At 41.9% G+C, this 279,191-nt stretch overlaps 5 protein-coding genes, 2 long non-coding RNA genes and 1 other non-coding gene across 24 annotated transcripts in view; 5 read left to right on the plus strand and 3 right to left on the minus strand.

The window, feature by feature from the left end:
- Positions 1–5,197, minus strand: part of LOC101793524 (NELL2-interacting cell ontogeny regulator 1) — a 12,365-nt gene extending 7,168 nt beyond the window's left edge. The window contains exons 1-2 of one of the 2 annotated variants that reach the window (XM_038178671.2): positions 5,174–5,197; positions 23–167 (exon numbers count right to left, since the gene is read on the minus strand). In XM_038178671.2, coding sequence (XP_038034599.1) covers positions 23–167; positions 5,174–5,182 — 154 coding nt within the window. In that variant the 5' untranslated portion in view covers positions 5,183–5,197. Of the gene's footprint in view, positions 1–22; positions 168–2,390; positions 2,551–5,173 lie in introns of those variants that run through there. The other variant, XM_072037836.1, reaches the window with a different exon arrangement.
- Positions 5,198–27,417: 22,220 nt separating this feature from the next.
- On the plus strand, positions 27,418–53,289 carry NELFA (negative elongation factor complex member A). Of its 2 annotated transcripts, none has more exons than XM_027455670.3 (12): positions 27,418–27,572; positions 28,210–28,474; positions 35,443–35,614; positions 36,738–36,899; positions 37,830–37,919; positions 41,457–41,587; positions 41,764–41,833; positions 42,619–42,707; positions 43,769–43,880; positions 46,159–46,415; positions 47,429–47,528; positions 49,036–53,289. In XM_027455670.3, exons 2-12 carry the CDS (start codon positions 28,223–28,225, stop codon positions 49,218–49,220), a joined length of 1,620 nt encoding a protein of 539 aa, XP_027311471.1. In that variant the 5' UTR covers positions 27,418–27,572; positions 28,210–28,222; the 3' UTR covers positions 49,221–53,289. The 2 variants fall into 2 exon arrangements, with proteins under 2 accessions (XP_027311471.1, XP_027311472.1); XM_027455671.3 differs by lacking the exon at positions 27,418–27,572 and adding an exon at positions 27,792–28,086.
- A 4,449-nt stretch (positions 53,290–57,738) lies between these two features.
- LOC101793086 (uncharacterized) lies at positions 57,739–74,384 on the plus strand. 3 transcript variants are annotated; one of them, XM_072037842.1, is made up of 10 exons: positions 57,739–58,099; positions 61,222–61,310; positions 61,952–62,362; positions 63,620–63,755; positions 65,178–65,266; positions 66,571–66,634; positions 67,340–67,428; positions 68,285–68,397; positions 69,256–69,412; positions 71,836–74,384. In XM_072037842.1, exons 2-10 carry the CDS (start codon positions 61,226–61,228, stop codon positions 71,985–71,987), a joined length of 1,296 nt encoding a protein of 431 aa, XP_071893943.1. In that variant the 5' UTR covers positions 57,739–58,099; positions 61,222–61,225; the 3' UTR covers positions 71,988–74,384. The 3 variants fall into 3 exon arrangements, with proteins under 3 accessions (XP_071893943.1, XP_038034678.1, XP_071893942.1); XM_072037841.1 differs by lacking the exon at positions 57,739–58,099 and adding an exon at positions 60,973–61,119; XM_038178750.2 differs by lacking the exon at positions 61,222–61,310 and having other exon boundaries at positions 57,745–58,099.
- Positions 74,290–180,783, minus strand: NSD2 (nuclear receptor binding SET domain protein 2). Of its 10 annotated transcripts, none has more exons than XM_072037838.1 (25): positions 155,337–155,517; positions 149,723–149,810; positions 147,453–147,602; positions 140,279–140,903; positions 122,017–122,182; positions 114,397–114,563; positions 113,505–113,996; positions 108,730–108,874; positions 107,616–107,693; positions 106,042–106,160; positions 102,922–103,003; positions 101,791–101,915; positions 89,566–89,697; positions 88,377–88,500; positions 87,150–87,350; positions 86,318–86,497; positions 85,114–85,270; positions 84,086–84,291; positions 83,556–83,659; positions 83,041–83,310; positions 82,829–82,945; positions 81,122–81,263; positions 80,272–80,378; positions 79,005–79,209; positions 74,290–78,121 (listed from the first exon to the last, which is right to left on the minus strand). In XM_072037838.1, the coding sequence occupies exons 4-25, from the start codon at positions 140,873–140,875 to the stop codon at positions 77,853–77,855; spliced, it is 4,185 nt and encodes a 1,394-aa protein (XP_071893939.1). In that variant the 5' UTR covers positions 140,876–140,903; positions 147,453–147,602; positions 149,723–149,810; positions 155,337–155,517; the 3' UTR covers positions 74,290–77,852. The 10 variants fall into 10 exon arrangements, with proteins under 10 accessions (XP_071893939.1, XP_027311474.3, XP_027311478.3 ...); XM_027455673.3 differs by having other exon boundaries at positions 147,340–147,602; XM_027455677.3 differs by lacking the exons at positions 147,453–147,602; positions 149,723–149,810; positions 155,337–155,517 and adding exons at positions 173,006–173,117; positions 180,647–180,782.
- LOC113843671 (small Cajal body-specific RNA 23) lies at positions 81,407–81,537 on the minus strand. Its single transcript, XR_003497340.1, has one exon. It is a non-coding gene; the product is annotated as a small Cajal body-specific RNA 23 (non-coding RNA).
- Positions 155,576–178,673, plus strand: LOC106015927 (uncharacterized). Of its 3 annotated transcripts, XR_011809271.1 has the most exons (6): positions 155,576–157,195; positions 158,811–158,965; positions 159,130–159,252; positions 164,536–164,674; positions 171,590–171,751; positions 176,464–178,671. It is a non-coding gene; the product is annotated as an uncharacterized lncRNA (long non-coding RNA). The 3 variants fall into 3 exon arrangements; XR_011809273.1 differs by lacking the exon at positions 164,536–164,674 and having other exon boundaries at positions 176,464–178,673; XR_011809272.1 differs by lacking the exons at positions 171,590–171,751; positions 176,464–178,671 and adding an exon at positions 166,809–167,856.
- Positions 180,698–210,740, plus strand: LETM1 (leucine zipper and EF-hand containing transmembrane protein 1). Its single transcript, XM_027455686.3, has 14 exons — positions 180,698–180,836; positions 183,935–183,992; positions 185,360–185,816; positions 189,596–189,739; positions 191,489–191,626; positions 194,655–194,858; positions 195,353–195,472; positions 196,076–196,207; positions 198,131–198,301; positions 198,944–199,084; positions 201,979–202,113; positions 202,701–202,891; positions 205,190–205,328; positions 206,824–210,740. The coding sequence occupies exons 1-14, from the start codon at positions 180,767–180,769 to the stop codon at positions 206,971–206,973; spliced, it is 2,250 nt and encodes a 749-aa protein (XP_027311487.1). The 5' UTR covers positions 180,698–180,766; the 3' UTR covers positions 206,974–210,740.
- Positions 210,741–219,979: 9,239 nt separating this feature from the next.
- Positions 219,980–222,910, plus strand: LOC106015906 (uncharacterized). Of its 2 annotated transcripts, XR_002400462.3 has the most exons (3): positions 220,040–220,197; positions 220,302–220,883; positions 221,956–222,910. It is a non-coding gene; the product is annotated as an uncharacterized lncRNA (long non-coding RNA). The 2 variants fall into 2 exon arrangements; XR_002400461.4 differs by lacking the exon at positions 221,956–222,910 and having other exon boundaries at positions 219,980–220,197; positions 220,302–221,015.
- Positions 222,911–279,191: the final 56,281 nt, after the last annotated feature.

Below are 279,191 nucleotides of genomic sequence, written 5' to 3' on the forward strand. Positions count from 1 at the left end.
AGGACTGTAGGGTGGTACATACTTTCAGCTGGTATGGCTGTTCCTGCTTCTTGATCAGATCTAACAGGCTCCATGAGGAGTAGTGCAGCCACAAGAACGAAAGGAACTGTAAGGACCACTCTTCTCAGAAGGCAGGGTGCCAGCATCTTGGGAACGGGTGCTTCTCTCTTTATCAAGAGACACAAACAAGTCAGGGAGGAACATTATAGATACCAGGGTTTTGTTACAAAGAACTTTATGTTCCTGATAGCTAAAGCATTGTCAGACTTCCTTTAAAAGAAAAAATAATAATTAAAAAAGTAATAATAATCTAAAAAAAAAAAAAAAAAAGGCAATCAGAAGATCTATAGCACAGTCAGACATTCTCTGTACTTTTCCAATACTGCACGTAACACACAGCTGGGAGAGAATGTCCCTAGACATGGAGGAGAAAATGAGAAGTCCCTAGACAGCTTTTATTTTTGTGAGAAAGCCAGGATGCCAGAAACTTTACCCACTCTGTGACTCCAGTCTTTTTTTCTAACTGTATGAACACAGACCAGCACATGAGTTTGGGCAGCTGGTCCACTGTTAGACCTTGAGATCAAGCCTCTAAGGATTATAGAGCTACCTGAAATGGATCTGTCCCTCAAAATGAGTTTTTTACCCACTGGCTTGCTTTATTGGTGTCTCATCTATTCACTAGAATAATAACTAAAGCTAACCACTATCATTAACTACACACAACACTGATCGTAAAAACTTACTCCATTATGAAAATAGCTGAAAGAAAAGACTTTTGTTAAACTTCTACAAATTCATAGGCGGAGTGGTAAATAATCAAAAAAGTTTCCCTTCCTGATCTGAGTTTCAGATTTGTTGCAGCCATCCATTTGTTCCTGAATATCACAGCCAGCCCACACCATGTCCGGACAACAGGTACAATCTGGTCCCACAACACCCACCCTTTCTCACAGAGGTAATGTGTTTGATAAGTACACAGGCTTCAAATGAAGTGTTTTCTTGATCCAACAAGTAAACTGTTCAGATCAAGAGGAAACACAGAAAACTTGGATTGGTTTAACCCGCAAACGCCTATTTGAGATTTCAATCACAAGCCTCAAGCATCCTGGCGAACTACTAGGGTGGTCCTTAGTTCAGCCAAGTTTACCTTCCGGTCCTGTTTGTTCAAAGGAAAGAAGAAAAAAAAATCAAATAGGGTTGTAAAAACACAATAAAATCCACATGAAGATTTTCTTTAGCTGAGTCCAGGAAAGCAGTACAACAGGCTGTTTCTTCCTGTTTTTGAAGTACATATTAATTGAAAGATGTTGCACAAGAATGTCAAACCCACATGTGCTGAATGCAGGAGTACAGCCTTCTCCAGAACAGCCTGTATTTCACATTTGGAGGTGTAACAGAGGGAGGCAGGAAGGGAAAGGTTTTTCCTTATCTTGCCACAAACAGAATGAAACGAGTCTGCTCTTCAATATGTGCAAAGCCACTGTTTCAGACACAGCTAATTTTGCACAAACACTTGCAGCATGTGCAAACCAGCAATTTATCCAGGAAAGGTGAGCATTACACATCTCCTTTCTGTGCACTTCAATCTACATGTAAGGACAGGGATGTTTCAGAAGCAAGAAATACACATGCACAGAGTCACAAACACATTTGGGCCCATAGCAAGTAACACATCTGGTAATGTAATTCCTGGAACACCAGAACTGGGTTTCCTATTCCTCCCACTATTTAGAAGTGATCTGATGTGATGTTTTTTCTTATTCCTTCAATCCTTAGGATAAAGTAATTTAAATCATAACAAGTGGCTTGGGTTTTTGGTTTTTTTTTTTTTTTTTTTTTTTTTTTGGTTTTTGTTTTTGTTTTTGTTTTTTTTTCTGTTTTAGCTAATGGTGACCTGTGATCAAAGCAAGTACAATCAAAGGCATGAGGCTTTGCAACAGGATGCAGCAGAGTGTTTCTGAGTAACAGCACGTCAGGATAACACCAGCCTCCTTTGAAAGTACCTAATGCAGAAGCCTGCTGGTCAGTAGGACGGGAGGCTGTTCTCATTGTGGACTACCAGTGCTATAGAGGTTCAGAAAACAAGGCGGATACTGTTAAACTTTTTCAAGGTACCTTACACGTTGCCCACCCCAGCCTCAGCTCAGCTTCACACGTGAGCCCTGCTGCAAAATAATTGCTCCCTGAGTGCAGCCATCACCTCAGGCCACATCTAAGTCCTGCCTCCTAGGAATATTGTGGGAATTTGCTATCTGCAAGGAACAATCACGACAGGCTTCCAGGGTGGTCTCTCGCAGCAATGCATCTGGGAACGGAGACAGATGTGTGCGAGGTCTTCTGTGAAAGAGAAAAGTCACCCCCTCCAACAAAGGAAAAAAAATCAGTACCTGATCTCTCTCTCGCCTTTGTGATGCTCTCTTTGAAATGGCCGCTGCAAACTGCTAACAGAACAAGTGCAGCTTTTCTGAGCATGTGCACTGTCTCTTTTTAACCTTCCCTGAAAGAGGTTATTACTATGGGGAGATTTCTGCCATGGCAACAATGCAGAGCACTGCAGCACACAGCACAGATTTAAAGAGGAACAGGCTGTGTCTCCTATGGCTGGGGAAGGAGGTTTCTGCTTTGACACAGGAGTCTCAGCACTGACTGACCTGCTGTGGGTACGTTTTTTTAAGCTGGACCATTTGATTCACCTTTCTTCATGTCCACAGAGTGGTTTTCCCCCGGTCTGCTCAGCTGGATGTGGTGCCTGATTCGAGCAACTTGCTCTCTCGTGCCTGAAAATAACCATGACGAATGACACCTGCGTTATGGGAAGCAAGGGAAAGCTATAGGATTGCACTCGGGAACTGCAGGGCATGTCACAGCTGAGGTTTTGGTGAAGGCCAGGAATTGTTCAGCCCGTCTGCCATGGGAGTGGTTCTGGGTTACAGGGGTTGTACCACTTGTGCCTGGATGTTTCCACGATCCCAGGCTCAGAGCTGTCAGAAACAGCTGCAAGTGTGCAGGCGCTTAAACTCCGAGGGGGGCCCTGAGTCTGAATTCAGAGCACACCTTACCCCCATTTTCCAGCCTGTTCCCTTTTCAAGCCCCACCAGCTCCATCCTAAAACACACTGATGGCATTCCTGCTGAATGCATACAGGAGCGGAGCACAGATCACAGAGTGCTTCTGTCAAAGCAAAGCTGACTTCAGGGGTCTCATCTCCTCCCCAAAACACACTTCCCACCACAAATGAGGCACTACCAGTTGGTGTTGAAGAGAGAATGAGTGCAGCTGAGGGCAGGCGCAGTGCTGGGAAGCATGAACAGCCCTTCAAAGGGGCTGTGCCCTCTGTTTGCTTTTAGCCAGTTCAATAGGGACTCGGTCTTAAATGCTCTCAGGGCAAAAGCTGGGGGCACTCAGCCTCGGGAAGGTCAGGCACACAGTCTTTGCCATCAGCAGAATTATGACTAAATTGCTGGCTAACATTTTTTTCTTTTCCATGTGCTCTAAATCCCATCTCTCCTGTACAGCCCTAGGGGAAAGTTTTGTTCCCATTAATTCAACTTTTGAAGTCAGATGCTCAGATTTCCGATTTCTCAGTGTGTAACTCTGGTGTGATGCAAAGTTACTGCATCTGTGAGCAGTGTCAAGGGAGGATTAATGATAGTGCTTCCTTTCTTATACATCACAAAAACAGAAGGAAGGGGAAAATATTTTTTTAGAGGCTGTTCTTTTGGGCAAACAAGATCTAGCATTGGTCTTGCAGAGATAACCATATAGGATTTGGTCTGATTAAGTATCTGCCTATACACAAATTACAAATGCAAAACTTTATTCATGATCACTGGCAGCCATCTAATCTCACTTCTTGGCCTGTCTTCCTGATAAATAGCATACATACACACATATATACATACATACGTGCCTTTTCTTAACCTGTGCTCTTGATCATTCCCAGCAAATCTTATTCTCCCAAGTCCCATCCTTTTTCTGTCACAACAGGAACATCTAGCAGCGAGCCACTAGTAGCTTGGTTGTTATCCCTGATTTATTTTTCCAGAGCTTCCGACTACTTACTAAATTTTAAAAAAAGATAAATCTGCTTTTGTCATTCCTAGCTGTCTGGTCCAAAATCTTCTTGTCTTGCTTCCTTTTTGGTGCTTTCACCACATTTGCTCTTTATTCACCTTTCCCCATTCTGTACCAGGTTGAGCATTGGCTTCCCTCTTCGCAGAAGCTCATATTTTCTCAAATGAAAAAATATCATTTTACTGAAGTGGAAGCTTTCCACAGAGGAGGAAGACACCCCACTTAAGGATATTTTCACTTGAAAAAAAGTTTTAAAAAAAAATCATTTGACATTTCAAATTGATCATTTCTGGCTTTCTGCTTCAAAATTATTTCCTTCTTAAACCTACGCTAAACAGAGTAAAAATACATTTCATGCTTGGTTAATGAAACTGAAGAGTGGGAGCAGCTCTTACCTTAAGGGTATTGGAGCCCATCCCCACCAGGACGGTACAACCACGATAAAACCTTTCCTAGTTTTACTTCCCTCTCGCAGGAGGCGTGGGTGGTGCAGATGCAAGCCCTAGGGTACCCAAAACTGCAAGCACACACCAGGACTGGGGTGGCACAGCAGTGCTCAGTGGGGATTTTGCTGGCTGTGCCCGAAGCTGCAGTGATGGTCACGTAGCAGCTCGGGCTGAGTGTGAAAAGTGACATTTGGGTGGAAGCTGGAAGGTCCCAGCTCCCCTGCTGCCCTGCGGGGATCATTCATGAGGTGAGCAGTGAGATTTTATAGTTTCTTTTTATGATGAAGTCGAACGTAATGGATTTCTGTTCGAGATCCCCAGCAGCTAGAAAACATCAAAGCAGTGCTTCTGAGATTTCAATTTTTCATCTTGATAGCACATGTTTTGATACTATAAATATTTCTGTGGGATTGGGAGGAAAGCTTGAGCCTTTTCGTCTAAGCCTCTTCACTGCTTGGTCTCTCCTTGGCTCTTAAATCTAATACTCTGTCATGGCAGAAAACTTTCTTCCCTCACTAAAGATAACAGATTCTGTCACTTCTCCTGCAGACACTTCCATGCTTTCTCACAGCCTGCCCTCTCAATCACGGCAAAAATCTCCCCACGAAGGTACCATCTTGTCCTCCATCAGCCCCCCTTCTCAGCTTTACCTCTGCCATGAATCCTGCGGAGCGCGGCCACCTGGCAGAGCCTGGGGAAAAAGCTGGCTGCGACTGCTGACGGCATGCAAATGTGCTCGTTATACCAATATCACACTGTCTCACACCTCTCCCCGGCTCCCCCCTCGTCGTCCCACCTCAACGCCGGCCTGCGAACGCTGCAGGGCAGGCGCCGTGTTTGCACTTGTTGGCACAGCACCGCGCGGCTGGAGTGTTGATTGAGGCTCTCGGGCAGATGCGAGGGATAACGATGCCAAACTCCCTCGTGCTGATCGCTCTGTCCCACTCTGATATCCGAGCTATTTGCAGAGCAAGCCTCTTACTCTCCTTCCAATTTAAAGCTCCTGGGAAGTGTCAGAGTGGCCAGAATGAGAAACAAAGCCTTCCTTTGTTCCCTGAACAGGTCTTGCATGTGTTGGTAGCAGCAAATAATTGAAATGGTCCTTCCTTCCACTTTCCCCACCAGTAATTTTAGGAATGATCTCCTTGTCAGTGACTGTGATTCCTGCAGTCCCTATCTGTCCAATTATGGCTCATCTGAAATCCCCAAAAGTCTTGAGTCTCAGCGCAGCCCAAGTCTGGGCTCATGTCCAGTTCTGACTTTTCCATACAGCTCTCGGGGAGTCCTGCCCTGTCAGAACTGCTTACTGCTTTTTGGATGAGATGCTACACTGAGGTCAAATCTTTCAGCTTCTCTCTGGGAGTTGGGAACCATTTAAAGATCTCAAGGTAATTTTCAAGAAGGGTTAGCGTTTAGCTGAGCTATCCTTGCCTTGCACCGTCCCTATCCACTCATCTTTGGGGAAATAAACTGTGTTCCAAGCTGTACTTGAGCTGTTTGTAGGTACATAATAACTGCAACTTTAAGTAGTTTGCTAAGTCCACAGAGATGTCTCAAGTACTTTGCAGCAACTGTACAAATACCGATGCATGTGAATGGGCTATGCGTTGAACTGGAGGGGAATAAACCGCTATTTTTCCAAGATTCCCATTCTAGAACCAGACTTCACAGTCCAGAGGCCTTTTCTAACACAGGTTACACAGCCTTCTCTTAGCTGAGAAGCAGTGCAGCATTAGCCAGTTTCCTTGAAGTGGCTGCTTTGAAAAATAGCAACTGAGGAAACTACAGGAAATGAGATTGGTGAAACTGGAAGGATAAAATGACCCTTTCTGCCCCCAAAATTATTTGTTATTCAAAGTTATCCAAGGATGCTCAAGCTTCAGAATCCAGAAGACCCATAGTTGGGGGCTCCAAATTCATTCCCTGCTCTAGAAACCAACTCATTTGCAGCCAGTCACCTGAGACTGATCCAGGGTGACTTGTGACAGCAATACCTGGATCTCATTAATGGTTGATTATTTTGACATTAAGATCTCTGTGACTCAATGGCTTAAAGACGGATGCATATTTACATTTGAAAACAGCACAGAATCATAGAATCATAGAATGGATTGGGTTGGAAGGGACATTAAAGATCACCTAATTCCAGCCCCCTGCCATGGGCAGGGACACCTCCCAACAAACCAGGCTGCCCAAAGCCCCATCCAGCCTGGCATTGAACACCTCCAGGGATGGGGCAGCATCTTTAACTTGTGTCATTTTTACAAGATATTGTAAGCTGACATGTGGCTTCTCCTTTCTACAAAATTCTCCTATTTTCTACAATTACAACGCTACAAATTGCAAGCTGGTTAGTAGAGTATTATCCCGATGTTGCACTAACCAGGGCTGCAGTTACCAGCTGAAGGTTTACCCATGTATTCAAAATGTCCTGTGGATGAATTCCTTATTTGTGGATGAGGGATGTTTTTAGACACTGACCAATAACAAAAGAGCAATTAATATTCCTTAAGTGTCATTATAATGGTCACCATCTTGGCTGAGATGCTGGACAATAGCCAGAACCACCACTGTTCATTCACTGTCCACTCCCAACGCCAGTTAGAATACAGTGGTAGCTCATGTCCCAGCAATATCAAACTCATCTTAAGAAACACCATGGCAGTCCTGCATCTCTGAGACTATGCAGAGTACATTCTAAGAGAGCTCAGAACAAATCAATCTTGTCGAAGGCAGCTACAGAAGAAATATGTTGAATCCAAAGTTGGATCAGAATTAGGAAATGCTGCAACAGTTTCCTCTTCATAAATTCAGCAACCTCCTGGGAGGCTGAAATGCTGAAATGCTCCACTAGAATGCTCCCTTTTCTCCTGAACTCTTTCTAATCTTCACATCTACCCACTTTAAAAGCAACAAAAATCCCTGCCACAGGCGAAAACATGTATTGTAAGGGGATGAGGATGTTGCAGGGAAACAAAGATGCCACAATGACAGGGGCATTAGAAAAAAAAACTCTAAACCAGATGGATATATTAATAGATAGCAGAAAATCTTAGAAAACTGACAAGCCAGGAAAAGTGTGAACAAAAAATTATAAGCTGCCCATCCATACAAAGAAAAGGCTTCTTGTACTTCCAACTTTCCCTACAGAAGGACAGAGATCCATCTATAACTCAGCCACCAACACAAGAAAAGATAATGGTAAATTGAATCTTGCCAAGTAGTTTGAAGGACATGTGGGGAGCAGACATACAGGTCAGACTGGAGGTAGATCTTTTTTTTGTGGAGAAAAGAGCAAGTATGGTCATGGGAGATGCAGACAAAAGTATCCAGGTGAAATTAACATAGCTGCAATGCAACAGTGGCAGAAGATTAGAAAGTGGGTTGGGTAGGGGAGAGACAAAAATGCTATTTTGGCTGGAAGAGTGGAGGAGAGATCCATTTTCATATATGTTCCAAGTCCTCAGACAAGATTGGTATAGTTGTGTTTGACAAGAATGCTTTATATCTGGTGTTGGATAAGAAATATTTTTTTTTCTAGACTTTCTCAAAAATGTCAACAGTGATATACAGCACTCTGAGGAAGAAGCAGATATCCTGACTTCAAAGGTCTAGAACTGATCCATGGATGACAAAATGCTGCTGCTGTGGGTTAACACTGCTATCCAGCTAAGTGCTACACAGACGCTTGATCACTTCTTCATGCCCAGGGGGACAGAGGAAAGGAAGACTAAAAGCAAGAAGAACTTGTGGGTTGAGATTAAAATTACACAATAAGTTAAGAAGAAGTAGAAGAGAGAGAGAAAACAAAGCAAGTGATGCAAAGGTGATTGCTCGCCACCTCCCACAGGCAGACCAATGTTCAGCCACTTCCTGAGCAAAAAGATTGCTAACTCCTAAACCTCACCTCCACCCTCTTAATAGCTGAGCATGATGCCATTTAGCACAGGACATCTCTGGTTTGTTCAGGTGATCTGCCTTGTAGTATCCCCTCCCAACCTCTTGTGCACCCCCCAATCTATTCACTGGGGAAGCAGAGAGAAACAGGCGGCCTCCACGCTGTGCAGACAGTGCTCAGCCACAGCTAAAATATTAGTGTGATACCAGCGCTGGTTTTGGTCACAAATCTACAACACAGCACCACAGGAGCTGCTGTGAAGAAAACTAAATCCAACACAGCCAAACCCAGTACAATTGCTTAAGGGACATTAGGATAACACATCATAAAGAATTGGATGCCATCATATAACTTTGCTGCATGGGGTATTCGGCAGACATGTCCCCTTACTGCGGCTTCTATGGATTACTGTTTTTAGAAACGTAAACCGCAGTGAATCAGGAGAAACAGGATTTTCACTGTTACGCTGGAACCCAGAACTGTCAGAAAGCCTTAAGCATGTCTGTCTGAGAGGCGAATCTGCCTGCCAAAACAGCTGAACGCTCCTTCCAAAACTCAGCACTGACTGAGTGGGAAGAGGGCAGATGCTTATACAATTTTAATAGCTTGAAAGAGTGCTTATGTTTAAAAGTAGGAGCAGGTTATTTACGGTTCTGCCAAATTTTCAAGGTGAGGAGGAAGAGAAATCATTGAATGGGTGCTTAGAGGTGTGCTCAGGACAGCAGAGCAGTTGAGAGAAACGGAAAGCAGTGTTTGTCAGCCAAGCTCTTCCCTTTCTTACTTTGCCCATGCTCCTTTCACCTTTTCCTCATCCCTTACACAGCTTCTGCTGTAATTACTCTTTCTCTTAGCTCTTTGTCCACCGTTAGACACCCTTTGTGTGTCAAGCCCTTGATACTCTCCTGTGAGGCCTAGCTGCAGTGTGCAAACACTGATCCTTGGCTCAGCCCCTTGACCAAGTGCAGTGTTGAGAACCAAAGAAAGAGCTGTTTGTACCCCTCTCCATCACTTTACCCCTCTGCCAAACTGTTATCGCTCTCTAGAAAGATGGGTTGTAGTTGATAGTTTGGCATACTATGCCAGAATGGATTGGAGTGCTTAGTAAAGGCCAACGTGGAGTGTCAGTGAATGACTATGAGCTCATCCCATCTGCCAGAAATAGCATCAGCTCAGCTGGCATTCTGCTCCTAACATGGTTTGCTCCAAGAAGTACAGACCGTAAACAAAAATGTAAATGGATCTAAAAGACAGAGAAAGACTTCTTTAAAGTGTCCTGCAACCACCTTGATAACTTCAAACATGCATGGAAGTCACTTACAACATTGCAGAGACAGCCTGTGGTATGGGTTCCCTCACTGAGATCAGTCAATAAATCAAAATGGGCGCTGGGACTGTGATGAATCAATGTACATTAGATATGTGGGGACAGTAAGACACATACACTTTTCTAAAAAGAAAGGTATAGGCAGTGGAGGGCTGAGAAAAAAACCTGCCCAACTCATCTCCCCCAAAATAACAGCTGGTTCTAAGCCCTAGGAGGCCCTAAATTAGCTGAAAAGGCCTTAATTAGAGGTTCTTCACCTTTTCCACGCTCAGGCCTTTCTAGGATTTCTATCTATTTTTAGGGATATGGGAAAGACAGGGTAATAACCACTTGGTTATCCCTTTTCATTGCTTCTGGATGAGGAGCCTACAAGGAACAGCTTCTTCCTGGGAATGTGGGCACCCCTCAGTACCACCCTGCATTATTTCAAGAGCTGTGTTTGGGTCTGTGATAATGCACAAACTAATGCCCATCTCCCGACCTCAAAACAGGAAATAAAAAAATAAGGCAGAGCTTTCAGTTGCATAAATATTTTTTTCTTGCCAAGAAATCTTCTCTGGGCAGACATCCTGCATTTTTATCCCCAGAGCAGCATTCTCTCCTCAGAAAGCAGGTATCTTAGCTTACTTTCCCACTATGTTCTGGAAATGGCATTAGGAGGGGAAAAATAAAATATGTGAGTGTTTAAAGATCCCATGATTCAAAATGCTTGCAATGTCTATGCTAATGGTGCATTTGTGATATGCTGATTTTGCTAACATGAGTTAAAGTCTAATCTAATACGACCCTGAATCACTGTGGGGCAATGTGCTAAAAGAGCAATGTGGCTGTCATAGGGGGAGATATTTTAATAGGCAACTTGAAGCAAATATTTTTCAAGATTTAAAAAAAAAAAAAAGGAAAAAAAAATATTTTAGTGGATTTATGTCAACTTTACAATACAGTTGAAACAAAAAAGGGTTTTGCAGTAACATTAGATGAATTACCCCTTTAATAAAGAAGTACCAGGGCTCCCCTGCAGTGTTTGAAAAAGCATGCACGATACATGGTAGATAAACATGGCTGGAGCATTCTTGGTTGTTAAAGCTAAATTACAACTTTCACTGTGATCCTCACTTAACCTCCCCCATTGCTAATCTTTTCATACACTGTCCTGGCACAGAAGTAAATTTAGGGAAAGCACTTTAAATGTAACTGATGCACTGATGTGAGAATAAAACAAGCCTACCATTCCTCATTGGTTCCAGTGGGTTTTCTGAGCCTGAAACACTCACACTTGGCTCATCTGTTTTTGTATTTAAACATGAATGATTTTGAGTCAAAAACAAAGAACATCTGTTCAGCAATTTTAAAGCTAGAAGTATTTAACATTTTTCCCTTGATGTGCATGATTTGATTCAGTGCCCTATTGCATTGATGTTACTGGAGGGGCTTCACGCGTGATTTAGAAGGAAGATCAACAATGCAGGACACCCAGGATGGCAAGCAGGCAGACAGCATGCTGTTGGGCTGGTGCAGGGCCAGGAGCCACAGCAGCTTCAGAGAAGGATTTGTGAGAGGCAGTAGCTGTCAGCTCCTGGTTCAAACTGAGTTCTGAGCCCAGCAAAAGGAGCTGCTGCCTCCCAGAAAAGTGAGGAACCTCCCCGTAGCCACCAAGATGTGGAACCTTTTTCCCATGAGATGCAGAATTTCCTGGTTCCAGCCAGGTTTCTGCAGGAATAAACACCTTCTTTCCAAGGAGACAAAAACTGAAGCCGTTAATTTTAGGGCTTCAGACTAGCAGTGTAGCCCTCTTTACCCTGGACCTCAGGAGTGCTTTTCCTCATTATAATCACTTAGACCTGCAGACCTGCTTTTCTGCTGCAGGCTTGCTGAAACAAAGCTAAACTAAACTAAAAAGCATGCACATATTCTGAAATGTAAAAAGACTTAAAGAGAGGAAAAAATGTGCTGATTTACCATCAACTATTTTATATTTTGGATTGTTTTTACTTAGCTATTTACTGGAAAGTGTCAGATATAATCTTTTTTAATTTTTTTAAAGAAAGTCTGTAATTAAACACAGTCAGGAGTCATTAGCTTATTCAAAAAGCCTGCTGTTTCCCACTAACTAATAGCAACTACCAAAACATTTATTATTATTTTTTTTTATTATTTTATTTTTATGGGCTAGGACTAGCTTTAATTGTGAAACTATCTTTGAGGGCAAATGCACACACTATACTTTGAGATCCCATCTTTGTGCTGTAGGATGTTGTATTGGATAATTAGTTTCCTCCAAGCTGGAGCTGAAAATTGCTTCTTTCCAAACACCTAACTTAACAGAGGATTAAACTATCACCTTTTGCATAAAAATGAGCTTTGGATATTGACTGTGTCATGAATCACCTTTTAGCTTGAGATCAGCCATTTAAATTTAGCACAGGTTGCACTTTTTTTGCTATCTAGGTGGAAAAGAGACTGGGTATTGTGGTGTGAGATGTTTCTGAATTACTGAATTCTGGCTTTTCTATCTAACCAGTGTTAAACTGCAAATATCACTGCAGAAAAAGAAGAGGTGAAAATGTAGCAGAAATGGTAACTCTCCAGAATAAAGAAAACACAGTCTTAAGACCCCATCTTCACCTAAGACAGCCAAATGATAAAAAATACGTTTGTTGCACCAGCAAAACCAGCCATAAGAAAATGTTTGGGCACTGTTCATGTCACACCATATTATGTTGGCATTTCTATTTGACACACAGACTTGTCAGTTTTGAGTGTAGCTGTGAACTACAGATGCTTTTAAAATAAGGGATAGAGGAAAATAGATTTCCATTCAAAACAGAACCTGTGTTTAATGTCTATCTCAGGTCTAAAAAGGTCTGGGATTTACCGGTCATACAGACAATTTTCCAGCTGCACTAACGCTGAGAGAGAGAGGAGAACATACTGAAGTATCCTCTGTCCATTATTTTTCAAGCTGGTTTTGGAATCTCTGAACAGAAATATTTCCTCTGTTTCTACAGACCAGCTGTTCAACAAGAGGTGGGAAATACAGGGAGCAACAGGCAAGCAGCTTCGAAATCTGCTCATGTTGGCATGGCAGAATTGTATTAACTCATCCTTTGGTTGACAGCATGTAAGAGACAATTCACAGAGGAATTTCCCACCTGTGCACGTGTGAGTACACAGAAGAAAATTAGTCAGTCTCTTTTTGCCATCTATCCAACGGTCAGCATTTAACAAAGTGTGTCTGGAGAGGGGCACATTTCAGGCTGAGGAACAGACTTGCAGTGGCTGCTGCAAGGTGCATGACCTTTATTTTGGTTATCATCTCCCTTGGGAGCCAATGTTGGCGTTGTGGAAAGGTGGCTGAACCAAGGACAGATCAAACGTAAAGGCAAGCTGCAGGCACTGACATCCCAGCAGCAGCCATGTACACAACAGAGAGCACCAGAGGTTACTGCATAGCAAACCACCCACTGGTGCTGTGCTACCGAGGAGCATCTTGATACAGCCACATGAAAAACCTCCAGCCTCCTTCAGAGGCATCTCTGCTTATGACAAACCCAGGCTGTAGCTTGGAAATCCTTCTCCATATGTGCTTTTACACAGCCTAGTTGCCATGTGTATTTTAGTACTTTGCATTCATGGGCTAACATGAACTATAATTTTCCTATAAGCGTTATTGTTCCTCTACTAGTTTTATGAGGGAGAATGTGATATTTGGAGAGCTTTTTAGCTATGTGCATGCTGCTTCTGTGTGAGCAGGCCAAAACCTCACTTATCTATTTCAAGGGATGAGTAATAAATCAAGATGATCCTTAAAATCTAGAAGATTTTTGTCTTCAGTCTGTGAGCTGCTCCCAAGAAATGCATCTCCATCGGCAGTTATGATTGAGACAAAGGATTGCACATCCTCAGCCACCTCAGTGACCTTCCCTGCATCTGTATCTTGCTTCACAACTCCAGCTTCCACATCTTTCTCCTTAATTCTCCACCCAGCCCTGTCTATGAACTGACTTTCTCCATTAAGTCAAGCCTCTAGTTATGGACAGCAAAGACAGGCTGTACAGTGCCGCATGGGATTGCTGCTCACCACTACCCATACTTGTAGGCTGAAGCAGACAAATGAACTAAGTATATTGTGTAACTTCAGAAAAGGTCCTGGATTCAGACCGTATGGCTGCTGAGGTTTGTACTTTAGAGCATTTCTTTATAGGCATCTGGTGAGCTGGGGGTTGAAAGTGACCCTGAAGTCTGCCATAATGATTAGACATATTCTTAGCTTCCTGTGCATCTGTTCTCCAGCTGACAAATGGGGATAACTGAAGTTCTCACCTCTCTCAAGCACAGATAGGCTTTATTTGCCCTGGTGGTAAAATGCTTCATGGTGCCTCTCAGAGCAGTACTGTTTACTCCAGCCAACAACCCAGAGCAGTGTCTTGTACAGTCCCAAAAGCAGCTGGGAAATCATGACTGAGACCCTGAGTTTGAGTACGGGGAGGCAGCACAGAGAGCAAGAATCAGTCTGAAATGCTTGCAGGTGCCTTAAGATGGTAAGGACACACACTGCAGTGTTCTGTAGCAGTTGTGTTTCCTGAGGACTTGTGGCATCATGCCAAGCGTAGAGTATCCCTGCAGATCTGAGAGCAGGTGATGGTTCAGTCTGCCTTCCTCCTCCTCCACATCTCTGCACCAGCCAAAATGGAAAATGGATGTCTCTGGGTATCTTTCCAGAAGCCTATGCAACTGATGCACTCATGCAGCAAAACTCAGCTGGTACATTCATACCCTTTTCACCTTGATATTCACACTGTAAAAGTATTCACCCTCCCTTTGCTGCTCCTTTGGATGCCCACCAGCACTTTGTTTAGTTAAGAAAAAAGGAAGTCACTAAATAGGAACAGAACTGAGTTGAAGTCTGACAGATCAATAGGATGTCAGATACCATTGGTACAGGTTTCTCAACTACCATTATCATTGATAAAAGCGTTAGGCTCTATTGCTAGGTGTTCTCCTGAAGTTACACCACTGAGATGAAATTTAACCCTTTCTCATAATCCCAAAAGTCAATCAGACCATCATTGAAACAACTGAATAGAAACACCAATCCTTGTTTATTCCTGTGTCTCTTTAAAGGTGATAAACAGATGAATTCACATTAGATGTCATCAGTGTTCCTTAGTCAGCATGATTGTTCTGGACTTCCTGGCATTCCTACAAACTGAGCATGTAAGGTTATTTAGGGGCTTTGAGCTAGGATGGATGGAAAAGGAAAGCAGACAATATGCTGCCACCTTTTGGTTAGAAAAATGAGAACAGGTACTATCTGGAAAGATCTATCTAATAAAAAAATTAAAAATCTGTGCTTGTTTTCTGTAATGAAACAATCTGAAAGTCCGTATAGTGCAAGAAGCACTCCATCATGTTCTGAACTCATGCCAGAAGCTTAGCACATGTATTTCACATTTGTTCAGCCCTGTTTCAGCTAATACTTATCAATAAATAATGAATAATTTATCATTTTAAATATACGGGATTCATTTTTTTCACCTAACAATAATGCTTTGAATCACTAAACTTTTTTTTTTTTATAAACATAGCTACCAAAACAGGAGGTACAAGATCTCAGGAATTCGTAGCTTGCAAAAGTTACTGCATGCCATAACTCCTGTTTGACTACTTATATAGAAATAAGTATTTAAGTTTGCCAGATATTTTCATTATTAAGCTTATTATCAGAGGCTTGCAACTTTTAACCTCAACTGTCTGAGCGAGACTTTCTGTTCTGGCTGACTGCCAAGGACCTGAAATGTATTTTGCTTGCTTGTTTACTAAAATGTGGTCTGACTGTGAGAAGATGGAAGAATGTCCATCTTAATAAAAGAAATGCAAGACTGTTCTGTCAAAAACTTTATGCACCTTTGGCTTTGACGCAGGGCCTTGAAATTTAACAGAAGAGCTATTGATATAAGGGATGCACGGCTCGCTGCTCCTGAGAGTCACTGCACAAATGTGGCCCAAGCAACAAGCCTTTGAAAATCTCAATTCAAATACGTTCTGTAAAGACTTATGGGAACTCAAATCCATGAATGTTCTGTTACTCACAGCTCCTATGCACCAGAGGCTCTTTACATTCACCATGGACACAAACTCACTGCGCGTGCCCCATGGTGGGGCTCAAAAATCCATCAAATGCTCAATCTTCCTTTTTCTCAGTGCTGGCACTGAGTTTTCAATCTCTTCTGCTGTCATGTGGGCAGTGTAAAGGAGGAGGATCATGTCTGCCTGTACTGCAGAAAGGACAGGAGTTCTCCAAGCACCACCAAAGAAATTTTGGCAGGTCTGTATTGTCCTGCATTAGTGGCACATTGGTCCTTGAGCCCTGGAACTCTTTACAGTCTGCAAGATCTGTAGAGCTCAGGGAACACTTGCCAGAGTTCTCTAAGGGCCCCTCAGGTGGAACAGCAGCACAATTGCCCTACGGGTATCTATCTGCCCATGAGATCACCCTACACTGCTCATACAATCTGTGCAGATTGCACTTTGGTGCATCTCCCCCCAGAGCAGAGCCGGTCAATCAACCACATGCAAAGCTGTGCAGTAGACCTGAACGATGCTTACGCTGCATCATGCTGTCATTGTACTTCACACATGGGTGCTTATGCAAAATGTCCCTGTCTCAAGAAAGGTTTGCAGACCTCTGTTACATCAATGGTGCCACACTACAGACTACTGTCTGCTGCGCCACAGTCCAAAATCTGGGAGTTGGAAAGAATCGTAGTGCCTTGAGGAGTTCTGTGCTTTCTTGCCATTTGGAAGAATACCCAGAGAACCACAGACATAAAAAAAAACACTAAGAATTATCTTGTTTATGCATTGATCACTCGATGACAGTTGCAGTAGAGGCATTCACAGCTTCACAGCCATTGTCATATAAAGATCAAAAAGCTGAAAGAGCCGTGTTGGTATTTTTTTTGAGGCAAAAAATTCCTACCAAGGCTGTTGGTAGGAATTTTGAGGCAAAATAGCCCCCACCTACGCTTTATGACTTCTTCAGGGGGTTTAGCTCCATCATCCGTCAGGAAGAGAGGAACTGATTTTATCTTCCTTCTTGAAAGATGAAAGTGGTGCATTGATTTATAGTGCAGTGCCTGGCTCTACCTCTTAGGGTAGAGAGCATCCTGTTATCTTAATTTTTCACAGGCCAAGACCACAACACTAGCTGTCTGAGTCAGTTATGGGAAGTGGCAAGACACATCCTTCTAGGGGTAAATACCAAGGTTCCTTCTCCTACTGGTAAGTTCCCCTAACCCTCTTAGAACCAGAATTCCCCATCTTAGCACACATCTTCCACACACCTTATAAACCTTTTTTTTTTTGTTTTAAACCATATTCCACTGGTAGGCTTTTAAACCATTTTCCAGCCTCGTTCCACATTGCCTCCACAAAGTTCTGGCAGGGCGTGTTCCTGCTGGCCTAGGTAGGCCACCCCATCTTTCTAGTGAGAAAAAATAATAAATTAATGTCTAAAATAGGTACTTATTGCTGCTGAAGACTTCCAGCCATGTTGGGAAATCTCTTTGAAGGAAATATACCTAGGCCAAACACTATACCACAGATCAACACAAACTAAGGGTGGCCTTGTTGGGGCAACTCTGCTGGCCGTGTGAGGAGGTGGAAGACTGGCAACACACAAGTAATGTCACAAATGGTGGAGGGATAAAAATTCACGTTTGGCTGTTAGCTACCCACAACCCCTGTTGACATGGGCACCATGCCATAGCTGAGGTGCTCCTTGCACCGTTCCAAGCCATCCAAAGCAACTTCCCATTTGGCTTCCTGACTCGTCACCTGCAGCTGGGTGATCCAGGAGAAAGCTGTAGGAAACGGAGGCCCTCTGGGAATGTCTTGGGCACTGCACCCTCAGCATTAGCACAGCACCCTGCTAAAAAGACTCACTTTTTGTTTCCCCTTATTTCTGTCTGCAATTTTCCTGTCATTTTTAGGGCAGTATATCTGGTTTGTTGGTATGGAGCTATATATAGCTACAGAGTATGATAACACTCAGTGGAATGGGCTGTGGTATGGAGATGAGTCAGGACTGTGCAATAAATCAGATGTTGTCCAGAGGATCCCAGCTCTTCTGTTGCAGAAAAGTGAAAAATAGAATCGCTGCAGGAAGAAAAAAGAGTGCTTGCTAGCTATGGCATTTGTACGCTGCTTGGAAGGCCTGGATTCTAACACAGACTACTAAATTAGCCACTTAAACAAACATTTTTCTTGGGTGGCCATGAACTGGGTGCTAGGTTTTGCTGGAAGCCTGGATTCTATAACCTTGTGCTTTTATGGCTAAAAATGTAGCTGCAGTGTAATGTAATTAGCTGTAATGCTATCTTCTCCTTATTTTATGAGGGTGTTATAAAAATACATTGAATTATGTTTGTGGAACTCTGCGAAGCTCCGGCACTGCTGTATACCACTGAGAAGTCTGTAACAAAATTAGTAACTCTGTCTTCAGAACTGGGTTTGAATGGTAAGTATTAAGGCATGGAGCCAGTCCCAAATTAAACAACAAAGTGCAAACAAAATATTGAATAGCTGCTGCTCATTAAGCAAGGATCATCGTTTTTGTGCGCTGAATGAATGGGCTCATGTCGTTAATGCCTACCTATTAATCAAACACAAGGGGGGGCAAACCAAAGTTCTGCAAACAACATGGATTCTGGTATTTTCTAACTTCAGAATGCTTGACTTAGCAGCCTTAAAACCTTTAGTATGATTTTCTTTTGTGGGTAATTTAAAGATACATGATGTAGAAAAACATTAAGAAACATAAAAGAAATCCCTGTAAATTAAAAGTGCATTAATTGACATTTCTTTGACACCCAGAAGCATCATCAACATACACAGAGGATGTAGTGGTGTAACAATGTCATCTCTAAATCTGTTACCACACATACTGTTTTAATCCTGAATATTATGGGTTAGTTTATACCTATACATTTATCAAGGCAAGCCTTATCATAATATTAGGATTGTGAAAGGATCTAGTTTAACTTAGCTTCTGCCAAAAGGTAACAACACAGTGCAAATCTATGTGTAAATAGACTTAAAAAAATAACATGAGACATTTAAAGAAATAGAGAAAATGTAAATGAATATAGAGCATTTTGCTATTTAAGCCAATTATGCCCTCTAGAGCATCACACTGATGTAATTATGCCTGTAGCTAAAATATTTGGGTATCTATGACCCATGCTTCAGTACATAAGGTTGACATACTCAGCCCTGGGTCTGTGGCACTGCATTGAGTTGATGTTAACAACTTCTTCTTTGTATTGATCCACAGAGGATATGGATTGTTTGGGCTCTCAGCAACAGATCGTGCCCCTTTAAGTTCAAACTGTAGGAGGTGAAACACAATCCCAATACTTCAGCCAAGAGGATGTGATCACACTTGTAAATCAGCATATTAGAACACCAAGTATTTTCATGTTTATAGATTTACACAGAAGATCTCTCTCTATGCCTACTTTCATCTGTCCTCATGCCTCACAATGCTGCCAGGAATTTATTTTCCAAAGACCTTTAACTGAGTTTACTCAAAGATCTGCATGTGTAACTGAACTGCCCTCCTCCTCTGCCTTCCTTCCTGCATTCCTGCAATCTCTTCTGAAAAGTTGGTTCTGGAAACAATTTTGTAAAGGTTTGTATGTGAAACAGCAGGAACTAGCACATAATCCGTGAACATTTTGACAGTGAAAAAGCAAAAGTGAATGTCAGTAAAACAAAAAATCCCTTACATCCACCATTGTTTTCATGTGTATCACCAACCTGTGCTTGCCTGGGATCAACTTTCTTCTTACTTGCTAATTTCCTGTTCTGCATTTTCCTGCCATATTGTCAAATGTGCAAAGGAATGGTTTATCCCTTCCTCTCCACAATCAGTATTTTAACACCTTATTTCCTCAATTATTGTCGAAAGGTTCTGTGTGGGCTACATGTTGGTACCATGATATTTCTACTTCAATTTCAAGGCTTGCATTTTATGTGTTAGGATAAACAGATATCTTTACAAGGTATCTGGCAGTTTTGCATTTGGCAATTTGCAAAGAAGCTGTTGCCTAGTTCTATGGTAGAGTTATTTTCCTTGTTTTATATCACCTGATATGTAATTAACATCCAATTGCACTACTGGGCTTTCCTCATGTCAGCGCACAAACTATCTATTACATCTAGTCACCGTGTATTACACACTCATAATTACTCACTGAGACAGTGCAGAACCTGAGAGTCAATTATAATTGACGGTCAGATTGCTCTGTGTTTAGAGTCTTCCTGCTATGCTGACTTTCTAGCCATTAAACTCAATGATGGCACCCCACTGATTGAAACAAACAAAAACAAACAAAAAAGCAAACAAACAAACAAAAACAAACAAACAAACAAAACAAACAAACAAACAAAACTAGGATTTTAAGAAATAAGGTGCAAATTGCTATCGTTAACTTTTTGAAAAACATTTACTGAAATCAAAATATTTTGTAATCACCCTTTTTAAATTTTCCTCCTTGTTTTTCTCTTCCATTTTTTGCTCTTCTCCCCTCCTCCATCAGTTTGAAAACCTAAGTCCATAATGGCTCCTTTAACAAAGGCCTTTAGAGCTGTAGATCAAAAACTCTTCTTTGTAAGTGTCAATATAATCCATTTCAAAACATTTTCCTTCAAGCTAATTTATATCACCCGCCAGCAAAAAAGGGATTAACAGATTAAGCGGGATTTAAACATTTCCCTCATTAATGCAATTGCAAATTGGGAAGAGTGCAACATTCTTTTTAACTCCAGCTGTCTCCTCATTGGTTTAGCCCAGTTAAATTTCAGAAGTGGAAAATCATCAATCTGGTGCTGGAAAACTGAGTTAAATCCATTTTAGACTTCCTAAGCTAGACTTCCTACCTAGCCCAAAGCACATCATTTCATTTATCCTACATCTTAGCTCCCACTTTGTTAAACAGGGTAACGTGTACAAATTAATAAAAATAAATTAATTTATTAAGTGAGTTTATTAATTTCTAAATAAATTAATTTATTAAGTGAGAATCTAATTTATCAGGGATTATGAGTAAGTAAAATCCAATCAGAATTAGAACTGTACCTACAGATACAAATAGTGCATGTAAACCTTTTTTTTTTTTTTTTTTTTTACATGAAACACTTCAATATGGTCAATAAATATTAACAAAGAAACAGACATATGAAATGAAATAATAACATATGTTCCTTTGGAACCCTTCCTTCACAAATAAAGCTTAAGATAATTTATAACTGACACAGATTAAAAGATTTATAATCATTTTCACTGCTCTCCACATAGTCGTAAAACTAGCAATTTTTTCCCTGTTTATTTGTTGTTTTTTTTTTTTTCTCATGGAAATGAAAAAAATAAAAATACAAAAACTGAAAAAGTGATTGTAAGAACATATAGATGGGTAAAATAAAATATACTGTCATAAAAAAAGAGCTTGAAAATGTTTTAGTCTATTTTCTCTTTAAGTGCCTACAGTTCAAATTCACAGTACCCCTTAAACTAAGAGAGATGCTTTGATTCCATAAGACTCCTCAGTTATGCACATGCTGTCATGCTTTGTTTTCTACTATAATCTGTTTTTCAAAAAGACTCCAGTCCTCAAAACAGTATCTAAACTGATGCTAGATATCTTCATCACTAATTGAGATTGACTATCTGTTTACTCAGACAAGCAGGAAAGCTTGCATGCACTTGAAATTTATTGTGGGTGAATTTGTATAATTAATGATTCACATCAGTTAATTCCCTTTTTAGTGAATTCTCTGGCTTTGTATGCACTATTATTAGATTTTCTTTGGAAAAAGTATTACTCAAACAGTGCCCATTAATCCAAGCATGTCTTAATGAATCACTATCCTGAAGCTACTTTTTTGCAATTGCTAAGTGATAAAAAAATAATAATAATTAAAAAATATATACTTTTCTGTCTACCTGGAGCATCCTGGGTACCACACTTACTGATTGCTTCTACAGCCCGACCTATTGGTGTTCCAGCTCCCGACATCTTCCCACTGCAGCAGGCCTGTGTTTGTCCAGCCAAGCCTCTAGCGTTGGTGTGGTCAGGTTCTCAGGTCCTGATCTCATTGTCCTCAGAAGAGAAGCACATGCTGTCCCACTGGATTTCTGCCCAACAAGCTGTACAAATACAGAAGCGAGTATCAACAAATGAATTGAACAGCCTGAGCAAAAGCAAATTCAGCAATAAATGATCTCTCTCTTAATTATAAGAGAAAGAAATATACCAAAAGCAAAACTGGCTGGATAACCACACTCAAATGGAAAAGACCAAAGGCTGACTAGCTAGCAAAGAACACAGCGTTCAACATCTTGATCAGGGGCCCAGACCATGACACAGCGTGCACCGAGCGAATTTATTGTCACCAGATTAGGGAGTGGGTGACGTGAGAACTGGCAGAGCTTCATCCAGAGAGATCTCAATAAATCTGAGAATTAGGCAAACAGATACTGCACAAAACTCAACAGAGCAGAACAACCTCAGGCATCCGGACAGGAAGAAGCTGACTGGTGAGCAAAGGACAGGGATCACTGTGAATGTCAGGCTGGGCATGAGCTGATGGTGGCCAACAGCACACTCACTGCAAATCACGTGCACCACTGAGAAACTGGACCCTATTGAGAGAGGTGTGGCAGGGAAGGTATTTTCCCACAGTCATTAAAACAGAAATTAGGAGCAACATTTTTCACAGCAGCTGACAAATTCTACTTTAAATGTTTATCTGGTATGCATAGAAAGAAAAAGAGCATGTTTTCATAGTAATGGGTGTCATCTACTTGGGAAATTAAAAGGTAGAAATCCTTGCCAGAACAGCAAGTTTCTAGAATAGCTTTCTGACTTCAGCGGCAGAGAAAAACAATCAAGCCAGCTGCAAACTGGAGTTGAACAGTTTATAAAAGGACTGGTGCAATAATGTTTCCCGTGACAGCAAGTGGTGATGCAGGTCTCTTCCAGTCCTACATTCCTGATTTTGCTGATGGGTTTTGGCAGACAAAGACCCTGGAGGTAATGAAGAGGGAAGCAATGGCCTGATGCTACCTGCCTTTAATACTCCTCATTTTGGAGCACGATTTAATTCTCACAGCTGGCAAGAAGCATTATTGCTTCTAACAAAACAGCAATATGATATTTTATACAGCATAAGGCATGGGAAATCAAGTAACAGATGACCCTGATTCATTCCTTGAACCCCTTATCTACAAAGCAAGGCCTTTCTACCATTTGGTCTGATCATTGTATGCAGAGATTTTTTGAGGCACCACACATGCACAAGTAAGCAGCTTTGAAAGAACAAGTTTACTGCATGCAGCACTTTGTGTTTTAGGTCCTAGTGGCTTTTAAACCCCCTAACAGTTATTAATTTTGCAAATTGTTATGTTTGATTTATTATATTTGTACTGCTTACTGTGATTGCATTCTTGTTTATTAAAAAGTAATTGAGGATGTAATTGGGCTCTGCATTAGTTTTATATTTTAAATGATTATTTTAATACTTCATTTTGTTACAGAAACACACTAAACTACTTACTAAAATCAAGAGTGAAAGAAAAGCAGTGTAGGAGGTAGCAAAGGCAGATGAGCGACTCTGCTAACACCAGTGGAAGCAGCAGCAGTGGCTAGAGGCAGAGATGTCCCAAAAATCTACAGCAGTAGATTTTTGGGACATCTTTTCAGCCAGACCCACCACTCCAACAATAACCAGCCTTTTGAGGACCTCTGAAGTCAAATGCAGGAAGCAAATAAAAGACTCTGGTGAAATTTGGAAGTGCCACTGATCAGACCCTACCCTCATGACTGATGTGCTAACACCACACTGATCAGCTGCTGATGGGGATAAAGGGAAATGGGGAAGGGGGAAAAGCAGAAAGCAGTTTTGAGAGATGGCTGTATTTCCTCGGGATGGGACCTAGGTATGCAGCTTTGCAGAGACTTCAAGGAAATTGTTTCATCACTGCTGATAACCTTCAATTTTCAGGCCTCACTACCCACAACTAGACAGCAGAGCCCAGGAGTGGCAGCGTATCAAATAAAACTGCCCTAGAACAGGTTATAAAGGAAATGCCTGCTTTGAATTCCACCTTTCACTCTTCATAAGCACTTATTATCTTAGGTTTGAAGCCACTACACCACTTTTAAGTTTATTTGGAAACAAAAGAAAATCGAAAACATGAAGAATTGTGTGACTGAAGTAGTAAGTGAGAGTGTGCAATGACAATTTAAGCATAATCTTAGATACAGATAGCCAGATGGAGCACCTCTGCAATAGTAGCTGCCCAGGGGATATTTCCAGGACACTTTTCAGAACTACAGCAGTACTTTCATCTGTATTTCTACTGGAATAAAGTTATATCTGGTTTAAAAGACTTTGTCTGACAGGGAAGGCAGCTGGCTGTGTCACAGCTGACACAAGAGGTTACCACAAGTACGCTTACCATTTGACTTGAGGAAGTCAGATAATCCTTTTTTTTTTTTTTTTTTGGCTGAATAAACTCTCAGTGTTGACTTTCAGATCTAGAGCAAAGCTTTAAGATGAGTCAAACAAACTGGCCCCCTAAAATGAAACATCTGCACAGACTGAAAATGTATGACCTCATTAATAAGCAGCATTTTATGAAGTGTTGACAGGTATTAAACTGAGAGCAAATTCCATTTTATAAAATCAACTATGTCTTAATGATAATCTAATCGAATATGTAAAGCGGTGAAATGGTATTTCCTTAAAATGATGGGAACCTTAGCCTCACTGGCAGACCTCTGCTGCCAGCTAACATAAGGTCATTTGCCTTTTACTACTATTCACTGCATCAGTGCCTTTGACAGGTTAAACCTCTAAAGGTTTAAAAATTCAAACAAATTGTGTGTCAAATAGATACCACACAATAAAATTTGTCCCTTCATTATGCTTCTAAAACCTGGGAAAATCGCACTTTAAAAACATACTAAAGAATTGAATGAATTAAAAAGTTGCAGTGTTTAGAACTTCAGTTACACACATGGATGTAAAAATAGAACTGCAAATAAACCTAATTTTAGGTTTGAAAAGCTCAGTTATTCAAATGTAATGGAAATGTTTTCATGGGGAAGGGACAGTGGACTATATAGCAGTACACAACTGCTTTGTCTACGCTCTCGGGCTGGCTCCTGCCACCCTGGTGTGAATCACAGTCTGAACCCTTTCTGGCTCTGAAGCTGCCATGCTTGCCATTGCAGGATGGGATGCCAGCGGGAACTTAGTTCTGCTGCTAATGCTCATGTCATGTTTACTGCACATGCCTCAGTGCCTTCTAAAACACAGCAAAAGCAGCTTCCTGTTCACTGAGAGCTCGATGCCAAGCTGAAACCTCTGCCTGCCAGCGCACCACTCTTGGTGCCCAGCTGAGATGTGCTGCTGCTTCCCCCTCCATGAGGAAAACACCAGGCACTATCTCTGTAACTTCTTTCTGAGTATACACAATTACTCTGAATCTGATGGGTAACACAGCACTTTTGTCCTAATCCACCCACTATATATGTTTTTCAACAGCTACCGAGACAAACAGCAGGATGGGAAACTCCTGGAGCACTCATTTTGTTTACTCACCTTTGTCTACATCTGTTTTTATTTGAATATTCTCACAACTGGGAAAGTGAATCTAGTGTGTCTGCCCCCAGTCTCTCCTGCAGCATGCCTCAATTTTTCTCAACAATATGATGTTAAACATCACCAACTTTGAGTACAGGAGTTGCAACTTAGAGGAGAAAACATCTGAAGAAGATTATCTGTGTGATGCAACATCATGTGGGGTGTTAAGGACTTCCAGAGAAATCAACCATATCCTCTCTAGCATCAGGATTCCCTAAGGAATGAGCACTCTCATATTTGCCATACTACTCTGAAAACCACCGTTCACACTAAAAATTTAGATAAAAAAAATATTTAAAGCTTTCTTATATTCAAGCAGAAAGTTGAGGTAGCTAAACAGGATAAAAGTCCGCTCTTAACAGCTAGCTGGCACTTTGTCTTAATCTCCACAGCATCTGTATGCCCATTCAGTTAACAGCTGATAGGGACAAATTTGCAGGTCATAGGACTGCAGCCAAATTGACTATGCAAAACCTCATATTCCAGATGCATCTCACATAACAGGCTCCCTTTTCAAATCACTCTTCAGATAAGAACTTAAAGTGATTACACTAGCTCATAAAAAACAGCCATGCAGCCCAGTGCTTTAAGCCTCAACAGTGGCCAAAAATAGATGCTTCAAGGAAAGCATGGGAACGAAATATGGAATAATAAAGCTTCCACCAGTGTGCAACTTCAGCATTGTTCAATTAAGTTGGTACCTAATCCCCCACAAAATTTACCAGAACAAAATTACCCTTTCAAAAACATTCAGTCCGTGTGAACTGGTAGAGTGATGCTGTACAATTCCACACCGTGCACTACGGAGTTGGATTTGTCAAGGTCCGGAGCTTAAAAAACATTTGTGTTAACTACTGCTTGAAGACAACTGTAAAATGGCTGTACTGTCTCTCACAGATTATACATTTTCAAAAAGCTTTTTTTTTTTTTAAAGGCAGAATTAAGGATGAGCTATTGAAATTATGCCTCACTGGCAGATTTGGGGAATTCCGCCACCATTGTGCCACTTTGCAGTTTTTATTTTCAGAATGCTTTCTCACAGCAGAATGTATAACCTTCAGTATAATCAGACCTGATTCTGTGAGACACTACACACACTATAGGAACACACGCTCACCACCCCAGGTAACCTGCATCCCAAAACTCATTCTGCTGTGCAGCAGTGTCAGTGGACTCAATGGGATTTTGCACTATGGTTAAGCAGATGCATAAATTTTAAGAATATTGGTGTCTCCTCTAAACGACTGGGTGTAATTAATGGATAGTAAAGGTTACTAGTGATGGTTACATGTTATTTATATGTCTAAACTAATACATTAAAGATGTGTTTAAAAAAAAAAAAAAATGAAAAGCATGTTATGTGCACACATTTTCAATGATTGGCCCTGAAAGAAAAAAAAAAAATCTTATTGTACTCATATGTAATTCATTCACATAGCACTTTTTGCTCTAAAACACTTCCACACTGACAAAAATCAGGGTAACATAGACCCTGAGCAGCCAAGACCAAGAGCTGCAATGAGAACAAAGTAACCTATTCTGTAACAGCATTGAGGAAATATAAAAGAGCCCCAGCAACAACTGCTCTGCTTTCCTAGAGAAGTCAGGTTGTAAACAGCCTCCTTTAGAGGAAGAAAGTTGCAAAGAAAACATTTTCATTCACAAGCTTAAAACGGAGAAAAGTGAATTTGCTGTGCACTTCTACAGCTCCTTTGCTTTATCTTCAGCTAGAAAGACACTAAAATGAACCGTTTATGCCACACTCAAATAACTCTTAAGTCTTCTGGGATTTAGGCAATTGATTAATTTTTCATATTTAAATAACAATGAGCTGAACCACAAGGGAATATGAACGTACGCCTAATAACCCCCAATGTGAGTAGCTACCGCTAGTCTATCAGGCGGAGGCAACCTCCTACATCCCAGCACTAAAATCTCCGGGGAAAACGATGAAAAAGGCACTCAGCTCCACTTCTGTCAAATGACAGCCTTACAGGGAAGTTTCATCATCCAGCAACCACACTGGCACGCTGTGCTAGCCGGCTGAGGTAAAAAGAAAGCCAAAGCGGCTGACAGAAGGAGGGGAGCGATGAGGAAGCCAGAAATGAGGGAGGTGGGTGCGCTTTGAGATGTTATTAATCTTTAATTAGACATTAATAGGAGACGCGGGGTGCCGGGTTGGGGACATGGGGTGTGTTTTCAGTAGGGGCAAAGCAGAAGCAGGGCTGATGTAGGCCTTTTGTGAGGCGGGAGGGAGGACATGAGGGAAGGAGACGTGGTGCCACCTCCGCCTCCCCTCGCTGAGCCGGGGGGGCCGGCCCGGCCCAGCCCAGCCCCAGGGAGCGAAGGGCGGGCTCGCAGCGGGGCCCTCAGCCCTTCTCCCTCCGAGAGAAGGACACCGAGCCGCTGAGGGGCCGGCCTCTGCCTCGGAGCGAGCCGCGGGGATCGGGCACCCCGCTCCCGGCTGCCGGAGCCGCTGAGGAAAACCGCGAGGCGCAACCAGCCGGGGCCGCCCGGCGCCATCTTGCATTACGGCAGCCATGCCCGTGGCGGGCGCCATTTTGCACCTGAGAGCGAGCCGCGAGCAGCCGCGCTCCGTTCCCCCGCATTGGGCGCCGCCATTTTAGGTTACGGCAGCCCCTCCGCCTATCCCTAGAGCCCGGCCTCGCAGGGCGCCGCCATTTTGGGTTACGAACGCGGCTGCGACCCGCAGGGGTCCTCACCCCCCTGTTCCCTCCCCCTCCCTTTAGGTGTCCCCGTAAGATGCCGGTGGAGAACCCCCTCTTTTTTCGGCCCGCTCCCAAGATGGCGTCGATGCGGGAGAGCGACACCGGCCTGTGGCTGCACAACAAGCTGGGCTCCACGGACGAGCTGTGGGCGCCGCCGAGCATCGCCTCGCTCCTCACGGCCTCCGTCATCGACAACATCCGCCTCTGCTTCCACGGCCTCTCCTCGGCCGTCAAGCTCAAGCTGCTGCTGGGGATGCTGCACCTGCCCCGCCGGGCGGTGGATGAGGTGAGAGCCCCGGGGGGGGCGTGAGGGGAGATAAAGGGGAGGGGGGGGCGGCTGTGCCTCTACTGCCTCCCCCCTACGCGTCTTTTTCTTCATAAATTTGCGTTAAATGCCTCCTCGAGGGTAGGTGGCTGGGGAGGGGAGCGCGGGGGGCTCTCCCCGATGTCTTTCTGTGGAAAAAAGAGGGGGAAAAGGAGGCCTCAGTGAGGCCTGCAGGGCAGGGGGCTGTGGGGTGAGGAGAAGCGCTCGGGTTTCCCTTGAACAGGGCGAGAGCGCTCCTCAGGCGTCGCTGCCCCCCTGCCCCGCAGCCCTGGGCTCCTGGAAGCGATTTTCTGCCCAAAATCTCTCTCTCACCCCCACACAGGCTGTGTTTTGGGGCAGTTTGTATGCTTCTGGCGCTGCTTTAGAGGAGAGGGCTTTTCTGAGCCCGTTCCAGGATGAGGGGAAGGAGCAGCGGCGTGCGTTAAGCTTCCTGAACGCCTTCCTTAGCGCTGGCAGCTGTGTAGGTGTCCTGAGCTAAACATCTGGGGTTTAGGAAGGACAGCAGCAAGTGCTGAAACTTTGGGGATGGGAGATTTAGGGTCTGTGATGAGCAGTGTTTTTTTCACCACCTTCTTGCACTCACATCATAGTTGAGGGGAGCACTGCCGTTTTTGCTTTTTTACCTTCCTGAGAACAGCTGGTGCTTTTCCTTTGCTCTCCTACCCTGGCTAATAAGCTGGCTGGCTGAAGCCAGAGCTGGCACTGTAGGTCCAGGAGATCTCTTATACGCTTGGCCCTGGACCATACTTCATCTGCACCTGGCTTGTTCCTACCAGCAGGCAGCTGCTGGTGTTTGGGGCAATAGCTGAGGAGCGGCTGAGGAAGCTTAAGGTGAATCAGTCAGGTTTAAGGAATTCCTATCCTACTTGTGCCATCTGTAGTACAGTTTCCCATAACAATTACGGAGACGGTGCACTGTTAATCTGCATCTCAGCTCTGCTTGCACCAGTCTCTTGTGTGGGACACAGCTGCTTAGACTTTACATATATGTGTACTAGACAGGGTGTGGGGAGACTATGTAATTCTGCTTATTGCATTTGGTGTACTTCTAAGCTGCAGATGCACAGACACGAAGTGTAAGCAGTAGTTTGTGGCAAGACAGACCCCTACATGCGCTGTATGTTTGTGTGGATCTTTGTAGTTATGTGTAAATGCTGTCACTAAAAAAAAAAAAAAAAAAAAGAAACACTGAGCAAAAAAGTTGTGTTTTTTTTTTTTTTTTTTTTAATATGATATTTATGCTCAGTGCCTGTCCAGAGCACAAGCTGTTTTACTTGTACGTGACAGATGCAGTGGTGTTTTGGACAAACAAAATAACCCAGGGTAGGAAGAGAGGGATAGGGAACTCCATAGGCTCACATGAACTGTTGGGTGTGCAAGATTCTTATGAAGTAGTGTGAAAATCCAAGGAGCTTGGAAAAAATAGGTATTGCAGTGTGCAGAAAAAAAGCCAACAAATCAGTGGTGGTTTTTAGGCCTAAGAGAAAGGTCCCTATGCTTTGTAAAATTCCTTCATAAATAAGTCAAATGACAGCTCTCTGAGGGAGCAACACTGAAGCAAACTAAAATAATTTCTTGAAGTGCCCTGTGTGTTCACTGGATACATAAAAACTGTCTTTAAATTGATTAAAATTAAGGACCAGGTAGCCAGCAACTGCACTTGATTTGTGCTTTTGTTAACCATGGAGATGAAGTGTATCTAAATAAGAGCAAGTCGGTTGCTGTTCCTTTTTATAGATAATTACAGTGATTAGTTGTGTTCCAAATATAAAGCTCTTGTTACTGCTGAAACAAAAGATGCTGTGAGATTTTCCACTTCTTTGTTTGTGAAGTCAATCATAAATTTAATCTTTTCATGGTAAACAGAGCATGCTTGATCAAGATGTAATCAAGTCAATCAAGGGATTTACTGTATCTTCAGCCCTTTACAAAGTACCTGTAACGTTTTAATTATTTGGAGGGAACGTGATTCTTTACTGAGAGGAAGAGCTTAAAAAGCCCTCTTTTTAAAAATGAAAAACCAAGGAGGCAGAAACATTTAACATGGTTAGTAGCTCTGCTATTATCATTATAGTCTTCCTTCTATAAATGACTTTAAAAAAAAAAATAATAATTGCTGGTGGAGCCAAGCTGCTGACTGAAGGGGATGTCTTATCAGACACCCGTGTGATGAGTTTGATAACGAGTCTTCATAAATAAAACCTATTTATGTAGCTTACTGTCAGTGTTTGGGCTATTTTAGCTGGCATACCTGTAGCTGGCTGTCTGGAAGTGGAATTCTTCATTTGGAAATCATTCCCATATCTGAAAGTGATTTAACTTGACTATGAAGTTATTTTACTAGTCTCTTTGGGAAGTAATGTGCGTGTTTTCCATACCATGTGCCCAGTCTATAGATCGCGTGTGAGGAGCACTGAGCTGGCATTTGGAAACTTAAAATAGTATTAGAAAATGTTACATCAGCTTTGTAAAGCTTTGAGGATCTTGATAGAGGATGCAGGATATACTTCTGGTCATGGTAAATGATACTTCCCTCTCTAGATAACAGATTGAACTTAGTTCTCCTCAAAACCTTTTTTTGTTCTCTTTATAATAGCGTTTTAACTGGCACAGAATAGCATGGAAACCATTTGGAGGCAGACATCTGAGTAAAAATTGATGTGGTAATCAAGAGAAGTGTGGCATTACTTGGTTTAGAAGGGATTTAATTGGCTGCTTGTCCTTTCTAAATCTCTGTGAAGGCTGCAGTCTAGACAAGCAAATCTTCAATGAGCTTTCAGGAGAGCTCAGACCTTTGCTGAAGTGTTATGTTTCTTCTCAAATGCAATACCCTGCAGTTTGGTACTATATGTTTTCATTCCCTGCTCTAAATATTGTGTATATATTAGTGACTTAATCCTTGTAATACTCCTGTGGGATAAGTAATAAACCTAAATTTTTATCATGCTGTGAACCTCATTACAGCTTGTTTGTTCCCGCTGACTAATAAGGATAATTGGCTCCCATTTTCATTTTAATAGTTAAGTGTGTTTTGTAGGCAGCTATCAAAAACATCCTTTCCTGCTGTAATTCTATGGGCAGAGTTTGTGAACTCCCAAATCTCCCTGCCTCCCAGCTTTTTTCTGCTAAACTGTTTCTAGATGATTATGCTTGTCTGAAATAATGCCTAATGCTCAGCGTAGTGGTGACCAGGGTTTCAGTGGTGATGTTGGCAGCCACTTCTGTTTATTTTGCATATTATATTCCTTTTCGCCCAGTTCACATCCATGACAGCAAGGTTTTTTTGTTTTGCGCCAGGGTTTCATTTATTTGTTCAGGGTTAGACTGATGTTCCAGTCAGGTCTGGAATGAGGAGTGGGTGCTTCTGTGCTCTGTGAAAGCAGCTTGAAAGTAAGGTACTGCCTGCCCTTCTGTGACTGGAGCTGTGCAGAAGAGAGCAAAAAATCTGTTTTTTGCTTGCGTATATGAACCAGGAGTCCCCTATCCACGCAAGTGAGAATTGTGGGGCACTAGTGCAAAGGCATAAGCAGGTGCCTGGCACTCACTTTTCCCTGTTCAGAACAGCCAGGCTGCTACGCAGCTTTCTGGCCCACATTTAAGGTCCATTTTCCTGAGCTGCAATATGTGTTTTAATCTAATATTACTCCTGGCCACTATACACTTTGTCGTCATTAAAATAATACATATACAGGAGTGTGATTTGATCCGTCCTAGTTTTGTAGCACATAAATATTAATGCTGTGCTTCCCATCCAATGCTTTTAGCTTAATGAAAATGCTCTGTAATTGCACAGGTACTTATTAAATATGACCTGTGGCCCCTGAAAGATTAGAGCTTGATAGGCTTTGTTAGCCAGCTGTTGGTGCAGTTGTTTAAAGGCATAGTCCCGTGTTAATTTAGGCCTAATAGCAAGCAAATTAGTGGGAATGCTTTGCAAGAAGCCTTGCTGGAGCTGTGACTTGGCGCATTTCTAGTAATGTTTCCTCTCTTCACCCATTCCCACAGTGCTGTTCCTATGCTCTTCCTGCACAGCCGTTATTAATCTCCCTTTGTCTCTGTTCCTGGGCTTTTTGCATCCTGCCTGATCCTTTCTTGGTATGTTTCTCCTCATGTCCTATGCCAGCAGGCTGAGAAAAATACCTAAGATTGTTGAGTTTTAGATGAGAGAAGCGCCAGAGCATGTTGCATCCGATCTTGACATTCATGCCTAACGAGACAGTGGTGGAGCCTATCAGGCTCTTCCTGACCCAGTGTTACAATCTTACTCGATTACAACTTTGGGATTATGGCTGTGCTGAAAAGTAACAGGGGGAAAAAAAAACATACCTAGGATTCTCTATTGCTAAACTGCATTTCATGCATTCTCAGACAACAAAAGGGTTTTTTTTCTGGCTACCAGTTGAACAGCAAATTGGGAATGTGTATTTAAATTGCAGCTTGGAGGCAAACCTGCAGCAAAGCTCAAATCCAGGCTTGTCAAAAGCAAACCTGTGTTGAGGCAAGGTCTCTGGGTCGCTCACAGTGCACGGTGCAGAGTCCTTCGCTTGCCTGTGCGTGGCAGGGGCTGTTCTGTTACCATCTGCTGCAAGGCTATGTGATAATGTCACTTGTCCAGTGCTAGGTGAACAAATTCTTCCTGGGCTCCTTCCCTGAAGAAACCAAAATCATGCCAAGCATCAGGTTGTGGTGCAGTAAGTGGCCTGAGCTTGGGCTGTCCCGAAGGCAGTGTGGATGTAACTTGCCTGGACAGCAGTGCCATAGGAACGTGTGTCATACAGGATGGAGCTCTGAATTTTGGGGGTGAGAGTGAGTTTGGTGGAGCAGATACGAAGGCTAAATTAGGAGGGTACAGGAGACATGTTTCTTCCAACTATTGTCTGAGTTTTTGATGGAAAAAATGCATCCTATGCATTTATCTGCGTATCTGTGGTGCCCAGATAAAAGCTGGTCAGCAAGTTAGAAATTAATCACAGCTTCAGCAGCTGTCCTTGCCTGGTTTGAATTTTCAGGTGTTTTGTGTAAAGCAGCCCTGAATCCCTAGGGGACAGATATGAGAATACAGGACTTGGGATAGTATTCACACCCATGTTCATCTGCTGCAGGAGAAACAACTTGTGACAGGCAGTGTAGGCTTAGAACAGAGACTGACAAATCTGTGCGGAGTTGGGAGGGATTTTTACATTTACTGAGAAAGAAAAGAGCCATGGAGGACACCCAATGCTAGAGCCTTAGAAGTTGATCCTCTCCCTTGGGCAAGCGTTGGCTAAATTTGCCAGCACGCCGACCAGTGTGAGGCCGTGGTTATGCAGTCACTTAAATCCAAAGCAAATCAATTGTGCTGCTGAAAATGGCAAATGACTGTTGTGGTGTCAACTTTCTGCTCTGCTGTTCTCCCGGTTCTAATGTCTGACTAGTGAGCCACGCCGAGGGCTGATCGAGCTGGAAGTTTTCGGGAGCCACTAGGTTTGCAGCTGGACAAACTGATCTGCGTTTTTTGTGTTAAAAAACAAACTGCCCTCTAAAAGCACATTTTTTTTTTTATATACCTGACTAAAGTGAGAGGGCACTAACATTGACATTTCCCAGTTCCCTTCACCCACACAATGTTTGTCTATCTCTGACTGCTGAGGTTTAGGGAGGGGAATGGAGAGCAAAAATTCAGCTTTCATTTCTTAGGGTTACATGAGTACAGTAAACTTATTAGATCTCCTCATAGGAGAGAAGGCCAGCTTGAGATAAGGGGAAATAAATACAGCATTAAGGTGAAGGCAAACCTTTTGCTTGTCTCCCTCTGTTCAGAAACAGGTAGACGTAATGGGCCACAATCAGCTGTGAATAGTCAAAATTCAAGTATTTCTTTATACTTCATCAGTTCTGTAATGCTGATACCATACACATAGTCCATATAAACACTTCCAGTGACTTTATTCTGATGTTTGTGGCTTGATAGGTAATGCACTACATCTCGATCATCTTAGTTCTGTGAAGCCAATACTTTTAATGCTTAGCTCACATGAGCAGTTTTCTGAAGAAAAACAAGTGTTAGGTCTTTATTTCAGAGTTTTAAGCTGAAATTTAATGAATTAAGCAAATTGAATGAATTAAACCAGCTAATTTAAGAAATAGCAATTCACTCTGTAAAATTCCAACCACAATCACTAGATTTTATTTCATAATGCTAGCATACATGTTGATCAGTAATTCAAAAAATTACCATGACTATATATTTCATTAATTTTTACATTTACCCTTTTTCAAGATAGGTGCTTAAAAGGAAAAATTCCTTATAGAAGCTTAGGGTAAATGGAAAATCCAAACTACTCGTGGCATTAGAGGGCTGGGTGTGCTTCTGTAATAGTTTTTTGTCAGGTATTACAAATGTTATTAGCATGAAACAATTTTTGACCCAAGCTTAACTAAAATTTTGAGGACTTGGCTTACATTTGTGTGATGTGGATACAGCCTGTCTGCTATTTTATTCTGTAGCACAAGAGGGGGTTCATCTGAACTTAGACACCTGTCCTTCTTTGTGTTCTAGTTGAATGTTATTACTGGTAGTAATCTGTGGGTACACTGGGTGTGTAAGTGGGCCGTAGAATGTACAGGGACAATGCTGTAAAGATGTGTCCTGTTTCTAGTGAAAATGTTCTGTGCTGAAGGAAGCTTTGAGCTGCTAAAAGCTCAAAGCACACTTGTTAGATTGACCAAATACAGTATTTACTAAGAAAAATCTTGGTTAATTCTTTGCTTCATTCTGTAATTAATGTATAACTGTGTTGAAGCCGTCTCCCTCTTCCCTTCCCCAGTAGTAAAACATTGTGCATGTTTATACTAGTGTCTTTAAATATATATGTATATAAAATTAACCCAATGACAACCTGTTTAGAACTGCTTCCAATTGGCTGATTTTCTTTTTCTTTTTTTGTTAGATGAAAGGGGCACTGACTGAAATTATCCAGCTCGCTACCTTGGATTCAGACCCCTGGGTCTTAATGGTAGCTGATATTTTAAAATCCTTTCCAGATACTGGCTCCCTTAACCTTGATCTTGAAGAACAGAATCCCAATGTTCAAGATATTTTAGGAGAGCTTAGAGAAAAAGGTAAGTGTCTGTTGTAGAAAGCTACAGAAATACGATACCTTTTTTCAGGAGCAGCCTTTCTCTTCACAGGGAGAGAAGCTACCCTACTGTCTTAACAGTGTTGGTATCGGGACAAGCAGTATGTCTTCTCTCATAACTGCCACAGTTCATGACCTGGCATGATACTGGAACTGTGGCATTTGAGGAATGGTAACCTCTTAAATTATCTCTTCACAAATCATCAGAACTTGCACCGGGTCCCTTGGTGTTTGTGAAGGACGACATACAAGTTAATGTTGTTTCACCAGCGCTGTAAACAGCCTGTATGTGCAGCCAGGTAATACTGAGTTACTGAAGCTGCATAAGCTAAGCTGTTAAACACTGTTCTCATGTATTTTGTGCTAAGGCCGACAACAAAAAAGGTTTCTGCAACACCTTTGTGGGGCAGGTGGGGTGTCTCTGCCCCAAGTTTTCATCTAGCCAACAAATGATAGGTGCTGAGGGAAGGACTGGTCAGAAGGAGCATTAACTTGCTGTCTGACTAGCTGTGGATGGTCCAGTAGCTGGTAATACTGGCCCAGGCACTTGCACAGTTTCTGCTTCAAACAATGTTGTAAATGCTGGTACAAAGCCACTCCTACTTCAGTGGGTTTGATTTAGCAAATCGCCCAGAAAAAGCCCTTAGGCATAAATGATCAGAAATGGGATTGGAGTTATTATTGGAATATCACAATACTGGAATGCCTTGGAGGTGGAAGCATCGTTTTTTCCACTATAAACAAATGATCGTTTGTCTGTTCACATTCTTGGTTTTGACTTCTGTTCAGTAGTTTTCAAAAACTACACAGAAACGAAGAATCTGGGAATTTCATCATTATCTTTTTGCTCTAACAATGGTAGCTCATTTACAATTGCTATAATTTGTCTAGGCAATTAACATGAGAGCACTTATGAATGTAATGTTAAAAAAAAAAAAAACACCTTATTAACTGGCTATATACTGTTTTAATTAGAGCTAAATTACTCTTGGTGTTTAATTGAGTAATCTAAAACTTAAAACACCTGTAGAGTCAAGTAGTAGAATGTTTTGTAATTAGCTATCAGATGTTTATACCCATGTGTACTGTGTTAACTCTTTATGCAGTAAGTGAATGTGAAACATCAGCTATGTTACCGTTGGAATGCCAGTACTTAAACAAAAATGCCTTGACAACACTAGCTGGGCCACTTACTCCCCCAGTGAAACACTTCCAGCTGAAAAGGAAACCTAAAAGTGCCACTCTCCGAGCTGAACTCTTGCAGAAGTGTAAGTAGTGTTACAGCTAGTTTATAACACTGAGTAACAAGTTAAATTGTGAAAGGAAAATTCATTGTTAGCTTTATTCTTCTGTAAAGGTTTATATGACAATATTTTCTGTTACAAGAGCTTTTTCCCCCCCATGCACACACCCTTGATAAACAGGCATGTGTGGGGGAGCAGGTGCAAGTCATTCTAGCCATGATTATATTAAAATGTTACTCTTGATTGAAATGCTCTTCAGACTTAAAAGGGATACAAAAAGCTGTATCTTTTTAAAGCACAGATATATTCAATTATGGGTATATTTAAGTCAGTTGTGAAGACTTGTGAGGGATAGCTTTGGTTAAAGCTCCTGAAATGAAACTGGTATGACAGTTTTATTTTGCCATATGTTTCTGCAACAGGGAGCAAGAGCTGCTCTGCTAATTAATGCTTTCTTTTGCTCAGTATGTTTTTATGGAGGGGTGAAAGCCAACAGGGTTTTCACTAACAAAAGACAATGTATGTATGCATGTAGGTAATGGTAGCTGATCTGAGTGATCTTAGTTTATTTCACCTGCTGCTGTATTGCTGCAGTTTGATTCCTGCTTGCTTGTGGCTTGAGTAGTTGTTGTTTTTTAATAAAAAAAAAAAAAAGCTACAAATCTTGTAGAAAATTTCTTACAACATAATTATTTACATCTTTATTGAATTAATTGTATGTTCTCATTTATTTTCAGCTTAGACCATCTTGTCAGTTGTGCAGTCATATTGACTCTGCATTTTGCCAAATACTGTGTAACTTACATAAATGCCCCATTTAGTTAAAACATGTTTCTTCTTGATATTCCCACCCTTTAATATATTAGTTAATATTTTATGAGAAGCCAAGAATTGTATTTGTCCAGCACAGATTTTGTAGTAACTGAAGTTTTGGGTTTTCTTTTCTTTTTGTAGCAACAGAAACTGCACAACAGCTCAAGAAGACTGCAGGAGTGCCTTTTCATGCCAAAGGCAGGGGACTGGTCAAAAAGATTGATACAACAAGTACGGCTCACTTGTGTCACTTCCCTGAAAGAAAATCTGATAAAATAACGTTTGCTGAAGAGTAAAAATACAAAGTCTATTTTCTACAAAAACTTAACTTACAGAGAAGTAAAACACGTATCTCCTTCCTTTCTTTACAGCTGTTTAATTTTTTAACAAGTTTTCTCAAAAAGAACAAGAGTTGCTATCTAAAAAAAACACCAGAATATCTGTCATGCTTATTTAAAACGTGCAGATAGATCATGCTTATAGACTTCAGTAAGAACTTGATTTGCATCATTCCAGGAATAACTCCTGACTAAGCCATGTTCTTCCAAAAGGGAGCAGAGTGAGTGGATCACAGTGATCTGCTGTGGTGTCTGAAATATTGTGAAGTAGATTGAGACTAGCTTGTATTCATACAATCCCACATAGATAAAGGGAGGGGAAAATACTCTTAACTGTAGAGCATGGAATAACTTGTGATTACTCCCAAGGAGGCTAGCTTAAATGTAACAGATAAGAAAACCGCAGGTAAATCTCAGTCAAACAGATCCAAGCAAGGGCAAGGAACATTCAGTTAAGAGCCAACCAATCATTGTGATATTCTTGTTTTCTGAGTGTTAAGTAACACGGTATTTTAGTGGAACACTGCTTACTGCAGCTAAGCACGCACAATGCCTTCTAATTAACATACATGAAAAAGATGTATAATAATCAATACAAAACTGAAAAAAGAGTTTTAACTGTTCACTAAGTTTTAACTGCCCCATTTTTTTCTATAAGTTTGAGAGCAAGAAGAGGGTTTGAAATTAGTAACACTCTAAATCACTGCACAGCTAGATTTTTTTTTTTGTTTCTGGCCACCAGTATGTTGCTGAGGTATAAAACTTGAATAATTTCTCGGTGTGGCATCTAGAAACAACAAGACACCTTCTTGATGCATTTTAATGTATTCAATTTGAGCATCAAAGTGTTTAGCCACGTTTGTACTTCCTACACAAATGCAAGAAGTGCAGTTGAAATTGGACCTAAAAATTGTCCCAGTGTAGAAACTGACCATTAGTTCTATGACACTTTCTATTCTAACTTTTATTTCAGCCATTTAATATTAAAGTGGTCTTTTGGCCTTTAAAGCCAGGTGGTCTCTAGAAAGAGCAGTTATGGGACCAGCTGGGGTTTCCACTGCTGTAACTTGCTCATATAGGTCAGAGTTGTCCTGGGCTGAAAATGTTTTCAGTAAAATATGTAGAGGGATTCAGGGTATACAGCATCAAACTAAAATTCTGTTTGACCTAAAATGTTGACCAAATTGTAGGGTATGAGGAGATTGTCAGATGGGTCAAAGACCTGACAAATATTTATTTGACTAGTGGATTTTTTTTTAGCAGTTGATTAAAGATTGCTGGTTTTAGCACTTATATGAAGTGTGAGATAGAGGGGTAACTGAAGTTGAGGGGGGAACAGCTTCTTAAGTGTAGAAACTTTTTGCTTACTACTGAGGCAGCAATTTTTCTGCTTGTGGTATAGAGCCAAGTTAGATCCTCCTGGTGTAAACAGCAGCACCAGAATTCTAAACCCTTGTGTAAAGCAGTAATTTACACTTCCATTGGGTTACAAAAGCCTTTAGGTCTGCAGAAGCAATCTAACAGCACCAGCCAAATAGCATCTTACTCTGAGGCAGCATCCAATCTTGTGGTACTTTGAAACTATATATTAGCTTCTCTGAAATCTAAGGTGTTAGGGTTTTTTTTTTTTTTCCTTTGTCTTAAAAGGCAGGGATGGTGGAAATTGGGAGTCTTTGAGGTAAAAAAATAAATAAACAGAATCATAGAATATCCTTCTGGGTTCCTTCCAACTCAGAATTGAATGTAGCTCCTGACTCCAACAAGACCACCCAAAAACACAATTATGTTTGAGAGCATTGTCCAAGTGGTTCTGGATCTCCAGCAGGCTTGGTGCTGTGACTGCTTCCTTGAGGAGCCTGTTCCAGTGCTGCATTTATGCATTTATATTCAGAGGTGCAAAGTGGGAGAACCAAGCATTAACATATGAATGGGACTGATGCCACTTCTAATAAGAGTGGTGATTTGGGACACTCTGGAAGAAGCCAGAGTGGTTACCTTGCAGCTTATTTAACTCCCCAGGTGTGGCTCTCATGACTGTGCTGTCTTGCACAGTAACTGTGCAGCGATTGATGGTCAGCCTCTGTGTTCTGCATTGGAGGGGTGGCACCCTTGATGGGGGAGTATTGGTGTCCCCTTCTGCTACAATGTGCTGCTGGAGTTCTCCTGCCTTCTTAGGTGTAAGGGTAGGCGATTAAGTTCTGTGGTTTATAGAGGTAGGAAGGTTGGTCATCCTGCAAAAACTGGCTTAGGACCAAAACAGCCAGTATTCAACCAAGGCATTGTGAATCTTGTTTTTTTCATGATGTCCTGTATATCTTAACATCTAGAAATGGATCTGATTCTCACAGAATCACCTCCAAGATCACCTAGTCCAACCTCTGGCCTAACACTAACAAGTCTTCTGCTAAACCATATCCCTAAGCTCTACACCTAAATGTCTTTAAAAGACCTCCAGGGATGGTGACTCCACCACTTCCCTGGGCAGCCCATTCCAATGCCTAACAACCCTGTCGGTAAAGAATTTTTTCCAGATATCCAACCTAAACCTCCCATGGCGCAACTTTAGCCCATTTCCCCTCATCCTGTCGCCAGGCACGGTGGAGAATAGACCAACCCCCAACTTGCTACAGCCTCCTTTAATGTACTTACAAAGAGTGTTAAGGTTGCCTCTGAGCCTCCTCTTCTACAGGCTGAACGATCCCAGCTCCCTCAGCTGCTCCTCATAGGACTTGTTCTCCAGACCCCTCACCAGCTTTGTTGCCCTTCTCTGGACACACTTGGGACACCTCCATGTCCCATGTTCTGACCCCTTTAGTGCCAATACAGCCTGTGCTATGTTGAGACTGCTTAGTGAATGTAAATGGTAAGCTCAATGGAAAGAGAGAAGCTTGCAGGAGCACTCATTAGTCAGTTACAGGAACGTTAACCACCTCTGGCCAAAATCTTTGATTAGATACAGTCTTACCAAGTAACTATATCTTAATGGTCAAAGACTGACTTTGGCAATAGTCAGACTCAGAACATCGATGCCTAATACTTTTTTTGTGTGTTTGAATTTTGTTCTTTGTAAATAAGGAAAGTATAAATGTATGTTTGGAAAGTGTATTTTGATAGCAGTGAGCCTATTTGATTTACTTCATTTAGAATGTGAAGAAAAACATTCAAGGCATGTAACTGTAATAAAAATTACTTATTAAGCTTTGGGATTGTGAGCATTAGCCTAGGGAGTGACTCTTACTCCTTGTTTGAAGGGTAAAGCCCAATCTGACCTGTGAAAAACATTTAGCAGAGAGTTCCACATTAGCAGCTTTTGAAGTTAAGGGGGTGGAGGGCTATTAAGAAGGGAAAAAAGTTGAAGAACTCTTTATTATTTTCTATGTAACTAATGAAGCAAGTATTTCAATTGTTGCCTTTTTTGATCTTCCTTAAGCACCACTCAAAGGAATACCAAAACAAGCTCCCTTCAGGAGTACTTCAGCACCTAGTGTATTTAGCCCTTCTGGAAACAGGACTCCCATTCCTCCTTCACGAACACCTCTGCGCAAAGAAAGAGGAGTAAAGGTAGGAGAACTCTTCCTCAGTCACTTGCATTCCACTCAGATCTCCTCCCAGTTTGGAAGTGAGTTTGTAATGCTATTTTAAATCAAGTAGCAGTACGCTAAAGAAAAAAATAAGGATAATGTTTAGATACAAATTGACAAAAACTTAATAACTTACTGTTACTCTGCACTTTTCAGCTTTTAGATATCTCTGAGCTAGATATGGTCGGTGCTGGCCGTGAAGCAAAGAGAAGAAGAAAGACATTAGGTTGGTATAGAACACTGCTAATGTACTTAGAAATCAGATCTAGGTTTATAGTGCTATTTTATTCTTGATTTGTTAAAACTCATTTTTAGGTAAGCTTCCAAGAAAAAAGGGCAATAAAGAGCCTGAATGGAGGAATTCCACTTTTTTTCCCCCCCAGTGCCACTAATCATCATGCAATGTGCCTTGTTAAAAACTTGTGCTTTGAACAACAAAGATTGGTGTGAGACTAGCTTCAGGTCTGAAATTGCGCTCAGATTTTGATATATTTATTTCTACTGGTTGCACAGCCATGGAAAGAAATTCAGAGTAATCTTGGAAAAAATATCTATTTCCAAAATTGTGGACAGGATTTTAAGAATTGAATATCTCATATACTACTCTTACTCAAGTGATAGTGCATTAAGTATCAGGAAGATAGGGTAGCCAATTTTCTTCTCCCCAGAACAACCTTGTATTTGTTTCCAGAAACATCTAAAATCTCAGAATAAAATCATAACTGCAATTAAAAAATATATATATAGTTTTTACTATCATAAAATTAGCTAGTTCAGCCAAATTGCTTAGCTACTCTATCTTGATGTGTGTTTACATTATGGTTCTTTCCACTATTGTTTTTTAAATTGTGTATGAAGTTCGTGTTCATTGCTGTAACCTTTCAGCATGTACCTCTTAAGAATGATTTAGCAGAATCTGAAAAAAATTGGTTTTATATTCTTGTTTAAAACTAAATCTAATTCACTATTTAAGAAAACTTCCTTGAACTGACTTCTGTTTCTATGTAATAGATACAGAAGTTGTGGAAAAGCAAGCCAAAGAAGAAACAGTAGTAGAAAATGCTACTCCAGACTATGCTGCTGGCCTTGTGTCTACACAGGTAAAGAAAAAACATCAAAAAAAAATACCCCAAAACCAAGTAGCAGTGTAAAGATGAGGAAACCATGGTGCACGTTATTCTAAAACACTAATGGTATTTTTCTAAGCTGTTGAAGGATACCTCAATATTAAAAACAAAATATTTACATAATTATTTCAAAATTCTACTCCACTGTCTTCAAAAACGATTTAAAGCAGGATCAAGGTGAAGCTTTTGATTTTTCTTGTTGCTTTTTTAAGTTTGTGGTGGAGTATGGCACTTATAGTAACTGAGGATTGTTGCGTCTTGTTAGAGATCCCAGATTCAGGGAACTTTCCAATACCTGGTGAGGTAGAGTCATGTTGGGAGCACCTGCAAGTTTTACTCTGCTTCCTTTGTGACCCCAGTGGAATGGTGTGCACAGACACAGTGAGGAGTACTTGTCATTGGGCCATGCCTAGGAGGGGTAACTGAATATCTATAGCTAAGTAAGAAAGACTGGTGCAGCTTTACTTTTCTTTAATTGTATCTCAGGACATAGCTTTTGCGAGACTGTGAAAGTGTTTAGATAGTATCCATGCAGTTTTTTCAGATACCTGTTCTCCATGTCCATTACTAAGAAACAGGGCAGAGGAACTGAAGGCAGCTGGAGGTCACTCATTGCTGTGCAGCCTGAACTGTGGTGGCTGCAAGCACTCCCTGGTTTGCAAGTGCAGGCTCCATTGACGGCACTGTTTGGGAGCTGCTGTCCGTAGAGAGTAGTGTCAGTCAGTGCTAAATATTGCTAAGAATCATATTCCATCACAATAGTACCTTTTTCTGGCTCAGCTGTGTTTTTGAAAGCAACTTTGATCTGAATTATGAGAAATAAAAGCTGCTTTTCTTCCTCCTAAGGTAATTCTAATGTACAGAGTTCATATAGGGAGTTAGGGCAAGTATGACATTTGAACCTTAAGAGAGGAGTCCATAATTAAGTTCCCATAATGAATATTCTAGCAGTACTAATTCTGAAGCTGTATTTAAAATGGAAAAGCTGCACATAAGTACCTGCATTATGGCCATAACACTTTTCTGTTTTACAGAAACTTGGCTCATTGAACAATGAGCCAGCACTACCTTCTACAAGTTATTTACCTGCTACTCCCAGTGTGGTGCCATCTTCCTCATATATCCCAAGCTCTGAAACACAGCCAGGTAAAAGATACTTTTTTTTTTTTTTTTTTTTTGCTATTGGAACTTAATACTTCTAACTCTATATAGTTTTACTGTCTAACTTTTCACAAACATACTCTCCCTCAACTCTGACCTTCGTAGTCTAAAAATCCACTGCAGGACCCAGCCTTTAGGTTAAATGACAGGTCTGTACTTAACCAAATAGAGAAAATGCTTGTTCTTTTTATGTCTTAAAATGACTGCTTTGCTTGCTTGACTTAATTTACTGGTTATTTTTTCTTTTCCTATAGTGGGAAATATAATTTTTTCTTTCCCAAAGAAATGCCAGTAATGTACACAAAGATAGAGTATATAGTCAATATAGACACAACCATATGCATGCTATTTGCAAGATGGATAGCTGCTTTCAAGAGTTGCGTGTTCCTCGAAGCAGATATACATGTATGTTTGCTTTCACATAGGCTTTTCCTTTATCCTTCTACTTTGTCTGGTAGCTAATACTTGAGCTCCCTCATACTTGGAGAAGGGCTACGTTTCTTTCAATGTTGGAAAACTGTCAGCAGTTTAAAAAAAAAAAAAGCAAAACTCTTCTACAATACTTTATTTCTCCATCTTGTATTTTTACACACTTTCCTTTACTTTTCCTTCCCTGCTGGATGTAAAGCCTTAAAGGAACGTATCAGTTTGCAGTAACAGATATGCATGACTGGGATTCATTACCCGAGTTTGTAGCTACAGAGAATCGATGTTGCAGTCTAATGCACTATTTTAACAAGTGCTTGTTGATATCTGGTGCTGTAACATTTGCCTTTATGTGAGCTGTGGTGTGTTGGTAACAATAGGAAAAAGTCTATGTAAAAACTGATCATTTAGCTTGGCTCTGAAACAGTTGAGAATCTCTCTGAAGGTCCATGCAAATCTCCCTGGCAGAAAATTGGCATCTCTGGAAGGAGCGCAGCCAAAAGCGCATCAGTGTTGTCAGCAGTTAGTATTATTTTCCAGAGCGTTGGCAATGTATTCGACAGCAGAAGAAGCCTAGTTTAAAATTCTTTGTTCCTTGTTGTTTTTTTTTTCTAACTTTTATTTTCTTCTGGAGCGTGGGGTATCTAGCTTTCCATATGGGCATGGAATATGAAACTCTTTTCTTAATGAGATACACAAGATCCTTGGAGTTGGTTTCATGTGATCTGAGGTTGCATAATTGACATATGTTACTTTATGCAAGTCAATTATTGTGACATGAGAGGAAGCCTATAATAAAACTTAAGAGATTAGTACAAAACTAGTAGGCAGCTAATTGTTACAATGTTTGTACAAGTACCCAGTGTCCTGTTCCACTTCTTACTGGGTAAGAGCTATATTTCTAAGACAGATGCTATATCTGTGCCTAGATGAATAAATGGTAGACCCCTCAAAAATATCTAAAATTCGATCTGAGTTATCAGCTGAGCTGTGATCTGTATTTGCATTTTAGTCTGTTGTGAATGTGGTAAAAATTGGTTAGCTTAAACCTCGTGAGAGTCATGGAAAGTACTAAAGTAGCTGTGTCTCTGTCAGAAAGCTGCAAAAAAAAAAAATTGTCCAGAGCATGCGCTGGGTATCAGCTACCTGCTGGACAATGCAGTAACCTGTGAAATCACAGTGACTTGATCGTATAACTTACCTTCAGCTGCAGTCAGGTTTGGAATAGTAACTCCCCTGGATGGTTAAGTACAGGTGAATAAATGAACTTTGAGGAAAAAAATCAGAATTAGGACTCCTCAATATTGAGGGGCTTGGGCCTTCTTAGCAGTTAGTGTTTAAATGAATTATTTTGGAGACTGCATTTAATTCTCTGATCAGTTGAAGTATTTATGTATTTTCAGTATTTGTTACTGGCTGAGACTTAATTACCACTTTCTTTGGAAGCTACATTAGGTTAAAAAAAAATAAATCTGTCTTTGGCTTTTACATAACAGTACAGCAATAATCTTGCTAGTGTCAGCATACAGTTGTTGTAGCAATATAAGTTAAAAGTAGATCAGTTTAATAACTGATATCCATTAAACACAAATGTTGGTACTATAGAGAGTAATTCATATTGGAAAGCTACTCACTGTTGTCTAATTATTGAAGACAAATGAGTGGAGGGAACATCAGCTCTTGAGTTTTTCGGATGGGTATTAGGCAGCATATTGAGTCATGGTGCTAAAATGAAAAAATGGGAATTTTTAGATCTCTTTATAAAGTCCACTGCTGTTGCTGATACCTGTTTGTGGATTATAACTTTTTTTGTTGTTGTCCTGATTGTTCTTCACAGCTGGCTCTGCACGAGAGGCCTTGCAGACTAATAGGCAGACCGAAGAGCCTGCAGCTCCAAATGCTACCACAACTCTTCCTGCGCAATTCAAACAAAGAACACCCATGTACAATAGTAACTCTAATCCTCCTGCAACTACACCTACCTCACCCCTAACACCTACCACACCTCCTGCCATTTCCCCTGCAGCACAAGCACCACAAGTGGCCCCTCAAACTCAGCAACAGCCACCACCGAAAAAAAGCCTCTCTCTTACAGTAAGTAAAAAACAAAAGCCATTCTTAACTGCTGCTTTGGATGTAGATCAGAATATGCAAATTGTTATTGTTGGTCTTACGGGATATGTTGACAATTCATGGCCTTAGGTTCATGAAGTGATTGAAGCTGCTTATCTGCAACCAAAGATAATGAAAATATTTTTGTGGCTTCATTAACATGTTAATCACAGCTTTAGTTGTGCAGCGTCAATGTTACAGATGCCTTTATTTACAGCTGCTTATTATATGACACAATATTTTGTTCCTTTTTACAAAGAATTTTGGGAGAAAGGCATATTTCCAGCAGAGCTGTTGCATGGCCACTAGTATATGTTAAGCTGCTAAAAGGGATCATGTTGCAGTGGTAGGAGAGAAGGTCCCAGCAGAATAAAGGCAAAAGCCTTGATTTATTTTCCCACCCCCCCACTGCACATCTTCTGAAGCCTGAGAGCGAGAAGGAAACTAAACAGCAATTACTTATGTGCTGCAGCTTCTTATTGCTGGTATGTTTGTATATTATGAGTGTGCTTCAAGTTAAGCAGGTAATCAATTTAAGATGCAACTGCTTTGAAGCTTTCACTGAGCGTGCCTTTAAGCCTAGCTTGCAGGACCTGCACTTCAAGAAGCTGCGTGACTTTTTTAAAGTAAAGCAGAGCTACTGAAAAAATTCTTTGAAATTACAGCAAGGCTGTTTGGACTGTAGAAGAAACATTAAAAAAAATAACCTGAGGTCATAATACAGAATGGATAGTGTAAACATCAAGACTCTTAACACTTGTTTCTGTAACTATTTAAAGAATCTTCTTTTCTCAGTTTGTTTCAGAATTCAGTTGCAGCTGCAAGTGCTAGGAGTAAGCATTAAAGAGGGCAAGGTTTGAGGTTAAGGATTTTGTCTATTTTATGCCTACGTACAAATATTTACCTTATTCTTTTTCTTGTCTCTTTGCCAAAAAGGTACTGTATTAATACAGTGTTTTCCCCACTGGAATTCATATTTATTGTATCTGTTACAGAGGGAGCAAATGTATGCTGCACAGGAAATGTTCAAGACTGCAAACAAAGTTACAAGGCCAGAGAAGGCTCTTATACTTGGATTCATGGCAGGATCCAGAGGCATGTATTGAGACTAAATTGCTTTGCTTTTTAATACTCCAATCTGAAATAGAGCGTAGCATTTCTGAATGTACATATGTGAGTGCAAGAGTCTTGCTTTAGCACACTGTGTATGTGCTAGACACTGTTTCACTCTGAACTGTATTTTTAAGTTCTGGCTACCTGGAAACAGGTCTCTGGGCCTTTGGTCCAATAAGAATTGAACTGTCCCAGCAGCCCCTAAACACAGAACATAGAACAGAACACATGCAGTATCAGTGCTCAGGAGTTGAGGAAAAATAAGCCAGCCAGTCAGAACAATGAACAGACTGTGTCCTAGTCTTCTGTCTAGAAGACTGGTGGATGAACCTTCTTTTGTGGCAACTCAAGGTAACAGTTGCCTTGTAAGAACCTCTTCGTGAGCTCCAGAGTGTTAGAAATGTAGCAGCTGTTGTCTCAGGCACTCTGAGTAGCTACAGGTGCTATGAATCGCGGATCAGCTGTCTTGTACTATACTGGCCTTGATACACGAAGGCTGTTTTACCCAGCAGACTACTAACTGTAAGATGAGAACGGGTGTAAGAATCCTTAAGTGAACTCTCATCTGCACTAGCTCTGGTTTCTAATCTGGTATTTGATGCATCTTATCACTAGAGTGCTGGAGCCTAAATGTGGCTTGTGCATTTGGATTAATGTAGTTATTAATGTGTTATTCAAGATGGCCAGGATAGAGTTACTGTGGTAATCACTGGGCTTAAAGAAAGTTTTATATATCCTGCATTCATGAGGGTGCTCTTAGTGCTAGATGCTGCTTCAGAATGCAGTGGCAGGATGTACTTTAATACATGCAGTGATCTTTTTGTAATGCAAGGTAGAATATTACTTTTGAAAGTGTGCACCTGTTACCTGTTTATGTGAAATACGTAAGTATATAATAATATGAGTTCCTACAGTAGTGGTGTCAACACCTTTTGAAATTTGAATAAATATCTGTCAAGTGTGATATTCTTGAGTTCCCGAGTGCCAGTTCCCAATAGCTTGACATTTACCATTCAATACTCGTGCTGAAATGGAAAATCTTATGAGTGAGTGATTTCAGTGAAGTTATTTGGGCCTCCACAACTGCTGAAAACTGATGAGCTTTTTAGCTGTGAAATGTATCCCAAAGAGAACAACTTCGGTAGTTCAGGTTTACCAAATCCTATCTAAACATAAGCTTCCCTTATAGTTCTTAAGGCAGACAGACATGATATTGGCATGCTTCTGACCCCCTTTTGCTGTTTTCTAGTTTGTTCTTCTAGTTACTTTAGCCTTGGTTGTTCATCTTCTGAGGTTTGTTTTTGTTGTACTTAAAATACAGTCTGTGATGTATGCAATGTAAAAAGTCTGTGTGGCTACATACCGTAGTGTCATTACTTGCTATTAGGTTTGGGTTTGGATTTTTCTGGCATGAGACTTTAAATCTCCATCAGGTGCTCTTTTTCATGTTGCTGCAATGTATAACTTGTTTCTATTCTTGTTTTCACAGAGAATCCTTGCCAAGAGCAAGGTGACATCATTCAAATCAAACTCAGTGAGCATACAGAAGATTTACCAAAGGCAGATGGCACTGGCAGCACCACTATGTTGGTTGATACAGTCTTTGAAATGAACTATGCTACTGGTGAATGGACCAGATTCAAGAAGTACAAACCTATAACTAATGTTTCCTAAGAGATGCAGCAGCAGCAGACTGGACCAAATCAAGCTTAGAGTCAACCAGCTCATAAAGTATGTTAACTGTACAAAATGGCATTCATGTGTACATTTCTTATTACCCTCCAGCATAGAAGTTGTGGCTCTTTGACCTAACTGGGCTCAGTGAATGCAGAAGAAGATGATGTCAAACTTTTTTTTTTTTTTTTAATACGGTAAAAGGAAAGGTGATCTTAGGGGGCAAGTGGTTGGTGGCTTTTTGTTTCGTTTTCCTACAGTTTGAGATGCTGGAGGAGGAGATCACAGCTGAAAGATGACAGGTGGGAGCAGTTTACTTCTGAGTACCACAAGAGAAGACTACTGCACAGTCATTCACAGTTTACCATTTAAATGAGGGCACAGATCTTTATTGTGAAAAAGTATTTTCTCTGGCTACGTGGGTTCCATTGTAAGAACGGACGCTTAAAGCACCACAGGTTAATGCTTGGTTGTTTTGTAATTCGGCTGCAGTATAACTAAATATTGCGAATGTCTAGTGGCTGATGGTACCCACTGTCTGTTTAGCCTCTTTATGCTTGGGTCATAGGATGGGATTGAGCAGCTTTAACTTGCTATATTGTCAGTGTCCATGCCCAGCATGATTTAATCTATATTTGGCATTATTTGAGATCCAGAGAAACTGAGTATCACAACTTTTCTGGGGAAAAAAAAATAGCAAAACTAGGCAGAAAAATGAAAAGTAGCCGTGGGTTGTTACTGTGTGGGAGTGATAGCTCTTTGCCATGGAAGTCTGAGGGTAGAAGTTGGTCTGTGGCTCTTGCATGGCAAGCCCTCTGAACAGCCTGGGAGCAAACAAAACTAGTACATCTCAAGACTGATTGCAGCTGCTTTTTTAAATGCCCCTTCAAGTGATTGACATGAATAAGATGGTTAGCAAAACAAAACTTGTCTTGAGGCAGTGTTAATTAATGTATGTTTGTTTGGTTAAGCAGTCATAAGTTGCTTGATTACCAAGCCCTGATCCAAAAAGCTTTGAATGAGTATAGCTGTGGTTCTTACCAGTGCAGTTATCACTATAATCACTAATGTGGCTACAAATATACTGGCGTATAAATGTGCCTTATACTTGTCCCCTCCTAGTAGAAGCACATTTTTATCTTTGACTGTTTTCACACCACTGGTTTAACCTGACTTTGTGTAATTATAGCTTGCATTTATTGAGAGGGTTTGTGTACATAGTTCAAGGTTCATTGTTTGGAGACTTGTTTTCATTCTTTGATGGAGACTTGGATTAAATGCCTCGTTTCTCAGTACTTGTATGTGGAGCTGTGCTTAGTTGGGAATGGTGCTTAGAAGGAAAACATACAACAAGTAGCCTAACGGCTTTCTAATGCTGAGGGGGTACCTTGGGCTGACTTAGAGGTTTCTGTTAAAGTGGAACTCTTAGGACAAAATGAGGCTTTTCTCTTTTCTGAAAAGAAAGCAGACCAAATCCCATAAGTACTTGTATACTAACAAAGATGTTTAGGTGATTGTTTAGAATATTTTATATTGGGGAATTTTTATTGCATTCTTATTTTTAGTTTTTCAACCTGTTATCCAACTGAATGTGGAAAGCATAAGTAACAAGAGAATCTGTATTCTACGGCGTTTTAAGATGTGACCAAAATTATAGATTTCTTAACTATATTTGAGCAAATACACAAAATGTTCTAGCTCCTGTAGTGTGCAAGTTATTTGATGGTACCTGCTACCATTATGGAGTGTTGTGCATGTTTTAGGGTGAAAGTTAGGTTCCACATATAACTGTCACAAGGGGGGCTCTCCACATTATTAGCCCGTTTCAGAAGCAGTGTAGGTTGTGATTCTGATTGTGTTTTTTTCTTTAAGCAGCTAGAAACCAGCCTGACAGGTGCGGATGAGTAGTGGGTTTTAGTTTTTAGGATGAGTTCAGTATAAATGCGTTTTCATGGCTATAACTTATTTCGTTATGTTACACAGTAAGGGCTAAGAATAGAATATAAAAAGATTCATCTTTTAAAAGAAGGTTTCAAGGAAAGTGACATTCCTTTTCTTGTCTGCATTCAGATTTTTAAAGTTTTTTTTGTGATGACCAGTTTTCTGTAAAGTAAATATGTATGATACTTCTGTCTTAACTGTTCCTGCTTGCTAGAGAAGCTGCAAGTACCAAATACAATTTAAAAAAAAAAAAAAAAAGACTTTTAGAAAATTGGCTGGCTTGAGGGGCATGTACTGTTGTTATAAATTGCTGTTTCAAGACTCTTTGCAGTTTGGTAGTGACAAAGTGCTGCTGTGTGATGACTCCTTTGGCTTACTTGAGATTAACGGAGGTACCTCACTAAACTTTCAGTCCGCACAAGTCTGCGTTTCAGACCTGTGGCGTTGGGATGGGGAGAGCTGTCCCTCTCCTCTTCAAGAAGTCCTTCTAGGATGCACTTGAGTCATCCAAGTGCGGTAGTGCGTTGGAAGCCTACCATGCTGCTGCCTAATCTTTGCTGCATAACAAAGTTGGTCTCCAGGCCTGTTTGTTTGAAGTCAGTCACGCAATAAATGGGAATTTTAAGTAGAAACACAGTATTTTTAATTCTGTTAGGTCATTAGGATGAAGATGACACTGCAAAATAACTTATTTTTTAAAGTGACTTTATGACCTTCAACACCATAGCATTATTTCAACTTTGATCTGTGAATCTAGAAAGGTTTTTTTAAATGCATAAAGAAAGGGAAGCTTTTGCAACGTTCTTAAAATGATACGGTAAGAAGTAACTACATGGAGCTCTTCGGTTCAGAGAATGAAATCATTGAACCCGTGGCCTGAAAGTAGCGTGCCAGACAACTCAGAAAGGGCAACATCAACACTTAAATTCCAGTATAATGGAGTTGTTGCATACAAAACAAAATGTGGCCCTGGAACTTGATATTTTTTGTCTTAAATATTCAGTCATTTAATTGTTAGCTGGGTTCTGTACAGCGAAGCTCAATGTGTGCTGCAAGACTAAATAAAAACATCTGTTGCCTCTAGAATGATTTGCTGATGTACCAACGAGTTGGCCAGAGAAGTAGTTCAGAGTCTTCTTAGAGCTGTTTGTGTCCTTTCCCTCATCCCAAGCATGAAGCTTTAGGAAATAGGAAGCCCAACCTTTAAGTGTTGCTGGACCGCAGCAAGGCAGGATGTCTCAGCTTCTCTTGTCCTTGCTTGTAAAGAAGCACCTACCTGTCTGATGTGCAAGTCAGGGCACAATGAGTGGAAATATGGCTTATAGCAATGGAAGTGGCTTGTGTTTATTTCCTGTCCAAATTTTTAGTTCTTAAAGGGGGGTGGGGGGAAAGAACACGTCTGCATACACAGGCTTCTTTAAGAACTTGCCCTACAGCGAAGTCCGGGTTTCTTTAGGCTCCATTTTTCTTTTATGAGTGCCATGAGGACCAGAAAGAGTGAAATTGTTTTAATGAAGGTGAGCCCAAGGAGGATGCTGAGCAAGAGTCCTGATTACAGATTCCTTCTTCCTTCTAGACAGAACACTTTTCCTGCTCTAGTTCTCTGTAGTTATCTCCATACAAAGCTGTCCAGACTTAGTATGGTTAACACTCTAGTGTTGGGCCAGTATTCTGTGGGTTAACTTGTTTCCTCACTGGTAGCTTTGCCACTTAACCTTTCAGTTAAATACCATAGGATACTGGATGCAATGGAGAGGAGCCTCTGGTAGTTGCTTGACACCTTTGTGTGAAATTGTAATTTGACTAAGTCATGTCAAAGTGCAGATTGCTTGTCTAGTTGCAAGGAGTGTGAGACTTTGACATTATACAATTGAAGAGTGAATCATATTTTCATAGTATGATCTGACTGGAAAAAAAAAAAAGACTAAAAAATGTTGAGCCAGAGCCCTCTGGGAATCTGGTGCCTTTAACGAGAAATGTCATTTTGTGAATTGTTACATCTATCGCATAGCCCGTATGTTTTCTATTGTTTTTTTGTACAGTTGTAAATTCAAAATATTCTGTCTTTGGGTACGTATTTTCAGTGTAATACAGTATGTATAATAAAAATTTAGATTTTCTAAGGAAATGGACTGATTACTCTTTTAATTAACTTCTGCTTATTATGCTGACAGTTGAGCTAATGAGTGCCACTAGCCTGAGACCAAATAAATGACATGATGATGATGTGCATCCATTTTAGATTTGTCACATGAAAATGTCAACTTTGAAATGCATCTACAGAGGCAAAGTTGACATCTGCTAGCTTAGCTGGTTGGGATATTTGTGAGTAGGAGGTGTGATCAAAATACCTGCTCTTGCTTTTTGGGTGGATTCAGTGAAAGCTGATTAACCTTGGGCGATGTGCCCCCGCAGTGTGGGTGTGCATCTACTTGAGCACCCAACCACAGCCTAGACTCGGTGGTCCAAGGAAGAAGAAATGCTATGCATGGATGGCCTGCATGGTAAGAAAGCGTGGAATAAACACTATTTGCTGAACGCCTTCTTTGTCTGATTTATGGCAGTGACTGCTTCTCTCAATTTTAGCATGATGTGGAAGATTTTTGTGGGTTTTGTTGCTTTTTCTCCCAGAAACTGTTCTTGCTCACAGATGCCATTTCTGTGGTCTACTTTATTCCGTGATACAGCATGAGGACTTACCTTTCAGTATTGAGTTATAAGGACACGTGTGGCTGGCCTTGTTCCAGCTTTATGAATGGCCTTGTGACATGGCTCCGCTACACTTGCCTGCGCTTGCACAGTGCCAGGCATAGTCTGAGGTTTTTCTCTCCTGTGTCACTCCGACCTTATCGAATAGCTGGGAAGGAAATTCTGTTCCAGGTCAACTGCTCTGTTAAAACTCTTGTGACAAAGCTTTGAGAGTAGGTTGAGGTGCACATTTTGCCTATTTCATAGGGCATTTGCTTTGTGAAGGATTTCTTGGCACCCAGAAGCGTGACTCACTAATCCATTTTGCATGAGTAAAGATGTGCCAGGTTGCCTTGTCTTCCTGAGAATGGCCTATTCAGAATGAGACCCATCTATTTTCAGTCATCTGTGTCACTAGACATTTTGGAAAGCATAGCTGGCTTAGCCAAGTAGTTGGCTTTTTTAAAACGTCTAGGATTCCGTTCTAATACCAAGTCTTGTGGTTTTAAGACCTGGACTAATGACTCAGATACTGTCCTAAAGCTGTCCAGTATTCCTGACAGCTTCTGATTGAGCTCTGACATGGTTTATATTCTCCTCTCACATTTCCATGCACATCTGAGTGCATCTACATGTCCTGAGAGCAGGAAAGGAAAAATAAGACAATAAACAAAACTTGTGATGGTTCCAAAGCAGAAGAGGTAACTGTTTTCAGAACCTGCTGTGTTTCAGGATACCCACATCATACCAGACCTGGGAAGATTCCTCCAACTGCCTTTAAGAGCTTGGTTTCTGAGTAGCATTCGCTATTTGCTTCTTCCTGGTATTTATTTGTGCTGTTTTTCATGGAGGAGACAGGTGATGGACATGCCCTAGGAGTTATTGCAGGAGACATCTGACATCTTCATGTTGAATGTTCAGGGTTTGAATCCCCATGAGACCCACAAAAACGTGGGCAATGTGCCGGAGAGTCTTCAGTTGCTGTTGAGTGATCGATCCTTCGTGACGTGGTAATGCCATTGGTGTCTCAGCTGTATCTGATCCTTGAGAGCTGCTTGGAAATCGCTTCAGATAACTGCACTTTCTCCCTTTTTACTGGGAGACTTCCATTTATTTCATTAAATCATTTTTTTTTCTGTAGATTCTGCTGTAGAGCAGCTGACCAATGTATTTTATTTTATTTTTATTTTTTTTTAACCCAGAGCACTAAGTACATTTAACCTGCATCCTTAACACTGACTGTACAGAGGAGACTGACACTGGTCCATTCTGGAGTCCTACACATCATTTTTGAAGACCCCATTTTTAACTGATGGGAGCTAATTGAAGAAAATATTTAGTGTTTGGGAGCAGTACTGCTGAATTCAGTTTTTGTACTGTCATGCGTTTGCTTGGATAAACTCGGATCTGCTGCTGTAGCATACCTTTCTCCTGGCTATTGTCACTGTTTCTAATTCCCTCTAAATCCAGAAGATAAATATTTTTAAAGGAAGAGTTTTGAGGTATTTGATTGTAATAACCCATTACTTGGATTCCTCCAGCCTCTCTTCTGTGGGTTTTGTTCTTCCATCTGCACAACAGATTATGAAGGTTTCTGCTGGTGCAGCTTAAAAAGATCACGCTGCTGTTTTGTGGTTAGGATGCTTTTAGTCTTGACGGAAACGTGGTGATGTCTTCACTCTTCAAAGCTGTGGTGCCATCATGTGGCCATTCGGTCAGGCACAGGTTTTAATCTGTGTTAGAGCACAAAAAGCACTTGTGTGCGTGCCTTGGGATGTGTTGGTGGTTTTGCCTTGCTTTTCTTTCCTACCAGCATAGAAGTGTCCTGGCCCTCCTCTAGGCACAAGGTAGGTGTTAAGGTCCATGAGCAGCACATGGCAGAACTGCTTCCCTCCCCCTGAACTGAAGGAAATTCCTGGTGGCTGCCTTTCTGCTCGTCAAGGTCACGGTCTGCCTAGAACTGCCGAGGAGTCTGGTCGTGCTCCTTGAGCAAAGGCTGTGCTCCTTGGGAAGCTCATCCACTGCCTATGCTCATAACAATCTTGCAGGTAAGTTACTGGAGAGCTTTCAGAGGATAAATCATATTTATATTGCTGAATCACAGACTTTTGATGGGTCATTGACCTGAAAAGCTCTGAGTTCCTGTGCTGTTGTATGAGAGTTGAATTGTATACCTGGGCCTGGAAGAACCCTGTATCTGAAGGGGGGTTCTGGATTCCCAGTTGCTTCCCAATCCAGCAGACAGGCATAGAGTTCCCTGTGGGTGTCAGGAACTTCCAAGCGCTTTTTCCCCTCTGGAAGAGGAAGCACTGGCCAGAAGGTACCATCTCTGTATGCAGCCACAGTGTAGTATGACTGTAAAATGCCCACAAGGGTGAAGAAAACCAGTTTTCCAAAAAAGCACATATCTGAAGCCAGCTTGCACTTCGTAGCCCCTTATCTGATTATCTTGCTGTTTCCCAGGCAATAGATGTGGCAGGATGTCCCCAAGGTACCCAAGGCTCAGTGACAGGGTGCAAAGCAGGAATGTGTTGCCACACTTCACTGATGTTTGAGAGATGCTCTCCCTGCTCAGGGTTTCTTATTTAATAAACAAGCAGCCTGCAAACAAATAAGTCACTTGGATATCTAACACCAAAGGGATTTGCGGTCATTTGGTGATGGGTGGCAGTGGGTACAAACTGCTGGTGTGTTTGAGCAGCAGGCCCTGCTCCTGGAGGAATGCCACCACTGTGAGGAGCAGGCAAAGCCTTGAAAACCCCAGGGTGAGGGTAGTACCTGGTGCGTTTGGGGACACGAGGTTCACCACCTCTGGAAGAGCAGCTGAACTGATCAGAAGAGGGCCCTGCGCCAGCCTCGGGCCTTGCTTTTGATCAGCCACAGTGCTGTTCTTTATTTATCCCCTGCAAACCAACCAGCAGAGGCATTTTGTCTCAGTTGAGACCAGCCAGGGCAGGCCAGAAGTTTATAAATTTGTACTTCCAACCAATTTGTACTTCCTTGCCCTGAAGTTGCACCAGCCCCTGCCTGAAGAATGTTTTAAACTTGTCTGGTGATTGAAGCAACTGCGGGAAGCGGCCTGCCTCCCCTCCTGCTATGCTCGGGGCTTTGTTGAGGAGCATGGGAAGGGTTTGTGGGTGAGAGCAACCCCTTCCAACGCCTGACTGCTCTTTCTGAGCAGAAATGTCTCCTCATTTCCAACATGAACCTCCACTGACACAACTTGAGGCTGTTCCCTTTGGTCCTATCCCTGGTTACAGACCCTGTCAGGAGCTCTGGGTACCACTGAAGTCCCTCTGTGCAGCGGGACTACACCAACAACAACCACCTCCAACACTTCCCTCTCACAACCTCCCAGCCTGCACAAGGTGGGAGAACACCCAGCACATGCACTGTGGGCTGTGTGTGACAAACCCACCCGGGCCCTGGTGAGGAGTGCTTGGGGTTTGTGTCAGAGCTCACAAAGCTCAGCTTGTGCTTTGCTCTGGGGGGCTGCCACGGCCTAATGGCCCAAATCACGCAGGTTGTGCCTCCTTCAGCCAAGTCTCTGTGGCTGTAAATGAGGCACAAACAGTGAGCAGAATAGCTGCTGGTACACACACAGGAGATGGGATGGGGCCTCACCCCAAACCCATCATCAGGATTGCTGGCTTTGATCCTGACAGCAACAACCTGGCCCGTCACATTGGGGGGCGAGTGCTGAGCTCACCAGGGCAGGGCTTTGGTTGTGGCACAGCTCGTCTCAGTTGAAATGGGAGCTGCTTTGAACTGGGGGGTTCTTCCCAGGCTGATTTTCTTCTTGCAGGAAACCCTAGGTGTCTAAAAATGAAATCATTTCGCTTGAGGGAGATCACGGGGGCCTGGCCAGCCGCCAGGCACAGCTCTGCCTGTTCCTCTTCCCTTAGCCCGCTGAGTTTCTGCACCCCACGAGAAGAGGGGAAGGCCTGCAGCTCTGCTCAACTTTCAGTTTGCATCTCACCTGGAGGAGGCCAGCAGCGCCTCGGCAAGCCCTGCTGCTGCTGTCCCCGAATATTAAACCCCCCCTTTGTTGGGGGGAGGCCGATCTGCCCGAGCCGCATGATCAGCATCAGCTGACGGTGCTGGGCACGGACCCGGGGCGGGATAAGCAGTTAGCTGTGGGAGATAAGCTGCTGGGCCTGCCTCTCGGCCAGCTCCCTCATTCCTCGGGGGAAAAATGGGTGCCTGGCCCTCGCCTCTGCTCTGGAGCTTGGCCACGGCGTGTCTGACAGGTGAGGCCTGCTGGGGCTGGGTGACACACGGTGACACTGTGCCACCGCTGGGCTTTGCCACTGAAGGGTGGGCAGAGGGAGGGAGGTGCTGGAAGCAGTGTTAAAAATGCACAGGGCTGAAAGCATAAATATAAAAATGTGCTTTTTAAAGAAAAAAAAAGGTGGGGGGGGGGGGTCTAGTTGGTCTGCAAATTGAGGACTTGCACAAGTGGCCTTTGCACGGCCTTACCTTAAACCCAGAGGAACAGGATGCCCCGGCATGTTCACTTTCATGAGGTGTTTTTGGCTCCTTAAGAGCCTGAATATTTTTGTAGTTGTGCCTTTGTCAGCCACATTCCTTGCCCTCCTCCTCCTGCACTGCTTTGCTATCAAATAACCGCGTTCTTATAACTGATATTTTGGCAGCGTGGGATCTCCAAAACTTGTTGCGCTTGGGGCTTCAGACCAGGTTTCTTTCAGGGCATGTCTGGCCACGTGAAACTTGGAAACTTCTTAGGGTATGGTGCTGCCCTGCGACCTTCCCCTTCCTGCAGTCCACCAGTGGTCAGGGGCTGGTGGGGGTCCATGGCCACCTGCCTTGTTGGGGCAGGGACCCGCCAGCTCTGCCAGAACGGTTTGTGCTTCACAGAGCTCCTTGGCTCCTTCCCATCTGACCCCCTGGCAGCCCTTCTCTTGAAATTAAATCGGGGAAACTCACCGTTTCAAAAGCCTGTTATTCAACTGTTTAATTCACCAAAGTAGTGTTATAGTCACGTAGATAACCACTGGTGCTTGGTTGCGTGTGGCTTGAAGGACTGGTTCCTCCCAAATAGCAGGCAGTGCTGTTGTGCAAGGCTGGGAAGAAAAACTAAGGGGCCGTCCATCCTATTTCTGCATTTTGTGAGTTCTCAGCCAGTGCCCATGTGCCTGCAGATCAGCGGGGTTGCATGTGCTATAAATCAGGAAGGGTTAGCTCTGCCATCAAGGGTTCAGTAACTTCCCTTCCGTGACATCCTTGAGGTTTTTTTGAATAAAACACCATGCCAAGTTGTCACAAAAAGACATCCCTCACGTGTCTCTGGAGGTACTTTTGTTGATTCAATGTGTTAAAAAAAATTGTCTATAGAAAGCAGAATCCCTGATTCCTGCTGTAAACCTGTGGACACTGTAAGTGTGGAGAGAAAACTGTTTGGAGAGCTGAGCAGGTCAGTTGAGTATTGCTTTTTTCATACCTGTGATGCTGTAATTGGTAAAACCAAACATTTAGCTTTTTTTTTTTTTTTTTGTCTAAATGCTCAAAACTATTTTTTTTTTCCAGCATCACTACTTTTTTTTTTCTTCCAAAAGTTGTTTAAACAGCTTTATGAAGTGCTGGCCACTGATGGCTACTGATGTTTTGGAATGATTATTAATTATTTAATATTATTTAGTGATTATTCTAGTAACACATTATGAAAGGACAACTTTCACTAAAATAATCCATCTTAACAGTGCCACCACTTAACAGCAGAACCAACCAAACAGTGAAAGCTTATGAGAAAGTAATATTCAACTAAAATACCTTGCTTTTAAACAACAAAACCAGACGTGGGTTAGCTGTGTGCAATCCAAAGTACCGAAATCCACTGCAGTCTCTGGCAGATGAACGTTTGGGACAGGTTGCTGTGCAGGAGATCACATCGTGGTCCTTCTGAGAGCTTTTCCTGGGAGGACTTTATGGTGCCCTCAAACTGCTTCTAGTGTTTACTTTGAGATTAGCTTAATGAAGATTTGGGCTCGCTGCCAGGCAGGAGAAAAGAGAAGCAGACTGACTTCAGCCCCTAAGGCAGGGGAGGGGAATCGCCTGTCTCTGGTCAAAGCATGGCCAAGAGCTGCATAGACCAGTGCTGGTGTCTCTTGGATGTTGATCTTGGACAAACAAGTATGAAAAAAAAAAAAAAACACATCACTGTTAAATTCAGTGGTTCTGTTTTGGGAGATAGAGCCAGAAAACGTGGGCAGTGGCCCAGACAGCTGGGTGTTCATCTGCTGCCTTTCTCAGGACTTGTAGAAAGACTGGGTCTTCTGAAACGCTGAGTACAAAGCGGTCAGTATACGCTTAGGAGGGAGCACGTTGAAGAGGTTGTTTCCTTGTGATCACAGCTTCATAAGGACTCTTTTATTCACTGACCTCTTTTTGCCATAGAAACCTAAGTGGTGCAGCTAGCCAGCTTCATCTGCGTGCTGCTTTTTATGCTGGGGCAGCACTAAGCACCAGTACCCGCGGTGCCCAGCATCATGTGGGCAGACATGGCCCAAAGAGTGTGAAATCAAAGGCTTGAGGAAAGCTCAAAGAGCTGGCTTGGGAAGGACCTTGCAGTGACCCGTGTGTCCACAACCACCACATGGTGTGGCTCCAAGCTCTCATCCCTCACCTGTATCTTGCCGTTGGGTGTCAGCTGCATTCTCTAGTCTCCATCACCCTCCTAAAGCAGCTTCTTAAAATAGTCCTTTTGCTTTCCCCTTGGAGGCCACCTGATTTTGGCAGCCCCTCGCCGTGGTGGCTGGAGGAGCCCAAACCTTGTGTGATGGGGAGTGACAGTTCTGGGAACGCGCTGCTGGGCCCTGAGTCACCCGTTTGGTCCTGAAATAAAACCTGACGTAACTTACAGCTCTTAGGTGACGCACTCCAGAAACAGCTTAATTGCCTGCTGAGTTTGATGCCTTCTTATAATCGCTATTCCTGGCAATTTAACAAATCCTTTACTTTCAGAGCTACTTGTTTTTTTCCCAGCTGCCTCCAAGAGAGTAGCTGGGCGTATCTGTGAACCTCTGGCTTCCAGTAACTAACGAGTCTTATTAAAAGAATTGAAGGGGTGTGTGTGCGCCCTTGAACTGCTTATACCACACATTAGCACTTTGCCATAAGAGGGCAGGTGAGAGGAAAAAAAGCAACGGGCAGCCATAGCTGCAGACTGATGCCGTACAAAGCTGCATGTTTTCAGAAGCTGCAGTTATTTGATGGAGGAAATCCCTGCCCTGAATTCCCGACCCAAGCTGATGTGAGTGCTGTGGTGGCATGAATGGGCTGGTTTTGTTTTGCTTTGTTTGCTTAGTACGGCGCTGCTAAATGAAAACCGACCTGCTCCTTCTCTTTTGTTTAGCTCGATGGGCTTTTCCTCCGTTCTGAGACTGGAAAACATCCATCTCCCATGGTCATGTGCTGAGAGATTGCTGTCATCAGCAGATACGAGTTCAGTCTATTATGGATTACAGCAAACAACTTGAACGGCAGTAATACCCCAGTTCTCTGAAGATGATGGCTTTTTGGCTAAGAAGCCACCACTGCTCTTACAGGGGAGGGATTTGGGAATCAAATCAAGTCTCTGCCCACGGGCAGGTTCCCTTTGGGTTGCTGGATGCATCTCCAGAACAGCTTAAAAGAAATCCCAAACCCGTGACTTTTTTTTTTCTTGATCCCTTTAACCAAGATGGGATGAAACAGGCAGCAACTTGACAAGCATCTTAAATCAGATTGCTGTGGGATCTCAGGGTGAGCTGCCTTCAGTGGCTGCCCCTAGCAAAACCAAATGTTTCGGGCAATTCTCACAGCCCCTTATCTAGGAGTGTCAGAGCTCCTCAGCATGGAGCTTGGATGATCTTACGGGTCTTTTCCAGCCTACATGGTTCTAGGACTCTAATGCATGTCCTTGATAAGTCTCTCGTGTGCCAGTGATGTTTCTATATTGCTCTGTAATGGAACATAGAATAAGGCAGTTTCTAGACATCAAACAGGGACCTGTGGGTTAAGCAGTTGTTAAAAACCTAATGGGACGCCTACATTAATTGGAGAGCAGTAATCTGACCAGTAATGATGTTTTTTCCTGTTCTTAGGTATTGCTTTAGGCCAGCTGACCACTACCCCAGCCCCGATTGCATCAACCCCACTGCCTCCCAGTGCCACCACGACCTCTGCCTCCACACCCCCAGCTGCTGGGGGGGTGGCCACCACCGCAGACCTCGGCACGGCCACAGCTGTGCCATCGGCAGACCCCAGCACAAACACATTTGCTCCAGCTCTGCCCACCACCCTGCCGGTGACTGCGACCATCCCTGGGATCACGACCACCTCTCACGCACCCACAGCCGCATCCACCGGTGCCTCGGCCACCCCTCCAGATGTCACCACGTCTCCTGGGGATCCACCAACAGCTCCGTCCCTCACCACCGCTGTGCCCTCCAACTGCAGCAGAGTGAACGTGACAGCGTGTGCCCCTTGCTCCCCAGGGACGTTTCCCAATGATGGTAAGAGTTTGTGCTTGCCCCAGCTCTTCCATGCGAGGTGGGAAAGTTGAGAGGTCGGGGGAGGTGAGAGCAGCACATGGTGTTGGGGGCTTGGATGGGGAGCAGACATGCGAGTGAATTTGTTGCATCCTTCTGAAGTGAAAGGCGTGGACGTGGCTGCCTTGTGCTGTTGGTCTTCCTGAGGTTTCCCCAGCAGGATGGAGAAGTGGTGGGATTGCAACCACGAAGTGTAACACAAGTGCAACCTCATTTACCAGAAGGAGGATGTTTTTTTTTGACATAGAGGGCCAAAGACAGGAAAAGTCTCAAACTTTTCTCAAAGTCTCAAACTCTCTAGTGGTTGAATGGGAATGAATCCCTGCTACAGAACCAGCCTTTTCCCTTGGGCTTGAGAAACCACCCAGGCAACCTCTGTTGCAGTGAAGAGTTTACTTTATTCAGAAGCTCTTTGCATGTTGCAAAGTATTTGTTTTTTCAATGTCCCCACCCAAAAACCAAACCAAAACAAAAAAATAAAATGCAAGCCATGCACTTCCCCTGCTGCTGGGCTCTTTCCAAGAGAGGCATGAGCAGAGCTGATGCTCTAGGGTAAACCTGCAGAGGACAGGAGGCAATTCCCACCACCCTTGTGTGCTGGATGTGTTACTGCAGGACCTTGTCTTGCCCATGCTTTGTCCCTGCAGTGCCAAGGGCTGGTTGCTGCAAGAAGTGGGACGGTGGATCTGATGTGTGCCATTACAGCAAATCCCACGATTGTTCTGCGTAGCTCAGATCTGTTTTGTGGAGCAAAGACTGCTGGAGCTTATGTCTGGTGGGAATACTGCCTTGCCTGTGCTCAAAGAAAAGCTGGTTCTACTTATGGCAGATTCTCTGCTCTTGGGGTTTTCTGCTTCAGTTCTGCTTCCTGCAAATGTAAATTTGCTAAGGAATCAAAAGAAGTGTGTTTTTTTCTTTTTGTGTGGTGGTGGAAAGTAAGGAAAACCCTCTTCTCCCCTCAAACTGAAAGAGGAAAAAGCAGTCTTGGTCTTCTCACCAGAAGTCCATGTTGACAGAATTGAGCCCATTGTCTTATGGCTGTTCTCCCGCTCGCTAATGGAGCACAGCACCATCACTAGCATTAATATCATCATTTTCCACCCCTTAAGATAGTCTTGCTGGAGGACCTGGATCTCCATTCATTGCTGTGCCCCATGCTGACCAGCCCAGGGGCTGAAGTTCAGTCTCACAGCCCTGTTCCCCCATCTCTGTCCCTTTCAGATGCCTGGAGTTGCTCGTGCTGCACAGGAGGCTCGTGCACGGACCCTGGTGCCTGCACTCCCTGCCCAGTGGGGCACTACCAGCCCGCGTGGGGACAGCAGCAGTGCCTGCCGTGTCCGCGGGGACACTACGCCAAGTAGGTGACCCAGGGTGGTGGAGGTGGCTGGTGGCACAGAGCAGGGACCTTCTCCCTCAAAACCCTTCCCAGTCTCACAGAACTCTTCCCATGGGCTATGGGAAAGTGCTCCCAGTTTTTTTTTTTCCCAGGGGACCTGCTCAGTGCTGCTAAATCTTTCTCGCCAGGAGCCTCTGGTGGTGTTGTGCTTGTGCTGAGGGCTTCTCGGTGTCCAGCTCTCTGGTGGCCCCTCATGTTTCAGACGTGTTATAGGGGGAACGGAGATCTGCCATGAATTAGGGACAGCGTTTGGGACTGAGGTGGGGGGATCTTCAGCATGGACGTGGTGCTTTTCTCCTGGGTGCCTCAAGCAAACAGCTTCGTTCCTGCATTTTGCACAACTCCTTCCTCACACTACGTTTCCCTTCCTCCAAGGGATCTCATAACAGGCCTGGTGCCTGGCCCTCTGCTGCGGCCTGGCCTGTGGCCACTTCTAGCCCCTCGGGGCTCCAGGTGGCCTGCAGGGAGCGGTTCTGTCCCAGGCCTTTGGAAAGGAGGAAAAAGGCTGAAAGGAGGGAGCAGGGAGAAAGAGCCATGGCAGCCCCAGTGGCATTGCTTCCAGTTTTTGTGGTACTGGGACTTCTCCCACTGCCCCCGGGCCATGAGCAGCTCCAGCTGATGCAGAGCCCTGTGTTGGCTTGGTTTAAGCCAAGTATTTGCTTTCTTTTTTTCCTCCACAAATCTTGCTCAGCCCTGGGGTTTCCAAAGGGATTAAAGAGCGTGTCCTTGTTTTCCTCCAAATCATCCCTGCATGTGTTAACAAATTCTTAAGCCCACATGCTCATTGTTGGGGATTTGGCTCTGTAATGCATGCACCAGATTTCCTCCTTCTCTGCCTTTCCATTTTCTTTCCCATCCTCCCAGAGGCCTGACGCGTTACATCCCCGTTCCCACAGTCCCTGTTGTTTAAGGTCAGGACTCCCACACACCAGTGCCTGCGGCTGAGCTCCCTTTTCGACTCTGTGACCTCTCAGCAGTGGAGCAGCTCCTCTTAATTCAGACTATGGGAGCTGAACACCATCGAGCACCTTCCCAATGCAGACCAACCTTCCTAGAGTGTGGATGTGAGCCTGACTCTAAACCCTGTTTTATTTTAAACCTGTCTAAAATCTATATTTTAAGGCCCAGAACTCAGAATTGGAACCTTTCCCTATAGCTCGTATGTATTTCCATACAGCTAGTGTTAATAATAGTTATTTTTTATCACTGGCCCCTTACCATTCAGACAATTTCAGGTTGTTATTTTTCTGCCTGAACTCCCTCATTTAAATTTCCCTGCTTTTAGACTTGTTAGTGGAGAAAAAGAGCTATATTCCACTATCTTAAGCATGGAGGACCCCCGATGAGTGAAAATCACCCTAATCTCTGCTCTGTTCCCCCCAGCACCACGAGGAGCACCGCGTGCTCGCCCTGCCCACCCGGCCATTACGCGAACGAGTCCGGGGCCGCAGCCTGCAGAGCGTGCCAGAAAGGTAAAGTTTGGGTTTGGTTCGTATTCAGCCCAGATGAGCTCGCATCAGACTGGGAAAGGCTCTTTTGTGGGGCCAGATGCAATTACCAGGTAACTTAAAAGCACTGGAGAATAAACAGGTTATTTTGTTCAGGCCAAAAATAGAATAGCAGCTCTCCTCTCTTACTGTTATTGATGTTTTATTAAAAAGAAAAAAAAAACAGGTCTCAGACCAAGTCATGTTCCTGTTTGCAACTAGCTAATACTAATACCGCAAGGAAAGCCTATTCCTGAAAGCCAGGAAATAAATTTTATGAAATTTGGTTATAGCATAAAGGGGTGAGGGGGGTCAAGAAAGGAAAGCATTTCTCTTACTTACAACAACAAAAAATAGTCTAAAACATTGTGGTTTTGTTTTTTTGTTGTTGTTTTGTTTTGTTAGGCTGCCTCCTGCAGTCTGAATATTAAGTGTAACACTCCCCTTACCTCCCAGACATCGCGAGCTGGGTTTTCAGCAAGCTTCTTTTTGTACCTGGACGTATGCAACATGAGCCTGGTACAGCGTGTTCGCAGACAGCGTGACAACACGTTCAGAAGGGGCCAGCATTTACTTATGCAAAAGCCTAATTAACACATGCAGCGCAGCAGCTATTCTGTATCCAAATTAAGAGCTCCTTCTACACGCACAAGTGGTCTCTTGAAAAGCCGTGCTCAGAACTTCTCAGCTCACACCTCAATCTTGGCTATCGTTTGGGGAGTTTGGGAGGCAAAAAGCGTTTTAGGCAGCAGTTGGAGACTGTCACTGGTGACAATGGTGCAGCATGTCACTGCCTTCACTTGGCAAATTTGTTCAGCGTGCTAGACCACAGGAGGACTCCAGGAACGTGGCCCCCATGCTATGCAGTTATCGGTTTAAAAAGATGCATTTTCCTTGCAGAGAGTGGAAGGAAGTTTTTCTTTCCTCTTGCTTGTCTGTAGTCCGTGGTACTTCTTTCTATGCCTCCTCTCCTCTTCCCTGCCATGCTGGAGGGAGTCCATTTCATAGAATCACAGAATGGTTTGGGTTGGAAGGGACCTTAAAGATCATCTAATTCTTTCCCCCTGCCACGGTCAGGGACACCTCCCAGCAGCCCAGGCTGCCCAAATCCCATCCAGCCTGGCCTTGAGCACTGCCAGGGATGGGGCATCCACAGCTTCTCTGGGCAGCTTGTGCCAGTGCCTCATTTCTTTGTGTGTAAAATGAAGATGAGCAACTGTCTGACAGTGTGGGGACAGGGATGGTGGAGGAAAGATCCTGACAACTTGCTCCTTTTTTTTCTCTTCCAGGTTATTTTAGCTCCCAGCAAAATGCAGCTGTTTGTCTGCCTTGCCTGCCAGGATCGTTTTGCAAGTAAGAAATCCCTGCGTGACCTTGGGGACAGGATGGGATGGCATATCTGGTAGCAGCCACTGAGCTATGAGAGCCAACATGATGGCCAGAGGGGTGTAACCGTGGCTCCCAGCTGGTGCTGAGCTGTGGTGAGAGAGGGGTTGTGTGATGGGGGGAGCATCCTGACAGCTGGGTAACCCCAGAGTGAAGAAAAAGTGGGCTGTTGGCTTGTGTGTCCTGGGATTAGCTGGCTGCAGGCTTTGTAGCCAAAGCAGATGAGCCTGTGTCACCTCGTGCTCACTTGTCCCATGTGCTGCAGCAGATCTTGGCTGAACTTTGAGTAAATTGCCATAGGAATGGACTCTGGGGCTTATGTGGCTACGTGGTGGGTCTGTTGCTCCTAAATCCCTTCAGCACCCATCGAGCAGCTCCACACGAGTTTGCTAGGGAGCAGCAACAGCTGGGACACTGAGTTCTGACTTGTTTCATGCAAACAAGCAACCAAGGAGAAGCCAGAAATGCCATCATGTGCCTGACCCTTAGACATAGGGGGGAAACCACACGGGGGAGAGACACCACAGCTGCCTACAGGATGGCAAAAGCTGGTAGACAGCGGAGAATTCAGCCCCTGGCTGTGAGCTGATATAAAAGCAGGCGTCAGCGGGTCGGCTCAGTCTCAAAGCGTGCTGGTCATATGGTGTTGTCTTGCTCTGCTCCTCTCCCCAGCACCTCCAGCTGCTCGATGTGTCTGGCCTGTCCCGGTGGGCACGAGGCTCTGCGCGAGGCAGCCGAGGCGTGCGCGCCGTGCCGGGCAGGTGGGTAGCATTGGGGGGCTGCACTCACAGGTCACAACAATTTCAGTGCATTGCACGGCTTTGGGCAGTGCAAGGAAGCAGGGTATGTGTGATTTCAGCAGCAGAAGGGAGGATTTCTTCCCCAAACTTTTGTCTTTTGACCCAAAGGGCATCGCTCCCTGCCATCCTGAGTGCCCCGGCTGATGTCTGTGGAGCAAAATTCTGCTGCTGCACCGATGGAAAGATGCTGGGAGGGTCTCTTTTTGGCCCTTGCTAGTGTGCCAGGATGTGCTGTGCCAGATCTTCCTGCTCCTGTGGTTAATGCTGGGCTGCAGAGCACTGCCACCAGCCTGCACCATGGAGGGAGCACCAGGGATGCTGCAGTCACACACGCTTTAACCATGCAAAGCAGCATTAATCGCTCTGAGACCCGTGACTTTCCTGACCTGTCACTCCCTCAGAGCTTCGGAAACTGAGCTGTGTGTTAAACTTTGCTTGGCAAGTTTTGAGCAGCTGGAAAAGGTGTTTGAATCCCAAATTAGAGGGGATGAAATGCTGCTGACCTCCAGCTCCAACCTTCCCTCTGCTTTAAAGCCGCAGCTCAGCACTGAACCCAGCTCCCACTGTACTCCTCAAACACACTGCTTCCACATCTGAAGCCAGATGTCATTTGGTCCCTTTCCTTGCACTTATTCTCCTTTTCCTGCCCCTTTGCCACCCAGCAAGGACCAAAGTCCAGGCTCAGCTTTTGTCATGCACATCAAGTATTTCGTGCTCTTTCTCCTTGTGGCTTTGAAAGCGAACTCATCCATATGCAATTTGCAAAGGCCCCAGGGTCTAGTCCCAGATCTTAATTTTGTGCTTGTTTGCTACTTAGGTATGTTCAAAGGTCCCGGTGACACCGCGTGCAAGCCCTGCGAGCCAGGAGAATACCAATTGCAGCAGGGCCAGGAGAGCTGTGACCTGTGCCCAGAGAACCACTACTGCCCGGTGAGTCTCCTCGGGCTGCTTTGGCAGCCTGGCTTAACAAATACAAACGTCCCGTGACGAGCTAATGCACTTTTAATTAACGCCATTTTTAGCTGAGCCTATTTCCTTTCCTTAAATACAGACAGAGCCCTGACAGAGGGAGCTGCTTGCAATTATGACACCGGGAGCCTGGCTTTGTGCCACCCTTGGAGCTGCCCGGCCTCGGTGGGCTGTCAGGGGATGGGGTATCCATTAACTGGGCTGTTTGGCCTGTGGACTGGCTGGATAATGACACCTTCTCCCTTCACCCTGCTCTAAGTAACACCACAGGACCTGGCAGGCCGAACTGAATGACAGCAGGTTCATTTTTGGGTTGTTTTCCTCTAGTGCTAACGTGCGCCACCCCTTCACACTCACCTTTAATATGATTTGGGGTGGTGTTGGTGTCTCCCAGCTGTTCGCAGCACTGTCTGTCCCCTAACCCCCTCGGTTTCTGCACAGCCCCCAGCCCACACACACAGAGGGGTGCAGTTACCTGCTGGGCGAGCACACAGGTGGCTCCACCTCGGCTCCTGAGGGTGAGGAAAGGAGAAGCAGCAGCACCACCAGCACCTGATGCTGGCGATGCTGCAGTTTCAGGTGGCTGGCTGCTAGTTCTGCCTCTCTGCCCCAGTTTGTGTCCACCAAGGGCTTCATGTGGGGGCTTGAGTCACTTCTAATCTCTCTCCTGAGCCAGCAAGGCAGTGAGTACCTTATAAAGCAGATTTTCACAGTGTGCCCCAGGCCCAGAAGCTCTCATTATGGAGCAGAGGCGATGCTTACACTGCTGCTGCCTTCCCCGTTGGCTGCTGCTGAGAACTTGCTTTTTCTCTCGATTAGAGCCCGGACGTGAAACCAACCAAGTGCCCCCCTGATGCCTTCTGCCCCGCGGGCAGCACGGAGCCGCAGTACTGCATGGAGGCCTTCCTCTACAAGGTGGGCAGCTCCTGCCAGCTGGCGCCGCTGGCCATCGTCCTTCTGGCCCTTCTCTCAGCAGGTGAGCATCATCTTCTCCAGCCTCGGGTTGTGCCAGCAGTAGGCTCTGGGTGGTGTATGTTACAGTTCCTGAAATCTGGGTTTCTACTAAAGGTCCTTCTGGTTGCTCGCCCCTTTAAAAGGAAGCAGCGACCTGGCGTGCCTTCTGTTGCTATCAAAAGTGGCCGCGGAGCTCAAAGCCATCCCACTGCCCCATATTCCTTAATTTCCCTGTATCTTTACAGCACAGTGACCTATGGTGTCACAAATATGAAGTCTATGCTGGAACCAGACTGCAGTCACATGGTGAACAGGCTGAGTGTGGTTTAAATGCATGAACCACCCTTTAACATGTGCTTCTCACCCCACACAACTTCTCACTTTCAAGTGCTGCTCTCTATGCAAACACGAGTCCTTTCTCCCTTAGTAAGGAGGGGTAGTGCTGAATATTACAGCTCGTGGGATAATGAACGTTTGTTGTCCTTGGGAAGCAGCTCTGTCTGTGTACAGCCTCCAAAACAGGAATATCTTGGCTGCCCAAAGGTAGGAAAACGGGTGATTTCCTCCCATGCATGGGACTTCAGGTTTCCTAAAAGCATCCCCTCTGCCCCAGTGGTATTTTTCCAGTCAAAGACCACCCATTCAGTGCAGTGACTGGGGGAAGCAGGCAGTGGCATGGAAAACAGGCACCTGCTGCACTTAGCTCATTAGAGGGCATCCCACAACCCAATGTGCATCCCACAACGATGAGTAGGCATTTGTAACCTTAGCAAAGGAACAATAAGAGTTGTGTAGTTCTAAATGACTTGTTACCTCTGATTAAACTTTCCCCCAAACTTTATGATGCAAACTGAGCAGCTGTTACTGACTGTGAAAGGATCAGCAGAGCAAGCTGGAAGAGGGGTGTTCAAGCTGAGGCTGATCGGTGTGCAGGGACATGAAAAGAAATCCCATGTTAAATGCCACTTCCTCTACCAGCTTTTTTGCCACAGTGTTTTTATCTCCTCTGGGTAATCTAAGGCATTAAAGCCACCTACCCCTGAGTTTCTGTGCTTGAACCCCACTGTTCCGTGCCTTCTGAACACGCGTCCCCCCGTGTGGCTCACTGCTGTTAAAAGGCAGAGGAGAGATCAAGCAGGTGCATCGCTCCCTGCTAGGAACAAAAGAGAGCAGAGCTTCAACACCAAAGCAGCATTAGCTGCTCCCGTCAAAGTCCTCTCTTGGCAGATGAATATGAGGAGGAGAAAATCACTTTACACTGGGCAGAGGCTGTGGGGGCTCTTTGGGGATCTCCAGGAGCTGCCTGGACATGGGGCTGGGCCCCCTGCTTGGGGTGGCCCTGCTGGGGCAGGGCTCAGAGCAGAAGGCCCCAGAGGTCTTGGCTATCCCGTGAGGCTGTGAAAAGGGCAGCAGAGGCCGGAGGAGCTACAGGGCTCCTCCCCAGGAGGAGTGGACGAGGGTCCCTCTCGGCTGGGACTTGGAGCCACGCGACAGCTCCCGCACCTCGGGAGCCTGGATTCCGCTGTGCCAGGCTACAGTCCAAAAATCTGCCCAGACAGATGCCATCTGAAGCAAGTATTAATTAGAAAAAGTAGATTAAAATGAAGCATATGAAAAGCCTGCCCATGCAGGAACAACGTCCAATTAACCGGCGTTTCTGACAAACGAGGCTGAGGGGGTCACAGAACAACATTCCTTACTCAAGTCCTGCATGGCAAAGTGTTTGCTAAGAAAAGGGGCAAAAGAAAACAGCCCACGCCGGAACCCGCGAGCATTTCACGGCTGGGCTAACAGATCAGTTGTTTGCAGTGAGACTGTCTGCTCACACAACCTAAATTTGGATGTATTTGTCTGGACATATTGCATCACTGCGACAGATTTGTGCTCTGCTGTTAAGATCACTTTTCCTTGATTATGCTTATGCCAGAAACAAACAAAAAAATGTCACAGTACTTGATATTTGCCAATTATTTCCGTGTCTATGCCCAACCTAAAAGTAATTTTTTCTGACAGTCCTGATCTCGGTCTAGACTCAAAGTTAATCTAGGTCAGTTACTTCTTGTGCTTCATTATGAGCACTGCACAGAGCAAATGCATCTCTCAACAAGGTCTTTCAGAGGGGTGGCACAAATGCAACAAGTCTGCATTGATAAGATGCCAGGTGGGTAATGACAGTGCCACAGAGCAGAGAGTAATGAGGAACAGAAAAACAAGTAACAGTGATTTCATTAAAACCCGCTGCCATTTTCTGTGGCTTTCAGGGTAAAGCTGAAACTCCAAAGCTGAGCTGTTACAGCTGGCCAACTCTTTTTTGTGCGCAAGCGTAGGAGGAGAAAAAACTTCATTCCTGTAAGATAATACAGCAGTCAAAAAGCACTAGAACAAACCTCACCTGACACTTCTCCATTCTCATCTGAAAATCAACCATCGTTCCTTATGTTCCAGGTGGAATCTTTACCATTTTTGTGATAATACTGAAAAGAAGGCACGAATCTAGCAAGAACTCATTGAAGTCCCTGCTGCTGCCCAGGAAATCGGAGTGGCACGCAACGTACGGCGTGATGGAGCACACAGAGCCCGTGTATGCTGGCTGGTAGCAGAGGAATTGCTAACGGCAGGCACGTGTCTGCATATGTGAAAATGTTTAACAATCACCAACCCATTTCTACATAACCAAAATAAGTGCAGAAAAATACAATTCAAAACAATTTTCAGCTGTGACTACTTGTGCTAATCAATTCAGCCAAGTGATGTTTGAAAACAGGCTGAACAGCACAAGTCTCCCCCTTTAATTCTGGGCTTCACTTACAGATAAAGTCTCCTTTTCTTTAGAGAGAGAAAAGCCAAACTCCTTCTTTCAGCAGTCAGCTCAACAACTTGGGCAAAGACTTGACTGCTCCAGTTATCAAGGTCTCCACAGCACAAGTGTTTCCACCTAAGCAGGACCTAAGATGAATGTATTCCTTTAAAGAACGTGCACATGTATTTACTTACTTACTATTCTCAATGCTTTACCATTACTTTAAGCAAGGGTAAAATAAGGAAAAGGATCCCAAAGCTTTCCCCTTCCTCTCAGCTGTGGGAAAACACATGCAACTGAGCTAATGGCTGATTCCTAGACAAATACATCCCTTGTGTTTCCTGCTGCAGTCTCTAACACAGTGCCTCATCCTACAGAAGCAAAGACAAACTTTGGGCAAACCTGGCAGGAATTTTCTTTCTTAGCCAAGCCACACAGGTAAGACATGAAACTGCACGAAGTCCTTTGGGGTGCAGCTCCTGACACAAAACCTTCTCCTGTACAGCCAGCTCAGGTGACAATTCCAGCTGGCTACAGAGATGTGATTTATATTTCACAGCAACAATTTAAAACCTTGTCGGTGTCTGTGTGGCTGGCTACCTCTTTTTAAAACTGCTGTATTTTCCCTATTATGTTCTTTCTCATTACGTTTTGCGTTCTGCACCTTGTCCTCGTTGCCGTTTGATCTCAGCAGCCCAGCAGGCAGGCAGGCACGCCCATCAGCTGTAATGGGGTCATCAGTGGGGCCTCTCTTCTTCTAGAGTGAGATTCATTCACGGACCAGGTGCACTGCAAAACCCTGCACGGACCAACCAGCTGTGACACGTGCACAAAGCCGTGCTTCATTAGCTCTGAGAGCCCCCGTGAAAGCAGTACTTACTATTAAAAGAGCTAGGCTTTGAAACGAGTGTGCGTGGAGGTGGCAGCAGGTGTTACTTCTCACTTCAGTCTTTTCCCTGGGCTTAGGCAGCAGCAGTCAGCTGAAGGAACGCAGCTGGCGGGGGGTTAAGTGGCTGCTGCCCTCCCCTACTCATTCTCCTCACCCCAGGGGAGGTTACTGTGCTTTTTAATAAAAAGGAAAAGAAAAAAAAATCACTTCTCTGCTCTCTTTTGGCTATGTCAGATGAGTAAATGAACTGGAAGAGAGGTGTCATTCTTTGTGGGTGGCAGGAATGCAGGCAGTAGCCCCGTCACCTGGATCAGCAGCAGCAGGGACAGTATCTCTAAACCACACACCAAGCTCAATCCTGTCCCACTTCGTTATCCTTCCCCTGAGGATTGCCCCAGCCCCCTTCTGCCCTAGAACCATCCCTCAACCTCGTTTTTTGTCCACCTGCTCCCAAGCCCCATTTCTCACTGAAGAGAGAAATGGTTACTGTTGGTTACCTCCTGTCTTCACTCTTTAGTCCCTTCTCCCCCTCTCCTCCTCACCCCCAGCTACCTGCTTGAAAGCTGCTGTCCCTTAGGGCTTCCCCAGCTCTAAGAAATGCCAGCAGCGGCCCCAGCCCACAGGGGACAGGGTGGGGTCTCCTCCTCATGGCTCACGTGCTGCAGTCCACAGGGGCTGCAGGAATGATGCCTGCAACCCTCTTCTGTCCTCCAGAGAGTAGGGGGATGTCCCTGGAGAGCTCAGGGATGGGGTAAGACCCAAACTAAAATCTGGCTGAAAAGGAAAAACGCGGTTGAATTCAAACCTGGCCCAACAGGAGCAGCAGCAGTGACAGCCAGCTGAGCCCAGCCCTGGTGGGAGTGCCTGACTGCAGCTCGAGATGGTGCAAGTCTGCAAAATTAGAAGCAACAGAAAACAGCACCCTAACAGGAAAAACTGGACTGCAAAAAGTGTCAATATTTATGTGATAAGCAATGCCGTGGAAACAAGTCAAAGCACAATCACCACCAGTTCCACATAAGCTTTAAGTGTTATTTCCAGTGAGTCTCTTAGGAAATCCTGGAGTGCAACTTCTCACTAAGAAAGAACAACATCCAGTTCGCTCACTGCCAAGCCATACCTGCAGATCATGTATTTGATTAAAAAATAATTAACACATTTTTTTTTAAAGCTGCGATTTTTTTTCCCAAGAAAAAGAATTAGCAACCTCTTAAATAACTAGGAATAAATTTTAATATTTAATAAGACACTGAAGTTTCTCAAGCAGTCAGACATGGAATAATGTGACTCAACAATGTGGAAAAATTGCATTAATGTGTCTCTCAAGGTATTCTGCTTCTCAAAGTAATTCAAATAAAAAAGCCCCTAAAAATTGACCATGAACACAAAGCTACAGAACAAAACAGACATTTAATCTGATTATTCTTCCTAGACTGTAAGCAAATTCATCTAACATATTCAAAAGAAAATTGTTTCCATGCTTGCTCACGTGATGAAGGAACAACAAATTTTGAATTTGCCTATTATGTACCAGCTTGGACAAGTCTGCTGGAAAAGGAAAGACATCTTTCTATTTCTATGGGTGAGACACAAATTACATAATTTAATGCCACATAATATGCCATACTTAGACGTTATTTAGATGAATTTATAACAGAAAATCTTTAAGCTGTTGATGCTAAGAAGCATTGAGTTGCATCATGAGAAAGCTCAATTTTTCCAAGATTGTATTTGAACAGTGGGAGAAAGAAAATAGTGAAACAACTTTTCTTTTGCCATCTTTTTAAAACAATACTTCAGTCTCATTTCCCAGTGCTGCAGAGTAAGGTATAGAAGCCTTCATTAAAAAACACCCTTCCTGAATCAGACGCTAAAATTCTCCCAGATCACCTTCTGAGTGACCGAGCTGAGCTCGCAGGGTCAGTACTTATTAAGGAAGAACATGGTCCACGTTTCTGTTAAAGATCAATCTCCAAAGTATGTAATCAGCAGAAGGAACAAAGTCCTAGCAACTCAAAAGCAAACCTCTAGTCTGGAGTCTTTTTGTCTGCGATGCAAGCCTTCATTGGCCCGAGGAGCTCAGTAACAAAGAGTAGAGAAGAGGTAGAAGGAAGCAGAAAGTCAAACAGCCACTCGCTAAGATCTGTTTGTGTAAATTTATCATTACGAAGGAGTGCTGAGAGCGATTGCTTTGAACACTGACGTCTTTATTTACCCACAGACAGATACAAAATGGGTGGCTGTACTGCATCCTGCCGTACTAAATGTGCTTGTGACCCCACCTGCAAGGAAGGCGGGGAGTTGTAGGCTCCGCGACCGATCTGAAAACTGATGGTTTTTCTGCAACAGTGCCAATCAATAACTGATCAATGAAGCTGATGGCTTCTGGAAGTGGGTATCTGCCTATTAGGACTTTGGGCATAACTGTTCCAGGGTGCCAGAGCTGTTATACCTATGTATGAAGAGAAAAAGCAATAAAACGACTAACAATTTAACAAATTATAAAAGCAGTGGAATGTAAAGGTAAGATTTTATAATAACTTATTTAAAGGTATTCTTATAAAGCCTTCCTTACATGGTATAGTATTCAAACAAATAATGGTCCCAATGACATAAAATTCCTTCATTTTGTTTAAAAGTGATGAGGAAAATCTTTCTACTTTACTACCTGATTTCACTTTCCTCCCCTCAAAAAGCAATAGCAATGTACATTACACAATTTTTTTGGTTTTGATTTTAAGCACAGGCCTATGCTTCAGTCTCAGTATTACAAATATCTATAGTAGAGGAAAAGTTTCTCCTCAAACTCAATTAAGAAATCTTCATTTTCTTCCTTGAGTGCAAGGCTTGGTATACCAGTTCTAGAATACAAATATTTAACACTTTCCCCCTACTTCGAACTGTGCTATTTTTTTTCATAATTACTTGGGGAAAATAAAAAACAACATCTTCCAACAGTGTTTATACAATGGATTAAAAGAACAAAGCAGTTGTTTGGTTACAAAATAGAAATTAAAAGAGTTCAGGACAGGGCAAAGCTACATTTAAAACCTGTTTCAGTTAATATCTCCTAATAAAACCAAAGTTTTAAGTGTTGGGAACAAATGGGGATTTCAGTTAATTTCAACTAAATCTGCAGTCAAATCCTGAAAAAATACGTTTGGAAGGAAACATACACTTTTAAGATATAGCAAGGCTTCAATTTCAAAAGGGCTACACAGAGTTTCTGCACTAGTAAAGGCAAACTAAGCTAGAACATACACAAATCCTAAATGGACATGAAGGCGCACATTGTGTTTACATAGGCTAGGTAACAATGGCACAAGTCAAAACTTACTTGTAACGCTGCCTAATCACACACCAATGACATGCACTGGGAAGAAAACAGGTAAAGACATTTTTCTCTACCATTTTTTCCTAGTTCTACCATTATTTCCATTAAAACTAAATCTTGTGTATTCATCTCACCGCACTGTGAGAACCTACTGGGAGCAAAGTGTTCAAAACAGCTTTGCTGATAAAACACAGTGGCGATAAGATAGTCAAGAGCAGAGCTCCTAAAAAAAGGAAGGCATGATTTCAAACAGTCTGCCAAGTCAAGTAGCCAGTTTTACATAAACTGCATAAAAAACGAACAGAATTGGGCTAAATTTCACACCATAATTTTTCCTTACATGGTTCATCAAAAATCTACTTCACTTTTAATTAGTTGTTTTGATAACTTAGTTTTTGGACTTCAGTAGCTAGTCAAGTTGCACCTTCTGTTTCAGGGTTTCATTCATGATTTTCTCTTTTGTTCCTTGTTGGGCATTTTTTTCATTGCACGAAGTTGCAATGCTTAGAGTTCAAGCATTCCAAAGAAATGTTTGCCTCTGCATTTTACTCGACATTAAGGAAAAAACTTTTTTTTCCAGATAATAGGTTTTCTATGATTTGTTTCTATTAAGACACAAAAATCACAGAGTATTGGGCCTAGAATGCAAGACGATATCCCTTTAAATCCAGACTTGTACAGCTCTGCAAGATCAAGTCAAGTTTTGCTGGAATGAAATACAGGAAAAAACAGTATAGAAAAAAATCTCTTACGATGTAAAATTTCCACTCTCTGGTACAGGGTGTACAGGGTGTGCCTTTCCCACCATGCACTATATTTCTTGGTGGAAGGATATTTAAAAAAAAAAGGTTGTTTAGGAATCATTGGAGAGCAGTTTTATAGGAGCACAAACAAATTGTTTTGTGTGTGGTGACAGCGAGATACGCACCTGGATCGTGAATGGCATTCAAGCACTTGCTCTAAAACACACAAGGCAAGCAAATCTCATTGGGACCACGGACCAAGCTATTTCTTACTTAAAAGGACTCAAGCTAATAACTTCTTTCAAGGATATACTATTTTAAACATCTGTTGGTTGACAAATACTATCTTAAAACCTATGTTTACGCCTACCTGGTTTGCTTTTAACCTACCTCCAATCTGAAAGAATATTGGAGGGAACCTTTTACATTCGTAACAATTCAAGTGTAACTGTAATGCTGAGTAATAAGTTTGGTTTGTCCTGAAATTTTCTGAACTATGCAGTTCGTTATCAGTGCAGAAGCAGCAGAAGACTGCTGTGGTTGGCTCAGTGGATTTATAAAAAAAAAAATAAAACAAAACAAAAAAAATCCCCCCCACGTAACCTTTACAGAATATATGTAAAATTGTGTCCTTCCCTGGTCATATTCACAACTTATCTACAAGATAGTGTTGGCAGTAGAAACTGCAGTCCATGACTATTTGCATTCAGCTCTCATCCATCTGTTCCTCTGCTTTCTCTTAGGCTTCAACTTGTTCAGTTTTTTGCGGGGTTTCTCAGTCTTCTGAGTTTCAACAGAATCCACCCCAAGAACATGTTCAGAGCAGCATAACTGTCCATTCAACGTGGAATTTAGTACTGTCCCGTCTTGGTGTTCCTTGCAGAAAGAATTTGGGCAGAAGTGGCAGAAAGAAACAGAAGGTTTGCCACAAACATCACAGTGGTGCCAAGGACACTCCCACTTTCCTGTGACCAAAACCAAAGAACAAATTACTAGGGAGTAAAAAAATGTCATGGTCTTTTATAGAAGTTTTGTGTTTTAGCATCTAAACAATGCACGACTTCTTTCAAAGCTAGATGAGACAGGATTACTGTGGCTAATCTCAAAAATAAAAATGCTAAATCATAATTCCAAAGCTCAACTGACAACAATAAATAATGGACTCGACATCCTTTCATTTAAATGCAGCAGTGAACTCCAGATAGAAGAAATTATTCAGGCTTTATTCCACAGCATTTTACAGAATTTGCAAGCTGGTAGAATACTCAACATCTAGTCATCTGCTGCCTACCATTACAACGCTCGCCTATCTGTTGCAGGTTTTGCTCAGGGTTGGCCAATGTGCTTCATCTACAGAAATTCTTGTCCCAGCACATTTTAGCAGTCATCCTTTTACTTGTTTCTGGGATAACAGGCTTTGCCTGCAGAACCGGGTACCTCCAGTAGTATCTGGAATTGCAACCTGATGTCTACTGCCCTTAAAGTTTTCCTACTCGTTTTATTCCAGATGCTGCTGGTATTCTTCTGGCTTGAACTCAACTGGCTTGATAAGCATTTCTGAGATATAATCAACTTTCCTGTGACAGAGCCACACTGAGTACGTACATCACCCAATAGGCGCAATTGCCTACATTCATAAAACCAAAGGTTGATTTTAACAGGGAAGCAGGAGAAAGGCCATCATCGTGCCTCCACGTTGAGGAAGAGCTCCTACACTACTCATGAGTGAAGTTCCCACCATCCAAAAAGAATGTTTTCAAAAAAGACACTTGTAAGAAGGTTCCTGTGCAATTAACAGGGTACCTGCGAGTTACTTATTCACACAAGCTTAACAGGGAGGTGACTCACCAAAAGGACGTTTCACCAAACCAAGACAGGAGAGATGATAAGCTTTAGTACAAGATTTCCTGTCACACAGCACCAGTTGGCCTCCATCACCACAACGGAAACAATCATCTTCAGATTCCTTCTTCCCTTCATTTTTCGTTCTGCGTCTCCGTGTTCTCTTTTTGGTCTTTTTGCCTTTTTCTTCTGAGGCATTAGTGGAAGAATTCTAAAAGATTAAGTTGCAAATCTGTAAATGCCAGTTTTGCAAAAGACAAGTATTACACAAACAAGCAAAACTGTTGGCATTCCTGGCAGACAGCACACACAGGCAAACGTTTGACTTGGTACAGACCTGTTTAGAGCCTCGTGGTGCCTATCCATGTTAATAAAACCCACTCTAACTCTTATAAAAAGACAAATAGAAACCACCTCTTGTCCCTACAGTTCCTTCCTATTGGTAAGCTCTTCCACTTTCTTATGACTTAAAAAAAAAGTCTTCCAATTTCCAGTCTAATCTACTTATAGCTAATTTGCCTCTATTTTGTAGTTGCGCTGCCAATCACTTCAATATCCTTTTTTTTTTTCTCTTCCAGTTATGAATAAATTACACTGGAATTATTAAAACCAGCATCCAATTCTATTCTTTGAAAAACACACAGCAGTGTTTCAGGAACTGTAACTGTGTACATTACGTGGCGTATTAACTATGTACATGTCCTTCTACTGGAGGACAGGTTTCAAGTTAACCTGACATGAATCATACAGGCCATTTCGCAACAGTTTTACGTCTCCCCTGCTTCCCCACTTCAAAACTCACAATTTTTTATTCTTTAGTTCAACTTGAACTGGAAGAACTTTAATGCCTTTAGTGCACATTTTAAACTGCAAAGTCAGAAAAACCTCACTGGCTATAGTTGAGCTCTGGAGGATAGGGTTTACCCAATAAACACTCAGTTTTGTGCTACCATCTCTCCCTGAATTCACTCTAATGAAGCACTCGAGCACCTGTGGTCAGTTTGTTCTTAGTTCCTAGTTCCTATAACCTTTCCCCTCCTTCATACTTCAGAGGTGACTGGGATTAACCAGAGGTTATTCCCCTCTGCACCCCCTTTTATTGCTTCTGATTCCAAAAGCTAGTGCCAGTAGCTAGCAATGTTTCTTATTCAGGAGCTAAAGTGATTATCCCTTATCATAACATAAAGCTGGTCTACCTAGACATACCCTAAAAGAAAAACCAAGGCTACTAATTTGACAAGACATTGTCAACGTATCTTGATATATTACTTGCCTTTGGTCTGTCCCCAAGAAATCCACTGCAGTTTGGGGCGCCACATTTGCAGACTGTTTTTTCATTGCCCAGACAGTCAAGGTTGTAATTGAAAGTCAGCTCCGTCCCTGAGTGAGATGAGACACACTCTTTTATTATGAAGGACAAGGTAATGAAGCCTATCAAAATTATTACAAACAAATAAAGGTTTTATTATCTGTCTTCTGGTTCTGTACTTGCTTGTCGATTTATTATCGTAAGATATTTTCCCCTTTACTGCTCACAAGCACTGACAATGATTAACTAGGTACCAGTACTGCAGGATGTCTTATGCAGTTACATTTTAAAACAAGCTAGTTTGACTTTACAAAACTGCATGTGCATAGTCTGCACATTATAGATATCCATATATATGTAGCTGTTGATATAGATATAGGTAATATAGCTGTACACAGACGTGTGCATGTATGCATTTCAATATTGTAAAAACAAACCAGAACATACATATTTTCAAACATATTTTAAACACTCACTCTAAGTCTATCTTCAGTTGAAGAAAAGATGCAGAAATACTGTTTGAGATCACTGAAACAAAAACTGCTCTACTCTTTTGACAGACAACACAAAGTGACTGCACAGTTACTAACTAGGGGCTCTTTGGTGTATCATTACAAGTAAGCAATAAAAAACAGACAAAGAATTCACTATTAAGAAACATCACAGTAAAAGGAACACCACAAAATATCTCTTCCATGTTCTATACAAAAATATGTTACTGAATCAGTTAAACCATGACCTCGCACTGATTTAGCATATCCATGTAAATGTTTAGCTTAGTGAATTAAAATAAAACCAACACAAACTGAAATACCTGCGGGAATGTCACACACGGCAAAGAGGCCGACACGAGTGTCTCCATTTACTGTCCATTTTAGAGTTTCACAATTTGGTTGGCAGCTGTGATTCATGAAACGAGAATAGTTTCCTTTGGGGCCAGCATCAATAATACGGTCCTGGAGATCAAACCAGCAACAGAGTGAATGCTTTTCTCCCTCCCATCACAAAAAAAAAGCATTTCCATAAATTATTTCAGTAGTTACATTCAAAACATACATGGTTTTGCTACCCAGAAACTTAAAAGCAAACCAATATTACATGTTGTATTGAAAACTGTAGTGTCCCAGGTGGCCTGGAATGAGACACTCCCAAAGCAATACTCATTATCTAGCTCACCTTGTCCCAGAACCCATCTCAGCCACATGGCAGGATAAGTGTTCTTGTGAGCACTCTGCTGGTCATGTAAAATTCCCCTCACTCCAAAAAGCTTTAAAACTCAAAATCAGTCCATTTACCCTTTACTTTGCATTCAAAAAGCTGTTATGCATTTACAAGTACTGTGCTATATGGTATTTACCAAGTCACTGCATGGCTACTTGCAGACATTACCAGATTTCCACCAGCTTTCTTTCCCCAGATCAGCCTATTTTGAACAAAAACAAGTTCTTGGTAAACTAAAGAAGTCCTATCCCTAGACACAATTGCCTTTTAAGTTCTACCTCCGCCAAACATACCAGACACTAAAAAAATAAAATAAAACCTTGAAATATCCAGAATTTGAAACCATGTTTCATTGCAGAGCTGTTTGAGAGAACTTCGCTTATTTATGAAAAACATTGCACCATTCCATCAGTGAGGCAGAACAACAGTATTTTAGTTATTAAGGTTTGCTTCCAACTCATTTTTACGACACACATGCAGAATTTTCATGACTACGTGCGCATACATTCAGCACCCCTAACTGCATTTATAGGTCAACCTACAAATGGCACGGACATTTGTGAAAGGCAGAACCATGATGGTTATTTACTAACTACAGCAAGAGTCAAATGTACATTCAGTTCAGATATTTAACAAGCTGACATTGTGTGCCAGCTTAGTAGAAGGGTGAGTAACTTAAGTGTTTAGAGAAACATGGTTTCATCCTTCTTAGGCTGTGCAATAACTCCTTGGTTAGAGGGCTAACTAAACCTGTAGCTTTAGAAATATAGAGCAGTACAATCTTGGGCAAAAGAAATGATTAGGACTGCAAAAATATGAAGCCAACTCTTCTTTGCTTGGGGATACTTTCATATATATGGAACAGCCTTAGAACTATATTCCACAGTACTCACAAGTGAGATTTCTTTTTTAGTTGAAGTTTTGGAAAACGTATTGCTAATTAAGTCTTTCAGATACAGCATTATTTCCCCAAACTTCACACTTTCTCCTAAAACTAGGCAGATAAATACTTTTGCTATACTTTATTTCAAGCAGCAAAGCACAAAAGGTACAGACCTTAACATATACTTTATTACGTTACCTACTTAGAACCAATGAGATACATTATACATATATATAGAGAGAAAAAGGAGCAAGCAGGCACAGAGATACAACATTGTAAATACATGAAACAGTGGAACATCACAGGTGTGTGTTCAAACACACAGGAACATCAAGTGTCCCGCGAGGTGATCAAAAGTAGGAAGAGAAGTCAAAATAGCATTAGTTAAACAACACAAGGAGATTTAAAATACTCTACCTTATCGATAGTAAGCATATAGAAGTGAGTAATGTCATTTTCATGTGCATATTTGATTCTTGCCATACATTCCTCTTCATCAATGAGCTCACCAACATACTCATTCACAAACTCTCCCTGAAAGATACCAAGTACCACTGGTAAAGTATATACCAAACCCACAGAGGACATCACAAGTTACCAAATCTTTGCTAGGCAAGAATGATACATACCTTTTTAATGTCCCTCTTCGCAACCAGACCCCACCCTTTGCCATCCGTTTTGATGATCTTTGTCTCAGGGTACTGACGTTTCGTAAAGCACTGGTTTTGGCATCGTTCTCCTGCTGGGCAAACTTGTGGATGACACTCGTACATCAGCATCCGATTGAGGCACTCGGAATCGAAGCCACAAGGGTTTTCATCTGTGGGTTTGCAGTTGCACTTGGGAATCTCAGAAATGTCAGCAGTGTATATCTGTACTTTACCACAAGGTTTATTCACCTGAATAAGACATTAAAATTGTTCAAATATCACTTCAAAACTTTAAATATATTGTATGAGTTATTACAGCTGTTACTAATTTGCTTTTGCAACATTAGGTGTTCCAAAAGAAACAAAATTTCATAATTACTTGGCTCTAAAGAAAGCACAGTTACAACCTCTCCTCCCCATCACACCATTCAGCTCTTACTTTCCAGTGCTAGCCTAGACCTCTGAGTATAGAGCAGGTCTTCCTCAAATTTTACCTTAATATGCTTGTACGGTGGAGGTTTACGTTCGCTTTCTTGGGTTTCTTTGGCTTCTCGCTGTAACTTTATTTCTCGAAATCGAGCTTCAGCTTCTTGCAAAGCTAAAAGAGATTGTTGTATCAAAAAAAAAAAAAAAATTAGAATCACTCCTGTCGAGTTGACCTGCTTAGTACCATGTGTGTTAGAGAAACATGCTCTAATTCCTAGCTAAACCATTAATTGGCTTCCAACCAATGCTTCTGGACTGTTAATGCTCTTAACAAATTTATCAGTTCTACTGCCTGAGTTATACTCATTTGCTTTTCAAAAAGCCTAAGTCATCAGAAATAATTTCAATCAGATGTTATGTTTTTAAAAATCATGATAATAATGCTTTAGTTCAAAGTTAGTAATAGTGACTACTGGTCAAAAAAGTTTTGTACTTCAATATTGTAAAACAAATGCACAGAAACAGTCCTGAGGCTACATATGAAGAAAGTAAAGCATGTATATCGCAAGTTTATTTTTCTTTACTTTTAGCTATGTACCATTTTTGAAGACTTTTCCAATTCCTTTAATTCCCTGGTATCTACTCCCTCTGTCTCCCTCCATATAGGGGAACACCCGTGCTTGGTGTGTCCAAAAGTAATCCTTGGAACCAAAGAAAAACACAGGAAATTCTCCGATTTCATGCTTCATTTTCTGGATATTTGGGGGAACGTTTTTCGGATGGCAAACTTCTGCAGGCCACCATCTAGCACAGAAGTACAAATAGAAAAGCACAGCAATTTAGTAAAGCTTTTTCAGCAAGTTTAACAAAATCACCTTGAGCGGCAGTAACTTATAATTTTTTCCAAATATAGGATGAAAAAAACCCAAAATGCCTCAAACTGAAAACCAAACCAAAACACCCTGAAGTAAACTTTAAATCCCTTCCTCCCCACACTACACCTCACTGGGCAGAAGAAGAAGATTAGGCTAGAAAACAAAAGCCCACACTCAGATCTGTAGGACTTTCACTTGTCTGCAAGATAAGCATACACATAAAGCTCCTCACATCTGGTTAGCAAAAGCATCTTTAACAAAGTCTGCGATCTCTGTAATTGTCAAAGATTAAGAGACAGCTGATAACAGCTATTAATGCTTTCCAGGGTAAACCCCACCCACCTCTATCTCACCCAAATCTCAATGAAGTGTAAAACCTTGACAGCTTGATTGACTTATCTGCCAGTCAGGAAGGTAGCAATTTAGCCAATTACAAGTTATACAAGCTTAATTATTCGAAGAGATCTCTGAAACAAAAGGGGTTGAAGGCATCCTTAGTAGAAGCACACATCAGGAGACTCAGGAGGAGTCCTGTGAAGATACTGCCATGGCAGAGAGCAACAGCAAAGCTTTAAAGTCTTGGGACTGGGGTGCTAAGCACAGCAACAGCTCCACATGAGGTGGGATCCCTCGTTCAGAGAAATGAGAAGTGTGTGTGCAGCAAGGTTGGCCTACAGAAGAAACCAGCTATATGACACTTTATTAAAATACTCTACTATTACTGTAAAAGAAAATAAATTATTCATCAGACCTGTAATTTCCCAGTTTAACCCAAATAATATCCTGGAAATGGAGTTTCTTCCCTGCCCTGCAGTCGTTGCAGTACCAGCTCCCATCTGGCATTTCAATGTTTAAACAGTCTGGGTGAAACGCTGCAGGACATGACTCGCAGCACAACAAGCTTCCTCCTTCCGAGAAAAAAAAAAAAAAAAAAGATTGAAAAACATCAAGACAAAAAAAAAAGTTTTGCATTCCAACCAGATTCAAAGCAGTGCGGTACATATGTGGTAGGTTCAGCCAGAAAAAAATGGTTAAAACCATGCCAGTCTGCAACAAACATATCATTTAGTTGTGTACCGAAACCAAAGGATCCTGACTCATTTGAATGCCTGGCAGACTCGGGTTAGTGATACATACAAATTAACAAGCAAGCTAGTTACAAAAAAGCCAGAATAATGTACCACAAAGTAAAATTACTTCATTTTAACGATTATAATATATTTAACATAGTTTAATATATATTAAGAATTTACTGTATGTAAAATTTGGACAACAAAAATTAAGCCTAATCAGATTTCTCTGATGTTTTTTTTCCTCGGGAGAAGAGGTGGGGAACAAGATTGTTAGTTTGTTCCATGAATTAACAAGTAGAAAGTTAGCTGCTGCTTAGCAAGCTGCTACGCTGCATGTTAATTTGTTAACAAATCAGGTAAACTCTCGTTGCCACAGTTTAATCAGCACTACGCATTTTGTGGTTCTCAATATGAAATAAATTTATTATACAACATAAAGGAAAACATCCTTAATTAGTGGCCCGCCTGGCAACAACTACTACGGATTCAATTTGCTGTCTGCTATTAAACTGAAAGCAACTCTTAAAATATTTATGTTTTAATATTACATATTAGCAATAAAGAAACACAAAAAGAGCTTCAGTACGTTGCACACAGGAAAGAACAGAGGACTTCTCATTATGCGTCTCTGGCAAAGAATTAAATTAGGCTTCTGGTTGCTGGACAAAGTCCAAGTGAAAACATTCTTTAGTAAATTATATCTGAAAAAAAAAGATACTCAAAAACTTAAAGCAGCACAAGCCAACCTGAAGTTATTTCAATATCTAAGGGAGTCAAACACTTTTCTAATAACTTTGTGTAGACAGATTAGTAAATAAAATGTAAATTGAAGAATAAAGCATTTTGCTGTTACATATACGTAAGAGCTTTGCATCAGTTTACCTTTTGAACACACAAAGCACCAGCTCACATTGACATGCGCATGATGACTTTTCCCTTTCATGGCAGTGAAATGATTCGTACAAACAATGCTGTTGGAAGCGATGACTGCACATCCTGCAGCAATGCAAACGTCTCCAGCATGGTATGCAACAGGACAGCGAACACAACGCATCATCTTTCCTAGCAAAGCAGAATACTGCCATATTATTTTTGAACAACACCCATCTCTTATTTGATCTAAAAAACTCGTATTATTACCCGAGGTAGCCTAAATACACAAAAAAATATATCAGCTACATCATCAACATCTGCATATTTACGTTCAGCAACAATACTGTTTTAACAAAAGGTTTTTAAAGAACATTATACTGAGTTTAAAGCACTACACTATTTAACCGTGAAGGCTTTAGCTGTGAACAACCAAGTAGACAAGCTTTCCTCAGTCATGCAGTTTTGTCTACACATGTTGCTCCAAGCTAAAAATACACATGGAATCACATCTTCACATTCAGCAATGTGCATTTGCAGATTTTGCCCTTGCTCTGCGTGCCCTGTCTCTCACTGACTACCATATATGCATTTCATTCTCTCTTGAGAAGAAAACATGCCTAGCCATAGATAATTTAAAGCTAGTTTAAAAAGACCATAAACAAGGTAAATACTAACATTGACAACAATTATGCAATTATTATTATTTAAAAAAAAATCTGAATCAATGGTACACGTATGCCTGAAATTGCAGCTTGGAGCTACTACGTGAACAAATTCCTTACCTTAACAGACCGTAAACAGACTTAATTTATCAGGCATTAAAATGTAAAAATGAAACTACCTTTTGAAATTCGTGGATGGGAGGGGTTACTAACATGACAACTTAGGCAGCTGTGGAGAGGACATCGAAAACCCCTGTTCTCAAAAACAGTTAGATGGAATTTTTTCACACAGGCTTCATGGTAGAATTTTCCACAGTGAGAGACGACACAGCGTTTCAGATCTGCCTTTCTCTCTTTACACACAAAACAGGTATGCACACCTAGTGGCAAAAGTAATGAAAATAATGTAACTAACTTTTCATCCAAATGTGTATTTAAAATGCTTTTTTTTTTTTTAATCACACATTCACATGTAGGGGAGGTGTTGTGTTTTCTTTTAAAATGAAAGCAAATTATATTATTGGATAGAGCAGTTTATTTGCTTTAACTCTTCAGCATTAAATACTGATCTGTTTAGATACAGGAAACATAAAATCAAACAAAGCAAAAAATAGTTACAATGCAAACCCACTGCAGTTAAAGTGTACGCAACACCCAAAGCCTCACTGATCTGCTTTTATGTTCTTATTCATAAGCAACAGTATGCCAGGACAACTGAATTTTTTGTTAAAGCAATGAAACTGGATGATTGGTTGTCTGTGATCCTGTATAATTCGAAGCAGGTCCACCAACCTAGGACAAATATCTGCCAATCTTTTCTCTGGACTGCTTGGATCAACCTTATTTTGAAGCAGTCTTTTTCCAGCAAGGCTTACCACATGTTCTGAACTGAACTTATGAGCAAGAACACAAATGTTTTATGTAATATTTTTGATTAAAAACTTCCAAGCAGTTATTATAGGATTAAAAGCAAATGAAATTAATAGCAATAAGGTAGTCTTTTAATAGGAAAAGCAAGAGATTGATACAGACACACAAAGAACTGATAAAGGACTTAATGTTTCACTTGCTGCTTTTTAGGTCTTTTTTAGGATTTCTTAGGTCTTTGTGACAGACATTAATTCTACTCTATAATTGTAGTCAGCAAAGAATCTGCAATTATGAAGGCAGTGGAATTCAGAGCAAATCAGCCAAGTTGCAAGAGAGCTCTCACTGAGAACAGAGTGAGCTTCCTAAAACATGGCAAAGTTACAACAGCAGTAATGAATTCCCACCCTGTCAGGCACCACGGGATAAGTATAGTTTATTCACAGATACATACTCTGTCCAGGATGATTTCCTGTAACAATGTATGAGAAAACTACAACTTTTTTTTTTCTTTTATTAATAGAAAGGGACAAACTTGCCTGATGTACATTCACTACAAATGAATTTTCCTGCAGGTCTTCCAGAGAGCCCAAGGCAGCTTACATGAAAAGCTCGATAGCAAAGTCCTTCACACAGTAGGAGATCACCTGTTTTTTCACACAGCTTTTACAACACAAAGGCATTGAATGTTAAAGAAAAGTTCATATGTGGAAAAAACTGTTTTCTTTATTCCTTGTCATATATTGCTCCTCAGAAATTTCTTTTCCCATTGTTGAAATCAAATTTAACAAGTGAAGACAATTCTACAAGCATCATCACATGCCCTTGCTTCCAGTAGAAACAATTATTTGTCATTAAACTGCTTAAACTGCTAGAAACACCACTCATAGAAATATGGTTCATGAGTAAATACAATTTGACAGAAAAAAGGAAAAGAAAAAAGCTCTAAGAATTTTTTCCCTGAGCACACTGATGCATCTGAGTCGTGTTAAAAAGCATCCTTATTTTCCTTTTCTTTGGCAAAAAAGAAATTAATCTAGGAGGCACAATTAAACTTCTATGCCCAGGCTGTTAGCAATGACACATGCATAACTAAAAATGAACTTGACAATAATGCTGGCAGAATTTAAGTGATTAGCCAACAATTAAAGATAGATATAACCTCATCATCACTATGTACAAGAAGAAATAGAAATATAACTCCTTGTCCAGTCTCCTAGAAACAAACATAATCTGCCCAGAGGTATTGTGTTATCCTTTCGTAATCTAAGAACAGTGTTAGAATAGTTTCAGGAAGGCTTCTGCTTTCAATATACAGTCTTTGCTCCTCGTGCAGTGCTCACTCAGCAGTGCAGAACCAACTGTGTTATATTTCCTTCACTTTATGAACAGATAAGCAGCTCTTCCCAATCATTTAACTAGTTACACGACAACATTCATGCACTTACTCTGAGGTACAAATTATGCTTATTTTACAGACCTGGAAACTAAAACAGAAAGGCTAAGTCACGTATTTGAGATCAAGGAAAAAGAAATTAGGGATCGAGAAAAAAGAAATTAGGAATGAAGAATTCCATTTACTGATGTGGGGACCTGATCACTTATATCTCCTCCGTGAGACATGCACAATAAACCTGTTTCTGGCCTAATGTCATTTTCACCTTTAAAAAGACCTTTTCTAGGAAACCTCAGAAACCACAGCTCCCTGCCCCAGCTAACATCTCTCACCTGACACACATATTCTTTTTTTGTTCCCGCTCCTCGCTCAGATTTTTTGGATGATATAGACACTTCAGTCTGAGTTTCATCAGCACTTTCATAGGGAGACTCTGAGCGCTCATCTCCTTGGCCATCGGAGATCTGAAGATTAAACATACATGTTAGAGAAAGCAGTCACGTATGGTGCAGTTTGTTCAGAATATCAACTGAAGGAAGTAGCAGACGGCAATTCAGGCTAACAGACTGAGGCACATTCTTTTGGGTTTATTTCCCCACCTTTAAAGGAAAAAATGGATTAAAACCAGAGTATGTATTTGTGCAAGTCTCTGCAATAACAACCATTTTCACAAATTCAACAGCTGCTAACGCAAAATACCAAGACTTTGTAATATGGCATTTTATTCATACTCAGCTCTATGATCTAGTTAGTCAGGAGTGCCCAGCCAGTAACATGGGGACATTCTCAGATTCCTTGATTAAAGTTTGAATATGTGCTTTAAGAGACACTAACAGTTCATTTCAGAAACTTCGTAAAACTTTATGCTGCATATGAAAGCCTCCTACCCAAATATTCTCCTAGAAAGTGGGACCAATATGTAGAAGAAGAAAAAAAAATGTTTGTAGAATGTTATAACTAACAATTCAAAAAGATGACTCTGTTATGGATAAATCTTATATAACAAATCTAGATGTGTTAGAGGATTTTTTTAATATCCATAATTTACTTTAAGGAAAAGAAAGTAATACTTAGGAGAAAATATAGGGCATTTTTCAGTTCAATAGAATTTAGGGCTGGAATGCAGAAATGAGTCATTTGTCTTATCTCTTGTTACAGCATAAAATGCAGAATTTCAAATTGCTGCCCCCAGACTGAACTCAAAGAACTGTTTGGCTAAGTACATTCTCCAGGAGAGCATCCCAATTTGCATTGCAAAACAAACCTGCCACCTCTCTTGAAGCTTATTCTAATGGCTATTCACACATACCATCAAAAATACTGCGTCATGCCCCTTTTGAGTTGTCTAACTGCAAATCACAGCTGATGATGCTTTCTCAAGGGGTTTCACCTACATTAGAAGTCCTTTGGAACCAGATTTTTTCCTCCTGTGGAAGCAAGCTGCAATTAAACCCGTTTCAATCCTATTTGGATTGAAGACCACATTTAGCCAGAATGAGGTCTCAATTTCTCACTACGGATTTTTTTCCAGCTTCAAGAGGATTTTAGTGGGTTTTCTCTAAACCTTATCTGTACTTTACAAAGGCTGTTGAAAAATCAGGCATGAGAACACCACAAGCCTCCCAAGTACTATATTCAAAGCAAATCAACATCCTGCTCCTCTCCACTACTTCTGTTCCCCTTGCTCAGGCTCTCCCTGAGCATTTTCAACACAGCACTGAAATTCACTGTAAACTGCTCAAGAGATCATTTTGCCAATAGCTGTTTGTCAGGACACAGACAAACTATACGAAGAATTTGCTTTCTGCTTTCAGACATACGATCTTGTATTTATCTACAGTAAAGCACATTTGATTAAAACCTGTCCTGCTCACCAAGTAATGGAGACAGCTACATGCAACCTCTCTATGAGTCAATCTCCACACCATGTGCAAATTTATTAGAAGTGATTTATTTTGAAACCAGAGATAAAAATGTGAAGATGTATCAGGCCTAATATAAGTCTTTATAAAATCCCTTTAGAAATGCAGGCTTTGAGAGATTATTTCTCACCATTGCTTCCAGCTAACTTGCATTCCTTCCATTACCATTTGCTCTCTTTGACTTTGTATAAGAATATTTCACAAATTGGATCATATTGACTTTTTTTTTTTCCAGATTACTTGCAATGATTTAAATGCATTTTCTCTGTGCAAATGCATTCTACTGAAGTGATTCCTGCCTACACTTTACCTATGAATATTTCTACAACTGGATTGATCTTGAGATTCTGCCAGAGGGTTTTAGAAGTGGGTTAAAAAAAAATGCACGTAAAATCATTGCTTTGTTCAGATACCGGGAAACCTCTGTCCTCTGAAAAGAGAGTGGAAATAGCAAACTGCAAACGCAGCTGCACCCTGAGCAGCCAGTTTTTGCTGGGAAGCGGCAGATTAAGAAAGGTAGTACTGGAGTTAAGCAAAAAAAACAAAAATGTTTTCCCTTAGGGTTTATTAAGTGAAGTTACACAACACGCTTATTTCTGTTTAAACTATTCCCCCAGAAACGCTAATTAGTATAAGCCGTGCACTGCTGTAACTCTAAGGAAAGGTAATCCTGTTGACAGATGACAGCCCTTCAGAAACCCCTCAGATATGGGGCACAAAATCACAAACGTACAAATCATAAATTGAAAACCATTTGCCTACAAACCTGGAATGTTACTGCCTTAGTTAATGCAATAGCCCTTCATTTACATTAAACGGCTCCTGAGCCAAAGCAGCACTGGCAAGAATTAAACACTACATCCCAAACACAGCCACAAAACCCAGTTTCTAGCAGCCTGTTTAAGACAAAACTTGGCAGTTTACAGCAGCCTATAGATTAATGCCGGATTTCAAGCCTGAATACCGACATGCCTAGCATGAAGCAAATACCTTTAGTCATAGAGCTATACAGCAACCAGGCTGAGAGTGTCTTGTGAGATGAGTGTGATCTGCCCTTTGTGACTGCCCGGAGCCCCCCTGTGTTAAAAACAAGATGCTCACCAAGCGCCAGCTCTGCACTAAGCAGGGATACCTGCTCGTGGGCTGCTGCAGTGCCTAAGAATCAATACATGCATAAGCTCAGCATCAGGCTTTTATTGCCTTCTGCAGGCTGCTGCTACAGAGCAAAACCGCTGCCTGGCTGCTGAAGCTACCTGAAGGTTTATCACATTCAACAGTCATGTTACACGTAACTTGTACAAAACTACCATCATCACCACCCAAAGTTTTATACCAGCTCATTTTAGGGAGCTCACGAAGGAGAGGGGCTAGCAGATTCCCCAATACAATTGTTAGAGATTCTTGCGGATAATTCAGAGTTTGAACCTAGTCTCAGGCGCTTCATCTCACAGGACAAACACTTTCTACCAGCCACCTCCCTGTGTAAATAACCCCCATTCTACGCAGCCCTCTTTTGGGTCTGCTCCCTCTGCGGCGAGAGCTCAGCTCCCTCAGGAAAAGCGGAGGGAGACAGCAGCGAAGTGAAACGCCTGCCCGTCCCCCTCAGGCCTGCGTGGAAGGGGTTGAGGCAATTTTGGCCGAAAATGTTTCTCGGGGAGGCCTTACGGCCCGGTGGCATGTAGGGCACGGCAGGCCTGGGAAGGCCACGCCTGCGCCCTCCGCAAGCCGCAGCGGCAGGGCCAGGCCTCAGACCCAGCCGGGGCTCACAACACAAATATCTGCAGGTCACAAACACCAAGGAAAGGTGATTTACAAGACGACTGTCGCAAATCGGTGCCTAAAGTAAAACACAGCCACCTCTAAAATTAAACATTAACGCTCCTGTGGTTTGTTAGCACGGCTAGCGTGTCACGGAGTGAAGGGTCTGACAGGACGTACACAAGCACGTACCCACGTCACAGCATTGTTCTGCGAGAACCGGAACAGCTTTTGGGGTCTTTTTTTTTCAAAAATTGCTACTTTACAAACTTCAATCTTCCTTGTGATCATGCCAGAGCTTGTCTTGTTCTTATTTTTGTAACACAATCTCCTCAGCAAAGCAAATTGCATGTAATTACCTCTTCTGATATTTAGGCCAAGGTTCAAAGGAAGCAACACTTCGATTAATGGCAAAAGCTGTTAATTAGTAATTTATAGCATTGCTGGTTGCTATTTTGGTCCTTTACATTTTGAGGAATTTCTTATTTCTCACAAAGGCAAAGTACAACTTTTAAGAAAGAGCGAATTTAGGGGGAAAAAAAGAGTTTTTCACTTTGGCTGTATAGTGACTGACAAGTTTCGGCAATGAAATCACACCCGAACTCTATAATCACCTGCATTTTTCATTAGCAATTAAAGATGTTGCAACACGGAAGACACCATCCTTTTGCTGCAGTTAGTATCGGCACAAGCACTGGCAAACCTTACACATCACAAGGATGCCCTTAACACCGCCTTCAATTTTTAAATCTCCCAATTATTTTTAGAGTGGCTCCCGTTAGAGGCTTGCACTGGCTGAACACGGAGCAACCAGCTGGCATTTCAGACCTCAAATCCACATCTTTCTACTGAAAACCGTGCATCTGTGAGCACAGGGGAGAGGGAAGGGATAAAACTGGCCTGAAAACCTGGTCTGACCGAAAGCACGAGGAGCCCTGCTTCCTTTCACCGTCGGATTCCCAAGGCTCTCTCTCCTCTCCTCTGTACATCAGTTGTTATTCACTGCTCGCACGTGTAAGACTCAAAGAGAACACGTAAGGACACGTGACTATTCTTATTTCCCCCCCCCCCTTTTTTAACACAAGTTTTCTATAGCTTTGTTCTTGGAAAAAAAATATGTTACTGAGTAGATGGGAAAGAATTTTTGGCATCTCTGTAAATTCTTTTGGTTTCGTATTGTATTTTTGCATAACGGTTGTTGCATAACAGGCAATTGTTTAACAGCTAAACAGCAGGACGAGATTTTCTATCACTTCCTGAGCTACTCTGCCCCAGCGTTTGTGCAAAAGGGATGTTCAATGTGGACAGAGATGCGAGGACAGCCTGTGGAATAATGTCATTTCCTTCTCAAGATTAGAGTTGAGTAAGAATTTGGATTTGATGGAGGCTGTTGGGCAGGCTATGAAAGGAAGAATAAATGTCTGCAGATTCACATTTAAAACAAGACACTAAAGGGAAAAAAAATAAGGAAATAAATTGAGTCAGTTATGTGCATTTTGTGATTTTATGTTTATATTCTTAATTTTGTTTTCATTTAATCTGTCTAAAAAGATTCGCGGGGTAGGGAAAGGAAGAGGATTTGACAGAACCATCATGGAAAAATCACTTTTCAAATGTTTTTCCTACTATGAGACTTTCCTCTGCTGCAAGACTGAGAGTTTCAGTTAAGCTCATGGCTCACTGCTCCATCAATTAAATCAATTAAAGGTGAAGGGATAACCATTAATGTATGGAAACATCTCTCACTCTCACATCATTCAGTACATCTAGATGTTGAGTTCAACCCTACAACAACAATTTCTTAAGTATGTTTGCAAACAGGTACCTGGTTCCAGTTTCAGCCACACACTACAGCAGAAATATGAGCCAATTCCTCATCCTGGCATTTTTTTAATTTTTTTTAAATTTTTGTATTTAGATGCCATTTGGTATGTATGCTCAGCTTGCATATTTCTAGGATCATGGGGATGAACTCTGCAAGTGGCATTATTAGTTCCTCATCTGGATACGTAATTTAATGTAAAAGAAAATCAAAATTGGTACTGACATATATCAGTATGACTGGCTGCCAACTGAGAATATGATACAAGAAAGGATAGTCTGGAATTTAAGGAGTCAAATGATTCTGTGTTTCAAAGAAGTGGGTGAGAATGAAGTGAAATATTTATGTGGACATTTTCTTCATCCACTCTTTTTTTTTTCTATTTAAAATTTTCTACTTCATTCACAATTTTCCACTTCGTTACAGACAGCTCTAAAATCATGTAGCAAATCCCAGTGCCAGCAAAACCATTACATTGCAATTTCAAGGAAAAATATGTTCAGAAATTCTAGATTTGAAAATAAATGGCTGTATTCATCCAATCTGCAGCCCAAGAATTAAAAAAAACAAACAACGTTGCCAGAGTAAGAACAAAAAATGCAACTGTTCTGCTTTTCAAGCCTGATCCTCAGTCAGCTGTTGACCTGGCCATTAAATGTGGTTGTTGGTTGTTTTGTATTTTTTTCTTTTAAAGTTTGGGATTAAGTCTTTATTTTTTAAAGCTGATATGCAAAACTGTCTTTGCTGGTTCATGTTATCCTGGGGGCGGGAAGGGGGTGTAGGTGGTGTCTTTTTTTCTTTTCTATAAGTACCTCCTGCCCTAAAGGACTAGAACATTAATATTTGTTGAGGCCAAAACATATGTCCCATGAAGCAGAAGTTTCAAATACTATTCACTGTGTGTTAGCAATTGCAAAATGAAAAAAGTTCAATTACTCTTCAGTGCTTATGGGCTTCACTATGAATTCTCCTCTCCTGTAGCCAATTCAGACAAGCTTTCCCTGCCCAGTGTTTGAAGGTTCAAAATGAATTTGGAAATTTAACGCGAGAAACTTGCTAGCATTTATGCATCCATGATGCACAAACAGGAATGGGCTCCAATAGTCACCACTCTACCAGCTGCAAACTCTTTCAGATTTTTCTACCTACCGAAGTGCAATTTCATTAAAATGTATATATTCTTCCTCAGAACACTTACTTTATCAACTCATTCAGTCTTATAAAAACACTTCTTGTATTGCTCACATGTGCTTGTTTAACAGCATGTGAGTATTGCGGTCTTAGGGTTTTACTCATATTCAAGACAATGTTGCTCTTCTGTCATGTTGTGCTTAAACAGTCAGAAAATCAAATAAAGGGCAAATTTTTCCAGAGCCAGAAAAGTTAACCCTCCCGCTTCCCTTTGTTTTACTCAAGCATCTCTCATTTTATAAGCCTGGCTGTAGAACATAAAATGGAAACAAAATCCACAATGTACACTTATTTTAAAGCTCGGGGTATATAAAATGAAACTAGAGCATGGTAGAAAATTCTGCTTTCTTGTTTGGTAAGCAAGTCACCTCTGCAGCAGGATCAGCAGGATCCGTAAGAGAAAAGCCCCCAAACCAAAAGTAACCTACCACTCCTTCAGAGTTGTCTTAAGCTATTCAGCTGGCTTAAGTGGCGTCCTCTCTCAGGTCATCCACTATCTTTAGCAGGTATTTTTATTAAAAAAAAAAAAAAAAAAAAAAAGTAATTTATCATTTTAGAAGCATTTTAGAAGCATGTTTCCATGACTTCTGAATGCTGTTGGCTTTTAAACTTCACTATGTTTAAATCTAAGGACACTGCTACAATTTCAGACTTCCTGAAGTGACTTCAGGGTCAGTGATCTCCACACCACAGACATCCAGGAGGAAGTGGTCTGGTCTGGCTACGAGCTTCCTATAGAAAAATTGGAGTAGGAATGTTCTGATAAGCAAACTCTTTAGTCTTTCCACAGGGAAACACCAACTGCATTTTCTTCTTCTTAACAAAAGCTTAATGACTGGGATTTTTGTTGTTTGTTTAATCTACGCACAACTTCTATAAAAATAAGTCAATAAGCAACATACAGGTAGATCAGACTGTATTCAAAAGACAATCTATTGTGCACCCACACGGAGACAGAAAAACTGACAGAGCCAATTGAGTTACAGTTAACATTTCCTTTATTTCAGTATAAGAATTCCTGAACTGAAGAATGGTATTTTGGCCCATACTGCTAGACTAGATAAATTCTTTAAGTATGCGGTGCCACAAGTGTACACAGTACTATAAGAGCAAAAAGACGGCCTGGGACAAGGTTCATTTTTATTATTAGCAGTAGTTAGACGTTTCAGATAAGGATATTATGCATTTCTGAATTTGCCTGGAAAGTTAATTAAAACTCTGAGAACATTTTAAAACATTATAAAATTGCCTACAGATACTCATGATACTTTGGTTTTGGACGTGGAATAAAAACCTACATTAGATAAACATTCAGTAAACAGATTCTCTGCACTCTGAAGCCTAGGTAATACATAAGATGAGAATAGTTACATAAGAAACTTAATTTTCTACACAAAATGTGCTGCCAAAGAACAAAATTCAAGCCTAGAACTTTTTTTCCATGTGAAAGTGGAAGCATCGTAACAAAACTGTATGACCTGGTGGGCAATGCAAGTCATTTCAACTGTTAGAGGCTTTAGCATGAAAGAAGTCCAATTACTTGCAGCGTTCCACAAAAATGAACCCCTGTCAGCTTATTGGTGCTTTGAAACAGGAAAAAGAAAAACTATAGGCATACAGAAACAAACAGAAAACAACTGTCTGCTAAGTCACAGAGAATTCCATGTGACACTAAATATTAAATTATTCTTAAATCTTGTTTGGAAGAGAAAATTATCGTCGAAGGAAGCTAAAATAAAATGCCAGAAGCACACTGATTTTTATTTTTTTTTAACAACCTGCAAGGTTATCTTCAACTATTTTTTTTCTTTAGGGCAGTAGTTTCTTTAAAATAATTCCTTTCTTCCTTCCTGTTCTTAGAAACTCAAAGGCAGTTATTTTTACCTTTAGTAAGCACGCCTAGAATATTTCAGTTGTATACTGTAGGACAACTAGACTCCAGGGTTGAAAAATGGAGCTGACGTACTGTTTTGGTTGCAAGTTGTACATGTCTCATGACTGCCTTCTTCATCAAATAGCTTACCTTTTAAGATTTGTATGTGTTCTCTCCATAGTGTGTACATACTAATACCCATGAAAAACACAGAAAAATCTGCCTCAAATTGATAATAAAAAAATATATCGTTTAATATGCACAAAAATAGCACAACTTAAGGCTACTGTCTTGCATTATTAGGTGTTGGAAATTTAAGAAGTTGTAGCTACAACCAGCAATTGAGTTTGTTTTGACACTGGATATTACGGAAAGTGGAAGGAATTCCCTCTAGGGAATAAGGAACTTATGTTAAAAACAACACCTTCAAAATCTTTCATGGGCTTCTTTAAACTGCCATCTGCTGGTCAGCTCATACTTCATGAGGGCATGATGAATGACAGACTAGCTAAGAATTTAGAGTATTACATGTTCTTTATTTTATCCTCTCGTAAAAATATTACAATTCTTTGACAAAGTTCAGAAGTAGTATCTAGGCCCTGCAGGATGCTATGACACTTATCTGCTGTCAACAAATCCATCCAATTTAATGAAGCCAGCCAATCACCACAAAAATTGATTGAAAAGCTAAAGCAGATATGTCTCATGCAAACACACGAAGTGTGCTAATAATCCAGCCGCAATGGTTATGCAAAGCCTTTTTTATTTATTAAAAAATACTGGTTACACTCTACTAGCACCTACCACATTACTGGGGAGGGGAAGGAGAAAGTAAAAGTGAAACAAGAATACACCACCTGCATCTCTTCTCACAAGTATCGTGTTTTGGATGGTTACACCAAGTCTTTTATCAGCAGTACAAAACCACTCTGAACTTTTGCAGACTTGGACGTGTTGAATATCTGCCTTACAGTAGGCCCACCAGTTGCTTATTAAGAACTGGATTTTAAGCAAAATCATATTTCGCATAAAATACTGGAGGAAATCACTATTGATGCCAAGTGCCTAGAAGTAAAATTAAGTATTTTGTTTCAAGGTATGCAGGTATGAAATTTATTCATTATGTATAAATACCAAATAAAAAATAAGGTATTGCTAACTTTTGCTCAGTGACTTACAAAAAAAACTCTACTGATTCTTCTCAATACATCTTAACACAATTAAAAACCCAATTTTCTGAAAGGAGCGAATGTCTACCTTTTACTCTTTGATATGTCAAGTCTATATAAACGTTTGTCTGTTCTTAAGGCAGAAGTCCACCCCCTCCTTCCTCTTTCCCTTTTAAATTAGACACCCAAAGCAACTTGTTGATTGCAAATTTGGCCTCTATTCATATTCATTTTGTAATATTTCAAGTAAACACCATTAAAAAAATATCTCCAATAACAATAAAAAGCATCCAAAATCTTTAAAAAACACGTCAGATAAGATGATCTTTCAAACAAGAAAAAACTGAGCACACTCTTTCCTACTGAACATACCTTGCCTAGACTTCAGTTGCAATGGAGTGACATTTAAAAGGTGTGCAACTAGCAACAGTCCTTGACAAATAACAGTCATATGCAGGTTCCCTTCTGGAACCAGCTGTCCACAAGTAGTGTGGGGGAAAAAAAGAAAAAAAAAGAATGAAATAAAGAGAAAAAACAGCCAGGATCCACTTAATATTGCTGTGAAGGTGTATGTGCTTGTGGAATATGCAGTACTTTTTTTCACCTTGGTTAGAAGATCATTTAAGTCAACATTTATAGTATAATAGTGAACACAGAAATATAAAAGTTAGTCAGCAAATGTATTTAATGTTGAGAAGAATTACATCCTATTCAATTAGCTGAGCAAGGCTTTCAGCATTGCATGATTGTGTTTATGTTTTAAACTTTTTCCCTTATCACTCTGGAGAAGGTTTCCCTCTGGATGAATACTCTCAGGGCACACACAAATTAAGCCATTTAGAAAAGTGCTAAATAACAATACAAAAGGGAAAAAGGTTTTGAAAGCCACCCACAAAATTCAAGGTTTAGAGCTTTCCTTGTTCAGTAGAATAGATCAACAGTAACTTCAGAAACACATGCCTGTCATTTCTGTTTTATTTAAAGGCAAAATATACCTAATATCATAGGAAAGAAACTGGGGCCAATCCTTAGCTGGTACAAGTTCAGGTCAGTGTAGCTTTAAACCATCTAAGGATCCAACCCACTGTTACCTACTCCCCATCCTACCCAGTACCCCACCCTTCCACCCCCCATATCTCTACTGTTTGACAGGATACATTTCTGTTATGTTGACTGTGATTGTTTTGAAACATTTTAAACCTTTGAGGACAATTAATTGCCTTTCTGATTTGTATATCTGTGTCTTACAAGCAGTGTAAGATGTTAATTTTTCTCTCATCTTTTGCTGTTTAGCAGTAGCTAAGTAAATTAAGAGCTAGGTTTTAAGATTTTCATCTTAGCCTATACAACCATATCCATTTTTACATGTGAATTGTTAAGATACAACCCAAAATCCTACAAAATAACCTTTTATAGGGAAAGATTTCTGGAGACTTTATTTTTTTTATAACACAATATCTAGAAATAGGAGAATCTTTCTCCGGAGATTACAGTATTTAGAGATGCATATTTAGAATCAAAAGGATTGTATTTTCCTTAAATGGGTCTGGCTGAGTAGATGGTCCCAAACACAAACAGCTTAGACAGCAAGTCTAAGTCTAAGTCAAAAATCAAAATGGCAGAAACTGGTAAGCCAGCTTGGGAGTCTCTCGGTTGAGAGAACAAAATGAGAACAAGTATTACTTTACTTGATTGCTGCCCTGGACATTTTTTCCTGTGGGACTTTTGTTGTTTGTTTTATTAGGGCATAGGAGGGAGAATTTGGGGATTATTTTGTTTGATAGAATTTTTCAAGTTACAGTAAGATATACAGCCATTAACATGCAATCTTCCCCCACCCCCAAAGGTAAACCATTTACTGAACATAGTCTAGATATTTTAACTGCATTCATTATTGCGTCTAAGCGCCTCATGCTTTTGTTAGGGGAGATGAAAGAGTCTCTGCGATAGATAGAAGCCCTACTCCCTCATTAGCAGGCAAGTATTTTTTCTACAACTTCTGTAACACAAACTGCTTGAAGCTGTTTGTCCATGGATATTTTACTAAATCCTACCAACTACATTTCTGAACCCACCTGTGAAACAGCATGCATACTTCACCCTCATGCTGCCATTCTTTGGCTGATTTGTTTTAATAGTGTAGATGACTGGGGGAACGGTTTTAATGGATTGTATGAATACACTTCTGGTACATACATTTCATTTATTGTATGTCAGTTGAAAAGAATTACAGTTCCAAATATGCAGAGCTAAGACTATGATTAGTAAGTATCAAAAAGATACATCCTTCACTGCCTGCTTAACTCTACTGGCGATGAAGCTATTTGCATCACAGAGAAATAGCACTTAAACAGCCTGAAAACTAATTTGAGCTTAAAGGGGCTCTGCTCAGAAAACTGTCCAGTTCTAGATCAAACAGAGGATTAGGAAACTTGCTTCAATATAAAAGCTATGGCAACATGACAATATTGAGTTACATAATGTAACTAATGTAGTACACTTACATAAAGTCTGTAGAAGAAAATACAGAACACACTGGCATTTTACTTTGCCTCTAATAGAAGGTTACAATTCTAAAACTTTGTTGGTAAATACATTAAAAACCACAATAATATCTCGACGTCCCCAAATCAGACGTTCTTGTTACAATAAATGAATTTGCAATGCACACATTAACAGGTTTCACAGAGGCCAGAACTGTAACTTGTCTAGAGCACCAACGTTAGAGAATTCGCCTTTGTTTTTTGTTTTTAAACAAAAAGATTCACACCTGAAAATTTCTGTAATTAAATGGCTGTGTGCAAACACCACTTTTTTTTTACCTCATTCTCAGTTAAGGAAGCTGAAGGAGATGAACTCTTGCTAAAAGCAAGAGTTGAAGATTCTGCTGCTGAAGCCCGATTTCGCTTCTTCAGAGGTTTACATGCATCAGACAGATTTTTCGTTGCTGTAAAATAATTTTGGTTTACAAAGTGAAGTTTGGAACTTTAAAACGTTATCTCCCTGAAGCCATTTAAAATATTCCTTCATGTAAAGGAAGGAATGATTTAGGTAGGTCTTCTGGGAACCTACGTAAGGCTGAGAGAACAAGAAGTTTCTGAAACCACGTGTTTTGTCTTGACTTTAAAAATAAAGGTTTCTATTAAGCAAATACGTACTACAAATGTCCAGAAATGTTTTCCCCAAGTTATTTTACTCATTTCTATTAAAATCAAAACACCTTGTGACTTATCGCCTCTTTAAAGCAGAGGTAACAGTTACATCCTCAGATAAACTCTAGAAGGCCTATGTGATCTCATCTCAATGAGTATCACTAGTACTTTGCCAAGAGAAAGGTTACATACAGGGACCAGGTACCAGACATTATCTATGGCATGTCGCCGCTTCTACATTGCGCAGAACTTTCTGAAGCTTACTTGTCTTTGGCATTTCATTATAATACCTAGACACGCTCTTACAGCAGTTATCTTAAACTTGAACATCATTAATAAGTCTGACTTTTGGATTTTGGTCCAAGGTGATTTAGAATTCCCTCTCATGCGCCACACTGCCTCCCATCAAGCATCATTTACAAGGTCTAAAACCACATAGTAACTGATTACATTGATGGTCACTGCTCTTGTTTTATTGGGCAGATGAAGAATGACAAATTGGAGCAGTAGGATTCGTATCACTGCTTTCCAAGATCACAGGGCAATAGCTTTAATTTGGTGCCATCAAATGGTGAACTTGTGAACTGCTGCTCTAAATCAGCAATACACAATTTCAATCAAGTACAATGCTGCAAAATGGTGGTAGTGAAGGAAGAGGGCACGCTCCCCCCCCCAACTGTGGCATAGTGGCTGTAATTTGTTACTGCGTCAGCAAATTTAGGCGGCTGCCTCAGACAACCTGTTTATTTTAAAATTATTTAATTGAAAAAGTTACATTAAAACTTATTCTGACCACATTACCTGACTGGTTCTTTTGTGAAGAGGAGGTTTCTGTGACCTTAGTAGAGTTTGTTTTTGCTGTTTTGTCATTGCTTGTCTCCCTCTGTCACAAAAAAAAATATGAAAAAATAAAAAAACTCCTAATTTATGAGTGGTTGGACAAAACTGGCAATTACTTCTGGATTTATGTTATTAAAAAGAAAGTGTCTTTACAAATATCTGAATGGTAATGTAGTTAAGCTAGCCCCATTTAAGTGATTTTTTTAAAGCTCATCTATAGCACAGGGTACAAACCCATAAACAAATGAGAAAAATTAAAGAACAAGGTATTCCAGCATCCCACTTATCCATCCCAAACTCAGCATATCAAAAAGGGGAGCTCTATATGAAAATAAAACATGTAAATGACCCTTACTAGTCTTTGTCTATACTGGTCAAATTAAAATCTTTAATTATTAAAGGTAAACTGCAGAAGTAGTATATAAATTTGAGAATAAATGCAGAATTTTAAGTCTCAGAGGCTTGCTTTCAACTCCACAACTTATAGCAGTGCCATTTTTAAAATTACTATGGTTAAGATTGTTCCAGCATTTCCAAAATATAAACACTATTTTCAAGGGATCATATAGAGTGCGTAAAGTCACTCCAGACTGAGAATTTATCATTAAATGTTCAGGCCAAAAACTAGGGAAATTTTGTCAACACCGTGTCAAAATTAGACACTATTCCTTACACATGATGCCACTGTTTTTTTCTTTGTATGTTACAAATTCATTCAAATAGTACGTCCCTAAAATTGTAGCCAAGTGTTTAACCCTGCCAAATGTTCAGACGATCAATAAGAAAATTCTAAAGAACTCAATATTTTTCATATTCTTTGTCTGACAATTTTATAAAAGCTGTCCAGGTGAACACCTTGAAAGCCAGAGACTGGTTTCCTTTGTAAAAATAAATATGAATGGATACTGTACTATAGATGTGCTACAATGCACTTCTACTGATGTCTAAGCTACCCTACCACTGATGCTGCTGTGTAAAATGAATGAAAATGTACAGCTCACTCAATTTATAGCAGGCTTTACAGAGCTCCCATTGTGTTAATGTGCATTTTATATATGTCATGAAAGCACCAATAAACTAAATATTTTTTTCCAGAACTTTCATATATCTATTATGACATATGTGCAACAACATTCAGATTTCATACGTAAGAGCTGAGGTCAAAAAGGATAGGGTAACGCACAACTCTCATGCAAGAAGTGGTCATGAAAGATCATTAAAGTTTCACCTATCCAAAGCAATTCTAACATAAGCCTTCAAGCAAACTGTGATTAGAGGAAGGAAGGTGTATAGTTTGTGTTTGCTTTTTGGAATCTCTGTGTAGACATTTTTGCTGTTATTCGCCATATTTTTACTACCAGCACATATAGCTAGAAGTACCCACAGCTGGTGGGAGCAGGAAAAAGACTAAGAGGTTATCCATTAAAAACTGGGAAGGCAGCAATTCTACGATAACTGACCCGTCTGTGGACAGAAGCAGAAAAACCACTGCCATATGCATCTAGTTTCCAAATTGCATAGTTTTTATACATACCAGACTCCTTGTAACTAATTCTGATAAACTGACCAGATAAAGGACATCACTTTTAAAATGTATATAACAAATTACTAAGTCAGTTTGATCAGTTATATGCATCTTATGAGAATCACTTATCTCAATCATTTATTTTTTTTCCTGTCAATTATCAAACCTGTATCGTGGTATCAAAAGATACCCAAAGCTCGCCTTTGTGAACTATACTGCAACCACCTTTCATTCTACTTCTGATTAATCTGCACTAATTGTTGCAAACAAATTCAGGTCAGACAGTAAAGAAGGAACTTTGGTGATAGTCAAAACAGGGACTTCATAGCAGGAATTAACTGCAATAAATAAACTTAAATATTTCCCTGTATCTAGCACATTATAGTCAATTCAAATCAATTAGACAAGTTTAAAAATTTATCCTAGAATATAAAATGGATATTCAATGACTAATCTTTTAGAGCAAAAAGTGCAAAAACCACTTTTGGCTCTTCTCTCTGCAAAGGTAATAAAACATCTCTAAGGATTATCCTTATTCCTTACCAATAGGCTAGATAAGCCTGGCTATCCGAAATTCTACATGTTTTTTATATTGAACACTAAAGAAATTGTCTGGATATCCACCTTATCAATAGAAGCAACTAAAAGAAGAGCCTATCAAACAAACGTGACATCTATAAACGCGACCTGCAGAATTAATTTAAAAAATCTACCACCTTCCTTATACTAGCTTGCTTCATTTAACCAATGTGCTACTGAGTCCTGAGGCAAGGTTTGCAATACTTAAACTATGGCATGGTGCTCTTGTAAGATATCTGAATACACCTGTGAGCTAAACTCTCCACAAATGTAAAACCTATGAAGTTCACTGGTCTAAATGCACAGCTAAATAAGCCTATGCTTGAGTGTCTCGACGATTTGGGCTGACATCCATATACCTAGTTTTAGTGACCTACATAAGGAAAACTCTCATTGTCACAATCAAGCTATACTGAAAAGAAGCTTGTGATTTGCATGATAGAGACACAGTAATATTTACTGCAGTTTCCTAACTTAAGCAATTGGGCAGCGTGTCACTAGAGTGTACTACAAGCTTCGTTCCAGCTCCTGAAAAGTAGTTTTCCCGTTTTGTTTTACTTGCCTTCCTCTCTCCCCGCATTTCTGTCTGCAAGCAGCATTCACTAACATATACAGATTCTTGTATACATTCCTGTATACACTCCTGAACTCTTATTCATGGGGAAAGAAAAAGAACTATAAAGCATGACAATAGTGAAAGGTCATGCCTCTGCACATTCCTTTGGGAAACAGACTTTCTCAGCATACATTTTCACCAGTCTACGTAGCAAGAGCATCTTGTTATATCTCCATCCTCAAAACCAAAGAAGAAAGCCCATGGCAACAAGCTCACGTTTCTCTGAATATTTACAACAGTTTGGTTTGATATACAGACATTACTTTTTTAATCCTGAAAATGGAAATGCTGACAAACTTAACTACAGCAATGTGTTTGGTGCTGCTATAAATCCACCCAAACAAACCAACAACATAATTACCTTCCGATTATTCTGTTTATCCATCCTGAGTCTTTTCCTAGGTGCTTCCTGAACTTCAAAATCTTCTGTAGGTTCCTTTGTCCTCTTTTTTTGGTTTCTTTTATTTCCATGTAAGTTACCTTGGGATGGGGGATGGGGGAAACTTACATGAAAAATAATCTAAAACCCACTTTCAAATTATTTTGAACTGATCTACTTATTTAAGTTACTTTTCTTTCAGTCATTATTTTTAAAACATGGTTAAACATTAACACAGTTCGATGACCTCTTAATGCCTAAGGTCTGGTTTCTCTTTCTGAAGGCAAGCTCTAGACATATCCAAATCAATTGCTTAATGCTCATTTTAGAAAGACTAAAGCACTAGTTTAAGATCTGAATATCACTGCCCAACATTTGTTTTGTATTGTTAGACTACACACGTTTGATCTATACAGCTTTTAACTCTTCTGCCACTTTATAATAGTGTCTCAGCACTGAATAAATGTTTACGTCTCCTTCAGGAGTTCTCCAGTTGATACTGGTGAAGTTACTGGAGACATCCATTAAAGGGCCTCTGGAAAAGACAAGATATCACCAACTGTACAGATTAATTCTCTCTTTCTGGTATGGCAATTCCAGATGCTTTCCAACAAGCTTACTTATGTTGTACAGGAGACCATAAGATCCCCTTCCTTTGTGAACCAAAATCCTAAGAACAGATTCACTTTGGTCATTTTAAACCAAAATGGACTTATTCACACATTTTTATGATAATTCACTGTGAAGTTCAAGCAGCTGGCTAAATTACAAAAGCTCAGTGACTAACCTACATACCCTTTCCATAGGTTCAGCAATTGTTTACACTTGCTCTACCTCAAAAAGACAGATGAAGTTTTAGGAAGTGGTCTGGTTCATCAGCGTGAAACAGCAACATTTTTACACTCTCCAGTACTCTCTAGTTTATGAAGCTACAGAGTATTATTAATATGAAGATTGCAAGCTCCAGGGGCACAACTATGTTAACTGAAAATTGCCCTACAGCTACAAGCATTCTATTCCAGTGGGAACAAATAGTTACAAATATTAAAAATATAGTAACTTGAAAATACAAATAATTTTCAAATTAATGTTCATATCTAAACAATCTAGGACATATTCTATTATCAAACTCTGAATTCACAAAAACAGACTGAAATGGCTCCAGGAGAACCTGCTACTTATAAAAAGCCAGAAAAAGAAATCCCACAATATTCTTCCAAGTTTAAGATAAGAGGATTTGGGTAGGGGAACGAGTCAACTGACATGTCTTCATCTGTAGATAACTATAAATGTACACAATATATGTACTAGAAACACCTGGTACAGGTACAATTTCAATTACATTTCTTGCAATATGACACTGAGGAAGGTGAACAAAATTCAGCACTACAGCGTTTAGATATTTAATTTGGGATCCATTAAAATTCTAACGTCAAGGAAGACAACATCTGAGATAAAATAAAGAGATTATGATACGTGGGCGATTACATAAAAAAATACACTCAATAGCTACTTATAATGATGAACTATTTGCACACAACACAAATTTCAATTACTTCTGGATCTTGATCTCCTTTTAGGTGAGTCTTGAAACACTTTACGTTTGGCCTCTCCAATATTCTTCAATGATGAACCTTGAGAGATACAGAATGTGTTTTTTTTTTAAACTGATATCCAAATATTTGACACTTAAATTTTAAAGTTAAAAACTTTTCAATTTTCCACAAAATGATGTTATTTCACACACACACAGATAGTTAACAAAACTGACTGCCATTTTTATACAAGTTTTTCCAAGTCTCACAAACTTTCAAACACTCCCTCTCATTCTTGTCATTGCCCAAAGCAGCACCTGTTGGTTCTAATACTTCCATAGTATGCATTCTTACAGTGCTATAAAACTATTTAAATTTGAAAAGTGATATCTATTGAAATTTGATAAAGTCCATGCAAATGCCAAACTATCTTCCTCTTTCTTTCTCAAATACATGACTCCAAAATCCTCAGATATTTTGCAAAATAGTTAAGACTCTTAATCAAAACTAAATGCTAGACAAAAGCAACAAAAAAGAAGAAAAAAAAAAAGTATTTTAAATCTTGTACAACATCCTAAAAACTTTGCGTAGTGCAATAAAATGCCAAGTGGATGAAAGATTCAGAATAAAGTTTGGAATACTTCTTCCTGAGTTGATGCTGATGAGGTAATATACTCTAGGTATTCGTATGAAGAAAAGGTGTAGCACTGATTACACTTTTAAAACCATTTCCTATATCTTCTATTTAAAAAAAAAACAAAAAAACAAAACCAAAACAAACACTCAAATTTTACTAGTAGTAACACTTCGTCTTCCCTTCCCACCATCCACTAGTAACAGGCAGTGGATGCAATGGCAGCTGCTTATGGGCAGAAGAAGAATGAGAAATCAGCAATCTCTAAAACAGTAGGTTTACATATAACAACTTTTCAGAACAATGAGCAAGAAATGTAGACTTCATGGGTTGCTTTTATTGTAACCATTGGCATTCCTTTGCTATTGGCACAAACACCAAGAATTAAAACTGGAAAACAGTGAAAGCTGTTTTCCCTACAGGTCTCAAATATGTGCTTAGTTTAACACCACTATGTATATCAAATTTAGTTAGAGTACACTAGCACAGTTTTACGTTTACCAGAGTCTTCTTCAGATTTGGGAGAGGTCACTATGGCAAACTTTGTGTTATAGCGAGCTTTCTGTTTTTCACTAAGCATGTTCCACTGCGATTCAAGCAATTCTTCAATCTCCTCACTTGACGCATCTGGATGTTCAGCAACCACCTATACATGCAGAAATAGGGTTTTATTAAAAAAAGGTGACCATTGAAACGAATGGCATATATTCTTCTATTGCTTTGGAAAACTGGATACAAAAGAGTTGTCTAACATCTGCTGTAGACAGAACTACATTCAAACATTTCGTATCCAGTTTTGGTTTGTATTTATTTTTTGAATAACCACTTCTTTCTAAAAAAAAAATAATCTTTCAGTAGATTCAGAAGTATTAGGTACCGTTTTAGAAGTATCTATTTGCCTTTTAAACTTCAGAAAATTGAGTAGGAGTAGATCTTGTGGTATGGTGATTCCAAAAAATTTATTAATTCTGGATGAAGTTTAATTCTGCCCCATAGAAAACAGACAAGCAATATTGGAATAAATGCTTGCCTACAAGGACATCCACCAATCCACAGGAGAACTCGTTATGCATAGGGGTACTCCTTTATACCTATCTTAGCAGAGAGATTTACACAAACTAGCATCTGATGCAACATTCTGCTGTATTAATTTATCATTTTTATACTATTTATACAAATACTGGGAACTCAAAAAGCTGTGAATCTTTTCTTAATGTAAGCACAATATGTAACAGCCATCATTATGGAAGTTAAGAGACTTCCTAGGAAGTTTATTCAACACAAACAGGAAAGCCAGTATCTAAAAACAAACAAAAAACTCCTTCAGTATTTTCATACTTTCACTTAAGGAAAAACAGATTTGATAAATCTCAGAAGTCAGAAAGCTGTAAGATTCTGAAATCTACAGCAATGAAACAGTAGCTTTAAAACCAGCCCTCGGTCCCTATCTCATTACCCAACATTCTCCAAAGCCCCACGATTTATTACTGCAGTGATGCAACCAATACCCCGAAACCACGGAGTAAAAGAAAAAGCAGGCCAAGGGAGCCAAATGTTTCAACAGTAACACCATTCAACAGAACAGAAAGACAATCTTTCTGTGGAAATAATTAACCTAACTTCTAAGAACGTGTTTTAACGTTGCATTTCCTGGTATCAAACAAGGTACAAGTGTACCAAGTGTACCAGTGAAGCTCCTCCCGGAGTTGCAGTAGTTGTTACACCTTCTTCCCACTGAGATTATTCAGTGTCTAGGAAGAAAACTCATGCTGTAAGTTCTCCCAAGTGGAGTCCTCCTGCTTCTATCTGGCACAAAATACTTGCTAGCAGAATCTAACTACCTTTGGAAGCCTCTGTTCAAGGTTTGATTAATATTGCAGAGTATCCAAAAGTTATTGAGAGGGGAGAACACAGACCCACAAGAAACGTCTCCCACAGATCTCACCTCTTCAAGCAACCAAGTTAACAGCAATTTTGACCACTGTCTGCTGAGTGTATAGCTCATTCTGCCCAACTAGGGCATCGAGTTATTTCATTTTCTAACAAGCAACTAGCTGTGCTCATACAAACAAGATGCAGTTTAGTGTCACCTCCAGTCCCACCGCAATACAAACAAAAACAACAGGCATGAGAAACCCATGGCTCTTAATGAGGGAAGCTGCACAAAGAAGGACTGCCCAACAGTTTTCTCCAAAGTCTTCACAGTGTCATACTCAATTCCTGGCATACATAATGGAAACAGTACATGTGAAAATCATGCACTTCTTTACAGTATTTCTTAAAGTCTAAACATGCTACAGAAAAAAATGGAAGATCTTTTCTTGGATCTGGGAATTAACATTACTATAGGTGTGGAAAACATGGCACTTAGGTCAGGCACGTACTGCTCATGCAAGCATATTACCTCCACTCATTTGTCTAGATGTCCAACAGATCCTTATATATGCAGAAATCTTCAATTGTGCACCCTACTAATGAACTTATTTCTTAATTTACCTTAAAACAGTCTCAATGCCCAAATCAATGAATTCATATGAACAGCAGAGCTGTCTGTCTCTCACTGAACAATACCTTTAGCCCAAGTCAGACACTTGCTTGTAACTATGATGGTGGTTGTATTTCACAGAGAAAGTCCACAAGAATGCCAGCAGTACAAGATACAGCTGAACTCCTTTGGTGACAGCATGAAACACTTAACATATCACTACAACTACGACATTGCTCCAAGCTTTCAATGCCTCCTTTCCTCAGGGAAACATGCCTACTAAAACCATTCTCCAGCAGCAATTCCAGGCTTCAAGCAGCCATCATTAATTTCTGAAAATTTCAACTGCTTCTCACTGTTCTATCCTCAGAAAAGTAACACAAAAAGTAGTAATTAATATAACCAAACCAATACATGAATCCTACTACCATACAAATCTAGACTCCAAACAAAACACAGCAGGAACATCTCTACTTTTAAGATACCGTGTGATTATTAGAGGCCCTGAATGAGAAGTCTTTAGTCATTCTCTTCCATCTCTTCCCAAGTCCGTGAGCCAGAGAACCTCTTTAGGATACAGTTTTACTTTGTCCTTAATATATTTATGTAAATACCTAAGGAACCATACTCTGATCTCTCAGATGCCACCAATATAAATGGGTCAAAAAGAGATCTGCTTTTTAGCTGATGTTATCACTACATCTAAAATATCAGAATAACTAAAACAAGAGGGAAAAAAAAGTCTCTTGGATGGAAAGCAAACTACACGAGTTGAACCAGATAAGCCAAAGAGAAAGGAAAACACTGAGTGTTAGTTTGCACACAAATTCCACCTTCCACCAAAGCCACAAAACTGCCTTTTTAAAAGCAACCTGACAGGCCTGAAGAGTTCACTAAAATTAGGTAGCAGGTTTGGTGCAAGAAGCATAAATATCTAAAATTGTATTTACCTTCTTTGCTAGTCGTCTTCACATCAAGAGAAAGGAAAAAACAGGCTCTAATGATCTTAACCTGTTACAGGGACTTTTGGCTGCAGCTGTCTGTTATCTGCTGTTTTTATAACCTACATCTGTTCCATGCACAGAAATGCTTCTGTATCAGTCACATAATCGTGGATTTGGGTTTTCATGACTCATTTTATTAAAAGGTATTCTAGGTAGAAATGGTAGGATGCCCTCTCTCAAGATATATGTAGTATTTTGAAATTTATGTCCTTTTACCTATAACTCTGTGTAATACTAAACATTACCATCAGTGTGATTTTCAAGTTTATGTAAGTTTTTCAGTTTCCCAAAGAGACATTGAAGACAAATCAATTCTTCAATGTCAAATATTGTAATATGCTTCGCATTTTCCATCTATTATGTTGAAAGCTATAGTATAACCATAGAAGGGAATGAAACTTGATAACTGGCACAGTAAATAGCAATGTAACATCAGAGACACAGCATGTCTCTTCTGTAGTAGGATGAGTTCAGCTAAGAGTCCATAAAACCAATCATAAAAATCTAATTTCTTCCAGAGAAGTAATTTCATATGCCTCAATACAGCACAAGACTTCTTGCTACCTACCTTAAAGGCCAAGGAAATGCCCTCTTGCCATTACACAAGTTACTTACAGAAGAACTGGAAACAGAACTCACTTCTCTCAAACATGAGACAGATGTTTTACCCATACAACTTTTCATAATGAATATTTCAAAATCTGTATTTAATAGCCTGGGTACAAAACCCTCTTGTTTCCGGACCAGCAAACTGAACTGCTAATGTTTTTCTCAAGTGAACCAAATCCACAAAAAGCTATATGTACACTGTGTTCATTTTAACTCTCAAGAGGATCTTGAGTTGCAATGATCTAAAAAGATCCTTAAGTTGAACTACTACTAATTTATTTCCTTGGAACAAAATCTGTTTTTCAACTTTTCTTCATAAAGTTCCGATTTGTTAATATTTTCTAATACAAATATCTTACAATGAAGTCAACAAATCAGCAGCTAAAGACAATTAAAGTCATCTCTAACTTTCTGATCCCTTTGTGAGTATTACAGAAGAGTGCAACTAAAAGACAACATCAGAACTGATGATTCTTCCAGTGCGTGGAATTGTACTGCAAATGCAGCGGAGGGCTGCTCATGATTATTGTTCAGATGTTCATAATTTTGAAGTAATGAGCTAGAACAGTGGTACTGCTTTTATGCCTCTAGCAGTCTTCATAAGAAATGTTGGTATTAAAGTAGTTATTTAATCTACCTTGCCACAGAGTGTAGTACTCTCAAAAAGGCCTAGTTTCTGTCCCAGCTGATTGCACACTGACAGTCATTTTCATATGCTTTGCTAACTGCTGAAGCTTCTTTTGAAGTTCAGCAAAGGATTCTAGGTAGGTAAATGGAGTTTTTGAAGAGTTTGAAGACAAGTGAGCACACTGTATGATTTGAGCCACGTCATCAAAAAGAATGCACAAGCTAACTGTAAGTAGATGGCCATAAACTGCATAACCTTGTTTATACTTGCCTGAGCATATCTATGCATATCTACTATATTTTATGTATATTAAAAAATTAAGGCTAATAAAAAGGACTGTTGGATTATGTAGGAAGATACTAATGTGACATGTTTAAAGTAAAATGGCACTATCACTATTTTGTTTACTCATCCACATTCCCTCCTTTCTGTTACTGTCTAGACCAAGATTTCATGCAGGCATACCTCATCAAACCCAGAATATTATGGATTCTATCGTAGCAATTAATTTTTGTCAACTAAAGTGAAGTAAGAGCTAAAAGAGACTAACCTCATCTCTGTGCTTTTGACAAAAGACCAAAAACTGAGATACTGCATCGCCCTTTCTGCTTCGTGGAGTAGATGCTGGAGTTTTCTTTCTATTGAGAGGGGAGCCTATCCCTCTTTTGGATTCTGCCTGATCAGATGACTTTTGAGGAGTAGTATTCTTAGTCCCCGACTGACTGCTTTCTTGCGTATCATCAGCGGCAGACAATTTTGATGTCCTTCTCCTCCTCTTGTTAGGAATGCCAGACTCCTTCATTGATTTCAGATTTTCAGTCGTTTCTTCGTTTGAGTAAGATGACTCATCTATCTCCTCTAACGGCTCCACAGCAATGCCAACTTCCTTTGCCACTCGAGGATTAAGATGAGGTCTGTCCCTAATGTAGATGAAGGTGTACTTGGCCTTCCGTTCTTCCACTGTCATGCTTACTGCTTCACTTGCTTGCTTAACACCCATCTCCCACTGCGGCCGCAGTTTCCCTGAAACAGGCTTTAACATCTGCAAGGTAAGAAGACTGTGTGAGAAATTTGCTTGCTTTTGATTCCAGAATACCAACAGTAACAAAAAACAATTTCAAGAGACTAAGTGTAATGTACAATTACAATTCAAACACTCAGATGGAATTGTATTCGATAGTACTGATACCACGAATAAATCAATGACAAAGCAGAACAGTACTCAATTTTAATAAGTAATATTTATTAATATATTTAATAAGTAATAATTATCAGTAATAAGTCATCCCATGCTTCACATCTGTACGTGAAATATAAGAATACGAGACTCTGTAAAACAAACCATCTTAAAAGCTCCCTAGAATATCTATTTACACCTATACATGCTCATAACAGAAAATTTTAAAGAAATGCACATCTTGCCTTATTTGGAAGCTTCTTACCTTTATTTTCTCTGCTTTAGTGAGGGCTTGTTTTGCACTTTCCTGGCATAATTGTTCAAACTGGTCTTTTTCTTTGAATGGCACAAGGCTCTTCTCAAATATCCAGGCTCGCTCTGGGGCGTCTCCAAAAAACTGAACATGATATTGACGAAAGCTCTTTTTCTGTCCTGAAAAATAATTTAATAAAGTATTTAAGATCCAACTCATGTTGTTCTCTGTACTTCTTATAAGCTGCTATAGTTACCACAATGACCAAAACACAGTACAACTGGTTTACCTTTCAAAAACCCACTTACTGGGTTGAAAGTCTCTGAGTTAAGCTATTAAGTTTGATGTAAAACCCAACCTGTTTAATACAAACAAAAATAAGCTTTTCTAAATTAACGTAAGGTTACAATCATCTCTCAGTCCTTTCTATGTATATTAACTTATATGTAAGCCTGGATCTTTCTGAAAATGCTACATGTGAAAATCAATACAAAATTCAGATTTTCAAAGCTTGGACAGCCTGTGCACTAAGCCTCATCTGCAATCTACCTACATCATATCTTTTTAATATTCTTAAATACAGAATCACAGAATTTCTAGGTTGGAAGAGAAGACCTCAAGATCATCAAGTCCAACCTCTGACCTAAGACTAACAAGTCCTCCACTAAACCATATCACTAAGCTCTACATCTAAATGTCTTTTAAAGACCTCCACAAACACACACTTCAGCTAATTTTAACAATTGCAATCACACTTCATCTTAACCAAGCTTTTAAGGAATCAAGGCAAGAATGGAAAAGGATTTGTGTGGTGGAAGGGAGAGTGGGAAGATGAAAGAACAGTTCTGAAATCTAGATGAGATATCTTTCTAAGATCGTAAAGGGGAATACTGGCTCAGTGTAATAGGCATACGATCTTCCCCTGCTAAAGATCTCAGCTATTCTGCAGGGAAAGGGGAAGAAAACACCTTCAAAATTCAGGAGGATTTCAGAGTTAACCAATTTCTAAATGGCAGATGGCATAGGTAAGAGAATCAGACTTGAGAGGTCCTTGAGCATCTCCTTCATAAAATCTTGCAGATTTGTTGTCTGCTAAGTGTTCAAATTAAAAAAAAAAAAAGTTTTACTGTGATGAGCTACACTTTTGTGGTTGCCAATACTGCTAGAAAGGATCAGCTATCCACCCTACAGTATTCTGTATACAGTTCTTCAAGGTATCACCGTATATCTAAGATGTAGTCTGTGAGGAAGAGGAAATCAGGGAAGTATTTCTGTGTGGTAAGAACAAATAACAGTCGTGGTCATCTGCAACAGATGTTTTCAAACTAGGTCTAGATTTTGCTAGGTTATTCACTCACAGCATACCTTCTGATTTAGTCAGCAAATACTTCTAGCTGACTGCCTCATACACTATTATTACTTGGTTTGCTAGACATAGAAAGAACTCTCTTTTTGTAATTACTCAGCCAATAATTATGTTTCAAGAGGTTTGATCTTGCCTCAAGATGTGGCATCTGGAACAGTAATATGAAATCAACCTAATGAATGGTATGAGCCTACGTTTAACTAACCATTACAGCCATATATACTACATATACGAGAGCTACAAGAATGATAATGACTCATTTGAGATCAGGTATGAGACTCAAGAGGAATGGCACAGGTAAAAGTCTCAGGACTGTAGGTGTCCAAGACACAATCCAGTGGCCTAATACATGCTCCAATAAGGCACAGCAAGGAACAATTCTCTAACAGTAATTATTTTGCCCCATCAAGAAAATTCCACTTAACTAGGGAATACTGAGCTCCAATGAACTAACCTCGGATGAAATAAAGGATACATTTTGTATTTAACCAGGATGTCCTAGCTGCTGACAGAGACAGCACATGCTACATTTATGACCACCTGTTAAAATCTGCCTTTGATCATCCAACAGGCCAGTTCCAAGAAGACTCACATGCTCTCTTCCTTTTGCAATATAACACTGGATGGCTGTAACTGCCTAATTAATTAGTAATAATAGTGTCTACCATTAGAATAATTGAACCTATTTTTGAATCTGCAGGTATCTTCTGTGGTCTGAATGAGTAACAGCACTCCTGGATGAAATAAAGGACATCACTGTGGATTGCTAAATACCAAGCCACCATTTTGGGCTCACAGAAGCCCACAAACCACAAGCTGCTGAAGTTCTGGCAGAGCTTTCTGCAGGACCCACCACTGTTGTCAGTCACTCGCTGAGGTGACCACCTCAGATGCATGCCTGTTCTGCAGCAGAGCAAGGGATTGTGGTGAACAGGGGGGTTTCCTACAAAGAAGGTTCAGGGAGTGCTGTGACCAGGGTGGGCTAACAGGGCATGGTGTGGCAGTTTGCATGGTTGGGTGTGCGGGGGGAATCATAGAATATCCTGAGCTGGAAAGGACCCACAAGGATCATGGAGTCCAACTCCTGGCTCCACACAGGGCTACCCAACAATCAGACCCTTATGTCTGACAGCATTGTCCAAATGCTTCTTGAACCCCGGCAGCTCGGTGCCGTGACCACTGCCCTGGGGAGCCTGTCCCAGTGCTCAACCACCCCCTGGGTGCAGAACCTTTCCCTAACCCCCAGCCTGACCCTCCCCTGTCCCAGCTCCATGCCATTCCCTCGGGTCCCGTCGCTGTCCCCAGAGAGCAGAGCTCAGCGCCTGCCCCTCCGCTCCCCTTGTGAGGGAGCTGCAGGCCGCCATGAGGCCTCCCCTCAGCCTGCTCTGATCTGGGCTGAACACAACAAGGGCCCTCAGCCGCTCCTTATGGGTCTTCCCCTCCAGAGCCCTCACCATCTTTGTAGGGCTCCTCTGGATGCAACATAACAGTTTTATGTCCTTTGTGTACCGTGGTGCCCAAAACTGAGATGACAGCCGGACCCAACCCACAGGGACGCCTGCTGCCTCCCTGAGTATGAGACGTTGCTGGAAAAGTGACTGGCCTGGTACAGCCCTTTGATTATTGTTTTCTCATGCTGGCAGTGATAAGCTAGCAAAGAGAAGTCTAATAGCAATCAAATGGGATTTCAGGGACTTGGGGCAATTTGTTAAAGGATCAGGCGCACAAGCAGTTGTTTTCCTCTATCCTTCCAGTAGCAGGGAACAATGGTGAAAGGAAGAGGCAGACCCAGCTGATCAACACGTGGCTCCAAGGCTGGTGTCACCAGCAGAATTTTGGGTTTCTCAATCATGGGGGGGTCCACACAATACCAGGCCTGCAGGTGCTGGATGGGATCTGACTTTCTCAGAGCAGGAAAAGGATTTTTGTGCAGGAGTTAGCAGGGCTGACTGATAAAATTTTAAGGTAGATTTGAAGGGGAAAAGGGGTAAAACCAGGCAAGCCAGTGATAAGCTATCACTGAGAGAAGGTCTCATGCATGAAGTGGTGACTGGTGCCTATCTTGGCCACAGTAACCATGAAGTAGTCAAATTTAAAATCTTTGGTGATAGGAGGAAAACTGCCACCAAAACCTCAACCCTGGATATGAGGAGAGCAGACTTCAGGCTGTTCAGGGAACTGGTTAGTAAGGTCCCCTGGGAAACTGCTTTTGTAAACAGTTGGGTCTGTCAGTGCCGGTCAGTTTTTAAGTACCACCTCTTAAAAGCAGAAGAGCAGGAGATTCCAAAATCACCTGAATCCAAGCAGGTGGAGCAGGAGGTTGGCTTGGCTAAACAGGGATCTTCTAGAGCTTAGGTGGAAAAAAGTGTATGGCCACTGGAAACAAGGTCGGGTGACATGGGAGGCCTACAGAGGTGCTGTTTGCAACTGTAGGGAAAAAATCTGAGCGGCCAAAGCTCAGTTAGAGCTGAAGCTGGCCAGTACTGTGAAGGACAATAAAAAGGGCTTTTAAAAATATATTAACAGCAAACGGAGGACCAGAGATAACATTGGTCCATTACTCAGTGAGGATGGTCACCTCACACATAGGATAGGGATGTATACAAAGCAGAAACATTTAATACCTTCTTTGCCTCCATTTTCAACACTAATGATAGGCTTTGGGGGTCCCAGAGCCCTGAGATGGAGGACTGTGACTGCGAGAATGATGAACTTGCAGCCAACCCCAAACCTGTGCAGGATTTGCTGCTCCAGCTGGATGCAGGTAACCATATGGGGCCTGACAGGATACATTCCAGGGTACTGGAAGAGCTGGCTGATCTCATCGTGAGACCTCTCTCAATTACATTTCAATGGTCTTGGAAATCTGGAGAGGTCCCAGTCGACTGGAAGCTGGCAAACATAGTTCCTATTTTCAAGAAGGGCAAGAAAGAAGACCCTGGTAATTACAGGGCTGTCAGTCTCACTTCAGTGCCTGGTGATATTATGAAGAAGATTATTCTGGGAGTTATTGAAAAATACCTGAAAGACAATGCAGTCATCGGTCATAGCCAGCATGAGTTCATGACGGCAATGTCCTGTTTAAAGAACTTAATTTCCTCTTATGACAAGCACACCCACCTTAGTGACCAAGAGAAGCTAGCTGATGTAATCTTTTTGGATTTCAGAAAAGATTTTGATACTGTTTCTCACAGTATCCTTCTAGACAAAATGTCCAGCATACAACTAGACAAAATCCTAATGAAATGGGTGAACAATTGGCTGATGGGTCAGGCTCAAGGAATTATAGTAAATGGGGTTACATCAGGCTGTCAGCCAGTCACTAGTGGGTTTCAGGACTCAATTTTACTGACAGTTCTCTTTAATGTTTTCAAAAATGACTCAGGTGCAGGACTCGAAGGTACATTACGTTTGTGGATGACACTAAACTAGGAAGCGCTATTGATTCCCTCAAGGGCAGAGAGACCTTGCAGAGAGATCTGGACAAATTAGAGGGCTGGGCAATCACCAACCGCATGAAGTTTAACAAGAGCCAGATTCTGCACCTGGGATGGGGCAGCCCTGGCTGTACGTACAGAGTGGGGTCTGAGAGGCTGAAAGGGAACTGGTGGTTCTGGTTGACAGCAAGCTGAACATGAGTCAAAGGTGGAGGTTCTTGGTGGAAGTTTATACCTATGTACTTCCTGAAGGTCAGAGCAAGCCCCAAATCAACTTCAGAGTAAATATCTGAAATGCTCCTCATATATATATATATATATTATTTAAAAGAGATGGAATTTATTTTAAAGTATGTGGGCTCCTCTTTCTGTTAGCACTCCACAGGTTCCACTCGCAGGTATGACATTGTTTGTTTGCTAAATTTGTTTTTATAGTTTCCTTTAAAAAGCCACCATGCTTGATAATGAAGCATGAATCTTGCTCCTTTCAAGGAGCAGAATAATTTAGTTAGGAAATAAAACAGCTCTATTTCTCTCAAAATCCAGCTCTTCTATGTCACAGTAGACTAAATAGTCAAAGACTACAACCACAGGGACTGCCTGATCAACTCTGAAAGACTGCTACACGAAATATTTGCCCGAGAAGTCTATAACAGCCATTTTAGCAATTTCACGGATTTTGAAAGGGATTTCAAGAAACCATTTAGTTTACTATCAACATTGAGTCTATCTATAATCCTAGAGATCCTCCTTCAATTTGTTCTTAAAAACCTACTGTGAATGAGATCACACAATCTCTCCAGGCAACTCATTCCAACGTGTCACTATCTTTTTGACTTCCAAGTCGTTCTTAGTATGCAGCATAAATATTCATGGTTACAAAACTGTCTTGTTCTCAGAGTAAGAAGAATTTATGTTTTTTCTTCTTTGCATGTAACTTGTGTTATTTAAGGCCAGTTAACATGCTTCTTCTTTAGCTCCTCCTTGTCAGCTTAAAGAGCCCCAGTTCCTTCTGTTTATCCTCTGTTCTTTATATGTAAGTGTAACTTTGGTCTTCCTGCAGGGAAAACTACATGGCGTTATTATGACTTTCAGATTCTTTTCTTCAGAAATGCAGCTTTCCACTCATTTCCTAGCATGACTTTTTACCACTGAAAAAAAATATTTATTCTTACTGGATTGCATTTTTTTCAGACCACACCCTCAAAGTGTCAAGATCACTATTATTTCTAGTCCTACATGTTTCTAGTCCCTCCACATTGGTGGAGAGATTTGGTTCCATCAAATTAGCGAGGGATGATTTGAAAAGGTGCCTAGAAAGCTGGCTGGGCCACTGGCCTCACAACTGTTGCAATCAGAGATATAAAGTCCAAACGGTGGTCTGTTACTCGCACTTTACTAGGGCAGATCCTGTTTAACATCCTACCAAATGACCTGGACCAGAGCAGAGTGCTCCTGGGGAATAATTCCAGTCAGCACCCTACAGCCATGAGGAAAAACTTAACATGCTTGAGAAACAGGCTGACAGGAACCTCATTAAGTTCAACAAAAGCAAACACAGAGTCCTGCACTCAAGACAGGATAAGCTGACACCACAGTACACAATGGATGCTGTCTGACTAGAAAGCAGCTATGCAAAAAAGATGTGGGGTCCCTGTGGACATCAAATTGAACATGAACCAACTTAACCTTGCATAACCTTGTAGTGAAGAAGGCCACATACTTGTAGAACATACAAATGGCAAGAATATAGCCAGCAGGTCAGATAAACCAGAGGCTTATTCCTCTCTATTCAGCACCTATGAGATCACATCTGGAATACTGTATCTCGTTTTGGGTTCCCCAGTACAGCGAAAACACTGACATATTAAAGGCAGTCCAGCGGAGGGCTAACAAGGTGATTAGGGAACTGGAGCACAGTATGTACACTAAGATGTTCAAGGAGCTTTTTAAGTCTCAGGAAACCAAAACCTAAACCAAAACCAACTAAACCAGAGCAAACAACCCACTGAGCTTTAGAGAGATTTTACTGCTGTCTTCAGCTGCTTAATGAAGAAGGATACAAAGAAGACTGAGCCAGACTCTCCCTGGATTCACACAGTGCTAATACAAAAGGCTGTGCAATCTCCATCCTTGAAGACATTAAGTATTTCACGGGACAAGGCCTTGTGCAACCTCATTTAGCTAGGAGAACTTGTGACTTCTAGGGGTCCTTTCCAACCTACATTACTTTATCATTCTACAGACAGCACAGATAAACTTTGAAAGTTTCAGAACAGAGTAAGAAACTGCAAATGAGATGAAGAAATTGGTACAATTTCTACTTAAGAATTACATAAACACTCAGTAGTGCCAGCATTAAAATCAGCTAATGTCTGTAGATAACTATTGATTCTATGAATCACAGAAAATGAAGCTGGCTGAATTAGGAATTGCTTTTAGTAAAGCATCATCACCAGGAGCATTTAATTCCTATTAGCTTTCAATAAAATTTTTAGCCCGTGTCACTTCTCCAAACATCACCATAAAACCAAGGGGAAGTATGTACCAGCAAATAATTTTTTAATAAAACTTCAACCAATTTCACAGATCACAATGTTGATATCCTTCAGAGAATGTTCAGAATTACAAAATAACACAGTGAAAAAACCTCAAGCCATCATATGCTCAAGAACAGTGCTTGCATCATTTTAACATTCTTCCTGACAGCAACAAACCGGTTCAGTTACTGATACAATGGAACAGAAAGAATGAAGAACAGAACTTTTCCAAAATAATGTTTATATAATCATGAAAGGAATCTGGATGTTTGTAGGATCGCTGACATACCTTTTAGTTTAGTGTAGGCATGGAGAACAGGATCAGCAGAAACCATACATGGCCACCATGGGAAACCGGACACTTTTGACCACACTAGATCTCCTATGTTATACTTCAACAGATGGACTTTGTCTTCTTTGATGGTACTCTGAGTCAAATCTTTCTTAGCAGGAGCCTTAAAAAAAGAAAAAAAAAAAAAAAGAAGAAGAAAAAAATTATCACCATGTTTCTCCTTTGGATATGCACTCGGATTACCAAACATCACACAAAAAATAAACAACAAACTACAGTTTGTATTCTGTTTAAACATCCTAGTTAAATGTACAAACATATACAGTGGTAAATGGAAAGAGGAAAGAGAAATATGATGCTAGAAAAGGGTTATAGTGTTTTCTAGCAAACAATAATTATATTTCTTGTGTAATAAAGACTAAGTCCCAATTCTTGTTCTCTCACAGCATAAAATTCCCAGTTCCACTTCTGTTCTTTTTAGCTTGAAATACTGGCAAATAAGCTGTAGTTTGCCTTTATCTTTTTGAATAACTGCTGAGAGATCATCAGGAAGGCTAACTCTAATTTCAACCACATTAAACGGAGCACCGACTGATGGAAAAGCCAACCTCCCTTTGTATGGAACATTATCAGTTAAGTGCTATACAAACAAAAATTCTGTTTGAGGTTAGAATCTAGAATAGACTGAAATACCATCTTTATGTCTGAAGAGTAACTACATACATAACCAGTCAAGAAAACAAAATTCTGCACCTTTTAGCTCTATTTCGACATAGTAAGGAAAGCATGACAAGAATCCTTCCCCACGTCCTTTTACAAGTTTTTTGTTTGGTTGGTTTTTTCTATTCCAGTTCTAGCAGTAGAAGTGTGTGTGTCCAGCTGGTCCTCTAAAGCTATTCTTGCTGTTGGAAAACTATTACACAACTATTTCCCATTCAATGGATAGATTTAAATCCTACAATGGAGTTTTACGCTCTCCTGTGATAGGCACACGTTTTTATAGCATCATAATGAAATTCAGCAACACAGACATTTGTTCACAAGCTAGAACTATTTCACATTTGATGAAGCTAGTTACAGTTTGTCTTTTTGCCTTCATCTGTTCTATTTGACGTAAATAACGGATGCACTTATCTTTTCATACATGAAGACTGGATGTACGGAAGCACAGAACATGTCTCATTGCAGCTACCTAGGCATATTTTTATTTGCTTTTATCTTTTTCCAGTACTATATGTATGCACAACAAATTATATCATTCATCTTTTCTAGTACCACCTCAAGAGCTTCAGGCTTTCAGTGGATTTAATGCTAGAGAAGGAACAAAAATTTGTTTTAATTAATGGAAGTGGCAAGAAGAAAGAAGGTATACTGCTAAAAGGCTGGAAATCAACAATATGGAAATGTCAGGTTACCTTGTATGTAGATTTTTAAATCCAGAGAATGCTACTATGATTAACTGCACATTATTTTCCAAGCTCAAACAACAATCTTTGACACACTCTAACAGCACAGAGATTTTTTACTATTCAGACCCAGAGGTACGTCCAGTTAGAAAGACTAAAGCTTACTGTACTGAGCAACTCCTTTCCTCAAAGCTTTTGCTTTTAAAGCTGCTCCTGGTAAACACACATGATGCTATGTCATCTGATTGCTAGGGACAGTTACTCATCTAGTGATTCAGCTTTTCTGATGAATTCAGGCTTGGTTCATGTGCCTCCAGCAAGAGCCATGTTCCCATGTCTCAAGGTTTTTGGCCCTCTAAGGAATCTGCAAGACCATCAGAAAACCCCTCCCGCTGAGCTTGCCTCAAGTCCAGCAGTCTCAAAAGACCTAAAAGATTCCAAGCAGATGTGAAAAATCAAACGCTCCTTCTAGCAGTGAAACATGACATGAAAAGTTCAGCTTAAAGGCTACAAATTAAGAAATACATATGCTGAGAACAGATCCGGAAAAACGTTAATCCTAACACACACAAACCAACTTCGGCATTGAAACAAAATAGATGGGATGCAAATATTTTTCAATGAGCTAAATTTTCAGAAATGTGAAAGTTATTCAGGATGCTACGTCTCATTTTTAATTTATGAGTCCCAGTATTCTTCAGAAAGTGCAACTAGGCTGAAAAGATTTACGACTACAATCTGAGAGGGAGCTGGCTGGAATAATGAAAAGGCTCTAGCAGTACTTCTTACTGCAGCAGAATCTGAAAGGGACGGCAGTACAGGGGTGAATATTGCATTTCAACACATCTACGAGCACCTCACAAATCTGAAGAGCTCTGTTACCGGAATGGATCATGATAAAAACTTGAAAATGACAGCCCCCTGATAAAATCTGCAAATCAATGTAACATTTTCTGTATTTATGCTTTCTTTTATTGATAACATGCACATGCTTTCAAAGATGGCAAATACAGCCCAGTATTCTATATACATAATTTTTTGAAGACCTCTCATATGAGGCTATTCAAAAGCCTATACACAATATTACCATGAGCTCATTCTCTTCCATCTTACATTCCTACATCATTCTGTTTTAGTTTGAGTTCCTCATTCTGGGAATTACTCTGACCCCTTTAATATGTATCTCTACAGTAAACAGAGAGGTGAAATTCCTGGCATGTTCTTCCAAGACAAGCAGCTTTGTGACATAAATGGTCTCTTTAGTATCTCCTTTCAAAAATATTTTTGAGCATTATTTCTTGAACACATAGCATCAGAAAGCTGAAGGATTAAAATTATTTAAAAAAAATCAGGAAATGATAGATACTGGCAAGCAGTCACATGCAGGTTCTACTCTAGTTTCCAGTTTTTTGCTATTGTTTAGTGTTTTTTTTTTTTATTTGTTTGTTTGCTTTTTTTGAAATTATTGATAAGATGGGACAAAGAGCATTTCCAAACAAATTTTCCACCCAGTCTCCTGATGGCACGTGTGCTATTGTATGATGAGAGCTGGAGCTTCTTTCATGAGACACCTGCACTCACTGTTATTTTCAAGAATAGGAAATCACCGTTGAAGTTACAAACTGGTAGAGAACAAGTAATTGGACTTCCAGGTGTTTTTACTTCAGAAGAAAACTGGAATTGCTGTTTAGGTGAATTTTGATTTAATAACTGAGACACCCAGATCAACTCTTTCTGTGATGACACTTAAACACTTAAGGAAGCAAATTAAAATGCAAGACTCCTGGTTTAGAGCACAACTGTAAAATGAGGAAAAGAAGCTCAAGCAAGTCATACTATTTTAAAGTAATTTATTCTCCTCAATTTTTGCCTCTAACAATACCATTTTTTTTAATTTCTTGATAGCGTTCTAATTTCCTATGAGATACCCTACCCACAAATGCCAACAAAAAAAAGTCTGTATGGCTTTCCCTGCTGCAGAGGAGCATAGATCAGTCTTTACTTACTGTAATTGCTAAAATAAGTCTGGCTTGGCCTGTGTTACGCCCCATTCTGCTACCTTCTCCTGTAGTTTTGACAGAATTAAACACACACATTTAGTTGCAGAATTTCCCCTACTTCTCCTTCATTAATTATTATTAAGCTCTGCAGCCTTTCAGATAGCTACCTCCTCATCCACCTTCGCCCCAGACTTCAAACCAGCCACACTGAACAGGAAGGAGGAAACAGCAGCGTGATGGTTGGACCAGATGATCTTGAAGGTCTCCTCCAACCTTAATAATTATATGATTCTATGAGGAAACAGCCTGGGAGCTTCTTTCTTTTCTACTTTGGGCAAGAATTTCAGTCTGGGTGGCTTTTTTCTTTCTTTTTTTCTTTTTCAAACACCAGACTGCAGAGAAGTTAACCAGACAGGATGGCTGAAGCCTGGGTGATGACTTCAGACCACACGGACCAGTCCCAGTGCCGTATACACAGACCATTTGACAGGCTCCATGCTCCTCAGTATTGCAGACATTGGTTCCAACAGAAATCCCTGACTCTCTGGATTAGTAACCTAATGAAAGACTTGCTCTGAACGACAGCTAGACAGAACCTAAGTTTATGTTGTCTGGGGGGACTGTGGGGTGTGGAATGGAGAGATTTAATTACCATAACTGAGTTTTTCTGCAAGAAATTATGCCTTGAATAGTACCAGCATCCTTAAAAATTCATCTGGGACAGCAACGCAATAGGCTGAGAGAGACCAAAAAGGAAAGGAATATTTAACATGCTTTGCCTCTTCCCTTAACATTTCCAAGATTTGTTTGTCATTTCTCTCAGCACTTTCTCAAGCGATGAGTGACAGGCAGATTGACAGGACTTTCTGACGATGCTGTCAGCATTCAACCAGCCCAAAGAAGTGTAAAGTGATGGTTTGGTCACAGAAAACATTTGTATTTAATTAACTTTGCCTACAGCTCATCAAAAGAATTCATCCAGTTTTCACTTAATTCTGGTCTGACTAATATGAGGAGACGAACATACTGTGTGTGATGGGTAATTTCAAAGCTTAAAATCATTTTTCACAGAATCACAGAATCACAGAATTTCTAGGTTGGAAGAGACCTCAAGATCATTGAGTCCAACCTCTGACCTAACACTAACAGTCCCCACTAAACCATATCCCTAAGCTCTACTTTTGAACAACTCCAGAGAGTAATGCATTTAAGAAGAGCACTTACTGCATACATAGCTTTACAGTTGCTTGTAGACTGTGTTACAAAAACACTGTGATCAGTTTTAAGTTGGCAAAGGACAAATGTACTCCTTTCTTGAAACCACTTTGAAGGCATACTCGGTGATGCCAGACTGAGATAAATTATCTGCTTTAAAATGATCAGTGGTAAAGAGTAAAGGTACTAACATAATAATTATCTATTTTGTGTACTCGTGCATGCACGTGCAAAGAATTATAACCCCTCAAACATACTGCAAATTACATGAAGCATCAAAAAAATAGTATTTCACTACACAAACTTAGAAAGCTACAGAAATCATGAAAAACTTCATCTAATTGTAAATTGTCAAAAGGGGATTAGACAAAGAACACTGCTGAAAACTGGTGGAGAATTTAATATTGGATAAGAAAAAAAAAAAGAAAACAATTCAGACAGATGAAGACAAAAAACGTTCTCTTCTATATCATAACGGGAAAGCACAAACTGAACAACTTGCAGATATCTTCCCTTCTGTCTTCATTTTCAATTCAGTTTGTATCAAAGTAATATCAGTTTGTAATTCTGTATCAAAGAATTTCTCCTAGCCTGCACTACAATCGGCTATGCTACAAATATGCAGACTGCTGAAGGTCAGCCTGTGCTCCAGATTAAAAATTGACTAGCATTACAAAGAAACTAGAACAAAACAATCAAGGTTCTGAAATGGAACATATGCAGTTAAAATGTACTTTGAATCAAAATAAAAACATACAAACATAGACAGTCAATCCTGTCTCTTCAATATGACAAAGACAACATTGCTTGCTGACCAAGACCACGTGTTTCTCTGGGGCTGCTATCTACTTGTGCTATGTTTCATCCACTAATACGCCCATTTCTATCATGGACTCGTGTAATAAAAATAGAAGTAAAAATGTTTTGTCTTCTCTTGCCTCTCTATCAGGAAAGATGGTGAACTACGGAAGTGGCTGTAGGACGAACTCCATTCCTTTGAGACGTTCAGGAGAGCTGGGAGCTTGTCTGGAGAGCAGGAACAGAGCAGAAGAGACTCTTTCTGTAAGGTTACTCTGTCACTTAACTTCACCAATGACTAAGTGCATTATAAGCAAACAAAAGACAAAGAATTTATATTAAAGGATAAAGATTCCAAACTTCTTTTCCTTGGAAAACAACCATCACAATTACACCTTTAGTAAAAGTGCTATTGCTTTCTGAAAAAATCAAGAATGTAATTTGACAAAAGACAAACTACTGATCAGTCTTCAGGCAAAAGAACAGAAGGATGCTCCTCTCCTTATGTGTTGTGTTTCCTCTCATTCGGGTCAGAGGAATGGCTTCTTCTCATACTGTGACTGAGGGCAAAAATCTTATAGAATCAAATCACCTCAAAACCCAAACTTATACTTGACTAAAATCAGTGCAAATCCCTCAATTGACACCTCTCCAAACGGTCTCTTGCTCTGAACACCTGCAACACCCTTGCAAAATATAAATTGTGTTGTGTAGTAAGGTAAAGACTGAGGGGGAAGAGGACAACAAAAGGATCAGAACAAGAAGATGGACAAGTTATACTGAGGGTTGTTTTGTTAGCTTTTCAAATGACTAATTGTTTTATAGTAACCCAGAGATTTAACTAAACTCTGCCATGTTCAGTTTCTAGAACAATTATCTTCAAATTATCCTTTCTTCTATTACTAAGCACCTGAAAAAGGGGGATCAAAATCATGACACTGTGAAGGATTACGTCTGAAGAAGACACTATATTTGATTCTTTCTGGCACAACCAGGACTTATTTATCTTTATTCCATGTGCTCAGTTGGTGAAGCTATCAAGTAAGAAGACAAAAAAGGATGAAAGAAATCACTGCTCAACCTGCAGATCCCCTAAAAACTTCTCTGTGATGGTTGAGGCTCTTTAAAATCAAACACCAGTTTAGTGATGGTAGGTTTGTTTCCTCCATTTCTTTCCACAAACTCATCTAAAGCAGCTGATGGACAGCACGTTGCCTTTCACCACACAGGACACACCCTCCAGGATGGTAAGAAAGTGGAAGACAATAAAAAATCCACTTCAGTTTAGTCATGAATTTGTAATGTAGATCATAGATTTTAAAATACGATAAAAACTCAAATTTGTATTTCAAATCCATCACTAAACTTCTGGTTACATTTCAATTTTTTTTTTCTGGCTTCGGTTCCCTCATTATCAAGTCGCAAGCAGATGAGATGTTTTTTAGATGCTTTTACATTTAAAAACCAATCTGTCTATCCAAATCAGCAATCTCCCTTTACACAAACACAACATGAGCAAGTATTTTAGAAATACTCTTAACACAGTATCTTACTAACTAGGATACAACCTTTTTTTTTTGGAGTGAAGAGTTGAAGAGAAACAGATCCAATCATTCACAGATAGATGCAGTGAGACGCAAGTTCTGGAACATTTCCCAATCCTCAATCGTTCTGCAAACGTGGAGAGCAGTTTCGTGCAGCAGCTCTGCTGAATTTCTGCATTTACATTTAGATGACCTCTTAAATCATAAGTTACTGGCTTCCCATTGCAAGGTTCCATGTTTCAGAAATCAGTATTTAAATTAGATGACAGATTAAATTCACAGAGAGTATTACAAAAAGACTTCTGCCTACATCCAACTTCTCTGGCCTTTGCCCATGCTCAGAAGTTGAAATGTTGTATCTCAGAATATGACATAGCGTGGATAGAAGATGCTATACAAGTCTGGAAAAGCAGGACTGCAGAGCTGGGAGGAAGTTTAGCACAGGAACCAGTTATTTCTGCACAATTTCCGTAAAGATGTCACATAGGACAGCAGAAGGAAAGCTGAATCATCTCAGCATACCTAGAGGTTTTCAGAAAGCCACATCCATATGTGTTGTGTTATCTGCATGTACAACGGTTTCACACATGGTTCCGATTAGAATCTGAACCAGGGCTTTATCCTTAGCACCCTCCTACACCCTTGTAGGGTTCAGTAGGTAAGAGTTCTCCTACAGCACTTGCTGACTAGATATCATCCTCTTGGTAGCTCACAAACATCCAAGGGTGCACAGGTAGATGTCCTGAATCCTCCTAATCTTGGTAAAAAAAGCAAGACCAGGTAATCCTGCCAATTGCTAACTACCTTTCCAGAACGTTGTTTTCTGGTGTTTCTTAATCTCTATATTTTTTTTTGCAACACGAGCATGTCTGAAGTCTAGGCTTAAATAAAATAAATGCTGATTTGGCATAAAGGGCCTCTGTTAGTTAACTTATAATTTGATATAGTCTAAATACCACTTTGCTTTTCGAGCAGATCTTTGAATTGAATCTCCATACATAAAAGCAGGCACAAGAGGTTTCCAGTCAAGCAATTTCCTTTGTGCTGTTACATGTAACAAGTAGGTCCTCCTCTTCTAGAGATGAAGTGCAAAAAAGAGTACCAATTACCTTGATTTGGCAATGCTGAAGCATATTTCTGAAACATGCCTTATTTTCAGCGTAAAAGATGTGCAGAACACCTGGGAAACCCCAGCGAGGAATACCCCAATCCCACACAAATAAGGTTAGTCATCCCAGCAAAACATCATCGAGCACATGCCCAAAGTGCTGCAAGATTTAAGATTGAAAATTATTTTAGTTCTTTGCAAGCATCCTCAACATACATTTGAGTTTACATTTATGTACAAATATAAATGCATATCTCAAGTTTTTCTATCACTGGGTACTTTGAGGCCACAGATTCACTTCCCTTCTTCACCCCAGCACAGCAGGGCTTGCTGAACAACCGTCTGGGCAAAATCCAGTTTTCCCTCTCATACCGGGCTTCTAAGCTGAAGCATTTTACAAACTCCCTCTTTGTGAGAGAAGAATTCATTCCTTACTATTGACAAGTTACATTTTTAGCTGCTGTCCATTTTATGATGCCCGAGGAAACAATTCCGTTAAGTTTTCCCTAAAAGCAGTTACATAAACGTTAGCCTGGCTGGGCCTATTTATTTACAATAGGATAACTGAACAATGGCAATGGGCAAACCGACAATTAGCGTCTGTGAACAAAAGACTTTGGAGGTACTGAGGTTCACGTGCCCTACATGAAATCTACTCCAGAACAAGGAAACTCGTAAAGGAGGCTGACACCAGTGTTACACGACAGATAAAAATATTTTGCTTTGGTTACTTTGTGTAAAAGTTACTACAAAGCATCTTTCTTTCTTGACAAAAGGGGACTGTGAGGGCCAGAAATGACATCTGGTACGGATCACTGAAGTTTCCCAAAAATCTCTCTGTAAATCTGTCCAAGTAGCACAGCCCTGAAGTGAAGATCTGACTCTCAGCTCCATGTGGAACTTAGACATGCATTATTCTGCTTAAGCAGAAAACTGAGCAGAAAGTTTTCTTTCAACAGAAAGGCTTCACTGTAGCCTGGACCAAAGCAACGAGATAACCAAACTCCTCGCTGCTCCAGCCAGTAACAGACAACACACGTGTGGAGATGAGATGACAGTGTTCATTTCAATCATGACACCACCAGAGCAATGACTGGAAACAAGGAAATTATCAGGAAAAAGAAAAAAGAAACAAGCAAGAAATGTCATTAACTTCCCAACTACATGTATGTTATGGCACACCATCAGTCCCTGAGGTGAAACAAGAAGAACTTATTGACCACTTTGCCTGCTCTACCCTTTCCACACCAGTGTCCAAAGACCTAAATAAAACAAAAACAAGTCCTGGAACGCACAAATCAATGATGAGTACAAAATAACATGACAACTGGCAAATCTTCTCTGAATCAGATTCCTTTACATCTGCCAGCTCTTGAGGAAAAGGGACGGATAGGCCATGCATGTGATGGAACGCCCAGCAATAAAAGCTGGGGAAGGGGAAAGAGAACTGGGGCTCGTTATGAAAACCTCCGTCCTCCTGACCAGCTGCATTGCGTGTCAAGGTGTGCTTCCAAAGATGTGGCTGAACATCACTCGCTGATGGGAAGCAGGGAGGAACTGCTTTCTTCTGAGTAAGGGGGCGAGGAAGGGTTGTGGTGGGGTTCAGCTGCCCAGCTGGGTGAAACCACCACAGTCCCTTTGGGTGCTCGACGTGGAGATTGAAGGGTTGAGATAACAACAGATTCGACCAGAGCATTTTAGAGGGACCTCACAATTCTCATATTTGTTTAACAGTTGCTGGTTGCCGTGTTGGCTGCTTTGCTCTTAATATTGTTCTGTGTGATCCTGTTTTATGTGATCTGTGCCATGTTCTCTCTCAGATCTGAGAGCTCGTTAAAGGCTGTGCTTGTTGTTTGTTGGTTGTTTTTTTTTTTTCAGCTTGCTGTGCTGTAAAGCACTGGCCTTGAGCCTAATCTGGGATTTGGGCCCTGCATTGCTCTCATCTCTGTACTTCGGGAACCGTCTCTTGGAGAACATTAACAACTACGCTCTCGTTTTTTCTTGCCTGGAAATCAGCTGCTGGAGGTTGGAGGAGGTACCTCCTCCTCCTTTCCCCCTGGGCTACTTGCAGTAGCTTTTGGGTATCTTGAACGTCCTCGGTAGGTGAACTGCAAGGAAATTCAGAGCCAAAAGGGGGTCTCCTAGAAAAGTTACTGCTCTAGTCAATGCTGGGCAGTCCTCCAGAGGGAACAGAAGGGCTGATACTCCTGACCCTAATGAAGGGCTTTCTGCTTCATATTTTCAAGACTGGGACCCTGCCTCCAGCCAGCTAGAGGAAAGGGACAACTGGGCTTACTGGACTGTGTGGATCTGATGGCCTAGCACATCAAACCCGTAGGAGCACAAGGCTCTGGTGGACACCGGTGCACAGTGTACCTTAATGCCATCAGGCCACTAAGGGGTAGAACCTGTCCAAAAGGGTACCGGTGGGCTTTTGGCACAGCTGCCTTCAGGACAGAGAAGATTACACAGCGGTCTACCCTGCCTGGCCTCTCAGAAAACCCTTCTGTTGTGGGGCTGCTGAGGGTCGAAGACCAGCAGGTGCCAATCGCTGCCACAACAATGCACTGGTAATGCAAATTCTTCTGAAAACTGGTTTTGTTATAAAGTAAAGGCAATAAAATGGCAGGATGGACATCGCCATACCCCTAAGGATGTGATCATTAAGGTAACAGCTACGTCCCCACTAACTACCAAGAAAGAAACGCAAGGTTTCCTAGGATGTTCAAAGTGAGAATCCCCTCTACCCACCATGGAACCTACGCTGCATGGAGTAAGTGGGTAATGTTAATTACAAAACAGGCTCAAATGGGGAAGCCAACCACCCAGGAATCCTAGAAGAGATCATGGACTGGCTGGAAGGCAGAGATTTTGGAGTATCATCTGAGGAGGTAACCCGTGCTCATGAGGCACCACCATATAATGAATTATCAGAAGAAAAAAAGCATTATGATTTGTTCATAATTGGGCTGCTGCACTGAGGCGAGACATCGCTACCTGAGTGGAAAACATGGATGTGAAAGTACTGCATGTAGGCACTCATGCCCAAGAAACACACTGCTGAAGAACATCAGAATCAAGAGCAGGTACACTGGGCTACAAAAACTGAAGTGGCTCAGGTAGATGTGGTCTGGGAACATAAGGGTGAGGTCTTTGTAGCTCGATGGGCCATGAAATATCGGGACATCCGGGGAGAGATGCCACATACAGGTGGACTCATGATCGAGGGATGGACCTGACCACTGAGGGACAACCTAGAGGTCTCCCATGAGTGTGAAACCTGTGCTGTGATCAAGTGAGCCATGAGGGCAAAGCCTGGAATAGGCGGCCAGGATTTTGATACGGTGAGCTCTGGCAAATCAACTCCATTGGACTGTTACCACGAACCACCAGGGCGAGCACCACGTACTCACTGTGGTGAAAGCAACTACCGGGTGGCTGGAAACATACCTGATAAACCACACCATTGCCTGAATCACCAGCTTGGGCCCAGAAGGGCAATTTCTGGCATCATGGTACCCCAGAGAGAGCAGAATCAGACAATGGGAGTCACTTCCCAAGTAACCTCATAACCTGGGTCAAGAAGGCCAGCATGGACTGGGTGCATCACGTCCCCTGTCACCTGCAAGCCTCTGGAAAGGTTGAGAGATCAATGGACTGAAAGACTACACTAGGGGCATTGGGTGCTGGGGCACGAAAACACAGGGATGCAAATTAAGCAGAAGCCACATGGCTAGTTAACACCAGAGGACCTGATAACCATCCTGGTCCTGCGGAAACAACCCCCTGCACACCGCAGGAGGAGCTAAAGTCCCCGTAGTGCACACAGGGAAGGGGCTGGGGAAGGCAGCGTGGGTTGTTCCTGCCTTGGGAAACAGCAAACCCACTCATGCCCAAGGGACCTGGGTGCTCTTGGTGGGTGATGCAAAAGGATGGGGATATCACACGTGTGCCTCAAGGAGATTCAATCCTGGGAGAAACTAATCTTGGTCTGGGTTACTTGCTGTAGGAAGACACTGCAGAACCAACAACAGGTCAGCTTCACAAGCAGCTGGGTGAGTGCAGCAATGACTCGAGCTAAGCTGGTGCTGGCAGCCAGCAAGCTGCTTCTCCTGTCCTGAGGCCTAAATCACTGTTGGCTCTTATGGACAAATTGGGAGATGCCCACAGGACAAGAATACAATCTCTGTGTGTGTGCTAAAGGACAGGGAACAGTCCTGAAGAGTATATATACAGCTGTATGCTGGATGTAACAACAATCAGATGATGTAAGTGTAACAAACTACGTAGAACCTGAACGTGACATCAGTGACAGGGAATAAGGGGCAGAGGTTGCAGCTGGAAAAGTTCCACGTTTCAGAAATCAGCCTTTAAATTAGATGATGCTTGCTCCTGAACAGCTGATACGCATATTGGGGCCCTGCTTCCCACGATGTGGCGAAACATTGCTCACTGATGGGAAGAAGGGAGTAACTGTTTTCTCTCTCTCTTTGCTTCCCCCTGGCCTTTGCTTGTTTTTTTTTTTCCTCTCTTCATTTTCCCCTTAACAAAATTATCCTTATCTCAAGCCAGGAACCTTATTCTTTTCATCATACCCATCCCCCTGCTGGTTGTGTTGGAGTTCAGCTGTCCAGCAGGATGAAACCAGCACAAGAAGTAGCCATGTATTTTACTGAAAAAAAATCACCTGAGGGCCCTGCTTCACAGCTAACCCCTACACGAGCAGCCCAGGCTCAGAAGCAGCGTATTCCCATTGCTCAGGGTCACCGTCACTGGATGCTGAATGGAAAGCTCTAAGAATCAGACCCATCTTGATCAAGCTGGCTCTGTAAAAACTTTAGAAAACTCACACCTGTGTTTTACTACCCTCTGTAAGAGATGGGTGGGAGAGGAATGTATAGATCTGATCTGGGGTCCAGGAATCACAAATTTATTAGAGTATTTCTGGATACATGAAGACCCAAGACAAGGATTTTCAGGTACTTCTGTGACAAATCCTCTTTCTGCCACCATGTTTTCAAGACATTGTAGAGAAAAAAGGCATAGAAACAGTTAAGAATCAACCAAATGCTTTTTTTTTTTTTTTTTTTACAATTAAATATAACATTATAGATAATGTAACAGAAAATACATAGAGGCATTGTCATGCCACTGTATACATCCACAAGATATCTTATCTTGAATGCCTTATACTGTTCTGGCCCTTCATTCTCAAAAAAGCAGACAGTGGAACCCAAAGGGCATCAAAGTTCTGAAGAAGGATGATAAGGAGTAACATTCTGGATTAGCTTCTCTATGTAGAAAAATGGACTGGGGCTCTCCAAGCTGAAGGAAAAAAATGACCACGTTTGTGAGAAATCTATAAAGCTGTTAGTAAGAGAGATGTTTGTTCACAATCCCTTCTTCTAGTATTATGAGAAATATCATCAAGAGAAATAGGTGGCAAGCCAAAAAGGAAAAAGAACAGGCCCTTAACATCATATGTATCTTGCTCCATTACAGGATGTCACGCATGCAAAAAGTTCATACTGGCTTAAAAAGCAGCTGAGCTTTTCTTCCACGAATTCAGCCATCCACAGCTATTAACTTCAAAGTCATCGCCACAAGCTCTAGAAACCTCTGAGTCACAAGCTGCTGGAGGCTGTGTGTCCTAAGAAAGCACCGCTCCGTGCTTTGCCATCCCTATGCCTTTCCCTTGTGCAGCTTCTGCTGACCCTCACCTGCCTGAGCAGAGGTGCAGAATTAGATGGGCCTTGGATCTGACTTGTTACGGCTATTTGCATGCATCATTTCTGTCATCACGCCAAAACACTTTGTATTTGACTTGGATTCGTTCACCAATGTGTTTGTGAATACAGGGGGGAAAAAACATTCACATTTTCCCACTCAAATATACAAAATATTTATTGAGACAACAGCTTTAAGCAAAAAGCATACTTCTTTTGGGCACTTACATACAAAAACAAGAAGCCTGGTAAAGAGAGCCTTGAAAAAAAGACTTCAGCTTTCTGCAATTAATTTTGTATCTACTCCGAGACTCTCCGTAGCTTTTAATCTCTCCCAAAACAAGTATACTCTTGATGCTGTACGCTTTTGGTGCTGCTTAGCTTTCAAGTAGTTCTTTAAAATACTTTTCCTGTGAGACATTAAGAATGAATGATTTGAAATTCCAGAGCAACAATTACTGCTGCATGTTGCGAACTGCTTAGAACAAACAAATTTTCAAGGCATAGCTAAACATAATCCTTTACTAAGGGCTAAAGCATAACTGTAGCTCAGGAATCCTTCAAAAGAGGAGATAAGCAGTCATTTCTCTTGCTCCTGAAGGGATCACCACAAGAGATCTTAAGGTGACTCCCACTCCACTGGGTTTCTAGTGACAGCAGCCAGGAAGCCAGTCTTATCACTTGCCTGAAGACAGGCTCTGATACCTCAACAACAGCCTATTAAGAAAAGTTATCAAGTCCAAGATATCACTTTACCCCGCAACTGCAGATCCTGGCTCCTGGGGCAGTTTAGCTGCATGTATCACAGCAAGTTATTTAGTCCTATGCAACCAGGAATTCCTACTAACTGATGCTGAAAAACAATAAATTAAGTCTTCCTCCTGGAAAAGATCTACTTGACTTTTTTTTTTTTTTGGGGGGGGGGAGGGGTAGGGGGGTAATTAAAACAGAACAGGTCACTTCTGATATGTCTGTTTCCTCCACTCCTCGCAGCTATAAACAGGCTAATCAGTGTTTGATGAGCACAGCTCTCCCGTCTAACGGAGAACTTGTGGGTTTCTGCCTGGCTCTACTGAGTAGCTGCAAGTAGTGGGCAGAACATCAGCACCTTCAGTGGGCCATACCTCTCAGTATCTAGCACAGAAACGTGAAAAACAGCAGATAATCAATCTTCAGACTGCTTCTGTTCTACCTTTACTCAGCTTCTAAATCTTTGCCCTTCACTAGGAAAGGTCCCGTAAGGTTATGTAGCCATCAGATATATTGGAGTTGGCCAGAACAGTTTTTCTCTGTGAAGATGAAATGGCAACAAACACGACGTAGCCTACTGAAATTTCTCCAGTAACTTACTACTGTCCCTAGGCAGCTGCTGCAAAGTCATTACAGACTGTCGAGTAAGAAGCGCAACACGCTGCCAAGTTTCTGGTACAATACTACAAGACAGAAAGCTAAGTGGAAGGTACAGCTTTTGGATCACGTACATCTTGCACAGCTGGAATCCCTAAGCTAGCAAGTACAGCAGCTCGTGGACTGTCCAGGTTTGTTACGGACACAGCATTGCTGCTTTTTGGAGCTACTGCACCCATGCTAGGAAGCCATGCCAGGAGGCTATGCCAAAAGGGCAAACTGCTACTTCTAAGCCCAGACTGTCTTCTGCAGAACAAGCTCAAATGTGTCTGCATCACACACTGAGCCCTTCTTAGGGCTAAAGAGCGCAGCCCTGCTTTGGGACCACCAGCACGAGAGCTGCAGATTTATGTACTCGCTCTATTTCCTTTAAAACAAACTCCTCTGATGGAGAGGTACCGGAGGCGGAGGGAAGTGGGTGAAATGCATTGCAGGGAGGGATTTGCCATGATTTGTACAACTTCCTCTCCTTCAAACTGGGAAAGTGAAAGCAGCACAGCTGTTCCTCGGAGGCCTGGAAAAAGCTGTGGTGTCAACAGAAACCTAAATCACATCAGAGGTGGGGAGATCACATTTATTCCCAACTGCAGACCAGCTCGCAGATAAAGTTTTGGACAACCTTCCTTTATGTTAATGAAAAATGTCCAAACAAGAAAACCCAACAACAGAGCAGTGGAACATTTGTTAAACGATATGCTTCTCACCTCAGCAAGATAGCAATCTGGTACGTCCATCAAACAGAGATATAATTACCTTACACAAAAGGCAGTATTTGAACCGTGGCAATTTTTGCTGAATAGAAGAGCGAGAGCTCGGACAACAAGAAACAGAGAGAGAAAAGCAGCCCAGAACCCAAACCAGACAATCAGGTTCTACATTAACTTGTAACCTACAGTAAACAGCTATCTAAGAACAAAATTAATCAGCTTTTATTCCAAGGACATTTTTCTAACTTCCGCTTTGCGGCCACAATCAACTACACAAAACCACGGTACAACGCACTAACACGCAGCCTTGGGATGCCGGCACTGAAATAACACAGAGCAGGGGCTTGAAACTAAAGAACGCTGATAACTGAGATATTACAGCTGTGATCACAGAGAACACCTGCATTTTACTAGCCTACGTGTGAACAAATCAGAAAAATCTCCTCCCGCACGTTCCTTAGCATGGATTTCCTTCCTTTATTTTAAACCTGCACAGTTGCAAACCCTCCCTGTAAGAGAAAGAAAAGCCCTGGACATTTTACAATTCAGGAGTTTTATCACAAAACAACGTCATGTGATCTTCAAATGTTTTTCCATTTGCCCTTTCTGTTTTAAAGTGCAGCATGCAAGGAAAGAAAAAACAAACAAACAAACAAACAAAAAAACCACCAAAAACAGAGGCTTGACCCTTCTGCTCCAAGTGCTCCGAAAAGAGCAGGGTTATAATATTGCAAAGCCTGAGATCAAGCAGGTGGTTGGGCTGTTTTGGCAGGCTGGTGGCCCACTGGTTTGGCACCACTCTCCAGCCATCAAGTCCTAAGTGCTGTGGGAAACAGCATTCACACTTTTTTTCCTGACAATTTCTGGCCACAGAAGTACTGAGAGAACCCACACCAATCTTAAATGAGGCACTCATCACAAAAAATTAAAGGCCAGCCTCAACTGGCAACCGATGTGAAAGGCATTAGAATAAACTACAGAGATGGGCATACTAAATATTGCCTTCTCTTTAATAAATAAAGCCAAACATATATGCTAGAATTGTTAATGCTAATAAATACACCACCTTTTCTTTCAATTTGCCCTTGCTCATTAACAATGAGCAAGAATTATTCCAACCACTGACCATACCCATACTTTTTACCTCCGAGAAATGATTTGGAAAAATCTGAACCAATTAGTGTTAACACATTCTCTTTAATAAAATTAAAGGAAACAAACTCTTTCAAAAAATCCTGAAAATACTAATATTGATCACTCAAGGAATAATGTATTGAAATCATAAATAATGTTTTCAATACTTAGAGTGTTCACACATATTTATAAACTCATTTATTAAGTGGTTTTAATGAAAACAAGGGCAAGCAAAATCATTAATACAGCAGCAATGTGTGTGGTTTTTCTCTGCATGTGTAACCTTTAGAGAGAGTAAGAATCACCATTTATCAGTAAACCTGAAGATAATGGAAATAAAACTAACATTCATTTTGCATTTGAAGTGTGTAAAAACTGGACCTTTTCACCAGCCGAAGCCTTCATCAACATTTACCACCATTGTTATACAACACTACTGAGTATATTATGTTTATCAGCGAGAAATCCACAAAAATATCCCTGCTACGTAGGTTTCTTTCCCTGAGACAAAATGAGTTTAAGCTACCTTCCTTTAAATGGAGTCTAGCAAGAAGAACTAAACGAGGGAAAAGCTCTAGCAGCACTCTTATATTCAATGTGGTAATGTGGATTTTTTCTTTTTAAAGTGAAATTTCCACTTCTGCTTTTGTACAAAAAAGCAAACAAACAAACAAAAAGAACAGATTGCCTTGATCACAGAGGTTAATGACATGCAATAGAAGTATCTAGTCATTTCCACGCAGTACCCTTCACTAGGTTATAGCAAGCAAAGTCAGCTCTTTTCAGATCACAAGTAAGGGTAAGGACTACATCTGAACTGCCAAAACTACGTACAGGCTATGCCTAAATATAGAAGTCTCCAAAAATCCCTTGCTCAGGTGCACATCCTGGCTAGGTCTTGGCTGCATGGCTGGATGAAGCTTCTCTTTCACTCAATCCCATGTGACTACATGCCCTGACCTGCAATGGAGACTCACTTAACTTGTGTGGAAACAGAATTAGGAGGGCCTCCTAACCTAGACAAAAAGCACGGACCAGAACTACGATGCATTTATCTTTAGTTGGGACAGAGTGAGAACATCATAAAAAGTGACCTGCTCAGGTGAAGCACCTATTGAAATACTTGAAATAGCAACTGACATATGAACAAACAAAGTATCAGTATGATTAACAAACAAACCTAACAAAATAAATAAAAATGTTTTAAAATGTACCTTCTTTTCAGGGGAGCTTGAAGTCTTTGACACTAACGCTGCTTCAACAAGACCCTGCTCAAGTAAGGAGTCATATTTTATGCTTCTTTTTCTGTTTCTCCTCTCCTTGTTTGCTGGCTTTTGTTCATTTTCCTCTGACTGCGACACATCTGCACCATTGTCTCCACAAATGGAAGATTCGAAAAGAGGCTTCCCGTTCATGTAGGTTTTAGTGATTTTCAGCTTGATTTCTGGAGAGCCATTCTTGATAGGAGTAGTGTTTGGTGGTGTTCCAACTCCTTTTATTTCTTGGGGTTCAAAACGCAGTTTGGCATCCTGGGCCCCAGACTCGCCGTTAAACACACGAGAAGTTAGATCTTTCAACTTGTCGGCTGGGATGAATGGAAGAGCATCGTGGCCGTTATATTTTTGCATGACACCTTCCTGTATAGTGGCAGAAAGTTGTGCTTTGCCCAAGTAGACCGAACACTCCCGATTAACTTCACAATTCTGAGTTTTCCCATTGGTATTTCCAAGGATCTCTGGTACCTGTTTCATCTTTATGTAGTTAATTTTTCGAGTTAACAGTTGAGAGCTTCTTTTGATGCTAAAGTCCATTCAGCCAGATGTTTCCAGTCTTACACTGCTGTAAGAATACAAAAAGACAAAATATCTGTAGTAATACAGAAATGAGAAAAGCTACCAAGTATTTAGATAGAGATATCCCCAATGGCATAACATTCAGAATGAACTTTATTCAAAACTTTACTAAAAAAAGTGTTGCTTACAAACTTCATAACCAAAATACTTTAGTATCTGTTAACGTGTTACGAAAGATTCCAAGAAAAATAGATCGATAAATTGTCATTTTATTAAAATAAAACCATAGAGAAAAATTAAGGCTTTTGTTTTAATAACCTATTAACATTCTATAGCACGGGTCCTACCCACACGAATTACTCAGAGGTATTGCACTGTTCAAAACAAGAGTTAGACACAAGTTAATATCCTTAATAACAATGTAAAACATCTGAGTTTCATTCTAAGAGGTTGTGCCAGAGTCAAACCCCACAGGCTGCTTTACTGTACAACTACACCATGGACAGCAGCATCACAAGCTTCTCCACCATGTCCTATGAACAGACCCCCCAGTTTTCCACCTAAGCACACCTCCCAAGGAATCCATACAGCTCAGTTTTCTACATAACTCCAAAGCAATGAAAATGAATAAAAGGTGAATATTTTGTATCTTGAACACCAGTCCACTGGGAACCAGACCATCCTATAAGCCAGTGGACACACTGTGCCAAATATAAATTGTCAAAGCAACTGCTGGAGTTTCAGGTTTCTAATAAGTAACACCATCTAACAGCCATTTTTCATACAGATTTTAAAAAAATCCAACAAGCCAAATAAGCCCTACACGTGTTTTCTGAGGGTTCTAAAATCTAGCCCTGCCCATTTCAGCTTTATAACATATCAGCAAACAAATATATCTGGCAGAAAGACTCCTTTGTGCTGGCTTTATCTCCTCAATCTGGCAACACGATCATTTTCTTTTTTAAAAGTCATAAACATAGACTCTTCATATTAGCAGGTTCACTATACACAACAGAGAAATACATTGCCATAAATGTTACAAAATCCCAGCATAATCATCATCACACCCAGGCTTCAGGTAACCCATTTCACATGTGATTAAGTCCATGAACTCCCATGACAAGCCAAAGATTCCTCAAGCCCAGTCTCATTTGCTTCCAAAAAGCAGTTAAAAACATAGTGAATAACTGCTGAATTGCCAGTTACTATGGAAGAAATCTCTTCCAAACCTAATCAACTTGTTCATTACCACACACAGTTACAATTCTTATGACTTATTCCTCAGAACTCACGTATTTGATGCCTCTGTGTCTGGAGTAGCAGCGTACAAATACTTAAGAGGGAGTGTTGCGCTAGCCTGGTAAAGCTTTTGTGAGAGTGTTAAGCCTTAACTTAAAAATGAAAATGAAACCTTTTCATGCAAAAAAGGCACAACAACAAACTAAAAATCAAACTCCAGGACTCCTTAGCAAATGCTCCCATCCTCCCTAACATACTGCCTTAAGGTATGTACAAGATAAAAGGGTGCATCTCCATGCAAGCTCTACTGACTCACTTGAGAGACGAAAACATGGGGACAAAGGAAGTTGCATTCTCCAGGGACAAAAGCAGCCTGAAAAGCTGGCATTAACAAAGTAGGAAGAGCCTACCAAGGGAGTCTGTGACAGAAAAGGTTCCAGTCTCTTTTTAGTCAGATGAAGTCCAAATTATCAATGAAATCTCTGATAATACAAGTGGAATTTGTCAACAGCATTAACCCTTTCAAAGAAGAATCAGAGGTAAATGGAAATTCAAAGCCCCACCAGAGCAGAACAAAGAACTCAGTAAACCAAAAGAGAACGCACATAATTCCACAAGATCTTCTCATAAAACATGGGCAATTTTTAAAGACTTCAATTCACTTAGTAATACAACGTTTTAAACCGTGATTCAGCAGATTTAACTGAAATCACATTTATTTTAAGTAACCACTGATGGCAAATTCTATAAATCTCAACAGAAAGACAAACCCATTAAAGAACATGCGAGGCTTATGGTTACTGAGACAACATTAAAATATTTTACAATTAAAATAAAATAAAAACAAAACTAAAACACCAAATTGTTGCAAAATCACGGATCCTTAATAGAGTAAACCAGAAAGCAAGGCAGAGATTCAATCTACGCATCCAAATTCCCCCTATCTAAAAAGAAAAAAAAAAAAAGCCTACAAATGAGCAGCTGCAAACTCAGTGCTCGCTTTTCTGTGGCTGCGTACGCCCTCCAGTGGCTACCTGAACTGGCCAGAGCACTAAACACTGCAGCTCCCCACTTCCACAGCTTCTCACACCAGGACCAGCACCAAAAATGTCTTGTGCAACTACCTCCAATTGATGAACTACGAGGTTAAAGTAAAATAAATAAATAAAAATAATAAAAATAACCTGGCTCCATTAGCTGCTTACGAGGGTCTGGATTTCTGGATCAGGACATCTGCATTTTGTAACTGTTCTGTTTGTTTTCCACCTGTAATTCTACTACTATTTTTTTTCCACATGATTAATAACAACTCTTATTCTCACTGCTTATTTCTTTAAGCTAGAAAGACATCAAGGTTGAGGCAGACCAGGACAACTCAAAAAGCAATAGCTAATCAAATTAGACTGTGTTAGTAGCATACTCAACATCAAAACACTGGATGTACTGCACAAGTGACAGTCACAGAATAGCTCAGGTTGGATCATCTTCCTCCGATCGTCTGTTGAACCCCCTGCTTAAATCAGGGATGACTCAGACCAAGCTTCTCAAGGCCTTGTCTGGACAATGACCAGTAAATAATCAAGTGAAAAGATGTGACTTAACGTAATCAAGTTCCTCTCTCTATAGCTAATAAACCTAAGGATGGTAAATTCATATTAATAAAAATAGGAAGACCAACAAGACCATGGGCAAAAGACCCTGCATTTTTAGGGGTTGCCTTGATTTGGATAATATGCCTGTGCGTGAAGTATGGTTTATGTATTAATACGCACTACTAGAAAAAACTGAGACTGAAAAAGGCTCTTCTAATTGCTGGAGCCTACAGAGAGAACAATTCCAGATGCACGATTTGTAAAAGGAAGGCAATGCAGCCAGGTCAATAGTAAATGGGGAGATGAAGACAAAGATGGTAATTTGAATCAGAAAGAACATCGGAACTGGTAGCATACAGGTTTTAGAATATGGAAAATAGACCATGTTTATGCAAAGAATTAATCAAGACAAATGAAAAGAGACATAGTGTAAGAGGTAGAGTAGTGGAAAAAGAGGAAGCAAATACAGTCAAGTAGCTCCATCAGGGAGCTGATACACAGAGAGCAACTTGCATGTCAGTCACCATTTCTAGGTCAACCCAATGGAAGAGATGGAAGTCGTCAATTCCCTTTGTCACATCTCTGTCCTTCTCTTAAAAAATAAGCTGTAGTGGGATTCTGTTAAAATGAAGATGTTAGAAAATCTACATTCACAGGAATAACAAAAGGCTTCAGGAAAGAAGGGCAAATTTGAAGCTAGTTAAATTTTGCACAGTTTTTGCTGTCCTAAATTGACGGTAGTAAAATATCATAAGCAAGCAGAAGGACTGGACATTTTGTGAAAAAAGGACAATAGAGCAGAAAAGAAGAAAAGGGGTGATGAAAGAAAATGATCAGCAGCAGATACAGGGAGTACCATGAGCTCAGAATTAATGTAAGGAGAGCTAGAATACAGGACATTAAAGGATCAGGAGAGGCAGATCACAGAAAAGATCTGGTTGATCAGAATTCTAAGAGTAAGGTCCAAAAGCAGCTCAGCATACGATTAGATTTTATAGCTAAATTAACTTCACTCTTGCTGGACAGCCGTATCACATAGAAGCAAAAGCAATCCCTTATCTTTTTCTAGATGACACCGTATCTACAGAAAAGGAAGCATGGGGGAGGGGAGGGAAAGGCAGGGGACAAAAGCACCACACACTAATAGCAGCTAATGAGCTTAAGCTAGTATCGCCCCATATTGTCTGGCGACCCAACAAGTACAATTTTGACTAACAAAGAGGAAAAAACACGACAGACCAGAAGTCTGCTGAATAAACATGATATTTTGGCCTGCGAACAAATAGCTTTCAGTAAGCAAAAGGAGATTTGACTTATCAGAGAAAGGTCTCTAGATATTTTAATAGGACAAGGATACGTCCTGGCAGTGGCTTTGTATGTATTTTGATACTCAAAACCAGATTTTACACAAGGCAAATTATTTTGCAGACATTTAAAATGGTTTTATTAATTACTTGAAGGTCCGTCATATGACAGGAGTCATGTGCCAAATGCAGTCAGTCTGCATGTCACATTCCTCCTTCACTGTCCAGGCCACTATCATTTGTGTGATATTTATTATTCACTTCTTCCACATCTGCTTCAATTTCAGAGATGCTTTTCTTGTGTGTCAGAAATAATGGAGTAGTCCATTCCTTCCAATTCTGCCAAAGGGAGCGAACAGAGTAAACAATCAACAACAAGCGCCACTATGAAATACCACTTCTGTTTTGTCTCAGACTTTTCTTAAAGCCATTTCTCAGGTGAATTACTTAAGGGGGGGACAACATATCTAGAAACAAATTCACAGTAAAAGAACATCCACAAAAGCTATTTTTATTAGCTACAAATCAGGCTTTCAGCTGCTGCTGAAAAAGCTAATAGATGGCTACTGTGTTGTGTTTTTTTTTCTCTGTAAAGGTAACTTTGTAGTAAGCCCTCTCCATTCTCTCACCAATCTTAAGGCCAAAGGCTATTCCTATTTTCAGATCAGAAGTAGACAAAATACTTAGAGATTATCAAAGTTACAATACATTCCACTAATACATTTGAAAATCTGGCGTATGCTTATTCCTACTACCTTGTATTGAAAAAAACAGAATATCAAATAGGAGTAAAGACATACAAGATGTTCTCTGTCGTGCAGTGATTATTCTACACTATATTACAATAATGAAAAATTACTAGAGGATTACTGAACAGTAATTCTGATTTACGTTCAGAAAAAATGCCTAACCGAAAATCACATTGTGGGTCTGCCAACAGCTGTTGTAAACCAGCTCTATCCAGCAAATTCTGCTTTTCTCACAAAGTAAAACGTTACTGTAGCAGCTAATAGATAACCCAAAATCATTATACCAAATGTTCCTAACAATTTACCACTAGTATTTTCTGTTTAGAAGACCTAGAAAAGAAAAATCAAAATTAAAAAAAGGCTCTTCTGGACTATAGTTAAGTTTAAAAGTGCCTGAAGTAAAGACTTAACTAGTCTCACTGCAGATAGACAATGATTCCAGTTAACCTGTCAGTTGACAATGCTGACCTACAAAGTATTTTTGAATGAATACAACAAAATTTCTTTATCCTTACAGCACATGATGTTTACATAGACTCTTAGCGTGCCTTTGCAGAAGAAGATGAAGCATATTTTGAAGTTGTGTGAAAAAGTTACAATAACCAGCATGAGTACAGTTGCACTTGCACTTGTTTGCTACCAAATGTTTTTAAATTATCAATCTTCTCTAATTTTGCTTTTTTCTTAATGGATAACATGTCAGAACTTATTTGACATAATGTTTTCATCAACCGAAACAAGCATTTATTGCCTTCAGGAGAAGGCAATAGGCAATACGAGCTTGTACAGAAATGCAAGCTTGTACAGTTAAGAATTGTACAACGGCAAGTGAAGAATTTCTTCATTCTAAATGTTACTTGCTATTGCAAAAAGCAAGTTTACAAAACTGATGAACTTTTTGTTCCTCTCCAGAAAAACCTTGTAACCAACCTCTGCTGCTGAGGATAAGGCTAGAAGATTCTACTACAGGACCTCTCCCCATTAATTTGTTGTCTTCAAAAATCAAGATTTTTTTTGCCACTGCAGAAGAAATTGAATTTTGTCAGTTTCACTCCTGGTACTGAAGGTGGGTGGTTAAGTAAGGTAGACAGATTTGAGCAAATTCCTGTAGAATGATGTATTTTTGACTGAAGGGAGATTACAGATCTCTTCCTTATTTCTAGGGCCACAAATCAAATAGAAAAGAGTTCCTTCTTTTCTGCTGATAAGCAGAGAGGAACATCAGTGCCTAAAATGGCAGAAACTACTGGATTTACCACCAGAATTTAATAAAGTAGGTGGCCCTTATAGTTGCTTAGCAAATGGATCCAAAAAAGCCCTTTTTTCAAATGCATACTTGAGACTTTTCTGCCTCCTTGGGGGTTTCCAAATGGTTCAGCGTAAGGAAAGGCTGCTCTCCAGCAGAACAATTGACAATACAATACAGCCTAGGTGCTTACTCACCAATGAAATGATCTCTCTCTCTCTCTCTGAGGACGAACCAAATGCAATCTCAAATAACTCAGCACTTAGTTGCAGAGCTCCTTCCTCGTTCGTGCTGTTTTTGTGTGTTGTTTTTTTTTGTTGTTGTTTTTTTTTTTCACCTGCTCCAAGCCTACCTTCGTTTCCCATGCCTTCTTTAATCCTACAGCTTTTTCTTTTCAGCAGCCTGCCTCTGCTCCTTGCACCATATCTTCAGGACCTGGATCCTCTGGTTCTACATAATACTCACTGCTGCAGGTTAATGCACTATAATGTCTCCTCTTCACTGTGGCCAATGATCCTGCCCTTCCTCTCATTTGTAGTGATGACAGCGTAGGAACTGCCTGAAGCTTCGCTGTGTCATGAACATTTCTGATCATGCATATTCTGATGATCAAATCTGGGATGACATCACAAAATAAGTTATCAATGTAAGCAATGAATCAAACTGTAGGATTAAGAAAATGCTATCTGCTACACCTCTACAGAAACAAACAACATTGCCCAGATCAGATACAGCTAATTTTAATAAAGATACAACCATTTTGCCTAGACCTCTTAGAACACTTTGTATCTATCGCTGCATTACCCAGGTAGGTGGATTTAGATGCCAGAAGCATACTCTGTGCATTGCAATCGTAAAAAGCTGTATTGTGACGCTGGTGATATATGAAGCCTTGCCACCAGTATGAAGGCCCAGCTACATGAATATAGCATCAAAACCTTCAGCACAGCGCAGTATTTGCCCGTGTCTTCTGGTTGTACAAGCAGCAATACACCAAACTGATAGTGCATCTCTAATGTGGTCAGGTAACGCTTGTAAAAATATATATATTTATACATACCTGGGAGGTAATGTTCAAAGAGAGGTAATACTAACTCAAATGCGCTACAGCCTTTTACTGGTAGACTTGCACCTATCTCCAGAACCTGCTTATATTCATATCTGATCAACATAATTGTGTCCACAATGCAATCCTGGCCATACTGTACTAATTCTGGTGCATTTTACACATCAACTGTAACCATGTACGTCAAGTTATGTTCTTTATCCTATCAATGCATTATTTCAAAGCAAAGCTAGCACACACAAATTACAGACATATAGCAGGAGCACTCAAACAAGGACTAAGCTCACGAGAGTCTCTACCATTAGACACTTACCCAACAAATCCAAATACCTGCTAATAAGTGGCCTTTCTGGTTAGGACACTGTTTGAAGTACAAAGTATCTCCCTGTGCCAGGACTTTCACAGGCTTTTCCCAAAATGCATTACCACATTCTCTTGGCTCTTAGTTCCCTTTTTACATTTTTCACTCAGTCTACACGAAGAATGTCTCCAGAGCAGAGATTAGTATGACTGTTACAGGTAAAGAGACTACAAGGAAGTTTTATGTTTCTGCAGCTGTCTCGTGGCTTACCCATTTCACCTGGGGACGGAAAGATAAAACACTTTCCCGTCCAACAAGCCAATTCTTGACCTTCTTGCCCACTTTCCCAACCCTGCTTTGAGAGCCTTACAATGGGCATTTTTTTGCCACTTTTGCTGTCCTTTCACCTCGCACAGTATTAGCTCTGCGGATTAGTTCACTGCCTTATCAAACACAGCTCTTTAGAGAAATTCTGAGGTAACTGCTTCTTATCAGAAAATCTAGAGTTTTGACTGTCGAAACAAGCCTTGTTAAGCAATTGTAGTTGCTATGATTACTTGCAGAAGTTCTGAGGGCTCAACTATCACTACCACTTTGGAGCCAAGCATTCCACTGCTGAATAGATCCTGTACATGCCCTTTCTGCATTACATTTAAAGCCTATTACTTTTTATTTCATTAATTATATACCTTGTTTCTGTACTGCTGCTGAATTTCAGTCACGTTCCAGATTGGCTCACAACATTTGTTTCCAGTTTATTCAGGAGTGCTACTACACAGCAGCTTCTGATAGCCTGCAGTTTGCATCCATAGAAAAATCACAACTTTAATTTCATTCTGAAGTATCTGATTGAACGTTCCTGGCAACTGCTCCAGCTAGCAAAAGGATCCATATTCATCTCTTCCATCCTACACTGCTCTCCAAGGTTCATTCTTTGGCTTAAATCCCTCTGGCTTTATTACCAGACTAGAATCTGGGCATTCTTCACTACACAGATAACTCCCCAGTTTAGATGTTTGAGTGCCAGTGCAGCCAGGTTCTGTGCTCCGATGGCATCCCACCAAGGCTGGCAAGTTCCACAATTGATTTATCTGACACACGATCTCGTGAACCTCAGCTCCACAGGCTAACCCGTGCCACAGCGGGCACATTTACACTTCAGTATATTACAATGAATAAATAAATGAAATGGGTCCCGACCACTACGACAGGAGGCTGTTCTACTGCAGCTTCTTCCTAAGGCTGCTTTTATTCTTTTATCAGTCGTTTTTCAAAATGTTTCAAATGAAGTTCAGATCACATTTCTAATAAAATCTTACCTAACCTCAGCCTTCTTTCTCAAAAATATTTTTGTCACAAAATATTCACCTTCTGCTCCTCGGTGCATCTATTATTCAGCAGGGCACAACGCAGAGAACAGGACAACATTCACGCTCTGCTTTGCCTTTGATCGTGGCTAAGAAAACATGGAATTCTGAGGTTAGTCTTCAAGGCCAAATATGTTTAAAGATGATTATTAGTTTAAAACACAAGCTTCTAAATTGTTCTGTGTGTTTTAGCACAGATATGTCAGTACTTTAGTAGGAGGTACAGACCAGAAAAGGTTTCAGAAGGACAGTTAAATGCCCGTCTCCATCAGCCAACAGAACAAGACCACCCCGTGCTTCTCTAAAGAGTCACAGGGAAACCTGACAGTATCTTTCACAGACAGCACAAGAAAAACGTTAAAGCTTCTATGAAAGTCTATTCCAATTTAAGGACTCTTTATAAAGGACGTGAATAGGCTCTAAAAAATCCTGAAGTACCTTTCAGCTTGCAGAAGGGTTGGGTTTCCCCCCCCTTTGTTAATTTTATATTTAATTATGCGGCAGCAGGCTATGGCTAGGAGGAAAGTAGCACATCATGCTATAGTTTTTCAGTCCTTTGCCACATATGTATCCTTCCTCCAAATATGGATGAATATAAAATAGCTCCAATTTGTACTGGGGAGCTGAATACCAAAGTTCAAAACAAGATCAAATTGCTATCTTGCACTAAGTTAAAAATAGGACAAGTTAAAAGGATGGGGACAAAACTAGAAACTGAGCCATCACCTGTTGAGTAACCCTTTTTAATTTAACACATGCTTTAAGTCACTTAGATATTTCATTAGTTCCAAATTATGTCAAATGCCAGAACCTGCATCGACGGTGCCCCAGGACAAAGTAATTTTGTCTAAGATAAGAATACTCTGAAGTATACGGCGCTTCATTTTTCCATACCTAGTCAATTCAATTTCATTGCTATGAAACCCTCAAATTAAGGTTTTCAAACATCTCCTTTCCACACATGGCTGGCTCATCACTCTGCTCTGCTATCAGAACAATTTCCATGCAATGGCATTATTGGTGAACGGTAGCAAAAAGTATAGCACAAGCCTCACTTTTGGTCCAACCATGATTACCAGGTATTCTCTGCTGCACACAAAACGCATTTTAAGAGCACTAGTTTGCGCGATGGCCTATTTCATGCTCCAGACAGAAGCAGCCTTTCAAATGCACCAGAGACTCCATAGATTAGCTGGTGCTAAAGTTTAGAGTTGCTTGGGAGCGAAGTAATGCATGATGGACTGTGCATTAACCTATCATCACCAGACATGAGGTATTAGTATATATGATCTGTTCCCAGGAATCTTGGGTATTTTCATAGTTTGCTGTTCACCAGAAGGGCAGCAGAACAGAGTATGTATGACCTAAGTTTCCCTTGTAACACGTTCTAAATACTTTCCTTCCTGCTGATGCTAGAAAACGTGAAGTAACTACACTGGACACCATCAATTTGATAAAAAGATTACAAACAGTACTTGATATATCACTTCTGTAATTTCTGTCAGTGTAAACCAAAAGAAAAAATCTTTAGTACATTTATACAGCTGTCTTATTACCTCCAACAACTGCAGGTCATAGGGAAGCCAATTTGAAGTTGCAGTGAAGGTTGAATTTGGGTATTTTCTCCCTCTTCCTTCAAAAAGCATTCTCAGAAGCAAAGCTTTTCAAGTAACCACTAACTTTATAAAATGGCTAATCGACCCATTTGACTGGCCACCCCAACTTACAGGCTGCAGGGTGACTGCTGGCACGTCAGCGAGGCTCTCCTCATCACCCCCTTTCTCCCAAATCTTCCACAGTTATGCACTAAAGGAAATTTAGACTCCTGTGCCAAGCCCTGATGGGAGTTTTTCTCTCTCCCCACTTTCCCACATGCCCACTTATCCTGGTTGGCACATTCCATCTCCACCTCCTCATTTACACCACCAAGAGGCCAGAGTACATCCTCAGGGAAGGCTTTTTTCAAAGCTATACCCTAACTGGAAAGCAAGGCTTCCTGGAAAGGCGGACTTACTTATCCGCTTAGATCCGCTTCAGTGTCGCTAGTCTTCTTCACCCAAAGCCTGGATGCAAGAGCGATACCAGAGCGTATTTACCCAACCCTAAGGCCGTTTCATTTGTCTTTGCCAAAAACCTCAGAAAGACCTCAAACAATACAGCCACGAACACAGTATTAAAACATGCAGTCATCATCTACGGCGTTATTATTAGTTGCATCGAGCGCTTCTTTATTGATGTTTGTTTACTGACTGTTAGGGGATCTGCTGTTTCCAGCGGCATCGCTCCGTGGGTGCCTCCCATTGTGCAGCCTGGTGCTCTTGAGGAGAGGCGAATTTCTTTTCCCCCTGAAAAGGCTAGGTGCTTCACCTCATTCTACAGGAAAAAAATACATGCAATTTTCATGCATTCAACCATCTTCTCTGCTTAAAACCTACAAGATGTCTTTGTAGTTACGTAAGGGGGAGTGACCAGAGGTGACCGAAACGCAGCACGAACCCTGCCTGTATCTTCTCATCATAAACTACGTCCTTGATCCAGTAATCTGCCCCGAGCAGGTGAACCTTTATGTATGCATGGAGTTCCAGGGTAGTCAATAGGCTTTGATCGACCACCAGGAAAGACACGCATTTATCAGCCCGGAGAAATCAGGCCTCGCTTTGGAAGCGCACTGACACCGGTGGAACAAAAAGCAGGCTCAGTGCAAAAGTGAGAGGTGAATGGGCCACAAACAATAGGACGCTGAAAAACAATCCCTTCTTTCCATTCCTGGGCTGCTCTGCTAGCGCAATGTTTTGGACGGGAGCTCAGATACATAGACACAAATACACACACACACACACACACGAACATCCACACACATCAATTTCACTGCTAAATACTAGAAAGCAACCCCCCACACATTGTTTTTGCTTCCAGTCTTAAAAAAAAAAAAAAAGTTTTTTGGGGGTGTAATAACCAGTCTTTTGCATGCAGCTGTAATTTACATGCAATATTCTCATCTGCAAAACAACCACAGGCATCAGAAAAAAGCATACAGCCCCACAGATATTACAACACAAATATTTTTTCATTCTTACTGCTGATTTGCTGGACTCATACTGAACTAAAAGGAAATATATTTTACATTTAATTGCAAATGCATTAACCACTTTAATTCCACCCCCTTTAAAATATCACGGCCTAGTTTTCTTCTGAGATTTTCTAATAATATTTGATAAATTTATAGGTTTCACTGTACTTTCCAAATCTGATTTTTTCTGAGCATGTATGAAGGTGGAATTCCTATAATCTTCACAACAACTAGCCATGCAGTCCCCAGGAACATCCAGAGCTTTTACATTTAAATACTGTGGAAAAATGTCACCTTTTCTGATGGCTACCAACTAGATGAAAATCCTGGCATGTTTTAGGAAATAGGAAGTAGCTGCTTACTGAAACAACCAAAAAAAAAATTGCATATACTGTTAGTACTGAGCCCTGAGTAGTCCTGCGAAACAGTGGTTTTATTCAATGATCACATCCAACAGTCAAATAATACCACACTGTGAAATTGAGGAGTTTATTAAGGTTGATATACTGCATTTCCTGAGAAAAAATCCCACAGCAAAACAAGCAAATAATAGCTTCAACAATAAATTCACAGAGATTCTACTTACATACAAAAATGTTGGTGAAGAACCAATTTATTCTTTCAGCCCTGGCCACACATTCCATGTTTAAGGAATTTTAGTAAGCATCTGTCCACATAAACCACCGGCAAGGACTCTTTGCAAAATCTATTACAAACTTCACTGCCACCCTACAGTGTTTACAGTTACCTTCCTTAGATGTCTGAAAATGTTTGAAAGCCAAGCATATCTTTTTTTTTTTTTTTTTTTAAACACAGACCTCGTTTAGCTTACTCAGCACAGGCAGCATTAGCTCCTAAATTTAAGAATCATTATAAACCAATTTTAATGCAAATGCCAATAAGGAAACTGTTCACACACACAAAATACATGGGCAGTGACTGATACCAGCCTCCTGCCTGTTTAATGGCTGTTAGCTACAGGCCCATTTTCTCTGAAATCTGTTTAAATACAGTGTTTACTGTCTCTGCACTTCTACTAGTATTTACCCCTCCTTTCAGCCGACATATTTAAAAAAAACAAAAACAAAAAAGCAAGTATAAATACGTTCAAGAAGTGTGGCAAATTCCCTCCTCCACCCCCAGAGCGGTAAAGCCACAGCGGATGAGCTGTAACTATGGCCTTGGGAATACAAGTTCCCCAGGCTCTTTTACCACACAAATATCAATTCAAGTTGCAAGAGCCCTATCCTCTCCTCCTTAATGCAGATCGAGCCAGGCAGCCCCACAGCCTTCGCAGGAAGGTTTTCTTCCCGTTTTCCTAGCGAGCCTCTCCTCCGGTACCGGTCCAGGATGGAGCGCAGGAGGGTGTAAGTGGAAGGATCATCACACCAGTGTTTAGTGGAGGAATAAATCAAACATGGCTTCCCCCTCCATACATTTCCAGAGTTACATTCACTCCTGCTGCCGTGCAATCCCACTCCCACCCGCAGCGAAGGGGCAGGAGCAGCCCCCACCTCCCCAAACCCCCATGCCATGGGGTGGGGGGGTGACCCTGGCTGCTCCCCTCCCTGACGGGGGGGAAGATTTAAATCCCAGGGGAGGGTTTTTAGGGGTGGTTTTTTTTTTTTTTTTTCCCTCCCCTTCATCGGCTTCCCCCCCCCTCTTGCTTTTGCGTTTCTCTTTCTGCTTTGCACTGATTAACCCCCCCCCCCACCTCCAGCTCCTGGGGGGGGGGGGGGGTGCAGCGCTCCCTCACCCCTTTATGCTGCCCCTGGCCCCCCGCAGAGCCCAGGAGGAGGAGGAGGAGGAGGAGGAAGGCGAGGAGAAGAGGGGGGGGAAAAGGATGAAGCTGCAACAGCCGGGACTCCGGCTCGGCATCGCCCCCCCCGAGGCACGGCTCCTGCGGCAGGCTGGGGGGGGGGGGGGGGACGGACGGGGTTTGGGGGGGATGAGGGAGGGGTTAAAGGGGAAAAGGGGGAGTTGGGGGGGGTGGGGAGGGGATTTGGGGTGGTTGGAGGGATTTAGGGGGGGTTGGGGGTGAAGGGGACGGCGGCCCCTCAGCGAGGGGCAGGTAGCGGTGGTGGCTGAGGGGGGAGCGCAGGCTTGGGGTGGTGTGTGTGTGTGGGGGGGGCACAACACAAACCCATAAAAATAAATAATAAAAAAAAAATAACACAAAAACCCCTCCTCTCAGGAAAATCAAAAGGGGAAACGGGAGGTGCCCGATTAGGGGCGGGTAAACCGAGGGGGGGGGCACCTCCTGTGAGGAGAGACCCCGGCCCCACACCACCACCACCACCACCACACCACCGCCTCCCTCAGGGGGGGCCGGGGCAGCGCCCTCAGCCCCAGCCCGCGGCCAGGCGAGGCGGCGACATCCCGGAGGGCGACGGAGCCACCACCGGAGCCACCACCACCAGAGCCACCGCCACAGCCGCCACCCCGCTCCCGCCTCCCGCCCGCGGGGCCTTGCGGGAACGTGCCCCGGTGCCTCCCTCTGAGGGGAAAGGGGGAGAGCAAAGCAGCCCGGCGGCGGCTCACTGACCTGTGCCCTAGCGCATCGTTCTCCCCCCGGGGAGCCGGGCGTGAGGCGGCGGCGGCGGCGGGAGCTGGGCGCCGGGGGAGCTGTGAGGAGGAGGAGGAGGAAGAGGAGGAGGAGGAGGAGACGGCGGCGGCGGCGGGAGCCGAAGGGACGCGGACACGGCAACGGCGGCGGCGGCTCCTGCGCGGCGGCCCCGCCCCCTCCTCCGGCCAGAACCAGCGCGAAAAATCCCGGCCGCTGATTGGGCGCCGCCGCTGCGCTGCCCCCGGAGCGGCTGTTTCAAATCCCCCCGCACGGAGCCGCCCGCACGCGCGGCCGGGAGCAGCGCCAGCAGTGCCAGCGGTAGAAGCGGCGGCAGCAGCAACGGTGCCGGCAGCAGCAGCAGCAGCAGCGCGGGGCTGCGGGAGCGGCGCGCGGGCCGCCCGCCCGCCCGCCCGCTCTGACAGGGCCGGCGGCGGTGGCGGACCCAGGGGAGGGCGGGCGGGGAGGCTGAAGGCGGGAGCTGTGTGGGGCCCTCGAGGGTGTGCGTGTGTGTGGTGAGGGGGGGTCCCCAGGTGGGCGACAGCGCGTTTTTTATCACCTTTTTCCTCATATTTTATTATATTATGTTCTTTTTTACCTCTTTATCTTTTTATTTTTTTTCCCCCTCTCTCAGCCTTCTACGCGGGGGCGTCTGGTAACCGTGCCCTCCTCACCCAGCACATGTGCGCTCTTCTGAAATAAAGCCCTGATCTAAGCCAAATGTTTTGACTTTCCCCACCGCTGCACATGATCCCGAGGCTCTGGGATGGTTTGTGAGGACCGAAACGCGCCTGGCTGCGAATTACCGGGGCTGTCTTCCTCGGGAAGCAGGGCCTGGTTTATTTGTTCTCGCTCGCATCAAAATAAGTACATGTGCTTGCAATTTGCCAATTGGAAGCACAGCTATTTTTCAGGCCAAATCGTTAAATATCTGTCATGCTCTGATAGGAACAAATATTCCCATGAGCTGTCGCAGCGGGTAATGCAAAGCAGGTAACAGCAAACCCCTCTGAGCCTTAAGGGGCTGAGAAAGGATTGGGGAACGTTGGCCAGGGCTAAAGGACATCGCCTGTGGGTGCTGCGAGGCCTGGCTCACCCCAAAAGGTGACCAGGAGGTAATGGAGCAGGGCAGCACCCCAGCACCATCCATCCTCGCCGTTGTCCCATCTGCTATGGAAATCCTCGAGCCACCCTGTCCAGTCCTTACTGGTAGAGGTCATGGTCTGTGGGGGTCTTTGCCATGGGTTTAAGGGGGGTGCAACTTCCCCCAAACAGCAGTTAACAGTTGAACGGTTTGCACTTGGTGCTAATTACTTAGTAATGAGAAACTTAATCAGGGGCTGATTAAAACTTTAATCTCAAAGTGGCTGAAGGAAATCTATCTCTAGTGATAAAGGTACTTGGACTTGTTTTTCCACCTTTCTATTTAAAAAAAAACAAAAAACACGTAAAGATGTTAGGAATGTGAGATTTAGCTTCTGAATGTCAGTTTTTACAGCATTAAAGAAAAATGTAGAGCTGTTACATTGTAAAATAGTTAATTTGAAATAAACATTGTGACAAATTTCTAGTTTCCATTTTTTTCAAGATCAGTTATGTGTTTACAGAAAAAATGTTTTCTAATTAAAGATAGAGGCACAGTATCAACACAAATTAATAGATGTACAAGTATGCGGATCCTGCAGTTTTGCTACATAATGGCATATATAGGAGTGCTTTTCTTCCACAGTTGAGCAACAATGTAAGGAGAAAACAAACAAACAAACTGAAAGTATGAAGCATGTTATGTTTTCAGGGGTTCTTGCTGTTTTCTGCAGAAGATTATTTATGTAAGGAACCAGGTTAGTTACCAGTAACTGATATACTTCAAATGCACTATCTACTCTCTGCAACAAATTCTGTGCTCGGGTTTATTAACTATCTCGATTTTTAATTTATTTTTTTTAATTCTGTCCTTACTAGTAATGTATAAGATCCTCCAGATATTGCGGTTTTCATGTTTGTCTTCTCTGTCAGTTGTTTAAGATTTAAGTGGAAGGATTTTGCTATCATGGTCAAGGTGACAACAAATCTTTCTTACTCCTTTCAGCTCGTATAGATCATTGGCCTTGTCTGCGCTATTAAGATTTGCAACCACCTAATTACATCCTAATAGACCCACCATGCAAATGTACAGTGAAGCTTATGTTGGAAAGTGAAAGATGTTAACTGGAAAGGCACCGTTTCAGACTATACTTAGACATTATTGCGAATTTGTTGAAAGGCAAGGCCCTTTTAATGAGAAACTGTGTATGCAATTTTCCAACTTCAAAAACAATTGACTGTTTTCTTGAGCTCCTATCAAGATAATAAAATTCTTTTTTCCATGGCATTACCCAATGAGGTTGACTCTCTGAAAGTAGATAGTTATTTTATGTTTTTCAAAGCTGAGTTCAAAAAAGTTTTAAACTCTATTGAACAGGTGTGAACGACTGCATGTGCAGTGTAGAAGGAGGTTGTGCTAACAAGAGTCTCAGTATGTTACTTTTGAGTGATAGCCTTGAAATAATTGAAGTAAATGTCCCCTAATCTGCTTCTAGTTTCTAAATTTCCAGAACAAACCTCTTGGGAGTTTTATCCTCTTTGATAGTAATTTTGAGTTTGAAAGTATTTTTTTCAGTTTGATGTTTCTTAGGTAGCAGAACAGGTCATTGAAGCCAAATGATGTATAGCTAGAGTAGATCATAGTATTCATTTATTGAGTCATGTTTCATTTGGTATCTAAAATGTGATTGTTTTAATTTCACCTTTTATGGACATATTGTATTAACAAATAGTATCAAGATCAATATCTGTTCAACTCAAAGGAATTTAAATAAATGTAGTGTTGTGTATTGTTCTAGAAACATTTAAATGTTTTAGAGGTTATTAATTAGTAGGCTGAAGGATAATTTGCAATTAAAACATTATTCCAAGAACATTTTCACTATTTATTCAGCTATAATGGTAGGCAGTGCCCCTGACCTTAGGCGTATGTTATGATACGTAGAAGTTCTAAGGCAGAAGGAAGGCAATCCTTTTTGTTGCCATCACAGGGACCGGAGCATCTGAAAGGCTAAGTAAGGCCCACATTGTAGTCAGCATGGTTTCACTGTGTTAGTCAGAGCTCAGAAACTAATCAAATGTGTGTGGCATTACTCCATGCAACGGTGCAAAAATCTCTCCCCTGTGAGCCTGGTCAGCCCTGTTAACAAGGGGATGGGGCACATTTTGAGGTAACTCTCACTATGCGAAATAAGGGGGATTTGCAGTCCCTGTGCTAAAGCTTTGCCATTCTCCTGCCACAGGTCAAACATAATGGAGGGGTAGTTAGCAAGCATGCTTAATCTAATTGTAGATCTTTGTGGAAAGAACTTCATGTTTATATTTTTCTCCTGATTGCTTTCTGGGTTTTTTAGTCTTTTATTTTCGTTTCAGGTTTTCACATCAGTGTCTAGTTAGTAAATATTCTTCTGGATACAGATAATCTTGGCAGCGATGTAGAGTTGTACTGAAGTTAAGTGAGCGCAGCTGATGAGTAAATCAGATCCTCCCAACTGCACAGCCTATCCGCAGTGTTTACTGTCCTGCAGGTGAGATAAGGGATGTACTAGGCCATATAGAACCCACAAACGTAGATATTTTGTTTCACTGGCTTTTTCCACCTCTTCAGGCTAAACACTGAAGGCATTGTAGTTCTACTTCAAAACGTGAATGCACTGGGAAAGTTAATACTGCCTGTTCTGTTTTGTTGTAGCACTGATGCAGAGAGATCTTCCCAGTCTTGTCCCTCATCACCATGGCTGCTCTTTCACGCTGTCAGCCCATCACCTGAGCACTGGCTTCAGCCAGCAGTCCATGTTTTTTCTTAGGATTAACAGTGAGTAATGGTTATTTCCAACCTGTCTGAACCTATCCTCAGCTGTGTTAGGTGTAGATAGACAGAGCCACTGATCCTTCATTGTGTCAGTCCACGTGCCATCAAGACTGCTAAGAAAAATCTTTATCAGCTCCTATACATTTGTTTTTGGGCAGGCAACATGCTCCATTCTGCTTAATACAAAGAAAGCAAGCTGCTGTCGTAGATTTAAGTATTAAAAACTTAATATAAACTTGTATTAACAACTTTATAAACTTTATGAAACTTCATATTTTATATTAAAACTTAATATAAACTTAAGTATAAAACTTAAAACAGCATTACAAAATACTTTAACTGTAGCATAGTAATTCTGGAATTGTAGTACTAAATGAATGCTTGGGAGCCTACAAATGCACTGGCCAATTAATCTGAATGAAAGTTCATAAAAATGGTAATTTAAAATTTCAGCATTGTGTATTAGAATTCTTTAAAATAAAGCCAAAAATGAGAAAGAACAGGCTTTTCAGACTTTTTGTATGTTTTGTAAAATCTCAGATAAAATGGAGTAATAGTATTTTTAATTGAAAGTTGATTCTTCAAGAAAAAGAAAGTAATCTGCTTAAAGAATCTCTAATGTAATTGTCCAAATGAGAGACATCCAAAGTGCAACTATACTGTATAGCTCAAATACAGTTCAGAGTAAGAAATTTTAATGTCAGTGAAAATACACAGTTAAATGTGAATCTTCTTACTATGAGTTGTGCACCAATCTGTTTAGCAGGTACATTTTCAGTTAGGAAAATAATGGGATCAGATGTCACTTCTCACAAATAGTCTCTTTCTGTTTGCATCATTTATGCTAAGCAGAAGGAAGGGAAGTGTCACTGAGCAAGCAAAAGGAATGCTGAAGACATGAGGGAGTGGGTTACATCTTCAGGGGAAGGCAGAGGGCAGGAGAAAGGAAAACTGAGGATCATATCCCTGCTGTTTTCCAGTGTTGGGATGATAAAAAACAGCTGTATACTAATTCTAAGTAGCTAACATGCTCCAGCCTAGTAAAAGGGACTTCAGTGCACTGATAAACTTGTCTATAGAAGTTATGCCTCTATCTTCAGCATCGGTATGACTTACTTTAAATGTTGCTGACATTCAGAGTAAAATAAGTCTAATGTTTGTGGGAATACAAAGCTTGAGGATTCAAAACACAGTAACTCCTCCCTCTATTGACTGCATAGTATGTTATGTTTATAAACATAATCTCACTTAGAAGTATAAATACCAAAATGCGTTCATAATCATAACTGTTATTTAGCATTAGAGCAAAATTACAATTTTTTGGAATATATTTGGTATTAGTCTCTAGATTTTAGCTTGTTAAGACAGAAGCTCAATTCTCAGCTTCTGAGGATCTACAACATAGGTTTTACTGTTAATTCTGTTGCATTTCAAATTATGATTTATGTTTAATCTTCACATAATTATTGTTCAGCAATAAGCGCAAAGTGCTAAGTTCTACAGCAATATAAGTCTCGAAGGCTTTCTTTCGTTTTGGCAGAGAAGTGACTATTGATATTTCCACTGTATGCCAGTGCCAAAGAATAAAGTTTGTTAAGGGTTGAATAGGCCAGATAGATAATGCTACTTCTGTTTTCAGCAGACTCTAATGCAATGTTTTATTTTGCACATATATTAATCTTTGCAGCCTCTATGCAGAATGGTGAGGGTAACTCTGTCAGTCCTAAAGGTTAATTTCATTCTTCTTTAAGGCATGCCATTATTCTGTTAACAGTAATTGCTCTTTTTTGAATGATTAATTTGATCATATGAACTGTTTCTAATTATGTTGGTGGCTGGCAATTTCCTGTACTGAGAAATTGTGGCTGTGATCATATCCCATTCACTCAGTATATATGTCTTGAGAAGAATGCTCGCTGACAGACATTTTCAGAAATATCCACTAATTTTGAGAACTGTTTGGGGAATTTATATAAGATTTCTAGCACTTGTTTTATATTGTTGTTGAGTATGTGCAAGTGTACTTCATAAGGGCTGAAGCAACTGGATTTGAGCCATAGGATGGGCAGGTTTGCAAATGAAGGCCGAACTGCTAAATTATCACCTGTCCTGTTTTTGCTGTGAAAATTGAAGGGAGTAGGATGTGTTTCTTGCACATTTAACCATGTTCTTGAGCTTGATATGCTAGCTCCTCTAAGCTATATTTGTTCGCTTCAGTTATTGTTAATGAGCCAGAGCTTACACTTTGCAAATCGGTGCAGGCGTATTATGAGACACTTGCTTGGTGAACAAGCCCTAGCAGGGAGTGAAAGGTGGCTGCTGAGCTGCCTGCGGGAGCCGTACTGCGGTTCACTGTCAGCAGCTCAACCTTAAATGCAAGAGTGATCCCATCATGGCAGTTCTTGCTCCAGCGCTGGATCTACGTCCAGTTCATCCAGTACAGAAACATTGCCCTGTTTCAGCTGCATCTACACCAGCTGAACTAAACTGTGACTCAAATTAAGACTGCACTCATCGGAGAAGAGGTGTTGGGCTTAGCCAGCATGTAGGAGGCATCCCCCATGAGCGTTCACTCACTTTGTTGTCTCACGCCGAAGCTGAGCATGGTTGTAGTACTGCTGTGCTAATAATAGCAGCATTCCCATGGACGCAAGCCATCGTGTGTTAGACACTCCTCCTCTTGCAATTGCTACAGCAACTGGGTACATGGTATCTGCTGAAGGGCTGAGGTTATGTGCATCTTCTAGGTCTGAAAATAAATTGTTTGCAGTGGTCCAAAGAAGGACATAGACACCTGAATTCTGAGTGCCATTCAAGTGCTCAACCTGTATATCTAGGCCTCAGCTTCTCTCTTACCCCAGGAGCCTTTAGAGGAACTAGAAAGGCTACTTTTGCCTTTGACTGGAAGTACGCTGCTTCCAGAATGCAGCTCATCTGAAATACCAGACTCCCGAAACAGTGATGCCTCCAGTGACCTGACAGAGGTCTTTCCAGTGCGACTAAACGCTTTGCTGCAAGATGCCAGCTTAAAGGCACGTTCTACATGTTCCTTGTTTCACGCACACTTGTAAAACACTTATATTTGACTTTTATTTGGAGTCACTCTGGCAAATGCACGTGCTTAGCGTTATGTATGTGAGTTGTCTCCTTGCAGCCCCAGTCCTCTGTGTTTTAATACAGCTGTAACCCCCACCACCTGCAGGGAGTCTGGCCTAGCGCATCCTAGTCCTGCAGGACAGAATAGCTGCATGACTGTTTGTGTTCCCTGATTTGCCTGTAATGTGTCCCTGAGGATTTTTGCAGGCAGGCGGCAGACTGCCTGTGTGTCTGCTATGGATGCATGACTTATAATATGCTAAAGAACTTTACCAGCCTTCCACTGGCTACTTAAAATTGGTCTGGTGATCCCCACCCCCCTGCACGAACACACACTGCCTCTCCAGCTGTATATTTCCCTCCCCGTTTGCTGTTGCCACCTCTGAGGCAGTGACATCTAATCTGTTTGTGAATCAGCTCGGGCCCTGACACGGTTTCCAGCCTGGTGCGTGAAGGTAAGCTGACTCCCTTCATGAATGGATCACGAGGTCCTGCTTCAGAGGCTCGGGCCGGGGATGGTAACACCTCCTGCTGCCCAACCACAGTTTGCTGCTGTGTGGCTGGCTGTCTTCATCTGCTTGAAGCCATTCTAAAACTAATAAATAACGAGGCATGCTCTCAAAACTTACCAGATTCCTGACTGTACAAACAGCAAATATAAATCTGAATGACACTTTGGAGGTGCTTTTTACAATGCAATATAAACATAGTGACTAAGCCTCTGGAAAGGCCTAAGAGTATGCCCACATTGGGACTGTTGCTAGGGCTGGCCCTATCTGATTTAGGAAACACCGTAAAGAAGTCATTGGTTAGTGGGAAACATCTACTCAAGAGTAGTGTTTGAACAGTGCAGGTCCCAGAACAGAATTCCACTTCAATAGCAGCCAAGATTCATTTAAATATGTACTGTGGCTTGTGAGAATTAATTTCTAGGTCAGCTTAAATAATAAGTTATTCAATTCTTCCATTTCCCTTTCATGGTATTGTAGGCAAATTAATTGTATTTCAAGCATTAAATAATTTTAAAGATTTAATTTATGACCCAACTATATTTGCCTTCTAAAAACTCTCAAGGGCAGGGACTTTAAAGTCTTATATGTTTGTACGCCACCAGTACAGGAGCCCTTAGCATGTTGGTGTCCTGTAAGCAATACTGAAATATAAATGTTAAATAATGGTGTCTTCTAAAGGTATGAGCCATGTGTTCTGCAAGCTTTTGGCACACTCACGAGTGTGCACCAGGCAGACACGCACTTTGGAGTTTGAAAGATGAACCCCTTTTGAACTGTAAGCATCTCATCTCAGCGTGATTCCTAAGGAGAAAATCTTTTTCTCTTGTCCAAGCCTTTTGGATTTATGTAGGCCCTGTGGAGTTCACTGGTGGGTTTATTTGGCAGGTGGGCCTTATTAACCTGCCAGCAAGGGACTATTTGACCTGCTTAGGTTTGAACAGCTTGTAAATAAAGATTCTGTCAGGGAAGAGAGATTCTCCTGTGCTTCAGACTATTTATATCTCTTATAACTGTGGCTGTTAGAGCTTATAAAGAAACAGAAGGTCTGGGATGTGAGACAGAAAGCCCTGAGGGAGTCTTACATGTTGTATTTGGATTGCTGTGTTAATATCCTAAAATAAACACAGCATGCCAGAAAATGGGGAATACTTTTTTTTGGTAATTATTATTAATTCAAAGACCTAAATTATTGGTTATTGAATGGAGTATGGCTGAGGTTGGCTGCAGAGGACAATAAAATAACCTCTTAATTTAACACTAGCAGCTATTGGCAATCAATGGGAACCAGACATTTAATGAGCTTCATTTCCCTCTTCTTTTTTTTTTTTTCCCCACATTGTTCTCAAGTTTCATAATTACTAGTACCAATGTTTTTACAGCTCAGGTTAATAATAAATGCAATAGGTTTGCAATAAATTGTAATCTTAATCGAAATCAAGCAGTGACTGGTACAGTCTCCATCAATGGAAAAAACTTTAATTGGGAAAAAAAAAAGTATTGTATTGAAAAGTATGTTGTGTTTCAGATATAAAAATCCTTTCAAAAAAGTCTTCTGGCCTTTCTGGTGCAGGACTGACTATAGGGTCCTCTCCAACTATCATATGTAATTTTTTTTAATGGGCATATCTATGTCAATGGAAATAATTACAATGCAAGAAAAATGTTTTATCTCATTCAGAAACCACCATCTTGGACTAGATAAGTGATGATTTCTGAGAAAGGTTTCCTTCTGCTTCAGTTGACCTACTCAGGACACCCAAATGCCACTGCAGATCAAATGTCATTGGGTTCAGCGTCTGCCAGAGTTGAGATTTTGCGTATGTATTACTTGTTTGTTCATTTGAAAGTCAATTTTGCAATATTTCTGTCTTCTGTCCTGAAAGGGCTCAATAAACGTTCTTTGATCTTAGGTTAGGTTGATCTGTTCCTTATTCAATCTCGTGATATTTTTAAATATTAACAGTCACCAGATTATAGAAAATGGGTTGAGTTTACAACCATAAGCATACTAGCTGCAAAAGTATGTAAACCAAGAGTTGCTGCTGTGGCCACGGAGAACTTGATCTCAGGGAAGGACAAGCAGGATATTACCACTGACGTGCGCTGAGGGGAGAAAGGCTTCCAAATTCTACTAAGTCACCATAACTTTGCCAGCGGAAACCACTCAGAAGAGATGCCAAGAGGGGCAACGTCCCTTCTTGTTTTGTTCAACCCCTTTTCCAAGTGGGCATCCCTTTTATGCGCTGCATCCCCTGGCTCCTGGCCCTGCAGTGAAGTGGTGCTGGCAAAGCCCTGTGCACCTGTTCCAGACGGATTAGCCGCTGGTGACAGCCCATACCCAGAATTTCCTCTGCAGATGCTAGCACCCTTCAACAAGTGAGTCAGAACCGTTTGACTGAGAGCTTTTTATAGTTGTTGAGGGTGATGCTAATCATCCTAATAAAGTCGAGTTCTTAATCTCTGATACTTAATGGTTTGCCATTGGTCAGACAACGATGCCATGATCTTCTTCGCTCCCATCCTTATTTGCTCTACCAGCACTGCAAAACACTATTAAGCTTTTATGATCATCTGTCATTACGTTGGAAAGTGAGTGTTGTCTGGTGGATAAGATGGCAGGCTGACTTCAGAATTGACTCCGCTAATGAATTCACCATTGGGAAATCTAAGACTATATTACTTCCTCTGCTGTTTTGATTTTCCTACCGATAAATACATTCATTTAAGAATTCAATAAACAACTCATACTGAAAGTCAAGCACGCCAGGACTGGTTTGTGGTACTGGGCTTTACATTAAATTCTCTAGTTCAAGGAATCAGATTTTGTCTGTATTGTATTCATATATGTTGATGTGCAGCATAAACAATTACAGTGCTAACTGCTTATAAAAATAATATGCACTTTTCTCTTTCGTCTGCTGCTAATAGGTCTTCATGTTTTAGTAGAAAATGGTTTTTGATATAAATAATTTACTTTATTGTTCATGAAAACTGTGTCCATATAGCTAAAGGGAACAAATGTCCTAAATTTAATTTCCCCTAAGGTTTTTGTTTTTTTTCCTTTTCATTTTTCTTTCTACAAATACATAAAAAGGGTCAGGCACTTCCTGCTATGCCCTAAGCACAATTTTAGTTCCTGGTGTATCCACTCTAACGTATACAGGAAGGAAGGAATAATCTCTTTCAGGCTGTAGTGCTTTTGCAGTGCCTGCAGTAGCTGTAGCTCGGACTATCCATAAGCGACTAATACTGGAGGGATTGTGCAATGTTTGATCTTTGGGAGTAATAAGGAACAGGCCCATTCATAGGTGAGAATAATATGCTTGGATCAGCATTGTGCAATACACTGAAGCAGACAATGTTCCTGCATCGGGGAGACTACCATCGGCGAGAATTAACCCAAGTATTCATAGCAGTCATGAATGCACTGAATAAAAAGAATTCTTTCTAAAATAAAACCCTCCACTTTCCAGACAGGAGAAAGTAAGATTGATTAGGCACCACTTGTAAAAGGTAGAATTTGTGAACGAGGAGGATGTTAAGTGCTTCTAGAGAAGAAGGATTTGCAAGAGAAGCCTGATAAGATAAAGATTTGTCCAAAACAGGACTGGGAAGTGGCTAAGTGGGAACTGCGAGCTGAGTGTGTGGGAGGGAAAGAGGCAAGCATTCATTTCACTGCACACTAAGAACAGGAAAAAAACATGGACGGGGTGTGGGGGGGCAGATTTCTGTATTTTAGTTTGCTTAAAATTAAGTGGCATATTGCTTTTAATTCTGTAAGATACTAAAGCTGTATTCATTTACTTGTATTGTCCAATGAAAGTTTTTGTCCCTTCTCCTCATTGTTCTCTTTATCTCTCTCAAAAGAAACCCAAGTAACAGATCCATCCTGATTCACCTCTCAATCCAATAGTTCTACTTTGGTCTAAATCCAGCCACTTTGCTTTACAGGTAGCAGCTGTTATTCTGAAGAAGCACGCTGCAGGGCCGTCCTAGCTCTCACCTGCTAGCAATCAGATGGGTCCAACATACCCTCGCACCATGGAAAAGCCTTCCCCAGGTCCCTGTGCCAAGCTGATGTTAGGACAGAATAGCATAAAATAGGTTATTCAGCTGGTGAGGGAGTAAGGCAGAGCTGCCTGGTAAAGCAGTTTTTCAGCCTTTTGTGCAGTGTATCGGGAATCAGGATCTGGACGCTTCACCATAAATGAGCTGTTTACTAAACATTTCCTGCAACTTTCAGTAAACAGATTGGTTCATCCTTTTACTTATTAAGATGCTCTTATCCTTGCTATAAAAACATATGTAATCTGGAGAGATTTCTGAGTGACAGAGTGGATTTGTGAAAACATCCGCATAATGTTTTTCCACTCGCTTTCAGCCCTGTTCTTGGATTTGCTGGCTGAGACAATGTTTGGAGTGAAGTCATGTGATCAATCTGCATTTTCGTGCAGTCTTCCTGAGCTGTTGCACCACTCTTTTTCATGCTAGGTATTCTGTTGATCTATAGATCTCGGCTCCTTTTTTTTTTTTTTTTTTTTAAAGGCTAATACATCAAAATTATACAGTGTTAAGGATTTCAGTCAGAGATTATGTCAGAATTAGAACATTCCCGAGTGAAGGTCATATAAATCAATCCTTCAGTTATTCCATTTTCAGTTTCATTGTAATGAACAGTACCCTGCTTGCAGTGAGAGGGCTTATGGTGCTAGAATACTGATAAGATGATATTGCATTCAGAGTACATTTTCTGCTATTGGATGAAATCTGCAATGCGATATATGACATCTGTACAAGGGTCTGTGTTGAAATGCCTTGAAATTGTCAAATTATAACATTCTAGAGATGAGCTTGCTTTGTAAAATCATTGAATCACCTTTATTGCGGAAAGAATTTAAATGATCAAAGTAATAACAAAGCTCTTGTAGTAGAAATGTAAAAGGAAAACGTATCACTCTTTCAGTGCTGGCATATTAAACAAGTTAATGGTATATTGCTGTGCCTTCCTAACACTGGGGTATAATTTTTACCTGGGTAGTAATACCTAACAATTAACACCACTTCCCATACGTTAAGTACTTGACAAATTATTTATAATAATATAGCAGCTAAGAAGCCATTTTAATTGCTTGTGGAATTGTAACACAGAAATAAGGAATTTGGGATTGGGATCAGACTGTTGGGATTTTGTGTTATGCTGCTGATTGCTCAGGTTGTTGTCTAAATTCCTCCATCATCCAGACACGCAACCTATAAATACTTGCTAATGTGTATACTGAAGCTGTGCTCGCAGGACAGTGTGAAGCAAATATTACTCCTTGATCGCACTCCTACTCACTTCACCCTGGGGAAATAGCTAAAACATGTGCATCTGCATTTATTCATTTGCTATACACAGCCCTCCACTGACATGCCAATATACCAGAGCTTGTCTGCTAGCTTATTTTCTTTTCACTGACTGCTCTTCCCACCAGTTTCTCCCTGGTTTAGCCACCTCTGATCTGTGTGTGCCTTACTCCAGCCTCCGTGCCCCCTGCCCTGCACAGACACTCAGCTGGAGGCCGCAGGAGGAGGAGGAGCTCTCCAGGGTTCTGCTTAAGCTGAGGTGCAAGCAGCTGGGAGGATCAGCATTTGGGGAGAAATACCTCCAAACTGTCCTTTGATCCAGCCAGCTGGAATCAGCTTGCAGAAGTGAGAGCTTGCCCAAAGGCTAAATAGGGCAAATAGCGCACCCAAAGTGCTAAAGGCTCTCCACTGCAAGGTTAAAGATGGAAACAGTAATTTTGGCAGCTCCCCATCTACCTGCATACATCATGATATTCTGAGCAGTGCCTTCAGTGTGGAGCTTGCAGTCTTCCATGTTGTATTTCTGGAAGGACAGTTTAAGTAGACCATGGGAGGTGGGACAATGGTTGCACTGGAGGGGACAGCAGAGTTTCAGTAACACTGTGATGTTGAGGCAGGTGGACCAGCAGCTGATGGATTCAGTTTCTGAGGATCTGTTCGGGAATGATCTCATAGTGCTGGGAACTCTGGGCAGTCCTGAAGGATGGTGGAGTGTGTTTTTTAAAATTTTTATCAGGATTTTTTTAAGGAGATGTCTTTAACATTAGCTTTCCGGTTGTGCTGGAAATCTAACAGCATCACCATTTTATCAGCAGCTTCAACAGGGACATTGAAAGAGTCAGCCTCTCCACACTACTTGATAGATTGACTAGGACTAAGCAGCCCATGGAAAACGTTTGCAGAGTTTTTACACTCCTCTGAGCCTGCCCTTCCGGAGCACAAGAGCTGAGGGATGACAAGCTTAAGACAAAGCACAAGGACCAGAGAGGCTGGTGGTGATAACCAAATGAAAAACAGACGAACCAGAAGGAGTGGGGAAGAGTGAAAGGGGCACAATAAGAAGTGCACCGGGATATTATGCAGCTTTTCAGGAAACAATGGCAGATGTTAAGCAGCTCATTAGAGAGGCACAAATCTCTCCAAACGGTAATACCAGATCTGGCCAACTGCGGCATGAATGTGAGCGTGGGTACACAAGCGTGGGTTGCGCGTGCCTCTGCAGTGCGGAGGCTTGAAGACAGGTTTGCCACAAGCACACGTGCACGTGAGCTGGGACACAGCAATATACAAGTAACCTTGGTGACAGAGGCAAGACTGAAACACGCATTCATAGCTCCCAGCTCTGTGCACAGACCACTAGACTACCTTCTGTGTTTATCAGCAGCAATGAAATACAACAGCCACTGCTGCAGGCGGAGGAGGCTAATGGCAGCGACACTCTGTGCTTGCCCTATTTCTCGTACTCCTTCCCTAAGCACTCGTTGCTGGCTATGATCAGAGGTTGGATAAAGGGAAACACGCCTTTGGTCTAGCCTGGTGCAGTTGTTCTAGTTTCCATAATGCCCAGTGAAGCCCTCATCCACCCTAAATAAAGAACAGGATGTGGCACAGTAAGTTTCTTTGTTTACAATGTCTTAATAAATTCCAGAACAAATGTACTCAATTTGGAAGCAAAGGAACATTTTCTTACTGTCAGAACTACAAGCTCATCTTGAAAGCTGATAGTCATTGCTTGCTTTCTTTCCTGTATATCAATGCAAATAAAGCTCTGGAAACAAAATCTGTGAATTTCTTCTGCAGTACCTTCTCTCTGCCTTCACATCCTCTCTCAGCAGTATCTGTAATTCTTACCTTCAACAGGTTTATGAAATGTCTCAGCTGAATGAAAATGTGTTGTTACTGATAGAGGAGAAGGACTGGAATTCATCTTTTTTTTTTTTTTTTTTTTAACAGTGAAATGGCATTAGTTATGTTGACATCTCAGTTATAAAGGGAGCAAAAACTATAATATTATTTTATCCACGTAAGTAAAGTGACACTGTTGACAATCCTGTTATGCTACATGGTGAAATTATTTTTGTATGATGCTTTCATAAAATAATGTAACCATATGGATTGCATAGATATTAGTAAGGGCACAAATTGCTCAGAAGAAATGATCGGTGATGTTAATTTTTTTCAGTTAAATTCCAGTTTATTGTCACTCAGTGATTCTTGTGTTTGCCTTAATAAAGATTCTTTTGGGGTTCTAATTATTAACTTTTGAGGAATGCCACTACCACACCAAATTGAGAAGAAGGTCAGTGCACCCAGGAATCTGGGAAAATACTTGCATTGGAGCAAAATGTCTTTCCTGTTGGTTTATTTAGACAATTCAAAGTTTTAAACAGAAAGATAGCAGATAATGATTAATATGAAGCCTGCTGCCACTGGAGTAATGTATTCTTATCAAAGCCTGACACAAAAATCTCTCCCAGCCAGATCTGTCATTTTCTATTTGGAGAATATTGGCTTGTTCATCTTGCCTTTTGAAATGTGCTTAAACAGACAAAAATTCAGAGTAGTCAGAGAAAGGAAACACCTTTGAGATTCATTTCTAATATATTTTCATTAATCTCAACGGAGCAACGGCAAGAGTATTTAGCCTATATGCTCTGCAAAGGAGAAGAATGCAGTTCCATAGACAAAAGGCATGCTCTGGTTAAATCAATTTCTATAGCATCTTGCCTCGACATATTTGAGAGCGCTATCTTTCTCAATTAATGTCAGCTCTGCTCTGGGAATACTCTTTGGTAGTTAACTGTTGCTGTTAGAGAGCTAACTTTAGATATAACACAGCTGGCTTATGTATTTTGCTGTTAATATTTTTGGTAATGGAACAACAAATTCTAAGCAAACAACCTATTAAGCAGAATGCAGCAGAGTTTCCACCCAAATAAATCAATTTTAAGGATAAGAAAACCCAACTGTAAATTTCTTTTGACTGACTTGAGATAAAAAAAAATCAATGATAAACCTCAGGTCTTGGGGTTTCCTTTTTCCCAGTTTCCCAAGTCTCTGGAGTACTGGGGTCTACACACGTGCCTCTGTGCAAACACAAAATATTTCTAGAATATTTCATTTAAAATTCATTCTTGGGCAGCTTCTTTACTTTCACTTCCACTTCTATGAAAGTCAAATAGAAAACTCTCAAACAGCCCAGCTCCTTGCACAGCACAAGAAGAGAGGAAGAGCAGACATGATATTTAGAGGGTATCAGAAAAAACAAAATGGATTTGAGAAAAAATCACGGGGCAAAGAAGAAGATGGCAATTGAAGGAAGGAGATAATGGGAAGCAAATATGAGGCAAATTTCTAACGTATGTGTCGTCATGGCTTTTTCATAGGTCACTACCCACTAGAGGGAGATGCACGGTAGTTTGTTTCCAGGCAGCTCGTGGCAGAAGTTGGACTTTGTCAAGATCTGGAGGGAGGAAGCACTGTGGTATGAAAGCCAAAGAAGATGCGAGTTCCCTACCCCGGTACAGTTTCATGGTGCAAAGTTCTCCGTAAGTCGTCAACTGGATTGAAATCCTTCCCCCTTCTGGCCTGGCTTTCATTGCACCTTTGTTCAAAAAAATCCCCGTCTCTCTTAACCTCTTTGTTCTCTTGGTGATGGCAATGCCTGGAGTGAAGGCTGGCAGCAATGCTCTGGGGCTAACTGAGCTGTCACGGCCCCCCAGCACGGGGCCAGCCATGCATGCCTGAAGCCAACTGGCTTGAGACCCACCAACGTTGACCCTTCAGTGCACCTCAGACACCTTCTTAGATGTGATTTATCCATCAGGTCCTCCGGTTTTCATTAGCTGTCCATGGGTAATCACGTGCGGTCTCTTATTCACACCTCTCTTTATTTGCAGAATGGAAAAGGCTTTTAAAAGCAGGGTCTGGTGTGTCCTTTCCTCAAGGAAAACCAAGAAGGAAAGTAGTAACAGATGCTTAGAATTGGGAACAGGGCATAGGAAAAGTAGCCCTTCCCTGGTTGTAAGAGGAATGAAAATCAGTAGTTTAGGGACGTCCTGAACCAGATGTTGTAGCAGACGAGCATGTGTCAGAGACATTGTTGAGCCTACCTCCCATGAATTTGTCTGTTTTCTTTCTGAACCTATTTATTTATACTTTGGGGTTTCAGAGCATCCTGTGGCAAGAAGTTAATATGAAAATATATTTCCTTCTGTTCTTTTTAAGCCCTGCTCCCTGACAGACTGCATTAATATGGTATTACGAGCCGTGATAATAACCATCTTCTATTCACTTTCCTCCCACCTTCATTATTTTCCAGACCTCTGTGTATCTCCCTCCTGTTGCGGCACAGCGTTCAAGTCCCAGTCTGGTCCCTGTTTATGCCAGGATTTTTGAATGACATGAGGGCTTTTCAGAATTAAGCTATTAGCACTGACAACAGTCCTCTCTCTGCTCTAACCTTGCCTCTCTCCATAAGAGCTGTTGGGTAAATAAGTACATAATGCAAACTCAGAAAAGATGCATAATTATTTCCACACACTGAAAGAAAGAAACACAGGAAGCCTGCAGTCGATAGGCCGGTGTCACAGATAGAAATGACTGGTCTAACACGCTGTGAACGAAGTCAGAGCCAAAGCAATTATCTAATGCCTGTGAACCCTCAGGGTCAACAACACTCTCTGCTACCATGCCTAGTGCCAGAAAAGTTCTCTGACAAACACCAGCCATCAAAAACACTTCTTCCTCTCGAATGCCCTGTGACTAGTTCCCCAAGTGGCCCGCGCTTAAATCCCGCTCACCTTCAAATTCCATCAGAAATAGCACAGGGCACTACTGGAGTAGTTCAACAACCTTGGTCTGAGGATTGCGAAAATCATGGCACAGCTCCGTTTGTCAGCACCCTGATATGACCTGTAGCACAAACCAGGTGAAGGTAATTTTAAAGAAGCAGATTTGAAAAAAAAAATCCAAATATAAGCAACACATTTACATTTCTAATCCAAAACAACAGACAGAAAGGAAAAGAAATAGGGTGCACAGGACATTTATGGACCTGGCAGAGCAGCTGGCCGGGCTCTGTAAGAAAACTAGGCACAGGTGCTGGGATTGAGCCCAGGGCCTTGATTCCCAGCTGGCACACTGAAAGAGGCTTCCAGCTCAGAGAGAGTTAGATGTCTGTTCCTTGGGAGGAGAGGCCTCGGAAAGGGGAGGAGGTTGTTCCCTTAGCATGACAAGAAAGCACTGTTGCCTGAGCCAAAGGGGAACGGAGTCTTTTTTGTTGATATCTGTTGGGTGTATTTCCTCTTTCATCTGTTGGATTAGTGATAAAAAAGGAAAATGAGAGATATGTATCGTGCCGGAGTGAGCGTGGGGCTTGTCATCCTGACTGAAAAGCAGCCTGGATGGCTTACTTTTACCTGTTGCTCAGATTAGCCCAGCCAGTCCCTCTCGCCGTACAGCACAGCTGATGAACCGCTAGATATTTGCAGCCCCCAGCTGCGCCTTCAGTTCTTACACAAAGCTCCCTCCTGAAGTTGCTTTCAGAGGAGAGTGCCCAGTTCAGGGACTTTACTTCCCCTGGATACTGTTGAAATCCAACAGTAACGCTCTTTTAGGTCAACTTTGTATTTTCTTATACACGGATACAACTTGCTAGCCAGCTTCGCGCAGCCACATAACCAGGATTAAAGCATCTAACGCGTTACTGAGAGAGAAAAAAAAACTAACTGCTTTAAGGTAACAGGACATTTGGGGGCGAATGCCTCCGAAGTGTCTCTAGGGGACACTATAATAGCAGTAAAGTGAATAGAGGCCTAAGACACAGGAGAGAGGTTGCTGATTACATGGGAAAACCCAGACAAAGCGTCTTCTGTTTCTGATGCCTGAAATTCAGCCACATAGGAAAAAAAGCAGGATACTGGCAAAGCACCACTGGCATGTACTAGTGCTCGATGGCTCTTTGTTATTTTTCTGTTGCTTCACATCACATTTTACCAGGTATTTCCCCTCAAGATTCTGAGATACCTACACATATCAGTCCAAACCCAGTGTTGTCAGTAGAGCTGCGCCTTCACTTGCCTTGGAAGTTATCATTTTTTTTTTTTTTTTTCTGTATCATAAGAACCAAGATTTTGTAAAAAGTGTATTTTCAGCCCTTTCCACCACTTTTATGATATTATCTGGCAAGCGTCACGATTTGATCCTACGAATGCCTAACTGCGCATGTTCCTTCACCACTTTGTGCCTGTTAATGTCACTACCAGCAAAGGGACATGGCATACATATGCATGCGTGGGATTGGGGCCCAACAGCTCAGGTCCTGCTGAGGTCAAGGCACAGACATCCAGACAAACACTGATTTAGAAAATTTACAGTATTAGAGGACGGTTGTAGAAAGGGAAAGCGCACTGACCATTCCAAAGGAACCAACTCCTTTTTTTAAATCTCTTAATCTGCTTTTCATTATCTCTGTGGGGAGGCCTCTTGAGAAAAGCAGCTCTTTGACTTGAATAAAGGAGGGGCTGTGGGCTTGCATGCTGGAATGGGGAGGTCATTGTATGGCAGCACAGAAGATGGGAGTGTTAGTCAGGTCAAGGAGAACAGGATAAAAAAGTGTGAGATCTGTGTTACAGCCTTGGTCTGGATTATGTAAGGTAGCGAGTTTAAACCAGAGAAGGTAAACAAGAGAGAGCGATTCAAAGGTTAGAAAGACATATTCTGGTGGGGTCGTTCAGGCTGGCTGTTAGGAAAAAATATATGGGCCAGGACTGATATGATCAGCAAAAACAGCAAGAGGTAACAATAGCTGAGGCCCAAGAGGGCTAAATTCTGCACAGGAATTTTAAGCATCAGGCTTCAGCAAATCAACCTTTCCATCTTCAATATCTTTCTTACTCGTTCTTTTAAAAGACACGCTTAGTTCTTCCCTCCTTTGAGGCAGACAATGCCTGGAGGACAACGGGACATAGCATTTTGCCTGCTACCCAGTCATACAGCTGTGTGCATGTGCTGGCTGTAATCCTCTCCCCCTCTAAACTTGCGCTTATCACAAGCAGCCTCGGCATTGCCAAATTGCTAAAGAAAGTTATGTTATTGCCACTAAAATAGCCCGTGGAAGTAGCCCATTTTTCTCCCCGTCTTTCAGAATACAGAGAGAAAGTTTTTCCTAAAAAGGTGTGGGGACCTTCTCCTGTTTCTTTAACGGACACAGCCTGGAAGGTATCTGGCTTGTGGGACCCTCGTATTCTTCCAGCACTCCATTCATACGGTCTGACTTCACCAGGAGTTTTAAGATCCATAAGGAGTGCAAGATCAGGTCTACTAAATCCGGGATGGGGCTGGGGGGTGGGTTCTGTGGCTGCAGGCTTTTCTTGTCTCATTTCTTGATGGGTTTATGAAAGCAGAGGTAGCAGATTTCAGGCTTTTATTGACAGTAACACAACATTTGGTGTTTTCTTAAAGACCTAACTCTGAGAGGCAGATGATGGCACAAGATTGTCAGCTTTCTGTGTTTCTAATTGCAGACAGGAACTTGCAAACCCTGCAGACTCGGAAAAAAAAAAAAAAAAAAAAAAAAAAAAAAGGAAGGCAAAGAATAACTCCAAATGCATATTTTTAAAGCTTGTCATTCATAAAATCAAATTGATGACTTGGGAGGCCTAATAGGTTATTTTAAATACAGCATTGTTAATATTGCAGCAAAATCCTGGACTTTCTCATATCAGCTGGCATTAACAGGTGCATTTTTAACACTGGAGACTCCTTTTGTTGTCTTTTTTTTTTTTTTTTTTCCCTCCATATTTTTGGAGGTCTAAATCAGTTTACTCATTATTGTTTCATTCTTTCTTTTTTGCTATGCCAATAGCCTTAGCCCTGTCTGCCCTCCCTCCTCTGCTTGCTCCTGCCCTGGCCAGAACCTTCTAGCTTTTTCCCCATGTCCTCCCCCACTCCTGTAGACTGCAGCGCCCCAAAACACTGCTTTGTGCAATGATTATGCATCTTTTCCGCTTGTTTGTTTCACGTAAGCTCCATCTGCTGGTTAAAACTAGTATCTGTATGTCTTTTTGCTATGAACTGCAAATGCTACCTTTTCCTCAATTGGAAAAGCCATCGTACCCTGTTTGTGTTCTCCCAGCCGTGTTCTCCTTGTCTGCATGCACGTGTCAAATTTAATTAATGACGACCCAATCTGTCATAATATCAGGCCAATTTGGGTCAAATATTCTAAAATACACCTTTCTGACTGGAATTTGAGCAGGTAATTATCCTTGGATCCGGAGTGACCGTTTACAGCACATTATTAGCGTCACGGAAATCTCCGAGGTGCTTCTAACCGCGTTGTTCACAAAGGCACCCAGCCCGGGCTGTTTCTGTGCTGCTGCTGATGTGTAGCCACTGCTGCTGTTTTTTTGGCACATTACACACAGGAGCGAACTTGTGACCTGGACATACATAGAGAGCAAGTCTGTAATCCAGCTACCACTTGAACTTTTACCTTTGGGCTTTAACATTCACAGAGCAACAGGCTTTGTATCCTGGGAGTCTCTCCAAAATATCTGTGATTATGAATGGGAGTATTTTTCAAGAACTACCAATAATCTGTTGGGTTTCTCCCACAAGTGTAACTCCCACAAGTAACTCAGTGTAACTTCCCACACAGTAATGCCTTTTTTTTTTCTTTTTTTTCTTTTTTTTTTTTCCTATATTTATGCTGAACAGTGGTGAATAAAGATGAGGTTGATCCCATATTGTTGAATCTATTCAAGGAGACAACCTGGTGATTGCCATAGAAACAGGTTCTGCACACTAAAAGCTTAACCCTACTTTTAAATACTGTATATGGACCTGTACTGCTACACAGCTTATAGTCACACTGTGTAAACATACACGGTGCTGCAGCAGAGAAATAGCAATCCTGTCTTTCATCCCATCAAATGCTGATTATGCTCCCACCTCCTCCCATTTCCAGCCCAGGGCATCACATATTGCGCACCTCCTTCCCCTTCATGCACCAAGTCTTACGTCCCCAGTGCCTTGCTGCCAGCTTGGCTTGTCACTCGGGTGCAATGGGGAACCGAAGCCATGTGTGTGAAATTAATGTGGTCCCACCATAGATTTGGCATTGCTACACAGCCCCTTTCACGAGCTATAGGACAACTAGCTGTGCATCTGAAGCTGGGAGTGACAGTCCTGCTAACCACCCTCCAAAAATATCCGCAGGATCCAGGAAGGGCATCCTGGGACATGTCCTCAGGGAAGGGGTGACAAACGTGGTGAACATGGAGAGATGTCACCTCCAACTGTGTAGGTATTTTTGGCAGGCCCCAGGGGAATCCCACACCCCATATGCATCTGCATATCACACGCTAGAGCTTAATAGATGGTGAAGAGGGAAGGAGTAAGGGACAATAGCAATTAGAATTTCATGTAACTGTTTGCTATGGGGAATCTGTCGTGCTATGAAATACAGGATTTCTGGAAGAGCAAACTGCATATGTAGCTAATTACCTTACAGTTCTGTTCTTTGTTCATATACACATTTGTTCCCCAATTTCCAGACTGATCTCTAAACTTCTTTAAAAGGAATTGTAAGTTCGTCTGCTCCATTTTCCAGTCTATGAAAGTAATGCACAGAGTCAGGCATAATCTTTGCTTTTAGAGATCTTATGCACATACCTCTTTAGACAAACAAAATATTCTTCCTTTTTTTTTTTTTTTCATATTACTGGGTTGTGCTCAAATATCATCAGTAAAGTACATGTTTTGGTGGTCCCATAAACTATAACAGGCACCATGGTTTCCTGTTATTTGCAGTTTGTTTTGTAATTGTTTAGACAGCTCTCACCTTGCTCTTGCTGATATTTAACATTTGTGGGAAAAAGTTGATGTTTAATATGAAATAATAACCTTAATTTTGTTTAAATACTGCATTAATTTGCATCATTCTCAGATCCTTATTAAATCCAGCTAGAAGGAAGGATTTGCATTTCTTCTGTTTAGTCTCTCACCCTATTCCTGCTACAAAACATATCATTTTCAACAAGATGGCTGACAGTTTTTCCAAACAACATGGTTGCTTTAAGAATCATGTCTAAAATGGCTGTAGCAGCTTAAGTTTTTTTTCAAAATAAAACTCTAGCAACTATGTGTATCACATCTTATTCTGGGTATGAGTGTTTTTGTTGTGAACTCCTATACTGTTGGTCTGAACAGACTGAAAGATATTTTTTTTAAAAGCAAAATATGACTTGCATGGAAGGCCCATATATAACATACAATCATTAGGTCTTGTCATATGGGAACAATTCGTGTAACTACTTGTAAATTATTAATACTTAATTTCTTTCTTAAGCTTTATTTCCCAATAGTTGGTAAGTGCACAAAATCAATTAGTGTTTCGAAACTGCATCTGTTCGGGAAATTTTCACAGTGTATTATCATTCCTTTTCGTACATGGAAGAAACCCATGTAACTTCCAGGTATAAACAAACCTGGAACAAAAAGCTGTACAAAAACATAACTGATTCAGTTCTGAAAAGGGTTGCGTGTACATCATCTGGCATGCTGAATACTATTGAAATTAATGAAACTATTGAAAGTCTCATTCCTTGTCTGCATAAGTGTATTGAGCCCGCCATAATCATCTGTTTGCTGTCTGAAATCTCTTGTCAATACTTTAATGACTTCAGAGCATATTTTTCTTCTTGTATAGACTTCATATAATGTTTCTACATAATTAAGCAGCTTTGTTAAAGGAACTGCCATTAGTTGCCCCATTTCATTTAGTTTAGTTATCAGCCAACCAGAAAGAAAAAAAGAGTAACAAGAGAAGGCTACAAACCCAGTCTAGTGAGAGAAATGTGTAGATTGGGAAGTGTTTTGTTTTTTTTTTTTTAAAGATTGCTGTACTAATATAAAGCACTATTGTTATATTAGACATTTTAAATAATATTAACCATTTAAATGCACTATACAGTTAAATACTTGTACAGCACACACAGCTGTCTAAAAATCTTGCAATACATTTGGGAGCCTAACATTTTAAAAGCAGTTCTGATAATAAGTACATAAATAATAATACCAATTAAAATTTTAATTGTCACTAAACGAAAGTAGTATTTTTGTAACCAATCAAAAGATAAGTGAGAAAAGGGTATCTAGATTCATTTGAATATTTGGTCAATTGAAAATTCCATCCTCAGATACTCTACTTAATGAAAAATATAAATAGTATAAATTTAATCTGAATTGTTCATGCTTAGGAGAAACCCTGAAGATTTTCTTTAAATACATAAAAGAACTTAAAATAATAATTAATTTCCTGCATTTTCCAAGACTCAAGCATGAAAGGGTGACTTCAGACACATCTGCTTTCCTCTCCTGTATAAGACGCTGTTTTCAGTCGGTTGTATTTTGGGTCAAACCTGGGGATTCTGCCACCCTTTACAGATAGAGTAAAAGAGCACCTATATTCTTTTGGGGCTTATGTGGGCGTGTAGGTGAACAACTTCCCAGCGTTGTAAGTAACTTGTGAAATTTAAGAGGGGTAAAGAAGCGTTATCTTTGTGTTTTTGGAGACCTGTCCTTGAGGCAGCCATCTTGTTGGCAGTGGGTGTCAGCCATCTTGTTGAAAAAACACAGCAGCTTTTCCCCCATTTTTTTTTTTTTTTAGAACAAGGAAGCCATTACCACCCAAACCACGTATTCCTAATTTTCACAATTTCATTATTCTCGGATGGAATTATAATTTCTGCGGTTCAATCCTGGTTGTTTTCCATGTCTGTAATGTCTGTATGACTAAAACCTCAGCAAAACGAATGGCAGTGGTTAATGCTGTAGAAAAGTACCTATTGAATATTTGATAGCAGATGCTAACGCTGCTCAGGAATAGGTGGATATTTGCACAGTAACACGCTACAGCAGCCCAACAACTATTAATGAGGATTAATTAGCAAACGATGTGGGCTGATTGACTGCTTTATGTACAATTTTAATAAAAAATACATTTGTAAAGCTCCAGGAAGAAAAAAAAAAAAAAAGGTGTTTTTTTTTCCATCACGTCCTGAGATACACGCACACATGCTGCCAAGCAGCACTTGACGCTACCCAAAAAGCCGGTTTTTGGCCCCAAACGAGCCAGCTACCGGCCCTGTGAGCTCTGGGCTGGGGTAAAGAGAGCCCGGGGGCTGAACCCCGCGGCGGCCCCGGCTCTGTCACACCGCTGCTCCGTGACCTGCTGCTATCCCCTAAGGGCACCGCAGCCTTGTGGAGCCACAAGATCCCGGGGGCGGCTCAGGGATCCCAAATCCGCCCCCCCCCCCAAAAAAAAACTCCCCCGGCGCTGCTGCCTGATGCCGGACTACATCTCCCAGCACGCACCGCGACACCCTTCCCTTGTAGTCCCGAGGAACTACAACCCCCGTCCCTCCCCAGCGCCTTACCGTGCCGAGGACTACATTTCCCGGCGTGCCCCGCTCCTCCGCCGACAGGGGCGGGAGGCAGCCGCCCCGGGGGCGGCCATGAGCAGGCCGGCAGCCCGCCGCTAGGCCGCCGCCGCCAAGATGGCGTCCGTGCTGCTCCGCGCCTGCGGCCGGCCGGCCCGCCGCCTGCCGCGCTGCCGGGCCCCCAGCGGTGAGGCGCCCGGCGGGGCTGAGGGGGGAGCCGGGGGGGAGCTGAGGGGAGGGGAAGGAGGCAGGGAGGGGACGGCGACGGCCACGGCGACGCCCTGGGGGGGTCCCCGGGGCTGGCTGAGGGAGAGGAGGGGGTGCAGCCCCGGTGGTTTTGTTCGCTGATTTTTTTCACCCCCGGTTTCCTGGCGTTGTTCCCAAGGCAGCCCGGGTGCCTCCCTGAGGGAGGTCCCTCAGCCCCTTCCTTGGGGTTTTACTGTGAGGGAAATGTCAGCTTGGCTTCTTCCAAGTGGCCTCGCAAGATCTGGGAAATAAACCCCAAACCCAGCGTGCCATAACAGCTCCCATCACTAACCAGTGTGATTTATCAGCAATCCAGTTAATTTGTCGGTTTATGTATCTTCCAGCCCCGCGTTGGTTTTCACGGCGAGGTTCGGCCGTGCCCGACAGAGCCCCGGCTGTCAGAGCAGGAGCCTGCACACACACCTGGCAGCCTAATTATTGGCTAATTATTGGCCTCGATAACAAGCCGGCTTCTTGCTTACAGCCAGCGCTGAAGTGCGATAGTTCCTGCTAGTTGTCGGTGTGGTTCTTTTCCTCATGTTTTGTTTTTAGCTGTAGTTATAAAGACGTTTATTTAGGCTGAACTTGTACAGACTGTCTGAGCAAACAGCTGGGATTTGTTATCCATCTGGTTTTATTAAAAACAGGGAAGCGATGCATCCATGCACCTTCAGAGTAGGTGGGAGCTTTGGTTCCTCTGGTGGCATAGAGTAAGAAGAAATACCAAAATCCCTCTGTTGTTGTGTGTTACAAATCTCATCGTAATGGTAAAACCGAATCACCTGGTGTGTTGTAACGTACTCTGCTCGTGGTATAACCAGGACTTCTTGATCGGAGTGTTAGTCCGTTATTAACACATCATTTTGTATCATTTTTTGTATAGTGTCTTGCTTTACTTAGCTCATCTTCTTTGCTTTACGTGTCAGTAATCTAAGATTAAGTTAAAGCTAAGTGCTTGTAAGAATCCTAAATGATGTTCTCGTAAAGATCAAGCTGTTAAGCACTGCAGGCTTGTAGTTTGGAGGGACTTACTTCATGTCAGCCTTTTCTTTTCAAAAACTCCCATCATTTAACAGAGCACAGATATTCTACGTTTAAAACCTTGGTTTTGATGTTCCACTGAAATTTAAAACCAAGCTTTCTGATGACCTCTTTTCCACAAGGAATATGTTTATGTGTAGCTTGTCTGCCACTGTCGCATCTCTTACTTCCAAAGCAAGTTCCCCTAATTCAGGCTTCTTAAATGAAGTGTTGAGTACGGTGAGCTATGTTCACCTTGTTCGGACACGTGTCTTAACCTAGAAGCAAGGAGTATGGGCATTGCACTTTTCTGAACCAAGTGTGTATTTTCATTCAGGGCTGGGTCACTCTTAGGTACGTGGCTAGAACATAGACTCGGCCAAAAAGAGCTCTTGTTGACAGAACTGGCAAGGTTGAAATGAAGTTATTCTGTAGCTTGTTCCAGTCACATCCACGTTTTGCATGCCCATTCACACCCCGAATGGCAGTGTGACAAGAATTGTTTGAGTCAGCATGTTTTCTTTCTTGTGGTAATTATGGAGTTTTGTTCTTTGTCCCCTTCTTTAGAATTAGTGGATCCTAGCTGGAAGAAAAATAAAGATAAGTGAAGTGAAAGGGTTGTGCCGGTAGTGAGCTCTGTTTAAGAAACTCCAAGTCAGCTTTGATCTTTTCCATGTCATTCCCCTTTGCTCTAGGTGCACCTGTCTGTAAAGGTAATGTCCTCTACCAGTAGGCCTCATTTTTGGCTTTTTTTTGTTGTTGTGTGTGCAGTTTTTGGCTAATTTAGGCTTTGTGTGCTTCCTGGCACCGAGGTAAGGAAACAGATTACAGTGCTGGGTCTCATCTGTCAAGATTTTGACTACTCTGATTTGCTCAGCTGTTCCTTAGAGTCAGGGGCATCCTTCTGAGATGATTTGATTCTCAGGTCGAGAAATTCAGCCTCTGCTCAGAATGCCTTCTCAGCCTCTCAGGGCTTGATTTATGAGCCAGAAGGAACTGGCTTTTCCCTGGCTTTTACTTGCAGTGATAGTGGTAACCTGTTAGACTTTGATGTAACTTGAGAAGGGTGAATCCTTTTCCTTTGACTTGATAATGCCGTAGCTTGTGTGGTAATGACATCAAAGCATGGGACATGATAATCCCAAATTACTGGGATATTTCTTTGGTAAGTCAGTTTATCTTTTTTCTTCTTCCTTCTGTGCCTCTTGATTGCCCTACCTGATTCTGAAGGTATCTCTTTTCCTGTAATAATTAGGCTGTGTTGTTGGGGAAGGCTTTAATGCTGTATTTCCTCAAATACCACACTCTCTACTTCAGGTTCTGTCGTAGGTTATACCTTTGATTATGGAAAAATTGACCGATAACCTTCAAAACCACCCTCATACCCTGCCATCTCTTGGCCTTGTCCAGAATTAGTAGGTGATAATCCATCCAGATCATCTCATGTTGTGGTGTTGTGGAACCATTCAGAAATTACTTCTGCTTTCAGTGAGGTTTTTATGAGTTGCAGTTGCTTGTCCAAAGGACTCAGACTTGTTAAGGCAATTTAACAAGTTGCAGCAGTACGTCATGTTGCACAGAGTTTGACTGTATGTATGGACAGTTTGCCTGAACACTTCTGGGGATGCCAGCCACGTTACAGAATTGCTTCCCACCTGTTTTTCCATTTCATCCTCTGAGTCAGGGGATTACAGATGGAGAGAAAGGAGGAGACTGTGACGTGTGCTTTGGCTTCTGCTGAAATACGATGAGGTTCTTAGGCTTTAGTACATCACATTGCTATTGTCAAAGCATAAAACCCTTCTTGCTTGGATGTTTGTGATTGTGCACGATCATCCAAAGTGTGAATGTGCTTACAATAAGTCCAGTTGCTGCTAAGCACCTTTTTTATTGTATTTTTGTTGGTAGCTACCTCTTAGTAAGACCAGTCTTTTACAATCATGTTCGTGAGCAATTCACTCTACGGATAAATGACTTTCTGAATTTCAGAATGAATGCTAATAACTGGTGTTTTTCTAGGTAACTTGGGAGATCGGGCATGTCTAAGCTGTACATCCTTGAGGTTGACAAACAAAATGTGAGTAAATACGATTTTTTTTCTAAACTCAGAGCTGTACCAAATTGTCAGTTAGTATACTATAATAGAACGCAGCTTTCACTCTCATAGACAAAAATGTGCAAAACATCAGTTTCAGTTTATGTTACAGACAGATGAAGAAGTCTGAGCATTTACTACTCTTCGTCTGCCTGGTTGCGTGGGGGAGAAGGAAAGTGAGATCTTCCTTGTTTCACCCACTTTGACCATTTTTGTTTCCCTCATGATGTGAAAGAAATAGAATATTAATATTTTGTTCTTGACTGATTTCAAGGGGCATAATGGGATATCATGGACTCCTTGTGTACTTCCTCCGGGGGGTTCCACAGAGGAAACATTCAATCAAAGCTAGGTTAAAACGTGTGGTTTGGTAGTTAGGAATGTAGTCACTGGAGTTGTATCTCAGTTAAACCACGGCAGTGTACTGTATGGTACAGCCTTGATTGAGGCTCTCCTAGGAAGTGATGACCTCTTCTGAAAACGAATCCAGCTGCTACGTGTTCTTAAGACACTTACGGAGTTGGATGTTGACAGAGTTCATGCTTCGTTCCTGACCTGGCTCACAAGGCTTGTTTGAATCTTCTAATGCTTTACCTTGTAATATTGGACACCTACTGCAACAGTAGGTAGCTGCTATACAGGATACTGTATCTATATTTTATACATACAACGTAGGATATTGTATTTGCTGTTTTAATTTTGTCGTATTTTTCTGAAACGCTGCGAAGTATGAGCCTCCTTGCATATATTGAGTAGTTATAATGTGTGTGTAAATAATGATTTTGAATAATGTCTTCCGTTTACATTTAATAAAAGAAAAAGAACAAAATTCTTAATAGGGTAGAAGACCGTTGCTCCTGCATGCATCACCTCAGTACCACGGTGGAGCTTCATTTATAAAGTTTCTGCTGAAAAAGGGAAACAAGATGCACGGAGATAGTCAAAGAGGAACTCTAATGAAATTGGATTTCTCTGATGCTAATTCTCTCCCCCTAACTCAGCACCTGTCCCAAGTCTGCAGCCTGTGATCTCTCCAGTGTTTCCTTCAAACAGGAGAAGTAGTAAAAGGGTCTCTATGTTATTTATGATTTTACAGATTTATTTTCAAATGGAAGGCACTTCTGGTTGCTGCTTTTTATTTAATTTGAGTAAAATAAGCTACGTTTTCAAAGTAGCTTAAGGTAGATGCAGTTTTTTTTGCCAGACTGTTTTTGTTATGTCTAAATGTTTAGACATCCTGATCTTGGGATTCATAGGTTTTCTTGGCTTTCGTAAAATAGATGGTAGATGTTTCTCAACTGATGCAGCATCTGTTGTTAATCCTTGAATGCTTTCTTTTTCTTTTGAAGGACTGTACACTTTAAATATTGCACTAGTGTCTCCCCTGTTTATGCATACTCCAAAAAAGACCACTACTGTTGTTGGACTAGAGGATCTGAACGAACGTACTTTACTCTTATGAGCTCTTCTGGCTCATGGATGCCCCTAGCAGCCATAGGTGTTTTAGGTCCCCAGTATCTTCCAGTTAGATGGTGGCATTCTTCGCGTTCCCTTCAAGATGACTCCATAGTTGAAAAGTCATTGAAGTCCTTAAAGGACAAAAACAAGAAGCTGGAAGAAGGAGGACCCGTATATAGTCCAACAGAGGTGGAAGTCGTGAAAAAATCTATTGGACAGAGGATTGTGGATGAGCTGAAGCATTATTACCATGGCTTTCGGTTACTGTGGATCGACACAAAAATAGCTGCGAGGATGCTCTGGAGAATCCTTCATGGAAATACGCTGTCGCGTCGAGAACGGAGACAGGTACCGAGTGAAAACCAATTTCATTGTAGTGACCATACTGATCGCTCAATTTTTTCCAACTGAATTCATTCTTTTTGTTGGGTGTTGCTCCTAGAACTAAAATTGCTGTGTTAATTTCTCTCCCTGTCCCTCCTCTTTCTCCTCCTTTCAGAAACTCCCTGCGTGTTCACTAAAAACTTTTGATTTGATGAATTTGACAAGTATTTCCTCGTTATGTACCTAATTTTACAAAGTAATGATTAACAATTGACCATTTTCATGGGCAATTTGAAAGTATCACGGTTCAGTGAAGTATGCAGAAATGTTTCTTTTCCTATATTTGCAGGATTAGACAAATGACAGAAATGCATATGTAGCAGTTTTCATCTCCTGCTACAGCAGCAGTGGTTGATGGTATTTGGTCTCAGCATCTTCATACTACTTATTTTTGCTCTATCTTTCTGCTGGTACAAGAGTGCATTTGGCAGCTGATCCAGCCGGAGCATTGCTCAGCAATAAATTTAAAAGTCTGTGCTCACGTAGGAGAGAAGATTATGTATTGGGAAGAAAGAGCAACTGAGGAGAGGGGGGGAAGTAAGGACAGCGGGACTTGAGGAAGTGGCAGTTCTGGTTTGTGCTGCCTTGTTCAGAGGTTTGGGATATTGGGAAAACCAAGTGAGACGAGTTAATTCATGGTTTAAAATGGAATCAAAAATCTTCCACAAGGCAGGACTGGAACCGTTGGCTTTCCTGCATCTTTGGTGTTTGCTGAGCCATAGTTGTGTGAAATGATACAAACAAGAGAAAAATACGAATACCATGGAAATACTTCTGCTGAAAGATCAGAACTGAGTACTAGAAGGCATGAACCTATAGAATTAATATGGTATCTTTGGACAGGCATGCACTGTTTGGTCGATAGATGGGCTTGTTCACCTGATTGTTCTCTAGTACTGCCAGTTAGCAACCACAGAACTGTCTTTCTCATAGCTCTCTAGTGGCATTTGGCCTTCCTGAACTTTTTTTTTTTTTTTTTTTTTTTTTTTTTTGCAGAAGAGCACTTTCAAACCAATTCTCCTATTTTAAATAAAACAGGAGTTTCTTGTGCAGGTATAAGTTGGTGTTCACGTTGATGTAGCATCTCTTCTTACAATGTACAAAGAGATGCTACAGTCTGTGTGGAAGTTGTGGGAAAAATAGTTTTAAGAACTACAGCAATGTGATTTTCTCAATCTAGGTTGTGTACTTTCTTGATGTGGAGGTAGAGGATGTCCTGTTTCTGGAACAGAATTGTGGTAGGCTTTGAACCTAGGGTCAGCAAAGAGCAAAACAGCCTACAGCTGAACAAAACCTTTGCACATGCTTATTTTAAACTTTTATTTTTCTTTAACTTTTTTTTTTTTTTTAATTTAGCCTTAAACGCAGACTGATTTGAAGAAGTCTAAAACAGAAATGTTGCTCCTGGACTTCTTAAGTATATATATATTCCTAAATATATTTATATGTATATATTTGAAGGACATACTGCTTTAAATGTATTAAACCATGTATGAACCGACAGTCCAGAAAAATCTTATCTTCACTCAAACTGACAAATGAGTTATTTCTGCCTGCCCTTTCCTTCCTCTTTGGAGGCAATAATGGAAAGATAGCCAAGTAATCTAACCACATTAACAAGCAATTGCAGCGTGGCTAATGCAAGGGAACTACTGCTTATGTAAACCAAAAATCAGGCCCAAAATTCTCCACGTACGATTGCTGGTGGGGCTTGGACTCAACAGGGTCACTTCTGTACGCTTAGGAGACAAGTCAGGAAGAAGGAAAGCATGCAAAATACAAGCACTGGCTGTTTAAAAACTACTTTCTACAGCAGGATAGTTCAGGACATTTAGGCTAGATGGCAGGTACTACAGAGCTTGTGGTTAAGTATATCGACCTTAACAGACCCTCCTGTCCTGGGGAGAGAAATAAGGGGAGCGTGTAGTATGTGAGCTGCAGCAGCAGATAGAGCAGTCACAAGTCCTTCATGCTGTACTGCCAAACAATGTGTGTGTAATCATGCACCATTGCATTAGGTTATGTGCACAGATGTCTTTCTTTCAGTTTCATGCAGTTTCATGGTTTATGGAAGCTGATCTCAGGGCTGTGCTGCTGCAGAAGTCGCCAGTCCTGCTTGGTGCTTAAATAGCAGTGCTTCACCCCACCCCACCCCTTTTTGGTTTGTGCTAATCCTTTTCTGCATGTCTGCATATGTATTTAGGGGTTAGTTTTAGCTGGATCAGTGGTGTGCCTTCACGTTGGGACTGCTGGTGCACATTTATGACTTAATGCATTATCTCGGGCTAGTGTTACGTTAGCTTAATCCAGTTGTAAAACTGCTTCTTTAGGTTTGGATTTCACCACATACAAATACTTTCAGTATCTAAAAATAGATGCTGGATAGAAATAGGACCACTGCATTGCATTCTGTACAGTCATTTGAACTTTTTCTAGGGAAAATATACTTGTTTGTATGACTTAATTTTTTCTTCCGAACTTTCTTGCATCCTTTTGAACTCCCTGGTATTCATTTATCTTCTATTGTTGGAATGAATGGAAACATGTTTGAATCCGTAAACAATGGACCAAAGCTTCCTTTCTGGGAAGCTGAATTCGTTTCATACAGCAAAAAATGTCTAACTTTGCGTCTGAGAAGTGTGTTCTTTCCTCAGACCATATATAAGATCTCGGGGTGATTTTATGCCAAGAAAATGGTGACTAAAGCTTTATTGGTTTTGTACTCTACAAAGTGGTTCCACAGCAGCACACAGCTTGTACGGGCTGTTTGTTGCTGCTGTTTCCCTGGATTGGCATCAGTTTTGGGGAGGGAAAGAAAGGAAGAAGCATGTATTTACTTGTGTAATAACATTTATGTTGATAGTTTTTATCAGTCATAACTATTTATTAAGTCATGATGTTGACTGACAGTGCTGTGGCAGTAGTGTACATCTGGCCTTCAGCCTCTGATTTAAGAACTGCCATTATTCCCAATAACTGCTTATTTGCTTTATAAAATGAGACGGAGTCAAGCAGGATCTGCACTCCCCCAATATAAACCAAGTTATTAAGCTTCAGAGTTCTGAAAATATGACTACAGACTGTACGGCCTAATTCATGTGCTTGTGGGTGTATAGAAATCAAAAGGGCAATATTTATTTCATGCAGTTCAAGATTTAGTGACTACTGCATCTGCCTGCTTCAGGGGGATTACTGCTCTAGAAAAGCCCTAACTTAAAAAAAAAAAAATAATAATAAAAAAAAATCTACCAAGCTGGGCTCATTACCCTGGATTTAAATGTACATTACAATTGTTATAAGGCCAGGGGGGAGGGATCTTTCATTTTATTCTTGATTACTTAGTCCATAGTAGCTCATGCATGTAAGAAGTGGTAGAGCACAAATAAAGATGAATAAAAGAAGTTAAGCAGCTTTAACAGCAACAAATGACCACCTCCTGTTTTCAGGTGCTTTTAAGAGGTTTAAATGAGATACTTGTTCAATAATCCTATTGAGACACACTGAGGCTTTTGAAATACTTTCTATAGCATTGAAAACTGCAGAAACTCTGGCACTCTGTAGTATATAGCAACTTTAAGAAAAAGATACTAAAACCTGACTTCTTCATGCTCTTTATGTTATTTTAAATTTCCTTTCTGGCAAATGTATCTGTATTTAAGTAGTAATTTGAATGGTAATACAAAGTATTTTAGAAATATATAATATTTTGCTTATCAATATGCTTTTTTTTTTATTTCCTCCAGTTTCTTCGAATATGCGCTGACCTCTTCCGCTTGGTTCCTTTCCTAGTTTTTCTCGTTGTCCCATTTATGGAATTTTTACTTCCAGTAGCTCTTAAGTTGTTCCCTAATATGCTTCCCTCTACATTTGAGACAAAGTCTAAAAAGGTAAGTAAGTGAATTTGTTTCAATTTTGCTTGGAAAAACTTAAAGCTTGCCTATTAAATGTTACCTGAACATACTTTATGCCTGCTGTGCATGTCTGGGGAATCCTATTAACAAAATCCATGATTTAATTCTTAATTAAAAGTTAATTAAGTGCTTTCTTGTAGCTAATATAGTTTTATAACCAACAAAAGCTGTAATGGCTTTTTTAAAATTATTTTTAGTGGGCAGGAAAATACATGCATCATTCTAGTTAAGATCATATTTTAATTTGCAGATTATTTTATTCTGTAACAATTTCAGGAAGAATATTTGGCAACTTACTGTTATTAAGCTGTTCTAATGATTTATAAGGCTTTATATTGCTATGTAAAATCATAGTATATTATTACTAAATAAATATTTTTTAAGCCAAAATAAAATTTTATAAGGTACTAAGAGATACAGAATGGAAAAATCTACATGAGGGTTATTGGTAGCTACACATTTAAATAGGGTTCCACAGGCAGGATAGTAAAGTAAACAGTGCTGCAGTAATTACAGAATAGCATTTCAGTTTCCTGGTTTGTCGTATATCTGGAAGAGAAAACAGTTTTATTAAATAAAAGCAGGAAAAAAGCTTTGTATTTTGTCAAATAAAAACAGAAAATAATGCTCAGAAGTTACATGGAACAGCAAAACTTGACATACATTTGAGGGTGTGAAGGGATTTTTAGGATGATTGCTCCAGATGATCTTAGTATAGGCCTAACTATGTTTCTGAGTATTTTTTATTTTTTTTTCTTCACATTCTAGTGTGGGACCTAAACTATGTTTCAGTCATATCCAACACCAATTTTAGGTTATTACTAAAGATAACCTACTATTTGGACTACAAAATATTTTTTCGTCAGTACTGGGGTGTATTTTTGATGCTGTTCTGATGATTTTGCTGTTAACATCTAGGAATGAACCAGCGCCACCCTAGGTTTCTGTTTTGTACATGCAGGTGCTTGCTTAGCTGTCAAGGCTGTTATCTTCTCTTTTTGTTGTTTTTGTTTTTTCTATTTATTTGTTTTTTGGTATCTGTTTTCTATGACTGCTACAGAGCAGAAACAAAAGCTGCAAAACTTTTTTTCTGCTTTGCATTACATTTGTCAGTTTTTGATAGTCTTTATTCTTGATGCAAGGTTTTTTGTATCTATGCTAAATAGGTTAAATATCTTCTTATACATCGTTTGGTCTAAGCTTCATTTAATTTTTCTTGTTTAGTGCTTTGTAAAAGCAAACAGACCGTTCTTCCCTTTCCCTCAGACCCTGACAAATTCTCTGTATCAGAGTACAGAATAATTACATGAGGTTTGTAGGTAGTGACCTCCCAGTCAGCCACAGATACAGTCAATCACTGGGAATTGTATATTGCATCTAAGTAACTATTAAGTTCTAATTCTGCAATAAATCCCCCTTTTATTTTGGGTGAGGTGTGAAGTAGAATGTGACCTGGATACAAGAATTGGGAGTTAGCCAAACCAAAGTTGATTACTTTCTGTTTTTTTGTTCCTAGATGGGTTCATGTTAGTGGTAGTGGGTGAGGCCACTCATGCTGTACTCCACTCTGTTGGCATTGCACCTTGTGCTTTATGGAGCTTTGTGCTATTCAACCTGAATTTGTGTGATTTAAGCACTGCAGATAACTTGTCTGAGGGCAGAAGTGGTATTTAGTGCATATATTTTTGGAATGAACATTTAAAACCAAATTATTTTTTTTAACAGGAGGAGAGATTGAAGAAACAACTGAGAGTAAAGCTTGAATTGGCTAAATTCCTTCAAGACACGATTGAGGAGATGGCCTTAAAAAATAAAGCAGCCAAAGGAAATGTTACAAAAGATTTTTCAACTTTCTTTCAAAAGGTAAAAAAAAAAAAAAAAAAAAAAAAAAAGCTTGATATGTTGTTTGGTCTGTGGTAATTGGCAGTTCCCTTTCCTTCCCTTTACATATCATCAACTACCTGTTCCGTTGGATTTAAAAGAGCAGGATGTAGTATTTTCTTGAGGATAGATTTATTTTTTTTGCATGTAATACTTCACTGTTCTTAGCTTTTGTATTCTAGCTGGTGCTCTTACTCTCTCCTTAATTCTAGAAGGAATATACTTCTGCTCATTCTCTTTGCGTTCTTATCTTATCTCTTTGTTAATGAGTTAATTCTAACATCCCAAAGAGTGCGTACGTATGCAGTGTTTACACATAGTTGTAGTTGGCCTGGTTTTGTGAACACTGGGTGTTAAAATGCAAAGACAAATAGTTCTTTCCTAAGTACCTGATTAAAAGTCAGTGGAGGAAATGTAAATTTTGTTCTTTTTTTTGGTCATATTTAATCCTATCTTCATTTTTTTTTTAAACACAGTTTCTATACAGCTGAAATCCTTTGAGATGCTGACTAGAATTTAGGGTTTTGCTAGAATATGGGTATTATATTTGGTACAAGTTTTTTCTATTATCACACTTGCTGGAACATAGACTGCACGTCAAATACTTCCCTCATAAGTTGACTGCCTCTAGGTTTGATAGTTGTTTCCTTTCACCAAGTAGTAGGTAAGGTATTCTCTGGAGAGAAGAAAAATGCATTCATAAATCTTCTCAGGATAGGATTCATCTCAGTCCACTCACACTTCTGTTTTCTGTAATTGTGGGGCTGTTCAACTGAGACAAGGACCATCTGCTGCTGCCAGGTGCTTTTCTGAAAGTAAAAGTGTCATCTCTCTTCTTGAGGAGAGTAGGAATGGCTGAGAGTTTTAAGCAAAGACAGGGGCTCTTGCCCTTTGTACAGAAAAAGACACAAGCCTGGGGATTTGAGACCTGAGCTTTTCAAGGCTTGTTAGTTAGCTTGAGTTTTTTCTGCTTGTGAATGTAGAGACTAAACTTTTTAAAGGGTGGGGTAATAAGTTGATGGCAGCAAGTGGGGTACTTCCAATAATGGTATTGCTGTTAGGAACTTGTGCCAGTATCTGCTTGCAAAGTCCATGTACTTTGAAGCTGCTTTGCAGTCAAGGGTTTCTGTCCTTTTTTATCTGCAGAAAATCTCAAGTGATTAGTTACCATGACTAGTACCCGAAGCATTAAAACTTCCTTCTGCAGACTCTGGGAGCATGCCACTGCCATGATTCATATTTGGAACATTTCATTTTCTTTTGAAAGAACTACTGAGAATTTAAATTCAGGGGTTAATTTCTATGGAAATTAATGACGTATCACTCCACTTTTGCTAGGGGGAGTTCCAAGCTCCTGCGATGACTAAAAGGAAGCTTCAGGCCCTGCTTTCCTTATGTGTGGGTGTGCTTTTTACAGCCATAACTTTCTCGTTTGTGCCATGGAGATGAACTTTGATGTCATTTCCCCATCCTAGAAAATAAATGTCAGAGTAAAAAGAAGGTTAAATGTTTCCCCACTGCTTCTGCATTGAAGTATTTGCTTCTACAGGATCCACTGATTACAGGCTTTAACAAGTTTGCTTCAGAACTGTCTTGTTTTGTAGCTCATGATGAAGTGTCAATTTGCACTCTAATGAAATAGGGTGTTTTTTTCCCTTCTGTCTCTACTTATTTTGTCTCTGCCAAAATTCAGCTTAAAGCAAAGAAGAAAATACTTTGAATGTTTTCCTAAGGTTCCAGTATTAGCTCCTGTGTTGAAGGAGCTGGTGAGATGGAGTAACAAGGCCTTTGACCTTCCTTTCTCAGAATTAGTTTCTCTGCTACACAACCATCTGAGAAGTTAATGGATTCAAAACCATCCAATTCTTTATCTTTTATTAATCAGCTATTGATTAAAAGAGTTGAGTTAACAACTAAAACAAGTAGGTGCAATAAACCAGGCTATATAGGTAATATTAGGATTTTAGGCTGTACTTACTATCAGTTAATTTATGTTTGCAGGGCTTAAAAAGGGTAGAGGGATTAGGAATTGTTTTTTTGTCTATCTACTCTTTAAACTGAAGGTGTTAAGTGGCTGGAAGTTAGTCTTTGATTGTTAGGTTCTGTAAATTTTTGATTCAATAATATTGCCAATAAGCACTTAATGTTATACTTAAAATAGTATAATCAACGGCATTATACATAACAAAGTTCTACTATGCCCTGATGAGACTAAGGATTTTTTTCCTGCTTTAAACTGTTATTTTTACTTCTAGTATTTCAATTTAATTACTGTGAAGTACACGTTATGTTAAGACTTAACTTTGCATTTGTATAAGCATTTACATAGATGCTTCCATCTAGATTCATTCAGTGTTCTGCCAGATAGTGGTTTATACTTTGGAGTAACTTCAAGCGTGTTTGCATTGAGATGCTGCAGAACAGCTAGGAATTTGAAGCAAAACAATATTGTAACAGTCACAGTTATGGAGAGGATTTAGGTAGGCAAGTTCCCAAATTATCACTTCATAGGGACCACAATGTTGCAAATATTTGCAATTGGAAATTGTGGCATGCTTCTCAGTGTATCTTAACAGACTGATGCTTTTAGCATGCTTTATGTTTGCTAAACATAGTACCAGAAAGAGTACTTGCCTACGTGACTTCTGTAGCAACTGTTCTTCTGTACTTCTCTTAGGTATTTTGGGGTATTTCAAGCGAGTGCCAATTCAGAGAAAACCACTCAGTAGTGTATATATGCAGCTAATTGTTGGTTTTGATTGGTTTTATCTAGTTAAGTGCATTATGCAGTGCTGTTGGGAACTGTTAACACCATCAATTCTATTGCCTTTTATAGTAAACAATTGTTTTTTTGGAAAAAAAAAACAACATGACTTCCTTATATCTTATTTCCTATTATGAAAGTTGAGGCAAAGTACCTGACAAATGAGATCAATTCTTATTGTTCAAAATAATGTCCAAGCATGGAATTTGCTTTGAAAGGCTTTTTGTTTTTTTGTTTTTCTTACAGATCAGGGAAACTGGCGAAAGACCCAGTAATGAAGAGATCTTAAGGTTCTCAAAACTATTTGAAGATGAGTTGACTCTGGACAATCTTACCAGGCCTCAGTTGGTGGCACTTTGTAAATTGCTGGAACTTCAATCAATTGGGACAAATAACTTCCTCCGTTTCCAGTTGACTATGAGGCTGAGAAGTATAAAAGCAGATGACAAAGTGAGTCATTCGAAATATGTACTGGTTAATAATGTTTATGTGTAAGACTGGGTGTATTTATGTAAACTTTTTCTAAGTATTTTCCTGTTTTTGTCTTAGTTATTTTTGAGCTAACTTAAAAAGGCTTCAGGAGTTTTTGTAATTTTATGTCTCTCTAAAGAAAAACCTGCCATTTTTTATCTACCATTAATTACAATGAAATTAACCGTATTAAAAAGAAGAGCATTTCTGTGAAACTGTAACTTGTGAAGGAGGTAATAGAAATACAAACTCAGAGAGAAATTGGCATTACCATGATGGAGCTGTTAAGATCACAGTATAATGTTCATTGCTGTTTGAGAAGTGCAGGCTGTTTTATGTTATCACAGCAGCCTCTAGTGGCCATTGTAAAAAAAAAAAAAAAAAAAAAAAAAAATTAAAAAAAAAAATGCAGATGATGGTTGTTTTTAATTTTTGAGCTGTTACATGTTGAGTTTATTTTACGTTCTGTGCAGCTGATTGCTGAAGAAGGAGTTGATACCCTGACTGTTAAAGAGCTGCAGGCAGCGTGTCGTGCACGAGGAATGAGAGCCCTTGGTGTGACAGAGGAGCGTCTCAAAGAACAGCTTAAACAGGTATGTTTTTGCAACATTGAATGCCCAGGCTTAATTTTAATTGCTAGCTATCATTCTTGTTATGATTCTGATAAGATATTTTGATTCTGTTCTTATTAAAGGCAGGGCTAAAACAGTCTCCTTAATAAGCTTTTGTCATATGTACTGTATAAGTAAATAGTAGCTTCTGGTTTTTAACTGGGCCATGATGTTTTGATGATGCAAATACATACATAGACTTAAATATGTTTTTAATTTTTCCTCTTTGTCTTGTTAACTATCTATATTACTCTAAAAAAAAAACACAACACTTTTATCCGAGTATATCTTAGAGAAAATAAATCTTGTCTTTTGGTTGTCTGGTTTAGAGGAAGATGCGTAAGAAACAAAATAATTCCTCAAATGTTCTGTACATCTTCAAACAAAATACTTCTTCAAACACTTATTCAATGCAATCTCTTTAATTCTTTGCTGCTTATAGGCTGTAGCTCCTGTGCTAGGATGTTGATTGATAACTAGTGATAAAAATCAGAATTTACTCTTGTGTATATGCTTGAATTGATTTGTCAAAAGAGAAAGAAATCCAAAAGTTGAAGCCTTCTGTTTTATGTATTGTATTCATAGTGGCTAGATCTGCACCTGAACCAGGAAATCCCTACTTCACTGCTAATTTTATCCAGAGCCATGTATCTTCCAGACACCCTTTCTCCAGCTGATCAGCTCAAAACAACACTTCAGACACTACCAGAGAGTGTTGTAAGTATGATTTGTACAGTTCATAACTAACTCTCATTATCATCACTGAAAATCCTGTTTAGAGCAGTAGATATTCTTCATTCTTTTCTTTGAAAAGCTGAAAAATGGGTAGGTTTATTTGAGTGGCCTTGGAACACACTGGTTGGATTTGGAGGGACCTGAGAATAAAGCAAATGAAAAGCATTATTTCATTGCATGAGGGTAGACAGTAGTATAGAAATATATGCAATACACTTTTACTTGAATAAAATCTAAACTACACTGTAGGTAATATAAAGATGCATACAGTGTTCGCAAGCTCTGCTGCTATGTTGATTATGGTTAATAAGACATGGAGTTAAAGTTTGAGTTGCTCTATGGATTTATTTTTCTGGGTATTGGTGGTTGTTTAGATGAATTCAGACCTTTTCATGTGTAGATGGAATTTCTCAAGCCACACTTAAGAATGAAAGGTGAAACTGCTGATCATAATTTTCCACTTCATGAAGAACAGAGGTGGAAATACTCATAAATGTCACGTATCTACAATCTTCCATTGAAAATTGACTTGAGACGTGACAGGCTGGGATATGGCTCTTGACTTACTGATTTCTTGTTGGATCTGGAAGCTGTCATGGCTGAGCTCAGTTGCTCGTATCAAAATTAACTCTATCTTCAAAACAACTTGTTCTGTAGGTTTACAGATCCAAGTGTGACTTTGGCCAAAAGCAGAGTGTATGGATAAAGTTGCATTATTCTCTTACAGGACTTAAATTTTGTTTCACCAAATTGTGTGTATGTGTTATGAACAGTAACGCTAGAAAAATACCTCTGGTTTGTGGAAGAAAGATCTATTAAAATCAGTCATTCTCTCTAGTGGTGCTTTTTATGTGAATTCCATCTTCCCTATCATAATGGAGGTTAGTTATCACTTGAAATGAATTAATTTCTACCTTAATAGCAATAACAGCTGTAGAGATCCTTGAGGCGGATTTTTATTGTTTCTATATTTCAGAAGTGGAACCTTTTATGTGGATTACAAACCCAATTATTAGCGCACCACATAGTTCTTAAGTGTATGGTGTTTTGCTTTTTTTCTTGGTTTACCTGATTTGTAAAAATTGAATTTATTCAGTGTTAAACTCAGCCAGGAGTTGAAAATAGATGCACAACTGTGTTCCTCTTAACATAGCTGTTTGTGGTTTTTGTTGCAAAGGTACACTTCAAGAAACCTTGCCATCAGTAATAGCTTTTACTGTATGTTTCTGCTCCAGTGTTACAATCAGATCTGCTTGTCCTGTGCTGTTTCTTTGTCACTTTAGTGTTAAATTGTTTACCCTCAAATCTATTTGAGACCAATTTCTTCTGTGATACTGTTCTCAGAATTCATAAATAAAAGGAGATGATAAAAGGAGGTGGTTTATTATGTTCACTCAGAGATTGAAACTGTTTCCTATTCTACTATACAACATACCATGAAACATTTTATGCATCTGTGTATATTAACTACTTAATTGAGAATTTCCTCAGCATAGAGGCCGTGAACCAAACTTATGGAGGGTTAGATAAACTTAGAAACTGGAACTCAGAAACTGCAAAAGTAAGACTTGTGATCCAGGCAATTTCAGGAAACCCAATTATTTCAGTCTTTTGCTGTGAAAATGTTAATGTTTTGTAAAGAGAGAAATTATTTGAATAGATTATTGGTGATCTTGAAAGAAAGAGAATGAAGAATGTATTACACGTTCAGAATGGAAAGCTCTCATTTTCAGAGAAAGAATAATATTTTTCTGAAAAATGGGGAAAAAAATAGGACAGTTTTCTGGTGTTTTAATTGCATTCATTAGCATACCTGTACTACCTATCTCAGTAACGGTATACAGACTGTTTATGTTATGTAGAAAGAGAGAGGTTTTTTTTATAGACCTCTTGCATTATTTTTAGGCCAAAGAGGCTCAAGTCAAAGTGGCAGAAGTTGAAGGTGAGAAAATAGATAACAAAGCACGACTGGAAGCAACACTTCAGGAGGAAGAAGCCATCAGGAAAGAAAATGAAGAGAAAGAGTTGGAGAGAATGTCTGAAGCTGCAGAGAAAGCCAAAGAAACCCTTCAAGTTGTAAGTTCTGTTCTCAACTGCTGATAAATAAACATCAGTGTCGTGATGAAAAGCAGCATGTTATGGGTTATTGCCTCTGTTGCACACACTGTCTGCAGTAAACTGGACATTAAGTCTACGTGCAAAAAAGGTGGGAAAACATTAAAACAGAATACAGTACAGAAGGATTCACTGTGAAACACAGAAGACTTTGCCTTATGTATCTCTGATTTCTCTTCTTAATCAGAGTAATGAAAGAAACCATTTATTCCTCTAGCAAAAGGCATGGTGGCTTGTGTTTTTTCTTGTTAATTTTGACTTTTAGTGTGTGTGTTTTTCATTACTGTAAATTTAGTTCTTGCTTTTGGCTCTATTTGTCATTAACCAGGTGATGTCCCTGGTATAGTACTTGAGTATAAACGCTGCTGCTGGGCTGGCTTACTGAGTGCATAAAGCCTCAGTTGCTCACAGGCACAGTTTATTAAGCATGTTTGGTATTTTAATATGCAACCACTTGATATGTTGCAATTTTTTAGCATTGTCATAAAAAAGTCTACATCTGCTTTGGCAACTACTTCTATTTTAAGAAGCCATTCTCTGCTGATCCTAATACAGATAACGTTATCTTTGTTTAATTAAACTTCTCGGGTCTGTCAAATTTAGAAAGAGGTGGACTCAGCAGCAGATCTTGAACCAGCTGATTTGCAAGTTAAAAGTCAGATGGCTATGGATGGTGAACAAGAACTGGCAAGGGCAGATAAGGAGACCTTGAAAGACACAGCACCTGTACTGGAAGGCATTAAGGTAATCTGGAAAACTGTATGTGATTGAAAATTTGTAACCATGAAGTAGTTCCTTTATCTATCTGTATTATTGAAACTAATGCCTGTTTTGGGGGGCATTTGCACTGGATACAGACATAACAAAGCTATGCATGTTTATATATATAATACATAAATTTTCATGTTTATAAATAACGTAAACCTGTGTATCTATATATGTAGTTAACATGAGGAAGATGAGGACAAGAGTAGGTAAAGGTGAGTGTTCGTTTCTTTTCAAGGGTGTAATTCAGACCAAAGGATTAAATACAGAGATTCCCAGGTTTGAACTAAACTACTGACTTCCTCTTCTAAGCAGATACGTGCACTATACGTATACTATAAAAATTTGTAGTATATTCTCTTATCATTTCTTCAGTATATTGCTGAACATAATTCATACCACTGTTAGAAGTTAATTTCTAGGATTATCATACTTTGCGTGCTTTGCATCAGAGCATGCTTTGTTAGTCGGGTAACTGTTTGCTGTCTGGCTTGGTTTTGGCTGGATAAATTGAAAAAAAGGTCGTACAAAAACAGAATTCAGCTGAATCTTTTTGCAGTCTTTATCGTCACTCCAGTTTATGGATGTCTTTTTGTGGGGAGCTCAAAACTGGGTGCCGCTTAGATGTGGCCAGGTAAAGACGCATAGTCACTCCTGTCAATCTACTGATTTTGACCCTGGTTGCTGTTAGCTTTTGCTGCCAGAGCATGCTGCTGGCTTGTGATCATGTTGCTGTCTGTTGAGGCTACCCAAATGCTTTTCAGCAGAGCTCTCATGAAGTGTTCATAAAGAACAGGCTTGCATATATTCAGGAAGAAAATAGGTTCCGAGCATAAGTTTAGAGAACTCTTCGAAAGAGTTACTCTTTCAACTCTGGATATGAATACCAAACCAAGATTTTTTTTTAAAGAGAATTAAGAAATTGAGACTGTGGAATAGGCATTTCACATTTAAAATACTCTAGCCATAGTTTTGCAATTACTGACAATAGCATGATATGAAATAGATGTTCTGAAAATGCAGGAAACTTGTAATATTGTCATACTCTTGCACAAATAAAGGAGCTTTTTTTGTAGATCTTTTTCCTAAGAATGCCAGCATTGGGCCTTTCTATATAGATCCCTTTTTTTTTTTTGTCATACTGGAGTCTTATTCTTTTTGTACAGCCTCACGGTAAGAAAAGTTACGTATTCAAAAATAATGCTTCTTGCTTAAGCAAGCCTCTTGTGTGTGTTTTGTAGCTTGTTTTTTTGATTATTTTCAAGTGCCTGTTTTGCATCTTGTTTAGTGGCATTTTTAGGAACATGTTTTTATTATTTGTCACTAGTTATTTTTTGTTTGCATGTGTTTTTTGAAATGTGGCAGATATTAAGATTTAGAATGTGGTTTGCCTCTCTACTGTTAAAAAATTTGTGTATACGGTTAGTAGTTATTACTTAAAATACTGCTGTAGAAGATTGGGTAGGTTCATTTTCATGTTCTTCTTGGGTTTGTAACATTTTTCCATAAAATAATATACGTAGAGTTTGTGTAGCCCAATCCTGTTGCTCAAAGCAGAGTCAGCTGGAACGGATTGCCCAGGACTGTGTCCATTTGGGTTTTGAGTATCTGCAAGGATGGAGACTTCAGTGCTTCTCTGGCTTGCCAGCCACTCCTCTTGGTTTTGCCTCTGCAGACTTGCTGAGAGTCCAGCATGTACCATCCCGGAGGTCACTAATGGAAGTGTTGGGCATACTGTTGACCCCTGGGGTACACCAGTATTGATTGGCTTCTACTTCCTGGACACTATCATTATCTACCTGCTATTATTATAACATAATGTGTTTAATTTAAACTGCTGCCAAACAGATTTTAATGGTAACAGCAGAATTTGGGAGAGATTTATTTCAGGTAAAGATAATACAAAATAGAATAACTAAGGGAATTAAACATTTTATTTCAAACTCTTATTTTCACATTAGTGTTACCTGTTGAGGGAAAAATATTAGACTGACTTGTTGAAGATGACTAATTTTATTTTAGGCAGAGGAATTTGTTTTCAAACTGAGTTTCCTTTTTTTTTTTTTTTTTGCTACTGTATTAAAATCAAAAGCAAGGTTGATGTTTAGACAGTAACAGGACACTATCTACTCAGTTTCAAAGGGCATGAACGCATAGTTTAAGAAGTTCCGTAGTTGTTTCTTGGAAGCATATCATCCCATATGTTTATGGCATCCTTGTTTGCCTGTGTCTTTCTGTACTCTGCTTATATGGCTGAGAGTCTTTTCAGAACAAAAGCTGGTTTCTGGGTAGGACTAATGCAGTACTCTAACTGTGCCTACTATCGTGGGATTTTAGCATTTTTAATGAATAATTCTTGAAATTGTATTTTTGATGTATTTGTTTAGGGGTTACATTTTTATTCTCGGCATTTTAAAAGACAAATAGATGTCACAAACCAAGGATGTTCATACACATCATTACACAAGTTGTTGAAGATCACTCTGTTCCAGTTCAGCTTCATGAACTTCGCTCTGCAAAATCTTTTGTGTAATGAATATTTCCTGTATATAATATCAGAATCATTTCTCAGTTTGGGTTTTCCGTTCAGCAGAGAAGGAAGTAAAACACTTTTAAATGAGACATTTAGGTACAGGACTTCAAATAGCCAAAACACACATAATGAATCATACTACCTGGTCTTGCTACTAAAGTGCTTAGAAAGTACCATCCTTAGTATTTAAGATTAGATATTGGAGCATTAGCTCCAAAATGCCAGTCTGTACTATGTTGACTCTGAATATAGAAAAAGAATCTGGAGTGTGTCCTTTCCTAGAGTTTTGGGGGAAATACACACATATCTTTCACTGATCTGTATATATTTTCTTTTACAGGGTGAGGAAATAACTAAGGAGGAGATTGACATGCTGAGTGATGCTTGTAACAAGCTGCAGGAACAGAAGAAATCACTAACAAAGGAAAAGGAGGAGCTTGAGGAATTGAAGGGTGATATCCAGGAATATAATGAGGTAAAGTGGGGAAGGAAGTGTTTGATTTTTTTGCTTGCTTTTTTTTTTTTTTTTTAAGAATTCCCGTTCATTATCAGTTTTTGTATAAATGACCCCGCATGATCAAAGATTATCTTGGATGTCTGTTAGCTTGCATTTGGTAGCTGAGTAATTGAGGTTTATACTGCTGTATGGGACAATGCAGAGCTTTATTGGCTCAATGTGTTTAAAGCCTAGTTAGAATCATTGGAGTAGTTTCCACTAAGTGAGGGTCCCTTTCCTGCTCTTATTTCCAGTGTGACCAGAATAACATGTGCTGAGCATGCTGCAGTTCTTTCTTGTCAAGCATAGATGTCACTATTACAGATGCCTTGAGTTAATGAGTAAATCAGTATTACAAAGACTGTAGAAAGTAACATTTAAAGGATGCATGAAAATGGCTGCAGTGCTAAGAGTTTGCTCTAATTTCACTTTGGCTTTGTATGTCATTTTATTTACAATTGTTGCTAAATGGCACTTGAAATGCTCATCTCTTAGGTTAGTAGTGGCTGTTGTAGAGAATTCAGACCCACAGAAATGTTTTTCTTTCTTGTGACCATTTCTTTCAGGATTTGCAAGAAATAAAGGAGCTCTCTAAGACTGGCCAGGAAGAGGTAGTGGAAGAGTCAAAGGCAAGCAAGCGATTGACCAAAAGGGTGAACCGAATGATTGGTCAGATAGATAAAATTATTAATGAGTTGGAGACAAACCAAAAGACGGTGGATGTAAAGGTGGATGATGGTGCTAGTCCTCCTGCTGGGTAAGTATCTAGAAAGCACTGAATGTATCTCTTACTGATCATCTTAAGTCTTTCTGATGTCTGAAATCTGATTAGAAAAGACTTAGAAAATAAGTTGTTTAAAATCTCAATATTTATTTTAAAAACAAAGTTAACAAAATTGTCCCATAGATTTTTTTTCTTCTGCAGTGTGTTAGACATGGTTGAAGTGATGATAGGAAAGCAACAGGTATAATTTTGTCAGGTGCTTGTCAGGAAGGGGGGGGGGTTCTGAAAGCCAGGATGTTGATTAGCATCATATCATCTGTAACACATGTGGCACTAATGATGGTGCAGGTGAAATCATGCCTTCAGTAATGCTGCTCAGCCACTATGTTTGCCCTGTGTCACTGAAAAACTGTGCAAAAGTATGGTGAGCATATTCATGTTCTGCTTCAGTAGTGAACATGTAATGAGGGGAAAAATAACAATAAAATCTGTTCTGTCTGGTGTAAGCAGACAACATCTTGAAGAGAAATGAGGGAACAAATCTAATGGAAGCAAGGAGGTAATTTTACATGGTTCCCTTCTGAAGACTTGCTTCATTTCAATTTTGGCACACTTGCAAATATGATGGTAAAATTAGTATTTGAGAGGTCTGGCTAAGAAGTTTATCCCAAATAAAAGATCATTCCTTTCAAATGAGAATTGTTAGCTTTTACTTGAAACTTCATTTATCAACACTTCCCCAAATCTTGATGGTACTAGAGGCTTTCAGGCAGTGACATGTCACACAGTCATATGTTACTTATTATGACGATGAGATATCAATAAACTGTGACAATTTTCAATTTGTGGTTATAAATGCAGTGTTAAAATTTGTGCTTGCACAATTTTGTGTAACTCATTAAGCTTCCCAGCTCCCAAAGAGCATAACCTAAACAGAAATAAGGATTTTGCTTCATTTCCTTGCAAACTTGTTTTTTTTTTCCAGTCCCCAGGGCAAGCAGTCATTTGTTTCAGATTTTCTGTGAGATTAAGGAGGCCATTTGAAAGGTGCTATAGAGGGTTCTTGATCAAAACCATCCAAATTTGTAAATAAAAATTAAAATACAGCATCTGCTTGTATTAAATATAATTATGCTTTATTTAATGCATGGCTTTGGGGAGGAGAACTTCAATTTTGTATGTGATTTGTTAGCAATTGAAAATGGTAAGTTTGAACATTTGCTTAATTGTCAAAGGTTTGTTTTTTAATGTTTAAGTCAAAGCAGTCATTATGTAGCCATGAAAAATCATAGAAGCAAAAGTGCAGGATAATTAGTGGCATTCTGAGAATCATAGAATGGTTTGGGCTGGAAGAGACCTTAAAGATCATCTAATTCCAATCCCCTGCTCTGGGTAGGGACACCTCCCACCAGACCAGGCTGCCCAAAGCCCCATCTAGTCTGGCCTTGGACGACACTGACAGGGATGGGGCATCCACAGCTTGTGTGGACAGCCTGTTCAGTGCATCACCACCCTCTGAGTGAAGAATTTCTTCTACCTGATTTTCATTTAAAATGAAATGGCCCTTGAATAAAAATCATTCTGTGCTTAGAGATTAGGGGCATGTATGGAGCATTAAAGCCCTTCTATTTAATATTTATTCCGCTCACTGTCTCCTGTATTTCAGCTTGACCTGTGCTGGAAGATGGTTCCTTAATAAAACTGCATAAACAAGCAGAGGTTTCAGGTTGCAGGAAACAGACAACTTCATGAGATGAATAAGCAGATACTGGGAACACTTGAAATCTAGTTCTAATGTGAAATTTAGTCCTTTCCTTTACAGAGTGTATTCTTTGATATGAGGGAATGAAGCCTGTTTTAATGAAATAGCCAAGTTGCTAAAAGCAATTAGTTGTCAAGCTTTTGCTTTCCTGTGACTTTGTGCTTTTTTTCTGCATGCTTGAGTTGTTTTGTGTAGGCCCACCTCTCCTAAATCCACAGGGGTGACAGGTGTGTGACACTGCAACTTTGATAAATGGAGAGTGCAAAGGGCGTTAGATATACAGGCTAGGAAGCACAGAAACTGCTAAACTCTCACCTGTATTCGTGCAATAAAGCAAGTGGAACCAAGAGTGTGAATTTCTGTGGAAAGATAAAGATTAATTTGAAAAGTGCTTTGCTGATCAGTAACTCATTTTTGTTTTTGTTTTTTTGCATTCTGTTCAGGGTTAGGAATTATTATTTAATGTTTGACAAGTGACCTGCAGTGTAGTGACTTTGAGTACTGTCTCTTATGACCTTTAATCTTCTGGAGTAACTGCTTGCCGTAAAGAGATTGTGCTGCTTCTTTAGGGAGAATCTCATCAGTATTGCTGAGCTAATTAATGCGATGAAACAAATCCAGAAGATTCCAGAGGAGAAGCTAACTAGGATTGCAGAGGCACTAGATGAAAACAAGGATGGCAAGATTGATATAGATAATGTTGTTAAGGTAAGTCTATGAACTATTTAAAGAAAATAAGGCTAGCCATTCTTCAAATATTACGCCAGTTTTGACTTGAATTCATATTGATGTCTTTTTCAAGAATCCTTACTTGATGCCAATGAGTTTTCTGGGGATGTATTGTGAGTAGATTTTAAAATAAATAGTAGCATTTCCAGGACCTGTATAGCTGTTGTTTCTGGAGGGCTGGGGGGGGGAATGATTCTTACCCTGTGTCTGTTACCTGCATTAGAGGTAGGTTTGTCTTGCATATGTAAAGTTCTGTAAAATCTGGTAATTCTGTTATGCTACTTATGAATGGGAGGGAGAATGAAAAAGGAGCTTTGGATCTGCTTCAGGAGTACCAGTATTTCTTCAGTCTTGACATCTTCTGCCTACTTGTGTACTTAATTTCATTGTGACCTGTATCTTCTGTGCTTGAAAGACTTCAGACCATCAGTTGTACTTCAGGTCCGCTGTAAATGACTAACTTTGTCAGTGAGCTCAGCTCTTAAAGCTGACAGGGTCTATGGGGCAGTAGCAATAGTGGCCTCTGATAACTTGACCTTTCTGTCTCTTTCTGCTTCCTTTCTGCTTCTTTTAATGTAATGTCTCAGTGCTTTTTCAGAGGCATTTTTCCACTCAGTGGGTATTGTGTTCTGTATACGATACTGTGCTTTTAGACAACCCTTTATTACCCACTTTGTCCTGTTTTCTTGTTTTGCAGAACTTTCTCAGGTTCCCCCTGTATTTCAAATCCTTCATTTTCCTGTTCCTTTTCTGCTTGGTAAACTTAGATGTTCTGTACTGTACAGAAATCCTCTTTAAAGATAGAAGGCTATGGCCAGCTAAAAAATACAGTATCAGCTTTTTGAAATACATTTTTTCTCTTCACTGATACTCTGAACAGCTGTTGCATTGAGTAACATTTAGCACACAGGGTAAATGAACTTCCTGAAATATGCGTATAATGCTGGACAGTTTTAAGAACTTGGGGAGCTGTGTCAAGAACATATTTGTACAAAAAGCTGTATAAAGGAATTTGGAAGTGCATGCTAAACTATTTTTTTAAATTTTGCTCTCCAAAAGACCTACCCTCCCCCTACTTTGTTGTTTTTTGTAAATTTATGCCTTTCTATTTAGTACAAGTCTCCTCAACAAAATGAAGCCTATAATGCAGATACTATCTAAATACTATTTCAGAAGTATTAGATACTGAATCTGAGCTTTCTGTTGAAACATATAGTAAGTGGGTTTGTCTTAACAAATGTTCTAAAATATCACGTGTCGAGATCAAAAGTTTTAGATCACTTGCTTTAAAATTTGCAGATATGTCTTAGGCACTGATTGTAGCTTATATTTATTTCATGTTGGAAAAAAAAACCCACACCATTCTTGAATATAAGAGAAGTGGCTGGTTTTTTCTTAACAAAAATTAAGATATAAAAATGTCTGAAAAATGTAAAAAAAATACTGTTTTAAATTTCATTCGATGTTCATGTAGGTAGTAGAATTGATTGACAAAGAAGATATTGATATTGGCACCAGCCAGGTCGCTGAGATTATGGCACTGCTTCAAAAGGAAGAAAAACTGGAAGAAAAAGAGAAAGCAAAGGAAAAGCACGATAAAGAAGCTGCAGAAATAAAGAATTAAGCTTCAGAATCTGAAGCAAAGCCCAATTGTAACCAAAACTGTGTATATCTTTGTGTCTAATGGCTACATATTACTTGAGCTTTTGTGATTATGGAAAGTGTTTTAAGCTGTTTCTAGTAATAAATCGTAGATACGTTTTCTGACATATGGAATGAAATTTCCGTTCATCAGAGAAATGATTTACTGTCATTCCATACAGATGAAAACAAAATATGCTTCTTCAGCAGTGTTCCTGCCCACAAAATCATGTATTTGCACTCATTGTTGTGGTACAGTGATCCATTAAACTTGCAAGTCTGCTGTATAAATTAAGTGTATTGATCATGAAAAGATGTTTTTCATTTATTTCCTTTTCATCGTTACATGGGGCCCAACCTTGCTTTGCTTCTACCTTCTGGCTCTTTCAGAATTTAATACAAGCTTTCCCTTCAGTCACAATACCACGTTTTTTGGTAACCTGTTGGTGAAGATTCTGTGGCTTCAATAGTAGCTCATTAGGTTGAGCCTTACATGAACTAAATATCACTAAGTTGTTGCCTCACTGACAGAGAATGTGACATTCTAATCACTTGTATGAATTCATGATTTTTTTTTCCTGTTGAAGGGAAAATCAGACTTATTTTTCCCTAGAATTGAAACTTCCCGTGAAGTTTGCTTCTTATGGGTGCCTTAAATTTCTTAAGACTAGGGAGTAGATGTTGTCGCTTCTACTCAAACGTCCATGAATTACTAAAGAAAGCATTAGAATCACAGGAGCCTTTCAAACAGTTTCAGAACACAATCTGTCACAGAGTAAAATGAGATAAAGTGGTTGTCTAAACAGCGAAATGAAATTAACTGTAAGGGAAAAATGTCAGTTGTGATCTTTTTGCAAAAATATTTTTTAAAAAAGCAATTATGAAGGTGTGTTGGTTGTTATTCATCTGGCAATTACTTACCATAACTAGTTCTGTTACCTCTCAATTGTCATCTCAGGTATAAAATCACTAACCAGGTACATTCAAAGTACTTAAATACTCTCATCTCATGGCCTTGCTTACTGTGCAGTCAGCAAGTGATGTCTGATATTGTTAGTGTTTTGATTACATCGGCTTCCTAATTAATTGATTGCTGTCTTTGTGTTATTAAATACTGACAGTAAGTCAAGGTTTACTTTTTAATGTCTGTCCAGAGGAGTAAATTTTTTAGTTTCAAAAGCAAAATGCCAACTGTAGGAGGTTCATATTTCCTGGTAACCTGGAATTTCCCTTGTTTCTTAAAATCTATGATGAAATACAACAAGTATGACTTGAACCAGCAGGGTTATTTTTTTATCTTTTTTTTTTTTTTCACCCAGTATCATAGGATCTCTTGATTTTGTGTACATTATAGAGAGCACATCGTATGTCTCTGTACACAGCAATATTGAGGTGGGCAGTTAGTAGTATTAATGCTTTTAGTAGTAGTAGCATATTTTTATAGAAAATGTTGACTCCCAGATGTATTTCATCGTAATTCTATGTTCAGTATTTATCTAGATTGGCTAAATTATTTGTAAAAATTCATTTCAAGTTAGTGGAACAAAAAAGTTTGGACAGTCTCATGGCTTGCATAATGGACCATTGTATTTAGTTGTTTCCAAAGCAAAGTGTACAGTAGGATGTACAATACAAATAATTCTAGAAAAAGGGTCAGTGTTTAGTTTAAATATTGAGTTAATATTCTGTACAGTTTGAGAAGAAAGCTGCTTTTACGGTAGGTAATGTGACTGTTCCTCCTGAGAATTGCTGTAATTATATCTTAAGTGTAAAATTATTGTAACAAAGCTGAAATTTCAAATCAGTATGAACTTTGCAATTAATGTACCCATAAATGAGGGGGGTTATTCTCCTGTAAATTAAGACTTACTTGGAGATTACAGCATGAAAGTTAGTTTGTAGATTTTGAAGATAGGACTTCACTGGATGCTTTTTTTAGGCCCAAACTTGTCTTAGGTGAAAAAGCGAGAGTAACTTGACAAAAAAAATAAAATTTTAAAACTAATTTTACATTGTATAAATAACTATTAAAATGAATGGGCTTTTATGTACCCCAAATTCTGTATTTGCTTATCTTCAGTTTGAGAACAGCATATAACAGACTTACTTAACATTCCTGAGATGCAGTGAAGTTATTTGTTATTTGAGCTAAAAAGGTCTGCTAGCTTTCACACGACAGCAAAAGCCTCAGCATGAGGAGGACTCAAATGCACACAAGTTGAAAACAGGGAGCTAGCAGAGAAAGCTGTTTTCAAAGCGTTACGAATTGAAGTTTCGTACATCTTTAATTCTCCTGACAGTACGTTATCTGACTGTAGCGTTCAGGAGTTTAAGACACATTGCTGCTGTTCTTGGATTGTGTTTACTTTTCACATAAATTTATGGATTAAGTAAGAAGGGAGCCAAAAGTAGCCGATTCTTTTCCTATAAAGAATGTTCCAATTGAAATAATTGTGGTATGGTTACTGAAGACTTCCAGCTTTTCGACTGGTTTGAAATTTCATCATTGTATATGATGAAATTTTAATGGTTTACATAGGAAAAAAAAAACACACAAATGTATGGCTTTCAGTCACAAATGTCAGTTTTCCCCTGTTACCTAAAGAGTTTAAGTGACATACACATCAGTAGCGAGGCATTTCTGTGGGAAATCTCTTTATTCTGATGTCAAAGTAGGGAAGCCCGTGACAACTGGACTTTAACATGTTCTGCAAGCTCAGAAAGATTGGGAAGCCCTCAGTGATTGACGTTTACTTGGTTTCAAACCTTCATGAACAGCTCTACAGATAAACCAGGCAACACGAGCAGATCGGTGGCTTGTGGACTAGCTCCAGATAACGCGCTTTGTTGTCTCTCATGTTGACCAAAACCAGAAGCCACAGTACTTTCAGAGAAAGGATGACTTCCAGGTGTACAGTAACCGGTCAGAACTTATTCCTGAGTGAATATTTAATCAGGAGATGTAAATATTTGTTTAAATAATTAAAAGGACGTGTGGGATTTGGGTGACCTTGTGACTTACACAGGCAAAGCCTCTACGCTCAGAGTTGGGTAATCAATCAGTAAAGCCGTTGTTGGGGTTGTTTCAGATCCATCTAAAATAATAAATTATTGAGATGAGTGTTTAAAAGAAAAAAAAAAGTAGGATGTCCTTTCTTCTTCCCCTTCAAAACAGTTATAGGACCTATTGACAAATTTGTTTCCAATGTGTTATCTCAAAAGATGGTTTTTACTGAGATTTTCATCGCTGATTGCATGATGTATGAGTAAACCTGCCTGCAAGTTAAGTACCAAAAAGCTAACTAATAGGTGGTTTGTCAGCAGGAATGCATGCAGGCAGAGAATTCGCTTGACAAGAGAGCTCATTGCACTATAGGCTTTGTCTGGGGGAAAAAGTTGCATCTTTTATACAACTCTGAAATAACTCTTGAACTTTGTATCTACATATCCTGCTAATCATTTAATCTTCAGCTACTTCAGCATGTATTTAAATCCTTTTAAATTGTTTATATGAAATTATTGGGTATATTTAATTAAAAAGAAAAATCCCATGTTCTGTTCTTGGTATGTATTCAAAGTTTTGAGTTTAAGAATTTCAGTCTATGTTATAAATTTAAGTTAAAAAAAAAAATTCTTGTCTATGCTCTGAGCATACTGGTCCTGTGTTTGCCATAATGCAATATAATTTTTTTAAGTTAATTGGAGCTTGTGTCCTTTTAGTTTTAATAAATGTATCATTTTGAAACCTGATCTGTCCATTACTTTATTTTCTTGTGTTTTTCTTTGTTTAGTGTTAATCGATTGCTGTTCAGATGAGATTCCTGGTGATAAGCTTTGAAACTAAAATGCTTGGGGTGGAAGAGGACACACAACAGGTGGTGTGTGCCTATATATATTTATATATACATATATATTCCTCTGTTAGCTTAATGTTCTTTACAGAGCTCACTTCAGTGTACAGCAGGCTTCTAAGCCTTGAGCACATCCCACAAAATGCTTTTTCATTAGAAAGCTGTTTGTGATTTATTGTTACCTCTCTCCCTGGAGCTTTGGCAGCCTGGGTGGGAAGCGGAGCCCAAGTCAGCAAGGTGTTCCAGTGCACGTGTGGTCCCTTGGAAATAACTGAGCCATCTCGAGCATAATTTGTATTGGAATTGCTCTCGGAAGTGTCAGTGCTCGTCTTGGCTCAGCTGTGCTCAGGACTAAGAAGTGCAGAGCAGGGATGAGCCAGGCCCAGAAGATGCAGAGGTCCCGTTGCAGGGGCCTGCGTTGCAGCCAGCCCCCTGGCTTCTTGCAAATAGGATTTGGGAACACACAAACATGTGGATCTACTTTCTGGTGTCAAAGTATTCCAACAGATGGCTGAAAACAACTTCCTGTCTCGAGGTGCTTTTGGAATAACTTAATCAATAAGCTGAGTTTGGTTGCGGATTTTTGCTTCTCCACGTAAAGCCAAATGCCATATATCAAATAATGGCTGAAAAGGAACAAGTTATGATACTTCTTAAGCTTTTGCTTTAAAATTTCCTTTAATGACAGGCTTATTTAGGGCGAATAGGATTGCTGTGCAGCAGTGTGCTAAAGCAGACTAGCAAGGAAATTGTGGCTTTGAGTTTGCAAACTCAAGGTGCGCACTGACAAGTGCGCTTGATTGTCATGATGTCCTGAGTGCCCAAGACAGCTACGTCCATTTTTGATTTACTGAGATAATTGGTTATATGAAAGAAATAGCTCTCTTTTCTAAGCATGTAATGAAGACTTAGATTGTAATAACTAGACTCAGTTGCTCTAAAGGAAAAAGGGTGCGTTTTTGTAACTCTTGCTTTCATGGAGTGGGAAAATAAAATGGCCATGCCCATGCCCAGGCAGGGAGCCTGGCTGCTCTGCTTGTCCTTGTAGGTGCCAGGCATGAGCCAAATCCAAGCCTCAGGAGAGCTGGGGCTGCTTGGGAGCCGTGTGGTGCAGCTCCTGATCAGGGCTGGGCTCCCAGGACCCTGCTTCTCTGGGTCTGAGCATCCCCAAGGGTGGAGACCGCGACCATTGGGCAGCCTCTGCTGGTGTTTGATCCCTCTTGGGAAGAAGAGTTTTCCTTGTGCTTCCCCTGTGTCAAATGAGCGTTAATCCATTCTTACAGATGATAATTGTCCACAAATATACACCAAGGGGGGTGATAATTAACATCACTAATTAGAAATTCTAGATAATGGAGACGTTGCTACAATCCAGTGCAGTGGAAATCAGGCTGCCAATGTGGGTATGCGGAAAACTGCTTGGAAAAACTTCTGACTTGATCAAATTCAGGTCTTACAGCTAATAGAGGAGTATTGCTGCAAAACCTTTTGGTGAAAAGTCATTTAAATGGTGACTAAATAGTTTCTCTGGCTCAGGAGTCTTACTTTTCTCACTGCTTCTACATTGAAAAGTGTTTCTGGTATTTTCCTGAATTATTTCTCAAGTCCGATGTGAACAGGAGGATGTTTGTAGTATGTTTCTAATTCCCTGTACTCTGTGCTCACTTCCATTTTTGTGTATTATTGGATATAAATCTTTCTCAGTAGTTAAATATCCTTCACAGGTCAAAAATTCTTTGGGGGCTCATTAGCATGTACAATTTTACACTTGCCAAACCTTCTGTGGTTTTCAAACATCAGTTTCTCTCATCTAACTGGCGTAAAGGATTTTTTTTGCCGTGCAAGAGATGGATCTGATTCAGATTTGCCTCTTTCCGTCTAGTATTTCTCTTTATGTGCATTGGCAGAGCAGAGCCCTTCATGAACGGCCTGATTTATGTCCCAGCGAAGGCTGCAGCCAGCAGTTCGAGATGTCAAAGCCTCCAGTGCGTGCAGGGAGCGGCTGTGCAGTCGCCCTCCCCCTGCCTTTTGTCCTGGCTCCAGGGTGAGAGCGAGCAAAGTTCCCTCTCCTTCATTTCTCACCATGTTTTTGGACCCTCTGCTGGGCAAGGGCTTCAGAGCCTTGCCCGAAGGAGAGCTGCTGAAAAGAGCTGAAGATGAGCAAATAATAATAATAATAATAATCCAAATGTCAATTTACTATTAATAATAAAAAATATAAAAAGTATAATATAAAAAGTTATAAATTGAAAAAAACATAATATAAATATAAATAAAGTAATTTAATAATATTCCAAAGACCTAATAATAATGATAATAATAATAATAATAGGTCTTTTGAATATTATTAAATTATTCATTATATATATTATAAATAATTATTATTATTCAAAAGACCTAATAATAATAATAATAATAATAATAATAATAATAATAATAATAATAAGTCTTTTGAATTTTATTTTTTTTATTTTTAATAGTAAATTGACATTTGGATTATTATTATTATTATAAGTAACAATAATTATAAGTAACGGCCTGTTATGTAGCCAGGGAAGTAACAGCCTGTTATGTAGGAAACCTGAGAATCTCTTCAGCTTACTTCAGACTTGAAAAAATAAGATTTTTTTCCCCCTCAGACTTAACATACCCTAAAGAAGTCAGCAAATCAGCACGTTTTTCTTCTCCCTCCTCCCCGTACCCCAATCTTTCTCTTTTCTCCATCCCTTACTGAACTTGCAGGACTAAGCCGGGACAATTTGTCGGGTCCTTGTTACGCTTCAGTTTCCCAGTACCTTGCTTTGTGATGGTGGAAGGAGAGCTGAAACAGTTACCATTAATTCTTTTTAATTCACATCTCACTAGGTGTTTTCTTGGTCCGTGTCAGCTCAGCAGCAGCATTCATCAGGCTCCACGCTCACCTTCCTCTGCCACAAGCGTGCGCCCTGGCGGTGGCTGAATTTTTTTCACCCTTCCCTTTGGATCCCAGCACAGGGAGCTGCATTTTTCACCAGCCACAAAATTTCAGGGGAAAAAAAAAAATCTGCTCCGAGGTTTAGCCTTCAAAATCAAGAGTGGCATTGAGAGGGAAGGCACGGGCAGCCGTATTTTTAGACCTACCTTCTGTGACCAGAGTTACGCATCCAAATGCCGTAACAAAAATAGCGCTGCGGTGCCGCAGTGACTCGGTGTGATTCAGTTTGAGGTGTACCTAAACCCCTTGGGGCACCCTTTTCCCTAGAAAACCCTTTGTGCCCGCTCTGGAAATGAGCTAGCTGGGAGTTGGACGTGCAAACTCAATAATTAATGGATGTCAGTCTGAAAAAACCTTTGGAATAAGTGATGGGGAGGAAGAATTAGCACAGAAACCCAGCTACATTTTAAATGCATGATGCTGCAGTCACCGAGACCCTTGGCATGGCAAAGAGGCCAGCTGGGCAGGATGGTGAGGGGATCTTGGGGACTTCAAGGGGCCGGTGGTGGCCGCTCGCTTGGTGGCGTGGCCCGACCAGAGCGGGCACGGAGCTGCTGGTGGGGAGGGATGGGATGGGATGGGATGGGATGGGATGGGATGGGATGGCAGGAGTGGAATGGGATGAGATGGGACGGGATGGAATGGGATAGGATGCAATGGGACAGGAGAACCTCCCCAGGCAGAGGGTGCTGCAGTGCCAAGCATCACGCTGGGTCACACCACTCACTGCTCTTCCCTTACTGCTCTTCTTCTTTCCCACCCTACACCTGGCGCTTCATATCTGGTTTGAAATTACAAAACACTTTTTGTAATTAGCATTGCAAATCCTCTGCCTTCCAGCTAAAATGCTGCGCGCATCCCCTCCCCGCATTCACATGACTTCTCCCATCGGATCCCATGCCTGTTTTTCCCCAGCCCGTATTTATTTACACCCAGGTCCTTGCTCTGAGCTCACAAGCTCCGTTCCCTGCTTGTTGTCTTATTCTCTCCCCCTGAAGCTGCTGTCACCCCAAGGCCATATCTGGCTGCCGGGTGTCCCCACGCTCCCCCCATTTCATACTCCATCTCCTCTCCTTGTGTCACCATGACACTGCTTGCTTGCTTTGACCTAGTATAATTGCCCACTGGACTTTCTAAAATTAATCCCTGTTTAAAACACAGCATCGTTTCTAAGAAATTCTCCAAATCTCCAGTTTAAAAACTGACACTGAAGGAGAGCCGCCTGCAGTCCCCTGGTCAGCCCTTGTACTGGTTTGTTGCTATCACACTGTGGTTTGTGGAGGTTTTCTTGTGGACGAAGGCAGAGGGGAAAGAGTCTTTAATAAGACAAAAATAAATGATTTCCCCGCCCTTGGAAAATCAAGTAACAAAAGCCAAACTGTTTCTAGTGAATTTGTCTGACACCAATTTCTGTAATTTCAGCTTCAGTTTGCTTGGTGGAAAAGCCTCTGAAGCTGTTTTCTTTGTTGAGTGCTCATATTATGCATTAATGTGTGTAACTTCAAAGCTGCACAGCTCCTCCAGAAGCTCCCTAACTTTCCCATTAGTGACCTGTGTCCTCCCTGCCCAGAGCCCTTCCCTCTGGGTCAGTGAGTGCAGTGTTTGTTACAAACTCTGCTGCACCAAGGCTTTGCTCAAGGTGCCCAGAGCTGCCTTGCGTGATGTCTCCTACCTTGGCTTGATCTGACACCATGTCCAGAGGTGCCTCCCAGCCCCTGCTGAGGATATGGTCCCTTTGTGATGGGTCAAGTTGCTCACCTGGGCTTACATCCTCCCACCAAGCCCCCAGCTGTTGTAAGAGCAATGCCAGTGTGCTCCATTAAGAATGAGTTACACACTCGTGATTTGGTGGCTTGGACGTGATGCTTCAAATAACTCAGGCATGTTTTAAAGAAACGTAGCTTGTTGAAAGGGTATGAACTGGAAAATCGGGATAATTCTGGCTGGAGTGGCCCCCTGGTGGTCACTGAATCCAGCCTCCTGCTCAGAGTGGGGCTGTGTTTTGATGTCCTTGCCCTTTACCTGTTCTGCACGTCTTTGAGGATGGAGATCGCACAGATTCCCCAGGTCTGGGTTCTGTGTGTGACCACCCTCCTGGTGACAATATTTTCCTAACACCTGGTGGGTTTCTCCTATGTCACATAGGAGAAATCCTATGTCAGCCTCTGGTGGGATTCTCCTATTGATCCCTGCTTTCCAGGGGGCCAATCCACATCCTATGCTGGCACATGGGGTTGCTCCTCCCTGGGCACAGGACCCTTTGGCTTCGTAATGTTCCCATCACCCTGCTTCTCCAGCCTGCTTTGCTCCTGTGCATGCAGCCCCCTGCCTGCAGGGAATGATGCCCAACACCACACTGATGAAGAAGGGTACGGAGGAAGGACCAAAATGAAAACAAGAGGGTCACACGGACAAAACACCATGTGGAATCGTTAAGTCTCACTTGCCAAATCCACGAGGTTATTCAGGGTGAAACCAGCACAATGACAGCCATGGAACTGATGGCAATTTGTGCAATTATTATACAGTGAACAAACCACCATGTGGTGTTAGAGAAGGTCTGAAAAAAAAAATTAATAGGCTGTTGGTTCATATGTGAAAGTACTAAACTCATTGACTGTGATGTGTTCTAAAAACAGTGACCTGAGCCTCTGCATCGAAAATATAACACTTCCCTTAGAAAGCCTTACCCAGGTCTAAGCAGAAAGCTTTCTGGCTGATGCCCAAATACTGTTGTGTTTTTTTGTTTGTTTGTTTATTTTTTTTTTTCTAAAGTGCCATAATTATCTTTGTTTTCATTATTTTTGGTGGTAAGTTTTCCTTTTTCTTTTCCCCACTTCGGTTAAGCGGTGGTGTGTGCGCAGCTGATGATGCTGAGAACAATGGCATTCCTGTCGCCGTGAAATGATACCATGAAAAGCTTATGGGATTTTGTACATACTGGACTTACAAATCATAAATGACTTGTTCATTATTTACTCTGCGTGGGGTAAAACCTTAAACAAAAAGTTGTTCTCTGGTTCACCTCCACATCACTTGCTTTCTGCCCTCCACCTTTGCTAGCTTTCAGCTGTGGCAGCACAGATTTTTTCAACATATTTCGTGGTGCTGCTCACTGTGGTTCCGAAGCTGCTGTACAGCAGAGCTGGAACTTGCTGGATCTTGGACCAAAGTGGATGGGTTATGGGGTTTTTGTTCGATCTACAGATTTCTGTGCTGGTTTGCCCCAGGTCTCCCTGCCCTACAGAATGATTTAAATGCTGCCTTGACAGTTCAGAGCTGCTGCTTGCTTAAAAGCACTTTGCAGCCACAGGGACTGTTTCTCAGCGGTACCTAAGGGCTATAAAAAACAGAATAATCCCCCAAGTGGTTTGTGTTTAAATCCAGACACAGCCTGGATCCAGGTGAGGATTCCTTTGGGATTGGTGTCACAAGACAATTAAGATGCCAGGAAGAACAGGGGTTAAAAAGCATTGTCAGATTGTAATGGATCTGAATATAACATGCCATGATGCCAACAAGACCATGACGACATCCTCCATATCCAGCCCCACACTTGCTGGCTCCAGATCCTAAAACCTTTACTCTCGCAGTGTTTTTTTTATAGTGGGACTCTAGCAGCGAGGACTGAAGGCTGCCATGTCCGAATAAACCTCCTGAGCTCCCGGTGCTGGATGGAAAGAGGCCAGCTGGGGAGTTTGCTCAAAGCCTTTCCTCGTTGGCTTTCCTCATTGTCGTTCCCCACACAGGATACACAAACCCCTGGAGGGGGGAGGAATAATTTCTCCTCCACAAGAGTTATCCGTGGGGCTGCAGCCAGGGAGATGAATTTCGGGACAGACGTAAGCAGGAAGGTGCGATCCAGTGCACACACGCGTAACGAGGAGGCAGCAGCTGGAGAGGCTGCAGGGCGACGGGGGAACATCTGGAAGCGATGGGGACTGCAGCCCAAGTGGGACAGCGTGACGCCGAGAGCTTTCTGGGCTGGCTCCACAGCCGAGCTGTGTTTGGGATAAGGGAGGTGGCTGCAGCGGGTGCTGAGGTCTGAAGCACACTGTGTTGAATCCAGCCTCTGGTAATGCTCCCCACCGCTGATACCGAGGGGCTGGAGCGGGTCCAGATTGATATGGATAACGCATGGCTGGTTGCTGTGAGTTAACAGCCCCTACTTTTAGTAGGGAACCCCTACTTTTAGGAACCCCCACATTTGGGAACGTTTGCTGCTCAAATCCCGGCTCTCCCTTCTCCTCCAGAGGCTGATGTAGGCATTTAAACCAGCTCCGCTCCTGATTTAAGGTATTGCCCCAGATTAGGGATAAAAGGATTTAGGACGGGATCGTGGGATGTCTCTGGTGCAATGCCCTGCACCAGTCAGAGCAATCTGCTCAGGGCTTTGTCCAGCTGAACGCAAGGGTTTGGCCCCAGGATGAAGAGGCCACAACCTCCCCAGACAGCCCACTTGTGATCACTGACCACCTGTACAGCGACTTTTTTCCTTTGATTTAATTGCCATTTCCCACCTTGCAACTCACCTCCGTTGCCTCTCGGTGCAAACGGTAACATTAATTATTAATTAACCAAACCCCTGGGTTAATACCCCGAGGGCAGCACGTCCCTTGGTAACCAGCCACCGGGCTTTAATTTGCTGGCACCGGAGGAGTGGAGGACACGAAGCATTCCTGTTTTTTCCAGCTCTGAACACCACAGCAGGGCCTCCGTGTCAGCCAAGCAGTGGAGCCTGGGTTATCCCATCCCCTCGGTACCTCTCCCACAAAGATTTTCTGCATGGGGCCAGCGGTGGCCCCAGGAACACCTGCATTTTCGCCAGGCGATGAATCCATCCCCATACAAAGCCCATTTGCAGTGGTTGAAGGCGCCCCTGGAAGCCTTGGGGATGAAAAGCCCTGCAAAGACCGGAGTTGTTTATTATTATGATTGCTAAAATAAAACTTTAAGACATCTTAATGTAAAGGGCTCGTTGGAAGGTTTACAATTAGGGGTGTTTTATGAGGGGAGAAATTATTTCCAAGAACCAAATTACAGCAAGTCCCCCTCAGGACAAGGCAAAAGAAGAGTTCAAGTGTATTACAAAATCAGCATGGCTATAGCTTTCTAAGCTTTTAAGATCCCTTGATATCGGGGGAAAGGGGAAAGGAGAGTCAGGCAGCCAGAAGAGGAATTTGTCTCTATTGGGAAACCATTACAAGGATGCAATGTGGTGGCTGGGACCCAGGCAGAATTTGAATGTCATCCCTTTTCTATAAATCATGCAGAAGCATCGTCACATGTTAAAACACGGAGCCCAGAGGGAAGTATTTTCTCGCTCTGTTGAGCTGGGATGTAGTGTTGGGGACTGGAATTCAAGGGTCCCAGGCAGAGGGGTCCCGGGTGGTGTGTCCCAGCTGCTGGGGAGCAAAGGGATGAGGATGCTGCACTGGGAACATGTCTCAAGGCTTTGCTTTGAGGGTTGTCCTGGCCATATATAACGCCCAGCAGGAAAATGGGATCTTCACCATGGGTCACATTTCCTCTCTAGAGCATGGGTGGAGAGGCTGCCACCTAGACCCAGAGTCATAGGACTGCGCTGGTGTCAAATAATAGTGATGCAACTCAAACAGAAAGCTTTAGGGGCAAAAAATTGGAGTTTCCTGCGGAAATTCAAGGTGAGCAAAGGCCAGTGGGCACATCCCATGCAGCTTTCAGCAGTGATGCCACCCGGTGCTCAGTCTGCATGCTGTACAAGTAGCTCTTGTATTACCATCGTGCTGCCCCGCACACTGTCCTGCAGGAGATGGGGAGGTGCTGCAGGCTCCCGGTGGTCTCTGCTTATAAGGTTTTGGGAGCCTGGCTCCACGGAGGTGTGCAGTTCTGGTTTTACTGACAAAATCATGCTCACAAAAACCCTGTTGAGAGCTTGGCTGTACTTGTAGCTGGGCCCAGCCCTCCTCTGCCAGCCCCAGTACAAATGTCTTGCCCTGTTAGAGTCTCCCAAAATGTTGGGAAATGTCAAGGCCCCTTTCTGCTAAGCACTGTATCAGAGACGCATCCCTTACTCAGTGTCTGTGGTGTGAACAGCCAGTGTGAGCAATATGTGTAATCCGTTCCTACCTTATTTACACAGCCTGCCCCCTGTGCATGAACCAGGGAAGAAAACTGATGGAAGGGAGAAAAATTGGTTGCTAATTAGCAATTACTTCATTAATAGAAGACATCTGCTTCACATTAGGCAGGCGGAGATGAAGGAGGCTGAATCTCACATCCTCAGTGACTAGCTGGGACAGTCAGTGTGCTCTGAGGAGCTGGGGGCTTGTTCCTGTGGGCTCAGAGTACAAAGTCTGAGCCACTTTTGAAAGCAAGAAATGGCTGTCATTAAGGAAAAACGGTGAAAATGTTTTTCGTTGTTTGCTGGTTGTTTTGGCTTTTGTGATATATATATATATATATATATATATATATATATATATATTTATCCCAATAATCTTGCAGGCATTCCTGAGGTCACTTCAGAGGGAGGTGTGATTCTCCCTTGCAGAGCAGAACCAAGAGCCCAGGAAGGTAGCAAGGATGAAGGGAATGAGCTGTGGGGACGGGATTACCTCCAGGAGAGGGGCTGGAGGAATGCCAACAGCTAAATGACCGAACCACCTTCAAAGGAATTTGGAAGATCGCCTTCCCCAGCCACCAGGCTGCTTTGGGAGATGCCTTTCACTGTGTTGGGGTGAATATCACCGAGCAGGAACAGGAAGAAGACTCCAGCCCTTCTGACACAGCAGAGGTTTCCTCCTAGAAGACAGGGATAAGGAGGGCAGAGGGCTTCATGTGGGCCACTGTGGGACTGTAACACCACGAAGGCCAACGGTGAGCTCCTTGGGCATGGCCTGGGCAGCACTGAGCAGAAGGTGTTGGGCAAGTCCTTGAAGTCTGAGTTTCTGCGAGAGAATTTGGATTTTTTTTTTTTTTTTTGGTCAGAGAATTGTGTGCAGGGTGGACAAGGAAACAAATACGTCCGAGAGAATCAACAGTTTGGGAATATGCAAGTTAACTTTCCATGGCTGTGTTTCTTTGAAGGTATCCCCTTCCCCTAAATTTTCCTTTGCTCCTCTCAGTTGTGTTTCTGTCCAAACTTTCTTCCCCTCCAAAAGCTGGAATACTTTCATTATATTGAAATTAAATGGAAAAAAATATATATCCCCAACTAAATCTGAAAGTGATCAAAAAATTTAATACAAAAAGCCATTTTTCCTTGAAAACAATTCAGCTGGCTGGGATCAAATCTTCTCCTGTTGAAACAGCAAAATTCCCCTTGGTTTCAGGAACCGTGGGGTGGGTGCTTGGCAGATTTTGGTGCCCACAAGGGCAACAGACTCCTAATTTCATCAGTTGCAGAACTCTTTTCCCTGATCACCACATGGGTTTTCTGCCTATGGATTAGGCACATTTGGATTTTGGAGCTCGTCTACCAGGCACGATTGACCAGAATAATATAATAAGAGTTGCTCCGGAGCTGCTGCTCATCTGAACTCTATTTAGGAATCAAAGAGAGCATACTCCAGAGCAATTATTTTGCTTTGGAGGAGAGTATTAATTATCCCCACTGTAAAATGACTCTTATTGTGGAAGACAGTGGTCTGTGCAGGGAGCTATTCCAGAGCAGTTATTGTGGAATAGCTTATTCTGCAATAGCTATTCTGGTCAAGTTCCCTGCGTCGGCAAGCCTGGAGCCTCCGCTGCAGCACGCTGCACACGCAGCCGCTGGCTTCACGGGCTGGTATGCGGCTGCGAGCTGACGGCCCCAATAATGCTCTGATCCTGCTTGCCTCTGAGTGAGGAAGGCAGGAACTGCTCTTAGAGCTCTGTTACTGCCGCCACCGCCTGGATTTTTTTTACCTCCGTTAGGTGTCATGCATTCCCTTCTGATATCTCCGTGCAGGTAGGCGGTGTTGCTCGCCCCTTCTCCAAGGAAAAGTTGAGTTTTGCCGTGTTTTATCAACATTTCCCAACTTTCTCAACTTTAGGGGTGTTTTATTGACATTTCTCAACTTTCTCAACTTTAGGGGATTTATCCCTCTGCCCAAACGGATGCACACAGTTTTGTTTTATTTTTATTCTCAGCGCTGGATTTCCTTTTTTTTCCCCCCAGATGGACAATGAGGTGAAACCACAGCAGGTCCCCGTGGGCTCTCACTAGGGCAAGACACATCCCTGTATGTCATTGCCCCATCTGTACTGGCTTCCCAGGCAGCCTTCAGCCGGCGTGACAGGGTTTTCCTGCCCGAGCCAACTTGAATCAATGTGGAGCGTAAGATTTCAGGAGACAGTATCAAGCCCTTCAGTAAAATCCAAATAGATTGCAGCTGCTCTGCGCTACATTAGCCCCTTAATTTTGCAATTCTGTCCCAAAAAACTGGGGGGAAGGGCAAAGAAAGCTGGAGTCTGATGGGATTTTGATTCCGCAAAATCAAACGCGAGTCAGAGGAAGTACTTTCCTCGGGCAGGTCGGCATGGCAGATTTTCCATGTCTGTAACATGGGCTTCTTTCGCTACCCCTGCAAGCCCCTTTTATCCATAATTAATGATTGGCTTCTTCCCTGAATTGGAATTATCTGGGTTTTCCATGGCTAGTATAAAATTTTCTGAAGCAAATTTTGGCTCTTAAGGCTCCTGTTGGCTTCCAGAGGGACTTCTGTTCCACAGGGAAGCGTTCTTCAAAACAGTTAAACGTAAAAAAAATAATAACAAAAAATCCACTGCAGCCCCAAAACAAATGATATATAACTAGGTCTGTACTGAGCCAGTTTGGTGTCATAGATCAAGAGGGGGCCCTGGAGATGCACCAGCCCTGCACGTTTCAGCACAACGTGACGTTTCCTGGAAATTGCTGTCCCTCCAGCCTGCAGGGCATCTCTGGTGTTGGGGAATCCCAGAGAAATGCCCGTGGGTGTTGGCTATGGGTGGTGGCGGGGTTTATCACTTTCAGATCAGCTGGCAGTGTTTGTCTACACACATCTGAGATAATTTCCCCTCCCACCCTATCCTCCCAGCCTTCGTTAACAAAAACTTCCAGAGATCTAATCCCGAAATACTGGGTGCTCTTCAGGACTCTGCCAGCCATTGACCTCAAGAGTGTTGTGGACACAAAAGAGTGAACCTTGCATCTTGTATGTTCCTTTTTATTTTTTATTTTATTTTATTTTATTTTATTTTATTTTATTTTATTTTATTTTATTTTATTTTATTTTATTTTATTTTATTTTATTTTATTTTATTTTATTTTATTTTATTTTATTATTTTATTATTTTTCAGTTTAAGTGATGTTGACTGCCTGTTGTCCTTCTAATGGATCTTGGCTCTGTTGTCCTCCAGCTGCTTAATGAACTCTCTTCACTCAGTCATTGCTGTGTTTCTTTGTTCCCCTCATTAGATGGGTTTTGGTCTTGTAATGATCTTTGGTATTTGCTGTTCACCACCTTTAAGTGTGTCCTGGTCTTCAAGTTCATGTTTGAAAACCAAACCAGAAACAAGCATCTCAATGGTATTAACAAGCCAGTTAAGTCCTCCACGGGGGTAAGAGAAGAGCAGCTGAGCAAGCTTATTAGTGTGTGTTTGCCTTTTCCAGCAAAGAAGAAATTTCCTTTTCCCTATGAAGCTGGTTGGCAGTTGCCCTTTTCTGCTAAAATACCAGCCATGTGCCATAAAAGAATAATTCTCCAGAGGACATCCAAAGTGGTGAACTTACTGGGAGGTTATTGAGTCACTAAGGTGTTGTGGAAGGTCAGTAAAGTGTCCGTGCATCACCTATGGCAACTGAGAGGTTAAAGGGATTAAAAGTGCCAGGTGTAATAGAGAGTGAAGCCCCTAAAAGAGTCCCTGACCCATCAAGGTGTTTGGCCACGTGTGTGATGCTGTGCTTGTAGCCCAGCTGGGGGACCTACGCCAGTTCGGGTCCCTGGCTGAAGCAGGGCTTGCACTTGGTACCGTCCCAGCCGAAGGAACCCGCAGCCCAAAGCAGATATTTCCGTGCACAATGCCTGTGGCTCGGCAGCAATGAAGATGTAACTGAAGCCGGGAGCTTGCTCGAGCCCATGTAGGAAATTGGATGTTTGCCATTGTTTCTGCCGAGCGGGGCCAGGCCGTGGTTGCACGCTTCGGCATCGCGCGGGCTGCTGTGCTGATCTCAGGGCTTTCTCAGTGCAGACCGTATCAGAGTGGGGAGGGAAAGAGATTAAAGATAAAACCTTGGGAGCTGATTTCTGGGAAGCTGCTGCATTCATCTTGCCTTCCTCTGAACCACAACATCTCACAGAAACTCCACATGGGAGCACTGAGATGTCTTTGCCACCTACTGTCACGAGATACCCTCAGCAGCCAAACCCCTCTTTGGTGCTCATTCTCTCTTCCTCCAAAAAAAGAACAAAACCCTCAATAAAACCAGATTTCCTTTCCATGTTCCCAAATCCAATATATAGTTTTAAGCAGAAGGGCTCCTTCCCACTGTATTCTGTATGTATAACCCAAGAAAGAAGGTTCTGTTAGAACATTTCTTAATATTAATACCTGGAACACATCTGAAAAAAAAAAGTTTCTTTTTTTTCTGTTCAAAAAGAACAGCAAAAATTCAAAAGGATTTTTTTTCCCCTTACTTCTGATAAAATTGAATAGTAAAGGAAGAAATGAATACCTTATGTCAAACTCAGAGGAGGATCCAGGCTGCCTTTCTGCTGTCTCTAGCTCTGGTACTGACTGTGCATGGGAACCTTGCTTAGGTGGGACCCTGTACGAGGAGAAGGCGCCTTGCTTCCCTCAAGCTCTTGGCAAACTCAAGCTTGTCTTCTCTGTGCCTCGGTTTGCCTGTCTCCAAAGCATAGGTAGTGCCACAAACCCAGCTCAGCTCCAAATGTTCAACTGAGGCCAACCAAAACAGCTCTAGTACAGTCAATGTTGGCCATATACTCATCTGCTTGCATTGCTTATAGCTTTTATCCTGCTCATGTCATCTCTCCCCTAGTGATTTATTTTTCCCTTCATGCTGTCACATCCTGATTTATGTCTTTGCTGCTGATGGCAAGGCCTTGGCTAGATGCTCTGCAACTGGTGTGCTCTATGCTATGGTGAAGGTAATTAACAGTAGCAGAGACCAAGAGGTTAATTCCAAGCTCCTTTCCTCTGCCTGGACAGAGCATAAATCCTCTCTAAAAACAATTGTGCAAGCAGCTGCCACTTAGTATAGAAATTAATAATTCTGGGGTTAAGAAAGTTATATATATATATATATATATATATATATATATATATATATATATATTCAGAGCATAACAGCAGAGGTAATATTTAAAGCTATTTTTGTGGTTTTGGCATTAAACCTTCTATGTAGAGACTTAAATATTGATTATCTCAGTCCATTTTCATTCAGAACTCAGCATGCATGTCCTGAAGGGAGCAAAAATCTCTAAAATGGACTTTTTTTTTTTTTTTTTCAGATGGATGGAGAAATATTAAGTGTGTGTTTTACTTTTTTTATTACCCTGGTTTTAATTAGTATTATGTTTCTAGTAAGGGGAGTGAATAATATTTCCCTGATTGGCACTCTGTTTAATTAAGCAAACTGCTTGCTCTTAAATCAAACTCACTTGGCTCCTCCTGAGATTTACAGATTTTAGCTGCAGTCCATGAAAGGGCTGATGACTGGTACCATCAGAAGGGGGCAAAATTTGTATGGTGAAGTGAGGTTTTTCCTTACTCCCATAACAGTTTCAGTTCATGAGCAGGACTACCTTGTGCAGAGGTTTGGGTTAGCTAGCGCATGGGTATATAGCATGGGAGACCTTGCACAAGGGGCAGAAGATACATTTCCATCCCACTGGCTTGAAACCTGAAAGTCAGATCAGGTAGGAGCCAGCACAGACCCCAGTGAGCAATGGGAAGACACTGGGATGTATCCAGCATTTTTAGAAGATCCCACTGCTGCTGTAGGATCCCTGTTTATAGTGCAGCTGTGGTGCCTTTTGTTCAGTCTGTCTCACCTGGCAGTTGGCTCAGTAGTTTCCTTGCTCATCAATTAATGAAAAATTTACCTCATTAGGTGCAGATGACTGTTTTATAAAACACCAGGAAAAGAAATAGGACCTGGGCTGCATAGTCCGTGGGTTACCACTGATGGCCCAGAGCCAAGGTTAGGGTGCAAGTGTAACCCCAATGATCTGGTTCCTGCCATGGGGATGAGGAACAGTTCAGAGCAATGGTCACAGGGCCTGGGTGGTGTTCAGCAGGGTTCAGGTGGTGTTCAGCTGGGCTTGGGTGGTGTTAAACAGATCTGCAGCCCTCAGCACTGGAGAGGCTGGAGCATTGCCCTGTCATGCTCACCAAAACCCCAGCTGAAATGGCTTATAAGGCCAGGCTGGATGGGGCTTTGGGCAGCCTGACCCAGTGGGAGATGTCCCTGTCCATGGCAGGGGGTTGGAACTGGATGGGCTTTAAGGGCCCTTCCAACCCAAACCATTCTGTTATTCTGTGATTCACCCAATAATTGCAACTGGGCCTCACCTGGAGAGGCTCAGCTCCAAACCCCAGAGCCCTGGTAGGATGTAACTGGGGCAGTTTACTTCTGTGGTGCAGATCTTAATTGGAAAAGCTCTAAAGCAGCTGCAAATTGAACATGCTGGGTAGTAAATGGAGACTGAAAGCGTGTGGGAGATTGCACCAGCATCAGGCAGCTGGCCAGGCAGAGCGTGGGCTGGCACGGACGGATCCCTGTCAGGACATGAGTAGTGACAGTGAGGTGGGAAATTTGAAACGTGAAGGATGGATTTGGTGGAAGAGCTGAGGATCAGGAGCAGCAGCAGGTGATACAGCAGCAGCAAACCATCAGGGTCTGACCAAAGGGGTTTTACAAAAGGAGCAAGCCTTTTGTAAATGGTTTCCTTAATGGTCTTGGCACAGAAAGCCGCTGCCTGTTGGGGCTCAGGGGTATGATAAATGTGTCATGAGAACAAGATATCCTCTGGTCCTGCCTCCCAATGGGGTTGTAGAGTCCCCACGTAACTCCTGTGCTGTCACTGACACCGTCCTTGCTAGCAAGGGGAAATCATCCCACAGGTGCTGCTTGGCAAGCCCGGCCCTCCCAGCCCCTCTCTTCCAGCAGCTGCACGCGCGCTTACCTTCAAGCACGCATGTAGCTGCACGTCTCATTTTAATTACACTCCTGTGAAAATTTCTGCTGGACCCAGGGACTTAATCCCGCAAACCTCGCTGATCGCATCGCTGTACGTGTGAATTTATGCTTGCAGGATTAAACCCTGCCTTCAGCTATGGAGCAAAGTAATTGTTGTAAGGAGAAAATGTGCAGGGGTGGGGGAAGAAGGGCAAGGTTAAAAAACTTGTGCCAGAAGTGAAAGAAGATCTTTCACTGCTGGTAAGTATGGATTTCTGTCACCAGGGCTTTTTGCTGGGGAAGCTGCTGTCCCAGGCTCCTTGCTTACGAGGCAGACGATGATTTACTCTGTGTGACACAGAGAAGGAAATGAAACCTGATTTTAATTCCAGCTGCGTGTGCCAGAAGCGCTTTCCCCGGAGTCCGTGCAGTCCATCGCTCTGGTTTGTGAATACCCTGATAGCTGCCAAGCAGGGCTGCACGGTGCTGGGCACAGGAGCAGGCCCTGCCGTGGCCAGGAGGTGATGATCACTTGAGCTGACCCCAGCCCAAACCAGCCGGGAACACAAAAACCCTAAAATTTTACCTGCTGAGGGCATTATTTGCTGTTGTAAATGATCACAATCCTCTTGCAGTCAACTGAATCACAGAATCACAGAATTGTAGGGGTTGGAAGGGACCTTCAAAGATCTTCGGGTCCACCCCCAAAAATCAAGACCAGACCATTTTTCTCTTTTCCCTTCCTTCCTTAACAGTAAGGAAATAAAGTGGGATTTCCATGGAGCAGTTTGGGGTCTGGCCTGTCACCCTCTCTGCTCAGCAGAAGTTCATCATTTGCCTTCAATATGTTTTTGAGCAGCTAACAGACTTGGGATGGGCATTGCAAATGTACAGAGCATCACTACACTGCTTTAGCTGTGATGGTCTAAGGCTATGTGTAAAGCAAAGCTGGAATTGTCATTCGTTTCACCTGAATGTTTGGGATTTGGGGAGAAACAGGAGAAACTCTTGGAAACACAGAGCTTTCTTTCTCCCTGAATCTATGTCTTCAGATACGGTCTGTGAGCCCTTCCAGGGATGGGAGGATGGAGTGCAAGCAAGGGAACAGTATGCAGCACAAGGGCTGGGGCATGGGGAAGGCATTTTTTACAGCATTTTCAGAAGTTTTTGCTACAGAACTTGCCTATGTTCAGTTTCTTTGCCATTGCTGTCTCAGAGCTGAAATGGGCAGCAGGAGGTGGCTGCTGTCCCATGATAGTGTGTGGCCGCTGACCTGCACTGGGTGCCTCGATGGAGACATCCAACATGCATATTTGGACAAGTAGATGGCAGACATTTGGGATGTTCTGCCAGAAGGCCCGGTGGTTTGGCACATTTCCTGAAGCTCATGCCCCTTCTTGCTTTCATTGATGTCCGTCTTAATTATTTTATACGCACCGCTCCTCACTGCATGAAAGGGTGTTTCCAGGGTTCTGAATGTGTGAGAAGAAGGCTTTGTTGTCTGTTATTACTCATTTAATTAGGCAGTACTGGTAACTTTATGTAAAGGAATATGAAAATAATTAGATTGCTTTTGGCCAAGCTCATTGCAAACATCAGGAGCCCCAGAATTCAGATTAATACATGTTTTTTTCTGGGGTTGCTGTAGTCTTTAGATGTATTTAACCTAGCTAATGGCACAGCCAGTGTCTCTAGGGCTTTCTGTCCCTTTGTTGTTGTATATCAATCTCTTAAATCATGAATTATGGCAATACCATTAAGAATGGCTGGGAAGCATTCCCATAGTTAAAGCTAAACTAGCCCACATGCTTTAACAATCTGCAGTGGAAATGCTTGTCACCAGTTCTGCTAACAGTGGAGCATGTAAGTCTGAAACAGAAATGGCTCTGCAGGACTAAAGAAACAAATGGAGGGCTTGCTGTTTTATTAGCTCAACAAACTACATTTCACTCCTGTCTCCATTTCCCCTTTCTGCGTAGCAATGTATACACCATTTCCAAAACGCTCACGTAAACAATGGGGAGGGAAGCCTTTTGTGTGGCTTTCACTACGTTTGCAAGTTGTGTGGTCAATATAACTCAACGGAATTTCAATGAGATTTATAATCTTTATGCATGAGGAAAAATTTCATAACTCATTTTCTCTGACCTTTTTTTTTTTTTTTTTCCTTCATACAATAGCATGCATATAGAGGAAGACCAAAAGGGAGAATGCTTCGACAAAAAAAGTCAAGACTATCTTTGAAGAACTCAAGGAAATTTTGCCTGGGTAGATTTATTGATTCAGTAATTAAAACATCTTGATGCAAATATTGCATGCTCCAAAATCTGTGAATCTCTGCTCTGCCTGGTGCTCTGAAGGTCTCTTCTCTCTCTATTAGTCAATGTTCTGCTTTGAGTTGTACATTAGGCATTGTTTTGGGGAAGCACTTGATTTTTATTTTCATTTATAAAACTATGATGTCAATTCTTTGCTGTTTGGCTCTAGATGTTACCAAAGAAGCTCAATCTCCTGTTGTCTGTGCTGTTTCCTCATTTATTCCTTATGTCTCTATATAGCTATCACTTTATTCTGAAAGTGATGAAGAACATAGGTACTGCTTGAGTGTCCAAATTTATGTGGGCAATTAGCAATTCAAACCACTGCCTGCTTGGCATTGTGCAATGACTGTTCTCAACATTGCGTGTGTGTGTGAAAGTCTGACAGCTCTGGCCAGTAAGGTCTGGGCTTAAGCAAAGTGGTGAGGCTACACTGAGTTTATGCTGGGTGCTCCAGCAGATTGTGTGAATGTTGCTTTCCATCTCCCTGTTGGCAGGCAGCTCCTTGCAGGGTTAGACTCTTGCACTTTTTTTTTTGCCTTTTTTTTTTTTCTCCATCTCCCTCAGCAGTGTAATGTCTGTTTTCTATGCACTCGTGGCAACTTCAGAAGAATAAAAATCCCAAACCTATAAAAATAAATTAAAAAACAAAACAAAACAAACAAACAAACAAAAAAAACCCACCAACAACAAAACACTTTGGCCATCTCCAACAAGATGTGAAATTCATGAATTTATATGAAGGAAGTTCATCACTCTATGAGAATGGGATGTGGGCTGGGTAAAATCTTCCCAATTTTTTGTGTCTCTGAAATTTTAAAGGAGTCCCTGGACTTTGTATAAAAAAGGGGTAGGACTGTTATCTTGCCCCCTTTGGTAGAAGACAGAGGCCAAGCAGTACCATGTAGGCCAGAGCTGGCACATGGGGTCAAATAGGCAAGCTTGGGAATTAGGGAAAAAAAAAATCTCACCCACAACCTCATGCTGATGGGACAAAAGCAAGAGGTGTACATACCACCTGAAAAAGGAGTTAACTTTTATGTGTGGTTCACGGACTACATCAGAGGCATGGTGCAGTGAAGAGTGGGCTCGTGGGCTAACCAAGGTGGGGGGTCTCCATGGCACAGAAGAACCCTTGTGTAGCAGTGATGTGCAAGGCCGGGAAATACACAGCCTTGGTGTGTGAAGGTTTATTTTGCACACAAATATGAGTGACTTCTGTTAAATTTGGGAGTTTGACAGTGTTTTAGCATGTGCATGCATGCTCTCAAGCTCCTTCTGCTATTAATTACATAGCCTGTTGAAGTATATAGGGTGGAAGAAAGTTAAAAGGAGAATGTAGAACAGGTTGTTATACAAACATCTACCGAGGGGAGTCGTGTTTTCCCTGGAATGGCTAAGTCCTGATGCATTGTGTTTGCTTATAAATGTTAGCTTTGTAGTAGTGTATCAGCAGAACCTGGCCAGAGAAACCTCTCTGAAGGACCCACTTGGTTAGGCTGGACAAGCCTGGTCCTTGGGAGTGGTGGATTTACAGGTGCTGGAGCAGACTATCAGAGTGAGCAGGTTTATCTGAGAGGGCTGAGGTCTCCAGAGTGTTGGTCATGACTTGTGGAATATGCAGATGCTTCAAGGGGCAACCAATTCATGGTGGACAATGAAATGGCCACCCCAGATCTCAGGGGGTTATGCTCTGCACTTTCAGAGGATCTATTTACCTGTTGTGCTGGCAGTAGAAGGACCTGTTCTGGGAGCAAGGACCATGTTTATTCATTGGCATCCCTTTGAAACAGGCAATGAGCATCACTAGCACTTCTAGTTCACCAGTGTAAAATGAGGCCACAGAGCTCGGAGGTGGACCCTCAAGGAGCTTCCTGCAGGGGAACCCAGACAACAAAGCTGCTGCAGGGAAGGTCCCTTATCTCGGGAAGATGCCTAGGAGCAATGGGAAAGTTAGTTGCTGGGAAGGAATCTGAATATTGAGGTCAATCTCCACTTTCTGCTCTGTTGCAGAACACCCTCAGATGTTTCATCCTCTCCAAAATGTGAGATGTGAACTTTCTGAAAGCCCAGTAGCCACGTCAGCTCTTCCTGTGGAAAAGGATGGGACACCCCCACCTCTGTACACAAGAGCAGGACTTGGAGAAGTCCCAGCTGATCCAGTGCAGGCCGAAAGGTGACTGCCTTGGGAAACCCTGCCAGCAGTAACGGAGGCTTCTCTGCTGCCATTGGCATCAGCAGGGCCTTTTGTTTTACTCTTGGCAAACACCAGTGGTGCTGATGTCCTGGGAGAGAGGGTGCAAAAGGGAGCTGTGCACAGTGCAGTGTAGGACTGGGGTCCCTGCGAGCCCAACACGACTCCTGTGGCAGAGCTCCCCACGGGGAGAGCCTCCAGGCTGAGCCTTATTCCCATCCATGCTAGCATAGTCCCTGCTCTGGAGCATCAGAAGAAAATACCGCTTCCAATCTTGTAATGTGCTGCCCAAGCAAATGTAAAATATTTAATCTGGCATTGCCAAAGGGGTGCTTTATGACTTATGCCAAATTACATTATATAAACATAATTAAAGGGTTAGCTTTGTTTGAATCTGTCATTCTAAGCAATAAAGATGTCAGATAATTTAGTGTTACATTCTGATACTCACCCTATTAAGCTAGTAAGTGTTTTTGTGTGCGCATGTATGTGTGTGCAGGCAGCGCTCATTGGGTTAGGTTTATTTTAAAGGTAACCGAGTCCAAAGACATTGCTGATGGAGTCGGGGGACATTGTTTGCTGCCAAACTGGACACCTGTGGATCCCAAAACTGCCTGGAGGAGGGTGAGGGGTTCCTGGTGTGTCCACTATAGTGGGGCCTGGGGAGGGGAGCAGGGAGATGTAGGTATCATTGGTACCTTTGGTACTGGGCTGAGCCGGGCTTGTACTAGGGGACTGTTTGCATTACATCTGGGACATGACTCCTGCAGATCCAAAATGTCAAGATGTGATGAGTGAGGAATTAATAGTATGAAAAGATTAAAAAGTAGGATGCTTCTCTTCTGCCCTGTAGACCCTTCGTGCCTGGAACAACTCACTACACCTGCTGGTGGGTACCAATGACTTACCCATCGTGTTTCACTGAAAGTTTACTTCTTTAGCCAGGTTTTGCTCTTGTTTTGGAGTTAGGGCAGTTGGTGTGGGTAAGTACATGCTCTTGCTGTGGGTCCCAGCCATGAGAAGCCCCAGCATGGTGTGGGATGGGGCAGAGCAGTGGCTGAAGCCCGTGGCACATCCACCCTTTGCTGCTGGGTTTCTGTCATGGTTTCATCTCATGATAATAGGTATTGTGTGTGCCACTGTGCTGGGCCTGCCAGTGGGTGATGTGCTGGGTATATACCCAGCTTTTGGAGCAAAAAAAACACCTCCCTTCCCCCGGGGTGCTCTATTTTGAGACCTTCATTATAGCGACTAAGTCAATGGAAAAACAAACCCAAATCCTGTCAAGTGCTGGGACAAATATTTCTAAGGTTATTTTAAGGTTTATAAAAAAATATTAAACTGGAGAGTAAAATATACTTTGCATGATTAAGCTGTCTTAATTTTGCAGAGTTGCACACATGGACTCTTTACTGGGATACAAAGTAGAGATGTGTCTGAGTCTACGACTTGCATTACCAGTATCTGAGAGCACTTATGGATTACTAGGTTCAGTTATTCTCCTCAAATCTGCTGTCAAGATAGGCTTTGTTTGAAGGTGGCTTTCTGCTTGGCTGCTGTTGAGTAAACGCACTGAGCCATAACATGCTGTTTGTTCACCTCTCCAGAACAGCAGGTACACACAAAGCTGAGTTTGTCCTTCGTTCGTCATTCATATAGCATAAAGCCTTCTGTTTAATATTGAGGAATTGCTGCTGGATGTTTGAACAGCCCGGGCATACTAGAGGATTAAAAAATATATATATAGTTCAATTAAACACCAGGGCAGAAATAGATTTACGGGTTTTCTGTTTCAAATTAAACTCTTAAAAGCCCCTTTCCTAAATTTCTTCCATTCGAATTTTGGATGCAGTCCTGAATTCTGGGTCTGAAACCCCAAATTACACCGCAGTTGGAGCCCATGTCAGCGATAGTCTGGATCCAGACAGCAGATATGATCACACTGAAGCTTAGGGCCTCCTGCTTGGGTTCAGCAGAGCCCTGTGGTCCATGCAGGTCTTTGCTGGCCCCCATCTGCCTCCCCACAGCCTGTCCACCTCCAAACTGCCCATCCAGAACCTTTCTGGATAAAAATAATTGAGTATCTGGGGCCAGAAAAGGGAAAATATTTCATCTTTGCCCACCTCTGCTTTGAGCTCCGTCTCAGCACATGGCACAGCTGAATTTGCCCATCAGAGTCATGCAGTGCATTCCCTCTAGTGTAGGATTTGAGCTAGCTGTGAGGACTGGTAAGGGTTAAGCCTTTTATAAGTTCAATTAATAAATTAAACTTGGTGGGAGACCTGCAACGTTTCCCAGTTGTTCTCCAAGTATCACAACAAACCCTCCTCGTTTTGGGAATGGTATCTAGGGGGGTATCTGGCTTTCTAATCTGGGGTTTGGTTTGGGCTCATCTCTACCCAAAATATTATTTTAACCACTCTTTGTATTTCATTTCCATACTTTCCCTTCAGTATGCTTTGAGAAAAGATTCTGCCAAAGACAGAAATGCTTTGAGCCCTGGAAAACATTTTTTTGCTGTGTATATGGAAGGCGGTGTTTTGCTTGGCTTAGCTTGTGAAATACATGGCACAACCTGCATGAAATATTTGAGGCTGTGAGGAGACATGAGCAATTCTTGAAAAAAAAAAAAAAAAAGAAGAAGAAAGAAAGAAAGAAAGAAAGAAAAGGAAAAGTTATTTTTTTCATTCAATAGTCTCATTTGCTTAAAGCCACACCCAGACATGAGGTGTGGGGCAGAGCAGGGAAGAAGTGTTGATTTATGAACTTGTAAAATTAAAGTTCTTATAAAATTAAAGAGAAACAAAACAACCCCCTCCAAAAAAAAAAAAACAAACAACTCAGACTCATGGCAAGTTTTCTACATATGTGAGCAGGAGTTAAACCATTAGTGCTTGATAAAAATTCATGAGGCTTCCTGGGCAGCAGGGGGTGAGATGAAAGCTCTGCCTCATGTTGTAGGGTTGTAGGGAAGAGGGCTGCCAAGTGCCCTGTCCTCATCTGGGTGGGCTTTTCCTGCAGAGGGTCGTAGCAAGGGGTGCAAATGGGTAATGGGCAGTTGGTAGGGTCATGGGGTATTTCAGGTGGGTAGGGGTCTACAGACATTTCCAGTCCAGCCTCTGGAGGTTTCCAGTCCAACATCCATCTCCAAGCAGGGTCAGCAGCAAGTCACCACCTCCATGGGCAGGGAATGATCTGGGTGTTTCTTCTGCCTTTGGAGTGGCCTGGGTCCCAATAAAAGGGTGGTGAAGACATGGAAGAAGCAACAGTCGGCTTGGTCTTCAACACCCAGCCCAAAATAACGTAGTCCCCGGGTTGTCCTGGTTCAGGTTAGCCTGGCTGGTGCTCCTCAAGGCTCCTGGTACAACCTTGATGCAGCCACCCTCCTCGCTGGGCCTGGTGAAAGCCCTGTCCTTCCACACTGGTATCCCCCTGCAAGGAGAGATGCTGCACATGTTGTTTGCTTTCTACTCCTTACAGCAAGCTCGCGCTGACATGATAAGCTTCTCCTAATTAAAACAGTTTGCTTCTCAGGATGTCTCAATCAGGACGGGCAAATTCCAGACCCTCACTGTGTCGTCACGCTGTCTGCAGGCCACGTGTTGGGCTGGGATGAGGCAACTTGGCTGTCACTCACACCCTAACGCTCCCAGGGCCCTGTGACAACACACCAGAGCAAACCGAGATGCTAATCCTGCCTCTCAGGTTTCCAAATCCAAGATCTGGCTCCACGGAGCTGCAAGACAGGGCACTAGAGGAGGAGGTAGGGGTGCAGCAAGACGCAGCGGACGTGGGTTGGGAGCTGGCTCCTCAGCACCGCTCCTGCCTTCAGCCGCTGGGCACTTTGTGCTCCGGTTTGCTCGCAGATTTTTGCTTAACGCCTTGCCTGGCAGCTTTCCTGACGTGCCTCCACCTGCAGGAGAACTTCTCCTGCCATCCCTGGCACAGCAGGCCCTGCCCCGGTTTGCAGTTTTTCGGCAAGGTGCTGGAGGGCCTGGGAAGGAGAGCCAGCGCTTGGAGGGCCCTGCTTGCTCCACCCAGGCACCTTTCCACCTCTCAGCGAGCTTTTAGTTTTCCAGAGCAGATAAAATGATTAGGTTGGCAATAAAATAATAGGGTTCAGGCTCCCCGGACACCTCCGCTTGTTTGCTTCTGAGAAATGCTGATTTTTTCTTAAATTGCAAGTTGTCCTTTTGAGGTGTCCCAGAGGGCTGCCCAGGGCAGTTTCTCTAGCACAGGTGGGTCTGGTAGTGGGACATATGGAAACACCACCCTGGGAAGCTGCTCATTTGGGAAGGTTTCTGCAGCTGGTGATGGCATGGGCCACCCATCTCCAGTGGCCTCCATACCTGTAGCATAGCATTGGGTCCACAGCAGCAGCTCCGTCACCTCCCAAGCTTCTTGGATACCATTCTGCTTCTTGGATACTTCATTCTGCTGGTTGCTTTCAAGGGTCTGATGGGTAGCACTGCTGTTTTGGAGAGGGAGGAGGAGATCTGCAGACCTTTAAAGCAGAAAAAAATGTTGCAATGAGTCTGAAACTGGCCAGAAAAACTTGACCTCACCATTCCTGCTGGTAGCCCATGCTGTGGCTGGAGCTACAGCCTGTCCTTCACAGCATGGTGGTGTGTGGTCCTTAGCATATCCATGTGTTATTTCTGGAGGCTCCTTCATTTTCCTCTGCAGGCCTCCACAGCTCCAGTGCAATCCTTGGTCTTGGTTCAATAAAGAAGGCTAGAAACTGCACTTCTTGCAGGCACCATTGGAGAATGTGATGTCCACATCAGTTATTCCTATGGTTTCTGTCCTCAAATCCATCTTTTTCTTCAGCTGGAGCAAATGTAGGTAGAGAAGCAGACGTTGCACGAGGAGGAATGAGAGCAGAACCAGCAGGAAGACCCCGGAGGATGGTTCCTGATACAGTCTGTCTGTGCTGGTTCCTCCCAGCTGAAGCAGCTCCTCTAATCTGCCTATCAGCCATCCAACCCAACCTCTGCAGCTTGTCTCCAGCCCGAGCTTTTATCATAGCTGACAGGAAAAAATTGCCTTTTGAGTGGAAGAGACGTTCTCCCCGTCGGGCTCCGGAAGCGGAGCACGTGCGCGGGGCCCTGGCACTTCTGCAGCAGGAGTCATTAAGTCTGTTTGACTTGGATGTTGTTGGTGCTCCTGCTGCGTGGCAGGCGAGCGAGCACCGACACCAAACCCGTCCCAGCCCTGGTGCAGAAAGCTCAGAGCTCCAGGGGAGGGGGAAGAAGGGGAATGGGAAACAGGAAAACTGCTCTCGGGGAGTGAGGACTTGCCATCGCTTGATGGGGATGATTTAAATATGCTGTTAAGGCAGGAGGAAGGAGCATCGCCTCCTGTGCTCTGCCGACAAGAGCAATTTGTTGCTATTATCTAGTCAGCAGATGCTTTTTTTGGACCTGTGCACAGAAGCTGCAGGGCCCGCAGGCGGGTGGGCTCAGGGGGACCAGAAGGGATGTTTTTGCTTAGGAGAGGGGAAGTGTTGAGCAGCCAGGGCAAGTGCAGCTGGTCGCAATCAAGAAGAGCCTTCGAGGAGGCAATAAAACTCTTTGAAATTGGGGAAATGTTGTGTGGCAACACAGAAAGGCTGTGTTTGATGATCGGCTCTCCCCAGGCTTTGGGTGGGCTTTGGGAGGAATGGGGCTGGAAATGGAGCATGTGGGGACGAGCAATGGAGATGTTGGGACATATCCTGAAAAAATGATCACTCATTTAAAGGGGTGTTTCCACCTTCCTCATCTTCACTGCTAGTGATGCAGGGTCCCCGCATTTTCTCTCATTCTAGTGCATGGGCTAAACTTAACTTGGAAGAGTTAAAAATTGGGCAAAAACCCATCCAGGTGCTTCAGCATAGTGAATATGAGTCCCACACGGGCACTGTTTTTTAGCCAGACAGGTTCTTCCATCCATGCTTAGTTTGATCTTCCAAAATCACTGGGTGTGAACTTTGATATTTCCACGCTGTACGGCAAGAAATAACGTGTCTGCAACAGTTTTAATCCTGGGTATTACCTCTTCTCCAAGCTTCAGAGATATACTGATATACACGCCCTGCCTTCCTGCATGCGAGTGGATAATTAGGAAGACAAAATCCTGTTGCCTGTGTGTTCGTACATGTCCTTCTGAGCAACCCCATTTTCCACAGCCATCACGTGTGGCCGAAGCACGGTTGTTATTGGGTATTCTGTGTGCTGTGCTCCTAACCAGAAAGTGAGACAGATTTCAGCACATAATCATTTTACACAACACAGTTAAATGAGGGCTCCCAAGCCCTTGCCAATAAAGGAATGAAAAGCGTGCCCGACTTTCCTTAGAGGAAATTTCAGGATAGAACAAATTGAGTGTATTGGGTTGAATGGCCACGTGGATTGTTACCTTTACTTGATTTTCTTTAATATCTTTTCATGATAAAGGTAAAACTAACAAATGGAATTCTCTGATTAAAGTCCTCTTGGCTGGTGATATGAATAATATTTAAATGTTTCTGTTTGATAGCTACACTTCCAAAATGGGGATACAGAAATGCATAGGTAATATTTCTACCACTAGTCTGACATCAGCCTGGTCCAGTTATCTGCATCTCTCTAGGTTGCTCTGTCACTGTACAGGAAAAAAACCCTCAAATCTAAGGCAGTTATATGTAATATAACAACTTCTTCTTCTCTTTCTCTTTCTCCTTCTCCTTCTTCATTCATAAATACCTCTTTAAAAGAAAGAAAAAAGAAAAAGAAAAAAAAAAGCCTTGCATCTTCCTCCAGGTGAATACCAGCTATTGAAAGAGACATGATAAAAACCTTTCACCAGCTCAGAAATGTCGATGCCTCTGTTTCTGTTTTAAATTCTAGTATAACTGTATATTTTTTTTGTGATGTTAATTAAATTATTAAGAGAGCTGGATGTAGGATGAAATGAGAGTGCATAATATGAATCCATACAGTGGTTAAACAGATCAGGGTAAAAATACACTTGGAGTTGTAATGAAATAATTCCAAAGTATCTTCCTTGAAATTAATGGGTTTATCTTGGATCCCTTCTCTTGTAAGTAGGAGGTTGGCAGCAGCTGGGATAAGAAAGTGGCTTTCTCTGAAATGCAAGAGAGAAAGGAAAGAATATAAATGATGCAGGATTGGTTTCTTAAGAAAAATTTCCTCTTACTAAAACTTTTTTTGATCTGACTTGACATTTTTTGGGAAAAAAAAACAATTCAGTCCACTTCCTCATGCTCTGTGGTGGTCGGTCATGTACAGATTGAAGACTAGCAAGCTGAACCATTCCCCACTTGGGCTTGGGGTTCCCTCTTCCTTCAAGAGAGTTCAAATCATGGTGTGCAGCAAAACCTCAGCTGCTACAGGGAACTGCAGCAAGTGCAGCCCAATCGCACTGTGGCTACAGGGATGGCTTTCTCCTCTACCAGGCTCCTCACTCCCACAGCAAAACACTGTTTTACTGGAAACCAGTCCACAAATACAAAGTAAAGACTACCTAGAGGGTGTTAGATGAAGTATTTGTTGATCCAGCTCTGCAGGCATAGCAAATGCTTGGTCATCATGGGGGTTGTAATGAACTTGTGCATGGCTATGATGTATTTGCAAGATGATGGCATAGGAGACAGGACAGTGCTATGTTTTTTGTTCAAGTGCACTCAAATGGATTTAAAGGAAAGAATAAAGTACCCCAACAGATATCTGTGATATGGTATTTTGGTTGTTCAAGCCCAGACACATGCAGATGTGTTTGTGCTTATCACAGGAGCAGTGGGAAAGGTCACTTTCCCACTTTTTAGGTCACTTCCCACAATTTAGGTCACTTCATACCTTGCTTTAAAGGTGCGTGTAATCGCAGCATCCCAAATGCTGCGATTAATGTGGTGTTATCAGAGGTAGTCGTGTCACTTGGGTCACTGAATTGAGAGGAACCAGAACAACCCAGCCCTTCCCAGGCATTGGGCACTGGATGCTGAACAGAGACAGCTTCAAATGCAGGTTTCCGAGCAGTTGGGGTCAGACCTGGCTGGTAACTCAGCAGCCAAGTGTAGGAAATAACTCTCTTGTACTCAACAAGCAGAATAAAAGGGCAGAAAACAAGTTAAACCATTTGCAAAACCCAGTGTTTATATAGTGACAAATGTTCTTCTAAAGGGCATCGAGGGATGTCCTCACAGCATCAAATAGACTACAAGATCAAGTTAAACCTTGATGTGGAAGAAGCCCTGGAAAGGAAAGGATGTGCTTTCAAAGCGAGCGTGCACAGCTGCTTGCGCTTGTTCTCTAACCCTTCCAAAACACGTCCCGTGGGCATTCCCACGCAGCATCAGCGCATCGCTGATGCAGGAGGAAGCCACGCTGCTGACTGGCAGATGCTGCAATTCCCACTTTCTCTGTCACCCTGGGTGGTGAGGCTCCATGCCCACCCTCTCTTCATCCCCTCCAGCCCCCTCGCCCTCTCCGTACTTGATATGGACACCTCCACTTATTTTTTTTATTATTTTTTTTTTTTCATAAACACAACCACGGATGTGTGTGGTGAGAAAAGACAGCTTAGGAATACCTGATGGGTGCTGCTGGAGTAGAAATGCCCTCAAAAAGGTGAGCCTGGAGCCTCTTTGACCCTGTCTCATGCCAGGTGAGGGGCACAGGGATGAGACTGGTGTTGGGGTCACCATGAGGTCCTCCACCTGGATGTTTCCTTCAGCTAGCTCCAAGGTGTAAAGTGCTCCTGCTAGACCCAATAGAGAGAGGAGCAGAGGGTGGGATGTGCCCTCTGGGCACCTGTCCACCTGGGAGGGTGGCCAGGGAAGAGGCACCCAGCATCTGGGTGTAGGGGATGTCTCTCAGGGAAGGACAGAATGGATAAGCCTTTGGGTTGACATCAGTAGAGTTGCAATGAACCAGGGGTTGCTTTCCTCCATGCACATTGCACCTTGGTTGGGTTCAAACTGCTCCTCTCCACCTCACTGCAATTTTTGTCATGAGACTGAGCTTTGGAGATGCTAATCCAAAATAGTTCAAAACTTGCTGTATGATTCTGACCTGTGCAATATTTCCTTTCTATATGCAGTCCCATATACCATGTCCTGTTTTTCCTGAGCATTTATTCAAGGCTCATGAATTCAGGGAAAGGTAATTATTGTGTGACATTGGTCCAACAGCTTTTGGTTTCCTAAAAACACAGTGCAGAAAGAGGAGCTGGAGATGCAGGGCTACAAAATTGAACTAAAATGCGTAGCATCTCTTTAGCATAATATTTTAATGTGAGAAACCACATGATCCTCTTATCCTAGGGAGAGATTGATAAGACACTTGAGTTTGGCATTATACTAGGCCTAAGGGAATAAGAGCGATAAATTAACATAACAAAGATAAAGTTACATAATGGTTTCCATTCTGAATCATTTTCAGTTATTAATTTGTTGAAATTTTTGGTTTTGGGGCTGAAATATTCTGGGCTTGTTTTCCACCTGGAAAAAAAGCATCTATATGTGTGTAAACATATTTAAGCCAAAAATTACTAAATCTCCCTTCCATCTAAGGAGAGAGAGAAAATATTTCTTGTATTATTATTTCTCATAATTCCTTCTATGAATGTTGATAGAGAAGGAACAGATGGTTTTACACGTTGAAGTGTGGTCTGGGAATAGCCCGTGCAGAGCAGCCTCTTTCTTTCTGTGTTAGAAGAGTGCCGTAAATCTGATCTAACCTTGCAAGTTTGTGGCATGCTAATGTCACTGTCAGGGAACTGAGCTGCAAATAACTTCTGGAGTTCAGCTCTTCGCTTAGAGGTGTCTGTGAAAAGCTCCTCTACAGAGAAAAAATAATAAATAACGTGGTTTGTGCTGAGCCTCTGAAGCCTTCAGCTAAGGAAGACTCACCAGTGATGCTTAATAAAAAAGTATGATAAATGTATTATGCTTTTTGTATTACTATTCTAAATGTATTATTAGTATAAATGTATTATTAGTATAAATGTATTATTTAAAAAAATGTATTTTTAATGTATTGTTATTAAGAAAATAATCTTTCTTAGAAACATCTGAGATAAAAAGGAGAAGCTCCTGCACAGAGCTAAATATCTGAGCCCACATACCCGAGGCTTTATATGGGTTATCTTGGGGCTGTGGCAGCAGTATCCTTGCACGAGCCTTTGCATCAGGCACACTCCTCAGCCTGGAGATAAGGAGGAGCAGCAGCTCATCTTCCAAAACTGCCTCGTGGGGGCCATTCTCTGCTGCATGAGGCAAACTGTGTGCGGAGAGGATGCTGTGACAGCATGGCCAAACACGTCCTGTGCCTGGAGACTGACCTCATGCAAGCTGCTGCTGTTCCTTTTGGTTTGGGGATTTTTTGGGAAGGTTTTCATTTTATCTTTATTTTCCATTTTTCTTTTCAATGTTTCTTTTCCTTTCTCTTTTTGCTTTCCTTTATTTATTTATTTATTTATTTATTTTTTCATTTCCAGAAAATCTCTGCAGCAATAAGCCAGCTGGAAGCGGAGAGGTCATCAGGCAGCTTCTGGATCCACAGAACCACAGACATAGCTGTCTGTCTATACAGAGAAAAATAAAACTGATTTGAATAACTGCATATTTCAGCAGGATTTTCAAAGTGGAGGGACACAGCACTGATAACCCTGGCAGTGCTGGGAGGTTTTTGCAAGGACATGCCCTCCAGCTGGAGCATCCCCTTCAGCCGAACTCTGTAGCATCCCATTGTGCACTGGCTCTCTGTGATTGAAGGAAACCCCTGTGCTGCAACTGCAGCTTGTAATGACCCTTTCATTTGACATTTCATTTTAAATAACTCTTTTTTCTTTTTTAACTTGCATGAGTTAATCTCCCATCTGACTCTCCGGGGACCCACGTCCTCACACCCCAGCTGAGCAGTCCCGTGGTGCAGCCAAACCAGCACTAACAGTGCCAACCTGCACTGAGGCTCAGCGAGGCACAGAGGGCACATGGAGCACTAGCATAAAGTCAATGTCATCGTGCTGCTGTAGTGCAATGGATTAACATCTGCACTAGGTGGTTTTTCTCGTATAGCAAAGCCAGTCAGATTTAATTTAATAAGTCTGTTCTACTCTTAGGGCCATAATTTTAAAGCCGGAGTAAAATGTTCAAGTGGTGACAGTAAAAACACTGAAAGCAGATTTGAAAATCAGCCCCTTTTTGCTTAAAGTGCATTTAAATGCAGATCCTGACATTTGAGCTGGCGGAATTTTCCCGTGATACGTAAAATTAGATCTTTGTATTTGTTTTTATTTGCTATCTGCCATTCATTTTGTTTGCCTTGGTTAAGTTTCCAATTTTCCTTTTATACAGTCTCGGCATACTGATTAAGCATACTTGGTGGGAACATTCTTGCTTGGTGCCTGCTTTGTAGGAAGATGCTTTGCTGAGCTGGACTTGCACAGATCTCAGGCAAACAGACTGTAAATAGCTGCTTTCAGTGGCAACTCAGGATACTTTTTCCCTCTTGAAATCAGATTCACTAACAAATACCACACCCCAGCTATCACAACAGATAGAGGCAGAGTAATATCCTGTATGTTTTATTTTATGGTTGAAGCAGAAAGCACAGAGCTGAATACTGTATTCTTGCTTCTGCCAGTGATGGTTTCAGGAGTTTCATCACATCACATCACATATCCCCCTGTGCCCATTCAAACTAACAGTGATTGCTCTGCACGTCATGTATCTCTTTTAGCTCATCCCTAAAAAAATCTTAAAATCATTAGACGATTCAGAAAGCAGCTGCTTCAGCACAGATTGTGCTGCTAAACTGCTATTTTGATCTTCAGCACTTCTTTTGTTATTGCTGAAGGTTATTTTTTTCTCAAGGATGAACTTTATATCAGCCCCAAATTTTTGTTGTTTGTTCTAGAAATGGATTTTAACCCCCACCTTAATCTATTAGCAAAGTCACTAACACACAGCAGAAGCAGTCCCACTCCTGCACTTATAAGCCCGGTTGGGAGAAAAAAAATGAGCTTTGAGAAATAAAGTGTTTTCTTCAGTTACATTCAATTAATGTTGAAAGCCCAGAATTACCTCAGAGGTTCATATGATTGATCTTTATAGACCAGTTGAAGCTGACCTCAGTTCCAGTTCATATCTACACTGTGCTGACCAAATCTTGAGGCATATGTTGAATATCAAGGATTTCTCCCTGTACTCGTGTGCTCCAGGGACTTCCCTTTCAATTTGAGAGCTCTTTGCTGGCTCACGGTTGCCCAGAAACTTGTCCCCTTCCCACTCTGAAACCTCAAATTGATGGAGATTAAGGCTTCATACAGATTGTGGTACCTATTCCTTAAAATAACAAATAACTATGTTTAATAGAAAGCCAATATATCATTCTGGAAGGCTACAGCTATCACAAAACTTTAAAGGACAGAAACTGTTCTCATGAAAAGTTAAAAGCAAACAAGTTTTCCCCCCCTTAAGGCAGGCAACCCTCCACTCAAGGCAACTCTATTTCATGTGGGAAGGAGAATTTGTCCCTTAAAAATATCTCTGAAGAAACCATGGTGAGCTGTGATTTCGGCCTCAGAGGACACCAAATGACCAAGTAAACCACTTGTCTGGTTTAGCAAGTGTCTAGTATTTGAGGAGCCTGGGTTTTAGTTGGTAAATTGGCAGTCTTCCACTGAGCATAGGCAGCGCTAACACATCTGCACCTAACTCCTTGTGTGAGGGCAGATTTGCTTTTCACACCTGGCTCATCTTTCCCCTACCAGCCCTTGGGGAGTTATTTGGGGTAAATAAATAGCAAGAATGGGAGGGAGGGGATGAGGTCAGCTGATGAAAAGGTGTGTGTCTTTGTTGTAGAGGACATCAGAAATTATTTTCTTGCAGCCAGCAACGCTGAGAAGTACTGCACACCAGTAATCCCAAGGGATTGCCTTTGCAGTTTGGAGTCCCATCTTTGCTGCAGTCAGTATCCCACTGTCACTTTGTCACAGCAACCTAGGGCTGTGTCCCACAGCATGGAGATACAGCAGCAGAGCAAAAGGGGAGCACAAAGCAGATGGTTTTCTGTTTGAGTTCTTGTAGTTTCTTTAGAAGAATGCCCTTAAAAATGTTGAATGTGTATAGCACCTGCTGATGAGGCAGGGGAACAGTGGCTATAGGACTTCAATCCTTAGTGATCTCCAATCATGCTTTTAATAGGAGGTGTGCATACGGTGTAATAAAGGTTTGATCAGTGCAGGAAGTTAGGTTTGTGGAAGGGAGGGGTTCACCTGGGACATCTCTCCACATGGTTATTTACCTCCAAAAATCTCCTCAGCAGCTGGAATTTCCCAGGGAGACTGAGGTAGATGCCAACAGCAAGAAAATTGTGTTTCTCCTTAGCCATGCCACCCTAGAAGAGCAAAGTGTGGCCCAGGCTGTACTGCAGTGTAAAAAGACCATAAGGACAGCTAGGGAACATATGAGCCTGTCAGTCATGTCTCTGTATGTGCAAAGTTGTGAAATATGAATTGAAGAAGTGACTAAAGCCACAGGAATGAAAAATCTGAATATGATGAAATGAGAAAATCTGCTTAGTGCAGGTCAAGAAAAGCGTTTTTGATGAACTGCCTTAACCAGGAAAAAGTTGTAGGCGAGGAAAAGCTTTGCTCTGTGCATTTCTTCAGTTGAGAAAACAAACAGAGGTGAGAGAAAGGAATGAGGTGGAGACTAAGTAGGGATATTATTGCACTACCTGTTACTGTGAGCAGCATGGCCTTGTATAGCACACAGCCCGAGATGCTGGCCACAGTGCTTCAGAGGGGCACTGAGATAAACTATCCTGGTAAGAAGAAGAAAGAAAAGGAATCTAGACCATGATGGAGCTTTTGGTTTTCCTTTTAGTGTGGGCAAAGAGAAGTAAGGAAAGATTCAGTAAAATTAAGCAGTGAGGAATTAAAAACCGGTAGGAAGGCAGAGGCTTTCGTGAAGCATGATTTTGTGGGGTCATGGCCCTGGGATGGCCAAGAATTGATTCTGCTTTGAATAAGGAACAGATTTTTATTTAAAAAAAAAAATCCATTTCTAAAATAATAGATTGGTGGTTGGAAGGGGTGATAAATCTCCTGCCTCTGGGCTGAGGTCAGTCTCTAACTGCTTGAGATGTGGAGAGGATTACGTGAGAGGCAGGCTGTCCCACCACGGTGTAGGAGAAAACCCCAGCTCGCCCCAGGCAGCTGGCATGGTCAGAGGCAGGAGGTGTCTGTACCAGCCCTTTGCTTAGGAGTTAAAGAGAGTTAAATCCTGACAGCGATACACAAACCAGCCCAGCATGCAGAGCACTTCCTCGCAGGGCTGTGCAGCAAGCAAGCCCCCAGGGAATGCCGGGAGGAATGCAGCAATCAGGGCATAACTCACTGTGTTAATAACTTTTTTTGCCTCTATCTTGCGGAGAGTTTATTTTGGCAACTGTGGAGCGTGAAGAGAAAATGAATGTTCCAGTTGTAAGTATTGCATATCTTTCCTGATCTGGAGAGCGCTGCCCGGATGGGATAGAGCAGGATTGCTTTCCTGAGAAGGAAGCCCAGGCCTTTCCCTTCTCTTTTCTCAGAGCCATGGATGGAGTCCGTAAAGGAAGGACAAGACTTTCCTGCTAAAACCAAGGGAAAACTTCCTTGGATGCCCAGCTTAGCTTCACAGCAGACAGAAAATTGCAGGCCAGTATTTGCAAGCGAAATTAATCCTGGTGGAAGATTTGGCTAGAACTTGAGAGTGAATGTGGAGTTGTGTTCATCCCCAAAAAGGAGAGAGTTATTTCCACAGTGTAACAACTTACACATGTCAGAAATATTGCTGGAAGATCCTTTGGGAGATAAGGCATGGCTGTGTTTTGTTGTGAGGCAGCAAGGCAAGGCAGTTGTGGGTTGGGTGATGGTTGACAACTTCTCCTCACCTACCTACCTGCTGGGAAAACCTGCAGAACCTGGTACAGCACACACCATCCTTCGGTACTCATAGTGCATAAACATGATGCTCAAAGAAACGTACAGTGTCAAAACAATCCTCCTCTTGCCACCCTCTATTGATGTGCAAAGAATGACCACCTTGCAAAGGTCTTTTGATGAACCAATGCAAAGCAACAGTTGTTTATAACATTTTGTTGCCAAAACTTTTGAGAGCTCTGTGTAAACACCATTATCTGCTCTTCTGTTTTGTGTCCCTTCATGTGGCAAAGAAGTCCAAAGGGTGCGTCCGCTCGTATCAGCCCTCCTTGCCACAGTAGCAAAGGCAATGGAGGAGGAAACTTCTGCCAGCACTGTAGATATCCTCGTACACCTGCGGCTCTTGAGCAGGCAGCATAGGCCATACCATCCTTTGATGCGGGAACCAAGTTATGAGTAAACCCTGGACTGATTCTTCACCTGGGTATGTGCCTCCATACGGCAGCTACAGGACCTGCATATCTGCAAATGTGCTCATAAAAGCAGATTAACTTGGATTTTCCAGTCACCTGAGTAGCAGGTACTGCTGAGGTCCCTGAGACCAAACAACCTCACCAGGGGGGTAAAAGGTGGCAGGTAGCATGGCACACTGTGGAATTGGTTTCATGCTGAAGCCTTTGCTACCCAAAGCTTGTCTTCAGCCTGAACATGAGCAAGTCTGTACAATAAAAGGCAACGGATGAGCTTGGACTTGTGTGGGCTTCATCCTGTGCTTGATACCCAGCTGAAACATAGGTGTAGGACCTGACTAACAGGACAGTGAAGCCAATGAAAATACAGGTACTGCTGATACTAGTGTCCCAAGGAAAAGCCCATGGGATAGGCCCTCAAAAGAGAAGTTGGTTTAAGTGTCTCCTTATTCACCCTGCATCAACCTTCACCATTCTGGGCCTAAGTTCATAGGATGAAATTCATCAGACCTACTAGATATCCTGTGGCAATTAGAGGTATTACCTTATATTAAGCTTTGGTCAGTACAGAGAGAAGTTCCTATGGTCACCTTGGTGTGACTGCCTCAAGTCTTCTTGCTCACATTACCCCACAGCTCTCTGAACTCAGTCTTGTAAGGCACATTGTCTTTAAACAAAGAGCCAGTTATTGCTGCAGGCCAAATCCTTTAAGCCAAACCTGAATAACTGGTTAGTTACAGCCTTCTGTGTCCTTAGCTTTTGATGTTCTTCTACCCTTTTGTAGTAATCAGCAGCAAGCAACTGACAGAATGGGGTATTTTCTTCTCCTATAGATGATCAGAGAATTCAGCCCCTTAAAAAAGATTTTAACTGAACTCAAGAGTAGTTTTAATTCTCATGAATGTACAGTAATCTTTAATTTTGGCAACTGCAGTATCCAAATTTGTTAGTTCATTTCTTTCTGGTGGCTGGTTCAATCCCATCCATTAGTACAGACAGGCTTCTGCCTGGGGAAGGAAAGTTATGGGTTACCCAAATCCTGACTGATTCCTCTGGGATGGATGTGACCATAGCAAACACGACAGGAGCACAAATCTCACGTTCTTCTCCTCCATGTCTCTCCAGGACTGGGTGCCACAGCAGGGGTTGGTGCTGCAGAATCACCCCCTGCCTTCACACAGGTGATAAACCTTCCCACCTCTTGTCCATGCAGCAGCTGTGGGGGGATGGAGATCTCACATTAGATCAAACCTACCCCCACTTTAGTTATGCAAGCTTCTTACTGACTTAGGAAGGTTGTAGTAGAATGGATAGTACAGACATATAACAGAGGAATAAGCTACAGGAAGGATATAAAATACACAAGTTTTGGTGAGCTTGTTCAGTTTACCTTTCTATGAAACATCTGCTTCTTTTCAACAGAGGTAACAGGCTAGAGGCTGAACCATTACCGCAATTCCTATTTGTATTTTTGTAGCAGCGAATGGTTAATGGCAAGCACTCCTGATCACTGTATAAACTCTTGCTATCTGGCATTGAAACAAGCAGCAAAAGCATTCTTTTTTGACCGGTGGATCTACCTGACCGCTGTAGTTCACAGAGCAGCTCTGAACACTGCTGACCCCCTGGGAATGCCTATACACTTGAATTTAGGAGGCCACCTTGAATAAAGGCCAAGAAACTCTGCTGTTGAGAGTGAAATCTTACTGCTACTATGTGCATTTTGTGTTCCTGGGCTTGATTTTTCAACTGATCAAATTCTGCAAACCTCCCCCTATAATTTCTTTCCCTAATAACTGTTATCTTGGTAAGTATTTTCATTTTTCCTTTTCTTGGCAACATTATAATGATAACAATGTCATAAGCAAAGACTTTGTTTGAGGGTTGTGAGGAGCACTGACATTTTTCCAGCAGTGGACAGTGAATGGTTAAAAAAAAACTTCATTAGTTTGTTTAATTTATGTCCGAATAACATGTTAACTGCCAAATAACTAATACTCCACGGACTACTACAATTGCATAGAGAAGTTACAAGAATGCCTCTGATAAGCTTTATCTTTGTCAATGTTTATGCAAAGAAAGCCACTTCAAATGAATAATTGCAAGTTTCCTCCTTCTCTGAGTAAATTACTACATTCATTGTAAATTATGTCCTCGTGAATTCTGAATTATTTGTGTTGCTGTGAAAAGCTTTTTCCTCTGTACGCTCTGTGAAACTCCCTATTATTCCATTTTCAGAAATTTTCTTTCCAGTGACTGGGCTCGCTCTGAACCTATCTGTGACGTTTCACGAAAAGTGATCACTGCAAATACTCTAAGATTGTTTCAGCTGTGGCTCTGTGTGTATATTTATCCTGAGCTTGGCTGAACCCTAATACAGATGAAATGGGGATGGTTTGTTTTCCTGTGGCTGCACCCTTTCCATGGATACTTCCACGTCCTGTAGATTTTACTCTGGTTGAGTGTTTTATTGAAGTAAAGACTGATGAATGTGCTTTTATAAAAGAATCTGCCAAAATAATAGATCATTGCTCACACCCACATATAAAATAAAGCATGTGTTGCAAAAAGCACCTGCGATTATCAGAAACAAAAACCTTTTACAAATGCAATTAATTTGTCTCTATTTAGTGCTGTCATAATCACGTATGTTTCTATTCCTGATTTTGCTGATTATCATGAACACCACAATATTTTGGCTTTGCATGGTACAAGGAAATAGCGAAATGAAAAACTGTACAGTTTCTAAAAGCTGTCATGAAAATGCTTCCATTAGTGGGTGGCCAAATAAAAAGGTATTTAGTAAACATGAAAACAGGCAAATAAGGGCATGCCTGCATGGATGGATGCAGATGTGAGCTCCTCTCTTGCTCTCCAAGCCAACTGGGCACAAGCCAGCTTCATCTAGAAGCCACGAGGCCATGTTCTTGCAGTGCTGGGCTTAGATATTATACTTTATTTGTTAGGAGTGTGCATTAGCTCCTGCAAGTAGACACATAGCTCATGTGAGCATGGTGTGATGCTGAAACCAACTCAAGTCAAGCTGGCGTGGAAGGCAGACAGAAGAGCCTGCATGTGTCTGCGCCCATCTGCGTAGACATGCCCTAAGCCAGGCTGGGTGAAAGCTGGAACCTCAATTAAAAACGATGTTAATTAATTCAATAGGCCAAAATTTTGCCTGCTGTCGGCACAAATCTGTATTGGACAAGAAGAATGTTTTTCCATTTCCTGGGCAGAAGAAATAATAGAGCTTGTGTCTTTGAAGTCAGAGATGACAAAATTGTCTTAGATTGCTTCTTTTTGAAAATGCCTTTCTTTGTGTTTTCATCTCAGATTGGGTGCCCATGTGGTTCCCATCCCCACAGAGCCTGGGCCCCCTATGGTCTTTGATGTAGCAACTCTAACAACACCCCTGTGAGAAAGAACCATGCTGTTTTTCCCGTTGGGCAGATGGGGAAGGAGGCCTGGAGACGAAAAGAAGCTTTCCCAAGGCTACATGCTTCATCATGCAGTGGCATTCTGAACTAGCTCTTCCAAGGAGTCATTAAGTGTCTCAAGTCTCCTTCTGTAATTCCCTTTGGGTCTCTTTCATCATCATCAAAAAAAAAAAAAAAAAGTGCTTTTGCTTTTTTTAATTTTTTTTTTTGCACTGACCAGGCAGCATGAGGTGAATGTGAGCAGATCCCCGTGCTCCATGGCCATCAGTAGGCACTCATGGCCAAATCATGGTGGTGTTGAGCACTGGCTTGTGATCATCCACGCAGCTTCAGTGTTAAAAAAAAAAAATGCCTTGGCACAGATTTGGCCTGAATTACCACAAGCTCTCTGAGACTGGGGAGATGCAAGATCATGGGGCTGTTCCCAAAGCTCATTCTTTTGGGACGGGGGCAGCATGCACTCAGCTAGCCTGTCCTCTGTGCCCAGGGATGGGGCATGGCCCTTTGCCCTGTTTTATTTGGACTTTGGGGCATTGCATCGCTTCATCTGCAAAATGTCCCCATGGGCTCCCTGGAGAGTCCTCATGCTGGGTGGGACAGGATGGAGAGAGGAACACCACACCGTGGGAAAACATCTGAATTACCAGTACCTTTGGGGGTGAACGATTTCATACTGATGGCCAGCAAGCAGCAAAGCAGGCTGAATTAGTGCAAAAAAGCCTTGATTAAAAAGGAGATTGCTGTAATGGCACAAAAAGTTCTTCTGTGCTGTTTTTCTACTGCTGCTGTCAGGAAAGCCAAGCTATCAAGCCACACATCCTAGATGGGATCGTGTCTTTGCTCATTTGATTATGGGTGTTCGATTCAGGAAAAGACTTTAGGCTGACGCAGTGCACAGCAGGAAGAGCTGGGATGGGATGTGACGTAGCAGGGACCTGGCTGTTTCAGGACAGTGTGGCTGGGAAGCAGGACACAGGCATCCATCTCATCTCAGGCAGTGAGAACAGGTCACCAGCGCTTTGCAGGTGCACAGGGAGGTGTGTTTTTAGGGTGCTCCTCGGTTCCCAAGGTAGGCAGATGTGCTTTGAAGCAGTTGAGGTTTCTGAGCTGTTCTCATGGCTCCGTTCGCCTAAGGACAGGGAACGGGGCTGGGCTTCAAACGATGAGTTGGATCCTGCCCTCTTTGAAGTCATTGGCAGAAATTCCTGGTACCGGCTACAAGCTCTGTGTGTCTGGAGGAGCACCAGAAGAGCAAAGTGCTTTGTCTTCTGCTGGCCAGCTTTACTGGCCAGCTGGGACTGGGGAAACCCTTCTGTCTACCCTGGACAGGCAGAGGGACAGAGTGCTCCACTGAGCTGTGCCTGGAGGTCTCATTAGAGCTCCCTGTTGATATTTGTTACAACTAATCCCTATTTACTTCCTCCCAAGAGAGCCTGTTAATAACTGATGTGAATAGCTCTGAGTCCCAGGGTGTACAGACACAGTTTAATGGGCTCAAGGCAGGGTTTGCAGTGTTGGCAGTTACAAATATACAATACCTCCTAGAAACAGAAGCAATCAGATCTGGAAGCAGTGGAAAGGAAGGAAAAAACTTTATCAGCCTCTCTGCATGGGGATGTTCCCGTGTGTGTCTTCCCTGTGCTTCTGATGGTGGAGTGGAGAGGTGAAACAGGGAAGCTGGTGGTGGTTGGCTTTGATTGTCCTATGGATAAAGTGGCTCTGAATTTTTCACCTGTTCCTGTAGGCATGTCCTGTTCTTCAGCATGTATGACCTGGTACAAAGCTATGGGTATCAATACACACTTGCCAAAGGGCTACAGCCATGCAAGAAACAGGACTGTGGGGTGTCACAGCCCTGGATATATTTCACTGGCCCAAACATAAGAAAATGGTTGCAGAAATCCACTTTACTGGTGATACTGGCAGAATGGCCCAGACACCAACCTTATCCCCTGGCTGTCCCCATGTCCTCTAATGCCATCAGCACCAACAGTGACTAGAAAAACAGAATGGGATACTGCCCAACCTTGCCTTCGTTTCTCAGAGCTGCAATAGCACAAGCTGTGTGCAATGCGGCTGTCAAGGAGGGTCTCTGCTTTGTCAGATGGACAGATGATCCCAGCTGGATACACCACGGCTACACATGGTGTCAGTTTCTTTTTTATTTGTTTCCCATTATATAAAGTACCATGCTTGTCTGATGCCACCTTGCATTCAGACCAGCGTAGCAGAAGTTTGCAGGACTGGGAACTTCTGAAGCTGAGCCCTCTGCTTATTTCTACTGCTGTTTTCATCTGTAGTGTATTCCTCCCCCCTGCCAAGACAGATTTGCTGCTATCAAAGTTCTGCAGCTGACATATTTCTAATCATCCCCTCATTGCAGCCTATCTTCTGTAAACAATTAGAGAACCCTCTCTGGGATTTGGAGTTATTGTGATAACTTCCTAATTACTTAGTTTTTTTGGCTCTTTTATTGCTTGGCAAGAAAGATTTAGTGGCCAGAAGACATTAATATGCTTGCTCTCCAAGTTCCTAGGCCTTGGTTAATCACTCCAGCTGAAGCTTGTTGATATTGGATGATTTCTGGAACTTTATTGCTTGAGCCTTTATAGTACATTTAACAAAGGAGCAATAAATGAGCTAGGTGGCGGGCATATTTCTGTGACGGAAATTGCTTTCCCTTTGGGACAGGATCCAAAGACCACTGAAGAGAATGAGATTCCTTCCACCATCTCAGTGGGTGTTTGATCTGCTTGCTGATGGAGAGTTTTGGGGGGGCTATCACCCAGCTTATAGCTCGGACTCCTATGCTCTCGTTGCACCCTGAGATGATCTGGGTTGCACGACAATTCAAGGCAAGAAGAGTTGGTGAAAAACCCTGATATCCACAGTCTGAGTTACGTCCCTAGATCTCCCACTGGAGATTTAGAGGTACCTAATCAATTCAAGCTGTGCTCAGTAGTTCTGCTTAAGAAAGCTTTTCCCCTGAGGGCCTCCAGTATTTATATTGTTGTTCTAAACTAACTTGTACAAAGCAAAATTATTTTAATGTATTTTTCCTCAAGATGTGATGACGATTATGAAGTCCAACTTACACAGAACCAGAATGCAGCCATTAGCTAGGGTTGCCACATAAGATTACTCTAGGAACCTCAAAATCATCTTTGGTTGAGCTCAGATATATCCATCATAGCAAACTGACTCAGACTAGCCTGTTTTGACTGTGAACGTCAGCCCTCTCCTTTTATCTCCTCGGGCCGTGGCATCATTATATCTACATGCTGAAAACTTACTTTGTTAAATCTGGTTAAAACTACTTACTCATTGGACTTGGAAGGGGTCTTCTGTCCTGTTCTAGCATGCTGCTCTGAGCTAGTCCAGGGCATCATGAGCTTCTGAACTCACAAAAGCACAGGATGGGATTGGAAGAGAAATCTGGAAGTCATCTGGTTCGATGCCCCTACTCAAGCGGGGACAAAATGGAGCCAGCTGCCCAAAACCATGTCCAGATGGATGGACAGGTTCCTTTTTCAGAGGAAAAGGGATTACTCCCACAATTTTTCAGGGCATTTTAATGTCAGTATCATATTAGTTCATGCACTGCTTAAGCCATGTTATAGCATTATTCTTTTTCTTGATTACTCCATATTAGAGTGCTATGTCAGCAAATTAACTTGTTTTCTTTCCCTTTAGCTTTCAAGAGCTTGGCTCAAACTTTTATATATGTTAGTGCTCTCATCCAGCCAAAGCTAAAGGTCACTGTGTGAATCATCTTTACGCAGGGAAACTGAGCATCCATGCAGCTCACTGGGCACCATAAGGGACAGGATTAATGGATTTTGGAAGGGGAACAGCTGAGGAAACACTGAGGTTTGGGACCTGGAGTCATCCCACCTCCATTCAGCACCTGAGATGGTTCCTGCCTTAGGACTCTGGCTGCCTGGGATCCCTCTTCCTTCAGAAGGGAAGGACAGACTACTCTGGAGGGAAATTTGCGTTTTTAGTGGTTAATTGCCTTTTGCAGAAGAACATCTCTGCCCTTTGACCACAGGAATAGCTTCACTGAACCCTCACCCCAGCTTCACCACCTCAGAGAAGTGCCTGCTGTTGGCTTTGGGTATTATTTCCGCATGGTCTAGAGGTGCCTTTTATGACTACAAGCCCAAATCTTGGACCTGGTCTGGTGCCCAAGAAGGGTTAATCCCTTCTTTCAGTGGAAGAACTAGAGACAGCAGTAATGTACTTCTCTCCTCCCTGCAACCAGGCCAATAATTAAAATATTCATCTAGGGTATGAGAGACTCCAGTGAGTGTTTTTCCTCTGCTTGATGAGACTTGAACTTGCTTTCCCCAAAGAAATGTCCAAACCCAGCTCTCAAAGCCTCTCCCAGACTCAAAAACTTTTAAAGATGTTCCCATTTGTATAACATAATTAAATTGCCACTGGAACAGTCCAGGTCTTTCCCCTTCCCAGCTGAATGCCCTAATAACAGGGTGTAATGATTCAGGAAACCTGCCCACACAATTCGTGGCTTCTGTTTGAAGGTCTGAGCTCTCCAAACCTACCTCCATCAAGAAATCCTCTCCTGGCTGGGTGCCCAATCCCCACCAGGGTCTTTCCATTGAACATCAGGGTGTGTGAAGTGGAGGTGGTCCTCTCTTCAAACACAAGCATCGCGGACAGTACGTCAGGTCCTATGAAGAAATGTTTTATCTGGGGTGGCCACCTTGCCTGTGGGGGCACTGGGAAGCTCTCTGCAGAAGATGGCACCCATTTAAGGGGAAAATTAAAAAAAATAATAAATAAATAAAAACAAAAATAAGTTTGGTGTGAAAGACAGGCTCAGAGGAAACTGCTTGGCTCAGGATCCTCACAAGGGAAAAAGGACCCCACTAGGAGGGTGAGCTTTATGTTCAGTAGTTCGTTTTTGGTTTTCAAGCTTGCATTCAGCAAGATCATGGGCCCTCTGTACCAAAGGTTTTCTGCTGAGGACAGCTTGGTGGGCCATGAAGACCGAGGCCCCTTCTGTATCAAGTATTATATTTCACTCCAAATGAGATTTTCCTATTAGTAGTGATATAAATAAACAGTAAAAATTTTATGCAGTCAGTAAGAAGCACTGTATTTCATCGGCATTTAAGCAGGGATTCATTAATGTTCTAGTTATATTTTAAAACATTTCTTTAAGCATTAAAAAAATCAATTCGCTTTGCAGTAAAATATTTTATTTTCTGATCGGGGTGTTCTATTTTAAACGCATACATTGTGTGTGAGTTTATATATTTTTATATACATATGTATATGTATATATATAAAATATGTGCAATGTGTGTGTGTATTTTATATAATGTAGGCCTGTGTGTGTCTATGTTATATTTGGACTGTATCCACTCTGGCCTGACTGCCCTGGGCTTAGAAACTAAACTGTTGCAGGCTTGGCTGGTGCTGGGGCTGGGGACCACCTGGGAACCTGGGTGCTGCAGGGACTGGCCAAGGAGCCGTGGTTAAACACGTGGTGAATTTTAGACTGTAAAAACTGCACAAGTGGAAAGACTTCATTTGGCACTGTTGTTGCTGTTGAACTGATGGATGGGAGTTAATATATATATATTATATATATTTTATATATATATATATACATATATAAAAATATATATATAATCCTCCTCCTCATGGCTGGGTGTGGTGCCTTAGATGTCTGAAGTGCAGAGCCTCCCTACCCTCCGGAGCTTACACTCCAAGGCCTTGAACCTGAAAAAACAAAAACAAATATGCTTAATATTATGCATGTGAGAACTTGCATAACTGTTTGCAGGTCTGGAGCCTGGGGGAGCCCGGCACAGTGAGCTGGAGCACAGCTCACGCTGGGTGTCAGGGAAGCTTCAGTGTGGAGCTGTGTCATGATGAGCTGTCCCCAACTGTTTTTGGCCTTCTGTCTTGTGCATGGTGAAGATGTCACCAGTGTTGGCAGTGCCATTAGCAAAGAAGGACATGGCCTTGGAGCACTCTCTTCTGTAAAGAATCAAAGCTGGTTTTGCTGTTTCACATCAGTGTGTGTATATGTGTGTTTAAAGAGCAGCATGGCTGTGCTTTCTGGCAGCTTGTCCCCTTGTAGGAGACAAGAAGGGATGAGAGCATCATCCCAGGAAGCTCAGCAGAGAGTCAAGGGGAGAGTTTTGCTTTGGTTTACACCACTCCTGAAACCCCATTTTCTTGTCCTTCCCTCCAGACAGGAGTGTGTATACACTTAACGAAGCTCAGGAGACTGTAGTATGTGGCTGTGAGATAGCTTGTGAAAATGCTTGTCCTGACCAGACTTTGGGACACCATCCTCTCTGTGGTTGGTGGGGTGTGCTCTTGGGGACACTTTGGAGAGCTGGGTTACATCTCCTACATCTTCGTGAAATCCTTTGCAAAACCTGTCAGTAATATTCTGACAGTGATGATTTCATGCTAAGGGATGGTCTCATGGCTGCCTGCAGCTCCCTCACGAGGGGAGCAGAGGGGCAGGGGCTGAGCTCTTCTCTCTGGGGACAGCAACAGGACCCGAGGGAATGGCATGGAGCTGGGACAGGGGAGGGTCAGGCTGGGGGTTAGGGAAGGGTTCTGCACCCAGAGGTGGTCGAGCACTGGGACAGGCTCCCCAGGGCAGTGGTCACAGCACCGAGCTGCTGGAGTTCAAGAAGCATTTGGACAACACTCTCAGACACAGGGTCTGATTGTTGGGTGGTCCTGTGTGGAGCCAGGAGTTGGACTCCATGATCCTGGTGGGTCTTTTCCAGTTCAGGATACTCTATGATTTTATGATTCTATAACTCGTAACTGGTTATTTATGGCTGTATCGATAACAGGGGCTGGCCCTGGTGCTGTGTCTGGCGGGCCGCGTTGTGTTGCCTACAAAGGCCCCCAGACAAAAGCAGAGATATGAATGAGGGCCAAGGATCATTACCTTGGGCAACAAAAGCCATCCGAGAGAACAAAAATAGCACAGAAAGAGCCCACAAAAGGCAGAAAATCCTTCCTTCCTGCCGGCTCCTCTCCGGGCCTTGCCTCCGGCTCACAGGAGTGCAAGGGCAGGCGAGACCCTCGGAGCAGGAGCCCAACAAAGAGCACATCAGCACGGCCCCGGCCCGGGGCTACCTTCGCATCCCCGCCGTGCCCTTCCCTGAATGCCGCCCCATTGTGCCGGGACACAATGGCGGAGAACCCCACGGTGACACTGAATGAGTTACAATGCCAACATCTGTGTGACAGTTTCTTTGCCGGGTAATGGAGAAGAGGCAATAAATTCCTGATAGGCTGACTTGGGAGAGCAGTCACCCATGGCAGGGCTGGGGCACGCGGGGAAGAAGTCGCCTATTTAAGGTTGCCGCATGTGTCCCCAGCTCCCTCCCCGCGCCTGGGAACGGGGGTCAAATGCTGCAGCCCCCTCTGACAAGGCACTGGCGAAAGTCAACAGAGAATTAAGGACAGGCAGCGGCCACCGAGCCTCTCAGCTCATCTTCTTGTTGCAGTCTGCTCTTTGTTCAGCTTAATGTGAATTGACCCGGCGATTGTTAGACTGTCTAATTCTTCAAGCCGAAGCATAGATGCCAGCTTTTTGTTGTTTTTGCATTTTTTTTTTTTTTAATGAAATGACTTTTCCAGCTGCCTCATCTCCTCGAAAGGGATGAAGCAGGCTGCAGGGCAGTAGGGAGCAATGACAGTTTGCAGTATGAGGAATGTGAGTTGAAATAAAATTGAATACAACTTTTGTCTGGCCAGTGTAAATGTTTGAGTTCACCTCTGCTCATTCACTTGAATATAGAGCAACAATGGATGGATATTTTCTAATTAAAATCCAGCTATTTGTGACCTTCAAAACTGCTATTTCTCCTCTTAATATAACTTTGCTCTTTATCCAATGCAGGCTGTGTGATATCACCCAGTGCCTCTTGCAGCAAGCCCATCCTACTGGCTGCAGTACTGCAACTGTTTAATGAGAATGCAAAACTTCAGCTTTGGGCTGAGATCTTCTTTTCTTTTTCTGTCAACTGTCTATCTGTTAATTATCAAAAATGCGTTGCCTACGAGAAAATAATTCCTGGCATTTACATTTACCATTTCCCAAGGATCTCCAAAGAACACAGAAGTGCTGATTAACAATCCTGCCACTGATTAATTATCAGAGTTTTAAGAGGCCATGTCTATCTGCACGGCAGCACGAGCCCATATATGTTTAAACATTCTTTCTGCTGCACTGTGCATCATGCTCTTGGAGCTACTCCCCATCTGACTTGGGAAGCGTTACAACTTTCAGCTCTTGTTTTTTCCAAGGGCCAACCTCCTTCTCAGTGGTTGAACCTGTATAAACTTGTGGGTGAGCTAAAGCAAGCTTCCCTTCTGAATTCAAACGTCAGTATTTAGTGATGTGCAAAATTATATTTGGCAAAGTTCCTCTCCAGTCAACGTGCTATCTCAAGTTAATTATTATAATTTGACCTAAAACTGTTACATGTTCTGGAAACTCTCTGAGATTGTAGGGAATTCCTTTGAGTTTTTAATCCCTTAGCATGCCATCTAAAACCAACTAAAAGCTGATGCATTGATCTGTCTTTTGATCTTTTCTCTCTGAGACTATAATAAAACTGCTGATCCATGATACCCTCAATTTGTTAGCAAAAACACTGTGTATTTATTTATTTGTTGTTATGTGTATCTTTAATTCAATTTGGTGTCCCTAAATCTCTTATCTCCTAGTGAAGATGTAAAAACAATTTGCATAGGACATGCAAAAAAAAAAAAAAAAAAAAAAGCCCAAATGACCAAAAAGTCGTTCATCATGGAGTTACAGACAGTAGAACCAGAAGGGCCCATTAGATCATCTTGTCTCATCTCCTGTGAAATACAGAGGTCACAGAATTTCACCCATTTACTTTTGTGTTAAGCTCAGTACTTGGTGTTTCACTGAATTGTATCTTTCAGAGAAGTATGCAACCTTAATGTTAACATGTTAAAAGAGAGATAATCCCCTTGGGTAAAAGGCTAAGCATGCACAGAAACTAGAGAAGAAAAAGATATAATTCCTCAACTCACTCCTATTACCACAGGATTGTATCTAAGACGTATATTCTCTTCTTTCATCCAGTATGCATAAAAACTTCTGAAATGTAATTTCCTTTGACAAATTATTCTGTTATTAATAGAGCTCTGGAAAGCATGATTTTAATCAACCTAAAAGTACTATATTTCACTTATTTTCCTTGGGATGACAATACCTGTTGTTATGATTCTCATTTTGTTACACAATTGCTTGTATTTTACAGTCAGGAGTTGTGGTCTTTTGTACTGTACAAATGTAAAGAAAAAAAAATGTCCTTGCTTTAAAAAACTCATGCTCCAACATTTTTTCTCATTCAAACCCCCAGCTTCATTGCTGACCACATCCTCTCACGTCTGCTTTGGCTCTGTCTTGATGAGATAGGTGGGGACCAAGCCACACATGGCATCTGAAGGGCTTGTTCAGTTGCACCCTACACAAGGCTCATCCTGCACCTGGGACACCTGGTAGCAGGCTTTGCCCCTCCTCATGTCCCAAAGTAGAGGAGGACAAGCTGCTTTGCCTGGATGAACAACCACAGAGATGATACACTGACTTTGTCTTACCTTGTCTTGCCTCCTCCATGCATCTAAACCTATCCCCAGATGTCTCAGAAGAACTGTTGGCCTTCAGGGAATGAAGATCCTTTCACCTGCTTGAGTCATCGGACTTCTGGAGGTACAGTGACCTCCTGGATGGATTTGGTGTCTGAGACTGACATAACCTGCGACCATCAACATGCTGTTCATGCATGAAGCTCACCCTTTATATGGTGCATCTGGGCAATGAACTTCTTAGAGACAGACATTATCTCTTACTGAGAATATATTAAATAAATCGGAACTTCTGGAAAGGGTTAAATCCACAGCATAATCACTGCTCTTAGTAAACTCTGTTTCTCCACACCTCACCTTTACACAACATTTCAGTGGATTTCAGAGTCTGAGGCACTTGAAGCACCTGAGTCATTCAACTAAAATCACTGGAGGTAGAGTTGAGGCTTTCTTACATTTCCTAAAGGGCTGATTTTGAAATTATGTTGATCTTCCATTTCTTCACAGCTGCGTGCTGCAGCCAGGAGGCTAAAGGCAGATTGCTTCTTGCCTGCTCTCATTTTTGACTGTCACTTAGGGCTTTCTGCCTGCAAAGGGGCCCCAGCTGCCATGCTGGAGGTTTCTCTCGGGCTTTTCCTCAGCCTGGTGGTCCAGGCAGCCTCGTGGGAGCAGGGAGCTGGAGACCCCTCACCCCGAGGGAGGTGCTGGATCCAAGTTTGCTGTTTCTTGGCCCTGTGCTGTTGCTGCCATGGTGCTGAGAGCTTCCACCTCCCCCTCGGGATGTGTTTTGGGTGAAGGTGCCAGTGGCTGCTGTGCTTTATTCTGGTACAACTCGTTCAGTTCTCCCTGACAATATGTGGTGATGGAAGTGCCTGTTCAGGGGTACCTACTTTTTGTGTTTTCCAAGCAGAACTGGGCAGGAAATTGTTTTTTCTTGTTTTATCCAAGGGGGAGTCAGCTCAGGTCATGCGCAATAACAGAACTTTGATCACTCCCTTGAATTGGGCGATGAAAATGCAGTTTTCAGCACCTACATCAAGTAGGAAATAAGAAACGTGATGTACCTTCAGAATCTCCACGTTGTTAATCCAATATTGTGGCAACACAATTACATTACAATTACAGCTGAGACAGCTGTAATTGGCACAGGGGTCGGCACAGGATCCAGACACCTGGGGCGCAGATCGCGGAGAGGAGGGCTGGGAGACCTGACAAGGCTCTGCAGCAATGCCTTCACTCAGGAAGCTCTGAGCTAATCTACAGGCCCAGAGAAACAGGCTGGGGTGAAAGCTCAGGTGATAGTAATTAGTGCTAATGTTAATAGCCAGAGAACTCTCAGGATTAATGTTCTCAAAGTTCTGTTCTCTCATTACATGGGTTAAGTGTTTCTTCTTCCAACTTGCAGTTGGCATATAGCTCTAGAAATCTGTCCTGGATACTGAGGCATTGGCACTGACGACCATTTATTTTCTTTAACTCCATTCAAGCCTCATGAACATTCTTAATAACCCTTCAGAGCCATTCAAGAGGAAAACTCCACTTGAAGTGTCATAATGGATTTGTTAGGATGGGAGCATGGTGTGTCCAGGAAGCAGGATGGAAATCTGAGCATCACGATTCACATTGTCTTTGCTGCTGTTGGATACCTCCGTGGTTTGGGTTTATACCCATTTCTTTGTGCCAACTGCAGATATGGCTCAAAATACGAAATGTGGTGGCAAATAGCAGATTGGGAGCTGGCTTCAAAACTGGTCATTTGGGCATGTCTGCACAGAGGGAGTTTGGATCCAAGGGATGAGAGCTGTTCTTGTCTCGGAATAGGAGCCTTGACAGCACTGTCATGAACTTAAATATTTTTGTGCTCCTCGGGGATCAGATTAACTGGTCCCTCATTCCACATTAAATTGAATTTGTACATTCCCCCAGTCTTTTTATTGTGTCTCTTCGGGGCTGTATCAGCAGCTGCTTGGGTAAGTGCCAAGCGAATGGGACTGTGCAGCCGCTCTGCGTGGAGAAAGACAAGCCAGGCAAAGCCTGCACTTGGAGCTCTGTTAGGGATGTTGATAGAGGGATGTGAAGATGTCTAGGCTGGGGTTTGCTGTGGGTGTGCAGGATCCAGAAAACCATATTGCACGCCAAAGAACCTACAGCAGCAGGAGCTAGCACAAGAAGAGCTTGAGCTCTTGAGAGATCACCCCTTTCCCTGCTGGATCCATCCTGCTGGGTCTGCCTCCTGCAGTGGTCCCACCACTGCTGAACCTGGTTTAGCTCCCACAACAGCACCAGCCTTGGGAATCCTAGTGCAGAAAAGGCTCCATATGGTCGCAGCTGCCTCAAACACAATCCTCGGACATTGCTTGGAGCAGGTGTAAAATGCTGGCAGAAGCGAACTACTTTCCTAAACTCCTTGGCTTTAAAATATTCCCTGTTGGAGGAGAGCTGCTTTCTCTCCCCTGCCCAAAGCACTGCAGCACCGGGCTGCCCACGGAGCAACTTCCCACTCTCTCTCCGTGCTGTTCAGCCCTTCTCCTCCTCCAGGGCTTGTCCAGGCTCGGCGTGAAGGTGCTAACACGCTTGTACTGACACATTTCTAAATGAAAGATGACATATTTTCAACCGAGCAGCTTTATCTTTTCTTGCTAACACCTGCTAAAAAGCAGCTCCTTCTGTCCACACTGGGATTTGAAAACCTGCTTGTGCAAATATTTCGGCTGACAAGTTTCAGAAATGCTCTTTTCACTGGAGTCGGGACAGGCAGGACACGTAGGGGTCTGTGTTCACTCCCCACCTGTGAACTTGGGGCTAGCGACAAAGCCTGGCTGATCTGAATGGAGCAGGATCAGGTTCAAAACAAAAGAAAAGCCCTGTTTGTGCTCACTCAGCATCTGGGTTGGGGTGGGAGAGGAAAGGCTCACAGGCTGTCAGCAGCAAACACAGCATCCTGCAATTTAACACCTTTTTTCAGCACAGCTCCCAAATGAGAACAATTTGCCCTCACACTTATTGTTCCTCTTCCATTCCTTTTTGACAGTGTCTTCAGCTTTGACTTATTTCTCCTAGGAGTATCTAAACTTAATCAGAAAGATGATTAATTCCACATTTTCAAAGGAACTGGCACAAGGTATCTCTGGCAAGATGAACCACCTCTGGAGCCAGCTGGAGCGAGTTCCTTCCTCCCCCCTCCTGAGTCAGGTCAGGTCAGGATTACCTGAGGTCTCATCCCCCAGATCCTCCAACCTCATCCACACGTGGAGCTGCTCGTGTAAGCTAAGGAAGAGTTGTGGGAGTGGTGATTGCAGGGCTGGGCTCATGGGCCTCTTGGGGAAGGGATCGTTCATGGTTTTCTTTATTCCATACGCAGGAGCAAAGCAGCAGAATGGCTCTGCTAATATAAGGGACAAGTTAAGGCTCAGTAATGATGTCCTGGGCCAAATCCTGTTCTCTGTGTGATGCCTTGCAATGCCTTGATCCTTGGGTACTTGTGTTGAATGCACCGGGATCCCTCTTGGGAATAAGAAACTGTTCAGTATGCACTTACCCTTAGTGAATGAATAACAAGACACCCACTACTTCTCCTAGTGCATGAAGGATGTAAGATGTAAAGCTGGTCCTTGGGGCTTATCAAAGCATAAAACAAGTACTTTAAGTGAAAAAAAAAAAAAAAAAGAGAGAGAAAAAAGAAAGAAAAAAAAACTTAGGGAGGAATAAGTAAAAATTTATTTCAGAGCAAAACCCAGGAGAACCTCAGTGAGCCCCCCATCCTGTGACCTCACCCCTTGAGCCTTGTGCAATCCCTGTGATTGAGCAACTCTGGCTCTCACCTCTTCCCCTTCCATGCCATGCCCCAACCTGCATCTGCCCAGGCTCTGCCTCCCCAGCCTGGAGCAGCCTAGTACCTTGCTTCAGTGGGAGCCCTGCTAAAGATGGGGGGCTGTGCTGGGAGGGGAGGACACAGGAAGCCCATGGGGATTTTCCTCCATCTCAGTGGGGTGATGGAAAAGCACTTTGGATGACAGAAACCTGGTGAATGTCCTTTAGACCACCCCTAGGCTCCTCTATTGACTCCTCCAGCATGACGTAGGATTGCACATGAAATCTGACTAACCTCAGTGGTGGCAAGAAAGACTTCATTGAGTATAACCTAGATGGTGGATTTTGCTTTTCAATACATTTCCTTGAAGTTACTAAAGTTCAGTAACATTAATAAGGAAAGGAATGGGGAAAAACTATTTACAGCTAGAGTGAGAGCTAACTTCCATTAGCTGGGTTTGTTGTTCTAGGATGGGTTTTCTTAGGCCAAACACTGTCCACTACGGCTATTGGTGGAAACAGATAATTCTGTTTGTGGCAGCTTTCATAGCTGCCAAAATAGTTTTCATTTTCCATAGGAACAAGACAGATATTTTTTAGCATGGTTTCCTAAAATATAATTTGTTAATATTATCAGTTTGGGGTCAAAAAGCTCATTTAAAAGAAAATTCCACTCTATAACAAGATGTTTCTTTTGGTTAAGGATTCCTTTGACTTCCACTATCAAACCCAAATGCCTTCACAGGATAGCTGTGCTTTGATGTGATGACATGGCTTGACAAAATGAAAATGTTCAGGTGCTTCCCTTGCTGCCGTGAAGGACCTTCTGTACACAATATTTCAAATTTCACTTCACAAATCTCTATGCCTCACAAGCTTATCTGTGGTTCAGTTTTTCCAGTAAAGGTCCTTGGGTGCATCCCCTCACTGATTTCCTCGCTAAGGAACTGAACCTATTCGCCTAAATGTATCTGTAAGGTTGTAAATCCAGTTCAGGCATTAAAAGTGGTTCTAATTACAGAATATAAGCATTTTCCAAGCAGACAAATCTTAGGGGGCTGATTGTGCTCTAGTCAATGGAGCTAAGCCAGTTTGCCCCAGTTGTCCCTCTATTTTTATTTATTTATTTATTTATTTAATGAAGTGATGAAAATGGGTCACACAAACGGTAATTGCCTGATGATTTTCATTGCCCTGAGCTCGCCGGTTGCTCGGTGTGTTTTATGATCAAAGCGTGGAGTGGATGGGAATGATCCACTCTTCCTCAGGTACGTTCCTCTTCCAGTTGCATTGGCTGGTTCATTACAGATGCGTCTTTGACTATTCACACCTCATTTCAGATGCGGATATAACTAGCAGTTTTTATTTGATGTGAAAAAGAGAAGTAATCACGGCGCTTGGAAGCAAAAGGCGCAGTTTGTTTTCCAATGCACACAGGGATTCCTGTTTTGCAGCTATGATGTGCATATTTCATAGTGTTGCAGACAGCTTCTGTCAATTAACATGAATTATGGCTCCAGAAGCATTTGTTTACCATAAACCTGCAGCACATTAACTCCTGAGTTTCAGTCCCTGCCAGTGGCATATTCATTGCAATGCAAATAGAAATAATTTTGAAGCTTGTGACTGGAAAGATATTTCTCTCGCAGTGCTGCTGTTTCTGATGACGCGGGGGAACTGTCTTGGTATAGCTCATGTTGGGGACACTTTGCATATCATATCCAGGCTGCAAACCCCTGGGGCATGGGGCTTCTTTCTCCCTTTCTGTCCTCAGCTAGAGAGGCAAAACCCTTGCCCCTGGCATGGGACTAGCAGCATGGGATGGTAAACCTGTCCTGTCCATTTGCATGGAGAACACCTGGAGGACAAAATGAGTCCCTCTGGTGAAAAAACAAGAGTGCCTATGAGGACAACCCAAGATTCCCTCCTTGGGCAACCCAAAAGCCTCTCTAAATACAACCCAGGAGTTCACCCAGGACAATATCCTCACTCATTCTTCTCCTTTCTCCCACCTCTGCCCCAGGCTGTCTGGTCCCATGGCCCTCTGGTGTAGCCAGCCTGCTCTCTGAGCTGCTCAGTTCTAGCCCAGAAGTGAACAGCACCTTCTTTAAGAGGTAGAACAATCTTCTAATGGTTGAACACATAGAATTGACCCATGGAGATGTCCCTTAATGGGGAATAGAACAAAGGTGTGTGGCCAGGAGAGGAGAGGTAGGGTAGGAGGTTGCTGTAGAGGAAAGGGCTTGCAGGTATAAGAAGGGTTAATTTTAGAGAGCAAAAGGAGATAATTGCCTGCAGGGGCTGTATCCATACAGCCAAGTCTTGTCTTTTAATAGCAAGGAATGCAGAGGTTACCTATTTTTACAGGCAGAAAGAGTTCACAAAGATTTGTAGAGGACTTTCTTTCTTTTTGGGTCCACAGACGGGATGCTGGTGCATGGGGAGGGCACAGAGGAGGAGTACACATGAGACAGCAGCAGCACCCCCTGCGTGTAGGTATTTAGACAGTGTACTCAGTCACTCCACTGTAGAGGAAAGATGGATTTGGGGTGATGGTCCTGAGGTGATGCTCAGCTGAGCTCCCATCTTCATTCCTGCATCTACAGGCTCTTTTAGAGTCCATGGTCCTTCATTTGGCTTAGCCTATGCTTTAATTTGCCATCTTTTCAATGGGGGCAAGAGAAAGCATTACGCAGGGCTTCTGGTGAAGGGACCCATACAAACACCTGGGGTGAGAGATAAGGCAAAGTTTGAAATCTCTCCTGACTGTGAGGGAAAGGTAATGTCTGCTCTGCGGACTTCTAAGCCTGCTGGCCAAGGCTCTCTGCCAGGGCAAATCTTTCTGAAACACTGAATTTCACGTCTGCTCCCATGGTAGAGTTTTCCTAGGAAGCTGGGTGGGAGTCAGTCGGTCAGAGCAGCCATACCAGCTGCTCTGCTCCACCATGGCTATGCAAAGCAAACCAGAAAAACTGGCTGAGCTGCCAAGAGAAAGAGTTCCCATGCACTGGGGAATCCTCTGGCAGGGCAGAGTCGGTGCAGGACAATTCCCACTGCCAGCTCCGGGACTGGATTACAGCTGGGGAAAGTGTCAGCAGTGCCTGTGTCCTGAGTCTACATCGATCTAGCTCAGAGCAGCCTTCAGAGGCCTCTGAAGGTGGCCTGTGCATTGGTGGAGTTGGCTTTGCACATCCTATAGCTCACTGAGTGATGCCAAGAGGCTGTGATGCTCATCGGTTGGGTCTCCAATGCTCTGCTGATTGAGCTATGCTGATCTCTGCCATGGCTGAAGATTTATTATTTTTTTTTAATTTATATTTTTTCCCTGTTGTAATGCTCTTTTATGATGCTTTTACCCCTCTCTACATCTCCTGAATGGGTTACAGTGTATGTATGTGTGTATTTTTGACCTAGCAGACACTTTTCGCATTTTTATGTGTAGAGCATTAACAGCAGTTTGAGGAAGCACCCTACAGGCACAGCAAGGTTTGCTAGCTCCATCAGACCAAGAAGCTGTTCCTGAGTATGTAAGATATTCAGCTAGAGCATTTACACCTCATCTACCACGTCCTTACATAGATAGAGTGCCTGTAACCACTGGAGAGGGAGCATGTGAAAATAAGAAAGCATTCTAAGTGAATAATGTAAGACAACATTTTCTACTGAAACCTTAACAACATCAGCTCTGAGGAAGCATGGCAGGAGTGGAAGGAGCACAGTCTGATGGAAAGTGGGGTGCAGACAACATCCCTGGGTCTGGGGAAGTCCATGGAGAAGAGGGACAGGTCCAGAAGGGCTGTAGCCAGTGCACAGACAGAGACCAATCTAGAGTCCTGTTGTAGTGGGTGTGAGTTGGTAGTTCAGCAGGAAACCAGCCTCCAAGAGCCCCCAGGACAGCTGAGAGCTCCCAGCACTGCCCAATTCCTTATTCCAGACTTTGCTGGGAGGGTGCAGAGCTCCCATTGGTGTGGGAGGTGTGGTGCTCCAGGGCTCGTTCCCGTGAGCTGCCATTTCACAGGACTGCCCCTGCTGTCAGAGGCTGCTGCTGGGGTGGGTGTTGACCCATCCCGTGTGTCTAACCTCAGAAAGACTTTCTTTCATTCGGTGACCACTGAAACTGGTTCCTTTGCTATGGCTTGTCTGTTGTGGGAGACTGCCTCGTGTTGGAAACTGTATTATCTGACATGCCTTAACTAGCACGATGTTAAACGCTGTTTTGCCCAGATGTCCTTGCTGCTGCCAAAGGCAAAGTAATATTGAATATTGTGGTGGTGTTGATCTAATCATGCTAACGAATATATACTGTAAGACGAACTTTTCCACCGTAGACATAATGTGGGGTTCCAGACAAGTAAAAGGTACAAAACTGATTCATCTCTGGTTGGTGTCTGCTCGTTACAGTTGTAATTACCATCCACTTTTATGAAGATTTTTGTTAGAGAGGAGAGCATTAACCCATTTATTACAACAATGTTTTTAATGGGAACACTGGGGAACCCAAAGAAAAACTTACTGATCCCTCAATTTCTCCTCCAACATCAGTGCAGGTTGGATGCAGATGGCGAGAAGGTGGCAAAGGCCATCCTGAGTATCTCTTGTGAAGAGCTGGGAATTGCTGGCCCTCTTACTTTTGTTGACCTGACAATTCATAGATATCTAAAGGACTAGGTAAATCTTCTATCTGGAGTCAGGAGAGTGGGCTTTGAAGGCTGTTCTGACAAACTCTTTCCCTATCCAAAGCCAACAGGGTGTGATAGCCCCTAGATGCATCTACAGCCTGTACCTGGATAGCATTTATCAGTCGGTCAGCCCAGTTCATGGCTGAGATCCCAGTCTTACCACTGATAACAGGGAAGCCAGAGAGCACTGTGCATAACCATCTATTTAATCTTATAGAGGAATTAAGCAATTTATGGAGGCTATTAAATGTGGCAGAGACGGAGCTGGAACCCAGTTCAAACAACTCGATAGCAGTTGTTCAGCCTTAATTTTCTCCTGCAGGCCAAGATCAGCACACGGCTTCCTACGGGAGTCACTTCTAGGAGTCACAGGGGAAAAGGATGGCTGATAAGGCACATGGATGATTTAACAGCACTCGCCTGCATGTGGAGACGTTTCAGGGCAGTAGCCGTGTGATCGCAAAGGGCTTTTCACAAGCTGGTCTGGAATTTGAGGGAAAAAATGCTCAGCTTCTGGCAGCCACCCAAAGCGTTTTAGGAGCTGAAGATGGTGAAACAAGTGAGCAAGGCAGTCTGGTGAGATCTGAGGCACTGCCATCACTTATGCATGGATGTGCTAATTGGTGGAAGACTGGAGGCAAATTTGAATAAAAACGCACTGCACAATTATGAAAGATTAAATCAAACCGGATTAATTGAAACTTCAGGAGCAGAGGGAAGAAACACGGTGCTGCAATTTGAACAGGTTTTTCAGAAACTTTGTCCACCAACTTCCCTGGCACTGAGCATCCAACCAGAGGCAGCTCTTGAGTAACCAGCTCTTTGAAGGTAGCTCCTACAAATGGCCCGTTTTGCTTAACATTCAGACCAGCCACATAACTCTCTGAAGTACTAAGTAAAGGGATGTTTCTTTTGTACTGGGTTTGTGGAGACCATACTGGAGGGTTCTGGAGTCACAGCTGGGCTTTTTGGGTGCTGGAGGACCTGTACTTTTCTCCTGCCTTGTCTACAGCCTGGCTTTCTATCTCAGCCCCCTGCCAGAGCAGTCATTTGGAGGGCAGGGGTCGGGTGCCAGGCTTTTGTGCAATGCTCAGTGCCCTATCTCAGTCTTGTGAAACTTTACTGAAGTAGTGAGACTGAAAACAAGAAGCTCAGGAAAGGCTTTCTGCCTGTGTCTAGTCAGACGGAGAGTGTTGTTTGCATTCTGATGAGAAAAACACACAGACACTGCAAGCCCAAAATGAAGCTCCAAAGAAGAGCGCTGGGTCATCGGGGAGAAGACGTTTTAGCAACAAATCCAGCACGACTAGCCACAAAATATTAAAGTATTACTCACTTGCTTTCATATGGCTGAAGATCAAGTGTGAAGCACCGGAAAGACTGCAATATGAGCTTTCACAGAGGGTTTTAAAGGCCAGCCATCACCATGTGTTTAAAAGGTCGTTCTACTCCCAGTAACACCAGCATCATCAGAGTGGAGGAAAGGGGGGACAAGTGCAGTCAGAACTGAACCATTATCTAGATTTTCAAAATTTACCAAGTACGGATTTAATTCAAATGGGAGGTATGGTTCCTGGGGTGTTGTGTAGCCCCCCATGATGCTTAACCCAGTAGTGACCAGCGTTCAATATAGGACTTGGGTGCCTTGTCATAAATGCTTTTTGAAGTTATTATGGAGAGGAAATGGCAGGTATTTCACCTTAACTGACTCAGTCAGGATCCTTTCCTTTTGCAAACAGGTTTCCTAAAGTACAGGGCTGTTAGTTTGTGACTCTTCATCCTGCAGCAAGAATAATTTATGAGGAACGCATCCTCCCGCCCACCCCCCGTTAAATATTTTTTCTTAGCATGTCAAGTGTGTGTATTGCTGCTGGCAAGAAGCAACCAGATCTGTAGAAAGAGAAATTTCTGAAGAATGTGTGGGGTGTTTGGGTGGAGCACAAACGAGCAGATGTTCCCACAGAACAACAGGGTTTTATGGTGAATGAGCACAGGTAAAGCCCTGGCTCCAGGGCAGCTGGATGTGTTCGGTGTGCTCCGGAGTAAGAGTCACAGAAGCAGCAGGACTGCAGAAAAAATAACTGCTGGGATGTGCCCAGAGCCTTGAGATGCTGTGTTTGTGGGTTTCCTGCTGCAGGAGCTGATGGGGATGCTTGTGCATGGGATAACTGGGATAATCTATGTCCAGATTTTAGCCTCCCTCAAACAATAGTGCTTGGCTTTCTGGGGCAAATGCTGAATAATGGGATGTTTAATAAAAATCCTGAGCATCTGAAGATGAGGCAGCTAAAACCACATGTTAGTTGGCAATAGTCAAATGTCAAATGACAATTTTTATTTTATTTTTTTGTCTTGTCTTGTCTTATATTTTTTAAGGGAGAGGTGAGAGAAATTAAATACCTCTGCTGTCTGATCCAGGCAAGGGTAAGGCCGAGGATCCCAGAAGTTAATCCTCCTCCGGATGCCAGTGGTCCTCAGCTCTCAGGGTTACTGCTGCAATGTGTTATATGACCTAATATTTAATGAAGCTATTGCTTTAATTCACACCATACTGGGGAGCTGAGCTCTCAGCCCTTCCAAAAATGCCCACCTTTATTTCAGTGTCTGTAAACTACGTTAATTAGCTGTAGAAGCTCAGCTGTCAGGCTTGGCAGATTTGGCACCAGTCTAAAAGAATTTGCAGAGATCTGAAAAGCCTTTTTTTTTTTTTTTAAATTCCCCTTGTCACTTGACCCTCTCTATCTCTGCCTACCTGGGGGACATGCCACCAACTCACCCAGTTCCTCAGGCTTGCATTGCTCTTGTCGAATGGCTTTTCAAAAATCTTTCTCACTTCAGCAGCTTGGGGTGTTAAGATGTGAAAACAGAGAGGTTGATCTTTAATGCTTTATTTCATTACTTCTGTGCATTATGTTTCCCACCCCAAATCTGCTTCATTGGGGCTTGAACTTCAAGGTACCTAAGACAAATGGAGCAGGTTATGCTCCTTGAGTGTCACTGAGAGCTTGGTGATATCTGATTTCCTGTGCCTCAGCTGTATCTTGCTCCTGCTTGAATTCTGCAGAGAAATCAGACAAATGCGTAAATAGCCAGACCAAACTGAGATGTTTTGCCTTATCTGATATTTAATGTGAGCCATTGGCTTCTTTGAGGCTGGAATTAAGCACTCTAATTAACAGTTGCTTGAAATGATAGTGAAATCCATTTTTGGAGCCAAATGAATCACTCAGACATTGAGGAAAGAAAAATAAACAAAGGTCAGATCAGCAGTAGATAGGATCACTTGCAACAATGCACAAAATGCACTGGGAAATTTGAAAGGCACCTGGATGTGGAAGACCTTTCTCTTTGTAGCCATGCATTCTCTTTCAATTGCTCAAAAAGCTCTCACTGTAAGCAATGGTGCTGTGCTTGCCTTGGCTGTATTGCACAGCCAAATCCTGAAGGATGATGTGGGCTTTGTAAGGGACTCCCTGCAAGCCAGTTGGCTTGGTATGTGTCAACCATGAGCAGCATTCTAGATCAAGAGCCAGAAATCAGCTAATTACTGGGAATAATGAAGAAATAAGTACCACAGTGTGGGACACAGCTTCCAGAGGAGATGCTGCATGGGAAGGGTTCATCCCATAACCTGCTGTGTGCAGGGGCTGCCTGTGCTGCGGCATCTCAGAGCCCCCATCAGGGACACCCAGCTCCCCAACATGCATCTGCAGGAGCTAAAATCTATGGTGATGGTTTCAGAGTCTTACTGGGCTGCTGGGCATCCAGACTGAGATGCTTTGTGGTCAGCTAAGTGATAGTCTTATTTCAGATATAATTCTCTGCTGCAGAGAGTGTGAAGTGACCCCTGCACCAAGGCACAGCTTGCAGGGATTGAGCTCAAAGTGTGGGGCCATGAGGGTGGTGAGGTCTCATTTTAAAACCTAGTGTTTTATTTTTATTTTTTGGCAGGATAATCAAAGGTTGTCTTGTCACTGAACAACCCTGGCATCTTTCACAGATGCTGCCCTGCCACGGGAAGCCTGCCTGTTGCATTTATCCATAACGATGTACGAGCACCGCTGCTCAGCCCTTTGTACTGGGAGGCAACGTTACAGCTGAGCATTCAAGCCTAACGCTGCATTTCTTGACTGCTTCATTTCTCAATTTTAATGTTGCATAAACAACTGTTTTTCTGCCCTCTTCTACATGCTCATGCATGCACGGAGGCCCTGCTTCTCAGGTCCCTCCCACACAAGCAAACCTCCTTTGGCTTTGCTGGAAATTTTGCCTAATAATTAAAATGTCACCTTTTACATGGTTTCTTCAGATTGACTTTGATGAGGAGGATGAGTGTACCCGTTTTGGAGAGCTGCCTGCTCTCCTTGGGCTCATACTGCACTTAAATTCTTCCCCGTTAACAAAATCTATGCAATGTACCGATCCAGGCAAAGCAAATTTGAGCTGGTACCACCTACATGAGGACTGCGTCGCATTCAGGAAAATTAACCAGCTTTGGGCCAGCCAACCAAAATTACTTTGGATTCTGTAACCTCAAAACCTTTTGCCAATAATTTTTTGCCCTTCCTCAACCTTGTAAAAATTTCTTAAATTCTATATTTAAGCACAAGTCTGATGGAAAAGTCAAGAGCATTTCTCTGCCAACATAACATTGTAGTGCTGTAATGAATACAGCGCTTACCTTTCTGTTTTCTGGATATCCAGTAACAGCCTTGCTTTTGGAAACCTAATTCCTGAAAATGTCATTAAAATCACTCTCAAAGACTGAAAGTCGATAGCGGGGCATCGTGTGAAGTGGCTATCATCAGTGGTATCTGAGGGCTGCCACCGGCTCAGGTTACTTACCTCCTGTTTATTTTTCAAAAAGAAAAAAAACAAACATGAACCTCACAAATAAATAGTAATTCCTAATAAAAGTAAGATGTGGTGTGAATGTGCACGTATCTCCTGTGCTCTGAGACCTTTGTGAGAAAAAAAATCTTATCACAATTTAATTAGAAGAGGCTTAAATGGAGGTGGAAGGGGTGTATCTAGCACATTTCAGCCCACCTGAGACTTCCCTCAGTTTAAAGCAGAGTTCTGACCTTAGTAGTGAAAGTCAGTAAAAGTGGTAGGCAGTTTTAAAAACCTCCATTTTACCAGCAAAACTCTTCATGAGCTGAAATTGTAAATTGCAAGCATATGGTTATAATGGTATATTAATAATAAAATGGGAGGGATGCCCACCTGGCATAGCCCTAGGTCCATTGGCCTCTCCACAGGCTTTGATCTTAGCTGAAAAACCATTTTTTGCCATTCTTGGACTGGAGGAAGTCCAGAGCTTGGTCAGCTTCGCTCACACCATGAACATCTCTGCTCAGCCCGTGCAAAGAGCTGGGAGCTCCTTCTCATCCCTCGCTTACAGCCAGGGACCTGCACCCCTGTCTGGATCTCTGTGCTCACCGTCAGCCTCACAACCTGTGTTGTGTTTATCTGCATTTTTTATCTAGCAGTCACTGTGCTGTTCGGGAGCCAAGTCTGATGGTTTCAGACCTCGGTGTTTGCTTTGCCAGACAAAATTCCCCGGTCATTAAGGGTGTATAGCATGGCCTCTCCTTTTCTCTCCTGGGCTATTTGGAAGGTGATAACGCTTGCAAAAGCATGATCTAAATTTTCAGGAGTTTCTGCCACTTCTCCAGTCGGGGCAGAAACGTTTCATTGGGTAGTTTGAAGGGCTGTTTGACAGATGACTTTTATTAGTTGGGTGTTTATACACCCCAGGCTGAAGCAGTGAGGGCTGTTCTGAATGGGACGGCCTTTTTGAAGAGGGAGACTGCAGGGTCTCATTAAGACGGTCCAATTCTGGATTTTCCAGGTGTTCGCCGAGATTTTGACCATAAATGCCTTTGGGAGGTATTCGCAGAAGTTTTTCATGTGCAAGCCATAAACCTCCAACAGAAGCATTAGATAGGAATGTACATACTGACAAGGGTGCTTCCACAAATGCATTTTATAATGCCCAGATCAATCAGCCCTAAAATCCTCCTCCATCTCCTTTGTGGGGTAGAGTTGGCTGCATGGTTTTTGTCCAAGGGAGAATAAACACCAGAGACCTACATTACTTATATAACAAGAATGCTGAGACTCAGACTGCCACAATTTTGGACACTTCACATGCATGTTATATACGATTTCCCCTTTCTGACAGTAGGATCATAGCAGCAGAGAATATCCTGAGTTGGAAGGGACCCAGTAGCACATTCCCAGTGTGTGAACTTGTAAGCACCTGGAAAGGGATTGTATCCGCCTTGGAAAACCACCTGGTCCTTTCCCTCCCTGTAAGAAAGTGACTCAGCTTTCACTATCCTTGTGCCCATCTCCCCTCTTCTCCTTTGGTTTCTTGCTGCCCTCACCAGCCAAACATCCCCGTGCCTTTCTCGTGGTGCATGGTCACATAGTCAATGCTCTGCTCTGCTTCCCTTCAAAGTGTGTAGCAGAGGCCAGATTGCTGTCTGAAAAGACAAGGCAAACTCCTCACTGACCTCAAATGAGAGAAAACGTCCCTAAAAGACAGTGTTAGGCAAAAAAAGAGTAAAAGAGAACTGGCAATCCTCTGAAGCCACCTACTCACTTCCAAGAGCTGGTCCTGTCCAGCTGCCCAGCCCTCCCAGGGAACATGTGAGCATCTTCCCCACGACATCAGTACCTGAGAGTGTCTTCCCGTGGGGAAGATGCATACGGGTTGCACTGGGACAGGAAGGCAAAGGGTTGTTTTTGGACCCTGTAACAGAGGTGTGCAACGAACAGGAGTGACTGCCTACCACAGCTTGTTGAGTCTGCTCCTCCACAAGGACCTCAAACACCAAAATGCGTGGTTCTGTGATCTTCTCCAGGACAGAAATGGCTGAAAGAGCCAAATGCTGTAGGGAGGCATAAGAGAATAACAGGTCTCTCTCTCCTCTGACGATTAATAACAAGGGATTACATGCTGGTACAACTACAGCAGATTTAATACCAGGGGCTGCTTGAAAACAAAGATTAGCCGTATTTTGCTTTTGGAGAATATTGCATTTTCCTGCCTCCTCCATATTGATGGTGTGGAAGGGGGAAAATTGACATTGACTGATTGGAACCAATAAGTAGATTTTCTGCTTTACTGAGCAGAATAGCTAATTGCCTGATGGAAGGTCAGCACAAAGAATCATTTCCTGAACAGTTATTGTCTATATTAGGAAAAAAATATACACATACCCATGATGCTACCCAGGAAAGACATGGAGTGATTTCTCTTAGATTGGGTTCAGGATCTTTTGGTAGGACCAGAACTATCTGTTAGTGCAAATGTTGGCTCCCAGGAAAGCACAAGCTGCTGGCTATCAGGGCAGCCTTTCTGGATGTGCCCAAATGTACCGCTTGGGGCACGATTGTGATTCTCCGCAGAGCTTCATGCTCAGATCTGAGCAGGCTGTGATCACTCTGGGGTTGTTACTCTCAGATCTGGATGCTTCCCTGAGGCAGCCTCAGTGAGGGCTCATAGGAAGACATTTGTTATTTTTGCCCAGCTCCACAAGTCTGGAAGAGGCTTCAGGGCATGTGCTATGTTTTATATTGCCTTTCTCAGCCTGGATTTTCTCTCATCAGTACGTCCAGTTCTTCTCCTCTAATATTAAGGAGAATGAGTCAAAAGCTAACACTCACCACCCCTGCTTGCAACCTGTAATCCCCCTCTGCTGTCTGGAAGGCTCTGATTAGCATCCACGCTGACTTCAGCAGGGCAGACTGAGCCCAAACACGGTGCCTGCCTGAGCTGGGTTTGATGTCAGGCAGTGCTGCCATGCCCCAGGGGGATGCAGAGGGTGGTGAGGGAGCACCAGGGGCAAAATGTGCATGGCATTTGGCTAAATGTCTGTAATAACATCTAGTCAGGGGGTGTTATCACCAGAGGGTTTATCCATGGCCTATCTTGTGCTGCTCACCATCAGTTTTAGTTTGTGCTGCCTGCTTTTCTGACCCAACACACAGGGCCATAGGAGGCACACATTCCTTTGCTGCTGCCAAACTTCCCCCTGCTTTCACTGTTTGACTCTGGTGCCCAGTGCCTGCTTGAATGAAGCCCTTGGTTGGAAATGTGAAGCTACATGTCAGCCCAGCCCCATCTGAAAGCAGCAATCACCCTTCTCCTGGTGTTTTCATTTTCCTGGGGGAAAATGCCCTCATTGGTGGGGCAGGAGCTGGACCACCCTCACCCAAGGGGCTTCTTCCAGATCTTGGCATTGCTGCCAGAGCTGGGGATGGGCTCAGCAGAAAGCAGAGTGTCAGTGGCTCTGCCAGCCTGGTGGTTTTCCATCTTCAGAGCAATGGCATTTGATTCTTCTGCCTTGTGTTGGGCTTGTAGTTAGGAAGGGACACCGAAAAAACGTAACTTCACGTTAATCAGTTCCCTAGTCATGCCCAAACCAGAGGCCAAGCAGTGGCACTTCTCACAGGCAGACAACTGCCGCAGAGACTGCCAAATTATCTGATTTTCTTGCCTGCTTTGCCTATGCCAAGGTGGGGGAAGCAGGCAGATTGTGGCCTTTAGCAAAATCATTCCTGGAGCAGTTCCACTCACACATGCAGTAAGATATCTTTCTTCTCCTTGCATGCCTTCTTTTCCCATCCCGTGCTCCTGTGTGATGCTGGCCTCAAAAAAAGACCTGGGACAGGCACAGCGATTATGGTCTGCTCCTCAGTGGGCACCAGAAAGTTGAGCTGATCCCACAGTGAGCAGTGTGTGTGGGTACGAATATTCCTACAGGGCTCAGAGTGGATGGGATTGCTGTCTGCTGGACATGGGCTTCTCTCCTGGTTTTAGATAGCGATCTTGGGGCAGGGCACGGTGCTGCTTCTGCTTGATGTGTTGGCCTACACCCAAGATGCTGCTTGTGAAAACCAACATGATGGTGATGAAACAGAGAAATGAAATCAGAGGTACGAGAAGGTGAAACTGTGATCAGAAAGGTACAGGCAAATGTGACAAATCCCTTCCCTCTCTTCATGGTCCTGGGTCCAGATCCAGCACTCACCTTTTCTATTCCCTTTTCATATCAACACAACCCATGTCTCCATCTTCCCTTTCTGCGGGTTGGGTACCCTCTGGAAGGAACTAACTTGGAGTCTACCAGCAGGAGACACTGCCTGCAAGGGTTTTAGGTGGCACCAGGAAACTTTGCTATTTTAGTTCTAGCTGCCTCCATCTCCTACTGACACCTGCAGGGCTTCGGACTTTTTCGTCCTTTTGCCAAACCCTGCCTGGCTCACCATGGAACCGTGACCAACGAGAACACGTAAAATATGACAATATTAGTCATTTGTTTGAACGTTGCTATGAAACAGGTCACAGGGGCCAGCGAGAGGCCCTGTTTGTGTAGTCACCCGCAGGGGGAAAAAAAGACATTTGTTCTGTTTTGAAAAATACCTCTTTCATGTGGAAGGGGAGTACGGCTTGGGTGGAAAGCTGCGGCCACTGACGGGGAGGATGAGCCGCGATGGCTCAGCCACGCAGCCGGGGCAGCTTCACAAACGGTCCTTCAGCTTGTTTTGCCCATGGCTAACTGCACCTCGCCCGCTGCAGCCAGCCAAAAATTCATCCTCGGCTAAGGGCTGGCTGCATCGCAGGGCAGTTGAAGTAAAATATTACCCCCCTCCCTAACCCACAAGCAAATAGCGCTGCGCACAGAGGCCGGCAGAGGAAGGATGACATCATGAAACCCAAGAGGGAAAGCAAACATCCCGCCAGCTCCGTGCGCAGGGCAGCCACAGACGGACTTTGTCTCTGCTGTGTGCTCCGAGGACTTTTCTCGGCAGCTATAAAGCACGGGTGTGCTGCACACCGCAGCCTGCCCCGATCCTGCTTCTTCTCCCATCCTGGTGGCCAGCGGTGCACAATACACTCAGCACCGTGCCATGATGAATGAGCAGAGAGCATCCCTCAGCCCGTGGTGCTCCTGCAGGGCTCGGGGCTGACCATCGTCAACGTGTGTCCGGGAAGCATGGAAACGATCCATGGCAAGGAGCAAGGCTTCTCCTCCCACAGCGCAGTGCTAAAAAAAAAAAAAAAGGTTTTTCCTACAACGGCAAGGAAACGATCTAAATGCCATACAATCTATCTTCAGGAAATAAATAAATAAACAAATAAATAAATAAAATGTAAATTCTAGGAAGCAACAGGAGCAAAATGCTTCCAGTGCTGCAGATGTAACCTACAGAGATGCATGAATCCCCCCCCACGCCACTTTCTTAAAATTAGGCAGGCTACACGCAGTTGAATAAACTTGCATCCAAAAATTGAGGTTTCTGGCAAGCAGTTCAACAGGATCACTCGTAGGAGTATGTTAATTTTATATGGCCATTCTGGTAAGATTGGCCCAGTGCTCCCCAGGTTGCAACACCCCATCTGCTGCTGGCAAAGCAAGGATTTAGGGAGCTCCCTTGCATGCTCCCCCAGAGCCAAAGGAACCAGATGTGGGTCTGCTCCTTGGATGCTGGGCAGGATGAGGTCCCTTGTACCCATCCTGCGAGGTGCTGGGTGCCTGCTCTGGATAAATCCCCATTCTCTTTCCTAGCAGGGGCTCCCCTTGCGCACAGCAGGATTGAACACAGTGTTTGCACCACATCATGCTGGGAGACTTCCAGGTCTGAACAAAATCCAGGGCTGAGGTTTCATCAGAAAATCCTGCCCTTGTGCTAGGGGTATATACTTGGTCCTGTATGGGAGAAGGAGCAAAACATCCCTGATCCTGCATGCACACAATGGCCT

Source organism: Anas platyrhynchos, chromosome 4, assembly GCF_047663525.1.
Source record: "Anas platyrhynchos isolate ZD024472 breed Pekin duck chromosome 4, IASCAAS_PekinDuck_T2T, whole genome shotgun sequence".
Classification (NCBI taxonomy): Eukaryota; Metazoa; Chordata; class Aves; order Anseriformes; family Anatidae; genus Anas; species Anas platyrhynchos.

What these genes read in the sequence shown, in the direction of transcription:
- NELFA (XM_027455670.3), top strand. Translation starts at nt 28,223, where the DNA reads ATGCCGGTGGAGAACCCCCTCTTTTTTCGGCCCGCTCCCAAGATGGCG. An exon ending in AAAAAAGCCTCTCTCTTACA is followed by an intron (nt 46,416 to 47,428) that starts GTAAGTAAAAAA and finishes TATCTGTTACAG; the next exon opens with AGGGAGCAAATGTATGCTGC. An exon ending in ATTCATGGCAGGATCCAGAG is followed by an intron (nt 47,529 to 49,035) that starts GCATGTATTGAG and finishes TTGTTTTCACAG; the next exon opens with AGAATCCTTGCCAAGAGCAA.
- LOC101793086 (XM_072037841.1), top strand. Translation starts at nt 61,079, where the DNA reads ATGGAGGAAATCCCTGCCCTGAATTCCCGACCCAAGCTGAT. An exon ending in AATTCCCGACCCAAGCTGAT is followed by an intron (nt 61,120 to 61,221) that starts GTGAGTGCTGTG and finishes TCTTTTGTTTAG; the next exon opens with CTCGATGGGCTTTTCCTCCG. An exon ending in GTGCGCGCCGTGCCGGGCAG is followed by an intron (nt 67,429 to 68,284) that starts GTGGGTAGCATT and finishes TTTGCTACTTAG; the next exon opens with GTATGTTCAAAGGTCCCGGT.
- NSD2 (XM_027455680.3), bottom strand. Translation starts at nt 140,875, where the DNA reads ATGGACTTTAGCATCAAAAGAAGCTCTCAACTGTTAACTCGAAAAATT. An exon ending in CTAAAGCAGAGAAAATAAAG is followed by an intron (nt 113,997 to 114,396) that starts GTAAGAAGCTTC and finishes CTTACCTTGCAG; the next exon opens with ATGTTAAAGCCTGTTTCAGG. An exon ending in TTCTTGGGGACAGACCAAAG is followed by an intron (nt 79,210 to 80,271) that starts GCAAGTAATATA and finishes TTAATCTTTTAG; the next exon opens with AATTCTTCCACTAATGCCTC.
- LETM1 (XM_027455686.3), top strand. Translation starts at nt 180,767, where the DNA reads ATGGCGTCCGTGCTGCTCCGCGCCTGCGGCCGGCCGGCCCGCCGCCTG. An exon ending in TTTCAACTTTCTTTCAAAAG is followed by an intron (nt 191,627 to 194,654) that starts GTAAAAAAAAAA and finishes TTTTTCTTACAG; the next exon opens with ATCAGGGAAACTGGCGAAAG. An exon ending in GTATAAAAGCAGATGACAAA is followed by an intron (nt 194,859 to 195,352) that starts GTGAGTCATTCG and finishes CGTTCTGTGCAG; the next exon opens with CTGATTGCTGAAGAAGGAGT.